This window comes from Leptopilina heterotoma, unplaced genomic scaffold (genome assembly GCF_015476425.1).
Source record: "Leptopilina heterotoma isolate Lh14 unplaced genomic scaffold, ASM1547642v1 Lhet_7, whole genome shotgun sequence".
NCBI lineage: Eukaryota > Metazoa > Arthropoda > Insecta > Hymenoptera > Figitidae > Leptopilina > Leptopilina heterotoma.
This window is the reverse complement of record NW_025111161.1, coordinates 934,729-1,223,086: the sequence shown is the minus strand read 5'-3', so window position 1 is coordinate 1,223,086 and position 288,358 is coordinate 934,729. Positions and strand designations below refer to the sequence as shown.

Genomic DNA, 288,358 nt, shown 5'->3' with positions numbered 1-288,358 from the left:
CGAATATTTCATCGCACTTAAATACCATTCTTTTCTCTACGCTCTTATATTCATCAGATAAAATTCTATGTGGCAATAAAAAAGTGTTCGAAAAGTTAATTCAAGAATTAAATTATTTAAGAACAGAAGGTATTGTAATAAATATTAAAAATGTCGTCAAACGAGTAAAGTTTCAATTAGTTTTAGTCTTAGGAGACAATTTAGGCTTGAATCAAATTCTAGGATTTGTCGAATCATTTAGGACCGATTTTTTTTGCAGAATATGCAATGCAACTTTAAAAGAATCTGAGGAAATGTGTGTAGAAGATAAGACAAAGATAAGAACTAAAGAGGATTATGAAAATGGTATGCATGATGGTGTTAAAGAATCGTGTGTGTTTAATGAAGTGAATGGTTTTCATGTTATGGACAATGTAACTGTAGATTCAATGCACGACGTGTTTGAGGGTGTATGTTTCTACGTTTTAAAAAATCTCATAAATACTTTTGTTTCTAGACCCGATTATTATTTTTCTCTCGAAACTCTGAATACTCGAATTCAAAACTTTGACTTTGGTTTAATGGGAAATGCGAATAGACCACCACCAATTTCCAAACATCGATTGACAAAAAAATGTAATTTGAAAATGTCCGCATCTGAGATGCTAAATCTTGTTCGATGTTTCGGAATGATCATTGGCGATCGAGTACCAGAAAATGATAAATATTGGCAATTGTTTATGTATCTGCGTCAAATTGTTGATATTTTGTTGTCACCACGTGTAGTTCGAAGCGATGCGCAAACCTTAAGTAACTTGATCGAAAAAATGAACAAACTTTACATAGAATTATATGGAAAACTCAAACCAAAATTTCACATTTTAATACATTATCCAACAATTTTACTCAGAAATGGACCTGTTGTAAATTTCTGGGCTATGAGATACGAATCCAATCATCGGTCAATCAAATGTACAGCCCAATCAACAAGTTGTAAAAAAAATCTACTACAAACAATTGCAGTTAAACAATCTTTAAAAATGTGTGAAATGATGCACAATTTGAACTTTGAACCATTTACAAAGTATGGAGATGTTAACGATTCCAGAGAAACAAAAAATTACTTTTTAAATGAAAATGAGAACAATTCTTGTAAATATTATAAACAAGTCACAATAAACGGCATTAATTATGAAATTGGAACATTTTTAGTTTCAAGTATGCAAGAAAGTGAAATAGAGTTCATCGAAATAGTAGATATAGTTTTGCTACAGAACGAAGTTTATTTTTACGTTAACACATTTACAGAAATTACATTTGATTATCATTATCATGCATACATTGTCGAATGTACGCATGAAAAGAAAATTCTAAAACAAAAAGACTTGCCTAGAATTGCACCCGCCTTATCAATTATAAAAGAAAACGCACACTTTATTGTCACCCGCTATGGATTATAATTAGAATACTTCGACAAAAGTTATTAATTTTATTTAAATAAATGTTTAAAATATTCTAAAATTGTTTTTCACTTTATCTTTTACCATCTTGTTAATTATATATTTTTATTTCAGCATTTGATATTTTTTAAAAATAAATGTTAGCTTACATGATACAAAAATTAAATTTAAGTAAAAAATTCTATTTAATAAAATATTTATTATGTAGCATTAATTAATAATTAATAATAAATAAATTAAAAGTAATTTATAATTACTAATTATAAATTATAGAATTAGAAAAAATTCATAGGTACATATAAAAATATTTATAATAATTATTTTCTATTTCTTTCACTTTTTTGTATTCTAATTTATTAATTAAATATAATTTTTCTAATAGTTTCATAATTTCCACTATATAATTATTTAATGTTATTAAACATATAGAGAATAGTTTTTTTATAAAAAAATTAGTAATTAATTCTTGTACTTTTTATTTCACTGCACTCTTTAAAGGTTAATTTGTCATAAGTTTTAAATTCTTTATATCTATTTTTTAAAAATAATATTGGTGTGAAAACTTCAAATTTTTAGAAATTATTATATACTTATAGATAATTAATGGTATATTTAAACTTAAACAGTTGTACAATATGAAAAAAGCCACAAATTTATATACACAAGTAAATCATTTTGTTGGTTAATATATTTTCGATAGTGGGGTATATGTTGACTAATTTCAAGTGCATGAGTGGTGCCATGTGCTTGGGACAAGAGATATCCCTTTACTTGGTGCATCTCAGCTCCCAGTTTTGGAATTTCGCTTGTACCAAGACAGTAGTACCAGCGCTGTACGACACTAGGTGGCTCTCAAGCACCAAAATTTTTTCCGTGTATGAGACTCGAGTTCTTTTTACAACCCCTATGTTATAACATATTTTTTGTTTTATACATTTTTTGATATGTAAAAAAAAATTCGAGACTCTGCGAGATATATATGCAGTCTTAAAACTTTTTATAAAGTTTAAATTTAATCAGTAATACAATATTCCTATTCATCCTATCTATAGGTGAGCCCAATAATGAAGTCCTTTTCACGTGGACTTACACATATAATTCAGAACCACAGAATTAAAATACATCATATATTACGTATTTCAGTTAGTCATGTTTCAATATTAAGTATAAAATATTCAACGAATGTATAAAATGCAACAAGAATGCATAAAATATTTCAGGTAAGTTATGTGAGCTTATATATAAAATCCCCAACTCTCGCGCAGCTTAATCATATTCTTGCAAAAAGCAAAGTAGCTCCCATAATTTGAGAACCAATGTAGATATATATACAGTGTAAAGCAGATATTTCAATTATACTATAGTCGAGGGATTCTGCGTTCTTCTCATGCAGCGCCAGATAGTCGATAATCTGCAGCAAAGATGTCTATATACTTCTGAATAATGTAAAGTCGTTTCTTATGACTATATCGTGCTGTACAATCTTTATCCGTTTTCTTTCTGGTGACGCTAATTTAGACTTAAATGCAATATACACATTTTAAAGGTTTTTCTCTTCTAGTCGCAGGAGCAGTGTAGCTATGGTAGAGGTTAGGCAAACCAACGGACGGAAATTTATACCACCATAAGCCAAAATCCCGAAGGATAAGTAGCTACCGCTTCCGTTGCACCGCAAGGAAGCATCCGGACCAGAGAAACCCACAGCTTTCACGGGCTCCAGACAAATATTCTGAATAGAATGATGTATTGACCATCAGCGAACAAGACTTTAAAAACGACCAAGTGTGCGAGAGACCTCCCGGTGAATTTTTCGACCTGGAAAATCTGTCGTCCTCCCCCATCAAACTGTGCATGGTGACCCTATTGTGTCATTGTAAAAAAAAAACTGACCCTATTTTACTAAAAGAACCATCAAAGGAAGTTGAACAATTTTCAGGGAGCCACGACCCTGGCCTAGTGATCATGACACCATTTTCACGGTTACCAGCAATTTAGAGAAAGTTAAGCCGTAAAGTGGCGAGGAATGCGAAAAATCATAAATAAAAGGATGCTACCAGAAGAAGATGTCAAAAAAAAGAAAGAAACATCTTCCTCAAAAACCATTAGACCCAGAATCTTGTTTCGTCCTTTGTTCAAATATCTTGAGTTCTGGTCTCAAATATAAATTTTTAAAGTGACAAAAGAATTGCATGTGCTTTTTTGACTTTTTTTTTCATTTTTTTATTGCACTAAGAAACAGTAGCAAGTCTTTGAAAATTGTTCTTCATGATTTACAACATGGATTGTAATGGATTTTTCTTGATTGTGAATATTTAGCAATGATCCGTTGTATAACCCTTTGTTGGGTTTTTTTTCTCAAAGGTACAAAGAAGCATTCTTCTCTTTTCTTAATGCGCAATGAATGAGAGAAAGGAGTGTGAACATAAATTCCGAAAGATGGATACATCCTATATTGAAGTATGGTAATCATTTTATTATTACCATGTAATTTTCTTGATCCTATTATCAGGGTAATTATATAAAAATATATCAGGATTATACTTCAAAATGCTTTTCAACTATTTAATAGTGAATATAGCCATTTAGTATAACTTTTGTATATATTTAAAAAGAACTGTTTTACAGTCCGCGACTTAGAGAAAGTGTCATTAGATTTCTCTAAAAAATCATTATAAATTTGTGAATAGTTATTATACTGATTGTATATTTCTATTTACCGTAATATTACAAAATTTACAATAATGCAAGATTACTGTATGTTAATGTTAGGCTTGTAGGTATACATGCTTATCTTGAAAAATTGTGTTTTGAAGATTAATTTCACTTATTGTTAGGTCATTAAATAAGTAATTTTTATCTGAAAAAATAAAAAAAAAGTATTAATTAAAAAAAAAAAAATACTAAAACATAAGTTTAATATTTTTTAACTTTGTTTAAATTTCTTAAATTTTCATGCAATATTCAGCCAGATTTTGCATCAAAAATTGAAAATAGTGCAACTTTAAGAAAATTAATTTCTTCCATCATAAATGCATGACATATTTTCTATATTCAAAAAGTGTCTTGATGTAATGTAAATAATTTTTTTAGTAAAATAAAAATAATATAATAACTTGAATATTTTGCTGATAAACAATAAATAAATATAAGTTAAAAAATGTTTCTTATATTATCTTAAATTAAAAAAAATAAACTAGACTAATATTTTTGAAATTAGATTAATATACATTACTTTATTATTAAATTTTATGTAACTATATAAGATAATAAATTTATTTCAAGTATAGATAATGAAATATACTATTTAAATAAGACTAATTATAAATTTCTATAAAAAAAAATTTAGAATCACAAATTTTACTTAAATTAAATTTGAAAAAATGCGTTTCCTTATTCTAAACTGAAATATTTGGAACTAAGAAATAAATCAATTAAATCAATTATGAAAATTATTTAATTCAACAATGCAATATTTTGTGCAATTTAAAAAAAAATTATTTCTGTGAATAAAATGCTAAATAATAATAAACTTGCAACAATTCGCTCGCTAAAGCGCGCGGCTGACTTATCTTACCACCTTTTTGAAATAAAATTAGCAACTTTAAAAATAATAGAATTTCAAAATTTTCTAATTCAAAATTTTGTTGAAAACTAAAAAAATTCAATTTTGGAGAAATTACAAATAATTGCAGAAATTCAATTATTTTCAAAAAAAAAAAAAAAAATTCTTATAAAATTCAACAATGTTTAAAATTTGAAAAAAAATTCTCGTAAAAATCCTAATTATCTTTACAAATAACAAAATTCTTCTCAGGTTTTCAATTATTTTTAGTACAATTTTACAGGAATTGCTCACAAAATGTAATTATTCTTAAAAATTTAAATTCAATTCCTCGAAAAAATCAATTATTTAAGTAATTTTTTTTCAATTCTTTTTTCTTTAGAAGAATTCAATTATTTACAAATTCAATTTTGTAGAAATTACAAATAATTGCAAAAATTCAATTATTTTCAAAAAAAAAAAAATAAAATAAAATTCCTCTTATAAAATTCAACAATGTTCAAAATTTGAAAAAAATCCTCGTAAAATTCCCAATTATCTTTATAAACAACAAATTTCTTCTAAAGTTCAATTATTTTCATAAATGTCGAAAAAAATTCTTGTCCTAATTTCAATTATTTTCAAAAATAAAATGCATTTTTCTAATTTCAATGAATTTCAATATCTACTATTGTAATAAAATTTCCCAAAAAGAATTCAATTATTTAAAAAAATTTTTAATAAAATTGTATGTAAACATTTAATTATTTTCATAAATAATAAAAATTTCACAGAAATTCAATTATTTTTATAAATAATAAAATGGTTTTAAGGAATTCAATTATTTTCAGAAAAAATAATTTTAAATTCTAAAAAATAATAATTGAATGAAAATGATGAAAATAATTTTGCAGAAGTTAGAGTAAAAATATTCTTATAATATAAAATAAAGATTTTATCTCTCGGTCATCTTTTAATTATTAGAAAACATGAAGAAATCGATCACTCCGAGTCGAAGACTCGGAGCAATCGATATCTTCATGTTTTATAACAAATACTTTTATAAGTTGTTTAATTTTAAAAAAGTTTGAATTTTAAATTTTTGAATGTCTTAATTCCTGTGGAAAATCCTGTTCCAAAAATAAGATTAAAAATAGGAATTGTGCAAATATTTTTCTTCCTTTTTTCTAAAACAAAATAATAATTTTGTTAAAAACATTGTAATTCATAAACAAAAATAATGCGAAATAAATAAATTTTCTATTTCACAGTTGTTTAACAATTTTCTAATTTTGTTTAACAGTAAAGAACAAAAATAATTTCAATTTGACAAAACATAATACACTGTTAGAAAAGAATTGAAAATTCAACAACTTTTCAATTACATAAGTTATTGAATTTTAATTCAATTTAGCTTGAATTGAAAATTAAAGAACTTGAAGTGAATATTAATTGGTTTGTAATTGAAAATACAAACGCAGTTATTGAAAATTCATTACTGTTATTGAAAAAATGAAAATCCATTGGTTTGTAATTGAAAAATACAGACACAGTTATTAAAAATTCATGACTGTTATTGAAAATTCGATACTGTTATTGAAAATTCAATACTGTTATTGAAAATTCATTACTGTTATTGAAAATTCAATACTGTTATTTAAATTTTTTTTTTTGAAATGTTTGTCACATCTGGTTTGGAAAATTTCTACAATTTCTTAGAAGTTTTTGACAAAAGGTCCTTTTAGCGTCAGTTGCTTTACAGCATTTGCCATAGGAACTATACATCCGCGCGTGAAACTCTTCTTGTTTTTACAGTGTTTTAAATAAAAAATGAGTGTTTAAAATTTAATTCAAAATAAATATGTTATAATATTATATTTTATTATTATTTATTGAACCGCAATAGTGAATTTTTAATCTACTTGTGTACATCAGTTAATTTCGACGAATTTCAATTTCTACACGGAGAAACTTTTTCTTATAATATTAAATATATTTGGTTATGTTTATTCTAAAAGTACGTTAGAATGTGAGGATTTTTCGTGCGTTGTGCTAATAATTTCAACATTAATACGAAAATATGATAAGTTCGTTATATATTAAGCAACCTTCGGTGTACAAAAATTACTATCTGCATTAGAAATAGTCTTATTTTTCTTTAGAAAAGAATAAAATGCTAGTTTTTGTTTGTGAAATAATACGGTAATTCTAACCTTTTTTCCACATATAGATAGAATATATAACAGACATTCTAACGTAGCATACCAATTTTGGAAGGACTGCGGGCGGACTTAACCGATTTCGCCCGAGCATCACCGAGACCATCACCTGACGTCGCGAACTAACCCTAATGTTTTCGAAGTTGAAATTCACACGTGTATGAAAGAAAAAAACCTTTTATTAATTAAACGTGAATGTCTCCTCATGCCAAATTAAATTCAAGAACTGTTCCTCAATATAACATAATTTTTTTCACGACTTTTACTTATTTACATAATTTGATTAGTAAGTTATTTTAAAAAATGCTCTCTCTCGAAGGCACATATTTTTCCACTCGTTTAATATATAAGGACGATTCAGCTGTGTACTTCTAACGAATCGTGCGATCTTTCGGTTTCCGTGACCAATCGTCGTGTCTTTACTTGCGTGTGCGTGTGTGCGTTAATAATATAGGTTAGGTTCTTACGTCGTGTTAAATATATTTACCTACAGTTACAGTGACATACACTAATGCCATCTACCATCAGATCCAAGTATCACTATCGTCTCTATGAGTATCTATAGACAATTAATTTGTTGTGTTTCTTTTTAATTCATGGCTTTCCCAACTTTGCAAAAATTATTATTTTCTTTCTAAAACAACATACTAATTTTCGTTAGTTTCCTTATGAAGAACTGTAAAATATATACTGAATGAGTGTTTTTGATAGTCTCAATAGCAATTTCTATAACCTATGTCGTTTTTCCCTTGAATCTAACCTAACATACTAAAATGTCTCACCAGTTTTAAGAATTATTGGTATTAAAAGTTTCTCCGTGTAGGGATAAGTAATTTTATTGTTAGTGTAATTATGATTAATATAATATTGATACTATTTTATTATTGTTCTTCATAATTGTTTGTTATGGTTTGTGAAAAATATTTTGTTAAATAGTTTTGTAATCAAACATATTTTGTGAAATAAAACGAATCTCTATAAACTACAATTATTTTCTTCAATCTTGGTAAATATTCATCATTAATTGTAAAATTCACAGAAAAGAAGAAATTTTTGTGAATTTTCTCTAAAAAAATTTTTACAGTGTATGTACCTATACTCAATACTGGTCAAACTTACTTAATTTTCAATTTCATATTATTGAATTTTCAATTCTATATTATTGAACTTTCAATTCCATGTTATTGAATGTTCAATTTCATGTTATTGAATTTTCAATTCCATGTTATTGAATTTTCAGTTCCATGTTATTGAATTTTCAATCACAGTTGCTATTGAATATTCAACTAAAAATTCAATGACACGGATTGATATGGACTTCACTTACATGTTATTGAAAATTCATATAGATATTTCTAACAGTGTATATTTAACAAAATTTTAGTCTTTTAATGAAAAGAAGTGAAAGAAATTCTGATGATTTTTATTTGTCATTACAATTTTGAATTAATTATAAAATAATTATAACAATAATAAAATATACAATCTATCTAAAGTTAACAAAAAACAAAAGTATAAACAAAAGACAACTTCAGAGTGGTGAGAGACAGAAAAAGGGAATGAATGAAAGAATGAAAGAATACATTAAAATTATTATAGTTAACATTCCTCAATTTTTTTCCTCATTTTTTTTTTTTTTTCTTAAAATAAGTTTGGAAATATTTACTTATTTTTTAAGGATAAACACATAATGTTGAAGAATTTTCACCAGTATATTTTTTATAAAAAGCAAATGCAACATAACTTTGTGGATTTTTCAATAACTTTTTGGGTAACATATTTAACCAAATTTACAAGTTTATTTATTTCCAAATAAATGTTTATTTATAAACATATTCTACATAATTACAATTCTTTGAAAAAATTTTATACAAGATGAGCAGTTGATGTTTCATTTTTCTTTTATTTAAAAGTTATTGTTACAATAGATAAAAACTTTTTAATATAGTATATACTTAAAAAAACTGTTACTTTAAATTTGTTTGAAAAATTTGTATTTAAAAATTTGTATGTGTATTTGTATTTTGTACTGTGAGTTAAAGTTATTACAAATTTTACGAACACTTCATAAAATTTAAACCATTTTCTAAGTTATAATTTTAAAAGCGCAAGATTATTGTATTTGAACCATTAATTTCAGTATATGAAGCAAATATGTGCTATTTAATTTACTCAAATAAAAATTATTTGTTTCAAGTAAATATGTAATTGCTCATAGCCAAGTAATCTGTTAATTTGGTTCTCGGTCGATTATTCTCTTAAATTAAATACTTACCTATTGATAAAAAAAAGTTTTATTTTAAAAAATTTTTTTACTTGATTGAATTAAAATTTATTTGGTTCAAAGCAATGTAATTAAAATAGTTCAAGTTATTTGAGGCAAATATATTTATTTTTTAGATCCAAATAAAAATCAGTTGAACTAAGTAAATATTTTTCAAAAAATTTGAATTGAATCAAATAAATTTTTTTAATTGTTAATTTTTTATTTATTTATTTATTTTTTTTACTGAAAAGCAGCTTTTATATTAGATCGCCTTTAAAATAAGTCGAAGAACATTAAAGCTATTCTAGAATTTTAATATTTCTGTTCTGTTAATTTTAATAAAACAAGGTAAATTCAAGAATTTTTTTGATTTTTCTTTGAAAATTATGATTAATTTTTATTTTTCTTAGATTTTGTGAAGGATTCTTATCTTAGAGAGAGAAAATGTCAATTAGTTAATTGTAGTGTTTAGCAAATAAATAACATTTTAAAAGCGTTAAAATAGTATACTGTTTTTAATGCATATTTAAAGTAAAATAATAATTTTTAAAAAAATTGTTTTATAATTATAAAACAATATTGAAGTGTATAATTTTTGAATAAGGTGAATAAACTTTAATAAATGGCTGTCGAAATAATTCCTGAAATGAAACTTTAAGAAATATAACCATAACAATGATTCTGTGAATAAAATTCATTCATGTGCTGCGTTTTTGCACATTTTTCCATGCATCAGCAAGAAAAAAGTGACAAAAGACTTTTGCGACTATACTAAATGGAATTTTTTCTCAGAAGGCTAATTCAGCCTTAATTCGAGTCGAGATGATCGTTCTCATCCAGAAAGTGTAAAAATAAAAGGAATAAAAATTCTTTTTGTAAATGGGCATAAATCTCTCTCGTGTCACGCCTACAAAGTAGATTATATGATCTCATGAGATATTAAATAGTCTCGTCTTGTTCTCCATAAGTTGCGTTTCAAATTAAAGGAACTCTTTTTAATGCTTTAAAACCGCCAAATGACCATCTCTCTTTGAACTCGTCTCTCTCATCTTAAGAAAAGGATTAGTCAACTGCCCTAAATAAATCAAGAAAGGAGACGTCAGAGAAGCAGACAGATTAACTAATCGTTGGGCACATGGCTCTTCAAATTATAAAACGAGAGTCGAGAATTATTTCATGTTCTCTCATCGCTATAAAGGAAGCTCACATTCTTATCTTCATGCTTTCATATATGAAAGGAGAAAGGAGTCAATGACAAAGTGATATGCAAAAGGATGGTTACACAGTGAAACCACTAAACCAGCGGATAATGCTGAAAGCTTCAAGACATGAGAATCATGATTGGAAATTTACTGTCAACATTGACACTGATGACTGTGATGCTTATGCTTGGCATCTTGCCTAAAAAGAAACTTGAAGAATTTCAAATGAGCGGAGGAGGTATACGACAAGAGAGGTGTTGGAAAAGGTCTCTTTATATTATATGAATAAACTTCCAAAGAAGAATTAATTTACGTCTTGAAAAGAACGGATTCTTTTTTTCACATATTTTTATATTTTTTAACAAGCCCAGCTTTTAATTCATTCGCGATAAAAAAAAAATTCAAAGAATAATTTATGATTATGTTTCTGTATACGCACAAGTTTTGTAATATTAAAATTTTATATTTATTACATTATTTTCAAATTGCGACTTTTTTCATGAAATTTAATTCATAGCCCTTCTAAACAATAGTAATAAATAAATAATAAGTCAAATTCATCATTAGAACACTGGTTTTCAAGGTGTGATGCAAAAGCCCACATAATTAACATATATGGTAATATGCTTTTTTTTAAAAGAATACAAAATTTTAGTTATAAAATAGTATTGAAAGTATAGTTTTTAAATGCAAAATATTTCACTAGTAAATAATTATAAACAAATAATTCTATTTTATAAATAATTTTAGTAAAAATTGGAAGTTTATGTACTTTAAAAAATTGCTCAAAAGCACGAATTTGAGGTAAAAATATAAACAGTTTTTATCGTCAAGAATCTGCATTTGAATAAAGTCAAAACTGTTAAATTGGTTCAAAAACTTTTGAAATAATCTTAAGGAATTGATCTCCTTCCTTAAAAAAGATTCTTAGGTTTTAAAAAAACTGTACAATTCAATTCACGTTTTTTCTATTTCTCCGAAAGAAACATAAAATTTTATAGTGAATTTTTATTAAAACCTACATTCCAATGCAAGTTTTTTTCTTCTTTTTTAAAAAAAAAAGAATATTACAAGAAATTTCTATTATAATTTATAATATAATTTTATAACAACAGTTTTATTCTTTATATTTGGAAAGAAATCTCATAGACTTTTGATTATAATTTTTTCTAAAATACGATAATTGCAATTAAAATTCACAAACAATTTAGCTTTTTTTTTAAACAAATTTTCTTTTCAAATGTTTTAAATTTTTAAATTTAATTAATATACTAAAAAAATTACTAAATTCTTGTAAAGTTTTATCAAAAAATTTGTAAATAAAATTAGTCATTTGAAAGATTTTATAAAATTTTTTTTTAAATAATTAAATTCTCTAAAAAAAATCGAATTAAAATTGTATTGAAAATAATTAAATTCTCGCAAAAAATATTATCTATTTATAAAAAGGATCAAATTCTTCTAAAGAATTGTATTCAAATTTTTGAAAAGAATTTAAATATTATTTAATAATTTTATTAAAACTTTTTTTTGAAATAATATTGAATCTTTTCGTGAAATTTTATTAAATTTGTTTTGACAATAATTGAATTCCTGTCATTAAAATTTTTTAATTAATAAGATAACTTAGGTTTTTAAAAATTTTCATAATTTAAATTCTTCTGAAATAATTGAAATTTTGACAAAAAATTTTATTAAAAATTTTTAAAATAATTGAATTTTGGAAAAATTATAAATGATGCGCATAAATTCAATTATTTTCAAAAGTAATCGAATTCTTTTGAAAAATTCAAATATTTTAATAATTTTTAAATAAAATTCTTGTCAAAATTCAATTTTTAAAAAATTTTTAATAAAATTTTAGGCAAAATTTCAATTATTTTAAAAATTTTTTCTCAATTTCATTTGAATTTCTATTATTTACAAATTTTTTATATAAATTTCTTCTCAATAATTTAATTATTTTTAATAAATAATAAAATTCTTTTTAGGAATTCAATTATTTTTATAAATAAAACTTATCGTAGAATTTCAATTATTTTTAATACAATATTTTAATCGAATTCTTCACAATTTTATTAAAAATCGTCAAAAGAATTCAATTATTTAAAAATTTGTTGATAAAATTCTTTATGAAAATTCAATTTAGAGAAACATTCAAATATTTAATAAATTATTTATTTTTGCATTTAAATAATTAAATTCTCGTAGAATTTTCTAATAAAAATTAATTTAAAAATTAATTTCAGTTAAAATTTTAGATTTAAATATTTATTATTCAAATTATTTAAATATTCAAATAATATTTGAATATTAAAAGCATTATAGCATAAATTTTAAGAAATAATTGAATTTTGAAAAGGTTTTCAAATTAAATTCTTTGAAAATCTTAATTTTTCATACTTATAAGTTTATAACCAACAATTCTGTAGAATTAATTATTTTAAAAAAGTTTAATTGTTTTTTTTTTTGAAATTATTTGAAGTGTTTATTTTTTAATACGTATTTAATTGAAGAATTTTTGAATAATTGAAATTTCGTAAAATTGTATTGTATAAACAAATAGATTTGAAAATTGTCAAAGAATACTTTTTCAAAAATTATTAAAGAAAATTGATTTGAAGAAGAGTATTATTTTAAAATTTTAGAAAATAATAATTGAATTGAAAATGATGAAAATAATTTTGAAAAAATTACAGTAAAAATATTTCTATTATATAAAATAATGATCTTATCACTCGGTTATCTTTAATTTATTATAAAAAATGAATCAATTTCTTCATGTTTTATAATAAATATTCTTATAAGTTGTTAAATTTTAAAAAGGTTTTGAATTTGAAATATTTGAAAATCTTGATTCCTGCGTGAAAAAATAATACTTAATGATTAAATATTTATTTAAAAAAGAAGTTCTTGATGTTTTCGAATAATTTTACAATCATTTTTAAGAAATAGTAATTTTGTAAATATTTTTTCCAAAAGAAATTAAAAATATTTCTTAACCAAAATTTGATTTATAACATTTTTTTTTTTAACTTAAAACTTGTACTTTGTTTATGAATTGTAATTGAGAAGCAGAAAATGTGCAAAATATTTTCTACTTTCTAAAAATTTTAATTTTCCAATAATTTTTTAATTTTTTTTTTTTTTGAAAAAAGAAGAAAATAGCTGCATAATTTCGATTTGTCAAACAATTAAGTTAAATTTTTGAAAATTTAAGCAACGAACAAACAAAAGTATTATATTATATTTATATTTATAAATTTTTCTAAAAAGAAAAAAATAATGAAAATTTTTGTCAAATGTGAGAGGATAGTGTTGAAAAGTATAATGCATAATAAAAGATTGCATTTACAAGTTTCATTAAGTCTGATAAAAGAAAATGAAAAAACAAAAGATTTAAAAAAGTTGTACCTTGGATAAAAATCCAAGTTGTTAACTGCGAATTTCACTCAGAAACTTCCGACTCGTAGTGAGCTCAAGAGGCTCATTTAGCGAGGCGCCTCATCAATGTTTCCTTGGACAAGAATCCTGTTTCTCGCTTCTTTTTTATGCCCTTATTTTTTTTTTTGCGCCAAGGCGTGCCAAAATGAAACTGCGTTACAAGGTACGTATCTAAATTTCTTATGAAAAGGATGTATTTTTATGCATTTACATAATGATGAGGGGGTGAAATTGTGGCCATCGGAGTGGTGCTAAAATATATGTATATGTTCTTCTGTACTCTGTCGGGGCCCCTATTAGGCCCCGAAATGACGGATGCTAACGACTCGTCGTCGTCGTACCATTCGCCCGTGTTTTATAAAGCCATTATTGACCCTTGAGTGAATACGTGAGCAACCTTCTATTTATCAAAATAACATTCGACTTTGGGCACACCAACACTCTTGCGCACTCAAAATATGCTGCGAAGTTAAAACGATATTGTTCAATATAATAAATTAGTCGAGAGAATTCAAGGTTTTCGATTAGCCGCGCGCCACAAATTTGCATTCACGATGCGCGCATCATTTAACTGGTTTTCGCATATACAGGACGTAGGAAAATGAGAGTAATATGTCAAGATTTTTAATTGATTCTTATTTCACATGTTGGGATTATCTGTTGCTTTTTGCAGTCGTCGTAAAATTTAATATTAAATATATTGAATACAAGACTGTTCAATATACTACCCAGGATAATTTATTCCAAATTCATAACTTTATATACAAAACAATCTATTATGTTATAAAACTACGCAGAGCAAGTTTGCAATGATCAAATGATCAATTAAAGATGGAACAAATGTTGAAATTCAAACTCTGAAGTTTACACGTGGCTTTCTTTCAAAATGAGATGAGAAAAGTATTTGTAATTATTACATCTTTCTTGAGTAACAAAAACAGAGAAAGAGAAAAAGAGAGACACGAGGAAAGTGGTTTGGAACATTAGTGTCAATATTTATGTGACGATGGGAGGTTCCCAATTACATAGATAGGTCGGGACAAAATTACACTATCTCCCTGGCATGGCGTGGATTGAGTTCCAACTGAAATTCCAGTTAGGTCATAAACATAAGAAGCAAGTATTCAAACGTTACATGTATGTGTGTAAGTGTGTGAGAGTGAGTGAGTTGGGAATCGAAAGAGTCGAGTTGTTTCGCCTTGAGGGGGATCCCTCGTCTTGACCGAACTATTCTCGGAGACACCAGGACTGAGGCTGCCATAATGGCCCCAACATTGCCTGCTGGCCCCTCGTCGTTATTAAACTTAAATCACTCCCGTCTGACTCTGTTATAACTCACGGACCACCGCGTGAAATATGGCTATGGTTCAAATTGTGGCCCACAGACCTAACACCGTCATTCTCGTGAATCTCCTGCCAGACGATTTCCTAAACGGCGTTGATTTAATGCGCCCGTCAAGACTTCAACCCAGCTAGACGGATCATTTCGCGAATGTCCATTCTCTCTCTCTATCAGAAAAAAACTTTCCTCCAAATCAAAAAAAGAAAGAACAAAATTAAATAAAGAAAGTAAATTGCTTCATTCGTCTTCTTTATTAACAAAAAACCCTTATATTTTTACGAGGATTTATAAACACTTAATATACGTGAATATTCGTGAATTAAATAGTCTCCAAAAATGAGAAGATCCCGCATGTGAAAAAGTTCCTGGGGATTAATATCGAGAAATTACCTGGGAGTCATTCTCGAGAACTTTCCGGGAGTAAACAAAATTTTTAATGATACGGCCAACTGTCATTTTTTCGCGCTATTAGAAATTAAATTAAAAAACAGAAGAATTAATAAAAGTTGAGGCTTCACAGTGCCCCTAAAAATTATTTTAGGGGAAATAGGGGACTGAAAATTGAAAAATAGGGGACTTTTATGGAACCATAAAAATTGGTTATAAATAAAGATAAAAATATAATTTATTTATACAGGATTGCCACAAAAATTTAACATTATTTTTCCCTGACTTTTCCCTCATTTCCAAACACAACTTTGCGACTTATATTTTTCCCTGACACTAAAGAATATTCTGATTCACTCTCAAAATTATTAGATACTCAACAAAAAAACTTTTATTAAATTTATTTACAAAATTCAAAAGTAAATTTATTCGAAAACATTAATAGTTTTATTGAAAATAAATATTTTATCATTTTTTTCTCATTGGAATTAAGATGTTCAAAAATTTCAAATTCAAACCTTTTTGAAATTAAACAATTTAAAAAAAATTGTTACAAAACATAAATAATTGAATTCTTGAAAAGAATTTAAATAATAATTTTTGAAAACAATTGAATTCATGAGAAGAATTTTATTAAAAATTTTAATAATAATTGACGTCAGAAGAATTTTTAAAAAATTTTTGACAATAATTTAATTTTTGAGAAGACTTTCCCTAAATATTTATAAAATTAATTTAAATCTTGAAGAGAATTTTTAAAAAAAAATTTTCAAAAGAATTGAATTCTTGTGATGAATATTGATATTTATCAAAATAATTGAATTTTGGAAAAGAATTTTATTAAAATTCCTTAGAATAATGGATTTTATGGGAAGAATTTATGCGATTTTGTTATTTATCAAACTAATTGAATTAATAAAATATCAAAACTTTTGTTTAACAATTGAATTATTTTGGGAAATTTTATTAAAATAGTAGAATATTGGAAAATCATTGAAAATAATTAAAATTTTGTCATGAATTTTATTAAAATTCCTGGAAATAATGGAATTTTGTCAAAAAATATTTTGCTATTTATTTATAAAAATAATTAAAATGTTGACAATTTTTTAAAAAATTTTTTTAAAATAATTGAATTTCTGCGAAGAATTTGATTAATTTTAAAAATAATTGAATTCTTGTGATGAATATTGTTATTTATAAAAATAATTGAATTTTGCAATGAATTTTATTAAAAGTCCTGAAAAAAATTACATTTTGTCGAAGAATATTTTGCTATTCATTTGTAAAGATAATTGAAATGTTAACGACAATTTTTTTTAGATTTTTTGAAAATAATTGAATTCTTATGATGAATATTGTTATTTTTGTAAATAATTGAATTTTTCAATGAATTCTATTAAAATTCCTGAAAATAATTGAATTTTGTCGAAAAATATTTTGCTATTTATTTATAAAGATAATTGAAATGTTAACGACAATTTTTTTTTAATTTTTTGAAAATAATTGAATTCTTATGATGAATATTGTTATTTTTGAAAATAATTGAATTTTGTCGAAAAATATTTTGCTATTTATTTATAAAAACAATTAAAATGTTGACAATTTTTTAAAAAATTTTTTAAAATAATTGAAATTACGTAAAATTTTTGAAGAAATTTAATTAAAAATGTATTGAAAATAATACTTAAATTGTATAATAAATAAATTTTAGATAGAGTTTTTAAAATAATTGAATTTCTTTGCTGAATTTTAATAAAAAATTTTAAGAATAATTACATTTTTTGAGGAATTCCATTAAAAATGTATATTAAAAATTAAAAATAATTGAAAGTCTGAGATGAGTTTTATTATGAATTTATGAAAATAATTGAATCCCTGTAAAAAATGTTATTATTTATGAAAATCATTGAATAATAATTTTTTAATTAAAATTTTGTTAAAAATGGAAATTTCAGAAATTTTTTTTAAATTCCATTCTATTTCCAGGTTTTACATACCCTTTTCTAAATTCCATACTTTTTCCAGGTTTTCCAGGATTCTGATTTTTTCCAGGCTCTGTGGCAACCATGTTATTCTAACTTTTTTATAATGAAATATATAATTATCAAGTTTTAAAAATAAAAATTTATGTTTTTTCTTACGAAATATAGTTTTATTATATTAAAAAAACACTTTTCAATAAAAAAAATAAAAAATTCCCTGCCATTTCCCGGTTTTCCAGCTTTCCCGGTCCATCGGTCGCCTTGTAATATTTATATATGGAAAGAAAACAGCAGAGAAAAGGAAGAGAATGTTTTTTTGAAAATAAGACAGCTCATTTATTTTGCTCCTGCAGGGAACTGGATGGTATTCAAATAGGAATGCAATTGACTCTAAAATTAACTTCGAATGTAGGTCAAAGTAACAAATTCATACAATTATTACGCTTTTGCTTTTGTAGATCAAACGCTTCTGCTCTATAATTTTAAATTTTAAATTTTAAATCGTTGTTTTCCTCTCGTTCCTTTGACGGGAAAATCTTTACTAAATTGTATGTTCATGTTAATTTCTGCGCGCATTAATTTACTTCACGTACATATATAGTAAAATCTCCAGTCACTTCACGTTTGCAAACATTTTCATAAACTTGAAAATAATCGCACGTGAAACCAAAAGTTCTTTATGTTATAGACATTATAAAAGTGTGAGTAATATTTTAAAGAGGTATTTAATTTTAAATTGTGGTTTATATATATACGAGTGAGATGGGTAAGTAGATTCTAAATATCAAGTTAATTCCAACCGAAGTAATAGAACCCACGTGTTAATGCTACAAGAGTAATAAGTAATGCACAAAATGCTAAAGCGAAACAAGAGTTGTAAACGCATAAAATGTAATAGCGTCTGAATACTCTCTGCGCTTGCTTGGCTCTCGCGCTACAATTGTTTATTGCACTTATTTTGTATATCAAGAATGTCATTCACTTGGGGAAATTATAAAAACCCAAATGGAAGAAGTTACTTTAATTTAACATTTTAACGAAACACGTATACAAATTTTAGGCGAAAAATTATAATAAAAGATAATTAGAATGATAAACAGTTTTATTGAGAAGAAGCCTTTACTTTCTTACTGCCGAGTCGTAAACATTACAGATAGTAAACTTAATTGAAAAACATTAATTTTATTATAAATAGAATTTTCTACCTTCATAAATTTTCTATATATTCTCCGATATATTTCATTTCCTGTCATAGGGATTTCTTCTTTTTAAATTATACATGAAAAAAAACAAAATAACTTTCAATGTTAAAATTTTTATTTTGACAGAAACAAGCGATAGTGAAAGTGAAATTCTTCTCTTGAGATTCTCACTATAGATCTCTATCAAACATTTCCATCAGACTCACCAAAAATTCCAGGACCTTATTAACATTTTTTCTCTACGAGAAGTGGTATAACAAAGTCGTTAGGAAAATCGTAATAAAATGTATACAATATATTGCATTCAATTAATTTCAAAAAAAAAAAAATTCGAAACTCAATTATTTTCAATATCTAGTATTTTCATCAAATTTCGCAAAAGAATTCAATTATTCATAAAAAGTCAATTTAAAAAAAAAATTTGATTAAATTCTAAGCAAGAATTCAATTATTTTTTTAAATAATAAAACTCATCGAAAAATTTCAATTATTTTTAATACTATTTTAAATAAATTAATTGAAAAATTCAATTAATTTCACAAGTAAAGTATTTCACAAGAATTCAATTATTTAAAATAAAAATTTCATAATATTTATTATATTTCCAAAAAATTAATTATTTAAAACAATGTTTTAAAAATTCTTATGAAGAATTCAATTATTTTCAAAAATAATAAAATTTTTCACAATAACAAATAAAAATTTTCGCAATAATTCAATTATTTTCACAAATAATAAAATTCTTTTCAGGAATTCAATTATTTTTGAAAATTTTAATAAAATTCTTATCAACTATTAAATTTTCTTCATAAATAATAAAATTCATCGAAGGATTTCAATTATTTTTAATACAATTTTATAGGAATTGCTGAAAAATTGTAATTATTCTTCAAAATTTAATTTAAATTCCTCGAAAAAATCAATTATTTAAAAAAAGTTTTTTTTGATTCTTTAAGTGAATTGAATTATTTACAAAAATATTAGAATTTTTCACAGGAATTCAATTGTTTCAAATATTTTAACAAAATATTGTTCCAAAGAAATAAATTATTTTAAATATAATTTTAATTAAATTTTTTTGTTATAATTCAATTATTCTTTTAGATTTTAATAAAATTCTTCCCAAGAATCTAATTATTTACATAAATAATTCTTCGAAATAATTCAATTAAAATGTCGATAAATAACAAAATTATTCCCGAAAATTCAATTATTTTTAAAAATTCTATTAAAATCGTTAATTCGTTAGCGAGAATTAAATTATTTTCATAAATAATAAAATACTTTTTAGGAATTAAATTATTATAAAAAAATAAGTAATAAAATGCAACATAGATATTCAATTATTATTGTTAAAAATTTTAATAGAATTTTTTGTAAAATTTAATTATTTTTAAAAACTTTTCGCAATTCTTTGATTTTCTATATCTGCAATTTTCATAAAATTTACAAACAGAATTCAATTATTAAAAAATTTTTTTGTCAAAATCTTCGTAAAAATTCATTAAGAATTCATATTTTCATGAATAATAAAAACTTCTCAGAAATTCAATTAAATTAGAATTTGCATAAAATTAGTCGAAAGAAATGAATTTTTTTTTAAATTTTATAAAATTCTTCGCACGAATTAAATTATTTTTATAAATATGTAAATTTTTTCATGAATAATAAAATTATTTGCAAGAATTCAATTTATTATCAAGATAAGAAAGAAGTCAATATTTTTGATGATAATGAGGAATAAGTCAGGAAAATAAAAAATATGGAATGGAATTTTTGTCAGTTTTGTGAAGTGTCTAAAACGAGTTTTTTTTTTGGTGGTCAATTTTTATTTTTCAATAGCTACTTTTTTTAGTTTGAAAGATACTTTTTTCTCAATTTTGTCAATTTTTTTACTATTTTTGGTGTAAAAATGGCTACGGTCGAAGAATTTTTTTGTAAAAATTAGTAAAATGTCCTTCGATAGTATAGCAAAATTCTTTTTAATTTAAAAATAGTAAAAGTTGACAAAATGCACAGAAGTTTCATACAGCAGCTTTGATTTCACTTTTTAGTTCGTGAAAAAAGTCGAAAAAGTAGAGTTTTATAAAAAGAGATAAAAAAAGAGTCGCGCTTTTTCAAAAAAGTCAAAAAAAATTTTAAATTTTATACTATGCGAGAGGCTTGTTTTGAATCTTCATCATCTCTACCATTTTGACCCCAATCGTGACCGTTAAGTTACTCTTAAAAATTAGTTTATATTTCTTTTAGTTTATATATTGAAATATCTAAATCGAATCGAAAAAAATAATTACTATAAAACACAGAAATTCTTGTTACAGAATATGCTGATTATTTTAAATTAATTATTTCAAAAGACTCCCACTAATATTTACAAGTGGTTCATAATGATTCCAAGAAAAAATGTCATTTCATATATATATAGAGATTTATTTAATGATCCAAGTCAAGAACTGTTAATTTTCTATTCATGACTTGCACAAAATTATAAGGAGTGTTGATCCAAAATCAGATCGTTTAGAAGTGTGTAATTTTAATAATGACTGAATATCCTGAAAAAAAGTTTTAATCTGTTAAACCAAGATAATAATTACTGTCCTTCAATTTTATAATTTCTACCACAAATTACATATTATTTTTAAAAACATATCTTGCGTTCTATAAACCATATCTGTTTACAAGTCAGATGTAATAATAGATAATATTTTTTTAGAGAAAGAAATGAAAAATAGTTCTATACCTTTAAAAAGTGTTGAACCTTTTCATTTATATTTTTAACAACTGCAACAATCTACCATTTGGTTTATAATATTATCACGTAAAAACTACTATAGGACGAATTCAAAAATAAAATGCAACACTTTATTTCAAACTAAATATGAACTATTATAAAAAATAAAAATTCATAAAAATGAATACGTTCTTTGGATGTTGATAAAAATAGATGTAACATACAATTTATTTCTACATTTCGGTTAAATTTCCAGTTATATATTGTTTTTATAAACAAAAGTATTTGTTATATTTTCTTTTTTTGCACAAAACATATATTGAAGAGTGAACCCGATCAAATTATAAAGTTATTTTAAGAACTCGAACCAGTGAAATAAACTTTTGTATATACACCACTCTTGAAAATTATTTGTCGACTGTTGGAAATGATGAAATTATAAAGTTTTAACATGTTTCCAAAGTTTGTTCCTTAAAAAAGTACATCACAAGGCTCTGCTGATAAAGAAGATGGGAATTACGCGGATTTAAAAGTTTATAGAAGCCGATTCGTTGATATATCGTCGCATCCGATATATAGATTTCTTTTTTTCGATATTGCAAACGGCAAAGTTTAGTCTTACAGCAATCATCGTAAGTAACACGATACTGTCTACTATAAACTCTGTGAAATTTTCGATAATTTGTACCGTTTGCTTTTCACATTTTTTTTCACGGTACTCGCAGACCTCGGATAGTATGATTTTTTCGACTATTTACGACTATTTTCAAAAGTGGACTTTTTTCGACTCATTTTTAAAAAACAATACGACTTTTTGTTATTCAAACTATTTTGTTATATAATATTGCAACTTATTGATGTTTTGAATCAAGTACTTTAGGGTTTAATATAAAGAAAGACAATATGATTTTTTTAAAATTATGTATCTACATAAAATCCATAACTCCATGAGTCATTCATTTTATTTCACAAACGTGAGATTTGCTTTTAAAAAAATTCATTTGTGGCATCATGTATAATAATGAAGGTATTTATGGTCAATGCAGCTATTCTGACAAATATATAATAAACACATTTTAGAAAATGGTTTTCTGAATCTTCCGAATACCACCCGCATCACCCAATGTGGAAAATTGGAAAGTTTTTTCTCGTGAAACACCTTTATACGAGTTGACAACTCTGTTTCGACGATTCTGGAAACATCCTAAACTTTCACTTTTTTTTAGAAAAACGGAAAAATTAGGTGAACTGAATTTCTATAAACGACTATTTCCCCAGACAAACGAGCCATTAGTTTTATGTATCCTGAACAGTGACTGCACATATTATCTATCCTTAAGAATCAATTTCTAAAAGTTAAAATCGGTTAGTTCCTTTAAGTTACACACATAATAGACCGTTTCATTTTAATTCAAAGATCTTTGGAGTAAGTCATCACTCCTTAATTTTAGGCAACACGTTTGAAAGTTAATTTTAAATTGTATCATCTTTAAAACACTTTTTTTTTAATTATATAATCAAACGTTCTTAATTGTTCCTAATAGTAGCAGAGGTCAACACTTTCACTTTTAATTGTATTTCAATCAATTTGAATAATTTAAATTAATCGCTCATTTCAACAATTTCTTAATTTCTGATTAAGACTTATTGATAATCTAGTTGAGGCGCTCGATGCAATAAAGGAATAGAATATTTATAAAAGCAGAAAAATATTAAATCTTTTTTTATCCTTCTAATGATACAGGACGTAAAACAAATAATAGTTGTAGATTATTACTACCATTGAATGCATGCAGTTATATACCTATACGTGATGTAAAATTGTGTCATAAAGAAAGCCTTTCATTATTTAAAACTCTTTTGTAATATATGTTTTTAAAGGACAGCCTTTCCTTTTATTACCTTTTTCTTGAAAACATATATATATATTTTTTTTCGTATTCATTACATATACAGAAAGGATATATACTTTCGTCCGATAAAAAAAACTCTAAAAATAATAAAAAAAAAGTAACGTTCCATGATTTATACAAACGAACATGAAAGTTTTGTGGTATTGTCCTTGCTCCATATATTTCAATTATTAAAAGTGACAATTTTATGCAAGAACCATAAAAAGATCTAGGTAATCAAACGCTCGTTAACATAAATTATATATCATATAAAGTATATATTTGCATAAGCATTACAAGAAATTCTTTTTCTTTTTTTTCGCAGTCCCTTCTCTCGGTTACTTTGTGTGTGTTTTGTATTATCGGATGGGGTGCCTCATTCGCAAATGTGTTCTATATATTGTGCATTAGTATATATATATGCGCCTATAACCAACCCTGCGATATGTTGTTTGAATCTATGAGTAATGCTGCTTGGAATGGCGCATGCATATAGGTTTTACCATATGTCGAGGTGGGAATAAATTAACAGTGCTGGAAATGTCAACTGAGTAATCGCTAGATTCTAGTTCCACACGCCACGTGAACAATTAATTAAGCTTCAAAATAATGCCAGGCTACTGTTAAGACAAGAGGGTTCTTTTGGGGGACAATAACTTATAAAGTACATGTTTAAAAAAAATTTTTCATTCCCAGCATATACCTCATATAGCTTTGTAAAACACGTCTCTATTAGTCATTTAAAGTCTTTAGTTTCGTATATACTTTGAATGTAAATGGTTGTTTCATTTTAATTCCACATTTCCATATTATTCGACTCAATGTTATGTATGTGTGAAAATCAGATTTCTTTCTCATTTAGTTTCTATACGTAAAGTCACTAATTTGTTTAAGTTGACAGAATGTGACAGTTGGGTCACGTGATCATTGAAATATTTTATCCAACACTTTTTTAGTAAAATAACTTAAGTACACCAATTATTGTATTCATTTGTCGAAAATGTATTTCTCGATAAAATTTTTAATCTTATAAAAAATTGTCCTGTGAAAAGTGTGAAATTAGAAATGAAAAGTGTAATGCGAAAATGATGCGAATAAACGGAACACGAGAGACGAAGAAAGTAGGATATAGTTATGATATCGACTCCTGCAGTAGTAGCTATATAGACTAAATCTAGTTGTGCTACTATACGGCGAACTTCCACTACTAGGATTAGAGAGTTATGATAAATTTCTATAAGGGATTTGCCGTAGCAAAACTCTCCTCCATTGCAGGGAATACGTGCTAAAAATGGGATTGCTTATAAATTCACAGTCGCCACTGTTGAGAGAAGGGATCGCCAGCGAACAACACACCAAGAAACTTGGACCGTTTCAGTTATAAATAATAGCAGTTCGCCCTTTGCTTGCCGACCATAACCCCCAGGTCACGAAAGTAATAAGAATTTTGCGTCTCTATTCTACCGTGTAAAACGTTGAGTCGTATTTCGCCTCAAACTCTCCCTTTCTCTCACTCTCTCTCGTCTTTCCAAGCTAGCGGGAATAATTCTTCTGTTTCTCTTCTCTCAAAAAAAAGGTTTTTCGGCTATTACGTAAGATAAAGAAGATTATTTTACTTCATCGATTTTACTTGCCCTCAAAAAAAAAGCGTCTGCCACTTTCAATTCTCAATTTTTTGTTGTTGATTTTGAAACTGTTGCAAGTCACTTGGAAAATTGAGGAATGCAGCGATTCATTGTGGCTGTTTTTATGATATAAAGCAGCTGCACCGCACGATCAATTGTAATTCTTACCAAAAGAAAATATTAGAATATACTATATGTGCAAGAATGGTTTTTCAATAAATTGATGTTGACATATTTGAACTCAGAAAATGAATTGAAAAGAAATGTATGAAAACTTGTTAGAACATTTTCTCTTAAAAGTTTCAATTTTGCAGCATATGTGGAATATTTCTCAAAAAGTTTGTTTTAGATTAGGAAGAATAAAAATTTAATAAATTACTTAAACAAGGAAGGAGGGGACTAGATGTACAATATAAAAGAATACGCGTGAATTTATGAGGATCAATATTGACGAACAAATTAATGTTTCGAGTTTTGTAAAAACATTCAATTGTAAGAGAAAATTTATTTGACAAAATCCATTCACTGAGAGAAAAATATTTGTACTGGGTAACGTTTGATTGTATCTGTGGCTATCTTTAGTGTTACATATGTATACATTTAGATTTTAATGGTCAATGGCTATTATCAAATGATTCTAGAAAGATTCCACAGTAAATAATCCTTAATGTTAAATCTGTTATATCTCATGAAAGCCAGCAAAAATTATTACGTTTTCTGAAGTCGCCAAAATTTTATTCTGAAATCTTAACGATTTAAAGTTGAAATAAATCAGTGATATAATAGTTTACATCATGTTTTTCAAATCGTCATCAAAATAATATTTGTCAATTATTACATAAAACCCATATAAACGTTGGAAAACAATAAGAGTTGGAGTCATTAACAACAATAATCCATTCACAAAAATCACAAAAAAGAATTTTTATAAATAAACAGAGCATTGTTTTTACACAAAACGTTAATAAATAAATAATTTAAACAAACAAATTAATTAATTAAACGGAGACAAACGAATAAAAGTTTGAACTTGTGTTAACATTCAATTTTTCAAGTGTTTTTTAAATTTCTTTAATAAAATTCATTCAAAATTGAAACTTTTTAAAATTGTCAAATTAAAACCTTTTATATTAGTTCATTTATTTATAAAAATTTTATTTGCAACTCTTTAAATTTAATTAATTTTGAAATATTTAAGAAAATTATTAATGTAAAATCCGTTAGTTCTCGAGTGATAAAAACACAATAAAAATAAAACATTAAATAACTATACATGAACATAACCTCTCTTTTTGTGAACTTAATAATTTTAATTTAATTCTATTTCTATAAATTTCTATTACATATAATAATTACATTTATTTAAATAAATGCCTCTTATTTTACTACCTAATTACTAGGTTAAATTTTTTTATTAAATTTTAATTAAAATTTAATTACATTTTTACTAGGTTAAATTTTTTTAAAAAAGCAAATAAAAACAAAAAGTTGTAATTTTTTGCAGACTAATATTTAAATAAACTTTATACAATTGAATTAAAAACAGAACAGTAAAGAAAAAGATTCTTTGTCAATTTCATTTTCTATAGAAAAAATCCATTCTGCGATAAGGTTACAAATGCTCGTCAGTCCTTTACGGTCTTGATAATTGATAGGAAATAAAAACATACACATACCTACCTTTAAAAGATGAAATAAAAATTCCCAGTTTCCATGAAATCAAAATATATTTCACAGAATTGTCCATTAATTAACTTTGATTAACTTTAAAAAAAATAATTGAAAGGTGACACTTTTTTATTGAAAATTGAAATGTGTGAAAAATACAATGAGACGCCATATACAAAGAAAAAGTATATAGATAGTTTGCGCATGTGAAACTTTTACAACACGTGAGGTTGAGTGTACAGGCAACGGCCACACCACGATGATAAAAACCAGTTCTCGTCCGATCACTGAAGTTAAGCATCTTTGGGCGCGGTTAGTACTTGGATGGGTGACCGCTTGGGAATACCGCGTGCTGTTGCCTTTTTTTTTAATTTAAATTTTTTATTTTGTGTTCCAAGTCAGTGTTATGCCGCTAAATTTCACTCTGTACACGGAAAAAAAAATCAGCCTAATAATGCATGGAGTCTATTGGTTCGATTTTTACATGAGCCCATTTTGCAAATATCACACAGGAGTTTACTAAAAATGCATGGCTTTTGTGACTTTTGCCACAGCACCATGCGAAAATAGGATGGATTCCAAGCTAATCACGCATGGTAGTGTGCGTGCAATATACACAACAGACGCTCATGTGTTTTTAGCCTAGTATTTTTTTCCGTGTAGACTTTTAACTGCATTAGGCTGTTTCACTACACCGAGATATTTCGAGTTCGAGTATGACGTCAGATAGCTGGAGGAAAAACAAACAGACGACGCAATGCAATTCTTATGGGAGAAAAAATTTGGAATTTTCTTTTCAATGTTTTGCAAATTTAATAGATTTGAAACATTTTCTATCTACATATATGTAATTGAAACGCATTCTGCAAAATAATTGTAGTGAAATTAACGTTTTACGCTTCACAGGAACTTGAAAATATGCTAAAATGTATGTTTTTAAGGTTAGGAACGTCTGTTTACCACTATTATTTCTATGTATAAAATAGTTGTATTCGCAAACGACTTGCGCGAACACCTTTACAACTAAGTGTGAACGGAAATTTTGATTTTTTCTACCGACGGTGAAGGAGGTTTGTACATTTCGTAAGTATTTATTTTTAAATTAATATTAACGATTCAATTTTCTAATAATTAATGAAAGAATCTCGCAAAATTAGGTTATTTTGCAAGTAAACTTTGAATTCATATTTTATTTATTATTTCTTGTCATTTAATCAAGGTTATGTTTACTTTCAACTAAATGCATAATGTCGTATTGAAGGAACGACAATCAAAATCCAACATTTATTTATGTGACTAGATTTTCGGGTAATAATCTTGTTTTCCCAAACGTTTTGAGAGCGTCTCGTGAGGTTTTATCGGATGGAATAAGCGAAATGTGCTCGCAAAATACGCACATAATTCAAAGTTGTCATAGTACCCTAAACGTTATCCGTTACACTATTTCCCGCAGTGTCATGGAATTGCAGTATATTTTCAAAAGTATATATATGGAGAAGGAAGGGAAGGGATTTAACAATCTCATATGGAACCGACTCCCCGGTGTTTTACCAACCCCATATGAAATACATTGGATTAAAGTCAATGCGTCAGCACTTTTCTCGATAGATGAACAGTCGCAATAAGCAAAGGGGTCTCAAACAATGTAATTTCCTAATGATTATGAAGAATAATGACCGAGTTGTTTCTTTCGAGTATAAGATCTTCTTTTCTGTTTATTTCTTGATATTAATCGCTCATAACCAACTGTGACTGGCATTTTCACAAAAATTATTCCTTCTCCTCCTTCTCCTCCTCCTCCTTTTTCTTCTGCTATATATTCTCCGAAAGGAAAACAAAAACATGTTTCATTTTCTCGCTTCAATTTTTTTTCCAGCTTTCACAAATATTCGATTACCTCGCCTATTGTTCATTCTTAAATTAAAAGTTCTTTTTTTACGAAATTAACATGTACACCGCGTGCATTTCAATTGAATGAAAGATTGCTTTTATTTCCATTGTTGGACTCATATATTCAACATTCCATTGTTTATATTTTATTAATTATTGATAAATTAGCATAATGGTTTGTATTCCGCTGGTACTTTGAAACAATTTGCAATCATTTTAATGCAATAGTATTTTTAAAAGTATAATAATTATTATGACATACTTAAAAATCTAAAATTAGAATTATATTTTCGCAATTTATATTTTTTTAAATATCAAGATTCGCGGTAGACAATCGCCATCAAGTGTAAAAAGTAAAAACCGCGAATATATATTCTCAAAATATCGACTGTTTATAGATAAAATCGAATAACTCGAGTAAACCTTAACCGATTTTCCCCATTTTTTTTTAATAAAGAATGATAACAGAAAGAATTATATTAAGTGTATTCAATATTTTTGATACTTTTATAGAATCTAAGCAAAGCAAACTAAAAATAGCGACTTTTTGACACTTAGACAAACGTTAAAGCCTAAACTCATAAACGGATTTTTTAAAATATTCTGGAATATTATTAATTTAGGTTAAAATCTCGATATATATTTCAGAAAATTTCAAACACATTTCTTAATTATTGAAATATTTTAATTTTTCTCCAAAAAATTGGATTTTTTGAAATGTATAGATAAACGTATAGAGACTAAACTATACTTGACGGATTTGTATTGTAAAATACTCTGGAATATATAATAATTAATTGGGTTAAAATCTCAATATATGTTACAGGAAATTTTAACATGTGCAATATTTAATTTTAACTTTGACACAAAATGATTTTTATATTTTATTAAGAAATAAGAAATCAAAATGATACAAAATTGAAGAAGATAAAAAAGTTTCAATTAAATGGCTCAGTGGATCAAGGCATATTAATATGTTATTTTTAGAGCGTTAGAGAATAAATATTGTAAAAATTTCTGTAAAGAATCATATTTTATATAAATTTTTATTTAAAATTTAATTGTATTTTTAATTATTACGTCAAAGGCCACAATATTTTTATACAGTTTATTATTTCATTTTATATTATACTTTACGTGTAAGACACTTTTAAGCAAAAATAATAACATTTAAAATTTTTAAGAATTATTTTTAACAATTTGGAAAAAACAATCATATATCTTCAACATTTTTTATAAAAATTCAACAAAAAATTAATTTCGTTTAAATTATACAAAAATTCTTTAAAAAAATTCAATTATTTTCAAAAAATTACTAAGTAGTGCAATATTTTTAAAAAAAACTGAGTTAATTTGAAATTTTTCTGATTTTATTTCCCTTAAAAAACAAATAATAATTTTTGAAATTTAACAAAATTATTAAAGTTTTAAAAAACTGAAAAAAATTTTTAATAAAATTCTTCACAAGAAATTCAATTATTTTCACAAATAAAGTTAAATTATTCAATTATTTCAAATCAAGTCAGTTATTTAAAATAAAATTTTCATAGTATTTATTATATATTGAAAAAATCAATTATTTAAAATGTTTATAAAATTCTTATGAAAAATTCAATTATTTTCAAAAATAACAAAATTTTTCACAGAAATTCACTTGTTTTTAAACATTTGAATAAAACTTTTCGCAATAATTCAATTATTTTCATAAATAACAATATTTATCACAAAAATATTGAATTATTTAGATAAATAATTCTTCGAAAGAATTTAATTATTAAAGATAAATAACAAAATTATTCCCGAAAATTCAATTATTTTGAGGCATTTTAATAAAATTCTTTGCAAAATTCAATTATTTTTATAAAGAACATTATTAAATACCACACAGACATTTAATTATTCTCAAAAATTTTAATTGTAAAATTTAATTATTTTTAAAAACTTTACGCAATTCAATGATTTTTAATATCTACTATATTTTCATAAAATTTCCAAACAGAATTCAATTATTTAAAAAAATTTGTTGTAAAAATCTTCGTAAGAATTCAATTCTTTTTATAAATAATACAAATTTCTCAGGAATTCAATTATTTAAATATTAGAATTTGCATAAAATTAGTCGAGAAAAATGAATTATTTAAAAATGTTTATAAAATTTTTCGATACCTACTTTTTTATTACTTTTTTTAGTTTAAAAGCTCCTTTTTGCTATTATTAAGATTACTATTAAAAATTAATTATTAAGTGCGAAGTCTGCAAGTTGTATTTTATTTTGATACCGAAAGTAATTTCTGTTTTGATCCGAAACTATGAAGTAGACTTTTGTTTCCATAAGAAAACCAAAAGTAATGGTAATTGAAATTTTTTATTAATGAATCAAAATAAAAAAAAGTTTGTAATTTTGTTTTGTTTTATAATATTGAAACAGAACTAAAATTCGATTTGCGGGAAGGTTCCTGTTTTGCAGACACTTTGGAGATTTAATTGTCTTGTACACTTTATATTGAAATAGAATTTTCTTCAACAACTCTTCTAATTAACTTCATATTGCACTTCTTTTCCAAATAGAATTGTTTTGCATTAATTTTTGAGTTAACATTTTATAAACAGTAGAAGGCGTCGAAATTATAGTACTTAAGTGTTAGTATAATCTTATAATCTGAAATCTAATCTACTAAAATCTGAATTTCTTTGTTTTCTCCGATAAAATGTTTCTTTGATAAAATGTTTCCGTCTTTATTCTTATGTTTTATGGTAATTTCTCTTTTCTTAATTCTTTTATTTATATCAATACTGTTTTGAATGAAACATATTAAGAATTGAATGACATTTGAAAAAGAATTTTAATATTGCTTCTCGAAGTGAAAGACTTTCATTTTCCAACAGTAGTTATGACATTTGAATTTCAAAAATTTCTCCAAATTGATTGATATTGTCAGTATAAAGTTTACCTAGTTCAAACACTGTAATTTGCATATTTGTATATTATATACATATATAAATATTATTCTACATTTCCCAAGGGAAAATTGTGTTTGGGAATCCAGTAGATTTGTCTGGGGGTTTTTTTTCTCATTCGATAGAAGAGGGTGGTTTAAGGAATATATTAGAAAAACTGTGCTAGCGAGCGAGGGCGGACAAGGTTCTTATTCGTATATTTTTCGGGGGAATTTTAAGGAAAAGTGTCTGCATTTGGAGAGTTTGTACTCACTCCACTCTCACTCTCTTTCTCTCTCTCTTGGGAAATGGAAACAGAGAGCTGTGTGTACAAAAGAGCTGTAACTTTTCTTACTTGAAAACACACACACATAGAGGGAAAATAAATTACCTTGTGGCTATTTCAAAAGAAACATTTTGGATAAACGTTTAACCCTGTTTGGACAAAATCTGTTATAAAAGATTTTTCAAATATCGCGTATATGCACGCTTGAAAAGATGTGGTTTCTTGGTGAATGGAAATTTAGGAAATAAGGATATAGTAAAAGGATTATACCTGCTGGCGCCTGCCGATGCCTGCCGGTCACAAAGGACTTACTTAGTACCGATATTATCTCCATACAATCCTACATTATACTTTTTATTTGACATCTGATGGTCATTTTTCAGTGTCAAAACAAATTTTCTATTTCTGCATTTTCAATTGTATTCATACTTATATCAATATTTGAGGATTACTCTTTAAATGGGATAGAAAATTTGTGTGAAAGGGCAAATAAAGAAGTCTAAATTTTGACACCAAAGAGGAAAAATTGCATTAAAATGAGAAGAGGGAGGAAATATTTTCTTTGTGTACGTGTGATATTTTATGTTTATTATCAATATTTTAGAAGAATGTTCCTTTACTCTTTGCAGAAACATTGAATACACATTCGCATCAGTCACGGAACGATATTTCACGAATAATAGAAGTATATATAGTCGTAAATATTTTTATGATTATGGTAAAATGTTTTGACTATTTTAGGCTGTCGTTTACATACTTTTGAGGCTCTCCATCAATCCGCAAAAAATATTACAGACTTTTAGCGTCAAAGCCATATATACGTTATAAAAACAAAAGTTTAATGTATACCATCCAGTGTGGAAATGGAGGTATTGGTAAAGGATGGAAAACTATGGGAAACTGTATGGATAAAGGATGTTTTCTATTTTTTAACCATATGGGCAAATGGGAAATCATGGGGAAAAGAAAAAAGGTTATTTTCTATTTTTAAAAGTTTATTGTTAAAATTTTAAAATTTAAACTATGGACAAAGTATGGCAAACCATATGAGGACAAAAAATTATTATTTTATATTTACAAACTTTAGGCAAAGTATATGACCAATCGTGCGTGAAAAATCAAAATTATTTTTTTCATATTTTTAAACTATGGGCAAAGTATGGTGAACTATATGAGGAGAAGAAAAACTATTTTTTGTATATTTTTAAACTATGTCAGGTTTCGGACTCATCTACTAAAACCTACTATTTACTTATTTTTTTACGTTATGCTATACTATTTGGGTACTTTTTCTAGATTTCAGCCACTAAAAGCTATTTAGAAATCAACAAACATGTTCTTAAAAATTATAATCAAATTCTTTAAAACGATTTAATTATTTTCAAAAGAATATACAAAATTCTATTTTCAATATCTATAGTACTTTCGTAAAATTTCGCAAAAGAAGTCAATTATTTAAAAAAAAATTGATAAAATTCATACAAAATTCAATTATTTTCATAAATAATAAAATTTCCAAAGGAATTAAATTAATTGAGAATAGAATTTACAAAAAAATTTTAAAAAATTAATTATTTAACAAAATTTTTATACAATTCCTCAAAATAGTTCAATTATTTTTCCTAATAATAACATTTTTCATGGAAATTAAATTTAAAAAAAAATTTTTTTGATAAATTTCTAAGCAAGAATATTGAATTATTTTCATAAATAATAAAATTCATCGAAGAATTTCAATTATTTTTAACACTATTTTAAATTAATTAATCGAAAAATTCAATTATTTTCACAAATAAAGTTTTTCACAATTATTCAATTATTTAAAATACAATTTTCATAATATTTATTATATTTCGACAAAATTAATTGTTTAAAACAATCCTTATAAAATTCTTATATAAAGAATTCAATTATTTTCAAAAATAACAAAATTTTTCACAGAAATGAAATTTTTTTTAAATATTCTAATAAAATTTTTCGTAATAATTCAATTATTTTCATAAATAATAAAATTCTTCTCAGGATTCAATTATTTTTAATACAATTTTACAGGAGTTGCTTAAAAAATGTATTTCTTAAAAATTTAATTTCAATTGCTCGAAAAAATTAATTATTTAAAAAATAATGCGGTTATGAAATTCTTATAAAGAATTTCATTATTTTCACAAAAATATTAACAAAATTTTTCACAGAAATTCAATTCTTTTTTTAACATTTTAATAAAATTCTTTGCGAAAATTCAATTATATTCATAAATAATAAAATTCTTTTTAGAAATTCAATTATTTTTGAAAATTTTAATAAAATTCTTATCAACTTATTCAATTCTTTTCATAAATAATAAAATTCTTCGCAGCAATTAATTTATTTTCAAAATAAAATTGTTCGAAAGAAATGAATTATTTTAAATATAATTTAAATTAAATTCTTTTGAAATAAGTCAATTATTCTTTTAGATTTTAATAAAATTCTTCCCAAGAATTCAATTATTTACATAAATAATTCTTCGAAAGAATTCAATTATGTTAAAAAATAACAAAATTATTACCGAAAATTCAATTATTTTAAGGCATTTTAATAAAATTCTTTGCAAAATTCAATTATTTTCACAAATAACAATATTCATCACAATAATATAATTATTTTTAAAAGTAATAAAATGGTTTTTAGGAATTCAATTATTTTCAAAAAAATTTAATAAAATTACTCACAAACATTCAATTATTGTCAAAAATTTTAATAGAATTCTTTGTAAAATTTAATTATTTTTAAAAACTTTTTTATTCTTCGCAAGAATTAAATTATTTTTATAAATATGTAAATTCTTTGATGATTGATAGAATTATTTGCAAGAAATCAATTTATTAGCAGGATAAGAAAAAAGTAAATATTTTCGATGAAAATTAGGAAAAAGTCAGGAAAATAAAATATAGAATTGAATTTTTATCAGTTTTGTGAAGTGTCTAAAACTGACATAAATTTCATCTAATTTTCAAAAATAATTGAATTCCTGAGAAGAATTTTATTATTTTTGAAAATTATTGAATTATTGCGAAGAATTTTATTAAAATGTTTTAAAAAAATTGAATGTCTGTGAAAATTTTTGTTATTTTTGAAAATAATTGAATTCTTCAAAAGAATTAAGTTTAAGTTTTAATTTTTCGATAGCTACTTTTTTACTACTTTTTTTTAGTTTGAAAGCTACTTTTTGCTACTTTTTAAAAATTAATTACCGAATGCGAAGTCTGTTATGGGCAAAAAATGACGACAAAGCAAAGAAACAAAATTTTGACCATAGTTTGAAAATGTAAAAAAAATAGTTTTTCTCTTTTCCATGGTTCACCATACTTTGCTTTTATTAGTTTAAATTTTTAAAAATGTAAGAAAATAGTAAATGATCTTTAGTTCATTTAAGAAAAACTTAATTTTTGTTGTTTGTTCTTTAAGAAAACAGTTGTGTAATCTAGAGAGTAAAATGCGTTTGGTTTTAGTCTATAGCTCAAGAACGATCGTAAAATAAATACAGAAAATTAAAAATATTCAAAAATTAAAAAAAAAAAAATTTTTTAATAATTTTTTCGAATTTGAAAATTCTTGCTTGAATTTCCCTCAGTTAAGTATAAGAATTTCCAAATCCTATACAAGTGTAGAGATTGTGCGGAGTACAGAGATACTTGAATGTGTATATATATCGTATGTCAATGCAGGGTTAGTTTTATCGCAGAGAAAAATACACGCTTGTTTAATTTGCACTGTGGACATTTGGGGGAATGGGAAGCTGGCGATAGTGTCTGCCAGTCGAATTTATTGAAACCCACCCATTCTTCCACCTTCCCCGTAGACTATTTCATGAATCTCTCCTGTACATAGGGCGTCGTTTTATCTTATACACATCGGAGCACTGGGACCCCGCATCGTTTCACGAGATAAAGATTTCCACGATAAAATTTTATGATGTTTAAAATAGAACACCCTCCACGTCTTCATGGACTATGCTATTTCACAATAAATTGAGTTCATACCAATCGATTTATATGAGAACCTTTCCCGATAAGCTTTCAAGTAATGAAAAAGTTTCCTTATATCAAACCTCGTATCAAACATTGAGAAATGCTTTTGTCTTTTGTGACAAAAACAGTAAATATTTTTAAACTATTTTTTTCATTTCATATTTAAAAAAATACCACAATATCAGGGTTCGGATTGACTTTTTCGACCTTTTTCGACTTTTCTAAGGAAATGTGCCATTTTTCGACTTTTTTGTGAAAAAATGCGACTAATCGACTTTTTCGAGACTTTTTTTTTTAGTAAAATGCGACTAATTGAATTTTTTCAAATTTTTCAATTACTTTTCGACTTAAATTGTAAATGGCAGAAATCTTTTTTTCTAAACAATATTGTTCAAAAAATCATTCGCTTCTCTTTGGGGGAAAAAAACATAACACTTAATATTTTTGTAAAAAATTATCAAACATAAAAAAATAATTTTCATCATTTCTACTTCTTAATTACAATTTTATTGCTTTAATAAAATTTAATTTTTTAAAAATTAATGAAAAAAAATGTTTCTATATTCTATTTGTCAATTAAAAATTGAAACTTTAAAATTTTTTTTAAAAATTAAAGGAAAAAATTTTAGTAAAAAAAATGTTCTGTTACATTTATTTACAAATTTCTTTCAAATTTTTCGAAAACATCAATAACTTCTTTTTTAAATAAATATTTAATTATTATTTTTCCATAGGAAATAAAATTCTTCAAAAGATTCAAATTCAAACCTTTTTGAAATTAAACAACTTATAAAAAATTGTTATAAAATATGAAGAAATCGATGACTCCGAGTCTTCGATAAAATCATTATTTTATATTATAAGATAAAATTTTATGAAATAAAAAATTTTTTAATTATTTTTTTATGAAAATAATTGAATTATTAAGAATAAATATATAAAAAAATTGGTAATTAATTGAATTTTGCAGAAGAATTTTGATATTTACAAAGATAATTGTAATTTTGAGGAGAATTTTTAAAAAAAATTTTTGAAAATTATTGAATTTCTGAGAAGAATTTTCTTACTTTTAAAGATAATTGAATTTTGTAAAGAATTTTATCAGAACTTTTGAAAATAATTATAAATTTCCAGGAAGAATTTTATTATTTATGAAGATACATAAAATTTTGATGAGAAATTTTAAAAACATTTTGAAAATAATAGAATTTCTAAGATGAATTTTTTTATTTATAAAGATAATTGAAATTTTGACTAGAATTTTATTAAAATTTTTACAAATAATTAAATTTAAGAAAAGAATTTTATTACTTATATATATAAAGATAATTGAAATTTTGAACAGATTTTTTTAAAAATGTTTGAAAGTAATTGAATTTTGCAGAAGAATTTTGATATTTACAAAAATAATTGAAATATTGAGGAGAATTTAAAAAAAAATTTTTTTAAATAATTGAATTTTGTAGAAGAATTTTCTTACTTTTGAAGATAATTGAATTTTGCAAAGAATTTTATCAGAGTTTTTGAAAATAATTAAATTTCCATGATGAATTTTATTATTAATAAAAATAATGATAATTTTGACGAGAAATTTAAAAAAAAGTTTTGAAAATAATTGAATTTTTGCGAAGAATTTTATTAATTTTGAAAATAATTGAATTTTTAGTATGAATTTTTTTATTTATAAAGATAATTGAAATTTTGACAAGAATTTTATTAAAATTCTTTGCAAATAATTGAATTTGAGAGAAGAATTTTATTATTCATGAAGATCATTGAAATTTTGAACAGATTTTTTAAAAATGTTTAAAAGTAATTGAATTTTGTAAAATAATTTTGATACATATAAAGATAATTGAAATTTTTTTGCTAATAAATGAAAAAAAAAATTGAAATTTTAAACATATTTTTTTTGAAAATGTTTAAAATTAATTGAATTTTGTAAAAGAATTTTGATATTTATAAAGATAATTGAACTTTTGAGGAGAATTTAAAAAAAAATTTGAAAATAATTGAATTTCTGCTAAGAATTTTCTTATCCTTGAAGATAAATTGAATTTTGTAAAGAATTTGATCAGAAATTTTAAAAATAACTAAATTTCCATGATGAATTTTATTATTTATAAAATTTTGACGAGAAATTAAAAAAAAATTTTGAATATAATTGAATTTCTGCGAAGAATTTTATTACTTTTGAAAATAATTGAATTTCAGAGAAGAATTTTATTATTTATAAAAATAATTGACAAGACAAGAATTTTATTAAAAATTTTTTTTAAATAATTGAATTTTGGAGACGAATTTTATTATTTATAAAAATAATTGATATTTTAAAGAGAATTTAAAAAAAAAATGTTAAAAATACCTAATTAAAATTTTGCTACATGAATTTTATCAAATTTTATTAAATTTTATTCGGAATTGTTTGATAAAGGTACGTGTTATCGAGAAATGTGATTTTTTTTTACAATTTTGACAATTTCGTGTTTCCTTGTTGTTTTTTCCAAAATTTCATGCGACTTTTTTCCGACTTTTTTTGGAAATTTTATGCGACTTTTTGTGACTTTTATTGTGAATTTATGCTGCAAAAGCGACTTTTTTTAAGTCTTAAACACGATTCAAGCCCTGCAATATTTATTGATAATTATTTCTATTGAAATTCTGAAAATGAATTTGAATAAAATCTTATGTAAAAAAAAGAGAAGAAATCCGAGAAGTGCTATAGTAGATCGTAGATCCTCTATCAACACTATATAGAAAAGGAGGGGGCTCTTGTCCTCAATAATAAATACCATCAGATTTATAGTTAGGAAGAGATGTCCCGAGAGGATTTATACACGCTTGACTTTAATAATTTATAGAGAATTTTGAGTTGGGGAGATATGTTATGGGAGGATTTGTTTTGAGTAGTCCGGATAAAAGAAGATGACCATGAGATATAACTTTTGTCCTCCGAAAACTTGACAACTGTCTGTGTGACTTACTTAATCCACTCCATAGAAACATTTTTGGTTTTTCCAAAAAGTTATACAACAAAACCTAATTCGTCAAGTTACACTGTTGTTCCTGTTTTTAAATTTTTAAAATACGCATTTGCAAACATTTTCAAAAATACGTTCCGAGATCTATGTCAATTTTTCTTCAATTTTCTAGAGCTTTTCTATAACACCCAACTTTTGACAAATTATTAAACATTCTTTTGACATGTAAGCCAAACTTGTTAAAATTTTAAGAATTTGAAACTTTCGAATAAGTGACATTTTGGTATCAAACTCCCATTTGAGTTTTAATATTTTCCATTCATTTTATAGAAGCTTTAAAAACAAATGGAATGACCTATTTTTGAACTTTATGACAGAAGTGAAAAGTTAGAATTTTAAAAATTTGAAATTTTGAAAAAGTTATAGGGGTACTTTCTATGATTTTTGGGTGTTAGATTGTAATGATATGTATGGCAATAATTACAATAGTTAATATTCAAAAATAAGAAATCTTTATAGCGAAGCAAACTTTTGGATCCGTCATTTGAAATTTTTGAGAAGCGGCACCAAATTAGTAAACCCCAAAAATCTTCAAGTGGTAACGGATCCGATAGATTTTAAAAAATTGTCCGCACTTAGCCCTCAAAGGTTTAAAGGACTAAAAACATTTTTACTCTAAAAAAGTATATGAAACTGTTAAATAAAAAACCTAAAACACTTGAATTTTAAAAACACTGAATATTTCATCTGTTGTTTTTTCCACAACTATAGATAAATCATTATCTCAACTATATAGCAGAAATAATGGTAGTATTCAGAAAATATCAATATTTCTGTAATTTTAGATGCTGTGTAAGTATATTTTTCTGTGTGTGATACATTATATGGTCTTCTTTATATAAATCTACACAGGCAAGTAATTTGGAGTGACATGAACATGGGAAGCCTAATGGGATTATTAATACCATATGTGATTCTGTATGGCTTTTATATGGGTATCTGGTGGAAATTATTTATACACCAAATAAGTAAATTTTGGTTGTTGAAGAACTACAATTTGGATATAAATTGAACAGTATATTCTACATTTCAATATAATCTGTATATGAGTATTTAATGCAAACCGCGGTATAGGAAATTTTAATGTGACGTTCTCGAGTTGGAGAGGTCTATTGCTAGTTAACGGATTCTGTGTATATGTGTGTCGAAAAGTAAAATACAGTCGAACCTCTCTCTGTTAATTCGATTGTTGCGAAAAGGGGAAGAGTTTTTCATGAAATTTCGAATATTCGAATACTTTTTGAAAATAATTGAATAGACTGCGGAGGGGAATAAGCAAACGTAAGAGCCGCATTTACAATTTTGATGCCTGTAATTTGATACGCTTTGCCCATTTCAGATTTCTTGAATATGAAAAGTTCCCTGTGGTCTGAGTCAATCAGCTTTAAGAATTAATTTACTTGCCTCCTTGATCGAGATATAAATATAGCATATAGTTAGAAAATACGTTGAAGTTAAAGTATGTGTCTTAAATTAGAATATTTATGACTTAGATCGTGACACATGACTCATTTTAGAAACAGAGACACACAAAACACCTCAAATGTTTGAAAAGTATGGACAAAACGTCTCACCCTGAGTCACTTGTTTTTACAGTCACCTAACCTCCTTTTGCCACGAGGCTAGAAAATAGAAATTATATTGCAAACAGAAAATTCGAATACTCTCTTAGCATTGCAGAAGCGTTGGCCGAACTCGGAAACTGAGTTTACCAAGAGGGTATCACTATGTATATATCTCGTAAAAATAACAACTAATAATAAAATAAAATCTACTTGAGGGAAACTATATATAGTAGCTTTCAGTTTATATACTGAAGGATATTTTTCCCATTTCAGTTAATAAGTTTTTAATACCAGCGTAAGATCCTCTTGACCAAGACACTCCCTCTTGATTGTTGTGTTCATAATTCAACTGGAATCGCATACTGAACTGATTCCCGGCGCATCGAGATATGAGAGGACAAATGGCGAAGGGACACAATTGCCCCCATGGACAATCATAACAAGCGACCAGAAGAACAGCACGGTGTGGTGAACATACAGGCTTACCCTTCCGCCACCCCTTGAATCAAAGAAGAAAAGGGGGTTGTGTCGTCCCTACTTGTTGGATTAATGTATATACGTTCAGAGTGCGCACAATAAAACGGTTGAATAAGACGAGATTCGCTACGGTTCCAGTCACTAGGTACCATGACTGACGCGAATTGCACCTATAAATTATACCAAAGACGAGCGTTTGTCGGAATTGTAATTATTTAAATTTAACAAAGACGAGGATGAAATTAAAGTCTGTGTCAGAGGGTCAGGGTGTCTAACGTCACTATGTAATGTTGAGAAGAATTCGTGATATTTAAATTCTTTATATGCATTTACTATTCTTTTAGTACCTATATTTTTTATATTTATATATTTATATTTTTTTCGTCGCAGGAAATTAATCATTTTCAATAATTTTTACGTAATTCTGCAAAAGAATTCAATTATCTTGATAACCAACAAAATTCTCCCCATAAAATCAATTATTTTAAGGATTTTTCATAAAATTCTTTTCCGAAATTCAATTATTTTGATAAATATATCAAAAATCTTCTCAAGAATTCAATTATTGTCAAAAATTTTAATTAAATTTATGTCGAAATTTCAATTATTTAAACAAAATTAAATAAAATACTTTGCACGGATTCAATTATTTTTATAAATTTTAAAGAATATCTCGTCAAGAATTAAATTATTCTTATAAATAGCAAAATTTTTCGCCAAAAATTGAATTATTTTTAAAAATTTAAATAAAATTTTTTGCAAAATTTCAATTATTTTCAAAAGTTTTTCGCAATTCAATGTTTTTAAATAGGGTAGAGTGGGGTAAAAAGCCATGGTGTAAAAAAGCCATTTGAGTTTTATTTAAAAGCTATTAAGCCGATTTATCAGCTGTTTAGAATATAAATACTATTAGGTAATACGCAACTTTTGAATCTAATTTGAATGTTGTACCTAGATTAATATTGTTTTTATTGTAATTTTAATTTTTTGTTGCTTTTTTGAAAACATTTTGGTGAACTTTTCAAACATATTACAATTTGATTAAGTGAACGAATAATAAAAGTAAATGTTTGTACATAAGGAGAAAAGTATACCGAAAACGTATACAATGTTAATTTTTGGAAATTGAACTGAATTAACAATTTATTTTTGCTTTTTTTAATAACTGGTCTTGGGTGTAAAAAAGCCAGGGCAAAAAATCCATTGAATATTTTGTGAAATTCACTTGTTTTCTATTTAAACTAACCTTCTTATTTTACAAAATTTCTCGTGTTTATTTAATAAAATAAATTAAACACGACGAAAAAGTAGTTCAAAGTGCATTTAAAAAATAAACAATGAATAAACGGTTGCAACGAAATATGTTATCTGTGGTAAAACTTAAAGAGAACTTCTAAAAAAGGTACGAAAAATTGGCAGTGCAAATGGAAAACAGGTAAACTTAATATAATTTTCAATTTTGCTTGCTAAAAACTCTTTCATAATTATTAGAATATTTTTCAAATAAGACTATTTGTCATATAAATAAAGGGAAACTATAAAAATACCTAAATTGATAACATGTTTTGCTAAAATCGTAGGGTGGCTTTTTCACCCCACCAGGTGGTGCAAAAAAGCCACTTACAGTGCTTTCGTAAAACTCTTATAACTTAGTCCTTTCATGAGATAAAAAATATTTCCGTCAAGAATTTTCAAGCTTAATAACTAAACTTTCAATAACAATTGGAAATTTGATAAAAAAATTTTAAATACAGATTTTACAACATCAAAAGTAAAAATGTGGCTTTTTTACCCCACTCTACCCTACTTACTATTTTCGAAAAATTTATCAACAGATTTAATTATAGAAAAAACTTGTTGATACAATTCTACGAAAAGATTCAATTATTTCCATAAATAATCAAATTTCATTTACGAATTCAATTATTTTCATCGCAGAATTTCAAATATTTTTCATACAAAATTTTAAAATTACAAAATTCCTTGAAAAATGCAATTACTATTAAAAATTTTATTAAAACTTATTGAGGAAAGAATTCAATTTTAAGAAACATTCAATGATTCAATAGAACAATAAAATTTGTAGCAATAATTCAAATATTTTCATAAATAACATTTAATTCGTCGCAGAAAATTAATTATTTTCAAAAATTTTCAAGTAATTTTGCAAAAGAATTCAAATAAGTTGATAAACAACAAAATCGCATAAATTCTTCCCATATCAAATCAATTATTCTAAGCAATTTTAATAAAATTCTTTCCCAAAATTCAATTATTTTGATAAATATCAAAATTCTTCTCAAGAATTCAATTATTGTCAAAAATTTTAATTAAATTCTTGGCAAAATTTCAATTATTTAAACAAAATTTAATAAAATACTTTGCACGAATTCAATTATTTTTATAAATTTTAATGAATATCTCGTCAAAAATTCAATTATTTTTATAAATAGCAAAATTTTTCGCCAAAAATTCAATTATTTTCAAAAATTTAAATAAAATTCTTTGCAAAATTACAATTATTTACAAAAGTTTTTCGCAATTCAATGTTTTCAAATATTTACTATTTTCATAATATTTATCAACAGATTTAATTACAGAAAAAACTTGTTGATACAATTTTACGAAAAGATTCAATAATTATTTTCATAAATAAAAAAATTTCATTTACGAATTTAATTATTTTCATCGCAGAATTTCAAATATTTTTAATACAATTTTAAATAAATTCCTTGAAAAATGCAATTATTATTAAAAATTTTATTAAAACTTGAGGAAAGAATTCAATTTTAAGAAACATTTAATTTTTCAATAAAACAAGAAAATTCGTTGCAATAATTTAATTATTTTCATAAATAACATTTATTTCGTCGCAGAATATCAATTATTTTTCAATATTTTTAAGTAATTTTGCAAAAGAATTTAATTAGCTTGATAAACAATAAAATCGCATAAATTTTTCCCATAAAATCAATTATTCAAAGGAATTTTAATAAAATTCTTTTCCAAAATTCAATTGAGCTCCCGCGTCCAATAACTCGATCTGCGCTTGAACTGAAAAATTCAAGCCAGTCAAGCCGGCAGAAAATGGAAAAAAATAAAAGTCGGAATTTTTAATTTTAAAACATACTACCGTATAGAGCATAAAAATGCCCAACTTTTTTGTCTTTGAAATTTTTCTGTAGAACTTTTATTTTTAATAATAATGGACAAAAACTGAATTTTTTTTATTCTTCAATTTCATTGAATTTCAAAACATAAATCGACTTTTCTCAAACAAATCTTAATGAAATTAATTAAAAATTGATATACTTACTTATCAGGGTCTACCGAAGACGATGAAGTGATTGAAACATTAAAAAAAGTTTATTGAAAAATTATTTGTTAATATAAATACAGACCTGTCAATAAATACGTTTTCTCAACTTTGACGAGAAAAAGTGTGCGGTGAACTTTCGAGTTGACACAACTTCCAGTGAGACATTTGTTTATTAACATGTGAAGAAGTTTTTTGGAAATTTTTATTTAAATCGGATGAAAAATAAAGAAAATACATAATGTTTAAAAAAATATGCGTCGTGCGGTGTTTTGACATTTCGACGCAAGAGGAGAAAACTATTGGAAACTATTGCTATTTTCTGTTGATTTATTTAAAAATAAGTTTATTCATGTATTATATTTAAAATAAAAACAATTCTATACATTTATAATATGATAGGCAGTAAAAGATTTATTTAGATTTACAACGACAGGAAGAAAAATAGGAAAAAGTTAAACAAATGCGCGATGCATAAAATTACCACCAGAGGGCAGCACCTAATGGGCATATCTAATTCTCATATTTTACTTCCTAACGTCGTGTATTATATTGGATTTTCAATTTCTTGTGTACAAATGAAATTCAGTTTTTGTCCATTATTATTAAAAATAAAAGTTCTACAGAAAAATTTCAAAGACAAAAAAGTTGGGCATTTTTATGCTCTATACGGTAGTATGTTTTAAAATTAAAAATTCCGACTTTTATTTTTTTCCATTTTCTGCCGGCTTGACTGGCTTGAATTTTTCAGTTCAAGCGCAGATCGAGTTATTGGACGCGGGAGCTCAATTATATTGATAAATATCAAAATTCATCGCAAAAATTCAATTCTTTTGAAAAGTCAAAAAAATTCTTTGCAGATATTAAATTATTTAAAAATTTTTTTAAAAATTCTCTTCTATTAAATTATCTTTATAAATAGATAGGGAAATTCTTCTCAAGAATTAAATTATTGTCAAAAATTTTTTTTAAATTATTTTGAAGTCAATTATTTTCAAAAATTTAAATAAAATTCTTCTCATGAATTCAATTGTTTTCAAAAATTATTATTTAAATTCTTCTCAGGAATTCAATTATTTTTAAAAAATTTAATAAAATTATTTAAAAAGTTTTCAATTATTTTTAAAAATTGTTATAAAATTATTTAATATAATACATTTCATTAAAAGTTTAATTAAATTCGTAAAAAGAAATTAAATATTTTCAAAAGTTGTTAATACAATTCTTCGTAAAAATTAAATTTTAAGAAACATTCAACATTATTTATTTTTGTATTCAAATAATTGATTTCTCGTAGAATTAAATTATTGTTTTTCGTACTTTTGTCTAAAAATTCTGTATAGAATTAATTTTTTTGAAAAAGTTTAATTGCATAATAATTGATGTTATTGATTTAAAGTAGAATATAAAAATATACTTTCTAATTCGAAATAATTGTCAAAATTATTCAAAGTGATGTATTGTTGATTTTAAAATCCATTATAAACTTGTTCGCACGTGTTTGTTGGAAATCTGCTTAAAAAGCTCTTACGTCATCCATTTATATTTGTAGATTAGCTAAAAAAAAAGTATATATATCGAAAAACAGATACATTATTCAGACAAAGAATTGCGTCAAAAAAATATCAACTAAAATTATATTCTCTGAAAATGTGAACCTGTGGAAAAATTTTACTTCTGTGAATATAGAGTAGAATTTAAAAAATATTTTTAGTCACCTTTTTTTTCTATTTGATTATATATGTGCTACGAAAAATGTAGGAGTACAAGAATAATTTTCATTTAACGCCTTTGGATGCAATTTTTAAGTAGGTTAACATAGGTTGAAGTCATTAACATTATAGCGATAGAGGGAAAATGGAGAATTTTTGTCACGCAAAGAATTAGGAAACGTTATACTGCTGTGTGGTTTTAATTTACCTGTATTTTCCATAATTCCTCTGTAACTTTGAGCATCTTTAAATTTTTAAATATAATATTTATATTAATAATACAAAATAAAAGTATATATATATTTATGGTAATATTTTCTTTTCTTTGTATTTCCACTGTTTTAATCTTTTAATTGGAATAAATCGATATTATGATAATACATTTTAATCATCCTTAATATAATTCTGAACGACGATCGGATTAAATAACAAGCATTCATATTTCTCTTTTTTGTAAAAGGTAACCAGATTATAAGAAAAATATGCGTATGATGTCAAAAGTACATGGAAATACTTTTAGATTTTTAAAAGGAAATTATTACGTCTCTAAAGAATATTCTTATGTAAAGAATTTATATGGATATATGAGAAAAGAACTTCGAATAAGATGTTTTTCGATAATTATAAGATGGGGGGAGGGGTAAGATTAATTCGATGAAAGGCTCTTAAGAATTTGTTTGTGGATACAAAAAGTGATACTTTATTACAACCAATTTTCAGATTTTAAACTATTTTTTTAAATCGACTGTCTCACTACTGGACACACTCCCCTATTTAAAATATTAATACTTCTTTGAAGTTTAGTTTACTCGTAAAAATTAATTATTTATGTAGACATACTGTTTAACACTGTTTAATAAACATTTGAAACTGTCAAGTCTGCTTAATTTAATTTATTTTAAAATTTTGAAGATTTAAGCAACATACAGGCAAAAGTATTATTTCTTTTCTAAAGATTACACTTATTCTTGTGATTACCGCCATATATGGCTATAGTGTCTAATATTTATTTATTGCGCTCCGGAGAAAGGTATTTATTTTCTAAAACGTCAAATATTCAGGTTGCATTCGATCGAGAAATCGCTCGAAAAAAACGAGAAATCTCGTGAAGAAGACAATGAAAACAATTGAATGTGATTTATCATTCAATTTTTTTCATTGTCTTCTTCACGAGATTTCTCGTTTTTTTCGAGCGATTTCTCGATCGAATGCAACACTAAATATTCTATAAATTCTGTAAATTTTTTTATGTTTGTCAAAAATTTTGATTGTACTATGAATCTAAACTCTTTTATTTTTATTGCTTGACTCCTACTGTACTTTCCATTTTTATCTGGTTATAAATCATTGTTACCAAAAACTTGAAATCCCAATTATTTTGAGTCACATAGTAAAAAGTTTCCCTATTTTCAAAAGAGAAGAGGAAAAAAAAAGTCTGTTTGACGTATGTCTTTTGTAAAAAGTTACGGAAGGGCAAAATTGAATGGATCTTTATAATAAAAGTGTATATATATTCTATAGATATATAGAGAGATAGAGAGTCGTAAATCTAAATCGTATACAATCTATTAAATTAGGCTACTTTTAAACGCTAGTACCACATAAAACTTTATAACAACTATCTTGAATATTCTGGGAAAATACGGGGTTTATAGTATAGTGATATAAAAAAGCAGTTACAAACTTCTATATACCTTGGAGGTGGCTTTGTCAATTCTTTCACTTGTATTTTATTCTCCACTGTATCTCCCCGACTCAGTAGGAAGTGATTATTTGCTGAACGGTGTGCCATGCCGCTTGATGTCTGTGTGGTCATAATTTCTCGACATACTTCCAATTTCAGTGTGAATTCACTCAATAAGATATAAACTGTATAAAATGGTGCGAGAAATATTTATGATAAATTCTCAATGAAACGTGTTTCAATTTATTGCTGCGGCTAATCGATTCAAACTGGATTTGAAACTAACGATTTGAATATTTATATGTGTTTCCATAGACGACTCTGAATTTGATGAAGTTAGAGTAACAATATTCTTATAATGTAAAATAATGATTTTATCTCTCGGACATCTTTTAATTATTAGAAAACATGAAGAAATCGATCACTCAGAGTCGAAGACTCGGAGCAATCGATATCTTCATGTTTTATAACAAATACTTTTATAAGTTGTTTAATTTTAAAAAAGTTTGAATTTGAATGTTTTGAATGTCTTAATTCCTGTGGAAAATCCAGTTCCAAAAATAATATTAAAAATAGAAATTGTGCAAATATTTTTCTTCTTTTTCTAAAAGAAAATAATAATTTTGTTATAAAAAAATTGTGATTCATAATTCATAAAGAAAAATAATGCAAAATAAATAAATTTTCTATTTCTTAATCACAGTTGTTTAACAATTTTCTAATTTTCCTTAGAAGTAAAGAACAAAAATCTGCATAATTTCAATTTGCGAAACAAATGTCAACAAAACGAAATTTAATGTCTTTTAATGAAAAGAAGTAAAAAAAATTCTGATGATTTCTATTTGTCATTACAATTTTGAATTAATTGTAAAATAAAAATAATTATAACATATTAATATAATATACAATCTATCTGAAGTTAACAAAAAACAAAAGTATAAACAAAAAAGAAAAAAACTTTAGAGTGTGAGGGACAGAAAAAGTGAATGAATAAAAGAACATTCAAATTATTATATAGTTAATTTCATAAAATTTCGCAAAAAATTTATTTATTTAAAAAAAAATTAATAAAATCCATCCAAAATTCAATTATTTTCATAAATATCAAAATAATTCATCGAAGAATTTCAATTAGTTTTAATACTAATTTTAAGTCAATTGTTTTGGGAATTTATTATGTGAATGCAAAGGGAGCGGTAATTAACACAAATAATTAAACACAGATTTTACACTTTACATATTACAACAAAATTGCACTTTATTTACTTATAATGCTTACAAAGGGTTAAGTGTTTTGGGTGTATTTGAATATAATTGGATTTGTAAAAGAGTTAAGTTTAAGCGTCGCGTCGGTTGATTTGTATTGAAAGATCTGTCACGCTTCGTCACGTCTGATCTTGTCAAAGGATATTTTTGTACTGTTTTGTGCCACCCGTAGTCGAGGTGTTGTCTATACCTGGACCCTTTCGGTGCATCTTGTCTCTGTACGTGGGTACTGTAAGTGCTAAAAATGTCCTTACTTGTACTGTCGCCTAAAGTATAGTAAGGTTCAGTAAGTTAGTATTATCTGTCTTGTCGAGTAGTTGTGTGTTACTTTTGTCGTATGTAATTTAATTTTTGGTGTGTCCGTAACATCAATTAATCGAAAAATTCAATTATTTTCACAAACAAAGCTTTCCACAAGAATTCAATTATTTAAAATAAAATTTTCATAATATTTATTATATTTCAAAAAAATTAATTATTTAAAACAATGTTTATAAAATTCTTATAAAGAATTCAATTATTTTCAGAAATAAGAAAATTTTTCACAGAAATTCAATTCTTTTTAAAAATTTTAATAAAATTTTTCGCAATAATTCAATTATTTGCATAAATAGGTAATAAAATTCTTCTCAGGAATTAAATTTTCAAAAAAAAATTATTATTTTTGAAAATTTGAATGAAATTTTTAGGCTCTTAGCGCAACTATATTCAATTATTTTCATAAATAATAAAATTCATCGCAGGATTTCAATTATTTTTAATACAATTTACAAAAATATTAGAATTTTTCACGGAAATTCAATTATTTTCAAAGTTCTTTTAATAAAATTGTTCGAAAGAAGTCAATTATTTAAAATACAATTTCAATTTAATTTTTTTTTAATAATCCAATTATTCTTTTAGATTTTAGTAAAATTCTTTCCATAAGAATTCAATAAATAATTCTTCGAAAGAATTCAATTATTAAAGGTAAATAACAAAATTATTCCCGAAAATTCAATTATTTTAAGACATTTTAGTAAAATTCTTTGCAAAATTTAATTATTTTCGAAAATAACAACATTCATCACAAGAATACAATTATTTTTAAAATTAATTTTCTTCTTGGAAATTCAATTATTTTCAAAAAAATTTAGGTAATAAAATCGTTCGAAGAATTCAAATATTTTCATGAATAATAAAATGCTTTTTAGGAATTCAATTATTTTGGAAAAAAATTTAATAAAATACCAAACAAACATTCAATTATTGTCAAAAGTTTTAATGGAATTCATTAAAAAATGTGATTATTTTTAAAAACTTTTTGCAATTCAATAATGATTTTCAATATCTAGTATTTTTAAAAAATTTCCAAACTGAATTCAATTATTTTAAAAAAATTTCATAGGAATCTTTGTAAGAATTTAATTCTTTTTATGAATAATTAAATTCTTCTAATGAATTAATTAATTTATTATTTTCATAATTAATAAAATTCATTGCAGAATTTTAAATTATTTTCAATACAATTTTACAGGAATTTCTCAATAAAAAATGTAATTATTCTCAGGAATTTAATATTAATTTCTCGAAAAAATCAATTATTTAAAAAAATATTAGAATTTTTCACAGGAATTCAATTATTTTCAAATAATTTTTTTTAATGAAATTTTTTGGAAATAACTAAATTAATCTTTTAGATTTTAATAAAATTCTCCTCAAGAATTCACCTATTTACGCATAAATAATTTTTTGAAAGAATTCAATTATTAAAGATAATTAACAAAATTATTCCTGAAAATTCAATTATTTTCATAAAGAACAATTTTCATTATAAAGAATTCAATTATTTTTAAAAGTAATAAATTTCTTCTTAAAATTTCAATTATTTAAAAAAAATTCTAATAAAGTTGTTCGCAAGAATTCAATTATTTTCATAAATAATAAAATGCTTTTTAGGAATTCAATTATTTTCAAAAAAATTTAATAAAATACCACACAGACATTTAATTATTGTCAAAATCTTAATAGAATTCTTTGCAAAATTGAATTATTCTTAAAATTTTTTCGCAATATTCAATGATTTTCAATATTTACTACATTTTTATAAAATTTCCAAACGGAATTCAATTATTATTTATAAAAATTTTTGTGAAAATCTTTGTAGGAATTCAATTATTTTCATGAATAATAAGAATTACTCAGGAATTCAATTATTTAAATTAGAATTTGCATAAAATTAGTCGAAAGAAATGAATTATTTAAAAATTTTTATAAAATTCTTTACGAGAATTAAATTATTTAAAAAATTTTTTAAATTCTTTCACGAATAATAAAATTCGTTGCAGAATGTAAATTTATTAGCAGGATAAGAAAGAAGTAAATATTTTTGAGGAAAATTAGAAAAAAGTCAGGAAAATAAATTATTGAATGGGTTTTATTTCAGTTTTGAAAAGTGTCTAAAACGAGTTTTTTTCCATCAAGTTTAATTTTTCGATAGCTACTTTTTTACCAGTTTTTTTTTAGTACGAAGTCTGTTATTTAAATTTATTTCTAATATATTTTCCATTATTCATCACATTTGGGACTCTATTTTTAAGTATTCGAATAATATTTTAAGGGAAAATTGATTTCCTTTTGTGAGATTCAAGATTATGAGTCATAAACACATAAGATATAGTCATTTTTTATTTGACTCCTGCTGAGGGAAAAATTTAAGCTCTGCCTTTATAATCCGATAAAACACGTATATAATCTTAATACTCGTCTCTAGGGATATGTGAAAAAAAACGTGACACTGTTATTCAATATCATATATGGATTGCGTCAAACAAAATATGTATTTTAGATATACATTCTAACCCTCTGGAAAGAATTTTCTGACTGGATCTCACTTACTGGAAACTTTCTTCGTTAGTATTTTTGTACGTGACAGAATTGTTCGAAACAACCTGAAGTTTACTATATAAAAAAAAGTAGCAAGACGTGAATACTATACTCATTGAAAAGTTTCCTTTCAAAAACAACTGCGCTATCAGTTTTTATTTTACAGACTTTGTTTCTAGAATACCCCCCAAAAAAAGAAGATAATGACAATCATATCAATCAAAGTTATAATTTCGTAGGCGGAATTACATTATTATTTACCCTTTTTCATTATATATCCAAACAAAATTGTGCACATAAGATTTATTCTGTAAATATGAAAATAATTTTTGTTTATCGTTCAATTACACTCATTCCGTACGAGTGGCCAATTAAATTTTACATTACAGTGCACATCGTTAAAAGATTTAATTGTTTACAATTGTGATGATTGAATTGTTAAATGTACGAATCGTTTTTTTTTCAATAATCGTATATATCTGTGTGTGCAATCAATTCATGCATTGAGATGATATGCAACTCTTTTTGTTCCATATGATGGAGATTTAAATATTTTATAACAAACTCTGTAATAATCGGAAAAGATTTTTTTTTTGTTTTGTGTAAAAGATAATTTGGTGTAAATTATTATTTTATAAAAAATAAGTAATTTTTAGGGATTAAGTAAGAAACTGACTGAATAGTTTTTGAGTTAGAAAAAAAAACTTCGTTGTTATGAACTTATTAGTTTAAGATCTCAAATAAAAAAAATGGGTAGAATTTTAAAAAGATCGGTTCACTATTTTTTTGAGATATGTCCACCGATTTTAAAAAATGATGTTTTTGAGATAAACGCGTTTCAAGTTTTTGAGAAGAATAAAACCTTGATAAAAATCTTTTTTTGAACTTAGTCAAGATTCGAGATTCCAGAGCCATAATATAAGTCCTTCAATGACTCGGCAAAGTTTAGAATATGTTGCTGTCTACCAGGGATTCTTGGCTCTTGCGTGACAAAAGTTATGCTCTACGTTCGGCTTTAGTTATTCGTTTTTTAAATTCTTCTTTCAATTTTCGTCAAATATTTTCGAAACTTTGAAAGAAATGAGATTTTGATGGATCCGCTATTTTGAATTTTGGAAAACGAATGTCATATTCGTAATCAGCGACCCCAAAAACCCCCGAGTGACAAGTTTCAAGCGAATACGGCGAATTTTTCAAAAAGTCGTCCGCCATTTTGGATCCGCCATGTTGAATTTTGAAAATCTAACATTATATTCGTAGTCAGCGATCCCAAAAACCCCCGAGTGGCAAGTTCCAAGCGAATTAGATCGATTTTCTAGAAAGTGGTCCGCCATATTGGATCCGCCATTTTGAATTTTTGAAATTCGACATTCGATTCGTAATCAGCGACCCGGAAAACTCCCGAGTAAGATGTTGAATAAAAATTCACTGCAGTTATTGTCTAAATAAACAATTTGTTTATATAATTTGTTTATAACAATTTTATTAACATATTAACAATTGGTTTATTATTTTTCAAACTTCGACATTAAATTTGTGTAATATTAAACAAAATAAAGCTTTTCTTCTCAAAAATATATAAAAAAAATTGCAAAAATCTTTAATTTGTTTAATATTACACGAATTTCATGTCGAAGTTTGAAAAAATAATAAACCAATTGTCAATATGTTAATAAAATTGTTATAAACAAATCACATAAACAAATTGTTTATCTACACAATAACTGCAGTGTTTTCTTATGAAATATCTTACTCGCGGGTTTTTTGGGTCGCTGATTACGAATCTGATATCGGTTTTCAAAAATTCAAAATGGCCGATCCAAAATGGCGAACCACTTTATAAAAAATCGATCTAATTTGCTTGAAATTTGTTACTCGGGGGTTTTCGGGGTCGCTGACTACGAATATAATGTTAGATTTTCAAAATTCAAAATGGCGGATCCAAAATCTGTTTCAAATTTTATAACTAGTGTTTAAAAAAATTTTATGAAGTAGTATAAATTTTTAAATTATACGTTGATGCTCTGAAAATTCGCTTTGTTTTCGATGCTTTTACACCAAAAGAACTTGGTAATTGATTATTCTATGATAATGATTGAAGAAGTAATGCCTAATGGATATATCTCTGTTAACAGAGATGATGCATCAAACAAAAGATGGAAATACATTATATCAGTAAAAGAGGTGAATAGTGACGTATTTTTAGTATCGAGTCTTTAATATATGTCAGTTGGGTTTGCATAAACAGAAGAAGAAAAATGACCCCAGTTCATGTAGACTGCACAATAAATTTGAGCTGGTAACAATGGTAACGCATGACCCGTGCGGTATGAGTTACCGCATCGAGATTTCCGGCTTCTTATCCCACGCGCTACCATTTTACCACGGGTGGTAAACCGACATCGTCGTCCTTACAGTGCGTGCATGATATTTTACCTGTCTTTGGCGCTGTAGAACCGGCTTTACTTGAAATGTGAGAGAGGCATACCTATAAATGGGATGTCATTCATATAGCCGCTCTGTGCCTTCCCTTGATTCTGATTCATACCGTCCGTCTATTCCTATTACTCATGTACAACAATAAACGTCCGCGATTAAACAAACGCAGACACACCTGATCAGAAACGGCCTCTCTCATCAATGAACTGCGAGAGAAAGAAATTCTCATTCGCAATATATACCCTCATCTTTACTAATTCAATGTGACATTTATCGACGCCTCTTCTTTCAGCGAATATTCTTCATTAGGCGCCATGGATTTTTTTAAAATATACCTTTCTCAACACTTCTATTTCTTAATATGTTTTCCTGTGAATTACAAGTGGGCGACAAGATCTATGCACTGGGAACGAGAAATTCGAATGCGAATCCCGACAATGTTTTGTGAAACCCTTATAGTAAGTAATGTTTATAGCGCAGTGCAGAATCGATCGTCCTGCCAACGTTCTACTATACTATGCTTTTCAGAAACAATGAGCATAAAAATGTTCCGAGACTAGAAGTAATAATTAAGTAATTTAAATCACTTTAAAATGTTTAGATATAATTCAACCACCTAGAATTTTAGGAACATATTAACAATACATATTTTTCATTAGTTGGGTCAATAATTGAATTTTCTTATACTCGATAATCTGCGGTCATACCTTTAGGTACGGCAAACAATATCCTAAATGTCGGCGTGTACAATATTGCAACACAAGTTTGACAAAAGGGAATTAGTACGACCTTTACAAATCGTAAAGTACTCCACATTGTTCTTGTCACTTCATCAAAACTGATACTCGATAGGGTGCGTATGAGGGTTGACTTTCATTACATGAATATAAATTTCAAATGTCCATAAGGATATCTTTGATGAAAAGACAGTTTCAAAAAGATTTTTTCATCCTTTTGTAAAATAAGATTATGAATTTTGATAAAATAATTTATCTTCTTGAATGTTATGGAATTTATATGAAGTTTATGATTGTAATCATTTTTGTAGCCCTTTGAAAAAACTTATTTTTTGGGCAAAGTACCTAAGGGGCCATCCATAAACTACGTTACCAATTTAGGGGGAAGATGGTCCAAAAATTAAAAGCATTACATGTAACGTAATTGAGCCCCAGGTCTCGTTGTAATGAACGTTTAAAAATTCAATTTGCGATAATTATAAAATACTTATCAGTATGTTGGTTCTGTCAAAATGTCTGGATATTGCTGTCGAAACATTTCCAACGCAGCCATTACTCCCGACAATTTCCCTTCACCACTATCAAATCAGAAGTAAAAAAATATATTTTTACAAAAAAAATAAACATCACACAACTTTGTAAGTTATGACTCGAGTGTGAATTTGAAAAAAACTAACAGTTACTGTACCTTGATAACAAAAAAAAACGCATGTTTCTATATGACTGGACAGCAACGACAACAATTGTACATTATATATATATCAAAAAAATGAAACGTTTGACTTTATAAATTCGCTCTCGTTTGTTGTTGCTGTTAACCTTGTTAAAGACCATCGTAACAGTTCACATTTCCCTTTTCCACAATTTCACGCCAATTAGAGGTTCACTTTTGAAATATACGTTCTAATAATTTTAAATAAAGTATTTCATCAATAAATTGTAAAATAATAATTCATTTTATTTCCTTATTTCTTAATCTGATATTAGGCAAATTTTTAAATCTTCTCTCTCTATATATGTATCGCTTTATAATCGAAAAAGAGAACATTTCATCTATCTACAAGTAATTTGTTTAAATTTTAAATTAAGTAAAATATTCATTTACAAATAAAGGGCAATATATGGCGACAATATTAAATTATGAGATATGTCTTCTTTTAGGCAATATTGCTTCACATGCTATGGGTTATAGTGTCAACCTTAAGGCGAGAAATTTGAAAACTTTAGGAGGACGAGCGACTTAATACGGGTTTGACGGGTGGAAACGAAAAACCGTAACGAATTAACATTTTCAGTCATGCAATTAGGATAATAAGCAAAATATTGTGAAAGCTGTTGTAAATATGTTTTTTGAGGTTGCTTAATACGAATCCGAAGTCAGATTTGAAAAATTGGATACAACATGACGGATGGAAAAATTAAAAATCTGACAGATTAGATTGAAAATTTATTAATTTATTATTTGTTTTATTTACTTATTTATTGGCAATATTACTATGCAATTTTAATTTATGTTATTTATTGTTTAAAATGGGCAAGAAGTTTGTTAAATGAAGATGTAAAAGTGTCAAAGGCCAATTATGTCAACCTCATAATAATTAAAGTGGCTTCCAAAAAAAAGACGAAAAGAAACCATCAGAGCAAAATATAAAAAAGTCAAATTAAGTGAGGAGCGATCTTTAAAACCAAATACTATTCAACATCAATTTTAATCTGATTTATAGAATTTAAATTAATAATGTACATTGAAACCTAGCCTAAAAGTGCAAAAATCACGTCTTTTGACCACATTTAAAGTTATGTAACATCAAGAGATATTTTTTTTTCAAAAAAGCCGACACGGAATTTAAAAGTATTATTTCTTTGAATCAAAATTCATTTTGAAACTTTAAATGAATCTTTATCTTGCTTTGAGTAAATTTGTCAATATTCGTAATATTAAGAAAATTCTGATAAAGTCTAAAAAATAGAGCATATACAATAAAAAGAGCTCAAACATGTAAATTTGGAATCTAGATATTTTAAATGTTTATTATTGACAATTAGGAATTTTAAGTCAAAATTGAAAAATTCAAAATGGCGGATTCAATATGGCGGACATTTTTTCAAAAATTTACTCGGAATTCCTTAATATTGTGAATATTGACTGTCAAACTCAAAAAATTTAAATAACTCAATTTCACTTAAAAAATTTCCACATTCACGCGCGAAAAATTTTTAATTTAAATTTCACCCAAAAAAAATTGTTACTCAATTTAACCAAAAACATATTTACTTTCAATTTCACTAAAAAAATTTTCACTTTAACGCAAAAAACTTTGACTTTAAACACTTAAAATATTTTTGCTTCCAAAAAAAAATATTTTCACTTTCACCTAAAAAAATTTTTCTCACCATTCAAAAAATTCTCACTTTCATATTCTCCAAAAAACATTTCATTTTTAATCAATAATCAAACTTCTTTTTTATAGAAAATAAAACTTAAAATATATTTTTAGTTAAAGTGAAAAAATTTTGCGTTAAATTCCAAGTGAAAATTTTTTGAGTGAAAGTGAAAATTTTTACGTTGAAATTGAAAGAAAAAAGTTTTTGTTTGAAAGGAAAAATATTTTTTGTAAAAATGAAAGTGAAAATATTTTGGGTGAAATTGAAGAATCTTTTTAAAATGAAAATTCTTTGAGTGAAATTCTCAGTGGAAATTTTTTCATGGAAAATGAAAGTATTTTTAGTGAAATTAAAGGTGGAAATTTTTTATTTATCAGTAAAAGTGAAAATTTTTTTGGTGAAAGTGAAAATATTTTGGATGAAATCGAAGATGAAATTGGAAATGTTTTGATTGAAAGTGAGAATTTTTTGAATGGAGGTCACAATAATTTTGTGAGTTAAAGCGAAACATTTTTTTGGTGAAAGTGAAAATATTTTGGATGAAATTGAAAATGTTTTGATTAAAAGTGAGAATTTTTTGAGTAAAAGTGAAAATTTTTACGTTGAAATTGAAAGAAAAAAGTTTTTGTTTGAAAGGAAAAATATTTTTTGTAAAAATGAAAGTGAAAATATTTTTGGTGAAATTGAAATTAACAATTCGTTGGCAAAATTAAAAATAAGATAATCTTTTAAAGTGAAAATTCTTTAGGTGAAATTCTAAGTGAAAATTTTTCATGAAAAATAAAAGAATTTTTGGTGAAATTTAAAGTAAAAATTTTTTAATTAACAATAAAAGTGAAAATTTTTTTGGTGAAAGTGAAAATATTTTGGATGAAATTGAAAATGTTTTGATTAAAAGTGAGAATTTTTTGAGTGGAGGTCACAATTTTGTGAGTTAAAGCGAAAATTTTTTGCGTTAAAGTTAGAATTTCCTGAGTGAAAGTGAAAACTTTTGCGTGAAAATAAAAATTTCTTTGATGAAATTGAAAATTTTTTGAATGAAAGTGAAAGTTACCTGAACGTAAATTTTATTAAATAAACAAAATAAAATTTTTAATTTCGCATTAGTTGAAAATTAAAATAGTAAAACTTCTATAAGTGATGAAGGTTGCTTTTCGAAAATTCAAAGTCTAACTTGTCACTTATCCAGGTTCGACTGCATTAAAGAATTTTCATTAAATAACAAAAGTTACAAATAGAGAAGTTTAAAAAAAAATAAAAAACTAATTCCGCATTTTTTTATTACTTTCTCATGAACAATTTCTTTTTCTGCAGAAGAAAAAAGTCTTTCAAGGTACAACCAATAAAACTATATGTACCATAAAAAAAGATTTTTCTTCTTTTACAGATGATTGTTCTGCCTAGTCGCTTGGGGTCCTCAATTTCAGCGCTTCGAAACTTGAAAATTTTTCTCTCCGTAATATTATAGGGTTTCTAAATCAAGCGCAGGGCAAAAATATCACATTTTTCTATATATTTTTTTTTTTTATTAAATTTGAAAATTACTGACTTCTACTTTAGTTTTCAGTATAAAGTTTAATTTACCAAAATTTCATCATGTTCAGAAAAAAAAACATTTTTTTGATTAAATTGAAAACGAAATCAATAGAATTCTTTTTTTCTTCGTATAAGGGATATATTTGCATTTAAGTTGTTTTTTTTTCTGTTTAACTTTCGAATTGGTCTAATTTTATTTCTGGTCTGTTGAAGCACAGCAATTTATATTTAGGTATTGAAAAGCTCATTTTCCGCCTTTTTCGTGCAACCAGTTTCGAAATAGGTTAGACTGAAACGACAAAGTCGTATTCTAGGGATCGTAAAAGAGTTGGAAATGTGGATAAACGTGATCACCGTCGCGGATTACTCAGGATTTCCTTCTGCGCTACGTCAAATAACTTTTGCAGTCACATTGCTGATCGTATATCTTTTATTAGTGGAAAAACTCATCTTCGTGATAACACCCTGCACATGTGTAGATTTTTTCTTCTTCTTTATATGAATATTATTAATAGCACTCAATGGTTTATTTGTGTGGTGGACTAGGAAGTATCCGAGGACGTATATCTAAAAAAAGAATTATGGATCAAATAATAAATCGAATTTGTTTTAAATTTTAATAAATCTATGAACAATTTTCTTTTAATACTCATGGGTCGATTATGTAATTTCACTTTCACTTTCACTTTCACTTTTACTTTGACAGATTCTTGTGTTCACTATCACTCACACTCTCACTATGACAGACTTTTATTTTCACTTTTTTTCACTTTCATTTTTACTTTAACATTCAATAGACAAATTTTCACTTTCACTTTGACATATTTTTATTTTCAGATTATTTTCAATTTCATTTTCTCCTTGTTAAATTTGGTTTCTCTTTTACTCCTGAAAATAAAATGAAAATCCGTTAAACTAAGATGAAAGTAAAAAATATCTATCAGAGTAAAAATAAAAAAAAGTTAACAAAGTGGAAATGAAATTGAAAATAAATACCTTTCAAACTCAAAATTAAAGTGTAAATAAAAGATGTAATAAAAATCTGTCAAAATGAAAATAAAAATTTGTCAAAGTGAATGTGAAAATGAAAGTGGAAATAAAATGAAAATGAAAATATAACAAAGTAAGTTAAATTTAAATCTAACATAGTTATAGTTAAATCTAACAGTTAAATCTAGTTAAATCTATCAAAGTAATCGAACCCTTTGGGGTCGATTACGTAATTTAATTTTCACTTTCACTGTTACAAATAAAGTTTTTTTTTGTTTCTATAAATTTCAATAAATTATAATTATCATTTTAATAGATTTGTCTTTCCACTTTCACTTTCATTTTTATCTTTGATAGATTTACACTTTCACTTTAAATCTTCACTTTTACTTTCTCTTTTCAGTTTCATTTTCACCTTTGATAAAATTCAAATTCATTTTTGAATTTTTCAAATTCATTTCCACTCTCATTTTTCATTATTAATTTTGGCTTTCACTTAAACAGAATTTTATTTCTACTTTTATGCATTTATTAAAATTTTTTTAATGAGAATCTATCTATGTGAAAGTGTAAATGAATGTGATAAAAGTTTCTACTAAAATAAAAATAAAAAACTTTGAAAGTAAAAGTGAAAATAAAATTATGTTTAAGTGAAAGTGAAAATTTTAAATTAAAAATGAGAGTGAAAATGAAATTACAAAAAAAAATTCATCAAACTGAAAAAGGAAAGTAAAAACAGAAAATAAAATACTATTTAAAGTGAAAATTAAAGTGAAGTGTAAATTCCCCATAAATGGAAATAAAAATCTTTTAAAGGAAAATTAAAAATGAAAGTGAAAATAAAAATTTGTTCCACTTTCTAAAATTTTATTTTCACTTCACTTTCAGTTCTCTTTTACTCCACTTTTACTCAAATTTTATTTCCACTACACTTTCACTCCACTTCCACTTTTACTCAAATTTTCATTTTACTTTCACTCCACTTTCACTTTTACTCAAAATTTATCTTTACTATTTTTTCGATTAAAAATAAGTTTGAGGCTTTTTATGTAATAATCAAGCATTACTCATATATTCTTAAGCCTTATTTAATTAATATAAATTGTTTACACTTTGTATTTAACTTATTTTCTAAAAGATTGAACATGTTTCATAGAAATAAAATACTGAAACTTAGTTTTTAATTAATTTAATTGATTGAAAGTGGAATGAAAATAAAATTTGAGTAAAAGTGGAGTGAAAGTGAAGTGAAAATAAAATTTTAGTGAAAGTGTAGTGAAGATAAAATTTTAGTGAAATTAAAATTTGAGTAAAATTGGAGTGAAAGTGGAGTGAAAATAAAATGTGAGTAAAATTTGAGTGAAAGAGATGTAAAAATAAAAGTTGAGTGAATGTGGAGTGAAGATAAAATTTGAGTGAAAGTGAAGTCAAAATAAAATTTGAGTAAAAGTGGAGTGAAAGTGAATTTAAAGTGAATTTAAACTGAAGTAAAAGTGGAGTGAAAGAGAAGTGAAAATAAAATTTGAGTGAAAGTAGACTGAAGATAAAATTTGAGTAAAAGTGAAGTAAAAGTAAGGTGAAAATAAAATTTGAGTGGAAGTGCAGTGAAAGAGAAGTGAAAATAAAATTTGAGTGAAAGTGAAGTGAAAGTGGAGTGAATATAAATTTTAAGTGAATATAAAAATGAAGTAAAAATAAATTTTAAGTGAATGTGAAAGTAGAGTGTAATAAATTTTGAGTGAAGTGAAAGTGGAGTGAAAATAAAATTTGAGTAAAAGTGGAGTGAAAGAGAAGTGAAAATAAAATTTGAGTGAAAGTGTAGTGAAAATAAAATTTGAGTAAAAGTGAAGTGAAAGTGGAGTGAAAATAAAATTGGAGTAAAAGTGGAGTGAAAGTGAAGTGAAAGTGGAGTGAAAATAAAATTTGAGTGAAAGTGAAGTGAAAGTAGAGTGAAAATGAATTTTGAGTGAAATTGAAGTTGAAGGTGGAGTGAAAATCAATTTAGAGTGAAAGTGAAATTACATTGTCGACCCCAAAAGTAGGTTTAACTATATAGTTATATTTTTCACACCATGAAAATCGAAATAAGTTGTGTTTTTTACACCAAAAAGTGGTATTTTTTGCAACATGTGAAGAAAAAGTCGGTAAAGTGTCATTTTTTGAAAATAATAGAAAAACATCGTGAAAATCATACTATCCGAGTAGGAGTTAAAGCTCAATTACGACAATAATGCATTGCAGAATGATATAATAATAATAATAATAAATTATAAATTCAAGTGCCTGTTTAGGAACGTTGTGCAGTTATGGTTCAAGGTTTATCGAGAGTACAAGCCGGGGGGCAGAAAGCCGGAAGTTGTGGACATGGAAAATCAATAAACTATGACGGTGAGCATAGAATAATTCCTCAGGAGGCACGTTCTGCGCTTGAAACCAACACCATGCCCGACTTGCATGGCATGGGCAACCAGCAACCTAAAGACCTCACGCTGAATGATAAAAGGGTCCATGCCACGATGGGTCCTTGAAAAAGTAGCGTAACGTGTTCGAGTGGTCCTCAAACTACAAGACCTCTAAGCAGGAGGCTGTAAGTACTTTTAGAAGTTCCTTTCAATTCTTCCCGCGATGCATTTGCGAGCCTCAACTATATAGTTTTGGCCATTTTTCTACTTTCGACACCCGAAAAAAAAAGTATTACTGATTGCAGACCCACTTCTGCCGTATGTTCCTGTGTTATAAATGCGCCCCCGGGGGTACCTCAGGGGGTTATCGGTGTCGACTGGTGGGAATCAAATTCTGAAAGCCGCACAGAACCCTCGCTATTAGAGGTGTTTTTACAATGAATCCTTATTTGCTAGTCTGTCAATGTTGTATTTATGTTTCCACGATATTGGTTTACCGAACGAGTATGTAATTGAAATTTTTCTATCGTCCTGCGAATCCATTACTGCCGCTGAGTCAGCGCGTTCGTCCGATTTCCGCTCTACGTGTACGTCCCTCAGCCGATCCCTTTCAGTTATTGAACACCGTTTTATGAGGTGCTTGGCCATTTGCGCAGACCCTATATAACCAAAAATAAGTATCCCTTGAAAATCACTCTTCAGAAATGGCATCTCTCCACACCTGCGCTGGAAATTCATTTTGCCAACCAAAGCTTTTGTTCCAAATTATTTCACATGAAAAAAACTTATGTTCTTTATCAAAAATCATTAACTTTTTACCGATATTCACATTTTCTTTTTTTTAATTCTGATATCAAATTCCTAATCGACGACTCCATATATAAATCCCCGTGTATCATGTTTCATAAAAGATCAACAATTTTTTAAAATCACTTTTCGAAAAAGTTTTATTTTTTTGTGTAATTTTTTTCATTGTTTTCATTTAGTTATTAACTCAGAGTCGTTAAATTGAACATAGCAATGAAAATAAAATGAAAATAAATGAAAACAAAGTGAGCTACAAACAAACAAATACGTTAAATTCAAATATAAAGCAGACAACACAAAATTGTAGTGAATCATACTGTAGATACGCGATGTATAATTCAGAAAGGATAGAAGAAAGACTGAATACGAAGCAATGTAAATTATTTAATGAGTGAGAGGAGGTATATAAGATTAACTGAAAGCGAGGGAAATAGATATTTGTAAGAATGAAAATTTGAAAGAGGAATTACTCATTTATTTCTCTGCCGCATGCTCAGCTAAACTACTGAAATCTCATATTGTGTGTAATATCAATGTACACGGAAAAAAGATATTCTTGTTTTGAGAGGAAAATTCCTCTTCTAAAATTCTCTTATATTTTATTTCTAAATAAGAATACAGGAGAAATTGAACTTTTTAATCCCTGGTTCCCCAATTTGATTATAATTTAATAAGACGCAAAATTTTCTACCCTTTAACTTAAAAGACGTTTTAAAATTTCAATTTCTTGTTTATAATATGTATAATTTATTAAGACGCAAAATTTTCTACCCTTTAAATTAAAAGACGTTTTAAAATTTCAATTTCTTGTATAAGCATTTCGAATTTTTATTACGATAACCCTCCTCAAAAAATTCTGATTTAAAACTTTAATTTTTATATATTTAACAATGATTTTTAGATTAAAATCTAATTTTTTTTTATTATAGATCAGTTCACGTGGAATTGCTCTTCACTGAAATAAATTTTAAAATTTAGTTTCAAATATTTTTCAAAATTGATTTTTGAGTTAGAAGTTTTTTTTACATTTTTGCGAATTTCGACGATAACAGAGTTTTGATACAGATTAGGGAAGTCAGGAAATTTTATCCAAAGTAGTGGAAAAAATAATATCAAATTTCTAGAAATTGATACGAAAATTCAGGCTTTTAGTGCTCTTGGAAAATATTGAAAAACTTGAATTGTTCCTGAATTTTCCTTTTTGCTTTAAAAACCTAAAACAAAAGGACCAAGAACTACAGTTGAAATTTATCACAAAAAAATTGAATTGCTGTATTTAAATTTTAAATAATTGAATTTTCAAAGAACTTTTTGAAAATTATTGAAAATAATAATGAAGATATGAATTTTAGTTGAAACTTCTAGAAAATAATCGAGTATTGGCAGAAGAGTTACAGTAGAAACTTTTGAGGATAATGGAATTCTAAAAGACTTTAAATTAAATTTTTGGATAATTTTAATATTCAAAAGTTTTAGTTAAATATGCTGGAAAATTTTGCATGTACATTTAATTGAAAAAGTACTTGAATTTTGGGCAATGAAATTGTAAAAAATTTAGTAAAAAAGAATGTTGAGTTTATATATTTTAAATAATATAATTCGAAAAAAAAAATTTCTCCAAATTATTAAAAATAATTAATTTACAGAAGAATTTTAATTCAAAGTCCTAGAAATTTATTGTATTTTTGAAAAATTGGAAGATTTTTGAAATAATTAAATTTCCGAAGGTTTCAATTTAAAACTTTTGAAAAATGTCAATTTACATAGAAATTTAGTATTTAAATGTTTATATCTTATAATAAATTATTATCAAACTTTAAAATAATTTTTATTGAAAATTCTAGATAAAATTAATTGAAATTTAGAAGAATTACATTTGTACAATTTTTATAGAAATAATTCTTTTTCTACAGGAATTTAAATTTAAAAAAAATTCAATGTCAAACCTGAAATTTATTTCTGAAACTTAATTATTTGAATATTTATTTAACAAAATTATTGAAATTTCGTTAAAAAATTATAATAAAAAATTGAAATTATGCAAATTTTTTAAAAAAATTTTTAAAAAATCTAGTTAAAAATTGTAATTAACAAATAGAAATTATAGGGATTTTTGTCCTAAAGATATTTAAAATTTTCTAAAAAAATGTTTTATAAATAAATTAATTGTGGAAATTTTAGTATAAAAATGATGGAACTTATTAATTTTTTTCCACAAAGAAGAACAGAATTTTGTTAACAAATTGGGATAAAAAATAGTAATTTTATACAAAAATTTTCTTTTTTTTCAAAAAGAAACTTATAATTTTGTAAACCTTAATTTTTTAACAATTTTCTAACTTTTATCAAAATAAATGAATTTTACAAATTTTAGGAAAATAAATATTAGAAATCATATAACTTTTTAGAGAAACTTTTTTTAGAAATCAAAACTTATTAGAAAAGCTTTTTTTAGAAAACAGATTTCGTTAAAAATTGCTTTTTTTTAGACAAAAAAGGATTAGAAAATATTTTTTAGAAAAAGTGACCACCTAGCCTTAGAATTGAAGTTGTTACTTGTAAAAAATGATTAAACAAATACACTAGGCGATGAAATTAATTTTTTTCATAAAAATATTTTAATTTTCCGTTAAATATATATTTTATATATGAAATCGAACGATCATGCAATGTTGTTAGTCTATCCGATAATGTATATATAACAAAACATTAAAAGTAAATAAAGACATTAATTTGTACATAAAAAATAGAATTATTGTTTTTTATATACTTCGAATTTTTTTCAACATGAAAAGTCTTTTCTCTTTAAAAGGTAAAGTTGATAATTTTTAAGAAAACAAGCCCACTTCCTATAATTTGTGAAACCAGTTGATCACGGATGCGGATTGAGCTGACCGTGAATAAATTTACACGAAACTCGAGATGCTTGGTATTTTTACGATCGACTGGAAACCGCATATTAAATCTAGCAGTCACCTCATGCGCTCTTTATCCTCAGAAGAACACAGTGATTTTATAAGGCCGAGGATTCTGACGATAAATAAAAGCAGTTCTTCTCCCCTATACAGTTTCGAAATAGAGATTATAACCAAAATGAAGGTGAATATAATTCGTCTTTGCAAATTCAGAAAAAATCCTGAGACAAACTCCAAGAATAAGGGAATATAACCCAAACATATTTGATTGTAGGATCATATTTTTTATATAATCTACTCGAGGTTTGAAAAAGGGTGATGCCGTGGCAAATTGGTAACAGTTGAGCTCAAATAATATTTCTTTGTACTTTTAAACCCTCTTTCTGACTGATGGAACATCTATTCATATACATATGTATAATACTATATCCCATTGGAAACTGTTGGTACGGATACTGTAAAAAAAACCACACCTATCTTTCAATCCTGTTAACTCAGTCAAAAAAATTTTAGGGAAATTATAACACGAACCATTGTTGAGCACGAATCTGAATTTTACGCAAGACCTTCATTGAAAATATAAAATTCAAGCAAGTGGTAATACTGGTCGAATAAACTCTATGCAAAAAAAAACTCAACCCATTGTAGTTACACTTAGGTGTTCAATTTAATTAAATTCGTTTAATTCATTATGCGCGATAAAATGCTACACTAACTCTCGCAGTACAGAAAGTTTCCTAAAAGTTGTTAGAGAATACAAGTCGAGTGCATTTCTAAATCAGCCAATTGGCAAACTTCTTAAAGCAGATTAACAATGCTATGGTCAAAAATTGAAGAACCCTGGCCAATGTGATATAAAGATTTGGATTCAGTGACTCTAAATACCGTCCGCGAATATATAAGACATAAGTTGATGAACAGATCAACTTTTAGAGTTTAGGCGTCATTCTTGATCAGCCATTTTGAAATTTTCAATTGTGATAGTAAAAATAAAATTGCAGCCACCTTTAAATATGAATAAATAAAATTTCTTATCACCGTTTAGGAACAAAAACGATTTTTTTCATCAGACTGCAAAGGTGCTAAAAAGATCAAAAAGCTGTAAAATTTGTGTACATATAGTACAACAATAATTTAATTTATAATCTCGAAGTAAACATAAATTTAAATTTTTAAATTATCTTCTCCACAGTTGAAATTTAATATACCATTTTCAATATTTTTGATATTTCTTTTTTATTATAACGTCCCCCAAATCTGAGAAGAAGAATATAAAATTCTGATTTATAGTGATTTAATAAACCCATATTTCTAAGACTGAACAAAATTTAACGGACAATTACGCGCGCATCCTTCCCGACAATGAATGTCAAAAAATTCTACCTGCATTTTTATTCATTTGCCAATGTTGTCGCATATCATGCGTAACTTTACGATGCCTGTTATAAATGTCCCAATTTAATATAGTGTGACCCCTGCGCTTCTAGAAATACGTTTTGGGGTGCGCGCGATATGAATCGAGTTCGGGATATGTCTTTTATACCTTTGATCAGAATCGAAGTTGTGTGCGAGGTTGGAAGCGGCGGAGATAGAATTGACATCAACGCATTTTGTATTAGTCAAAATCTTTATTGCGCCAATTTATATACAGTGGGGGGTCCAAAGAAAGATGAACAGTAGCCAGACGGTGGAAAAAAGGAATGACCAGACTTGGAAATCCCATTAAGCATATACAGTATGTCTATATACTTGCACCATAATATATGAGACTTACTTGTCATTTGGCTGGGATGGTGAATATTGTATTAGAAACCGTATAGGAATAATAAGACAGGAAATTTATTTGCCACATGATTGTCGAAGATTTAAAATCGAAAATTGTAATATCGTTAAAAATGCCTGGGTTGCTAACACAATGGTGGTGGAAAGCACCAGTTTTGGGGAAAAAAGACAAGAAATCTCCAATTTTACAAAAAAAATTATTGATCTAGAAAAATATACGGGAGACACCAAGAATATTTTTAAACACATCTTTTTTAGTTTTTAACTAAGTCCAAAATATAGCCAACCATGGACAAGGGCAAAACTAGTTTTAAAACTGACAATTTCTTTATTTTGATTATGGTCACAATTAAGGACACCATGGCGAACGACAGAAAGATAATATAAAAACTTCAAAATTTATATATTTTAACTGTGGTTAAAATCTGCTTTCCTCTTCAGAAACTGAAATCATTTATTAACAATTAAAAAATTATAAAAAACTATAAAAAATATTATAAAAAGTACAAAATAAAAAAAAACGAAGGTAAAAGTTGCTAAGAGTATATATAGCTTGCGATCAATTAAACGATTACAAATCAACTAACTACAATAATAATTTTAATTTGTATAGACAGAAGTCAAAGGTCGATGACTTTTGCGAAAAAAGAGCTATTAAGTATAATACAAATATAAAATAGTGAAAAGAGAAGAGAATTGATAATCGAAATAACAGATATCAATTTGTCAAGTACTATAAAATTAATATTAAAATTTTTTTTTTAAATTTTTGTAAAAAAAAAATCATTTAAAATTATCATCAAATTTTTATTTTATCAACAAATTTTATGTCATCTTTTTTATTTATAGGTTTTCTTTTGTAAATTAATATGAATCATTTCGGATATCAATCTCTTATTCCAACAACTACTATACATTATTTTTATAAATAATAAAATTCATCGCAGTAGGTTTTCAATTATTTTTAATACAATTTTACAGGAAAGGCTCAAAAAATGTAATTATTCTTAAAAATTTAATTTCGATTCCTCGAAAAAATCAATTATTTAAAAAAATGTTTTCTTTAAATTCTTTGGAAGAATTCAATTATTTACATAAATATTAAAATCTTTGACAAGAATTCAATTATTTTCAAATATTTTAATAAAATTGTTGGAAAGAAATCAATTATTTTAAATCTAATTTTAACTAAATTCTTTTGAAATAATTCAATTATTTTTTTAAATTTTAAGAAAATTCTCCTCAAGAATTCAATTATTTACGCATAAATAATTTTTCGAAAGAATTCAATTATTAAAGATAAATAACAAAATTATTCCCGAAAATTCAATTATTTTGAGTGATTTTAAAAAAATTCTTTGCAAAAATCAATTATTTTCAAAAATAACAATATTCATGACAAGAATTCAATTATTTTTAAAAGTAATAAATTTCATCTATAGGACATTCAATTATTTTTAAAAATTCTAATAAAATAGTTTGCAAATTCAATTATTTTCATAAATAATAAAATTTTTCTTAGAAATTCAATTATTTACAGAAAAATTTAATAAAATACCAAACAAATATTCAATTATTGTCAAAAATTTGAATTCTTTGTAAAATTTAATTATTTTTATAAACTTTTCGCAATTTGACTATTTTCAATATTTACTATTTTCATAAAATTTCCAAACAGAATTCAATTATTTAAAAAATTTATTGTAAAAATCTTCGTAAGAATGTCTATTTCTATTTTTTTAGAATTTCCACTATACTTTAAATTCGCTAATACTTAGAAATCAAAAAATTATTTTCAAATATTATGATTAAATTCTTTGAAACGATTCAATTATTTTCACTAATAATAACATTTTTCATGGAAATTCAATTCTTTTTAAACATTTTAATAAAATTGTTCGAAAGAAACAAATTAAGTTAAATACAATTTTAATTAAATTTTTTCAACATAATTCAATTATTCTTTTAGATTTTAATAAAATTCTTCCCAAGAATTCAATTATTTTCATAAATAACAATATTCATCACAAAAATTCAATTATTTTTAAAAGTAATAAATTTCATCTTGAAAATTCAATTATTTTTACAAATTCTAATAAAATCGTTCGCAAAAATTTAATTATTTTCATAAATAATAAAATGCTTTTTAGAAATTCAATTATTTTCAAAAAAACTTAATAAAATGCTACACAGACATTCAATTATTTTCAAGAATTTTAATAGAATCCTTTGTAAAATTTAATTATTTTTAAAAACTTTTCGCAATTTAATGATTTTCAATATTTACTATTTTCATAAAATTTCCAAATAGAATTGAATTATTTAAAAAAAATTTTTTGAAAAAATCTTCGTAAGAATTCAATTCTTTTCATGAATAATAAAAATTTCTCAGGAATTTAATTATTAAAATTAGAATTTGCATAAAATTAGTCGAAAGAAATAAATTATTTAAAAATTTTTATTAAATTATTCGCAAAAATTAAATTATTTTTATAAATATTTAAATTCTTTGATGAATAATAAAATTCGTTTCAGGAATTCAATTTATTAGCTGATGGTTAAGAAAGAAGTCAATATTTTTTATGGAAATTAGGAAAAATTCAGGAAAATAAAATATAGAATATAATTTTTGGCAGTTTTGTAAATTGTCTAAAACGAGTTTTTTTTGTCGTCAAGTTTAATTTTTCCATAGCTGCTTTTTTTAGTTTGAAAGCTACTTTTTTAATAATAATTATCGAGTGCGAGGTCTGAAACCTTTCAAAATTTTTATGTTTTTACCATGGACAAAATCTACCAAAACCATGGTTAACGACAAAAATAGTTTAAAACTTGAAAATTTTTTTTACCGCATAAAATTTTGTTATCAAAATGAAGTAACAAGTTCATGCAAAAGAATACCTTCAGATTTATTGTTTAACAAAAAAAAAAATTACCCTTTTAATGAAAAATAGGATATTCTGTTTACATTATATTACCCCAAATGACCGTACACAAACAAAATGAAATTAAATCTAAAGGGAAATTTAAAATAAAACAAGGAACTTATGTAAACTGTAAATTAATTTGTTTCTTTTTTGAATTGTAAACAAAAGAAGAGAAAAAATTGTATAAAATAATTAAACTTTACGTATGTATATAATACTGTTTGTGGTCAGTGATAAAAGGAAAAATGAACGCTCCTTTAATTTAGATATTATTTCTACCTCAAAGCTATCGTTTAGCACAAGCCCAGAAGTGGCGATGAGCGAATAGAATGACAAAAAGAGGGTGCAGAAGCGGAGAATGGACATCGAGAACCAAGCACTGCCTCGACAATGTGTAGCTGCGATAGATATACAAAATGTCTTATTGATCTGCCTCATATGGAAACTAACAACTTTTTAACTTTTTTTTTTTAATTAATCGAAAAATGATAATTTACTTCATTTATCTATTTTATTATTACACAAGCAATTTATTTATGTAAAAGAAAAAAATTGTATAACTCCTTACTCGTTTTAAAAAATTTATTGTTTAAATTTTTTTAGTCTTGAAGATTGAAGAGATATTTTGTACAAATTCTATAAAATATTTCAATTGACCATCTCCCCGGACTTACCCTAACTTCTTTTTACGGAAAGTAATTTTAAAATCTTATTTTTTACATCTTTTTAAAGTAGAAAAAGCACTGATCAAAGCTCTATTTTAAGTAAAGCAAACTGGGACAATTTTTACACGGAATACTGCCGTTTAAGTATCCATAGCAAACCAGTATTGAGCCAGTATTGAAAAAGAAGATACTTGTTAAGTCTATCAAATTTTTTATAGTCCACCTATTATTTTCCTTTTGTATAAAACAATTTTATAACGTAGTAAAATTTATAAAATACAACAATAAGAATAAAGCGGGACAGTAAACTATAAATAATTCAATTGCACTTGATTTTGCGATCAATGATATTGGTATTTTTATTAAAGACTTTTTTCAATAAAATTTTATTCGAATAGTTTTCATCAGAAGGACTATAATTATGTATATAACTTAACCAAATTATAACTTTATTCTTAATTAGGGCACGTTCACAAAATGATGTCACACACTTTTTCAAGATTTTCAACAACTATCCATCCTCCTGTCACGCACTTTTAAAGGAGAAAAAAATACATTGTGTCACGTTTAGAAATGACCCTCCCACTTTTGTCGAGAGCGTGACATTATTTGTCAACGACCTCTCTTCGGAAGCTCTTAAAAAATCCATTTCATTAGCATAATTAGTGCCAAGTTAAAATAAGTCCGCTTGAAAACTATTGGTAACTAAATTTTTACCATAAAAATTAACTTATTTCAGAGAAAAAACATTGTAACTAAGAAAAATGGAAATAAAAATTTTTCGACTTTTTTCGACTTTTTTTTGTGAAAAAATGCGACTAATCGACTTTTCCAAAATTTTTTTTACTAAAATGCGACCAATCGACTTTTTTCAAATTTTTCAATTTACTTTTCGACTTGAATTGTAAATGGCAGAAATCTTTTTTTCTAAACAAATATTGTTCACAAAATCATTCTTCTCTTTGCGGAAAAAAAACATAACATATATTATCCCGTTTCTTATAATATTTTTGTAAAAAATTCTCGAACATAAGGAAATAATTTGCATCATTTCAATTTCTTAATTATACAATTGCTTTAATAAAATTTAAAGTTTTTTAAAAATTAATAAAAAAAATGTAAAATTCTATTTGTCAATTACACGGAGAAAAATTTTCAGTTAAAATTACTATTAAAAATAGAAGCTGAAACTATTTCACATAGTATTTTCGTGACACATCGAGTTAATCGTAAAGTGTAATATTTTATTGAGTATTTTGTACTATGGTATCAAAGTATTTGATATTATTAATTATAGGGGAACATAGTCTAGGTCGGCCACCTTTTTGACTTTTGTTTATAACTTTTTTTTAAAAATGAATTTGGACAATTGAAGTATATGGTTGGAAAGTCCTGTTTAATAGGAACATTTTTTCTGTACAAAGTAAATTGACAGGTTTAAAAATGAAAAAGTTATAAAGATTTAAAAAAAAAAAAATTTGTAGTCCAGGTTGGCCATTACAGTCAAGGTCGGCCATGTTTAAAATTCAAAGGGCATTAATCGTTAAAAAATAAAATAACATGTTTGGAGTTACGGAAAATTCATTCTTTATTGTTTACAGTTTGTAACTTAATGAAATAACAAAATAATAACAATAAACAATATAAAAAAATAAATATAAATAAAAAAAAGTTTTGCACTAAAATATTAATAAAATTAAATAAAAATATTAATAAGATGATCAATTATAATATGAGTTATTCAGAATTGCAGTTTTTGCAAATGAAGTAGCTCGTCGTCATCTTTGCGCATTTTAAACACATAGTGGCCGACCTTGACAGTAAGTAACATTACCGAATTGTTGTAACCGTAAAGAAATACGTTTCGGGATTCGATTTTTTACTTTGTTTTCCTTTCAACCATGAGTCCCACAAATTTTCTGCATACTTGCCTTGACGATTCAATTTGTTTTTTATCTTTTATTAATGGTTTTTCACATTATGCACAAAACTTTTTTTGAGCTTTTTTTGTACCGACGTCACAGAAAACACAATTTTCGATTTTCCGAAAATGTAATTGAACAAAAAGTTAGGTTTCACTAAGACAAGCTTCGACAAAAATGCGCGTAGGTGGCGCTAGTGAACTTGACAAAAAAACGCGAGTGGCCTACCTAGACAGTAGGCCAACCTTGACTACATTCCCCTATTAGTTCCAACTATGTAAATATTTTTTGGAACTTGGTTAAATAGTAAAGGTAACTTTTCCGCCTAGAAAATATAACAATTCCAAATACTTGAACCTACTATGAGAGAAAGGCTAGCGCGCTATGCATCATGGTAAACTCCACTATGAGAGAAAGACTAGCGCGCTATGCCTCATGGTAATCTCCACTATTTTAAATGAATGACTGCGCGATGAACCACATGGTAAACTCCACTATTTTAATAGTGCACGACGCTAGTGCTAAATGACTTTGAACATAATGTAAAATTGTCTTCAGACAATTCAGTCGAATTTCACTGAAAATCCGTTAAAAATAACTGAAATTTCAGTCATTTTCTACTGATTCGACAATTAAAAAACTACTGAAAATTTATGTCACACATATTGAAAATTTCAGATATTTTTTAATTGGCCAATCAGTGAAAAATGACTGAAATTTCAATCATTTTTAACTGATCTTCAGTGAAATTTCACTGATTCAAATCGCGAGAATAGAGTCACTGATTCTCAGTCAAATTTCACTAATTCATGGAAATTTTAACTATTTTAAATAAGGATTGTAATTTTGTGGAATAACTGAAATTGCTAGAAACAAAAGTTTTAATAAATTAAAAGTAAAATTTTTAATTTAAATCATCAATAATAATTTTTATTAATCTAAAATAAATATATACACAGCAAAAGTTTAAAATAATGAATACACTTAATTATAATGGTTTCAATTTGTAGTCTTGCGCTTATAATTACACAATTTCAAATTGCTCATTTTTTTACGAACTAAACTGCTGCACCTTGGTTAGTTTTTCGCTTTTCGTTTGTTGATCCGTACTTCATCTGTATTGGTGTGATCATGGTAGACAAAAGGTGTAAAAGCCCTGCATCTTGAGCGTCTGTAAAATTAAATAAAGTCAGCATTTATTAAATAAAATATATATAGAATATTCAAATATCCTGTATACAGACATACTAATAGTTCCAAGTTACATGTTCAGAAAGCAGTGTTAATTTGTGTAACTTTAATTTATTAATTAAATATTAACTAATTTAATAGTACTATAATTTTTAAATATTTACCTTAAATTCGATAGCGCCTTTAGTATTTCAGGACATTTTTGGCGTCATGACGCCAACATTCAACACTATACTATATATATGTTCATGTATAAATCAAAAAGTACTTAAAATAACGATTTTTTCGCGAAAAGTTTAATCACTCAAACAAACATTTATTTCACTTTTTAATTTTTTATGCATGTTTTATTTAATTTAAATAATAAAAATTTTAATTTAAAATAATTTTACGAATAACGTCTTTAAGTTTAGAGTTTTCAGAGACGACTGAATGTATACAGTACACGTTGGTATACAGAAAGTCTATTTTTAGAACTAAAAACGATGCTGATGGCCATTTCTATTACAAAAAAAAATGTACTGTGTTGTGAACACATGTAATTTCACAGTGTAAAATGGTAATGTCCACCATGTAAAAAAAGAATTTCAGTTATTCATTGAATCAGTGCGTTAACTTGGTTTAGTAGGTCTTAGACCCATGCGCTATGAGTGGACCGTACTATTTCACATAGTAAAAGATCTTTTACTATGTGAAATAGTACGGTCCACTCATAGCGCAAGGGTCTTGCAGCTATTATATTCAGACGTTAAGGGGCAATTTTTCTCCTTGATTTCTTTACTATGTGAAATAGTATAAACTCCTACAACAAGTAGAACTTACTGCTATTATAAATACACATTTTTAGTTATTTCTAATGGCATAAAATAATATGCATTAATGTTATAAAACACTTTTTAATGGAGAGTTTTCGTTATGTAAGATACTATTTTGACTGACTAGCATCATAATTGCCGTATTGTAAATAATATTTTCTCCTTTTCTTAAATTGTATTTGATGTATTTAAAATAATATTCCATACTTTGTATACTTTAGTAAAAGATACTTTAAAGCATTAACTGAAATAACTACACACTTTGCAAAACATCTAACGCGTCATAGTTAAAAAAACTATGTAAAATAATTCAAGATACCATTTTTAAAAAATGGTAATTTCTACTATGTACAAATAGCACTATTAATCATGAAATAGTACTTAATATTAGAACTGGTAGTTTTTTTAATTATATCTCATAACGATTCGATATTTTACTATGTGAAATAGCGTTTTTAACTTGGTTTTCAAAAACCATTTCTCTGCGTGTAGAAATTGAAACTTTTAAAATTTTTAGAAAATTAAATAAAAAAGTTTTAGTCAAAAAAAAAATGATCTGTTACATTTATTTACAAATTTCTTTCAAATTTTTCTTAAACAACAATAAATTCTTTTTTAAATAAATATTTAATTATTATTTTTTCATGGGAAATAAAATTCTTCAAAAGATTCAAATTCAAATCTTTTTGAAATTAAACAACTTGTAAGAAATTGTTATAAAACATGTAGAATTCGATCACTCCGAGTCTTTGACTCGGAGCAATTGATGTCTTCGTGTTTTATAATAATTAAAGATGACCGAGTGATAAAATTATTATTTCATATTTTAAAACTCTATAAAAAAAAATTTAATTAATTTTTATGAAAACAATTAAATTATTGAGAAGAAATATATAAAACTAATAGTAATTGAATTTTGCAGAAGAATTTTGATATTTAAAAAAATAATTGAAATTTTGAGAAGAATTTAAAAAAAAAAAATTTGAAAATAATTTAATTTCTGCGAAGAATTTTCTTACTTTTGAAGATAATTGAATTTTGCAAAGAATTTTATCAGAACTTTTGAAAATAATTAAATTTCCAGGATGAATTTTATTATTTATGAAGATAATGATAATTTTGACGAGAAATTTAAAAAAAAATTTGAAAATAATTGAATTTCTAGAATAAATTTTTTTATTTATAAAGATAATTGAAAATTTGACAAGAATTTTATTATTATTTTTACAAATAATTAAATTTCAGAGAAGAATTTTATATTTTATTGAAATTATGAACAGATTTTTTTAAAAATGTTTAAAAGTAATTGAATTTTGGAGAAGAATTGTGATATTTATAAAGATAATTGAAATTGTGAGGAGAAATTAAAAAAAAATTTTGAAAATAATTGAATTTCTGCGAAGAATTTTCTTACTTTTGAAGAGAATTCAATTTTGTAAAGAATTTTATCAGAACTTTTGAAAATAATTAAATTTCCATGATGAATTTTATTATTTATGAAGATAATGATAATTTTGACGAGAAATTTAAAACAAAATTTGAAAATAATTGAATTTTTTTATTTATAAAAATAATTGAAATTTTGATAAGAATTTTATTAAAATTTTTACAAATAATTGAATTTCAGAGAAGAATTTTATTATTCATAAAGATAATTGAAAATTTGAACAGATTTTTTTTTTATATGTCTTAGAGTAATTGAATTTTGTAGAAGAATTTTGATATTTATAAAGATAATTGAAATTTTGAGGAGAGTTTAAGAAAAATTTTTGAAAATAATCAAATTTCGGAGAAGAATTTTCTTACCCTTGAAGATAATTGAATTTTTTGAAGAATTTTATCAGAACTTTTGAAAATAATTAAATTTCCATGATGAGTTTTATTATTTATAAAATTTTGTCGAGAAATTTAAAAAATTTTTTGAATATAATTGAATTTCTGCGAAGAATTTTATTACTTTTGAAAATAATTGAATTTCAGAGAAGAATTTTATTATTTATAAAGATAATTGAAATTTTGACAAGAATTTTATTAAAATTTTTTTTTAAATAATTGAATTTCGGAGAAGAATTTTATTATTTATAATAATAATTGACATTTTAAAGAGAATTTTTAAAAAAATTGTTAAAAATACCTAATAAAAATTTTGCTATGAATTTTATTAAATTTTATTAAATTTTATTAAATTTTATACCGTACTGTTTGATATTAAAGTATGTGTTGTCGAGAAATGTGATTTTTTTTTACAATTTTGACAATTTCGTGTTTCCTTTTTGTCGTTTTTTCTAAAATTTCATGCGACTTTTTTCCGACTTTTTTATAATAATTTATAATAATTTAATTTAACATTAATTACCATTCACCATTAATTGATATTTAATTGTTCCACTATAACATTTTAATTACCGACACATTTTTGTAAAGAATTTAAAAATTCCCCTCTACATATCAAAAAATGGAAAGTTTTGTAGAAAAAACAACCTTTTGTACAAAGTGTGAGTGAATTACTCATTCTGGAAAATTAAGGGATTTCATATAAAATGCATGTAAACAAAAAAAGATAAAAAAAACGTGAAATATTAGTCTTTTGAAAATATCATTTTTGGCTAAATTAGTTTTAGTTTTCCCTACTATACCTGTTCAGGTAAAGGAATTTTGAATTCAGAAGTAGGAGGATCGGCATCACATTAGAGAATAATAACCAAAAGTTTAAAAATGAGTTTTCTTCTCCACCATAAGGTAATGGCACACTGGCACACATTTGTTAAAGTTTCCAACGTTCCGAAATTAATTTGTAAAATTTTTCTATTTTCAAAGATAAAAGAGAAAAGCAATTTTACTAAGATTGCGCACAGACTTTTTGATACATTGTATACCATTTGTAAACTTTTCTTGAAAATTCATCTGGTAGAAATTTGTTAAATTTCGTAAATTTTTTAAAAATTATTAAAAATATTTAAAAGATATTTTAAAAATATTTTTTAAAAATTTGTGAATTATCTAAAACGAGTTTTTTGGTCGTCAAGTTTAATTATTTCGATAGCTACTTTTTTACTACTTTTTTTTAGTGTCAAAGCCACTTTTTTAAAATTAATGATCGAGTTGCGAAATTTAAAATAAATTATAAAATCAAATGTCTACGTTTAGATTTTATTTTATTTTATTTTATTTTAAAATGATGATAATTCATTTACGGGGCACATACACTTTCCTTTTTGGAGAAGAGTTTCTGAAGTTGAAACTAACTTTCAAGGACGTAAAAATTTCTTTTTGCGTGGGATGTGAAAACTTTTTCGAGATCCGAGGGGAAACCGTTGATATACGGATGCATCATTTCTCATGTGATTTGCTTACTGTACGTCACGTTACCTTTAGGGGTTGCTTATAAAAACAAGAATTACAATCCACCCCTTGAAAATGCAGTCTTGTTGATGAGAAAATTTTACGACGTCGAGTAAGAGAAAACAAAAATACAAAAACACGACGAGGGGGAAAAGAGTATATTTTTTCTCTCCAAATTACTTCAAGGATATCATATATATGTGAAATAGTAATTACACTTTCTCATCATCCAACCGAAGAACTACTCTCGATAATAAAATGAGACATTTTAATAATTAAGAAAATGTTTTCATAAAGCAAACAAGAATATGTCTTAATCACTATAAAGTGGGCGAATTTATTTGCCTTTCTGTAAATGAACGCCCACTTAAAAAAAAAAACCCAAACGATTAGTGGTCGACATTGGCTTTTCAAGTGAATAATAAATAATTCAAAAGTTTGAGACTAACTTTAGTTGAAGGTTACGAGGAATATTATACTGGCGAGTGGTTATTACCCATTTCTCATGATATTTTACTGGTATTTTATTTTATAATGCTGTGGTCAAGCAGTAAACTTGAAGCGTATGGTGCAGCTGTAAACAATAATTTTATGATCAATTCATCATTAATAGTTCCAAGTGTCATGAGCAGGTTGAAAAATTGCCAACGAAGGCCTGCTTTATGCCAGCCAATACAAACTTGCAAACCTTGGTAAGTACTCTCATAATTCGTCTTATATTATATATCCACCAGTTTCTCAAATATTCTTAAAAACTAAAACTTTCATCTCTTGTCAGTTTATACTTTCAAATTGAAACTTATCACTTTAAGGAGTGTAATATCACCTTCTGTTCACTTAAACGCGAGGTCAACTCCTCAAATTTATTATAAAAGGTTTTTCAAGAATTTATTAATATTTTGTTTGTTATAGGCGCTATACTAAAAAAGCTGCTCGAATATTCCGTTTATATGCATTATTAAATTAAAACTATGACCCTTCAAAAAATTCAATAATTTCTAAACATTAAAACTATGACCCATCTAAAAATTTCATAATTTCTAAAAATTAAAACTATGACCCTTCCAAAAATTTTAAATTTTTGTCAATTTTATGACCCTTCCAAAAATTCAATTATTTTCTACAATTTTTAACTAAGCTTCATCTCTAAATCATTTATCTACCACTAATTTTTAATAATTTTCTAAAAGTTCTTCGAGAATTCAATTTTTTATATATAATAATTGAAACCGTCCATTTTTCTTCTTAAAGATATTAACCCTTTCGCTGTTTGGAAAAATATTCATTTTAGTGCCCCAAAATGTCCATCAAAATCTTTTAAATTGTTATATTACTTAAAAATAATAAACAATTATTTATTTATTACTTTTTCTAGTATCATTGATACCTATAGTATGTCAATAATGATATAAAAGAATTTATTTTATAATTTAAATAACAAATTTATATTTTTTGCTAAAACTTTCACGACCCAACGTTGGGTCGGAAACAGTCTGGGCCAACTTTTTTCACGACCCAACGTTGGGTCGCAAACAGGCAACGGGTTAAGGAAGAATATTTTCAAAAACTTTAATAAAGAAATTCGTAAAATTAACTTTTTAAAAATATTTCTAAATAACTTTTTAAAGACTAGTTTTATAATTACATACAATTAGAAAATGTCCAAAAAATGGAAATTTGGTAAAATCTTTTTAAAAATAATTTTTTACTAAAATCATTGAAAAATAATTTGGATTTGATAAAATCTTTTAAAAATAATTGAGTTTCTAAAATATATGTATAAAAAAAATCAACTTTTTGAAGAATTTTAATTATAAATAATTTTTTAAAAAATATAAAAAAAATAATCAACTTTCTGAAGAATTTTAATTATAATTAATTTCTCAAAAATTCAAAATAAGTAAATTTAAAAAAATTTTAATTTACTTTTTTCGAAGGTAATTTAATATTAAACAATTATGATAAAACAATTCTAAAAATTAGTTTTTTATAAATATTGTAACGTAATTTTTCAAAAATAATTGTGGACTTTTTGTATAATTTAGGAGAAAACGAATTTTTTGAAGAATTTTAATTAAAAATTTTGAATATTATTATTTCCCCCAAAATGTTAAAAATAATTGTAAAAAATTTTAAAATGTTATTATTTTGTGTATGTATTTGAATTTTTGGAAATATTGAAAAATTTTTAAGTGTTAGAACGAAATAATATAGAGAATTTCTTTTTTCAAAACTATTTTAATATTATATTCTTTATTATTCTATTGAATTGATTATTCTTTATTGAATTGACACTTGAAGATCATTCATTAAAATATTTTAGATGTAATAAGATTTTAAATAAAATTTAAGTATTAATGTCGTTTTGGCACACAACGACATAAAAAAGTTATTAAATTTAAAAAAAAAAGCCAACAGCACGCGGTATTCCCAAGCGGTCACCCATCCAAGTACTAACCGCGCCCAAAGATGCTTAACTTCAGTGATCGGACGAGAACTGGTTTTTATCATCGTGGTGTGGCCGTTGCCTGTGTAAACGATTTTTGTAAAAGCTTCACATTCGTACCTGGGCAAACTCCAAACTGTCTATACTTTTTCCTTGTGAATAACGTCTTTTTCTATTTTTCACACGTTTTAAATATAAGTATAGCTTTCAATTTGAAATTCACGTATTTTGAAGAAACTTGGAATTTTTTCTAATTTTTTTTTTAAACAAATCGTAATCGAAAATATTTTTGTCCAGTTTAGTAAAATATTTAAAACTGTTAGGATAATTGTAGTGAAATAATTCTAGTAAGTATGATTTTTATGTTAGATTTTTATGTAATAGACGAAATAGCCGACAATAAATACAACGGATTAATTAATGAAAAAATTCACTATTATATAAAAAAAATAACGTTACAAAATATATATTTACTTTTAATTTAAAAAAACACTTTTTATTTAAAACACCACCCGTGCAGAAATCGCCACTTTTGTTCCCGATTACCGCCCTGGCCCCGGTCGGGATTTCATGATCTGGCCCCGACTTCGTGGCCCCGACCAGGACCAGACCGGGTTTGCCCAAGGATCTACAAACAGCGCACAATGGGATTTTTTTTACAATTTACTGTTCAAAACTGTCTACAGCCTACAATTCTTAACCGGTTTCAGTATTCTTTATTTTAAATTAAAGGCGAATAAATTCTTAAGACATCCCTTAAGGTCAATTTTTTAGTTCTTAATTGTTTATAATTTTTATTTTCAATCAAAGTTAACAAATTAATACAATTTTTCAAAAAAGGAGGCTTATTTTCTTATTCCGTTGCTGCATATGATCTGAATCAGTTCAAATTAATACAATATGACCACCATATAATTAATAAAACAGAAAGTAATTTATATCAATTGTTATAAACAATATTAATTAACAAATAGTTAACTTTGATTTCTTTCCACTAAAAAATGTTTTTTTTACCTTTTCTTTTTAATTTAAGTTCATTTAAAGAATATTTGCCCTTTTTGATTATAAAATAACTTATTTAAATTGTTATAAACAATATTAATTAACAAATAGTTAACATTGATTCCTATTCCACTAAAAATTTTTTTTTCACATTTTCTTTTTAATTTAAGTCTATTTAAAGAATATTTGTCCTTTTTGATTAAAAAATAACTTATTTAAATTGTTATAAACAATATATTAAATAACAAATAGTTATGTAACTTATGCTCCTGTCCACCAAAAAAATTTTTTTTCACGTCTACTTTTTAATTTAAGTTCATTTTAAAAATATGTGTCCTTTTTGTTTAAAAAATAACTTATTTAAATGGTTACAAATAATATTAATTAACAAATAGTTAATTTTTGTTCCTTTCCACCAAAAATTTTTTTTTCACGTTTACTTTTTTATTTAGATAATGTTAAAAGACCACGGATATATAATATTAAATATTTAAATAAGTTATATTATAAGCAAAAAAGACATATATTCTTTAAAAGAACCTAAGTAAAAAAGAAAATTTGCAACAAAAATTTTCTGTTGGACAGGATCATAAGTTAACTATTTGTTAATTAATGTTGTTTATGACAATTGAAATATATTACTTTATGGGTTTTTAATTGTCTGCTGGTAATATTGGATTAATTTGAACTGATTTAGAGCATGTGCAGTAACGGAATAAGAAAATAAACGTCCGTTTTTAAAAAATTGTGTTAATTTGTTAACTTTGATTGAAATTTGAAAATAAAAATTATAAACAATTAAAAACTCAAAAATTGTCCTCGAGGGATGTCTTAAGAATTTATTCTCCTTTAATTTAAAACAATAGGACAAACGCACCAATTGTCGAAGGTGAACCATTTGTCGATGTTATCATGGTGATAACCAAAAATATTGCCTAAAATGTTAAATTTTTTTGTGGTTATAATATTAACATATTATTTTTGACATTTATAACTCTTAAAAACTCTTAATTGTTTTTCACACTTAAATTGAAATTCCATGTTTAAGGCAAAAAAATAAATTATTATTAATTAATAATTTTTAGTATTATTGTGAATTATTAATAATGAAAAATTTTTTATTATTTTAAAAAATAGTTAAATTATAAATAATATAGAATAAATAATTAAATTAACAATTTTTACCATATTATTATGATAAACATATTAATTTATATATATATATATATATATATATATATATATATATAACATACATTTTTAATAATTTTTCTATAAATAAATATGATACAGTCAATTTATTATGATAACACTGTATATAACGGTCCCATGATTCAAAAGGAAGTTTAAGCGAGGTCGCTTCCAAGCTTGCGTGGCTATGCGGTATGTGTATTCGACTTGCGTCCTCGAGGTCTAGGGTTCGGTCCCCCGTGCGTGCGATATTTTTCCGTCTTAGTTTTAAGTGTTTTGTGTATAATTCTTAATAATGTTACATAAAGTATAGGTTTAAATAATTATTAACAATAATAATAATTATAAATAATTATTAATTTAAATAAGATAGTCTGTCTAAATTAATGAAAGAAAATAAGAAAAATATTTTTTTTAAAAACTTAGTCCAATAAAAGCAATTCTAATAACTATTTACATTTTTAATGACACTCATAAAAGTTTATTTACTACAAAAATATTAATAATAATCATTAATATTGAAGTAAATACTCCCCATTCTTTAATAATCAAATAACAAGCTTTAATATAATAAAATGCAGTCAGTATTGGAATTCTACCTGGGTAGCGAAAAGATCGGGGGAAATCCCATGGCCCCGACCGGGTCCCGACAGGGCGGCCAGATCGGGCAAAGTGCCATGGCCCCGGTCGGTTTTAGTGTTTCAACCAGGCCGGGGCCAGGTCGGGTTGCCAGATCGGGGCCCGGTTTGTCCCGATCTGGCCCCGACCTGGCCCCGGTCAAAATTTCTGCACGGGCATTATCACGCGCAGATTCAGTTTGTCTTGCAAATGCTGAAAAGCAACTGACGCTTAAAGTACCTTTTGACGGAAATTTCTAAATGTTTCCTTTATTTTTTTTATCTGAAAAATTTTACAAACTTTTCGTTAAAAAAAAAACCTGAATTTGAAAAGTCATAAAATAAGATCTCTTGCAAGGCAAAACCCTTCGCTGGCCATTCTAAAGCAAACCAGATGTGACACAAACCTTTCAAAACGAAAAAAAATTTCACACAATCTATACTTTCGGTTTGAAAAATATTTTACGGTTTACGTGATACAAAATTGAACTAATTTAAAACATATTTTTGTCGTTCGCCATGGTTTTTTTAAATATTGTGACCATAGTCAAAATATGGAAACAGATTTAAAGTAGTTTTCTGCTCGTTGGCCATGATTTGTTAGATTCTAAAATTCTTTGTAGAAAAATTAATTTCAATAATTTATGAAAAATTCGATTATTTTCAATCTCTGCTGTTTCAATAAAATTTCACAAAAGAATTCAATAATTTAAAAAGAAATATTATGGTGAAAAGTTTAAAAAAATTCTTTTCAAAATAATTAACTTTTATAAACAATAAAATTTTTCTCCAAAATACAATTATTTTCAAAATTTTTAATAAAATTCATCGCAGGATTTCAATTATTTTTAATATACATAATTTTAATCTAAATTCTCGAAAAATGAAATTATTCTTAAAAATTGTATTAAAATTCGCCAAAAGAATTTTAATTACAAATTTTAAAAATTTGTTGACAAAATTCTTTGGGAGATTTCAATTTTAAGAAACATTCAATTCTTTAATAAATTATTTATTTTTGCATTTAATTCCCGTACAATTTTCTAACAAAAATTGATTTAAATATGAATTTCAGTTAAAATTTATTAGATAATAATTAAATATTAAAGTCTCTAAATTTGAATTTGTAAGAATGTTTTCTATTTTCAGGCTTCAGATCGACTTTAAGGTGCAAAAAAAGTCGCTTTAGTCGATTTAAAATAGAAAAAAAAGTCGAAAAAGTCATTTATTTAATTCAGTGCCATAACAAAAATTTTATTTTTTATTCTTCTGATCTTTCACTGATTTCTAAATTTCATTATTTAAAAGTTAAAACTTGAATAATTTCGTTAAATAAATATTTAAATACTCCTTGTTTGTTTTTATACAGGAATAAAATTTAAAAAGTTTTAGTAATTAAATAATTTTCCAAAAATTATAATAAAGAAATTCTTCAAATTAAATTTTCAAAAATATTTTAAAAATATTTTATGAAAGATAATAATTTTTCAATTATATAGAATTGAAAAATTTCCAAACAATTGAAATTTGGTAAATTCTATTAAAAAAATAATTGAATTTTTAAAGAATTTTAATTATTAATATAAACGCGATTTCTCCCAAATTTTAATAAATCTAAAAAAGTCATATGTTGTTAAAATGTTAAAAATAATTAAATTTTATGGAAATATTTGAAAATATTTGAATTCTTCCAAAAAATTCAATTAAATATATGTTTTGAAAATAATTGAATTCCTGCAAAGAATTTTACTATTTATAAAAATAATTGAATTCTTGCGAAGAATTTTACCATTTATAGAAAATAATTGAATTGTTTCGAAGGATTTATTAAGATTTTAGAAAATAATTGTATTTATTCGAAATATATTAAAAATTGTTTTAAAAATTAAATTCTTCCGAGGAATTTAATTTTAATTATTTTCAAAATTTGCAATTAAAATTCTTCAAATGTTGATTTAAAAAATTTTTTTTTAAAACACTTTTAAAAAATCAATTATTTTAAATTAAATTTCACAAAATTTCAATTATTGAACCTCTTTTTTATTGTAAATTTTAAAAATTTATTTAGTAATTTATAAAAATAGTTGAATTGTTTCGAAGAAATTATTAAAAATTTTAGGAAATAATTGAATTTTATGGAAATATTTGAAAATATTTGAATTCTTTCGAGAAATTCAATTAAAGATGTTTTGAAAATAATTGAATTCCTGCAAGGAATTTTACTATTTATAAAAATAATTGAATTCTTGCGAAGAATTTTACCATTTATAGAAAATAATTGAATTGAATTCTTCAAATGTTGATTTTAAAAAATTTTTTTAAAAACACTTTAAAAAAATCAATTATTTTAAATTAAATATTTCACAAAATTTCAATATTTATTGAAACTCTTTTTTTTTAACTCTTTTATTGTAAATTTCGAAAATAAGTTGCATTTTATACTAAAAATTATTGCAATATTCGTAAGAAAAGTCGAAAAAGTCGTAATTTTTGAAAATAAGTCGAAAAAAGTCGCATTTTTTTGAAAATAGTCGAAAAAAGTCGAAAATGTTATATAATATCCGAGGCCTGTATTTTAAATTAGTGCCTGACTTTTTGCTTTTGAAGTATAGTAGATTTTACTAATAAATAGTCGTTTCTACTAATCTAATAGTAAAATTTACTAATTCAAAAGCAATAATTCAGTCACTAATTCCAATTAATAAAAATTGTTACTAATTCAAGAGAAAGTATAATTATATTATAGCGTGAATTTTTAGAAATAATTGAATTTTGAAAACTAATTTATAATATTATAGTTTCAAGTATTATAATCTTTAAATGTTTGAATTTTTCATATACCTACTTTTAACTGAAAATTGTGTAGATTTCATTTTTTTGAAAAAGTTAAATGGAAATTTGAAATTATTTGAAGCCTCAGGACCTTGGGGCCTATAAAACATGAAGACATGGATTGCTCAAAATCCAAGATCTCAAAATTCCTTATTTCAGTAAATTCTGAGATATTGTCCGTAAGATGTATATATCGAAATGCTACATGGTCAATTGATCGATTTCTTCATGTTTTATAACAATTAGTTTTTTCGTTGGCTAGATTTTCGGACATGACCAAAATGTGGGTATTTTCGAAGGTTTAAAATATTTTTGTCGTTGGCCATAGTTCACTAGATTTTGACCATGTAGCATTTCGATATATACATCTTACGGACAATATCTCAGAATTTACTGAAATAAGGAATTTTTATTATTCCGACTTTGCAGAAAGCAAGAATTGTTATCAAATGTCGTAAAAAAAAAGTTGCTGCTACAACTCCTACAGTATAGGTATCTAATTATTTTATGACTTTTTTGCGAGACATAAAAATGAGAAAGAAATGAAAGACGTGACGAATGCAACTGCACATCAATGAAGTATGTCACGTGCTTGGGGAAATGTTACGAATAAATAATATTTCACCGATCTTAGAGGCGGTGGTCTTGTTTTAAGGTCATGTAATGCAATTTGTGAGTGTAAATCGCTGGAGTGTGCTACGAAACTCGAATAGTTGCTTTGAGGCGGAATCCGCGTATATATAACGTATATGTAGTGCAATGGCAGCATTCCAAATCTCACACATTTCCGTCAAGCCAACCGCACACTTCACTTTTTGTTATGGATATGCTCTCGGCAACTTTGGACCCTTTTAAACCTTCCTTCGGCATGGGCAATATCTATTCTCTCTCTTGCATATTATTATACTGCTCTGCGGCGTACTGAACGGCCGCGTACCGCTCGACAAGTTCATTTGAAAGTAATTTCGCAGAGATGAGCTTTGAACTTTGTTGTAAAAACTTGAGTAATCCACCGTTTTCACTCGACAACGAAAGCAAAGAGTTTACTTCTTCTTCTTCTTCTTCTTTTTTTTCGAGGAATAGTCTAGCGGAAGGTAAAACTATAATTCTTTGGCAAAAGTTGCACGTTTCATACTTTTCGCGTTTCATTAGCATCTGCAAAAAGCACCAGCTAAAGATGTTCGAAGAAAAAAAAAAAAAGACAATGAAGATTTTTGCTTGATTATTAAAAAAGTGTCCAGAAAAACTTTTTTTCTTTACTCAACTCTTCTTTAATGTAAATGTTGATAGAAATAAATAGTTTGTCGTATAGTCGTATACTTTTAGTGATAGATGGAATATCTTCCCATCGTTGTATATATAACGATGGGTCATGATTTAATCTTCGAATGATATATATATGTACATGTTTATATCTGATAGAATGATCTTTCGCTTTTTTTGGATAAATGGAAAAACACTTTTCATGCAAACCTCCTGGAAAGTTTCCAAATGACTCACAAGAAGTCAATGGCCATAGGAAATTGCCACGGGATCCGTAATGGAATTATGTATGATAAAGCTCTCTCAAGTAGGGATGTATATGGACTGCAAAATTCAAGGGTCAAATCTCTGATTCAGACGTTTTTCCCCTTCGTTTTTTTGTTCACTGCTGACATGAAAATTATACACGTTTACGTATTTTTCTCTGTCAGCTTATGTACACATCAGCTAGAGAAATTGGTTGACAAACTTCAGACATATTTAACGATTAACCCTCCTTTGACACATTGGGGTATTTTTACCCCCTCATCACAACTTTTTTTTTTAATCATAAACATTGGTACTGAAGAACTTTTTCCATAATTTTCATGTTTTTTGACAAGATTTAGAGAAAATCCAACAATATAGATATAAAATGATTCTTTTCTCTGTATATTGATCAAATCTTCAAAATTTTATCAGAAGTAGTAGTTATGAACAACAAGGATTATAAAAATGACAGTAAAAAATGTTACGTATTTGTATTTCTGTCATAATACTTTGTATGACAATATAAAAACCGAAAAATCTAAAAAACGGTAAATTTGGGTCAAAGGCAAAATATTAGGAATTGACACAATAAGGAAGGTTCTTTTCTTATTCCAAAGTATTAGTTATAACAGAAAAAATCTCTTTTTAGATAAATTTCAAACTTATTTTATTAAATATGAGAGAAAAAATCATTTGCTTTTTTTATAGGTGCTTAAAAATAGGTTTGAATTATAATCTCCTTACTCGAATTTAACAAATTTTTTTACAGTGTAAAATGATTTTTTTAATAATTACAGACATATTCAAAGTTTCATTTAATTTTAATAAAAAATTAAATTAAAATTTAATAACTTTTGAACTAAAATAATTTTTTAATTAATAATTTGGTAGTTTGTTGTATATAATATTAGAAAATATCTTTCTATGAATATTTGATTATTAATTTCATTTTCAAGGGAGAGATAAATTTTAGTACTTATCAAAATTTATGTTGTTCAAGATTGACAATTTGTTTTCTAATAATATTGAAGGTGTAAAATTATGTTACACTTTGAAAATTTATAAAAACAATTTATTATCTTTGTTAGTAGAACAATTTACTGGACAAATAAACTCAATTCTGGAAAAAATATTACTTGAAATTCCTTTATAATTCTTTTTTGAAAATATAACAGTCATTATGCGTAAAAATTCCTGAAAACTTATTTGACATAATTATTTTACATAAAACCCTTTAACATAAATTTTAATTTCATATAAAATTCATTTAACATGAAAATAATTATACAAAATTCTCATTTGACGTAAAAATCATTTAACTTAAAATATTCGATTATAACATAAATGGCATTTAACATAAATTCCATGTGATATAAATTTCATTTTATATAAAATTCATATTACATAAATATTATTTCACATGAAATTCATTTAAAAAAAAATTTATTTAACACAAAGTTAAATAAATAAATAAATTTATAATATAACATAAAAGTCATATTTAACATAAATTTCAATTGACATGAAATTTATTTGACATAATTCATTTGACGTAAAATTTGATTATAACATAAACGGTATTTGACATAAAATCTATGTAATATAAAAATCTGATATATAACATTCATTGGGCATAAAGTTTATTTGACACGAGATTTGACATAAAACTATAATTGAGGCGTTCAGTCAAATAACTCGATCTTCGATCGGCTGAAATTTGTGAAGCCAGTCAATAGCATGAAACATAGGGGGAAAAAAATTTCAAAATTTCGATATTTGAAAAACGCTATCTTAAAGAAAATTCGATTATAACATAAACGGCATTTAACATAAAATCAATGTGATATAAAATTCATTTGACATCAAGTTCATTTGAGATAAAGTTTATTTGACATAAATTTGATTTGACATAAAGTCTATTTGACATAAAATTAATTTAACATAAAAGTAATTTAAAATAATTGTTATTTGACTTAAAATTCATTTCACGTAAAATTCGATTATTACATAAAGGACATTTGACATACAAACCATGTGATATAAATTTAATTTTGATATAGAATTCATTTGACATCAATTTCATTTGACATAAAATTGATTTGACATAAAAGTAATTTAAAATAATTGTCATTTGATATAAAATTCATTTGACGTAAAATTCGATTATTACATAAAGAGCATTTGACATACAAACCATATGTGATATAAATTTAATTTCGATATAAAATTCATTTGACATCAATTTCATTTGCCATAAAATTGATTTGACATAAAAGTAATTTAACACAATTTTCATTTGACATAAAATTTATTTGATGTAATGTTCGGTTATAACATAAAGGGCATTTGACATAAAATCCATGTGATATAAATTTAATTTCGATATAAAATTCATTTGACATCAATTTCATTTGACGTAAAGTTTATATTTATTTGACTCGTCCATATTTATAAATGTTAAATGATCTTTATACCAAATAAAATTTAAATCAATTGAATTTTTATGTCAAATTAAAAGTGTGTTAAATGACTTATGTCAAATTGATTTTATATGAAAATGAAAATATTTTTTGAAGCTTATGTCAAATAGAACTTATATTGAATGAATTTTATGTCGAACGAAGTTTATATCATATGAATTTTAAGTCAAATGAAATTTATATCAATTAAATTTTATGTCAAATGAAAATATTAAATGAAATTATATAAATAAAATTGTATGTCAAATGGACAATAAGAAATGAAATTATATCAGATGAATTTTATGTCAAATAAAATGTATACAAAATGAATTTTATGTCAAATGAAAATTTTATCATTATAAATGTTATTATGTTAAATGAATTCTGTGTCTAATTAAATTTATGTTAATTATAATTTGTGTTATATCAAGTTATTTTTTTGTCTGATGAAATTTATGTATATAAAGTGATTTTCATCTGAAATTAAATTTATCTAAAGTGATTTTTATGTCAAATGGGAATTATGTTAAATGATTTTTATGTCAAATGAAATGTATGTCAAATAAATTTTAAGTTATTAAATAACTTACGTGAAATTCAATATAAAATAATAAATAAATCAATCAATCAATGTAGAAATTCTGTTAATTTTAATAAAACAAGACAAACTAAAGAACTTTTTTGATGTTTCATGATGATTATATATAACTTTTATTGTATAAAACTTATTTTAATAAAAACTAATAGATTTTAGTTCGAGAGAAAAAAAAATGTTAATTAATACAATTTATAAAAGAGACTTCTTTATATTTAAAAAATCAGTATTTGCACAATTTAAGTCGATATAGTTTATAAAGTTTAATAACTGGAATTAACCGTAACTGAAAATTCCAGTTATTAAACTTAAACTATATCGATTTAAAGTGTGCAACTACTGCTTTTTTAATATAACTGGAATTGACCATATAATTGAGAATTAAAAATTTATCAGAGATTATAAAACGATAAGAAAAATTGGACAGAATAAAATTTGTGGTGACAAGTTGTAATTCTGTTTATAACTGATATTAGATTTCTGATTATTATTTCCGAACAACACGTGCACCTCTAAGCTGCTACTTAATAGTTATATTTATGGGAACATAAAGCGCAACGTAATCAACAAAGTTACTTATTGCTTTATGAATAGAGGGTTGCATTACACTATACAACTATTATTATTATTATTATTATTATTATATTATTATTATTATGCCATCAAGAAGTTCTGGGTAATAATGCAACAGGACATACATTGTGGATATTCTTATATGGACACAAGAAATTAATCCATCCTGCGAGCACGAGAGTTATACAGACAATGTGACGTCAAATAAATTAACTGATCGCCGTAAAATATGCGAGAAAACTATTTTGACTCGATACAAACGATGTATTTCCTTTAGGAGCAGATCGACCGTTCGTCTTTGTCGGCGAAATGAAAAACACTCATTAGGAACACTCCCCGCCTTTTAGGAGATAAACATCACTGATTTTTAAAACACTACATTTGCTGCGCCAGCTGTTCGAATGCAGTCCCTTCAAATTGGTGTAATTTCAGTTCATTAAATTAAACGACGACTACGACACGACTTTGACTCGTTTTCAAGAGAAAACATTCTCTCACGCCTGCGAATTATATAGGTGTGAAAAGGAGGAAACTCCTTTCTTCAATAACTTGATGGCTACTCAGTTTTCTAGCTTCGAAATTGAATAAAAGCTCAGCTTTCTTCTAAATTGAATGAAGACACTGTTTTCCACTATGATTAAACTTTGTCTCTCTCTCTGCACTCTTCTTTTATTTTCTACAAAAGAAATAATATTTCCTTTATCAATAAAAAAAATAAATAAAAATAAAACTTTCTTGGAAAAATTTCACGATACTACCTATACTATACCTTCTTTTACAAATAAATTAAAATTTAATTTTTCAATTCAATAATAGAAATATATTATATTTCCCTTAAAAGAGGTGAAACTTTATATTTTCAAATAAAAAGAGGTCGTAGCGCTTTTTTTTTTTTGACATTCATATTTGCTTGAATTCGTTATTGCTTTATTTACAAAACATTTATTGTACGGAAAACATTCGCTGATATTTTAGCTTTTATTTTTTAAATATTAACGTTTGGATATTGCTTTTGTTTTTTTTCTATTAGAATACGAGATTTCGAAAACTATTTTTCAGGCGGGCACTTTACGCATCATAACAGATATACCACGCAAAAAATTCTTAATAAATAATTTAGCGAATAATTTTATTTAAAAAATCAAAAAATAATAAAATTTTATAAAAGCTGGGCTTTTAATTTCTATAAATAATAAAATGAATAACTAAGAAAACTGTCTATTTAATTTATTATAATTTTGCAAATTAAACAAATTTTTTATTTTCAAAAATCATCTTTAATTTTTGAATAATTTCAGATACAAAATTTTTTTTAAAAATTCAACTATATAATAGAATTCTTTAAAACATAATTCAATTATATTTTCTTAAAAAAATTAATAAAATTCTTCGCACGAGATTCAATTATTTTATTATTTTATCATAATCTGAATTATTTATATATTATAGAACAGTGTGAAGCTAGAATTTCTTAAAAGTGACTTCAGATTCGTAATCAGTGACACTAAAAACCCCCGAGTAACAAGTTTTAAAAGAATCGAATCAAATTTGAAAATTTTTCCGCCATATTGGATCCGCCATTTTGAATTTTTAAAAAGTGACTTCAGATTCGTAATCAACGACCCTAAAAACCCCCGAGTAACAAGTTTTAAGCAAATTTGATCAAATTGTAGAAAATTGTTTAATTTGTTAAAAAAAATTTAATTTTGTTAAAAAAAAATATTGTTAAACGTTTGTTAGCATTTATTTATTTATAACGTCTTATAAAATTTTTTTAATTAGAAAGGCCATACGGCAGAAGTAACTATACATATCCCAAAAGCTGTAATTTTTCAAAGAAAATCGACTTTTATTTTTAAATCCATTTTAGGCTTCAAAGAATTTCAATTATTTTCAAAACTATAATTTTAATAAAGTTCTCGAAAGAATTAAATTATAAGAATTTAATTATATTCAATACAATTTTAATTGAACTTCCCAAAAGAATTTAATTATTTTCATAAAATTTCCATATATAAAATTCTTCAAAACAATTAAATTATTTTCAAAAAGTTAAATAAAATTCTCAGCAAGAATTAAATTTTGATTTCAGAATCAAAATTGTAAAAAGTTTCAAAAATTACAAAAAGTTATATAAAAAATTAAAATTTAATGTAAAATGTTCTTAAAAATGTTATATTTTAAAATAGAAAAAATTTCACATATAAAATTGAGAAAAATAAATTAATTTATAATTTTTTTTTGCAATAAAAACAAAACAAAACATATTCTCTAAATTTGAATTAGTAAATATTTGAACTAATTAGAACAAAAATGATACGAAACTTCTAAAAATTAATATTTTAATTCTAAATGGAACGAGACATTAAAATAAATAAAATTATGTTCTTCTTAAAAAAGTATTTTTTTTAAAAAAAACGTATTTTTCATTAACATCAATTCGTTTTTCTACAATAAATTATTATTTTTAAATACATATTTAGGTTGAAAAATTTTCATATTATATTATTCGAAATTTCATGAAAATGTCTTGTAAACGAGTGGATAGAAATATTTTAGTTTTAGATGAACTTTTTTTTAAATAATTGAATTTTTAAGGAACTTTTTCAAAAAATATTAAAAATAATTGAATTAGAGAAGAATTTTAGTTTTCCAGGAAAATAATTTTATTTGAATTTTGAAAATAATTTTCTAGAATATTTTTGTTTTTGGTCGGGAAAAATAACACACAAGTTATTATATTTACTATTCGTTTTATTTATTTGTTTATTACAAAAATTATGATTTTTAATTCAAAACAATTTTTTTTAAATAAATTTCTGTTATTGTTTAAGTAATTTTCAAAAAATTGAACTTGAATTTCATCCCGTGTGGAAAAATTTTAGGGCGCTGACCAAGCGCTTAATAGACTGTCTAACGTCTTTCTAGACCCAGGGCAGACGGTCTTGTCGAGCGGCTGTTCAGAATTGAAACGAAACTTCCACGCTATCGTCTAGAATAGACCAGCGTTTCTGGTCTGATCAGCAGTGCTAGTAAATTCTAATCTACGTCTATTCAAAATTTCTCATTATATGTTATGACAACTATTCTTAGAATAATAAAACTTAATTATATTTGAAATAATTTTAATGACTTTTTTTTATATAAAAAGTATTAAAAAATATTTTAACTTTCTGTATTTTTCACTTCAACTTTCTTTAAGCGTAAGGCTTTGTGTCCCTCCCAATCTTTGGCATTGGAGATAGTAGTCTTTTTGTAAAATAAAATTTACTGCAAATCAAAACAGCCGGATGAAACTATCAGTCGTACTCAGCACCAATCTTTAGGCGTCAACCACTAATTAATGAAATTAATAAATAAAAACTTACTAAATTTGCTATTTAGTGAATATTGATTCTCAAATAACAATACTCGATGGTTTTTTAAATCATTAAGTATTACAAAATTTGAAGGAGAGGCATATTTGTAGATGACGCCTAAACATTGATGCTGAGTACGACTGCTAGCTTCAGCCGACTAATCAAAACACATAGAAACACATCAAAATCTATTTTTTTCAGTGCACATTTAAAATTAAATTATACAGAAAACAACAACAACATAGCACATTATTATTCACGTAAAACAGAAACCACAACAAATACTATAATTCACAAACAAAATGCATCACACACTGACTGATCTAATGACGCCAAACGACGCGACGCCATTGGGCGCCATGTTACTTAACAGCTGGGCATTCATCGACGCATGCGCATATAACATCCTAGACCAAATCTAGACGGTCTTAATAACACCGTACTAGACGGACATATTTGACTTAGATTTTTTCTAATAAGCCAATCTGTTAAGTCACTGATTCGGGACTTGATGGACCGTCTAGAATTAGACGGACTTGATGATTGCTAATCGGGAAATCATTGGACTCTAGACTGCCACAATATTTTTCCACACGGGATTAATTAAAAAGTTCAAAGCAAATAAAAAGAAATGTTTAAAACATTTTGAAAAAAAGCGAATAACAAATTGCAAAGAGACATTCGAATTACAACGATTATTAATATAAAAAATTTGGTTAAAAATAATTTCAAATTTACAGATAAATATACAATAAATTCCATTCATTTGTAAAGATTTATGAATAATAAGAGCCAATAATTAATTAATCTTAATTAAACTAGAATTTATTTATAATGAAAGGGCACTCTCGCAGAAAATTAAAATATACAAATAAACAATAAAGTTATTAAATTAGTTCGAAATTATTGGTATACAATATCAAAAATATTCCAAAATAATTAATTTCAAATGCATTCGTTCAATTTTTGAGTGTAGCGAATATCGTCAGTAAATTTAATTACAAATATACTTATAATGAATGTTTTAAATATTAATGTTTTATTAATTAATTAATTAATAATAAATAATTAATTATATTATATATAAATATTTATAAACAATTTGCTCTATTATCATCATAATTAAGATGGTAAGCTCAATTATGTAAATCGAAATTACGTTTCACTTCATCTTTCACCTTCAAATGTCCAAGTATTTTTAAGATATCAAAACTTTGAAAAATTAAAAAAAATTTTTTTCTTCTTTCCATCTTAAACTAAGACACTTAATTATTTTTTAAATTCAGCATAAAAAATTAAGAAACGAAAAAATTTGTTTAGTGTTTATCTCGTTCAATTTCGTTTAGTCGTTCAAAAGTTATTCAATTATTATTTAATATCTTTTTTACTTATCAAAACTTTGTATAAACATAATATAAATAAATTAAATTTGTGGTTATATATACTATTTTTTATTTTTAAATTATTATTTTATTTGTATCATCATATTTAAATGTTTATTTCAATCACAAGAATTTTGATTATTTAATTAATAATATTATAATCGCAAATTAATTAACTTCATTAAAAGAATAAAGCTTTTAACTATCCTTTTCAAAATTAATAAATTTTATCACATACCTATTAACAGATAAGAGATAACACAAAAATTTGTTCCAATTCTTTTATCAATTTTTTCATAAAAATTAACAATAGAATCAAAAGTCAAAAGATTTTTTTTCTAAAAATGGAACAAATAATTTAATCTAATTAAATCCTTTTCATACACGTATTATATATATGTATTCCTCTCGCATTTATTGAGAAATCCTTTCTACTTTTTACCAAAAGAAGTAAAATTGTAAAGTTTTCTCATGACAATAAAAAGAATGGATAATAATTCAATCCCTCTGTGCTAACAAAAAACCCTTACCAGAGATATTTTTATTATTAAATCCCATCTCTTTTCCCGAGAGACCATGAATTCTCTTCACGCGACGAAAATAAGTCTATCGAAAGCCGATCAGGCAAATCGAACAGGGGCATATTTACCTACCATATGTGAAGGATTTTAAACGACAGTCTCTCATAAGCGGAAAATTATCGTTTTTTCTTCATTTCAATTTTAGTAAGCCATTTAATAAATTGTTAAAAAAAAATTTTTTTTAACCACTCTTTGATGGACTATTAAAACTTTTATTTTTTAATCCTAAGGTTTTTCATTCATTTTTTAATATTTAAAAAATTTTTAATATATTTTTAAATATTTGATATACATTAACTGGAATATTAACGAAATTAAAAATTTTATTTTATTGTAAAATGTCCTTTATTAGAAGCCTCATAAAAATGGACATGGGGAGTGAAAGTTAATTGTAGGTCGCAGCGCTTAAAAGCAGACTCGACCCACGACTCGAATTAATTTTTTTTCGAAAAAAAAATTCTCTATTTGAAAACCGCATGTTGATTCAATTTAGTTCTAAAGGTCGAATTTTTGGCTCAAATTTATGCTTTTTGTTTTCGAGTGTCTTATTTAAAAAATTGCACTGGATTTTTTTAACCAAAAAAAAAACGTAAATTTTTCTTGTTTCATTTAAAATTAGAATTCGGAATCCAAATTCTTTTGAAAAAAATAGAAAACTTTTTTTTAGAAAGAACAAAAAATCTAAAATATTAGGAATTTTATAAGGACAAGGTGAGGGCATAACGATTTTTACGATAACGATTAAAATTCAAAATGTCCGACAAAATTATAAAAATTATTAAAATGCATTGTAAAGAGTTTAAGTTAATTTACAAAATATTATAGTTTAAATTTTCATAAAGAATTTTATCAACAAATTTTGAAATAATAATTGAATTCCCTTGACAAATTTTAATAAAATCTTATTTAAGAATAATTGCATTTTTCGAGAAATTTAATGAAAATTGTATTAAAAATAAGTGAAATTCTACTAAGAATTTTATTAAAAGATTTTGAAAATAATTGAATTTCGTAGAAAAATTTTATTATTATTATAAAGATAATTGAAATTTTTGTAAATTTTTAAACATAATTGAATTTCGAAGAAGAAATTTATTACTTTTAAAAATAATTGAATTCTTGTGATGAATGAAAATAATTGAATTTTGCAAAGAATTTTATTAAAATGCCTCAAAATAATTGAATTTTCAGGAATAATTTTGTTATTTATCGTTAATAATTGAATTCTTTCAAAAAATTATTTATGTCAATAATTGAATTCTTGCGGGAAGAATGTTATTAAAATCTAAAACAATAATTACATTTTTCAAAAAAATGTAATTAAAATTGTATTTAAAATAATTGAATAGTTGCAAAGAATTTTATTAAAATTTTTTAAAATAACTAAATTTCTGAAAAAGAATTTTATTATTTATGAAAATAATTGATTTCTTGCTAACGATTTTATTAGAACTTTTGAAAATAATTGAATTTCGGAGAAAAATTTTATTATTTATAAAGATAATTGAAATTTTGACGAGAATTTTCGTAAATTTTTAAACAATATAATTAGATTTCTGCGAAGAATTTTATTTATCAAATTTTTGAAAATAATTTTATTTTTTATAGAAATTTAATTAAAAATGTATCGAAAAAAATACTTCAATTCTAATAAATAAATAATTGTAGCAAAGGTTATTAAAATAATTAAATTTCTTTGATAAATTTTAATAAAATTTTTAAGAATAATATCTTTTTTCGAGAATTTCCATTAAAATTGTATTGAAAATAATTTGTAAATAATTGAATTCCTGTGAAATTTTTATTATTTATGAAAATAATTAAATTGCGTAGAATTTTATTAAAATTTTTTTTAACTAATTGAATTCTTTTAAGAATTTTTATTAAAGTAGTAGATATTAAAAAATCATTGAATTGAGGAAAGTTTTTGAAAATAATTAAAATTTTTGAAAATAATTGAATTTCTGAGAAAAATTTTGCTACTTTTGAAAATAATTGAATTCTTGTGATGAATATTTTTATTAATGAAAATAATTGAATTTTACAAAGAATTTTATTAAAATGCCTCAAAATAATTGAATTTTCGGGAATAATTTTGTTATTTATCGATGTAATTGAATTCTTGTCAAAAATTTTATTAAAATCTAAAAAAATAATTGAATTATTTCGAAAAAAAATTAAACTAAATTTGTATTTAAAATAATAATTGATTTCTTTCGAACAATTTTTTTAAGTATTTGAAAATAATTGAATTTCTGTGAAAAATTCTAATATTTTTGTAAATAATTGAATTCTTCTAAAGAATTTAAAAAAACATTTTCTTAAATAATTGATTTTTTCGAGGAATGAAATTAAATTTTTAAAAATACATAATTACATTTTTTTAACAATTCCTGTAAAATTGTATTAAAAATAATTGAAATCCTGCGGTCGATTTTATTATTTATGTAAATAATTGAAATTTTGCAAAGATTTGTTAATAATTGAATTGCTGTGAAATTTTTATTATTTATGAAAATAATTAAATTGCGTAGAATTTTATTAAAAATTTTTTTAACTAATTGAATTCTTTTAGGAATTTTTATTAAAGTAGTAGATATTAAAAATCATTGAATTGAGAAAAGTTTTTTAAAATAATATTAAAATTTTTGAAAATTATTGAATTTTTGAGAAGAATTTTACTATCTTTTGAAAATAATTTAATTTCTGCAATCATTCGTAATTGCTTCAAAATTCAATTTGTTTTAGTGGTTTTAATTAAAATTCTTCTATAAATCTATTATTTTTAATAATCAATTAAATATATATTAATAAATTTAACTAATTTCAGAAGAATTTTAGTTTTTTATATCTACGTTTTTTTTATTTTTTTTAATTAAATTTATTTAAAATTGAAATTTTACAAAATTTGAAATTAAAATCTTTTGAAGTTTATCTACTTATGAAAATTGAAAACGGAATCCTTTTTATGTCTACCGCATAATCAGAATTGAACTTATTCAAAATAAATTTCTTAGATTTGCTGCAAGAATACTTAATATTTCTTTTGATTGTCATATATGCATGATTATGAGGATTTAAGGACTTTAATAAATTTATCTGTTTCTAGAATGTTTACTAGACGTTATACATTATTTTCAGTGGCATTTCATAGAACAAACTATGGTATTAATCATTAATTGATTGTATCACTAGAGAAGCTAATTTAATTTCTAATGAAATAGATTTCTTTGCCGATAATGCCACAAGGTTCACAGCAACATTGCGTAACATATTTAATTGTTTAGCGAACAAAAATACCCTGATACAAAAAAATTAAAGAACCTTAAAAGCTTTGTTATTTAATAAGTGTTATTTTAGTGTTGGTTTTATTACTAATCCACAAAGCCTATAAACAAATGCATAATTCCAAAGCTCATGAAAATGCGTAATACTAATGCTCTTTATTATTCACAGAGGTAAATAACTAACTTGAAAATATATTCCAAACTGAAACATAAATTTGTTCATTTCAAGTGTATATTGTTAGTGTGCTGCTGTAATGATGACCTCACGAGAACTACGAAAATACAGGAATACGTTATATTAGTATTATTATTGCCCCGGGAAACTCCAGAAGCACTTTGGTAAACGACTTAGATTAGATTCTCTGAGGGTCTTTTATTGCTTTGCCGGCTGATTGATTAAGGCAGAACGCATCAGCGTGCAGAGTAAACGTGTAGCGTCGAACGTGCTCCGTTTCCAATCGTACAGATTGCATTCGCAACGTTAATGCAGCACATTTCGTTTTTCTTTCTTTCTTTCTTCCTCTGGAAAAATCTCCAAGAAAATGCAAAGACGTGAAGTTTCGAGAATTCGTTCACGGTCTTATGTTTATGGCGACGCTTGATATAATTACAAAAAATAAACAAGGCAAGTGTTGTCTATCCTCTCTTTTTTTTCCTCCTGCATGTGTGAGATATTTTATTTCGACCGGATGCTTTGACTTTTAGATAAAAGTCTTTTGAGGGAGGGTTCTCAAGAAGACCGCTGGTCGACACTCATGAACTACTTAATTTTATTTCTCCCACTGTTGGCAATTCGATAGATTCATTTCGGAGCAGATAAATCATAAAATACTTCTCTTGACAGCAAATCAAGAAAATAGTTTGTTCCTAATATAAATAGGGAGCGGAAATTTATATGAATTCATTCATGTTGAGAAAAAGAAGGCTTTCAGAGACAGATCTTTTTTTGTATTAGGCGCATCAAGCAGAGAACGTCTCAATAATCAGAGAATGTCCTCGGTTGTGGAGCAGGTTTCGTTTTTTGCCCCCATAACTTTTGATCGGATCATTCAATTCTGATGGTTAGGCTATAACTTTTTTTGTTGAATAAGAAATATCGGATTTACTTTTAATGAAAAATAGATTTTTTCGGTTAGTGTTCAGTTTGCATCTATTACTATTGTTGGACTTTATATTAATTGTAATTTATTGTAAAGGAATAAACACAATCAAACACAGGGAATACACGTAATACACACGTTTATTAAATTATCACGTGTCTTTACAAGCTTTAGTATGTTAATAAGATTGTTACTCGATATAATGCAATAATTGGTTAATGAACAAAGTTGGTGTAACGCGACAGCGGTTCACCCTTAGGCGGTTAGTGCCGGACTGATTGCCTTCAGGTACTTGCTGCAAAAAGGTCCTCAGGTTCAGGTACCAAAATTTATGTGTACCTCTGCTTGCCTATTTGCCATATTGAGTGTAGTACTGTTGCAATTCCAACACCCTTCCTCAACTGTAACACACGAAAAAAATGATTATTTTAATCCACAACTAAATGCCATGGTTCGTAACTTAATTTTGCTCAGTGGTTTTGTGAGCATATCTGCCAGCATTTGATCCGTAGGACAGTATTCGAAGTTGAGCGTCCTGTTTTCCTTTAGTTCTTTGACAAAATGAAATTTAGTATCAATGTGTTTTGTTCGATTACTAAATTTTCTGTTGTTGATTAACTTTAAACAGCTTTGATTATCTTCAAAAATTGTTGTCATCCCTTGCTTCTGATTCAGGAAATCTTCTAATAGACGTCGAATCCAGATACACTCTTGACACGCCTCCGCCAGTGCTATATATTCCGCTTCCGTCGAGGATAATGCAACGCAAGTTTGTTTTCGGCATCCCCAGCTGATTGTTGCATTTAAATATTTAAATACATATCCACTGTTTGATCTTCTGTCCTTTCTATTCTCTGCCCAGTCGGCATCAGCGTATCCTATCAGCTCTTCTTTGTTGTTGCGATGACCCATTATTAACTCATAATCCTTCGTCCCTTTCAGGTATCTTGCAACTCTCTTTACCTCCGTCCAGTCAGCTGATGTTGGGTGTTTATTGTTCTGACTTAAAATGGTGACACTCGCTGTAATGTCTGGCCTTGTATTTACAGACAAATATAGAAGAGCACCTATTAACTGTTGATACTTTTCACTGTTTTCCATTTCAGGTTGATCTTGAATCTTCATGTATCCTGGGTCCAATGGTACATTTGAAATTTTCGCATCTTGAAGTCCGAATCTATTTAAAATATTATCTATATATTGCGTTTGCTTCATGCAATATAAGCCGTCTTCATTTCTTCTGATTTCTACTCCCAGGTAGCATTTTAAAATTCCCAAGTCTAACAATTGAAATTGTCCTTTTAAATAATCAGCTACTTTATTTATTTCCTCTATTGTCTTTGAAGCGATTAAAAAATCATCAACATGAATAATTAAATAAATGATTTCTTCTTTTCTTTTTACATAAAAACAAGGATCAATTTGACTTTGTTTAAAATTGAAATTTACGAGAATTGAATTTAATTTTTCATTCCATAATTTAGCCGATTGCTTTAAACCATATAAACCCTTTTTTAATTTACATACTAATTTTGTACTTTCTTTATCTTTAATTTCATAGCCTTCTGGTTGATGCATGTAAATTATTTGATCTAAGTTACCGTTTAAAAAGGCTGTCTTGGCATCATAATGTTTTATTTCTAAATTTTCTTTACCTGCTAACGCCAATAAAATCTTGAGTGTTGTTTGTCTTACCACCGGAGCGAATACCTCGTCATAGTCAGTCCCGAATTTTTGTGAAAAACCCCTGGCCACAAGTCTTGCTTTGTACTTTATGATTTCTCCTTGTTGATCCTTTTTCGATTTAAAGATCCATTTGTTGCTGACAATATTTGTATCTTCCGGTGTAGGTACTAATTCCCATGTTCCGTTGTTCTGTAAAGAATTGATTTCTTCATCCATTGCCTTTTGCCATTCTATGTTATCTGTTCCTGATAACGCTTCTTTTATGCATGTAGGATCTTCTTTCTTGATTTTAACTAGCTTTGTTGAAGCCATATATCTGTCGGGTGGAACTCCTTTATTAGTCCTTTGAGATCGCCTTAATTCTCCATTGTTATTATCTTCGACAATACTTTCTGAATCTTCAGATTCACTTGTCGTGGATGAGTCTGCACTGTTGATTTCTATTATTTCTTCCTGGTGATTATCTTCCGCGAAGATTACTTCTTGTTCCTCAGTCTTCGGTTGTTGATATTTATCCAGGAATACAACATCTCGGCTTATTTTCAATTTGTCCGTACGCTTGTCGATGAGTCGAAAGGCTTTGGATTCTTCAGAGTATCCAACGAAAATAAGTTTCTCCGCTTTATCATCCAATTTCCGACGTTGTTCTTTAGGTATTTGCATGTAAACTTCGCAACCGAATATATGCAAATTCTTTAAATCTGGTTTTACTGAATACCACACTTCATAGGGAGTTTTTTCAGAGGCTCTTGTTGGCAGACGATTTTGCAAATAGTTTGCTGTATTAACTGACTCTGCCCAATACTTCTTCTCTAAATTTGCGTCCAATATCATGCACTTTGCCATCTCTATAAGAGACCTATTTTTTCTCTCTGCTACGCCATTTTGTTGAGGGGAGTACGCTGCGGTGTACTGAATTTTTATTCCCTCGTCTTTTAAGAATTTTTGCAAGTCTGAATTTACATATTCTTTACCTCGATCAGATCTAATACATTTTGGAGTTTTATTAAATTGAGTTTTTATCATTTTAACATATTGTTTAATTATGTTACCTGCTTCATTTTTATGTTCCATGAAATAAACTGCCGAGTATCTAGAAAAATCGTCTATTATGGTTATAAAATACCTTTTCTTTCCTGGCGTCATTGTTTGCATTGGCCCACAAACATCGGTGTGTAAAAGTTCAAAAATTTCTTTAGTTCTTCCTTGTGCCTCTTTTGGAAAAGGTTTTCTTGCTAGTTTCCCTTTTACACAGCATTCACAAACCTCCCGCCTCCCGCAGTCCTTAAGGGTAATTCCAGTTGCTAGTTGTTTATCGGTTAAGTCCTTTATTGCACCGAGATCTCTATGACCAAAAATCCGATGCCAATAATGTTGACAATCCTCTCCATGTTTGCCATTTACCTTGTTTATTGCGGTCCAAACTTTCTCTCCATCTGTTTTTATTTTGTACAAACCATTGGCACCAATTTCCAGATGGGCCACAGCCTGTACCTTCCCTTCCTTAATTATTTTACAGTTGTTACCTTCGAAATTGAGTTTGTACCCATCTTTTGTAAGCTTTTTTACTGAAAGAAGATTAGAACTTAAATTTGGCACGTACAGGACATCTTGAATTTTCATTTTTCTTAATTCCTCGTCCACAAAACACTTTATGATTCCTGAGCCCTTTCCTTGCACTTCCGTCCTTTTTCCTGATTCTGCTAGCTGTATGAATCCTTTAACATCCGGATTGAATGTATAAAAAATATCCTTTGAAGTAACCATATGACTCGTTGCTCCGGAATCCACATACCAAACGCTTGCGTCAATTTTTTCTGCATTTGAACTTGAACATGCTTTTTCTGTAATTTCTTGATTTACATTTTTTACCATAAGACAAAACTCACTTTCTGGAAAAAAATCTTCTGAAGCTATATTTGCTTTATCTTCTTTATTCTGTTTTTCCTTCCATTTTTTATATTTGTTGCATTCCTTTTTGAGATGTCCTGACTTTTTACAAAAATAACATGACAATCCTTTACTTTGATTTCCCTTACTGTAGTTAGTCTTGAGTGCAGATTCTTCATTGTTGTCTGTAGCTGCTTTACTTTCCTTTCTTCTTCTATACTCGTCGATTAGTCTTCCTTTGACGAAATCCAGTGTGAAGTCCGTTTCGCATCTGCTTTCTAAACTTGTTATCAATGCACTATATGAGTCCGGTAAACTGCTGAGTAACAATGAGGCCCTTAATTTATCCTTTAATTCTTCGCCCAATGCCATTAATTTGTTTGTGAGGGTCAGCATTTCCGATATGTGATCTTCCATATTGCCACCTTCGTCTAACCGAAGCTTAAAAATTCTTTTATATAGATAAATCACGTTTGATAATGACGATTTTAAATGGTGTTGCTTTAGTTTATTCCATGCATCTTTTGCTGTGGTGGTATCCTCTATGTGTACAAATTGGTTATCTTCAAGGAGTAAACCAATAGTTGCACGCGCACGATTGTCCTTTTTTACCCATGATTGATCTGCAGGTGTAGGTGGTTCTTCATCTACAACTTCCCACAAATCTTCCCTAATGAGTAAAAGTTCCACTTTTTTGCTCCATATGGAGTAATTATCACCATTTAATTTTTGCACAAATGTTTTTAAAAATTCAGTCATTTTGAAAAAACCTTTATTTATTGCACAGAATTAGAAAAAACTTTTGAGCTGTAACTTAAACTTTTTTGTCACTCACTGTTCCATTTGTCTAATTGTCTTTAGTACACTGTCCTTTAATATATTAAAACCTTCTGCACATATATTAACCTTATCGTCACACACTGTTCTATATTGTCACTGTTCTTACACTTTTTAACACACTATGAGCCTGGGCCCATAACCTGTTGGACTTTATATTAATTGTAATTTATTGTAAAGGAATAAACACAATCAAACACAGGGAATACACGTAATACACACGTTTATTAAATTATCACGTGTCTTTACAAGCTTTAGTATGTTAATAAGATTGTTACTCGATATAATGCAATAATTGGTTAATGAACAAAGTTGGTGTAACGCGACAGCGGTTCACCCTTAGGCGGTTAGTGCCGGACTGATTGCCTTCAGGTACTTGCTGCAAAAAGGTCCTCAGGTTCAGGTACCAAAATTTATGTGTACCTCTGCTTGCCTATTTGCCATATTGAGTGTAGTACTGTTGCAATTCCAACAACTATAATTCAACACTAAATCTTTGTTATTTCTAGAAAATCTGCTTCAAATAATAGCAAAACCTTGTTCACAAGATAAAAAATTTAAGGTGTAAATTATAAATTTTCAAACTCAATTTTCAAACAAATGTAATTATGACGATGAATAAGTTAATTGAGAAACGGTAAAAATGCAAAAAGGCAAATACTTTAATGAAATTCAAGTAGGCTAATCTGTTATTTTGACGTTAATTTCGTTGATGAGTTAATATGGCATTCTCTTTGAGAGCATAAAGCACCTTCTTCGTTAGAAGTGCTACACCTGAGGGTAAAACCATTTTCTTTAGAGTAACACCACGTACAGCCCAGCAAAGGGAATCTGGATAGTGGAGCGTGGTGAACATCTCCCTCGCATCGCCATGATGTCAGTCTACGTCGAGGTGCCTCGTCAAAGGAATTTCTGTCTGCTTTTGCTTCTGAACAAGGAAGCCCGATCGAGATCACGCTGCTGGCACGTGCCAGGATAAAACGGTTTACCTTTTCTCGCCTGTCTAAAAAGTCGAGAAATACCGGACAAGCAGTGTAAGTATAGAAGATGAAGAGCTTCAAGAATTGAACAGAGAACAAGATAAGAAGTAAAATAAGAGAAAAAGAAAATCATGCAATTCTCAATGGGAGAATTAAAACGGAACGTAAAGAATTTTCCATATGGCTCATCTACTCATCTACTAAAACCTACTATTTACTACTTTTTCTACGTTATCCTACTATTTTGGTACTTTTTTAAGATTTTAGCCACTAAAAGCTAATATTTTTGTTTTTTTTTTAATACAATTTACACTACTTTAAAATATTTAAATTCTCTAATATACTAAAAATCAAAAGACTATTCTCAAAAAACATAATCAAATTTTTTAAAACGATTCAATTAAAAAAAAAATATTCGAAATTCTATTTTCAATATCTATTACCTTTTCATAAAATTTCGCAAAAGAATTCAATTTTAAAAAAATTGATAAAATTCAATAATTTTCATAAATAAAATTTTCACAGAAATTCAATTAATTTAGAATAGCATAACAAAACTTTGAAAAAATCAATTATTTAACAAAATTTTTATACAATTATATTCACAACAATTTAAATACTTTCACTTATAATAGCATTTTCTATAAAAATTCAATTTTTTAAAAAAAATTTTGTAAATTCCAGGCAAGAATTCAATTATTTTCATAAATAATAAAACTCATCGAAGAATTTCAATTATTTTTAATACTATTTGAAATTAATTAATCAAAAAATTTAATTATTTTCACAAATAAAGTTTTCCACTAAGAATTCAATTATTTATTATACAATTTTCATAATATTTATTAAATTTAGAAAAAATGCATTATTTAAAACAATGTCAGACAATGTTTATAAAATTTTCAGGAATAATTCAATTATTTTCAGAAAATAATTTTCTAACATTTTAATAAAATTTTTCGCAGTATAATTCAATTATTTTCAAAAACAATAAAATTCTTCTCAGGAATTCAATTATTTTTGAAAATTTTAATAAAATTCATCGCAGGATTTTAAAAAATTCTGCAAAAGAATCCAATTATCTTTGATAACCAACAAAATTCTCCCCATAAAATCAATTATTTTAAGGATTTTTAAGGAAATTCTTTTCCAAAATTCAATTATTTTTGATAAATATCAAAATTCTTCTCAAGAATTCAATTATTGTCAAAAATTTTAATTAAATTTTTGGCAAAATTTCAATTATTTAAACAAAATTTAATAAAATACTTTGCACGAATTCAATTTTTTTTTATAAATTTTAATGATTATCTCGTCAAGAATTCAATTATTTTTATAAATAGCAAAATTTTTCGCCAAAAATTCAATTATTTTCAAAAATTTGAATAAAATTCTTTGAAAAATTTCAATTATTTTCAAAAGTTTTTCGCAATTCAATGTTTTTAAATATTTACAATTTTCATAAAATTTATCAACAGATTTAATTTTAGAAAAAACTTGTTGATTCAATTCTACGAAAAGATTCAATTATTTTTATAAATAATAAAATTTCATTTACGAATTCAATTATTTTCATCGCAGAATTTTAAATAATTTTAATATAATTTTAAATAAATTCCTTGAAAAATGCAATTATTATTAAAAATTTTATTAAAACTTGAGGAAAGAATTCAATTTTAAAAAACATTCAATTATTCAATAAAACAATAAAATTCGTTGCAATAATTCAAAAATTTTCATAAATAACATTTAATTCGTCGCAGAAAATCAATTATTTTCAAAAATTTTTAAGTAATTTTGCAAAAAAATTCAAATAGCTTGATAAACAAAAAAATCGTATAAATTCTCCCCATAAAATCAATTATTTTAAGGATTTTTAATGAAATTCTTTCCAAAATTCAATTATTTTGATGAATATCAAAATTTATCACAAGAATTCAATTCTTTTGAAAAGTAATAAAATACTTTGCAAAAATTAAATTATTGTCAAAATTTTTTTTAGAATTCTTCTGAAGTAAATTATTTTCAAAAATTGGAATAAAATTCTTCTCATGAATTCAATTGTTTACAAAAATTATTATATAATTTCTTATCAACAATTCAATTATTTTTAAAAAATTTATTAAAATTCTTCAAAAAATTTTCAATTATTTTCAATTATTGTTATAATTCTTTTCAGGAATTGCTCAAAAACTGTAATTATTCTTTAAAATTTAATTTCAATTCCCTGGAGAAAATCAATTATTTAAAAAAAATGTTTATTAAAAATCTTTGGAAAAATTCAATTATTTACAAAAATATTAGAATTTTTCACGGGAATTCAATTATTTTTAATACGCAATTTTGGAGGAATTGCTCAAAAAGTGTTATATAATTCTTAAAAATTTAATTTCAATTCCTCAAAAAAATCAATTATTTAAAAAACGTTTTTTAAAATTCTTATCAAGAATTCAATTATTTTTAAAAATAACAAAATTTTTTAAAGAAATTCAATTCTTTTTAAACATTTTAATTAAACTTCCGCAATAATTGAATTATTTTTATAAGTATTAAAATTCTTCTCTTGAAATCAATTGTTTTCAAAAAGTATTATTTAAATTCTTATTCTTGAAAAAGTTTTCAATTATTTTCAAAAATTGTTATAAAATTCTTTAATATAATAAATATCATTAAAGTTACAATTAAATTCCTTAAAAGAAATGAAATATTTTCAAAAGTTGTTAATACAGTTCTTTGTAAAAATTAAATTTTAAGAAACATTCAATATTATTTATTTTTGTATTTAAATAATTGATTTCTTGTAGAATTAAATTATGGTTTTTGGTACTTTTAACTAACAATTCTGTAGAATTAATTTTTTTGAAAAAGTTTAATTGAATAATAATTGATGTTGTTGATTTAAAGTAGAATTTGAGTTAAAAATTCTAGAAAATGTTAATTGAATTGAAATGATACAAATAATTTTGAAGAAATTACAGTAACAATATTCTTATAATAATAAACTAATGATTTTGTCAGTCGGCATTTTTAATTATTATAAAACATAAAGAAATGGATCACTCCGAGTCTTCGACTCGCGGAGGGATCCATTTCTTTATGTTTTGGAACAATTTTTTTTTAAATTGTTTAATTTCAAAAAGGTTTGAATTTGAAATTTTTGAACATCTTAATTTATGTAAAAAAATAATAATATTTATCTTAACAATATTGAGTAAAAGTTATAAAGTAAATATCATAATTATAAAAAAAATAAAATACGTGAGAGAGCATAAGGTAGAAAGAGTAATTTATTTCTTTAAGCCGGTTTTTCCGGGATAGAATATAGAGTAAATCAGGAGCTCTCTTGTTTTTTTCCATCGCAGTTGATTTATTGCTAAAAAATAACCAAATGTATTTATCGAAAAACTCTTGTCTGCAGAGCATGTATGTAATCCACGCAATAACTAGTAGGTATTTATTGTTATAATTCTTGCGTTCCAGATTGCGACTATTGCTAATACTATATATTGCTTGAAAAAAAATCAAGCCTTTTTTTCTAAACACAAAATCCATCCCAACGATTCGAAGGGAGAAATGATTTCATTGAATTGAAATTGCACAATATAGATATAGATCCCTAACAACCCCATTGCCATAAATATTACATAAGGGCTGAAAGGATGACATTTCAAAACTAAAGTGTGTCCCTGGTAACTAGAAATCTGCCATATGGCCGGTCACCTTATAAAATCTATATTACATGAGAAATTACATCTAAATAAAGTCTCACTGTACATGATAATTTAAATATGATCCCATTTAGCAAAAGGGTATCATTTTCTTAATTCTGATTTAGTGGAAAAATTATACAAATTTGAATAAATAACTGAAATACTATTTATTACTATTTTCTTACTTGTCGACAATTCGTATATTAATTGCTTAATTTTCTAGATAATAAATTAGCCGAAGGACTATAAAAATTAATTACTCTCCTATACAAAGAAAACTCCTTTTTTATATTATAACTAAAACCGTTTTACTAGGATCAAATTATTTTATGTGCATAACACACGAAAGCATTAGAGAAATGACACCATCTGCTGTATTTATTTGAAAAGTAATTCTAAATTATTTAGTTTCAAAAGCGAATAGTGTATTATTTTAGGTGCATTTTTAGAATTTTAAAGAAAATAAAATTTTATCATAAAAGAAAACAAAGAATTGAAACAATTTATAGTATAATAATAATTACTCAAAAAAATAGATTTGACATATTAACTGATATTTCATTTCTCGATGTATTCGATTATAAACTACCCACATGTTCCCTGATGTTTTTATGAGTTAAGTAATATCCCTTATATAGATTCTATACAAAAGTCAGCTGCACGAAAAAAATTTGAATTCACTAATCAAGATGGAGAAAAATTTTTAATTAAGGGTATCAATCAAGAGTAGTGAATTTATTAAAGTGCAAGATAAGGGTGAGAAATGTGTTTGGGAATTGAAAAAAGAACTAACTCCCTTCAAGGAAATGCTATATTTCAAATGACAATTCGGTATAAAGCTATATATTCCGAAACTAATGTCAACTTGACAATTTTTGTCAGAATTTACTCTTATTCCTCAATTCAACTTGAAGCTATTTCACAAATGAGTGCAAATAAATGTTAATTGAAATTAGGGATTCATACAATAATATTATTAAAACTCCGAGTCAACTTTTATATATATATTAACCAGCAACAATTCGCGCTCTAAAAAGCGCGGCTAACTTCTTACATTACTTTTTATAGCAAAATTAACAATTTTAAAAATAATGGATTTTTAGACGAATTTTAGTTAAAAACACAGAAAAGAATTATTAACTTTTGAAAAGTTACAAAAAAATTTGTAGAAATTCAATTTTTTTCGAAAGTATAAAAAAATTCTTCTCACAAAATTCAATATTATGTTCAAAATTAAAAAAAAAAAATTCTCGACAAAATCTCAATTATCTTTAATAAATAACAAAATTCTTCTCGCAAAATTAAATTATTTTCAAAAATATCAATAAAATTCTTGTAATAATTTCAATTATTTTAAAAAAAATTTCTCATATCAATGTTTTTCAATATCTTACTATTTTCAAATTTCCCAAAAAGATTTAATTATTTCAAGAAATTTTTAATAAAATTGTAAGCAAAAATTTAATTATTATCATAAATAATAAAAAATTTTCACATAAATTCAATTATTCATTTTTTTATAAATTTCTTCGCAATCATTCAATTATTTTCATATAAATAATAAATTTTTTTTTAGGAATTCAATTATTTTCATAATAATAATAAAATTTATCGCAGAATTTCAAATTATTTTTATATACAATTTTAAAAATTTGTTAATAAAATTCTTTATAAAAATTATATTTTAAGAAAAATTTACTTATTCAATAAATTATTTACTTTTGTATTTAAATAAATGAATTCTCGTAAAACTTTCTAGTAAAAATTGATTTAAAAATGAATTCTTGTTTTAAATTTTAGATAATTGAATATAAAAAACCTTATGGAGAGAATTTTTGGTAATAATTAAATTTTAAAAAGGTTTCAAAATTAAAATATTTGAAAATTTTAATTTTGCATACTTTTAAATGGCAATTTTGTAGAATTAATAATATTATTTTACGATTTTTTTAACAAAATTATTATTTTGTTTTAGAAAAAGAAGAAAAATATTTGAAAAATAATTCCTATTTTTAATTTTATTTTTGGAACAGGAGTTTATACACGAAAATTTAAGACATTCAAAAATTTCAAATTCAAACCTTTTTTAAATTAAACAACTTATAAAAGTATTGTTATAAAACATAAACATATCGATTTCTTCATGTTTTTTAATAATTAAAAATGCCCGAGACATAAAATCATTATATAATATTATAACAATATTGTTATTGTAACTTCATCAAAATTATTTTCATCATTTTAATTCAATTATTATTTCCTAGAATTTTAAATTATTTTTTATGAAAATAATAATTGAATTCTTTTTGTGAAATTTTATTAAAATAGTAGATATTGAAAATCATTGAAATTAGGACAAGAATTTTTTTTGACATTTATGAAAATAATTGAACTTTGGAGAAGAATTTTGTTATTTATAAAGATAAATGGGATTTTTACGAGAATTTTTTTTTTAAATTTTGAACATAGTTGAATTTTATAAGAATTTTATTTATTTATTTCTTTTGAAAATAATTGAATTTCTGCGATTATTTGTAATTTTTCCAAAAATTTAATTTTTTTAGTGCTTTCAACAAAAATTTGTATTTTAAAATTTTTAAATTCTATTGCTTTTAAAATTTCTAATGTTATTTTAAAAAAGCTAGTAAGAAGATAGTCGAGCGAATTGTTACTAGTATTTTTTTAATATATTGAAGAATTTTCGAATAAGTAAAATTTCGTAAAATTGAATGGTAAACAAATGAATTTGAAAATTCTCAAAGAACTCTTTCAATAATTGAACCCCTTGATGCAAGAACCAGACGTAGCCCATTTAATTTCTATGGTCTTATGGTCTATGTCTGGTTCTTGCATCAAGGGGTTCAATTGTTAAAAATAGTGGATTTAGAGAAGATTTTTAGTTACAAATTCTAGAAACTAATAATTGAATTGAAATGATGAAAATAATTTTTAAAAAGTAACAGTATAATAATAAATAAATAATATTATAATTTTATTTATTTATTATTGTTATATTTATAAATTTTAAGATTTTTAAAAGCGTTGTAGCTTAAGTTAATACTAAAGAAGATTAAATTAATAAATGTTTGGATTTTTGTGTTAAAATAATACTCCACAATTTTCTGTGCACTGAAAATTAAAAATTGCATGTGCGTAAGAAATTATTTAGAATAAATTATAGAGTTCATTTTATGATGGATTTGTTCTTTTTTTTGAAATAGATGCCAAATTGGCATTTAAAATAGCATTTTCTTAATAATAGTTTATTAATAGTTTATTTACTCCCCCAAAATATTGTTCAGGACACTTTAAATTGTATGGCAAATTCCTTATTTTCACACGACGCTACAGCTTCTTGGAATTTTAAAAAATTAGTATATGTATAACATTGAAGTAAAAGTTTGATCACTCTGGAATATTATAAAAACAGACCGCATCCAGTGGAATATATTCGGAAAAAGTATACCCTCGAGGTTCCGGTGGAAGCTTTCCTCGACATTTCAATGAAATATTAAGTTTCCCTTAAAGGCGCGGTTTTTAGTCACTTCCTGACAGTTTTTCAATTTTTTGGGGGAATATTCCAGGAAGATATCGTGCTGTTTGCGGGTACAAATTTTTCCAACATGTGTGTTATGCTTTTAGTTGCGGTAGAAGCGTGTCGAAAAGTAACGTTTAACATATACAGCCCTGTTTTCAGTATCTATCCATCGGTATACTAAATTTAGAAATCGATGGAAAATTGCTATATCGGCATATATCTATCATCAAATGAGGGTATTGCCTTTGCCTCCAAAAACCAGTTTTGGGAGAGTTGAAAAATGATGGGGATATAAGAAAATGACACTGTAAAATCTGCGCACGTGTGCATACAATTATTTTTCTCATCGTCTTTATTCAAATGAGAATGAGTTGAGATTTTAAGAAAATACCTTCTTTTTTTTTTTATTAATGTATTTTACATTCCCAGTCCAATGGATTAAAGGGAGGCTTTTAACCATTCTAAAGAATTCACGATAGGATTTTAGCATCAAAAAGCTATATAATAGAGAAAACGAGCACAAAAAGTTTTGAGCAATAATCCTAATAGATTTCTCGCCGAGAGAGGTGTGTAGTATATGTCGTCAGTGATAGAAGAAAAAGATGTTCACATAGTACTCACAGCTCAATGCGACGAGCAAGTCCTTACGTACACAAAGCGGTGAAATTTATGCATTTCGATCTGCATAAGTTTAACATACTTTAAATTTGTTCAACTTATGCGTTGTAGAGCGTGCACAATCGTTATGCACATCTTACCAATTGGCACTTGTATTTCAAGACTTATAACTAATTTAGAAAAATAAATTAATGTCTTTACTATTATATTCTTTACAATGAGAATATATTCTTATAGTAAGAATATTTTTTCCACTTAATTTAAGTGGGGATGTATCCTGGGCACATTTTTTTTAGTATATATTCTTAAATTAAGAATATTTTTTTTTTCAGTGTTATATTAACACTTTTTTTTAATGTAGGTACTTATTCAAGTACTCAAGCAGTATACTTCTTTCAGCACTTCCTTCAATTCCCTCTAAATTTGAATCAGTTAAAAATAACTAAATTTAAATTTCAAAAACTTCTTTTATGCGAATACTAGAAGATTTTTGTATTTTTATACAAATGTTTAAAATTTTAAACTTGCCATCTTCTTGATAATAACAGGCTTTGCACTCATCTATCAAAACCTATTATATATACAAAATTTTATAAATTAATTAATTAATTAATTAATTTTAAAAAAAAAATTTTTTTTTTATATTTACTATACTTTTTTTACGTTATGCTACTATTTGGACACTTTTTCTAAATTTCAGCCACAATTTCTGTATTTTTTTTCCGTTCAGAATTTCCAAGACTTTAAAATTCGCTAATAGTAGAAAATCAAGAAACTTTTCTCAAAAATAATAATCAAATTCTTTAAAACGATTCAATTATTTTCGAAAATATTCAAAATTCAATTATTTGCAATGCCTAGTATTTTCTGAAAATTTCGCAAAAGAATTCAATTATTTAAAAGTAAAAGATAAAATTCATCCAAAATTTAATTATTTTCATAAATAGTAAAAATTTCCACAAGAATTCAATTTAATTTAGAATAGCATTTGCAAAAAAAAATTTCAAAAAAATTAATTGTTTAAAACAAGGTTTATAAAATTTTTGCAAAGAATTCAATATTATTTAAAAAAAAAAACAAAATTTTTCAAAGAAATTCAATTCTTTTTAAACATTTCAATAAAATTTTTCACAATAATTCCATTATTTTCAAAAATAATAAAAAATTCTTCGCAGGAATTCAATTATTTTTGCAAATTTTAATAAAATTCTTTGCAACTAATCAATTATTTTCATAGGAGAATTTCAATTATTTTTAATAAAATTTTACAGGAATTGATCAAAAAATGTAATTATTCTTAAAAATTTAATTTCTATTCCTCGAAAAAATCAATTATTCAAAAAAATGTATTTCTTTTTTTCTTTGGAATTAAAAATTATTATTATTATTATTATTATTATTATTATTATTATTATTATTATTATTATTATTATTATTATTTACAAAAATTATTTACAAAAATATTAAAATTTTTCCCAGGAAATCAGGAATTCAATTATAAAAAATATTTTAAATTTTTTGATAAAATACTATAAAGTTTTTACTAATAAATATTTCCACAAGAATTCAATTATTTAAAATAAAAGTTTCATAATAGGCTTCAATTATATTTAAAGAAAAATTAATTATTTAAAACAATGTTTATAAAATTCTATATTATGAAGAATTCAATTATTTTCATAAATAATAAAACCCATTGCAGGATTTCAATTATTTTTAATAAAATTTTACAGGAATTGCTCAAAAAATATAATTAAATGTAATTACATTATTTATGTAATTATTTTTAAAAATTTCATATCATTCCTCGAAAAAATCAATTATTTAAAAAAGTGTTTTTTTAAATTCTTTGGAAGAATTCAATTATTATTTACAAAAATCTTAGAATTTTTCACAGAAATTTATTTAATTTCAAATGTTGTAAAAAATTTGTTGGAAAGAAATCAATTATTTTAAATACAAATGTAGTTCAATTTTTTTTGTTGTTGAAATAATTCAATTGTTATTCTTTTAGATTTTAATAAAATTTTTGCTAAGAATTCAATTATTTACATAAATAATTCGTCTAAAGAATTCAATTATTACGTCGATAAATAACAAAATTATTCCCAAAAATTCAATAATTTTATAAATAATAAAATTTATCAAGAATATCTATTATTTTTAATAATATTTTAAATCAATTAATCGAAAAATTTTATTATTTTTACATATATAGTTTTCTACCAGAATTCAATTATTTAAAATAAAATTTTCATAATATGTATTATATTTCGAAAAAATGAATTATTTAAAGCAATGTTTATAAGATTTTTATGAAAGAATTCAATTATTTTCAAAAATAACAAAATTTTTCACAGAAATTCAATTCCTTTTTAAATTTTTTAAATAAAATTTTTCGCAATAATTCAATTATTTTAAAAAATTACAAAATTCTTCTCAGGAATTCAATTATTTTCGAAAATTTTAATAAAATTCTTTGCAAATTTCAATTATATTCATAAATAATGGAATTTTATTGCAGGTTTTCAATCATTTTTAACACAATTTTACAGGAATTGCTCAGAAACTGTAATTATTCTTAAAAATTTAATTTCAGTTCCTCAAAAAAATTAATTATTTAAAAAAATGTATTATTAAAATTTTTTTCTAATAAACTCGTTCGCAGGAATTTCAACTTTATTCATAAATAATAAAACGCTTTTTAGGAATTCAATTATTTTCAAAAAAATATAAAATGACACATAGACATTCAATTATTCTCAAAAATTTTAATAGAATTCTTTTTAAAATTTAATTACTTTTAAAAACTTTTCGAAAATCAATGATTTTTAATATCTACAATTTTCATAAATTTTCCAAATAGAATTCAATTATTTAAAAAAAAAATGTAAATATCTTCGTAAGAATTCAATTCTTTTCATGAATAATAAAAATTTCTGAGGAATTAAATTATTTAAATTAGAATTTGCAGAAAATTAGTCAAAAGTAATCAATTATTTAAAAATTTTTATGAAATTCTTCGCAAGAATTAAATTATTTTTATAATTATTTACTATTCAATAATTAACTAGCAGGATAAGAAAGAAGTAAATTTTTTTTGATGAAAATTAGGAAAAAGTCAGGAAAATAAAATATAGAATAAAATTTTTGTCAGTTTTGTGAAGTGTCTAAATGAGTTTTTTCGGTCGTAAAGTTTAATTTTTCGATAGCTACTTTTTTTAGTTTGGAAGCTTCTTTCTCTTCTTGTTTTAAATTAATTATCGAGTGCGAAGTCTATAATAAATATATCTTTAAACTTTGTCTTCAGTTTTGGGTAAAAATTGCTTAGCAAAATGTATTAATTGTATGTAAATTAGATACTGATTTTTTAGCATATTAAAGTAAATTAAACAAAAAGTAAAAAAAAAAAGAATTCAATTTTTTTCAATTCTATTTCTTTTTACAAAAAAGTATAAAAAATTAAAAGAAAAAGTAAATTGAAAAATTGCGATAGAGTAAAAAAAAAAAATGGAGCACATTCAGAAGAATCACCCTATATAAGGAAAAATACAAAGTTTAGACAAAGTGGATATACAATTTACGCAGAACTGGGAAATAAATCATTCTTTGAAATTATTTTTTCAAAAATATGCTTCAAACCTTTCTGTCGATTGAATCATTAGCAGTCGCAGGTATACAGACGAGCACAAACCATGCATCATCCATATAGGCGTCAAAATTTAAAGTCCAATTCAGGGAAAAAGTTTTCGTGCGCCATTTGTACTTATGAGCATACATCTGTTGCTCCAATAACAGGTATAAGTTCTATACTTTTAAAATGAGCACAGCTCTTGTCCCGTTTCAAAAACCATAATAGTAGACGACCTTATGGGCAGCATACGCTCCTTCCTCTTCATGAACGGAATCGAGATGCGGAATTTTCGGGGAAAAATCAAAATTAAGTGGGTGTAGCAATTTTTTTTTTAATTTATAGTCTTAACATATATTTAGGTCCAAATGTTAGTTTTTGTTTTGTTCTAGTTCGCGCTTCTTGTCTTGCGGGATTGGGTTTTTTAAAAACTAAAAAGTTACGTTTGTTTAAATTTAAACAAAAAAAAACTGTTATTAATTTAAAAACTGTTATTATTAATTTATTATTGTTATTATTGTATAAATATATTAAATATTTAACAAAATTTTTATAAATTATGAATTTTTTTTATATATTATAAAATACAAAAAAACCGGTTTTTTTCATATAAAAATTGGTTAAATTTAAATTTTATAACGTGGAATATTCGATACCGTGAAAATTCTGTTGAGTTCAATGTGGGGAATTTTCATGCATTCCGAGATCTTTAGAAAAACTGCGACGAATTAGGTCAGGATATCCGGATATCCTCTTTTGTAACGAATATTTGAAATATTTCTCAGCAATTAATATTTAACTATATCAATAAATCTATTCATCAAGTAACATATATATATATATATATAATATTACTGTATTGTATTCTAATATTACAGTAAAATGAAAATATTTTAATAAAAATCTTTCAAAAATTCTTTTCTCTTTTATGATTCTATTCATTATACGCATATAAAATTTACTCAGATTTACAAAATCGTATATATTACACTGACAAAAATTTTTTAATTTTCGTAAAAATTTGTTTGAAACAACCAAAGTTTGGTTCAATCAACCAATCAACTATGCGATTAACCAAACTTTTGTTTTACCAAAGAATTTGCTTCATATGATCGAACTCTTCGAATGCTTCATTAAACTAAACCAAATGTTGATTTAAAACAAATAAATATTTATTCATGTCACTGTTAACTTAAAAGTATCAAATTGTAACGAATTGATACCAAAAATGTGGATCAAATAAAAAATTTATCCAAATTTTTAGCATCATCAATTTGATCCACTTTAGTATCAATCTGATACTTTAAAGAAAACTGTGCATTAAACAAAGAAACCTAAGAATAAGAATTTATATAACAAAATGAAGTTTTTGACTTAAACTTAATTTTAATTTAATAAATTTAATTTTTTTTCTGAATTTTAGTCATAAAAGTTATTAAAGTGAAGCAAAAAAAAGCCTTAAATCGGTTAAATATTGAAATCTCAAATTAAGACCTCATTGAACATCATAAAAATGATGCATTGCAACAATTTGATACACGTTTTCGGCTTCATCACAGGAAAAAAGAAGTGTTATTACAACACTAAAAGTAGTGTTAAAACTACACGCAACATTTTTAACCGACAGTGTGTAATTTTAACACTTCATTGGTGTTAAAATAACACTGGAATGTGTTTAGTTAACACTACAGGGTGTTAAATTAATATACATTTTAAATGGGGTTAAAATAACACCAAAATTGTGTTAAAACAACATCACCTAAAAACTACACGCAACAAATTTAACACATATTTTTTTCTGTGGCAATTTCAGTTTCTCGGAAAAACTGTGTCCGGAAACTGTTTCCGAAGTTTGAAATACGACGTAAAGTTTGTGAGATATTCAAGAACGCATTCATAAGTAATTAATAAACTTTCGCTTCAGAAGAAGTAAGTCGGGAAGTTTATATAAGAAAAACTAAATTCTAATTCAGTAGTTGTGTTCTCTCAATGAAGAATGAATGCAGGGACATTCTGTCAGTATATGTCCTAAATTCAGAAAGCTGAAAGATATCCCCAAAGACGGCTGGAATATCCGGATGTTGTTAGCGTAAGTGTTTTCTGAAAAGTTCACTTCTTGTAAAATTTTGAATAAGTATTTCCATTAACATTCTTAACTTCCATCTTTTTCTCGCCAAAGAGAGACTACTGCAATATATATATGTACTTGAGTCTGAAAAAGTCGGGAACTAGTTATTGACTTTGATGCGCTATCCATCATATACCAGTCTCAACCATTAAGATACTTCTTCGAATACTGTTTGCTTATATATAGATTTCTTTTAAGGAGTAGCAGTTAACATATCTCTTTCGGGTCAAAGGAAACATATAGTAACATACTGCATTTTCATTCAGACAGACGTCAATTTTTCTACAAGATTTTTATTATTTTTTTTATTTTTTAGATTCTTTAATAAAAATTGTATTTTTATATACAATTGTATAAACAATTTTTTATACAAATGGTTTGTTTATAACCATCTTTTGTATATACGACATAAGCACTCACAGTTTTTTTTAAAGTATTAATTTGACACTAAAGTGAATCAAATTGATACCAAAATAGTGTTTTTGAAAGTATCAATTTGACACTAAAGTGAATCAAATTGATACTAGAATTTAAGATCAATTTTTGATTAGTTTCAAAGTTTTCGTATCAATTCGTTGCAATTTGATATTTTTAAGTTAACAGTTAACTTATAAAAAAAAAATTGTTTTGAAAATTATTTTCATAAATATTTTTTAATTCGTCGCAGGAAATCAATTATTTTCAATAATTTTTAAATAATTCTGCAAAGGAATTCAATTATCTTGATAACCAACAAAATTCTTCCCATAAAATCAATTATTTTAAGGATTTTTAATGAAATTCTTTTTCAAAATTCAATTATTTTGATAAATATCAAAATTCTTTTCAAGAATTCAAAAAAATTGTAATTAAATTCTTGGCAAAATTTCAATTATTTAAACAAAATTTAATAAAATACTTTGCACGAATTCAATTATTTTTATAAATAGCAAAATTTTTTTCCAAAAACTCAATTATTTTCAAAAATTTAAATAAAATTCTTTGCAAAATTTCAATTATTTATAAAAGTTTTACGCAATTCAATTTTTTTTTAAATATTTACTTTTTTCATAAAATTTATCAACAGATTTAATTATAGAAAAAACTTGTTGATACAATTCTACGAAAAGATTCAATTATTTTCAACAATTTTAAATAAATTCCTTGAAAAATGCAATTATTATTAAAAATTTTATTAAAACTTGAGCAAAGAATTAAATTTTAAAGAAACTTTCAATTATTCAATAAAACAATAAAATTCGTTGCAATAATTGAAATATTTTCATAAATAACATTTAATTCGTCGCAGAAAATTAATTATTTTTAATAATTTTTAAATAATTCTGCAAAAGAATTCAATTAGATTAATAATCAATTAATGAAATTCTATTTCCAAAATTCAATTATTTTGATAAATAGGTATTAAAATTCTTCTCAAGAATTCAATTATTGTCAAAAATTTTAATTTTAAATTCTTAGCAAAATTTGAATTATTTAAACAAAATTTAATAAAATACTTTGCATGAATTCAATTATTTTTATAAATTTTAATGAATATCTCGTCAAGAATTCAATTATTTTTATAAATAGCAAAATTTTTTGACAAAAATTCAATTATTTTCAAAAATTTAAATGAAATTCTTTGTAAAATTTCAATTATTTCTAAAAGTTTTTTGCAATTCAATTTTTTTTTAAATATTTACTATTTTCATAAAATTTATCAACAAATTTAATTATAGAAAAAACTTGTTAATACAATTCTACGAAAAGATTTAATTATTTTCATAAATAATAAAATTTCATTTACGAATTCAATTATTTTCATCGCAGAATTTCAAATATTTTTAATACAATTTTAAATAAATTCCTTGAAAAATGCAATAATTATTAAAATTTTTATTAAAACTTGAGGAAAGAATTCAATTTTAAGAAACATTTAATTTTTCAATAAAACAATAAAATTCGTTGCAATAATTCAAATATTTTTAAAAATAACATTATTTTAATTCGTCGCAGAAAATTAATTATTTTCAAAAATTTTTAAGTAATTTTGTAAAAGAATTCAATTAAATTATCTTTATGAATAGATAGGGAAATTCTTCTCAAGAATTAAATTATTGTCAAAAATTTTTTAAAAATTCTTCTGAAGTCAATTATTTTCAAAAATTTTAATAAAATTCTTCTCACGAATTCAATTGTTTTTAAAAATTATTATTTAAATTCATCTCAGGAATTCAATTAATTTTAAAAAATTTAATAAAATTCTTCAAAAAGTTTTCAATTATTTTCAAAAATTGTTATAAAATTCTTTAATATAATAAATATCATTAAAATTACAATTAAATTCCTTAAAAGAAATTAAATATTTTCAAAAGTTGTTAATACAATTCTTCGTAAAAATTAAATTTTAAGAAACATTCAATATTATTTATTTTTGTATTTAAATAATTGATTTCTCGTAGAATTAAATTATTGTTTTTCGTACTTTTAACTAACAATTCTGTAGAATTAATTTTTTTTTGAAAAAGTTTAATTGCATAATAATTGATGTTATTGATTTAAAGTAGAATTTTAGTTCAAAAATTTTAGAAAATGTTAATTGAATTGAAATGATACAAATAATTTTGAAGATGTTACAGTAACAGAAAAAGTCAAAGTTGTGTTTGGAAATCAGGAAAAGTCAGGGAAAAATAAAGTTAAATTTTTATGGCAACCCTGTATAAATAAATTATCTTTTTCTCTTTATTTAACCAATTTTTATGGTCCCCCAAAAGTCCCCTATTTTTGAATTTTCAGTCCCCTATTTCCCCTAAAATACTTTTTAGGAGCACTGTGAAGCTTGTAATATATAAATTTTCAAGTTTTTAAATATTTTTCTCGTTAGCCAAGGTTCACTAGATTTTGACCATATAGTTAAAATATAAAAATTTTAGGGTTTTAAACTATTTCTGCCTTTGCCCATGATAAGCTAATATATTTTAGACTTAAGCTAAAAATTAAAAAAAAATCATGTTTAAAAATATTGGTTTTTTCCATGATTTTTTAGATTTCGTCCATATAGTTAAAAATTGACAATTTTTCATACCTAAAAATATTTTTGTCTTATATTTATATTCTTTTCGCTGTGAAAATTTAACTAATGATACTATAAATACTTTATAGCCAACATCGAATGGTTAAAGTTTAATCACCTGTTTGTTAAATTTTAGAGTAAAATAGTTCTTTCCCTCTTTTCACGCATTTCTATACGGACCTCAAATTGAGACCACAAACTGTATCGAATTGCTACGATACAACGCTTTGATGCAGTTAATGATCTTAATTTGAAAACGTTAGAAAAACTTCTATAGAAAAAAATAATTTAATTACTATATTTTAGAGAATAAACCATTTTTTACAGAAAATTTTTCAATTTCAATTTTTCAATTTCAATTTTTCAATTGAAAAATTTTCAATTAATTACCAACGGTATTACTGTAATAATATTACTTTCGAAAAGACATTTTAATATTAGAGTAACTCTACAGTGTTACATGGTTCTCATTTACATATAGGCTATACTCACAAGCCCCGCGTCCGGTTAATTGAATGTGACAATCAATTTTCGAATATTGTGACAACTCGGTAGTCACAAACAATACCATTTTTTCCACCCTCATGAAAATTTACTTCATTTTACCCCTATATATATATACTCATTTAGTATGTGAATTCGAGTTGAAAAAAAATGTGTCCATCAAGGAGTTAAGAAAAATGAAAAGATGGCGGAATGTAATACCGCGTACAAAGAACATTCGTATGGTGTTTGGGTTTTAAATCCGCACTCAAAAGGGCCGAGTGCCACGATGGCTATAAGGCACTACAAGGGCAAAAAAGCTTTGGGGGTTGGAGAGAAAATATATAGGGACGAGGGTTCGAGCTGTGAAGGGTCTCGGAGCGCAGAGAACAGCGAGTGGGAGAGAACGATGGTAGAAGGGGAATCGAACAGAAACCAGTCGTATCCCGGCCTCAGGTCGCATTGCCTGCGCGTTGGGTGTTCAGTCTATAGGCAAGAGCCGTACGGTACGGTTAGCCTTTTTTTTCGCCACGGTTTCTGTAAATTATTTACAAGGGAGGAAAATCTCACGAGAGTTAAAACACACCCTTTGGAACAAAAATCCGTAAAAGATTTCCATTTCTCTAAAGATCCCCAAAAGATCCCTAAATATCCCTGAAGATTGATATTGGAATTGTATTCCCTTTGGAATAATTGGGACAGTGGTCCATAACTGTTGGAACGTTTGTTTATAAGTGATTTTTGGAATAGTTAACACTCATCTCTTGGATTATTATAAGTGTTCAAAAGTGTGGTATCTTCACGTGTTTTTGAATCTTCAGATGAATCAGATTTTTGAAGGAATAGTTCACTGATTCGTGAGGACACGTACAAGAAAGGATACGAAGTGAAATTTAAATTGGACGCTTGTCCAACACGAGGGACAAGCGCATAGTGAAGTGAGTGACAGAGTGAGTGCTTGTCAGTACTGTGTGTTTCGAGGTTCATTTGCTTAAAGAAACATTAGTGCTCTTGGAGACGTTAACCCTGGATCACATTAAAAGTGCCGGCTAACTTAAAAGCGTCGCGTCGCGAGTGGTAAGTTTTTTTTTGATAGTTTTTTTCCTTCCCGAAAGATAAGCAAGCAGACCTTTTAGGATCCACTAGTTTCTGACAAAATGCTTTACTGTTTCAATACTTTTTCTAAACCTTCCTAAATACTTTTCCTAGGTTTGAATCATCTTTTCTTCAGTGCAACTATTTTTTCCTATAAATCGCAAACAAACTTCATTATTTCTGGTATAGATTCCGTCATTTTTGACAACTGCGATCTATACTTTTACTGTTTCGATACTTTTCCTAAACTTGTTTGTTTCGAATCAGCTTTCTTCAGTGAAGTGAAGAAATATAACAATCGTAAACAAACTGATGATTCTTCCATCATTTTGATTTTTGACAAATAAAGTTTAATACTTTTCCTAAACTTGTTGGTTTGAATCATCTTTCTTCAGTGAGGTTGAAGAAATATAAGAATCGTAAACAAAATTCTTCATGGAGAATTTAGGTATAGATTCTAAAAGAATCAAACTTATTGGTTTGAATCATCGTTCTTCAGTGAAGTGAAGAAACGTAACAAGTATTTTGCTTGTTAGATTCACTAATGATTCACTAAGAAGAATTTAGATCACAGGCATAGATTCCATCATTTGGCGAATTGTTCGGGAAAAAAACATTGCATGTCAGTTTATCTATAAAGATACTGTCATAGAGCAGCAACAAAGCACATTTGCACGCACTATTTAGCTAGCTATTTAGTGAATGATTAATGTATTTTTCCCTTCTTATCTATAAATAACAAGTCGACTATAAATCTCTTCCTGGAATAGTGTGTATAAAGTAAACATCTAATTTTATGGAAACTGTTTACTATTTTTATGTATTTTTTATGTACCTCGGTGCATGTGTAGCTACAGAACATACATTATGAGTACCTACATTGTACAGCGAATGTTTCGCTTCTTTTAAAAGTCAGATTCATCGGGGGCCCACTTTACTATTCTGAAATGCACCCGGCGTTTCGGAAATGTTCATAAAACATCTCTCGAGGTCACAGAATGTCCCTCTTGCTATGAAGTTTTCCCTTCCTTCGACCGCAGTGTTTGAAAGTCAGTGGTTGAGACTGACAACACTGCCGGCCTTTTCTTCTGCCTTGGGCTAAGAATTGGGTGAAAAGGTATTGAGACTTCCAAGCGTCTCTTTTCAAAAAAATAAAAAAAAAAAACCTTCAACTCGTGGAGATCGTAAACAAGCTAAAATTGCATAGCCGACAGCGAATCTATTATCCGAATAATGGGGGATATGCACCGTTCGGACGTTACTCGCATCGAACGATTACAAGTATATGTTTTTTTTACCCGCTTCAAAAGCTTTTTTGTTCGGTCAATAAAAAAAAAATTTTCCAGCTCTGGACTCTAGCTGTCATACTCAATTATTGATCACTCATTATTTCTTATATTCCATGGCGTAATAATTATGCAAACAAATTGACAGTTCAAACTTCCGTAAAGTGGCAACGTCAATTTCAGCTCTTTTTTTTGTAAATTATTCCACAAACCCAACCTGTCAATTCACGTTAAGTGACAGGGGAAAAATTTCGTAAAATTGAAAATTTTTGTTCGATGTATCATAGTAAAAATACTTCTTCTTTTTTTTAAGTTGTCAATTTATTTTTTTATATAGACAAAATAATTGATATTCGAAGAGGCACTTCTTCGTTTCTTACTTTCTTCTTTCCTCTTCATCATGATCGATGCCTTATTTTCGCAACAGGTAGACACGACTATTATTCTTGTTCCAAGTTATAATCATGTTTGTGCCTCATACTTTATATATAAGAAGTGGAATGAAACAAATGACTACATGACCATTAGCTAACGTAACATTTATTGATTTGATTAGTCGCCCGTCTGAGGAATTTCCTGTTCAACAAATATTTAATTCTTCAAAACGACAACTGTTGTTTATTTCTAACTTGAAAATATAGTATTCCTCAAAATTGGATAGTGAATTTAAGAAAAGGAATATTTGTCACTGGCATTGAAGAAAGCTGTACGAGAAACAACTAATGTTTGATTTTTATGAAAAGTTTGTTTAATTTAGTTATTTTAGTCGTGTCCATGCTTTGCCAGACAGTTTAATGGTTAATGATTTTTTTATTAGAAATAAAAGACAAGAAAGTAAAAATCAGTTTAGAAAAGTCAGCTAAATTTCCTCTCATCCTTGCTGTACAATATAAAACTTCAATTCTGACATGTCAGAACAAAAAGACAACATGTTAAAATATAATCATCAAAAAAAGATTTACATGAATATTCAAACCTAAAACGAAAATAAAAGAAAAAACTGTTACCTCTTTGAAAATAGAGTGTAAATATAGATATTTAAAAAAACTGACGTTGTTACATGTCAAAACTAAAAAAAAGAATAAATTTCGTAAAGAATAAATATATTAGAAACCTTTGAGCATTTCACGCTATATAAGAATAAATAATTTGATAAAAAAAATGGTTTAAAAGCAGTTTGCTCTGTGATAATGCTTTTAATCTCTTTTTAATTTATCAGGGAATTAATATTTGATCGATGGGACGTCGAACGAAACCGCGCTAATTCCTTATAGTAGACTTCATGTCATCGTCATGAAAGCGTATTTATATTCTGAAGAGAGCACAGAAATAAGGTAAAAAAAAAACAGAGAAAAAGAATGAAAAAAATTTTTTTTCAAAAAACGTGGGTTGATGTGAGCTTTATAGCTCAGTGATTTCGATCGAAATCTTGCTCGCGAGACGAATAACGATGAATAATAATTGTCTGATATTATCGTAATATGTGCGTGCAATCGGAACGGTCGCGAAGTCATTCCCGGATGAAAACCGGTAAATCAGGTTGCCTGATATCGTTGGAATCGATTAGACGATTCACGAGTGCGCTTGTAAATATACTTCCATGGAAAAGTATATCAGCAACGAGACATATAACGTTGAATCGGTATATTAAGTTTTCATACATGTTCAATTTATTTTCGAATTTTCAAATTGTAATAATAATGGAATTTTTCATTATTCAATAAAATTTATTTTTAAATCCCGTTTTTTTCTGCTTTTTCTAAATGTAAAATATTCGAAAATCAATTATTTGCAATATAGAGTATTTTCAGAATATTTCGCAAAAGAATTCAATTATTTAAAAGTAAAAGACAAAATTCATCAAAAATTCAATTATTTTCATAAATTATAAAATTTCCAAGATAATTCAATTTAATTTAGAATAGCATTTACAAAAAAAATTTCGAAAAAATTAATTATCTAAAACAATAAAATTTTTACAAAGAATTCAATTTATAAAAAAAAAAATTTTTTTCACAGAAATTCAATTCTTTTTAAACATTTTAATAATATTTTTGTCAATAATTCAATTATTTTCAAAAATAATAAAATTATTCTCAGAAATTCAATTCTTTTTTAAAATTTTAATAAAATTCTCAGCAACTATTCAATTATTTTCATAAATAATAAAATTCATAGCAGGAATTCAATTATTTTTAGAAATTTTAATCAATTTCTTCCTAAAAATTCAATTCTTTTTAGAAATTTTATTAAATTTCTTCCCAAGAATTCAATTATTCAATTATTTTCTTAAGTAAAAAAATTCTTGTCAGGAATTCAATTATTTAGAAAAATATTAGAATTTTTCCCAGGAATTCAATTATTTTCAAGTATTTTAATAAAATATTGTTCGAAAGAAATGAATTATTTTAAGTACAATTTAAATTAATTTTTTTAAAAATAATTCAATTATTTACTTAAATAATTCTTCGAAAGAATTCAATTATTTACATAAATAATTCGTCTAAAGAATTCAATTACGTCGATAAATAACAAAATTATTGCCGAAAATTCAATTATTTTGAGGCATTTTAATAAAATTCTTTGCAAAATTCAATTATTTTCATAAATAACAATATTCATCACCAGAATTCAATTATTTTCAAAAGTAATAAATTTCTTCTTAGAAATTCAATTATTTTGAAAAACTCTAAGAAAATCGTTCGCAAGAGTTCAATTTTTTTCATAAATAATAAAATGCTTTTTAGGAATTCAATTATTTTTAAAGAAATTGAATAAAATATCATACAGCCATTTAATTGTTGTAAAAAATTTTAATAGAATTTTTTGTAAAATTTGGATTAATTTTTAAAAACTTTTCGCAATTCAATGATTTTTAATATTTTCTATTTTTATAAAATTTCCAAACAGAATTCAATTATTTAAAAAAATTTTTTTAAAATCTTCGTAAGAATTCAATTCTTTTCATGAATTTAATAAGAATTTCTCAGGAATTGAATTATTTAAATTAGAATTTGCATGAAATTTGTCAAAAGAAATCAATTATTTAAAAAATTTATAAAATTCTACGAAAGAATTAAATTATTTTTATAAATATTTAAATTCTTTCATGAATAATAAAATTCGTACCAGTAATTCAATTTATTTGCGTATAGGATAAGAAAGAAGTAAATATTTTTCATGAAAATTAGGAAAAAGTCGGGAAAATAAAATATAGAATGGAAATTTTTGTCAGTTTTGTGAAGTTTTTTTGGTCGTCAAGTTTAATTTTTGGATAGCTATACTTTTTTACTACTTTTTTTAGTTTGAAAGCTACTTTTTGCTACATTTTTAAAATTAATTTTCGAGTGCGAAGTTTGTAAACTTTTTTTTCAGTCAACTCGGGCTGAGTATTTTATTAAACCAAAATTCTAAATTCCATGAACAGTTTTTTTTTCAACTATATATAGTTATGTTCTGGACATCCTGAAAATTTTCTGTAAGAACTTTTTAATCTGAATTATGAAAACTTAAAGTTAGTAAGTATACAATAATACCCCTGTAGTTGGGGCTATTATGGTACAAACTTTGTTTTTGTTCATATAAAATAAACATGAAAAATTTGTTTGTTCAAAAACTTGATTTACGAGAAAGGGGTGAAAAATATTTAATGATTTTTGTAACTTTTACTATACTTTTACTTTTACTATTTTTTTTTTAGTTTATAGGAAATTTCACCATTTTGTGAAGAAGATTAGTTTTTCTAAATAGAAAAGTTACGATCATGTGATCTTCACTAGTATAGTAATGACGACGACGACGAAGACTTTTCTCGAACCTCGTCACGTTCATTTCCTTTTTCTTCTTCTGCTCTACTGTTTTATCGTGTGTGCCACTCCCGTATGATTTCATTTAATGATTTCAAAGTAAAACTCACGCACTGAGTCTCCTGCACAGACACACCTATAAGACACTTTTAGAAACTTATATCGATTTATGAGCTCGACTTTATTTATTCACTTGCTTAATAAGCTGAAAAAATTAGAAAATGACTATACTTTATGTACTGACCTTCATTAAATGGAGAATTGAATTAGCTGTTGTTAATTATTTCTTCTCTTTAGGAGACATTTTATCGTTACTTCTATTTTATACCACCGATTAGTTTTATGTTTAATTCTTATGAACATTGATTTATTATTTTAGAACTTTATTAACTAGGTTTTTGTATTTGTTCAGAGTTTATTCATTGTGAGTCTTTAATAGCTTGAGTGGCTTGGAACTATATAATAATAAACTATTCATTTTAATTTTTAAATTAAAAATTTTTTTTTTTTTTTTTAATTTTTTTTTATTTTAATTAACACTTACAAGGCTATTGCTTTGAAGTATTTTGAGAAAGTTAGTCATTTTTTAATATATGGAAAAAGTACCGAACATTGTCAATATTAGCTATATAATTTGCGATCAGTAATATTTTAGGATGCTTTTAGGAAAAGGTGTTTTAACTTTATAATGTTTCATTGTTAGAGTAATAAACGTCGCTTAGGGATTTATTGTCGATTAATAAGCGTTCAGCGTCGACCGATCAATGTACATGTGTTAACAGATGTGTATATTGATTCTAGACGAGAGGTAATACGATCTTTTATAGAATATGTGTAAAATTATTTATATTATTTTGCACTAGTTGCTCTTCTATTTTATTGGATACGATAAAAGTCGATATTAGTAATTAAAGGAAATTTTTTACAAGAGTTGGCAGTTTGTTCAAAAGTTATAAATGCACATGTGCATGAAGATTGAACATTAAAGATGCATCTTCAGGGTATTTTTAAAAATCTTCTACACAGAAATTTAAAACTCATTTAGTGCGCTTTAAAATAGAATCAAAAAAAAAAATTTCCCAAACTTAGAAAACCACAAATCTAAATTTAAATTAAGAATTTTTTTTATACTTTTCGAACTTCTAAAATAAACCTATTTTTAAAAGTACCTGCTTTACCCTCAAAAACCATTTCCAGATGAATATTTATAATATTTTACGGTCAGTGTAGTTAAATAAAAATTACTTTTGACTAAAGGCAGAATTACAAAAAAGAATCCCGATTTACTGTTTGTTGATTCAAAACGAAAATTTGAAACATTCACTGTCTTCGAGGAAATTAACAATTCCCTCGAAAGGCTTTTGCCGTTAAAATTGAAGCGTCGGGAACTGTTGGCCTAGATCCTCTTCTTCTCGCATTAAACTACACTTTATTTTCTCCATAATATATATATATAGGAATATTTCCAAGTGTATCATGAGTGAGCAATTGTCTGCTATATACACGAGTGTCGTGGGAAAAGTAATGCAAAAATTCCCAACTGAGACAAATTATCTCGAAACATTAATAATTCCGGCAAATAACATGGTAAATGCTGCATTAATTGCAGCATTTGCTAATTATTATCTCACTCGTGTCGTTATAATGTTAAAAAATATATTTAAATCAAAAATTGTAAAATTGCTACTGTAAATTGAAAATTTACGATTATTCACAAATTATAGGATTACGAGATAGCTGCGTGATCGTGATTCGAATTTCGGTAATTGGAGCTGCCCAGCTCTTCAGGAGAAGTGTAATATTGATTTAAGCTAGAATCATTGACACTATTCCACCAGCACTCTCATGTATAGTTAAACTCTCCACTTGAAATTCGAAATTGTTAAAAAATTTATAAAGCGATTTTAATTGCTTCTTTATTAATTAAAATGTCTCTTTTATAGAATAGATCGCGTATATAATTCTGTATAAAATATCGACATTCCTTTATTATTATTAATATTGCATAAATATTACATAAAACTGTGTTTCGAATAAATGATTCTGATTCTGATCGTTTTTCTTCTTTTGCCAAAGGGGAATGAGCTATTACAACATCAAGAAGCTGGAAAAATACTACATAATAATAGTTATAGACTGTTTGGTCCCCTTTTCCCCCTTTGTCACCTTATTTCAATTTTATCCCCTTTTTCACCTTTTTTTGACGATTTTTGACCTTTTTCCCCTTTTATCGCTAATTTGACCCCTTTTTCACCTTTTTCTAATAAAAAATAAACAAGTTTTTCTTTTTTTCAAATAATTGCAAAAATTCAATTCTTTTCAAAAATAATAAAATTCTTCGCAGAAATTCAATTATATTCAAAAAGTTAAAGAAATTCTCGTCAAAATTTCAATTCTTTTTATAAATAATAAAATTCTTCGCAGAAATTCAATTATATTCAAAAATTTTAAAGAAATAGTCAAAACTTCAATTCTCTTTATAAATAATAAAATCCTCCTTCGAAATTCAATTATTTTCAAAAATTTTAATAAAATTCTCGGCAAAATATTAATTATTAGCAAAAATTTTCCTAAATTCAATTATTACATTCAATATCTACTATTTTAATAAAATTTTCCAAAAGAATTCAATTATTTAAAAAAAATTTAATTAAATTTTGCGCAAACATTTAATTATGTTGATAAAATAATTAAAATTTCACAAGGAATTCAATTATTTGCAAATTTTTTATCAATATTCATCACAAGAATTCAATTATTTTCAAAAGTAATAAAATTTCAATTTCAATTATTTTTTAAAAATTCCCCTCAAATCAATGATTTTTAATATTTTCTATTTTAATAAAATTTTTCCGTAGGAATTCAATTATTATTTTTAAAAAAATTATAATAAAATTCTACGCAAACTTTAAATTATTTTCATAAATAATCAAAATTTCACAAAAATTCAATTATTTTAAAAAATAATAAAATTCTTTGCAGAAATTCGATTATATTAAAAAATTCAATGAAATGATCGTCAAAATTTAATTTCTCTTTATAAATAATAAAATTCTTTATCAAATTTTAATTATTTTTAAAAATTTTAATAAAATTCTGCGCAAACATTTAATTATATTCATAAAATAATTAAAAGTTCACAAGGAATTCAATTATTTACTAATTTTTTTATCATTATTCATCACAAGAATTCAATTATTTTCAAAAGTAAAAAAATTCTTTGACAAAATTCAATTATTTTCAAAAAAGTTAAAAAAAAACCGTCGTCAAGATTTTAATTATCTTCACAAATAAAAAAATTCTTCTCCAAAATTCGATTATTTAAAAAGTTTTTTAAAAATTCTCATAAAAATTTCAATTATCTTTATAAATAACAAAATTCTTATCTGAAATTCAATTATTTTCAAAAAATTTGATAAAATTCTTGGCAAAAGCCAAAATTTTATTTTTTTTTTAAATTCCCCTCAAATCAATGTTTTTTCAATATTTTACTATTTGAATAAAATTTTCCTAGGAATTCAATTATTGTTTTTAAAAAATTGTAATAAAATTCTACGCAAACATTTAATTATTTTCATAAATAATAAAAATTCCACAAGAATTCAATTATTTACTAATTTTTTTTTTATAAATTTCTTCACAATAATTCCATTAATTAAATAATCAAACTCATCGCAGAATTTCAATTATTTTTACTAGAATTTTAATCAAATGCCTTGAAAAATGTAATTATTTAAAAAAATTTTATTAAAATTTTAAATTTGTCGAACAAATTTAATTATTTAAAAGTTTGTTGATAAAATTCTTTATGAGAATTCAATATTAAGAAACATTCAATTATTCAATTATTTATTTATTTTTCTATTTAAATAATTTGAATTCTCGTAGAATTTTCTAATAGAAATTGATTCAAGTGAATTTCAGTTAAAATTTCACATAATTGAATATTAAAAGCATTATAGCGTGAATTTTTTTAGAAATAATTGAATTTTAAAAAAATTTCAAATTGAAATCTTTGATAATCTGAATTTTTCATATTTTTAACTAAACAATTCTGTAGAATTATTTTTTTTCAAACAAGTTTAATTGAAATTATTCGAAGTTTTTATTTTAAAATCTATATTTAATTGATAAATTTCCGTATAATCGATGAAATTTCGTAAAATTAAATTGTAGACAATTTAAAAATTCTCAGAATTTTTTTTTGATATTTATTGTAAATAATTGATTTAAAGAAGAATTTTAGTTTTAAATTCTAGAAAATAATAATTGAATTGAAATGAAAATAATTTTGAAAAAGTTAGAGTAAAAATATTAAATATTTTTTTTTTTTAAAAAACAAGTTATTGCCTGTAAACAGAATCGAAAAATAACAGAGGGACAACGGAAATTTAATCGCTGCTAGAAGGGAGAGTATGCGATTGAAAGGCCAAAAATAATTAATACTTATGGAAGAGGATTTAAAACCCATTTTACGCGAAAAGTACAATTCATTTCCGACGCGAGCGAAATCTATCAGACTTTTTAATTAAATTACATTATCAACTTTCCGTTAAATTACATTTTTGTTAATTATATCAAAAATTTTTTTCGAAAATTTAATTAGCATTCTATACATTCTTACTGGGGAAAAAATAAAAATGAATTTGGTAGAACATTACCTAGAGATTAAGGTTATAAATTTTGTGATTTACATTCAGTAGCACGAGCTTTTTAATGGTATGAGAAAAACCAAAGATGGAAGAGAGTAGAGAAGTAACTGAAGAAAGGTGAAGGTACTGAAGAAAGGAAGAAAGTTCGAAATATCTAAAGTGTACCTATATGCGGTTAAGATTCGAAATGTTGTATACAGGTCCGGCTATCCAGTTTCCCTCGGAGTCTCGGACGCACGTCTCTCTTTTCCCCATACCCAACAAAGGGACGACGATCTTTTCTCACTTTGTGAAGAAGCCATCTTTCAACTTATGGAAATTGCGTCCACGCCTGCATGAAACTTCAAACTTTCTCGTGTGTACACAAAACTGAATTGAAATTTTGTCAGGTTCTTTCGGGGGAATTTTTTTTTCTACAATCCCGTTCAGACCATTTCCGAAAGGATTTATTTAAGCACAAATTCTTGCCTCAATGTTGCTGTTTATATCCATTCGCAACATTATAGAGAAGACTCGCCATTCCGAGTTTTATCTTAACTTTTCTTATTTCCGCTTTGCGACATGACAATGCTCTTAATTTTTGTCGCGTCGTCGTCGCGCGAGAAAGGTATTATTATGTTTGTAGCACTTTATAAGAATCATCCGCTCGACCAGGCGTCAATATTACCTCGAATACCATTCTTGTATTGTGCTATGAATCCGATCCATAAAATACAAAACCAGAATCTCTCTCGGTCCACTGACTCTTGGGTCCGTTTTTGTCATATGTTTCTTTTTTTCCCTATTGGATTATGGGAATGCTTTTAAATTTCACCCACATTTCTTAAAGCGTGGAGACGTTTTTAAACATCCGAATAATATGCCCAACAATGTTCTTCTAAACAAATATTTGACGTTTTTACACAAATCCAATTTCAATCGTATTTGCTTTGATTTATTTATTTTTGGAGACAATTTTCCAGAAGAAGAAGCTCTTTAAGTTTTTAAGTCTCTCACCTTGTATGTGACAGAAGTGAAACCTTTATTGATAGACCCCGTGACAAATATTGGTATTACGTCTTACATCAAAATCAACAGTTGAATTCATTTAGATTCCTTTAAATTATACTCTGAAAATTATTAGATCTAAAAATTGAATAATTCATTATGAAGAGGATAGATGAATTTTTTAACAGTTCTGAAGTATAATTAATCCAATAACTCATAAATTAACGGTCAAGGTCTAGAGATTTTTAATTTAGGGAATTAAAGTTCTTTATCTTTAAACCGCAATTGAAAATAAGAGGAAAGTAGCACGTTGAGTGCTGGTAATATAGTTGAAAGAAAAGGGAAAGTAATTGCGGATAAGTGAGCGGATGAAATGGAATTACGATTGAAGGAAAGCAGGGAATGTCAGAGTTTGTTTATGGATAACAAAAGAAAAGGGATGTTGAAAATGAGAGCTTACGCAAGTGTTTAAGCAAAGAAAGCTTACTCTCTCGCAATGTTTGAGGCCATCGAGAGGGACTTTTAGTCTCGTTATGAGTCAGTGGTGCAGGACGTGTTCTTGACATTTCAAAGAGGTAGTTTCTCGTGTCTACGACAATCTGAGAATTAACGTGTACTTTCAAGAATGCGCTCACGAACAACGTCAATGTGCACCCTTGGCGAAAGCTCTTAAGAAGCCTCTGTGTAGTGGTTTCTCCTCTCGGAACACAATGGTTCGCGTAAATTGTTCTCTAATTATTATCGGAAATTCAATGCATTGCAATGCTCCTTAAGTTTCTCTAAAGCTTTTTCAAAAAATTTAACTCTTACACCTTTGATTTCATAAAGAAAATGTTAAATTATTATATAGGCTCAATTTCTCCTTTGGATCAACTTAAAGGATTCACTGGAATATATAAATATAGAAATAGTTTGAAATAGAAAATCTGTCAAAAAATTGAAATTTTATAAATGATGACATGAAAGGGGAAAAGCGTGGGTGGGCATGAGTTATTCGGTGGTCCATGGGATGTGACGTTCGGAAGGCATGTGCAACATAAACGACTGTGGCATTTATAAATACTGCTCATTCGCTATAAGTTGGATAATGTAATTATCCGGATGATATATGACTTCAGTTGGGCATTTTCTTCTCAGTGACATTTATCATGAAACTGAGATGATGGCAAGACGTTTCGTTCCTCATGCAACTTCTACTCTGACTGTTTGTTCTGAATATGTCGCGCCCAGTTTCGCTTATGCGAGAGCGACATTTATTTTCTGGGGGACATATACGGAACCGTTAACCCGCTGGAGTCACAGAGCGACACGAGCAAAACGTTTCTAGCTACACGTTTGCTAAGATCCAATGTAACGAAGGTGAACATTCAGCCAACAAGATGGAAATTCCTAAACCCGCTTTACAGTTTCTCTTATAAAATAAAATACACTTCTTGTTAACATGCCTCGTGTCCTTAAAACTTGACTTGACGTTTCCTGTACAATATTGTCTTACATTACTCCGCAATAAAACCCACCATTTCGATTTTAATAATCTGATTTTGATTTTCTTTTCTGAATTTCAAACCATGATGAACCAGGCAGAGATTTTTATCTTCATCGAATTTTAATAAATATATCGCCCGAATGTAAATGAGTAAATGAGTTTTCAGAGTAAATTTTAATATTCGAATTGAATAATATATTCTCCACTTTGTCTGATGCGCATTGAGAATTCAATTCATTTTTCGGTTGTAGATAGAGGATTTTTTCCAGAATCGAGTTGTTTAATTAAGATAAAAGATAACGACGAGGAGCCGGGCATTAAAAACACGCTCTAGGTTCAGATTTAGCGGCATGATACACAGTAAAGCGAAATGTATTTTCCGCTAGAAACGGCGTCGCTGACCTCAATTGAATTTCTCTAGTTATTTTCACCCTCCTCAATTAATCTCCTCTTCGCAAGTTTCATCCCACCTTTTTTAAAAATGTTTCTCTACTGTAATTTGTGAATAATCAATCCTTAAATCCGCTTTCAGTGTATTAAAGCTCATTCTAAAAAAAAAACCACAAAAGCACAATTCTGCTTCACTGATAAATATCGCTCAGTTCCAACCCTCACGAATGTCATAATAAAAAAGCTGATTCAAAGTATTTCCTGAAACGCAATATAAAAATAAGGCCAAAGTCAAAGACCGACGATTAGTGTTTTACATTTCAGGAAATGTGGGTGTGGCGAACACCTTGACCGTTTTGTTAAAATGAAACATTGATTTGTAAAACAAATTTATTCAATCTAATAATTAGGAAAAGTGAACATGGGAGAATATTCAAAACTTTCCCCCTGTGGAACATATTTTTAAAAGTCTCTGATTAGTAAATATATTACAAGTTTTGAAAGTGGAATTTAAATTTAATAATCTAACGGCTTAAAAATCGTGCTCCAACATTTTATTTGGTCACTTAAACATTCAGTAACGAGTGAATATACCGGGATGAAACGGCACTTAACAGAAATCAATAACCAAATAATCGTGTTCTTTTCAGATGAACGCTTTCAAATAACTATTGTCCTAAATTAAAAGAGCTATTCTAAAAAAGAATAAAGCACCGTAATTTTTGACAAATAATTTTTCACAAATTTTTAAATAAATGGTGTATTTACATAATTCGCTTTATTTCTTCAGCGAGGAGAATAGATGATAGATATCATTATATCCATCATCCGTTTTTTTTTTCTCGAAATTAACGATGAGAATATAAGATGGAGACAATTTTCTATACCCGGCTTTTTCTTCTTCCTTCTCATTTTATGTTAATTTCTGCTTGATTCCCGGAGATAATGACAGTCTTTGACGCGCAAGTTAATCCCGTTACTCTCCTAAATTGCTAGGTGGCCATTCTATTCGTTGTAATTTGTAAGTACCTCGGACCCTGTCTCCAGCGCCAAATTTTGGATAATGGTTGTTGAGACGAGACGCGACGCCTCGAGAAGAATAAATTTTCCTCCTCGTCGGTACTTTTTGCGCCGTACAATTAAATGACGAACTCAATAGAAAATCTTAATTTAGTTAAAGTAATTCTGCAACATATGACATCATTAGGATAACAATTATTGTTAGCATACAAGTTAATATTTTTGTTCTCTTTGTGGTTTCTGAGGTTTTCGGAAGTTCTTGTATGAAATCTTTTGAGGTCTACTATCCACTACACTAAATTATCCTCTAAAAGTGTGGAAGAATTTTTCCATTTCATAAAAAGAGGTTTTTGAGGTGTTGAAAAAACTTGGTCTACCTGCCTGAATTCTTCGTTGCGTTAAGGAAGAACACGATCATCGGAAAATGAGTTTATTAAATTCATTTGCATCGAACATGCATGAGAAAGAATAGGGAACATCTCTAGTAGAAATTTTGTTAAATCATTTAGGGGAAATTTGGGAGAATCATCCTTGTATTGTATTAAGTACAACAAAAAAGCATATAAAATTGAATGGATGATTCTCAATAGGCCTGCGACTTGTTTTTTAAGTACCTGAGAGTTACTTCTATCTCTTTGTGATCGTCTTTGTGTGTAGTAGAAATAAAAAAGGTAAAAATTAAGTCACGGAATGGGATGAAAAAAAGCTTTTTAGATATTGAAGTAAATGCAGTTTAGAGACGTTTATAGTTGATGGAAAGGAATTGACGCTGAAATGTCTCACAGTTAAACGAGAGTGTTGACGTGTGTAGTTATATTGCTCATGTTGCGTTGACAAGTCACATATAGTTCTGCCTTGCAGTTTTCGAGATGAATATTACTGCGACGGAAAGGAAACTCGTCTAATGAATATAAGGGCGAGCATGTGCAACTCTATATTCTCAAGTGATGCGACTCCGTATTATCAGGTCCCAGATGTTAGCTCGTATATATAGGCCCCCCTTTTTTTCCTCCATCTTTTCGTTCTTTTGTCTTCGATTCTTTTTTCTTATTCTCTTTATTCCATATTCTCATTTTTTCAGATTTCTTTTTTTCTTTTTTTTCACCGCTCGGCTTCTTTCTTGTATACTCTCATATCTGTCTTTCACCTTCGCACGGAGAAAAATTTTCAGTTAAAATTACTATTAAAAATAGAAGCTGAAACTATTTCACATAGTATTTTCGTGACACATCGAGTTAATCGTAAAGTGTAATATTTTATTGAGTATTTTGTACTATGGTATCAAAGTATTTGATATTATTAATTATATTAGTTCCAACTATGTAAATATTTTTAGGAACTAGGTTAAATAGTAAAGGTAACTTTTCCGCCTAGAAAATATAACAATTCCAAATACTTGAACCTACTATGAGAGAAAGGCGAGCGCGCTATGCATCATGGTAAACTCCACTATGAGAGAAAGACTAGCGCGCTATGCCTCATGGTAATCTCCACTATTTTAAATGAATGACTGCGCGATGAACCACATGGTAAACTCCACTATTTTAATAGTGCACGACGCTAGTGCTAAATGACTTTGAACATAATGTAAAATTGTCTTCAGACAATTCAGTCGAATTTCACTGAAAATCCGTTAAAAATAACTGAAATTTCAGTCATTTTCTACTGATTCGACAATTAAAAAACTACTGAAAATTTATGTCACACATATTGAAAATTTCAGATATTTTTTAATTGGCCAATCAGTGAAAAATGACTGAAATTTCAATCATTTTTAACTGATCTTCAGTGAAATTTCACTGATTCAAATCGCGAGAATAGAGTCACTGATTCTCAGTCAAATTTCACTAATTCATGGAAATTTTAACTATTTTAAATAAGGATTGTAATTTTGTGGAATAACTGAAATTGCTAGAAACAAAAGTTTTAATAAATTAAAAGTAAAATTTTTAATTTAAATCATCAATAATAATTTTTATTAATCTAAAATAAATATATACACAGCAAAAGTTTAAAATAATGAATACACTTAATTATAATGGTTTCAATTTGTAGTCTTGCGCTTATAATTACACAATTTCAAATTGCTCATTTTTTTACGAAAAAACTGACGTCATCTTAAAAATTAAATTCACTTTTTAGCAATGTATTCAATGTTTTCAAATGACTAACTGTACCATTTATAAACTTTTTCCAAACTAAACTGCTGCACCTTGGTTAGTTTTTCGCTTTTTTTCGCTTTTCGTTTGTTGATCCGTACTTCATCTGTGTTGGTGTGATCATGGTAGACAAAAGGTGTAAAAGCACTGCATCTTGAGCGTCTGTAAAATTAAATAAAGTCAGCATTTATTAAATAAAATATATATAGAATATTCAAATATCCTGTATACAGACATACTAATAGTTCCAAGTTACATGTTCAGAAAGCAGTGTTAATTTGTGTAACTTTAATTAATTAATTAAATATTAACTAATTTAATAGTACTATAATTTTTAAATATTTACCTTAAATTCGATAGCGCCTTTAGTATTTCAGGACATTTTTGGCGTCATGACGCCAACATTCAACACTATACTATATATATGTTCATGTATAAATCAAAAAGTACTTAAAATAACGATTTTTTCGCGAAAAGTTTAATCAGTCAAACAAACATTTATTTCACTTTTTAATTTTTTATGCAGGTTTTATTAAATTTAAATAATAAAAATTTTAATTTAAAATAGTTTTACGAATAACGTCTTTAAGTTTAGAGTTTTCAGAGACGACTGAATGTATACAGTACACGTTGGTATACAGAAAGTCTATTTTTAGAACTAAAAACGATGCTGATGGCCATTTCTATTACAAAAAAAATGTACTGTGTTGTGAACACATGTAATTTCACAGTGTAAAATGGTAATGTCCACCATGTAAAAAAAGAATTTCAGTTATTCATTGAATCAGTGCGTTAACTTGGTTTAGTAGGTCTTAGACCCATGCGCTATGAGTGGACCGTACTATTTCACATAGTAAAAGATCTTTTACTATGTGAAATAGTACGGTCCACTCATAGCGCAAGGGTCTTGCAGCTATTATATTCAGACGTTAAGGGGCAATTTTTCTCCTTGATTTCTTTACTATGTGAAATAGCATAAACTCCTACAACAAGTAGAACTTACTGCTATTATAAATACACATTTTTAGTTATTTCTAATGGCATAAAATAATATGCATTAATGTTATAAAACACTTTTTAATGGAGAGTTTTCGTTATGTAAGATACTATTTTGACTGACTAGCATCATAATTGCCGTATTGTAAATAATATTTTCTCCTTTTCTTAAATTGTATTTGATGTATTTAAAATAATATTCCATACTTTGTATACTTTAGTAAAAGATACTTTAAAGCATTAACTGAAATAACTACACACTTTGCAAAACATCTAACGCGTCATAGTTAAAAAAACTATGTAAAATAATTCAAGATACCATTTTTAAAAAATGGTAATTTCTACAATGTACAAATAGCACTATTAATCATGAAATAGTACTTAATATTAGAACTGGTAGTTTTTTTAATTATATCTCATAATGATTCGATATTTTACTATGTGAAATAGCGTTTTTAACTTGGTTTTCAAAAACCATTTCTCTGCGTGCGGCTATGCTGTTTCACTCGGTGCGTTTACCGTGCTAATGCGAATTTGCCGGATTGAAAGCCAACCGGAAACTTGGTAAGAGACCCACTGCTCGACTTGCCCGAAGGACTTACATACCCAGTAAAACTTATCGTTTGCTAGACACTTTGAAAATTTACCTCCAGCATACTTGACTACGACGACGACGACGGTGACGAATGTTCCTATTTACGACAAATACTGTCTTGTATTCCTTCAGAGAATAATTAATTACTCAAGCATGCGCTACATAAAACTTGTACACTTTTTAATTAATGTTTTACTTTTCCCAACAAAAATTAGAATAGGCACTTCTTAAAATTAATTGATGGCACAACATCGAGAAGAATTTTTGTCAACGATTCCGTAAAATTAAAAATAACGGATCCAATTTCTTAAAAACTCGATGCTTTTGTTTGGAGATTCGGGAAAATTTTTAGTTATTAGGAGTAAAGTTGGTAATTAATACCGAGTTTTATTTTCCTACCATACTTGAATAATTAAGACAAATTATAATTTTAAAAAACAGATCTAGTAACTCTGAATTTCAATAAAAATTGATGCCTTTTTTTGATAAATATGCATCAATACTCGTTAGGGAATCTGTATATACATAAAACAGAACTGACCTAAATACATTCATCATTGATTAAGAATGTGCTTTTGATGGATTTTCATTTATTTCGTCCTTTCAGTCGAATATTGTTTATCAGTGAGAGTAGTCTACGCCGCATTTGATGCTTTCTACCAGAAAGCGGGGATTTTCTCTCGTTTTGTGAGCATTCCGTCGTGTATTGGTAGCTGCGCAATCGGCAGTCGATGGATTCCAGTCTCCTCTCATCATAAATATGTGGACGTGGTCAACGGACGAGATTCTCTCACGTGCTGTTTCGTATATATAACGTGGGCAGGTTTCTACTGCCTTGTAGAACAATATATATAGGCTTTGGGTCGATGCTGGACGACATTTCAGTGCATTTATCAACTTATTACTTTGCCTCGCTTATAAATGTTTGTGCTCACTCACCGATACACAACCATGTTCAATTTTCAAAGGATTGTTGATTCGATTAAAATCCTAGGTTACTGACTATCGTTTTAAATCTCACACGCCTTTGACACCTACGCTTTTGAAGCAATTGATCGTTCTATTGTAACTTAAGGTCTATACGCGTTTTGTTCAATATACAAAAGAGATAAATGACACACCGAAATCAATGTAAACTTTCACTTTTCATTTGTCTATGCTCTATGGTGTTGAATCATTTGCTTTCATGTTGCTTTTAGAGGGGAATCTTATGTCATTGATGGAAATTGCTTCATTTATATGTAAATTGTTTATTGATTTGCATTTAAGACTCTTGAGCTTCTTGAATTCTCTTTTTAGATTCTTGGTCTTTAAAGATTTATGAATCGATTTTGTTAAGTAGAAAACGAGAAGAATTCTGGTTTTTTTCTTTCTGCAAAGCGCAGTTTATTTTTCCGACTGTCCATCTTTGGGGTCGATCCAATGCGAGGAAAATGTAAAATTATCGCGTGACATAAATCTGGGGCAAGTCGCGCTGAGGATGCGCATCCCGGACTCTTAATTACGTTTTTTCGTCGCAACGCCCATTACGCTTGGCCATTAAGTCCGTCGAGTTAAGTAGCGACGTGATACCCTACGACCCTTAGGTACATACCCAGTTTACGTGCATATATAGTCAGGAAGTACATAACGCGTACATGGCTGCTGGCTCTTTTCCTCCCGCTTCAACCCTCGATTCACCTCGTTTCCCTTTTTCTCGGCTTTTCCTCTCTCCGGGATAAAACTTAATTGTGTACTTTATCACGATTTCCTTGCGCGCGTTATTTAAAACACCTACTCTCTTTTTTATGAAGAATTGTTCTCTTTCAAAATGGCAAATATCGCGAGGGCTCTAAAAGTTACGGGTTCAAATGATAGACAGTGATTCTTCGCGTGGAAATTTTGAAGCGTGGGTAAAAGATTGCAAACAATGGGGGAAATATGGGCAAAGTATTACTAAAAACTAGTCTTTTTTTTAATTTTGAAAACCGTGGGCAAACATGGTGATGAACCATAGGAAGCAAAAATAGTTTGCTTGAACCAACGGTTCCATTTCCACGCGTATCTTAATGAATCTAGATACAACATACAGCTTACAATTTACAATATTCATCCGAAATAATGACTTTCCATGTAAATAAATACACCTCATGTTTACAAATGTATATTTGTCGGAGAAACGAGAGGACCATAAATCAAAATTTTAATAGTCGAATGAGCCTAACAATCCGGTATATCGTTCCAGCTGCATGGGAGCATTAGGGTCTTCTTGGATGATGCGAAAATCAACCGGACTCGGAGAAGAGGGTTAAGAATGGCAAAAGTGTCAAATTTCACAGAGATTTGAAGCTCACGCGAAGGTAATCGGTTGCCTGGGGCGTGAATTAACCCTAGCCAACCCTGACTTACATTTAATAATCTCTCATTGTCAGACAAAGTAATCTCGCTTGAGATTTATCTCCGTCTCGATTTTGAGAGCAGAAAAACCCTTTGGAGTTGAGGCAGAAAGAGTGTACGCGAAAGAAACGGAGGGAGAAAGAGAGAGAGAGAGAAAAAAAACGAAGGCCACAAAAGTATATACTCTTCACTGCCTACGCAGTTTCATTACAAGCCGCCAAAGTTGACGTTTGTCCTCGTTGGTCGCGCGAGCAAAATATTAAGCTCAAAATTCGTATCTGTCCCACACATGAATATATAAAATATGCAAGCAATTTTTTCCCCCTTTAAATTGCAATGCATTTATAATTATGTACATGTACATTTATATTCTCGTCATATACTCGCAGTCATTAATTCTCTCCATTAAAAGAAAGTACCTACATCAAGGGATATATACATTGCAGTCGAAGAAATAAATAATTTACTTTTCCCACTCTTTTAATAAAAAAAAAATAAATAAATAAAAAATGGATGTATAACTCGTTCAACTTCAATCCTTGATACGAGAGTTACTATCTGAAGTAACCTGAAAAAAAACTCAGGAGAAATAATTCCGGTTGGTCTTTTTTTCATCAAATAAATTCATAAGCATATGCAAAACAAATCAAAACTAATTATTCCATAAAATTGTGAATATTGATACTTTACTAATCAACCTAATAACAGTTGAAGAATATTTCTAGAAATTTTCTATTCTTCCTGAATAACAACTATTGTTTTTTTTATGTAAAAAGTAGAATTAAAAAAAAAAAAAAAAAAAAAATTAGAACGTGACAAAAAATAAATCTGCAACTTTCTGAGAATGGACACTACTTATGGAGATTAGCCTAAAATGTTGAGCACCTTCTTCTGTACCTGCGATGGACATTATCGCAGAGAACTCAATCTCCAATATATATAGGATAGGGGTGTATATGTGTATATATTGTAGGTATGTATAAAATGTATCGGCGACTGAGGATCAACTCGACCACATTAAACTCACAACATTCCGATCAGATTGCCGCTTCGCCATCGTTTACCACTTTCCCTCGATTGGAGCTACCTGCTGGTCACGTGACTAGACTATAATCAGTGAGTGGTTTGAGTTAAGATTAAAGAGCACTGATAGTATACTCTTTTTACCCAATTCAAATGGTTTTCGTTCTTTTTAATTTAAATTCTATTGCACATAATTAATTTTGCTTGTCACAATGGCAAAAATTTTTGGAAAAATTTTCCAATATATAATTTTCTAAAAAATTTGATTCTATAAATTTTGAGACTTTTTTCGACTTCTTTTTAAAAATTTGCGACTTTTTCAAACTTGTTTGTTCCAAATATTTGTAATAAAATAGCATATTTTTTTTTTGTGTAAAATGCAAATTATTTCGATTTTTATAGTGCGAAAAATAATAAACGAATCTCAAAAATTATTTATGAAGCATTTTTTAGGATAATACAATTTTTCAAATACATTTATGATGAAAATTCTTTTGAATAATTAAAACTTAGTATAATTTAATTGGAAATAATTATTTTTCAAGTATTTTGTAAAAATTTATGAAAATCAACTTTTGGAGAATTTTAATTGCAAAGGAAAATAATTTAATTATCAAAAATTTTAATAAAAAAGCTTCAAATTTAAAAATTAAAAAAAAATGTGTAAAATTTAATTGGAAATAATTATATTTTAAGTAATTTGTTTCAATTTTTCAAAAATCAACTTTTGGAGAATTAATTAAATATTTTTATCATATTTCCGAAAATACAAATAAACATAAAAAATAATAACATTTTAGAATTATTTTTAAGATTTTTAAAGAGAAAAATATCATATTAAAAATTTTTAATTAAAATTCAACAAAAATTTAATTAATAATTTTTTTAAATTATACAAAAATTCTTTTAAGAAATTCAATTATTTTCGATAAATTACGTTAAAATATTTTGAAAAACTAATTCTTAGAATTTTTTTCTCATAATTTTTTAAGATTCAATTATTTTTGAACGAAGAAAATAAAAATTTATAATTACTTTTTTACTTATTAAAATTTCGGAGAAATCGTGGTCATTATTAAAACTTTTCAAAAATTCAATTATTTTAAAAAAATTTTACCAAAATTCTATTGTTTGGAAATTTTTCAATTGCATATAATGAAAAAACTATTATCTTTCAAAAAATATTTTTTAAAAAATTAGTTGTAAAAATTTCTTTATTATAATTTTTTCGAAAATATACCTTAATAACTTAAAAAAAACAAGGACAGTTACAATTATTATAAAACATTGGGTTTTTTTATGTAAATAATTGAATTCTAGTAGAACTTTCGGAAAATTATTTAACATAATTTATTTAGAGATGAAGTTTAGTTGAAAATTATAGAAAATAATTGAATTCAGGAAGGGTTATAATTGAAATTTTTAAAAATTATTAAAATTCATAAATTTTACTCATTTGCCGTAAACTTTCATAAGATAAAAAAGAATTTTGTCAGGAAAAATAATTTTAATTTCAGTAAATTGGCAATGAATGTTGGTAACTTCTTAAAAAAAAATGCAACTCAAATTATTTGGAAATTTTTTTGAATACAAGACTTTAGTCATTTTTTCAGGAATTTTAACGGTTGATTTAGAAATATAAATTTTTGAAATTGGAAATGAAAAAACATAAAAGTATACAATAAGTGTTTAAAAAAAGATTTATGTACTAAATATACCGTAAAGGAGATATTATTTCCGCTACAAAAATGTTAGATCTTTGAAATATTTTCTCATTTAAAAATTTAAAAGATTTTTTTAAAGATTTTCACATCTGTTTTAACTTAAGGATGACCAGCCATCAGGATTTTCAGTTACAAGGGGGACATATTTTTTTGTGGTACAAGTTTTTTTTTTTCTTTAAAATTTTTCAAGATGACAGAAAATTCGTTAAAATTTGAAAATCTGAAAAATTGAAAATATTTCCAGAAATATATTTTCAAAACAATTTCCTGAAAGGAAATCCACAAATTATGATATTTACAGCTTTTTCTGCAGATATTAAATTGAGACAAAAAAAAACGAATCCAAAATGTTGCTTCGTTGCTTTAAAATCTTTAATTTTAGTTAAAAAATTTATAGCGTTTGAAACATGAATTCTTTAATATTATGCATCATCATATAGAGGTCACATTTTCTATTTGAGAAAAAGTGTCATAGATCAATTATTTAAACCTATGTATTGTGACTTTTTTCTCATGCAAAACAAACGAATATATAAAATTTTTAACGACAGTTTCCGTAACCAGAAATGATTTAGTGATATGACTTTAATTTGGAAACGTAAAAAAAGCATCAATACAATATATATATATGTACTATTAACACTTTTTCAGTTTCTTCTCTCTAAGGTGACTTTTATATATACGTAGCGAGTATTATAAAACGCAACGACGGAGAGGCATTGGTGCAGATCGATTTCGATTAGATTCGCGTTCATCCTTTTTTCCTCGTTTGGCTGACATTGATTTAAATGGTCGTCGATTCAGAAACTCTCTGAATACGTAGTGCAATGCAGATGCGTAAATATGTCAGTTTTTTAATAGATTCAAACAGATGTAAATTGCTCTTATGGTCGGTTGATATTTTTCCCCTCAGGCAACTTATACTCTCGGAATGTAAATCAAAATAAAATAAATATTGTAGAGAAATTAGTCACTTTAACGCGACTTCTGTGCTGAGTATATAGGTAGGAAAAATTTACATGGAAAAAGAAAATAACGTTTTCTTCTTTCTAGACAATTTTTTTTTCCCCAACTTTATATATATAGGTTTGCTTGTTTATTTTTCGTGTCACATGCAGAGTTGTCTAGCTCCTGGAAATTCATCCTTTGCTTTATATGGTTTTCCACACTTGAGAACATAACCCTCCCCCCCTCCTCCTTCTCCTCCTTCAAATGCATAATGGAATTACTTTTATTTCTGAATTTATATTTTTAGACGACCTGCAAAATTCTCTCTTGGTTTTTTTATAGACACTTCATGTTCTTCTTGAAATTAAAACAAAGTGAGGAAATTGGAACACCAATCAGAATATAAATCATTTTCAAATCAATGAGTGAAATATTTAAGAAGACTTGTAAAAAATTGAGGTCTTAAAATACGTCTGCTTGTGTATTTTCGATATTTCCTTTATCCGTATTATTCATTATTTATTGACAAGACTATTTTTTAATATTCTGTCATAAGTGTAAAATTTAGCCATTTTTCGGATATTAGACTTTGCATTCAATAATTAATTTTCTAAAAGTAGCAAAAAGTAGTTTTCAAACTAAAAAAAAATATTAAAAACGTAGCTATCCAAAAATTAAACTTGATGACCAAAAAAACTCGTTTTCGACACTTCACAAACCTGACAAAAATTCCATTCTATATACTTTCCTGACTTTTTCCTAATTTTCATCAAAAATATTAACCTTTTTCTTATCCTACGCTAATAAATTTAATTCCTGCAACGAATTTTAATATTCATGCGAAAGAATTTAAATATTTAGAAAAATAATTTTATTTTTGCGAAGAATTTTATGAATATTTTTAAATAATCAATTTCTTTCGACTAATTTCATGCAAATTCGAATTTAAATAATTGAATTCCTGAGAAATTTTTATTATTCATGAAAAGAATTGAATTCTAACGAAGATTTTTACAAAAATTTTTATAAATAATTGAATTCAGTTTGGAAATTTTATAAAAATAGTAAATATTGAAAATCATTGAATTGCTAATAGTTTTTTGAAAATAATTAAATTTTACAAAAAATTCTATTAAAATTTTAGAGAATAATTGAATGCCTGTGTGCTATTTTATTAAATTTTTTTGAAAATAATTGAATTCCTAAAAAACATTTTATTATTTATCAAAACAATTGAATTCTAGCGAAGGATTTTGTTAGAATTTATTAAAATAATTAAATTTTCTAAAAGATATTTATTAATTTTAAAAACAATTGAATTCTTGTGATGAATATTTTTATTTATGAAAATATTTGAATTTTGCAAAGAGTTTTATTAAAATGCCTCAAAATAATTGAATTTTCAGGAATAATTTTCTTATTTATCTTTAATAATTGAATTCTTTCGAAGAATTATTTATAGAAATTAGAAATAATTGAATTTTAAGAGGAATTTTATTGAAATCTTAAAGAATAATTAAATTATTTCATAAAAATTTAATTAAAATTTAATTCTAAACATTTTATTGCTTTCGAACAATATTTGAAAATAATTGAATTTCTGTGAAAAATACTAATATTTTTGTAAATAATTGAATTCTTCCAAGGAATTAAAAAAACATTTTTTAAAATAATTGACTTTTTCGCGGAATTGAAATTAAATTTTTAAAAATAATTACATTTTTATTTAACAATTTCTACAAAATTTTATCAAAAATAATTAAAAATCCTGCGATGAATTTTATTATTTATAAAAATAATTGAATAGTTGCTAAGAATTTTATTAAAATTTTGAAAAATAATTGAATTTCTGAGAAGAATTTTATTACTTATGAAAATAATTGAATTAATGTGAAAATTTTTTTAAACTATTTAAAAAGAATTCAATTTAAAAAAAAAAATTATTTTTGTAAATAATTGAATTCTTTATAAGAATTTTAAAAAACATTTTTTAAATAGTTGATTTTTTCTGGGAATGAAATTAAATTTTTAAAGAAAAATTACATTTTTTGAGCAACTCCTGCAAAATTCTTTTAAAAATAATTGAAATCCTGAGATGAATTTTATTATTTATAAAAATAATTGAATATTTCAAAGAATTTTATTAAAATTTTCAAAAATAATTGAATTCCTGAGAAGAATAATTTTGTTACTTATGAAAATAATTCAATTATTTCGAAAATTTTATTAAAATGTTTAAAAAGAATTAAATTTCTTTAAGAAATTTTGTTATTTTTGAAAATAATTTAATTCTTCATAAGAATTTAAAAAAATGTTTTTTAAGTAGTTGATTTTTTCAAAGAATTGAAATTAAATTTTTAAGAATAATAACATTTTTTTAAGCAATTCCTGTTAAATTGAGTAATTGACAAATTGTATATTAAAAATAATTAAAACGATTCGATGAATTTTATCATTCTTGAAAATAATTGAATAGTTGCTAAGAATTTTATTACTTTTAAAAGTAATTGAATTCTTGTGATGAATATATAGTTATTTATGAAAATAATTGAATTTTGCAAAGAATTTTATTTAAATATTAGAAAATAATTGAATTCCTGTGAAAAATTCTAATATTTCTGTAAATAATTGAATTCTTCCAAAGAATTTCAAACAAACTTTTTTTTTTAAATAATTCATTTTCTCCAGGAATTGAAATTAAATTTTTAAGAATATAATTACATTTTTTGACTATAAGTTCTATAAGATTGTATAAAAAATAATTAAAAATCCTGCGATGAATTTTATTAAAATTTTCAAAAATAATTGAATTCTTGTGAAGAATTTTATTATTTTTAAAAATAATTGAATTATTGCGAAAAATTTTATTAAACTATTTAAAAAGAATTGAATTTCTGTGAAAAATTTTGTTATTTGTGAAAATAATTGAATTTTTCGATTACCTAATTAACTTAAAATAGTATAAAAAATAATTGAATTCTTTCAATGAATTTTATAATTTATGAAAATAATTGATTTCTTGCTTAGAATTTTATCAAAATTTTTTTTAAATAATGATCCTAAAGTTCTGAACGTTCAAATGAACGAAATTGATTTATTTTCTTCTTTAATTTGAATATTTATTACAATAATTTTTGTCGATATAAAATAAATGAATTATAAAGTTTCTAAGTGTAAAATTTAAGTTTTTAATTTTTATTGCAAAAAAATAAATTATAAAAACATTTCTAATAAAAAGTTTTTCGTTCATATGAACGTTCAAAACTTGTGGATCATTTTAAATAATTGAATTTCTATGAAAAATGTTATTTTTATTGAAAGTAATTGAATTATTTGAAAAAGTAATTGAATTATTGTGAAAAATTGTAGGTATAAAAATTTTGTTAAATAATTGATTTTTTCGAAATTTTTTTAAAAATCCGATTCTAAATTAATTGAGTCCCTGTGGGAAATTTATTTATAAAAATCATTGAATTTTGGATGAATTTTATCAACTCTTTCGCGAAATTTAATGAAAATACTTAGCAGATATTGAAAATAGAATTTCGAATATTCTTTTGAAAATTATTGAATCGTTTTAAAGAATTTGATTATATTTTTTGAGAATAGTCTTTTGATTTTTAGTATTAGAGAATTTAAATATTTTAAATTTTAATGCAGTGGAAATTCTCGAAAAAAACAGAAATAGTAGCTTTTAGTGGCTGAAATCTGAAAAAGTATCCAAATAGTAGCATAACGTAAAGAAAGTAGTAAATAGTAGGTTTTAGTAAATGAGTGCGTAGCGTGGGATATTAATAATAAAATATTTCTACATGATTATATTATTTATTGTTATATTAATGTGAAATTTTCTTCTTTTTCAGGTAAGCATCTTTTGCAAAGTTCTACTTTCGGAGAGGGAGTATGGTTGTAATGTGAGTTATTTTTAAGATCACTACATGTATGCAATTACTTTCTTTCTTTCTTTCTTTCTACTGCGGCAGAAAGCTTATTTCTTTAAAATAACGAAATTAAATATGTCAGTTCCTTTGTACTGAGCATTGACCATATAGATTTATGAACATGTTATTTTACGTTTGGTGAGCACCTTATTGTCTCGACGTCCGGTAGATTTGGTAGACGTCAACCTCTTATATATACGAACTACACGGCAGAACGAGTGTCCATAGTTTCGTGTAAAGAGAGGAAGGATTTGTGCGGATGGCAGAGAATGCATTTCTCATCGTAATGTGATTTATAGGTCATTTTTAACCCCCTCGGGTAATGGTGAATCCTGCGGACTGCAACGGCTGACCTGTACTCTGCAATCCGACCACCCGACCATCCCATCGGCGTAAATGGTATTGGGTGTATTTCAAACACACACTCACACACAAACACACATTTCTCCACCACCTGCAAATGCGTTTTAATATCCACGTACTTATTGTTCCTGTCTGTGTATCTTTCCGACACCTCACACTATCACGAAACTAATTACCGTTGCGAAAAAATTTGCCGCTATTTATTACGCCTCCTCCGACGGTTATTCTTCGTGTGTGTGTGTGTGTTGTATGAAGGAATCGCGTTTTCTCTATAACTCATATCGCGCTGGAGAAAAAAGATGCATTTGCATTCCTTTAATTACCCACAATATTTAATTATCATTAGGGAATAGAATTACATTATGTGAAATCAGCAATTGCGAAAGGCAATTGCTTATAAAGCTGAGGAACGAAAAGTTTTTCATTTGTTCCCCTCACACAGAAGAACCGAGTGCCATTTTTGTGCCATTTAACACTGGTGTTTACAAAAAGAGAAATTAAAATAAAATACCTCTTGAAATTGCACAGTTAGTAACTGCTTGCAACTTATGTAAAAAATTTCACCTGAGTAACAGTTTTAGTGCTTCCCGCTATACTTGTTCTCCTCCATAGAATTAATATAATAATTTACACAACTGTTTCACCGCATTTGGTTGATTTTTACAAAGTAGAGTTTAGTACTTAAAATACCGCGCTGGCACTAAAAGATTCGAAAAAGAGTGATACACTACTCCTCCTAACCGGATATGGAAAATATAGCTCGAAATGTTGATGATACCTCAGAGAGGAAAGTCTTTCGACTCATATATATTAGAGGGAGAGAAAAGTTGACCTCCCATTTCCGTAAGATATACATTGTTGCTTGATAAGATGCGAGGAGAAATGTTCAACATCAGTTATGTGTGTGCTTTTTTTTTATCAGCGTTCAATCAAAAAAGTACAAGTCTCTTCTTTGAACAATAAGCCATATAAAAGATTTTCATTTTATTTACAAAGTACATATTTATTCTTTTCGCAATGGAATTCTTGTGAATAATTTCTGTTTTAAAAATAGTACACTGTCATCAAAGAAAGAAGTTTTTTTCGACAATTGGCAATTAGCTGTCAAACGTAAGATTGATTAATCGCGGTAAATTAATGTTTTGTGAATAAAAAAAGCAATTTTACGTGGCAATATTGCGTTAAGCACTCATTAAGTATCTGACAACTTATATTACTACCCGCATCATAAATAACATCTTGCGTCGAGCTTTGACCATTGGTCCATGATTTTTCTTTTATTTACGCCTCTTGAAAATAAAGTTCAATAACAACAACAGATAAGTGATTGAATTAAGAATAATTGTTCTAATCCTTTAGTTTGTGAACAATTTCGCTTTCTTGTAAGAGAGTATATGTTCTTGCAAGTTTTACAATGCTAAAATTTTTAATATCACGCTTTTTACACATATTTCGCTTCGTAAAAGCCTTAAATATATATCGTACGTACACGTATTCATTTGTGGGCGTACTTATAACAAGCAATGCATAGTATAATGCATTATCCTCGTCACAACGTTGTTATATGTGCGAGGTATTTCGTTGGTCGAGTGTAAAATTTTTACTCCTTGGTCACAAGTATACATTTATGTATATATGCGAGCGTGTAGGCGTCAGGATTGCTGGTAATTCTTATTTCTCATCTACTTTTGAGCTGTTTAATATACATTAATCGCGCATCTTTATTGCGGAGAAAATTTTTCAAATTTTATTACTTTCATTTTATTTTTATGAAAGGTCAAATATTTTATTTACATAAAAGGCGCAAATTATTCAATTATTTTCAATATCTAATATTTTTGTAAAATTTCACAAAAGAATTCAATTATTTAAAAAAAAAAATTGATAAAATTCATTCAAAATTCAATTATTTAAAAAAAAATTGATAAAATTCATCCAAAATTCAATTATTTAAAAAAAATTGAATAAAAAATTAATCCAAAATTCAATTGTTTTCATAAATAATAAAATTTCCTCAGGAATTCAATTAATATAAAATAGCATTTTAAAAAAAATTTTCAAAAAAATCAATTATTTAACCAAATTTTTATACAATTTTTCACAATAATATTCAATTACTTTCACCAATAACAACATTTTTATTGGAAATTCAATTTTTTAAACCAATTTTTGATAAAATTCTATAAGCAAGATTTCAATTATTTTCATAAATAATAAAACTCATCGAAGAATTTTAATTATTTTTTATTCTATTTTATAAATCAATTAATCGAAAAATTCAGTTATTTTCACAAATAAAGTTTTCCATAAGAATTTAAAATAAAATTTTCATAATATTTATTATATTTCGAAAAAATTAATTATTTAAAACAATGTTTAAAAAATTCTTATAAAGAATTCAATTATAGGAGTCCTTCAATTATTTTCAAAAATAACAAAATTTTTCACAGAAATTCAACTCTTTTTTAAAAATTTTTATCAATTTTTTCGCAATAATTCAATTATTTATAAAAATAAAAAATTCTTCATAAGAATTCAATTATTATTTTTAAAAGTAATAAAATTCTTAGCAACTATTCAATTATTTTCATATATATAATAAAATTCATCGCATGGTTTCAATTTTTTTTAATACAATTTGTCAATTTTACAGAAATTGCTCAAAAAAAGGAATTATTCTTAAAAATTTAATTTCAATTCCTCGAAAAAATCAATTTTTTAAAAAAAATGTTTTTTAAAATTTTTTGAATGAATTCAATTATTTTCAAAAATATTAAAATTTTTCACAGGAATTCAATTATTTTTAAATATTTTAATAAACTTGTTCGAAAGAAATCAATTATTTTAAATACAATTTGAATTAAATTTTTTTTAAATGATTCAATTATTCTTTTAGATTTTAATAAAATTCTTCCCAAGAATTCAATTATTTACATAAATAATTCTTGGAAAGAATTCAATTATTAAAGATGAATAACAAAATTGTTTCCGAAAATTCAATTATTTTGAGGAATTTTAATAAAATTCTTCCAAAATTCAATTATTTTTAAAAGTAATAAATTTCTTCTTGGAAATTCAATTATTTGTGAAAATTTTAATAAAATTCTTTGCAACACTATTCAATTATTTTCATAAATAAAAAAATGCTTTTCAGGAATTCAATTATTTTCAAAAGAATATAATAAAATACCACACAGTAATTTAATTATTGTCAAAAATTTTAATAAAATTCTTTGTTAAATTTAATTATTTTTAATAACTTTTTGCAATTCAATGATTTTCAATATATCTTCTATTTTCATAAAATTCCCAAACAGAATTCAATTGTTTAAAAAAATGTTTTATAAAAATCGTCGTAAGAATTCAATTCTATTCATGAATAATAAAAATTTCTTGAGGAATTCATTTATTTAAGTTCGAATTTACATGAAATTAGTGATTAGTCGAAAGAAATCAATTATTTAAAAATTTTTATAAAATTCTTGGCAAGAATTAAATTATTTTTATAAATATTTAAATTCATTCTAGAATAATAAAATCCATAACAGGAATTCAATTTATTAGCAGTAGGATAAGAAAGAATATATTTTTGATGAAAATTAGAAAAGTGTCAGGAAAATAAAAAATAGAATGGAATTTTTGTCCGCTTTGTGAGAAGTGTCTTAAACGAGTTTTTTGGTCGTCAAGTTTAAATTTTCGATAGTTACTTTTTTTTACTTCTTTTTAGTTTGAAAGCACTTTTTTAAAATTAATTATCGAGTTTGAAATCTAGTTAATTAATTAATTTTTTTAAATTTATTAATTAATTAATTTTGTTGTCGACATTCTTTAATCATATGAGATTCACTGTTTTACAACACTTGTATAATAATAAATAAGTAAATAAACACTTCGATTTTTTTAAAAATTAGAAATCAGAACGATGACTTGAGTTCTGTAGCTTTGTCACCCCTACAATCATTTCTATAAAATGTTTTTTTATTCCGCTGTAATTTCTCCTTTAGACGCTCATCCGCATTCTTTATTTCACACCATATGATTATCGGTAAATTAATATTGACAGTGCGGTGCTAAAAAACACTGTCTTAAAAGATTGTGACTCGGAGATTTGAAGACCTTAAATTGCATAAAGGCCAGGGAGCCACACATTATAATCCCCAGGTGGACTCTCCTTTTCTATTGTAAAGACTGTCCCAGCCCTCTTTTTCACTCTCTCTCTCTCTATTGTATGAGGTATCAGGAATCGTCTTTGTGTGGGCGTTCGGTGGGTGGGTGTTTAGGTGCGTCGTTGGTAATTATTCTCGAAGTCACATAAGACTCTATCGAGTTTTGTGTGCGATATACAATTACCGAGTCCCGAGAGAGGAGGCATCATACACATATAGATATAGAGAATATATTATAAAGGGCGCTTCACGACCTCCTTCGCTTAAGAGAGGATCGCGTAGAGTTTGAGAAAATCGAAACGTTGCATGTTGTGCAAGTTTAAATTCTCTTCACGTTTCAGTTGTTGTCTGTTATCAATGTCGAGAGATAGACTAGACGCGCGGCATCATCTGCTGCTTTCTCACTCGAATTCGAATGCTTTTGAACTTGCTCGGTTTCCACCTTGATGACGCGAGTCTTATCCAATTATTACGCGATTCCGTTATGACTCTGGTTCCGTGCTTCTGATTCCCCCCGCCGCTGTTGCCGCGCGCGCGTGGATCCAATTAACTTCGTAATTACACCAGTTCGCGAGATTATTCTCATTAGGACTCCGGGTCAGAATATAGTCGAAAGCCCCGACCGAGAGCAGAAAGTGCCACGAAAGGGAAATGCGTGGAATTGCCACGTTTCTCCTCTATTCGCCTTTTTTTCCTGTGAAACCAAACTCACAAACACACGGGAAATTACGTTAATCGTGAAATTGTTAATTGCTGATTCAGAGGTCGGTAATTATTGTGCTTTTAGAAAATTGGTGGTATTGGAGGAACTGGTAATTTCAATTATGATTTTAGTGTTTTGAATGGTTGCGGGGAATATCTTGATATTGAAGAGTTGATTCTGTCCACGCACTTAATGCCTAGTATTTCATTTTTTATGTTCTTTTCTGCATCACACTCTTTTGTGGTACGCCTCTCGGTTCATCTCTCTCTCATGTACGTGAAGGGACTTTTTTTCCCTGCCATCAAACGTTCATTGTAATTACAAATACCGCCAAGGTGTACGCCCAACTCAAGTCTGTTTTAACGGATAGAATGCATCGTGCGAATATATGGATAAAATCCTATCGTGATTGCAGTGTGCACATCGATCGCGCAAAGGGTGAGCACCTATTGATGACATGGCACTGAGGAGATAGGAAATGTGTGTGCTCTCCTTCAATGAACATTCAACCATTTAATGAATTTAATGAACGCTTTTAATTGTTCTCATTTCTGATTATTCCCTCAAATCTATAATTTTAATTATTCAACTGTGATTTTACACTTCGTTTTTTCAAGAGGAAAGTAACATTAATTTTCCAATCTCATAAGAAAAGTGGTGGGTTTGTGATAAATTAAAACGTCCATCTCGAAATATATGTCTTTTCAAGTTTTCCATAACAATCAGAATTTCAGGAATGCGGGGAATGTAAATCATCTCTATGATGCCTCATCCGTAATTTAAACATTTTAAAAACACGTTTCCTTCAGTTTGTTTTGGAATTTAATTTCAGAAAAGTAATTGAGGGCTCGGATCGAAGAACCGACGCTTGTAAACGCACAGAACATTACGAAGCGTCGGTTCTTCGATCCGAGCCCTCAATTGCTAATTAATATTTGAAAATCGAAACGAAAATTGCCAAATCGACAATGAATGAACTACAATAAGAAACATCTGGCACGCAGAATGACTATTATCCCATTTCCTTGGTGGTTGCAGCATGATTCGCTGTTTCCGCTTTTGCAACAGTCGAAGAATCATCGGCTGATTTTTCCCTCATAAAAACTTGTAGTAGTAGTTCAAGGGTCTCTATAAACCTGATCCCGAAGTAAAAATAACCGTAAACTTGATAAACCGGAGAGAAAATTATTTCAATCACCGCATGGGTATTGTGTACCGGAATCTGTATCATTTGAAAAAATTAATATTCAGAAAAAGAATTGTATTTCATTTTCACAGTAAGTTATTTATAATATCGAATTTTTTATGCCATCTGTAGAAAATACTGGTTTCAATTATTGTAAAAGTTTATCAGGAATGTATCAAATTGATGAAACATAATCCCATAACTTCGAAAGTTGAACTTTGATATTGTTTTAAAATATATTTGTCGCTAAAAGCCTCGGAGTTTCTTTTGTAGCATTTTTGACGTTCAAGTTTCATAAATAAAAATCGATCCTAGGAAACATGTGTTTATTTAAAAGTTAGATAATTTATATCGAACCTAATTGACTTGAGTAAATCAAGTCGTAGATAAAATTTGTAATAAATCAGTAAATTAATTGAACGACTAATTCTTAAGATCTCTATGATAAATTAGAATAATTAATCTTAGTTTTGAAACTAAGTTTTCATCCCTTGTTTAATTTTTCATGAATATTAATGAATTGGGGTAATCAATAAATGTCGAGAGCACAGCCGCATACATTTTCTATATAAAAGAACAAATATTAGCGTCAAAATAAAAGTATTGATCTTTAGAAAAAAAAAATAGTAGAGTGCCGATCAATTCCTGATCACGAATTTGCCAACGGGGCTGAATAAAATCGGGGTTTCGTGTTTTATCGGACTTACTTTCTCTTGATGTAGAGTATGTACGTATCATTGGAACTTTGCCAAGAACCGATGAGGATAGATATTCACATAATTTGCGACTAGCTCTCAGATATACTTTTCAGTGAAATTGGAATGGAAATCAAAAGAGAGCCTATGATCGTTTCCAAATCCCCTTAGTCTCTTTTACCAATCATCAGTATTTTAAAAAATTCAAGCTATATTCTTTGGGGAGAAATTGTTGAAATGCTCGTGGAGAAAAGACTTCAAACATTGTAGCTATGAAACGTATGTATCATTAAAGATTGTTTATAATGCATCAAAACTTGCTTTCAATCATAGTTCTCTCTAGAAAATACCGGTACTTGTCTTATTTTCTAATTTGCGAAAAAGGTCTGATAATGACGTGGGATGTTAAGTGGCACATTTGTGGCTCTCGGTGGAACGAGTGGAACGAATAGGGATCTAGTGTCTAGGAGGACTGTCGAACATTTCCAAGTAAACCGTTATGTTTATTGGCTCCCACGAGTCAAGTAGTTCATAGAGTGAACAAGAACGTTGCTCCTTTGGCAGCCTTTGTCAATGTTGGTGTCAAGCAATCTCTTTTGCCAGCCGTGATCATTCACAATCTCCATCCCTCTCGTTTATTCTCTACAAATGGCGAGCACGTTGTTCCGTTTTACAATGTCGTTGTTAGATTCCCGTGCGGTCGTGTAAGTATAACCATTATGCCGATAAAGAAACGTGAAAGCTTCGCGTGCTTCCGCGGGCATCTTCTACTATGTGTACTTTATGCCGATGACCCCATAACCACGACCATCCACATCTTCTCTTTCTCCGGCAATTCTTTACTTGCAATACTTGCAACTTGAATTTTTGATCCGCAGACACTGAGTTCCTTATTAAACTTTGTCAGTTTTGGAATTAAAAAATTTTATTAAATTTCGTGTTTATAAATAAAACATCTTGTTTTCCGTTCCTGTATCAAAAAAAAATTAATCTCCAAAAGTATTTTGTAAGCACGTTCAAATTTTATTACTTAATCTGTGAGTTTGGGTTATAAATATCTTCCACCGCACTAAATCTGAGTGCAGCTGTTATAAGTTATAAATATCACTGACAGTTTTTAAGAAGACAACTATTATGGAAGATTATTTATTTCTATTTTTAAAAGTGTATTAGATTTTCGTACAGCATTGTGAGAATATATAATAATATTTATAAAGATAATAATAAAGCTTTATTGCTTTCTCAATTTTTTGCTTGTAAAACAAGTTTTGTTTACCTTCTCGGGTATAGTAAAAAGTTTGCAAAAAAAGTTTATAAAAAAGCTTTCTAGTTTCGCCTAAGAAAAATTGCAGAACACCTCTAGAAGTCAATGTAGGTATACTTACAGTCTTTCAAGCTAATGTCTATAAGATATAGTCTTATCTCAATTTTGAAAGGGGTTATTACTTCCAGAGTTTGCTCTTAGTGATTAAAGTCTAATAATAACAATTATTTCTTCTTTATTGTGGAATTGAAGCTCCTTTTACATTGCGGGACACAATAGGGACTTCGCCTTTTCATTTCATTCTCTTTAATCATAATTTAAATAAAAGACTATAGTCGTTTTTGCATATCTTTAAAAACAGTATAAAAAGTAATTCCTAGCTTATTGAAATTTATGTCGAACGAGAGTAATAATACTAATAATAGAACCGAACGTCAAAATATTGAATTTAAAAACGAGGAATCCGGTGTTGAAACTATAATACCGCGTGGTGGATTTTAAGACTGATCTATATGATATGAGGACAAATTCTGAAAAATGACTGTAAGCATTCCTGGGAGAATGGAACAGGAAAATATATTTCCATGAATCCGAAACCTCGTATCTTGGATTTACGATCGAAGAGAAAGCCGGTTTTGATTACTTGGGATAAAAAGAGGGATGGAGTGTGGAGATATTTCGTAACGGAAGCCGAAAACTCAAGTGTGAATAAATCATTTTCATCGTAAGAATTGTGTCACGTATCATGGGGAGAGTTGCTCGTTTCAACAGAAGGAGGATATAACTTTTGGAATCTCGCTTACGAGAGGGTTAATTACAAAGATCAGCATCTGCTGTCCATATTCTTCGCTTTACGTTTTACTTGTACAGCAATCGCGCTGGTATGTAGTGTGGTTGGCCACATCAAACAAACGAGATGCCTTTGAAGATGAAAAGCTCTCCGTCGCACAACAATTTAATCTTCACGGTAATAACGCGCGACTGCCGCGTGGTCGTAATTTGCCAAGACCTCTCTCTGAGTTTGTTGAGTTCCTGGACCTAACTTGACCCGGCAAACGAGCTAAAGGGTAAATGAGCAAACACATCTTATGCCGTAATTAGCTATGCATAATATTCCACTTCGAAGATCAGAACCTGGTTTCAGGATCTGTTCGGTTTTTCAAAAATCAAATCAGGAACGACTTTATCCGTGTTGGAAAAATGCAATATTCTGCTGTGCTCTGCTATATGATGGCGTACAAGAAGAAACCATTGACTGTAGTTCCTGCAATGACCGAGCCTACACGAGTATAACGTTACCATCTTCTCGTGATCGACTCTGGTTTTTCCCTTGTCGAAAGAGACCAGAAACTGGAGTCTCTCGTCGAGGTCAAGTGTCTCTTATGCACTCGAGAATATAATTATTACACCTTCCAAGAAATTCTAAGGGTGGAGCACAAAACAATTTCTCGTAATTTGTCAAGCAATTTTGTGTCCAAGTTTTATCATTTAAAAATTTTAAAATGCATTCTCCAAGGTGGTATAATGCAGCCAATCCTACAAAATCTAATTAACTAAATATATCTTTCCTTTCATTAACAACTTTTAACCTTGAATTAATTTTATTTGTCCTTTTTTTGGCACTTCATAAAAACTTAAATTAGTACCTTTTGCAAGTTTTCTTGGAGTTGCAATCACACAATAAATTCCCTTTCTTGCTTTTCTAATCTGGCCACAAATTCTATTCTTTTAAGTTAAATATACTCTTTTCCAATTATTAGTGGAGAAACTTATGCGGAAATTTCAAACCGATCCATGAGGATTGACTGTACCTCAAATGCAGAATAGAAAATATTAAAAATTCCTTCCTTACCAGGGCTCGAACCAGTGAAAGTATTTAAAAATACGGACTTTACGGACCAAAAATGAAAAATTACGGACCATTTACGGACCAATTACAGGCAAAAATATATAAGAGAACATTTTACTTAAAACTATAAATTATATTTTTTCATAACTAAGAAACATGAAAATATCGATAACTCCAAGTTCGGAGTGATTCGACTCGGAGCGATCGATTACTTCATGTTTTATAATAATTAAAGATAAAGTGATAAAATCATTATCAATTCAATTATTATTTTCAAGAATTTTTAACTAAAATTCTTCTTAAAATCGATTATTTTTAATAATTTTCGAAAAAGTTTTTTGACAATTTTCAAATCCATTTCTTTACAATATTCAATTTTACGAAATTCCAATTATTTGTAAATTCTTCAATTAAATATTTATTAGAAAATAAAAACTTCAAATAATATAAAAGAAAATTTTACTAAACTTTTCCAAAAGAATTAATTCTATACAGAATTGTTACTTAGTTAAAAATATGAAAAATTCAAATTTTCAAAGATTTGAATCTGAAACCTTTTCAAAATTTAATTATTTCTAAAACTTTACGCTCTAATATACTTTTAATATTCAATTATAATCTAAAATTTTAACTGAAATCCATTTTTAAATCAATTTTTATGAGAAAATTCTACGAGAATTTCATTATTTAAAAACAAAAAAAAAAAAAATTTATTGAATAATTACATATGAATTATTACATTGAATTCTTTTAAAGAATTGTATCAATCAATTTTAAAATAATTTGAATTCTTTTGCAAAATTTTATTAAAATAGATATTCAAATTAATTAAATTAGGGAAAATTTTTGAAAATAATTGAAATTTTGCCAAGAAATTTATTAAATTTTTTGAAAATAATTCAATTTTATAAAAGAATTTTATTATTTATAAAGATAATTGATAATTTACGCAAAGAATTGCATTAAAAGTTTTGAATAGAATAATTTTATTCTTTAAAGAAATTTAATTAAAAATTTATTAAAAATAATATTTAAATTCTAATAAATAAATTGTAGCAGAGGTTATTAAAATAATTAAATTTCTTTGATAAATTTTAATAAAATTTTTTAAGAATAATTATATATTTTTCGAGGAATTTGATTAAAATTGTATTAAAAATAATTTAAATTCGACGATGAGTTTTACTATTTATGAAAATAATTGAATTTCTAAGAAGAATTTTATTATTTGCCAAAAAAATTAAATACCTGTAAAAATGTTATTATTTATGAAAATAATTGAATATTGCGAAGAAATTTATAAAAAAATTTGTAAATAATGAAATTCCTGTTAAATTTTTATTATTTTTTGAAAATAATTTAAAGTTTGTGTACAATTTTATTAATTTTTTTTAAATAATTGAATTCTTTTGGAAAATTTTACTAGAATAGTATACATACCTATTAAAAATCATTGAATTGAGGAAAAATTTTGAAAATAATTGAAATTTTGCCAAGAATTTTATTAATAATTGAAATTTATTTTTGAAAATAATTGAAATTTATTTTTGAAAATAATTGATATTTTGGAGAAGAATTTAATTACTTCTAAAGATAATTGAAATTTTGACGAGAATTTTTAAAAAATTTTGAACATAATTGAATTTTTGCGAAGAATTTTATTAACTTTTGAAAATAATTGAATTTCTTCAATCATTTGTGATTTCTCTAAAATTATCCAAATTATATCGTATAATTTACGTATACTTTACGGACCTTTTTTTCAAAAAAACGGACTTTTACGGACTTCAAGCAAAGTTACGGACTTTTACGGGATTTACAGACCTAGTTCGAGCCCTGTTTTTAGAATAATGAAAATCGATAATTTGTTAAAGTATAGATATGAAATGAATCGCAAAACAAAAGGTGTTAAGAATCTGCTGAATCTACAATTTGAAAATAAGAATGAATAGAATGAAACCAATTAAAGTGGAATTCCAGTAGAGAAATTTTAATAGAAAATATGAATTTTTCAAGAATGAATTTTCAATTATGAGTTTTTAGTATAAGCGAAAATAGTGAGCGAAAGGTAGAGGAGCTAAAAATCAACCGTTCTTTCATTTAGTTCGCAGTTAAATCGTTAAACGAAATAAATTGCAAAGCGTAACCTAATTGAAAATTTTCTCAAAAGAACAAATAATATTACTTTTTTCCGTACTCTTTTAGAATCTTAAAAATACAAGAATTTGATTTTTTGTAATACAAGAATGGTTTGAATTTCTTGAGATTTTCCATTGACGGCCTATATTAGAAAGGCCTTTTACAAGATAAGATGGTTCATTAGGTAGGAAAGTACATCGATTGAACTTGTGAAAACTACGTCAGCATAAATGCGGGATAGAACATTTTACTTGAAATAGTTGAAAGGGAAATAATTATATATGGTGCTAGGTTTCACAAAGTTTCATTTCAACAAACGTCATCTGTATGTTTTTTTTCACTATTTGCTAAAAGCGAAAGGCTAAAAAAAAACATAAAGCGTGTAAATTTAATGTACCAACCGTAACTAAAAATCGTATAATTTTTGCTTGTTTATGATTTAACTTTAATTTTATAATTTACATATTATTAGCATATAAAGCGTGTAAAATGTCGTTTTCGACCTTTGCGCGCGTAGTTTCCTAAACGATTCAAAGTTTTGCTTTTGTGAAGTGAATTAATTAATTCAAATAAATTACGTCGCTTTACAAAAGTTCATTTGCAAAATGGAGAGAAATTGAATATTGTGAAATGAGTATGTGTGTCCCTTCCGTAGTCATAAATAATGCTTTGTTTGGCGCCATGAAAACACAGATATGCATAAATTTTTGATAAAAGAATCCAGACATCATGGGTCATAATTCACGTTATCGGGCGAGTCAGTGGAGTGCGACAGTCAGTCAATCAGTGAGGCAAAAAAGTTTTATGTTCTGCACGTGAAAGTACGTTGACTCGTCGGGGAGGGTGTTTTCGACTAGCCACCACCGCACACCCATACTGAACGATTAATAGGATTTTCTAACAATCTGGAAAAAAGTTTGTCTCTTTTATCTTCCTTAGTCTTTTTTATGATCATCACTATCCGGTTCTCTTGTTTTTCAAAAAACTTTTCATCTGTAACAAATCAGTTATTATTTAGATGATGAAATCAGTTATTATTCAGATGACAAAATCAGTTATTCAGATGAATATGGAAGTTAATTTTTAGTTAATTTTTTAGTTAATTTTTAGTCTTTTAGTTTAATTATTAGAGATCGAGGATTTAGAAAAACGTTCATGTTTCTCGGTATAAAGTCTTTTAGAGATCTTTCTATTGCCAGTTTCCGGAGAGTAGTTCCCGATGTCTCTCCTGGGCACTGCTATGTCCTCTTAGAAGCCAGAATGACTTTTACCGGAACGGAAGATATGCGAAGCAAAGAAATTGACCTTCTTAAAGTGGCAATGAACCACGCATTCTGCACTCATAGAGACACTATCTTTCTATGTATCATTCATTGGGTGCTACGGTTTGGAATATCTGAGAAAGAATACTTGATAAATTTTATCAGCTTTCTCTCTTTAGGGGAGTACTAAAACTTTAGGACAAGTTTCTTCAAATGGAGTATTATCAATTTTTCCGCTGATCAGTCTCTGAAGGGAAAATATTATTTTCTGCTTCGATAAAAGTGCCACGCTTAAACGAGGGGTGTCACTCTCACTCCATTTCTAAATGTTAAAATGAGGGACAACCAAAATGTCATCAGAGAAATGATAAACACTCTAAAATCTTCATTTTCACATCACATTTCTTGTCAATTTAAATGTCCTTTTTTATAATTAATTATCGAGTGCGAAGTCTGTAATTGAGGGCTCGGATCGAAGAACCGACGGTTGTTTATTCCACGATAATTTATTTAGAAGTGTTAGAATGGAGGATCAACAATAGAAGCTCCGAATATTTTTCTGTGTGAGAAAGAGCCGAGAGGAGCAAAAGAGTACAGCTTGGGATGTTGAGTTTTCTTGCAAATGACGGTTATCGAGAGGGCGAGATAAAGCAAGGCGTAGCCGTTTGAGAAAACGAAGGTCAATAACGCATCATAGAGGTGAACAGCACTCTGTTAGTGGCAAATTGATTCCCGGACAAGGTAGATGTATGGTCGATCGTCCCATCGGTAGTTCATTGCGTGTAGATACATAGGTACCGTATATGGATACATGAGATCGTTTGCTGGTGTGGGGGCGAGAGGTAAAGGGACGGTAATGCTCGGCATAGTCTCTGGCGAGGTCGTGCATTTACACAAGCGGGGTCATCCATGGTCTCTGCGGTACCGTTACCAACCGTATGAAACATACATATTCTCTCCGCGAGCAGAGCTATTCTCCTATATATACAAACACATGCGCAACTCTATGATGGGCTTCGCCGATTGCTTATTTTCATACCGGTAAATTCGTAAAAGTTACATACGTAATACGTAATTCGTATGCAAACCCTGCAAGTCACGTATGCTTCTTTGTATGCCCACTGGCTCCGAAGAACCATGAATAAGTCACTACTTTTGCATCTTGACTCGAATTTACATCTTTACTTGTAAGCTCTTGCAATTTTTGACGCCTCTTGAGATCTTTGTATACTGTTCCTGGACTATGTCATATGTCTAATATCTAAAAACCCTAAAGTGGTCTCTAGAGCAAAATCATTTCAGTCTAATGATGATCTTCCTAAAAAAGAAGAATAAATTTTTTTATAATTCTGTATGTGCTTTGTTCGATAAATCAATGTTCTGTGAAAAAACGCCAAATAAAATAGTAATATCTAGAAAAGCTTCTATCCACCGTAAGTTCTTGATTGTTTCCGTACTGTTGTAGAAATTTTACTGCGAGCATTGATTTCCAATAAAGGATATACACATGTATGCTCAGACAATAGGAACGCTCTTTTCGTGACTTGTGAACAATTGCAGTCTCGATGATAAAAATGTCAACAAGCGACACCCACAATTGCAAATCTTTGACATTTTAGTTACTCAGGTTTTTGCTTGGTCAATAAACAAAATGATAATTGATGGTTATTAGGCTTGACCAATAAGTGAACACAAGGAACAATCAGGATTGAAATGAAAACGCTGAGTTTAGTATATATTTCGGACATTCAGTTGACGAGTCGCCCTGAACTTCTGCGACCCTGGCGTTGCTGACCCTTGATCCCTTGGTGAAAGGACTTGGAAAACTCGTAGTGCCGGTACGACTCACACAAAGGGTCTGTTCCAGCATTCCTTCTCCCCAGATTCGTAATGATGATTCCATTGTATGATTTTTTTGGTGAAATCATATATGGAAGTTCTAACTTAAGAACCGAAATTAAATTTTTTGTCTCATTATTATTTCTTTCCAAACAATTATCTATGGGAAATTTTCACTTAGCAAGAAGCTCCAACAAATTTCTCGAAAGGATAAAGTTATAACTATGATGATTAGTCGCTTACGGTATAGTGTTTCGCTGCGTTAACCGAGGAGTTTCCAGGAAAAGGGCAAAGGTTGAGAATGATCGATTACTCCCACCTAGTGACGATTGGAAAATACTTTTTATCTATTTCTTTAATCCCTGGCATGGCGCTATAGAATAACAACTTATGTCAAATAATCTTTTTTGAATGAGTTGTTTTTAATATTCCACTTCTAGGAACCGTTAACTTCTCCAATTTGATTCTCATTAACTGATAGTTTTTATAAATGTGTCAATGAAACTATTATTGAATCCAATCTTATGTTAATTTAACCCAAAACAATTTCTTTTTGATAAATTTTTGCTATGTCACGTTTTTAAATGTTCACAATTTTAGGTCATTCAATGGTGAAATTTTAGGTTACAATTTAGTTTTTCTTTCCCCCCCCCATTTTCTCTTTATGAAACTACTTGATTTGTTGATGAAAAGTCTTCATTGTATGCTCGTGTTTATTAAGCAGGTGCTGACCAGCCAACTTGATTTCGGCGGAATTGTTTACATTCTCTCATCACGGCCCGGGAACATCATTATCGCAAGCAGTCAGCTTAACGCACAATCAGCAGCAAGATCGCGTGCTTCTAATTTCATGCTCACTATTTCTGATCCGCTACGTCCGGATATAACCCTGCTTCGATAATTGATGCTTAAACGATCGTAATCAATGACCTTAACCTCTGTATATATGCAACTCGTTTATATACAAGGGAATAAAAACACATCAGGTGTGTCGGACTTATCAAAGAAGCTCATTTACATTATGCGCTTTTAAATCGTGAGTCGCTGGAATTAAGTGCTAATAATGTACAATTGACCATAATTAATTGAATCAATCTCGTTTCTCAATTTATTATCAAAACTTCCACTATTAACTTGATACATCCTTTTAAATCTCTTCAATTAAACATGTCCATTAAAACTGCTGTGATGATTTTACTATTTCGGAAAGGTGATCTAATTAAATTAAATTTTCTTGATTGAAATAAAATCGTCAAGAGTATTCTCCAGCAGAATATTTATACCTAATTTTTGGGAATCTTTCGCTATTCCTACGGGTTGAGTATAACACAGTATAATTTTCAGGGTATGGCTTATTTTGTATTCCTGGAATGAAGTTTTCAGAATGAAGTTGGAAATTAAAAAGTTGAGAGAAATTTGAATCCCGTGGAACCATGTATTTATTGAATTTTATAAGATAAAGAATAATAAAGAGCTTTTAGAATTTCAATTTTATGACAAGAGTTGGGTGGCTCGGGACATAAAGTTTCGCAGCTATAATAGTGATGATCGCGCGACACGTCATTATTGAGCTGTAAATAATGGATTTTTTCTTGGCACTCTCATCTAATGGTTATACATAAGCATTAAACAGAGAATACTTGATGTATGTCGATGTTTTGACTTCAGTTTTTTTCTTTTCGATTAAGGAAGGTTGAAGAATGTCGACAAATTAATTGATGTAAACAATTTTTGGTTTTTTGAACCATAGGCAAAGAATGCCAAAGGATTTTTCGTTAACCATGGTATCATTGACAATTTTTTCCCATGTGCCATATTTCACCATCCTTTACCCATAGTTTGCATGCGTGTACTGATCTTGAAAATAAAAATAATTGATAAAAACGAGCATTAAGCTGGGAATAGTTGATGTATGTTGATGTTTTGACTTCAGCTGTTTTCTTTATATAATCTTGGATTTTCTTCGGGGTTTTTTTTTGCTCGTTTCGATCGTGGCACGCATTTTGTTTCGCCAAGCCGAGAATTACGATAAACTAACTGGTTGTTGGTTGGTCTGCGTGAGATTTTATGAGAGTTGTAAAGTAATAACGGTATTATTTCTACGCCGCGCTGCATACTACGGGAATTACTGAGGGAAAGTCTCTCTCCTCGTCGAGAGTTGAGTTGAAGTGAGCAGAGGGAGTAAGTAAAGAGAAGCGGCTCCATGGAGGGTGTACTACGTACCGGGAAGATCGATACTTGGAGGAAACGAGAATAGACAAGAGCAGGTTAGCAAGATCCATTGTGAGAGTCCCAATAGCCCTTGCGACAATGTACCCGCATGTCAAACTGCCGATTTTGGAAACTGTATATATACTCGCAGTGAGAGAGACACTTTTATGCGAAACATATGCTTCCTGTGACTATGTACTCCAGCGATATAAATCCCTTCCGCTTTTCTCTCAATGAATTCTGGCAGAGGAAATTTTTCGTTTTCCAGCGACTCATTTTCATTAAAATCTATATCTACTGGTCAACTTTGTTCAGGCACCGTCGAGCAAACAAGAATGTGACATTGTTTCCTCCTCTAGATATTGTCCGACAAATAATTAATGTCGCTGCTCCCAGAATCTTTGTCTTTTCATTTGAGGGACAAAAGGAAATTCCTAGCTATTCCTTTTTTTTTGACAAATTGTTTGTTTAAAGTCCACCAATAATTAATAGTTTCTTTGTCAATCGAGTCTAGACGAGTGTTCCAACAGAACACTCGTTTAGCATACAAGATACAGAAAAATGGGAATTCTTATATAATGGGAATTCCTACTCCCGGAAGGGGCCAATTATTAGCAGTTTAGAAGAGTTAAAAATATGACGCTTTTAGCATTTATGGTGAAGAGTTTACGAGGCATTGTATATAGGGTTATTACTGAGGAATCTTCCTTGGTCGCATGTTGTGGTTTGGATGAAATTTCTCGCCCATAAGTATAAATGTGCAAATAACTAGAACATGCTAAGGAGGGAAGTTTGCAAATTGGTTGGACATTTGACCATACGGCATTTATGACGAACGAAAAGTGGAGTATATTGCATTTGTTTGCATCTTGCATCCAATGATTTCAAATGGCGGTCTACAGAAGCAGCAGCAGTACCACATAGTAAAGGCACCGCACCGGCAGCTCCAGCGACCAATTATGGAAAGCCGCTCTGCCGTTGCCCCTGCTGCTTCTGCTGCTGTTTTGCAGGCTGGAGTGTATTACCCTATTATCCTCCAGGGTTGCACGAACCAGATGTTCGTGCAAACCGAGGATAATTTCGCGAAGCTCCTGGCTTCGCGAATCCGTGACTGTCGTTCGTCTGAAAATATAACTCCCAATGCTCGTTACTGCTGAATTCTGTTCGCATTTGTTTCGCTGATAGGAGCATAGAAAACACTACATTATTTTTTTGCTTTGTTACTCTGTTTTGTCTTTTTTTTTAACTATTCTGGTTATATTACAACAGTGCAGCTTACCTTATATAACCACGCTTCCATAATCTCCAATTTATGCCTTTACCGCTTCGAAAATAATCATCCTTTTAATTGCCAACGATTGTCCTTTCGGAAATAAAACGATTCTGAAGAATAATCCTTAATTTACATTAAGAAGAGAGGGAATTTTTGTATGGCAAAGAATTTTTGAAATTAAAAAAATTGAAAGGTTTTTGTTCTGATGAACGAAAATAAAATTTAGTTCATTTATGGAGGAAGAAAACAAGTATTATCATTAGTTTATAAATTTACTGCAGTGCGAAGTAAGAAAGATCCTATCTAAATTAATAAAATCGGAACTTGTTAAATTAATAACGAAGAGGACTAAAAGAGCGGTAATAAATCTTGCAGTATTATCTGCTGAATATGATACTTTTTCAATTATGATGTTTGTATCCTGTGGTAATATTGCGATCCCCACCTGTCTAGCTTGAAATCAATTCTCGGTTATGCTTGTGTGTTTGCGTGAAAATATTTCTATAGCAGTGGCTGAGAGTTTCGTGTTACTGTACGCAGACATAAGTAAGTTATTAAGATCATAATCTCACCTTGATGAGGAACGATTCGCTTTCACAATGAACTGTTAAATATCGCTCTTATGGCGCTGCACAAACAGTAGCGCGAGACCTCAGCCTTATATAATCAATTGCAATTCACATTTTTATCTCTCTTTGCAACAACAACTAATATTTTTCTTTTTTTTCTGTTCCAGGTAAGCATCTTCATCTTCTTCATCTTTCTTCATCTTCTTCATCTTTAAATCTTTAAAAAAATCTTTATCCTAATGTTGATTTTTGAATTTAGTAAGTCGAAAACTTTTTTAATGATTTATTTTGTTACCATCCTTTGTTTTGTACCGTGTTTGCAGTTAAGATAATAGTCGTTAACTGGCTTTAACGTTTGACACAGGAGTATTGGAGAAGCGTTAATTTCGAGGGAATACTCTTTCCGCAGAAATTATCCAAGAGAAATTAGGCCTACCACGAGTGTGAACGTAAATTCACGTCGTTTGCACGTGAATCCTTAACGTATGTGTTTCGTACACCTACCTCCATTCGGGCGTTAATCCGGTTTTGTTTGCAGTTCCGTTCGCATCGGTTGGGGACCACTAGGTTTGCAGTGGACAATTATCTCCACTCTCTGCAGATAGACCAGTGTCAGTTATTGACACCTTGATTGCATATCGATCCATTAAATTCCCTCTTTGCATTAATTCCTAATTTCTTATCAAACCTTTCGACAAAAATTCTTTACAAAGAATTACTCTCAAAAAAAGAGAATCAATAAATCTTGTAGCAAGAGTTCTTGATCCAAATGTTATTATGGAAAGGAAAGTTTGAAGGGAACCTTTGAAAACCTTTGAAGGGAACCGTTAAAGGGTACTTTTCGCGTACAACAGAAAACATGTTAGTTGATGTAATTAATTACCTGGAGGAGGCGACGGAAGTGATGTTAATTCGACGTAGCATATGCATCGCGACTCATCAAACACCTAAGTCCTGTGATTATAGCAGTAAACGTCAGAAGGGAATATTGCATCCTTGCTGTAAATCTTGTTGCATTCTTGGCTCTCTATGCTGTATATGAACGGCTGACCCGAGCAATTTGAGGTGCGATTACCGCAGCAAAATGTTCTTTCTGCTAGCCGCGAATGTGCATGACGAGAATATACTGTATTTTAATCCGTTATGCAAGCTGGTGTTGGAGAAAAAGGTTCGTTCAGATAAGATAAATTCACGCTGGACAGGAGGACGCATATCGTGAGTCCACAAGCAACGGAATATATTATTATTACAAGTATACTCCATTACCGCGAATTGACGTCAATTTCTCAGCTTCTTTCCACTATTCCCCGCACTCTATGAATAGTTTTCGCAAACATTAGCAAGAAATGCTCCGCATCTAGAAGCATTTAGAAATTTAGTCCTGGTAAATTATAAACCGTTCTTAATGACAACCTCTTCTTTTAACTTTGATTTAATGTCCACAAATTTCCCTTCTCTAAGAAAAGATTTAAAACGGAATTCACAAATTTTATTCTCTATTAAAATTTCTTAATAATACGATGGGAAGAAATTTGTTAAAAGTCATGTTGGAGTCGCGTGCGAAAAGTGATTTAAACAGCACGTTAGAAAATAAATAATATTTTCGAAAAAACAGCTCCTCATCGTTTACACTAATAAGTTGAAATATTAGCGAAGATTCCAAGAGTAGATAATTGGAATCGCTGAACGTGACTGAGCGCGTTATATGCTCTGTAAAGTGATTTCGATAAGCAATTACGTTTCCGCGTGACCCGTCCTCGTCGGCAGAGATGCACGAGATTCTGTAGAGCTGAAACCAGTTTAATGGGGACAAGACGAGGTCATGGAGACCACACTGAGAAATCGCCAGTGAGATAATCAATTAACGGTAGCATGTAAGCTCTTAAAGCAACTTGATTAGGAGATATTTGTAGATTGTTATAGACAGATTACGGCAAAAATCAACACTATCTCTTGTAACAATGGTTTTCTTCTTTTAGAGAACCTCTTTTTAGGGGAACTTTTTTTTTTATTGAAGAGGTAACTACTATATCGTAAAGTTCGCTTCAGGCTCAAGACTTGTTTTCAGCTAAAAATTCGTCGAAGACGAGTCGTAGACGAGTCTTAGACGAATTTGAGCTTGGACTTTGACGAAGTCCTGAGCTTTAAGTGAGTCTTGAGTCTTAAGCGAATCTTGGAGGTACTCTTGGGGTACCCAAAAATTTTTTTAAACTTCTATATACATTTTGCGGGAGCTCCTCCATTGCGAGGCATCTTGCGATTAGAATATTTCTGGACTAGATGATCTAAAATGGATGAACGAAAAATTTTTCCTTAATACAGGTATTAATATAATAGATAACTCCTGGGATCAATCGAAGGTTTGACGAAAATTCACGACTTCTTGTTTCTAAAATAAAAAATGTAATATTAACCCCAGATCGATTTTTCTTTTTCTAAATACTCTGTAATTGCACTCGAAGTACCATGGGCGTTAATGAGTTTTTTTTCTGGTGAGCAAGTCATCTATCGACAATTGATGAACTAGTAGCTGACAAACAACTGTGAGTGAACAACTCAACCTGATTCACATGGATGGAAGCAACATTTTCTTTTAATTGCTTTAATGACTCCGCGCTTGGGTCTCCGCCTACGTTTGTGCAGTTTCTTTTTTTTTCACTTGTTTCATTTCTTTCGCCTTTGTTGACGGATTTTTCAAGTCGCTTTTCATCTAAAGAATTCCTCTCAACTCACTAAACGAGTTCTTTGACATATTGTGCGGCGTTATATTTAGGTCACGTCTCCATTTTATCCTGACCAATATTTCAGTTTTTTGAAAAACGAGTTGATGATTAAAAATTCAGCAAGCATTAAAGGATTACTCCTACTACCTAAAGGATTACTTCTATTTATGTTTTCAGATAGATGTGAAACATGTCTCGTAACTCTTCAGTAATCAGATGAAGATGATTTATAGGTTCTGATTTCGATCACTTTTCTCACGCAGTGTTTGGTAGGTTTTTGCTGTGGAGATAATAGAACTATGTTCTAATACTTGGACTTTATTTTCTATCTATACTTTATCCGAACATCTAGTATACAGTTTTCATCCTTCGAGGAAAGATAAGCCAGTTCAAACACTTGGAAGTTTCAGAGGCAGTTTGAGTCACTTTCGAGGGGAGATTCTTCAAGTCGGTCTCGGGTCAATATAAGACAGGGTAATAATTCAGAGTATTTTCCTAGAGGAGTGCAAAATGGATCCCTCGTTCGAATAAATGCTGACTCTTTAGAACTAAAAGGCGAAAGCTCACTGATAGTTGGATCCTTTTTTTTGGAAAAGCATTTTTGCTTAACAGACATGCATCCTCCATCTTTGTTCGAGTCTCCGTTTCATTTTCTGATACAGTCGGAGATGAAGGAGGAGGATTAGCTCTAAGCCTCAGTCATGATATGGAATTATTCTCGCTTGGATTATCACGCAACTCTCCACATCCGTTGAACGTTTCCAGTCCTCTGACAAGCTGCATCGATTACTTACCGTTCATCATAATCCTATTTCCGAACTGGAAAACTAAAATTATTAATTCAAAATGGGTACAGCAAGGACTGCAATACAATATAAATACAACCATTTTATTAAAAGCAAAAATGTCGAATCGTGAAATTAATATTTGAAAAAGTCCTAATCCTTCGGGAAATGTTTTAAACTACGAACGACGCGATTCAGAGGGTGGCAGTGATTTATAATTTGAACAGTCAGTCCGGCGAGAGAAAATATTGTGTTGACAAAGTGGTAGAAAATTAGCCCGACACTTTGAATCTGGAATGAGAAAATCAACATCCGGTATACGAGGGAGTATCGAGTTTCTGAAAGGGAGACTATAATGTCGTATGTTTTACTTCTCGTGAAGGCTTTCACAGCTTTCTATATACACGGGCCGGAAAAAAAATCCAGCTCTCGATTTGAAACGCAAATAAAAAATTGAACCTCGTAGGTGGCGACACGTTTAGCATAGGTTCAATTTGATGCGCAACAAAAAATGAATTCAAGATTTTTTTTTGTGTATGAAACGTTACACGCGGTCAGTATCAACACACAGCATTGTCCTCTGGAACATTAGAGAGCCCCGAGGAACCCGGTAACTGTCCAAGTGTGTGCATTCAGAACTGAAAAGCGGCGATACGTGTATTTTGCTAGATATATCGCCTTGCGGGAAGCATTGGTATTGTACCTCTCTGCCGGCTTATACTTATGTAACGTGAGATCCCATAACCGGCGCCGCTATATTCTGCCTCACTCTCAACACCACACTTACCGAATATACACTCGACCATTGAATATCATAGCTCGCGAACGACAGCCGGCAATGAACTCAAGAACCTTTACCTCGCAGTGATTCTCAGTTTCTCGATATATTTCCACACAACTTTTGTTATTTCAGGCTTATTTTCCAACTTCCGGGTGTGACAATTTTTCAAATGTCATATCCAATAGTAGTTTTGTCTTTTTTAGTCATCTTGACCACAGGAAATATAAAAATAAAGTTACAAACACAGCAAATATCTAAGGTTAACTTTTTCTGTTTACTGATACTTTATCGATAATTAAAAATTTCGTGAAAATCTAAAATGACATTTTGCGTCAGAGTTTTTCTAGACGCAAAGAGACAAAGTGACGCAAGCACATCAGATAATTTTACGGATATTAAATATAGTTTGTCAACAGGAGCTAAAATTGAAATTCGATACTCTGCATATTTGTTAGAATTTAATCTTTTCCTTACAATCTTTGTCCAAAAATAGAAAATCGGTATCAAAAATAAAACAAAAATATTTGAATGTGAATCTAAATGTCAAATAAATCGCGTTTTGGTTTATTTCGATTCATAATAATTATTATTGAACAAACTGTTAGGTCAGAGTTGATTTGATTATTGAATACGTAAATATTTATCAAGAATAATAAATATTGAGTTTTCTGGATTTATTGTTTAGGATTTTTCTCTCAACAGTCATCACTTGAATGTAATTTTGTGTCTTGAGAACCCTTTTGGTATCGTAATACAATAAACGGGTCTCGCAATATTCCTTTGAACACATATTCGATAGCAGGAATTGTATTCTCTTTCATTCTCTTCAACGCGTGCCTTCCGCACCACAATTCTCTCTCTATATAAGCAAAAGAAAAGATGTTCAGAGGCAACAAAGCACAAAACTATATATCTCGATATAAATGTGAATCCATCTGTCCTAAATGGTCACATCAAGAAAGGATTGGCGAAAGGGCTGCGGACACTGAAATTCTATCACTTCCATACTATACACATTCCTGAATATCCAAATTAGGTATGCTCTGTTTCAGGGTGAATCGGAGCAAATAAGGCTTCGATGCGTTGCTCTGCGAGAACGATACCGAAACCTTCCCACTGCAACTTTTTCCTCCCTCGTTATAAACTTCTCCCATGAAAGTAGATCCTGAGATTAAGCTTTTACTCTCTTCTCGTATCAGTCAGACAAAACAGGAATCACGTATACAAGGGAGAGAGAAGTCGTATAAAAAAAATCACTTTGCCAACATAAAGATTTTTGTACCCATAATCTTCTTTTGCAAACAATGGGTCAATTTAGACTTATCTTACATGAACTTTCATATTTTTTTACAGATAAATACCCCATTCGTTCAGTTCTTCGTTTTATTCTTTACTTCTTCGATTATTGACCCAAGAATATTCGATAATAACTCATTGATAATAATTAATTTCCAACCAATTTTTTTTCGATTGAATAAACCGTAATAGTCTTTTGATGGACGTAATTTGTCACGTCAAGAAGAGTGATCAGGAAGATAAATGGAATTTAAAAGTGAAGGGGAATAAAAGTTTCGGAAAGTGAGATTAGATGTCTAGGTTAGTACTAGTATGTGGTTCTTATTAATGTTTCGAATGATTGCTATGAGGACATTTGAATTATAACATTTTGTTTGTCTATACTTTACATGCTACATGGATAGAGGCAAGATCATTGGCTGCATTTACTTTCAAGGTCGGGAGCGAGGACGAGAACAAGCTAATCGAGCGGCAAGGATCGCTGCACTGGCTGCAAGGATTGCTGGCTTCTGTATATCGCACGTCTTTACAGGTGCAAAACTCGTCTTACTTACCGCCAGTCCTCATGCATGAAAATACGCACCCACACTCTCATAGGCAATCTCAACTTTCCGACCGTAATTGAGGCTCTGGGTGCCGAGTCGATTATAATTGCTTTCAGTGTGTAACATAATTAGATTCCATATAACGTTTCAAGTAAGTGGGCCTATAAATTTTACGACTTTATCCCCTTCTTTGATGCTTTAATTCGCGTTCAAGTAAATGTAATCGAGAAAGCGCGGCCTATTCTAGAGTGTCTTCTTTAACTCAGTTTTCTTTATAAAGGAAAACTTAATTTTTGAATTGGTCTGTAATTTTTCATCTTTGGCCCGTGAAAAGTCATTAAATACTTTCACTGGTTCGAGCCATGCTACTTCGAGTTAAGTATATAGAAGGGGAAAGAATCTAGTCTCGTTGTTAGCAAGATCTGCTTTCGCGACGCAAAAATTTGCAAGATTAGAAAAACAAACCGATGGAATTTATTGTGGTTGCAAGTCGAGAAAAAATTGCAGCATTAATTTAAGTTTTCATAGTGTGCCAAAACAAACAAAGATTAAAAGAATAAACATGCTTGGAAAATGTAAAGATGTTGATAAGAGAAAATGGCTTAGAAGCTTAAAAGTTGTTGACGGAACAAAATATTTATTTCCTCATTATATTTTATAGCTGACGATTACCATATAGCATATATTGCAAGAAATAATCTAAAATAATAGATTTATGTATGAATGTTAATAAAATTCAGCAAACATTTGTTTTGGAAGAAAAAAATCGTTTTTGAAGCAGGACAAATTGTATTCGACCACTATTCGCGTAAAGCAATAGCATGTATCTTTGTTTTCTTTTAGTTTTTGTTTATGCGGTTTAAAATGTATATTGTTGTCGAGAGGAAAAGAAATCTTGTCATGAAAGTCGATAAGAAGCTCATTTTTCTGAGTTATCACGATTACGAGTACTGCCCTCGCTCCTAGGGACACGAATATTGCGTATTATATCTTGGATGTTCGCAAGTAGATGCGGGCAAATATATCATTACTCATTGCTAACGACGTCTTTCGCGAACGGTTACCTGGTTATAAATCTATAGATACGCCCTGTCGACACAAGGAACGCGCGTACCTTGTCCAGAGACACACTCCATAATGGAAACCCTTATAATTCCAAGTGCAAAACCCTCCTTGAAGCAAAAGTTATTAATTACTGTCCCCTTCCAGGCCTACTGATATATATCGAAAGCAAAATAATAACTTAAACAAACACTAGAATTAAAGGAACAGTTTTATATACGATTGTCGATTAACTTTACTGATTCGTGTGGTCGTTGAATTTTTATCGTATATCATTGTTCAATGTTGCCAATATGTTTTAAAAAGCGAATGTATTTTCAGCATCAAGTTTCTACTTTTTAATATTTAGTTCTTTCTTAATTCTTATGTTATTTGAATTTTGGTTTGCAAAAAGAAACTTAAAAGAAAAGACGTTTCTTAATTTGAATGCGAAGTTTGAGCGAATGAGCAAATTGAAACGGTAGCTAAAATTTTAATTAGGATTCTTGGCAAAGTAGATTTGAGCTGAGATAAAAGTTTTGGAGATAACGCAACTTAACAACTTGACGGCACGCATGGATACGTGTGGTCGAATCAATTCCCCGTCAAGAGGAGGTATCAGATGCATGAAAATGATAAAACGTAGATATCGGTGAAACATGCGTGTTACATTTTAGTCATAATAAGATGTGACTCACGGTAAAAAGCTCTATAGAAAAAAAATCTCTTTTTCCTTTGATGAGAAAACGAAATTTGCAACGTTAAAAGTGATATTATGACCATTTATTTCAAAGACTTAATAAAATTCATGAACACGAGCCGCCATCAACGATGAAAACTTTTCTGCTTGGTAGACATCAGATAAAAATCAAATTACCAACTTGACTTGGAGGAGCTCTCGCAAGAGAAACGTTTTTTGGATAAAATAACAAAATGAGAGGTTAAAAATTAAAAATTTATGTTTATCGACTTACTTACTTTTTTTTAATTAAATAGAATCGACAAACCTTTTTTTCTTTTTTTGCAAAGTAATGAACAACATTAACTTTTTCAATTTTCGTAGCACGTCTTTTGTGCGCAGAAAGAAAGTATAAAGTAAAAAAAGGGGAAATGACGTTTTTCTTTCGTGTGGTGCAATTTTTTTTTTCTTTTTCGAACTCTTTTCCTCTTAAGGCGATGAGTTACGACTTTGAAACGACCATGTCGTGAGGACCCGTAATGATGACTATTTTCTCTCTACTCGTCCTACAAGATACAAGAGAAGCGTTAAACGTACGTTATTTCCACTCTTCGATTACATCCGCCTTAAAAAAAAGCGGAAAAAAAAGAATCAATGAACGCGCAGCCAAGCTAACCCGGCACGAGTTCAGCGACTTGCGGCGAAGATGCTTTAGCATTCTTCCTTGTTTTTGTCCGCCTGCAAATACGTCGATTAATCTTGGTAAATGAATTCTAAGATTATCTCTTTTTCTACCAAAGGGTGCGAAGCAAGTTTCCTTTTTCCGAAGTTGATCGCACTTGATTGGAATTCAAACGTCTCGGATTATTAAGTTCACAATATACGGATATTTTTTCCAACGAGAACGGGAATGATTTTATTCTATCCTGTAGCATTTGGAAGACAGGTCAACAAAGGGGACAAAATGTAGTAAACACACGCTTTTAAGACAAGGTATTTATATTATTTTTCGAAAACTAGTAAAATTGAGTCTTCTGTAGGAAAGCAAAACCCGTATTTATAGACGCGTTGTATCAATAAGGGTTCTTCTTGGCACCCTTGAGTAGCCCTCAACTGTGAGAAACGAGATTATAAATACGGGCTTAGTACTTCCTTCCAACCAGACGTGAAATTTGCTTGCCAAGATAGTGTAATTAAATTAGTTGATAGGGTAATTAAATTAGTAATTTATAACTATTTAATTAGGATTTATTAATTTGCCTTGTGACGGGAAAATATTATCATGACGTTAATGCGTGAACATTGATTGAATATCTAAAATTTCATGCCTAGGGTTACTTAATTACAGGGTACGTCCCTGACCCCACATCGATCTATGCGCCAATATTTCGCTATTTTCCCACCCTATCGAAAAGCACTTGACGCTTCACAAAACACACGCGTATGTTACGCGTAAGTCACGCGTAAGCTCAATTGTTGTTAAAAACCACTATTTTTTTAAGCAAGAGAATTGACTGTATCATGAATTTTTCAGGTTTACACAGCAAATCTAATTTTACTGCAAAGAAGAATAAAATGAATAAATTGAAAAATTAAAGAAAGCGACCAAGTCGAGTAATGACGCGTTAATGGTCGCGGTATATTCTAAATAAGTATTTTCATCCCTCGACGAATGTTGAGTGTATCGTGCTTCATGCTTCTCTCTACCCTGTCCGAATACTAACGACATTGCTGCCAACTGAGGTGAACTTGTGGAGAATTTTAACCAGTTTGAAATTTTAGTAACCTCCGCTCAAACCACAGAAACGGCTTTACACATGTTTTCTCTACGTGTTTCTCAGAATTCGCGCGCGCAAAAGAAGGAAAATTAAAAGGGGTGAAAACTTGAATTTTATCAGTATAAGGAACTTGAAAGGCATTCTGCTTTTCGTCTATGTGAAAGACTTACATGTTCCAAAGCTGAAAGGCCTTTTTTCTGCCAGAATAAATTTACAAATACCTTACGTTCCTCACTTCGAAAATCTCTCTTTAAGGAAAACTATATTCTTGTGTGCATATACGTGAATTCTTCTAAAAAACATCTTCTCTGTATGAAAGAAGACATTATTCGATACAGAAATAATTGACAATTTATTTGTTAAAAAAAAAAATCAAAAAATCAAAAGGGTAAAATGCAATACTACATGGCAAATAAAGAAAAGTTTTGGTGTTGAGATTAAGTTCACTTTTCGGCCTTTGAGTTTTCCGATGGGATGTTGTTTCCTTATATTCGCGCTCAATTACACATGAGTTTTTGGGTAAGGATCGAAAACAGTAATTTTAAATCGACAGATGGTACGATGAACGCATGGACAAATTTTCCTAGGAAGACTCTCTGAAGTAAATATAAGAAAAGGGGGGACACAAAGGAGAGACAATTTCGCTGGTGGCGATCGTGAAAAGAGCTTGTAAATACGGAGGATTGTTCCCTCGTCAAACCACATGAATAAATAATAATGTGCCTCGGATTTTTTTTTTTGCTATTGAAGTGGGTATACTGACGAATGCGGGATAAGGTCTTATATATAGTGAAGGATAGGAAAATATAAATATTTCTATTGAGCAGCAACCGGCCGTACCGCCTCTACTTAAAACGATCCTGACCTCCATTGAAAAGCGATTTGTGCTTCCTTTTCAATGAGTAGGTCGCTTAGAGGTGAGTTTGCAACTGCACCGAAGCTATTCTTGCATTTACCTCGATGCGCTTATATGTATTGCCGGCTCGTCTCCCGCCCCACTCTTTATTTCTTTCTCTAACGACGTTAGTTACCTTGCCCAACTCAAGCACCTCTACATCATAAAAGGGTTGCTTTTCACCTCTATAGCCATGCTTGACAGGAGACGATGTGCTAGGCACAATAAACGCTCCACCAACAACAGCAGGTTCACCCAGACATTTAACCTCATCTACTGGGGGGTGAGAAGAATTTTACTAAAAATCATAAAATTCTTAGTTGACACAAGCCAACATGACTTTATTGACTTTTTTTCTGAAAAGAAAGGCGACAGTAAACATTAATTTTTCATTAAACTAAAATAAACCCAAAACCTTTTAATTTTAAAGGAATGGAATATTCTTACTAATTGTGTCTTATTCTCTCGTTTCAGGTAAGGATCGATTATGCATACAGATCAATCTATTTGTGAGTAATAAATTATTAATTTTAAACACTATAACTTGTTTTATGAATTTTGCAACTTTTCACCGTTTCATCTTTTCAACAAGTAATCTATTTTTAGCAAATCGGAAATAATTCTATGAACCGCGTGCATCTTTAAATTTGAATGACTTTGACTTCGTGGTTGATCTCGATTTTCTTGGCTGGAATTCATCGGGACTCGGAAGCCTTAGAAATCTCATGCCTTTGACGAAAATGATACTTCATCTCTCTCCCTCTTCCGCTTTTTTTCTCCCCTTCACGGTTATGGAATGCTGTGAGTCACCATCCTCTCTTTGATGTGTCTTTTTCATATAAGTATGTGCCTTCAACTTTTCTACCGTTTACAAACAATTTTTACACACCACTACTTTTTTCATCATGTATTTTTATAGGGATTTCCGCTACTCAAATAATGTGAACGTTTTTCAATTAATTCGCACGGTAATTATTCCGCCTTCTAAAAGAGAAAATTTGTCTTTTAAAAAATGAGTCTGTAAAAATGAATAAAATAATTAATAAATACAGACTTGTTATGAGGATTAAAAATGTCAACACATTTGAAGACAGTCAATTGTCGATGAAACAATTCACAAATCGATGAGAGAGGGACTTTTGTGAGATTCACATAAATAACAAGGTTGACCTACTCTCGGAGTAATTTCATTCTCTCTTGAGCACCTCGATTTGCATTTTCTCGCGAGAAAAGCATCCTTTGGTCTTGGTTCTTTTTATGTTCATCTCGTCTCTATTTCTTCCATCACGTTAACCCATTTTGCAGGTCAGTCGTTCCAAGTTTACAGGATTGCCGCGCGTTCGATCAGTCGTAAATGCAATCGCGCTTAGATTGTCAATCGAACTCGTTTCGAGTTGTGGCGGAAGATTAAACTAAATGATGTTGGTACACCTGTTCCCCAACAGCACACTTGGACTATTCTTGTTGTTAGTGGAAATTTCAAGCTTGCTGCTGCTGCTTCTGCTGCTGCTTTTAAAATAATATTTTAGCAGGATTATTGCCGATGGAAATTGTAAAACAGCTTAAGCTTCGCACTCGAGCGACCAACGGCATTATGCAAACCAAGTCACCCTCTTTCAACCCTCTTGCATCCTCTGGCGTACTCGCGTTGTCACCAACCCTTTCTCTCGTCTAGTCCTCATATACCTCGAGCGAAATTTCCATTCCTGATGTCGCGGATCCCCTCGTTACGAAAAGGAACTAACAATCCTCAGAGAATTCCGGTCTACACAGTTGTCATGGTTACCCGAGACACTGGAGACTGTTGCTTCGGAAGTATTATTATTCCCCATCGGGATGAATCCTTAAGATTTGCTCCGAGTCGACAAAGTCGTGACCTGCAAACTCAAAAAGAAAAAGAATTCAATCTGCAAGATAATTTTCTGCAGAAATTTTAACAGGTATATTCATTTTTAAAGGAGGGAATTTTTAATTAACGAATGAAGAAGGGGTTTGTGAAAACTATTTTTTGGAGTTCTATTTTATTAAATTTTAAATTCCCTCTGAGTTGGATTAATTATTCCTAATACTTCAGCGACTCTTTTTATCTGATTATTCTCAATTCTTTGGGCTGTTTGATTCCACAAGTCACGGGTATTTTTTTCGAGACCATTTTTTGCCCACAATTCCATTTCCACGCGGGATGAAATTGTACTTCTCTTTTGGGGGAAAGAAAACACCATTACGTCGCCTTCGCCCCTTATTCTTGGCTGTCCTGGAAGGAGGATTTGCCATTCGCGGAATCCAATTCAAACGTCATTTTCAGTATTCCACTGGGACGGTAAGACCGCGCGCTCTCTAATTCTAATGAGTTACTGTTGATCAAAGACAACAAACGTCATGCACGCGAGTGATGTTGACAAACGGAAATTGCATTATGTCAATGCGTGCTTGGGATTCAACCCTCAATTTCTCCTTCTCTCTTATTCTCGAATTCATCTTCATCTACCTTATCTCGTCATATCTCTATTGAGAAATTATAACGTTACCTCTGAACTTTTCTCCTACCGAGTATTTCGCTATCTCCTATTATATCTCCGTGTGTTATTCTCTTCCAAAGAGATACACAGAGCTTTTTCAGTGCAAAATAATCGAACGCGTATGTGTTCCCTTGAGCACTTTACCTCCGGAAAGGATGAGGCTTCCTGGAGTATACGAGACTTCCTCTGGATTGAAAGGATTTTCGCTCCTTGCATTAGCCCCCTTTTCGAAACGAGAATCCCGCAAACTCCTTTGGGATTGCAACGTAGCAACTGTAATTAAAATTACAAAATTGAATATATATAATATCTCGAAAATTCATTATCAATCTCTGTACGTACGTTATTTAAATTTTCCATGAGTGCATATGAAACTGATTATATAACCAACTTTCAGGAATAATTTACTTTTGCAAATTGCAATAATTACTAAACTGGAATTTGAACTAAAGAAATTTTTATTTTAAACTTGTTTCTCGATGTAAAATATTTCTCACAGATCCGACTTTTTATTTCCTGTTTCGTTCCAAACATTAAATCCTCATCCCTTTAGACTCGCCATAACATCCCCTATGAATTCACAAAAGACCAATATAATCTGTAAGGAGTATTTTGAAAACACATAAAGATATAACTTGCACACCTTGGAATCAGATTTCTATAATGTATTTCTAGGGGGATTAAGAGTGTGACAACCTTTTCTGTCGACGTCCTTTTTACGCCGTGGGAGGATTTAGGAAAGATTCTACTTGGCGGATCATAATAATATCATGGAAAGCGAATAGAGCTCTCTACCTGTCTCAATCAGGATTTATGCCAGATCCATTTGATTGAGCGTTTTCACGGCGAGATCAATTTCGTTACGTTGCGTTCATCCTTCAGCTGCTGTCACATTTCGGAAATATGCCCGGATTATTATAGATGTACACATCTGGCTGTACTTTCTATTAAGTTTAAATGAGAGGTGCATGCGAGGAATTATATACACGACCGCACATCCTGTCGTGGCAAATATTGATTTTGCTCCGTCGTTATAGGCATGACAATAATTTGTCACCAGCAAATCTCTGCGTGTGTGGTTCCACAAAGTACACAAATGGATCATGTTTGTTAAGGGCGAGAAACTGGCCTCCGGAGAGATATCCCGACGTCACATCTCCGTCGAGTCTTTCAAATATAACACTCTATTTATCCTTCTACTGGTGCTCCTTCTTCTATACTCGACAAGTATTTTGTAAAGAAATATTGTCCGAGGCGTAAAGAGTCTCTCGACTGCCGGCTGTGGTTAACGACGTTTCGCAAGTCTGTCTCACTCGCCGCGCTCTCTTTTCAACTCGGGAGAGATTATTTCCTCCCAGTTTCCAGTGTAACTGGATATTATCTCGCACCTTCGATACTTAAAGTGCAATTTGCCAAGAAAAGTCCCACTTTGTTTCTTCAGTAACAGAATCCAGGTGGCAACCAGCTTCTAGTCAAAGTAATTACACATTTTTTCAAGTCTACTAAAAAATTCTTTTATACCCCAAGGTAAATGCTGTTCTCGCTCTATTCTCTCAGGAATAGATTCAAATTTTCAAATATTCAGCATAAAAACATTTTATTTGCAAAAAACATTTGCAGATTCTTTTTAGTCTTTTCAGTTTCTTGTACTATTGAATGTGAATGACAGCAGAAAACTGGAGTTGCAATCCTTTCGGTGAGTTTGACCTAGTTTTTCCCATCACACACTGAAGTATTTTTAAAGACAGTGTTAACTTAGAAAGTAGAAATGTTTTCAATTCAGTAAAACATGAGGGAAAATTAATGAACTTGATAATAAAAGGACTTTAGCTGAGGAGAGATTTTGTAAATTAATGTTCTCCTTTTGAAATTACACAATTTTATGATGGTGTTCAGAATACTAGTTCGTCAATTACTCTGTGGGGTTTACGATGTGTTCACTTTTATGAATCTAAATTTCCCCATTGGCTGAAATGACCAATTTAGAGGATCTTTGGAATTCCAGTTTCTCAACGTCTCCTTATATCTTTGACTCTGCCAGGTCGATAAAGCAGCTCTTGTGCGGTTAATCGGTCCATTTGTCGAGGAAACGTCACTCCAATGTCGCTTCCTATGTATGCACTCACGTACTCTCGGAGCATTTGCATTCTCCCTTTCCCTTTATCCAAGTGTGCACACTTGCCACGAACTGCCGACATCGCCTTGTCCTTCTCCATCGAGTCATGGAATATCTCAAGTCTGACAGGTGCGCTGCAGTATTCCTCCTAGAGCTATGTATTCCCCTTAGTACTTCAAACAATTCCCGTTAGGACTTGTCACCTTTAATTAGATACAATTTTCACACTTCCGAAGCGTTGTCAAATTTTATTTAAGATTAATTCTTTTTTTACTCCTTTAAATGCGTATTAGGGGTCAATTATGTATTTTTTCCACTTTCCACTCCTACTTTCCTCTCCCACTCCCACTTTTCACTCTCTACTTTTACTTCCCTCTCTTTACTCTCAATATCCACTTCCCTCTTTCACTATCCATTTCCCTCTCTCACTGTCCACTTCCCCCTCACACTTTCCACTTCCTACCCCCTGACTATCCACTTCCCCCTCTCACTTTCCACTATCCATTCTCACTAATACTAACCTCACTGACTTTCCACTTCCTATCCTCACAATTCACTCTGACTATCCACTTCCCTCTCTCACTTTCCACTATCCACTCTCACTAATACTTACCTCACTGACTTTCCACTTCCCTCTCTCACATTTCACTCCTACATTCCTCTCCCACTCCCACTTATAACTTTCCACTTCCATACTCTCACTATCCACTTCCCTCTCTCACTATCCACTTCCATCTCTCACTTACCACTCTCATTTTCTACTCTTATTTCCCACTTTTCTGTCTCACACTCCACAAAGTGGGAAGTAAAAAGTGGTATTGGCAAATTTAAAGTGGATAGTAAGAGTAGGAAGTAGATTGTGAGAGTGAGAAATGGAATGCGAGAAGGGGAAGTGGATAGTGAGAGAGGAAAGTCGATAGTAAGGGTACGAAATGGGAAATGAGAGGGGGAGTGGATAGTGAAAGATGAAGTGGATTGTGAGAGTGGAAAGTAAAGTGGAAGTGAGAGTAGGAAGTAGAAAGTAAGAGGGGTAGTGGATAGTGAGAGAGGAAAGTAGATAGTGAAAGTGGGAAGTGGAAAGTTAGAGAGGGGAGCGGATAGTGAGAGTGGAAAGTGAGAGTGGGAAGTGAGAGAGGGAAGCGGATAGTGAGAGTGAGAAGTGGAAAGTTAGAGAGGGAAGTAGATAGGGAGAGAGGGAAGGGGAATGTGAGAGTGGGAAATAAAAGTTAAAAGTGGAATGTGAGAGAGGGAAGTGTAAAGTGAGAGTGGGAAGTGGAAAGGGAAGTGGTAAGTGCAAGAGGGAAGCGGATAGTGAGAGTGAATAGTAAGCGTAGGAAGTGGAAAGTGTGAGGGGGAAGTGGAAAGTGAGAGAGGGAAGTAGATAGTGAGAGAGGGAAGTGGATAGTGAGAGTATGGAAGTGGAAAGTGAGAGGGGGAATAGGATAGTGAGAGTGGGAAATGAAAGTTAAAAGTGGAAATGAGAGTTGGAGTGAAAAGTGTAAAAGTTACAGAATCGACCCCCTAAGTAACTTCAATTAGTGTAGATATCACCAAATGAAAAATCCGTAAGAGCTTTTTTTTTCTTTCGAGTGCCTTTTTATAATCCGCCTCAACACATTGCATTGTGGGTCCAATCAGTCGAGAGGAAATGTCCTCAATACTAAAATGGAAAATAAATTGAAAGAGGACGGAGCGGTCTGGAGAGTGAATTCTATCGTTATGGCAAAATGTCTTTCGATGAAAATAAGGGTTTCAGTTTTTGTGAATTCTACTTTCTATCAAGCATTCCTGCGAATGGGTGCTGTCGACGGTAACGAGAAGGTAAAATAAATGGTGGCCAAGCGGGATATCGCGTCCCGTTCCGTTTCGTTCCGCGCGGTCTGGTCCAATCGGACAGCTCACTAACAAGAGAGGGTCAGAAAATCAGAGAAGAATGGAAGCAGAATTCAATACCTTCCTTCCTTTTTGGTAGCGAAGCTTTCGAACACACACACACACATACCCGAACACTGTCTCATATCTTCCCTATCCTAGATTGGCAATTGTGCCTTCGGCAGGATTCTTCTCGTAATATCTGTCCTCGACTTCGTCTTCTATAACCAATTTTATCCATAACCTCTTTTATCCACTGGCAAGAATATAGAACTTTCCTATTTGATCCTCCCGTCAAACGCGTCAACTATTCCCTTATTAATAGTTCGTTCGACGTTACAGTTTGAAAACCCCTTTTGTTGAATTCTCTCAGTGGATGAGCAAAAGGAAAATTTTAATTTACGTCGCTATAAATTCTTTGCTTATTGAAACCCATTCAATACACTTTTATAATTTTAATACAAAAATTTCTGCTTATTTGGAGAGAAAAAGGAATCGAAAATCTAATTCAATTTGCCACTAAATTTTTATCTTGAAAATAGAAATCGAAAATTTTGTTTTATTTTCGAGAAATAAGATCGAAGAATATAACATCTGTAGTCTTCTATATGAAATGGTTTTAAGTAAATTTGATTTGAAGAAAGTGCACGGAGAGACGTGAGAGAAAATTGCAAAAACCTTCATATGCTCTATTACGTACCGATCGAGTTAACTATTGCCAATGGTAATGTAGAACGAATAGCGGCCGCCGCGCGAAAATCGTTCACGTTTTCGCGGCGATTTCCATTTCCTTTCCAGCACCTAGTATAAAATCGGCTGTTCCGATACTCGTTTCTCGTGGAGAGCGATTTACATTTGAAATCAGGATGGCACGTCGAAAGTGTCGGGATCGAGCAGTGCAATGCAATGGCTAACTAATCCCCAGGGCAACGTTGCCGCATGAAAATTGCGAGCTACCGCTCACGATATTTCACTCACATTGCGCATATTTTTCTGAAAAAGTATAATTCACATTTTATTGGGTTCATCCTGCTCGCTTTCTCCTTTATCGAGATCCACAGCGTGAACTTTCACAACCACTTCCTCACTGCTATTCACACCTTTAAATATTTATTGCAAAGAATTTTTCTTTTTTGTTCTGTACGTCAAAATTTTTAAACTTGAATTTTTGAAACAATGAAAAAAAATGGAATTAATTGATTATTGGTTGGTGGTTGACGTGATTGAGAATTAAAAGGTAAAAGCCGAGGGAAAAGCTTTTTGATGCGGTTAGATTGCGCGTAATGATAAAATAGCAATGTTAAGCCTAATCGGTTGAACGATAATTGTAAATTGTTTCATGCGGACAGGAAGTGGCGCCAATCACCCTACAAATTTGGAGCGTTCAATCAGCTTCTTGCAACGAGCGAGGATCGTCACATAGGATTACGAGAGACTATCGTGGCCAGTGGAGGACCCCCTGTCGGCATTCATATCCCTGCAGTTGTGCGTGGTATAATTATCCCATGACGTGCTTGAAATTGGGCCGAAGATCTCAGGGATTCCCCTCTACTAATTCATTTTGCTCCGCCCTCCTTCAACTCTTAATGCGAAAGCCAATTACGCTTGTCCTACGCAAACGGTACCTACCAACCTACTGTCAAGGGGTACAGATTTAACAGCACGCGATCTTATGCCCGTTAAATCAATGGCTCCTCTTCTGTCTTCATTCCTTCATTAACCGCGCATACCTTTCTTTAATTTCAATCATTGTAAATTAAAACTTACAACAAATTTTTTTTTAGCAAATCCAGTAAATAAAATTATATCCTATCCTAAATTATGTCCCGAAATTCTTGATCAGATCAAGAATTTTGGGACATAATTTAGAACTCACTTAAACACGGCTCTGAAAGCGGGGGGGGGGGGGGTATAACAAAATTGGATTATCCATTCCCAAACAAGGTATTTCATTAGGAAGTAGTTGGTGCGTAACAGCCAGACATGTTTTGGTTAACGACGTTGATATTAGCAAATTCCGAGGGGAATGACACGCATTCGGAGAGTAACATTTGCTCAGCCATGTTCCAAGTGTCTGTCTACTATATGAGTCGCGTCGTTTCAGCATTCATTTCCCTGACCAAATTCGTATCTTGCTGTAATACGCTGTTACACGAGATTCCTGCACTAATTAAGTCACGCTGTCACTTTGAAAATTGATTTCCTTTCCTTCCACTTTTCCACATTTACAACTAAATAATCAAGCGAACCATTGCTGATACGCGACGGCGGAAATAGTTTTAAACTATTTTTGTCGGACCACGGCTTGATAGATTTTGAACATAGCAGACTTTGCAATCGATAATTAATTTTCGAAAAGTACCAAAAAGTAGTTTTCAAACTAAAAAAAGTAGTTATCGAAAAATTAATCTTGACGACCAAAAAAAAAAACTCGTTTTAGACACTTCACAAAACTGCCAAAAATTCCATTCAATATTTTTTATTTTCCTAACTTTTTTCTAATTTAAAAAAAAATTTACTTTATTTATTTACAAAAATATTTACTTCTTTCTTAACCTACTGCTAATAAATTAAATTCCTACAACAAATTTTATTATTCATACGAAAGAATTAAAGTATTAATAAAAATAATTTAATTCTAGCGAAGAATTTTATAAAAAATTTTAAACAATTAATTACTTTTAAAAATAATTAAATTCTCATGATAAATATTGTTATTTATAAAAATAATTGAATTTTGCAAAGAATTTTATAAAAATGTCTTAAAATATTTGAATTTTGAAAAAGTAGCAAAAAGAAATGAATTCTTACGATTTCTACGAACAATTTTTTAAATAATTGAATTCTGTTTGGATATTTTATGAAAATAGTACAAATTTTGAAAAGTTTTAAAAAATTATTAAATTTTACAAAGAATTCTATTCAAATTTTTAACAAAATTAAATGTCTGTGTGGTATTTTATTAAATTTTTTTGAAAATAATTGAATTTTTAAGAAGCATTTTATTATTTATGAAAATAATTGAATTCTTGTGAGTAATTTTTTTTTAGAATTTTTCAATATAATATTATAATTAAATTTCTAAGAAGAAATTTATTACTTTTAGAAATAATTGAATTCTTAAGATGAATATTGTTATTTATGAAAATAATTGAATTTTACCAAGAATTTTAATAAAATGCCTCAAAATAATTTAATTTTTTGGAATAATTTTGTTATTTATCTTTAATAATTACATTCTTTCGAAGAATTATATATGTAAATAATTGAATTCTTGGGAAGAATTTTATTAAAATCCAAAAGAATAATTGAATTATTTCAAAAAAATTTAATTAAAATTCTATTAAAAATAATTCATTTCTTTCGAACAATTTTAATAAAATATTTGAAAATAATTGAATTCCTAGGAAAAATTCTAATATTTTTGTAAATAATTGAATTCTTAAAAAAAAAATTTAAAAAAGCGTTTTTTTAAATAATTGATTTTTTCGAAGAATTGAAATTAAATTTGTTAGAATAATTACAATTTTTGAACAATTCCAGTAAAATATGTATTAAAAATAATTGAAATCCTATGATGAATTTTATATTAATTTATGAAAATAATTGAATTTATGCTAGAAATTTTATTAATATGTTTAAAAAGAATTGAATTAATGTGAAAAATGTTGTGATTTTTAAAAATAATTGAATTTTTGTGATAAATATTATTATTTATAAAAATAATTGAATTTTGCAAAGAATTTTAATAAAATGCCTCAAAATAATTGAATTTTCGTGGAATAATTTTGTTATTTATCTTTAATAATTGAATTCTTGGGAAGAATTCTATTGAAATCTAAAAGAATATTTGAATTATTTTAGAAAGATTTAATTCAAATTGTAATTAAAATCATTGATTTCGTTCGAACAATTTTATTAAAATATTTGAGAATAATTGAATTCCTGTGAAAAATTGTAATATTTTTGTGAATATAATTGAATTCTTCTTAAGAATTTTGAAAAAAAACATTTATTAAAATAATTTATTTTTCGAGAACGGAAATTAAATTTTTTAGAATAATTACATTTTTTGAGGAATTCCTGTAAAATTGTATTAAAAATAATTGAAATTCTGCGATGAATTTTATTATTTATGATAATAATTGAATATAGTTGCAAAGAATTTTATTAAAATTTTCAAAAATAATTGAAAACCTATGTAGAATTTTATAATTTATGAAAATAATTGAATTCCTATGATTAATTTTATTATTTATAAAAATAATTGAATTATTATTATTATTATTTTTTTTAAACAATTAATTTTTTGGAAATATAATAAATATTATGAAAATTTTATTTTAAATAATTGAATTCTTGTCGAAAACTTTATTTATGAAAATAATTGAATTTTTCTATAAATTAATTTATAACAGTATTAAAAATAATTGAAATTTTTCGATGAGTTTTATTATTTATGAAAATAATTGAATTCTTGCTTAGAATTTTATCAAAAATTGTTTTAAAAAATTGGATTTTTATAAAAAATGTTATTAATAGTGGAAGTATTTGAATTATTGGGAATAATTGTTTAAAAATTTTGTTAAATAATTTATTTTTTTGATTTTTTTAAAATTATTTGAATTCCTGTGGAAATTTTAATTATGAAAATAATTGAATTTGAGTAACTATGAATTTTTGTTTAATAATTGAATTCTTTTGCGAAATTTTATGAAAATACTAGATATTGAAAAGAATTGAATTTCGAATATTTTTTTGAATTTGTCAAAAATATTGAAATTTTGAGGGTTTTAAATATTTTTGTCATTGCTATAGTTTTTGACTATAGAATTATAACCTATAGAAAGATTGAAATTTTGTAAGTTTAAAATATTTTTACCATTGTCCATGGTTCATTAGATTTTAATTACAGTTACATACAAAATTTTCACGTCTGTCGTTCGCCATGATTTTCTAAATTTTTTATAATCTTTTAAACATTTTTTACGTTAATTTCTTTCGCCATTTTGAATTCGACGTGTTTTGGAAAAATCTAACAAACGGATTCATAAGCTTTCGATTTTGAAACTTCATTGAAATTGGCGAACCGAAAATATAATCAACAATGCATGAATAGTTCCCCAAAAGAAAAAGTAGGATATCAATTAACCATCTGAAACTTTAGCTTCTTACTCTTTAATCGCTTATTGCGCCTTGTGTGTTTAAATTCAGCGTTATTAAAAATTCCTCTTGTTACTGAAAAAGCACGTTTAATAACGCTCTATATTTCGTTTGGGATTTATCTTTCCACTCAGTTCTTTTATTAAATTTTCCTCAAATATGCCACAGAGCTTTTTCCAGGTATATTGACTTTTTGTGACGCAAAATGTACTATCTACTTGAATATCTATTATATATAGGACGTTTGACCCAGAAATTTGTGAAATTTTCAATTGAAAGAAAAAAGACACAGAAAAATGAAGATTTTTCTAAATAACATTTTTTTGCTTTTTGGAAATTTGAAAGAAAATTAATATCTTACTGTATTTGTAATGAGGTGTTTTTTTTAACTTCTCTGGGTTATGTAGACATTTCGAGGTTATATACTTTGCGGTTGGATCATAACACTTTTTTGAGAGGCTGTGGCAAGAAACATTTTTCTCGAGATTTCTATCTCATTACATGCGTTTCGTTTGCAGTGTATGCCATTGTATGGTTCGAACGTCAGTCGCACCTTTTGCTATACTTTTCATGAATGCACAGTATCGATTTTCACCTCACTCGACATCAAGATCATGATAGCGGAAATTGAGAGTAGAGCTAAAAATGTCGCTAATGAAAAATTTATACAAACCTGTTTTTGTATAAAATTGGTCATGGAATTTTTTTCAGCGAGGTTGTTTTTAATGAATGGGGAATAATAAATTTCTGATAAGTTAGTTATTTAGCTGATAATGATAAATTTGTGGGGTATAAATAATTATTCTGCATAATTTGTTTAAAAGTCTTTCTTCATAAGCGTATTTTCATAATGAGGCAGCAGTTATATATGAATCTCCGTAATACTTGCTCGCTTCTTTTTTTTTCTTAATGAGAGAACACGTATTCATCATCACAGTGGGATCTTGACAGCAGAAAGGTTCATTAAAATCTCGACCTTTTCTTAGCGTAAAAATGGCTGAGAGATAACAATTACCTGACTCGTTTTTCTACAATCTACACCAAGCTCGCGTGCATTTTTCACTGACTTATTATTTCTATGGGAATTTGAATATACGATAGCATTTTATGGGGACTTTGTTTAGTAAACTCGATCAAAAGAAGGGATTGTCTTGGCATCGTGTGTGTAAGACAACCTTGTCAACGAAGAGGCCCGTGTGACTTTTCAACGCGAGCATCCGTTCTCGCAGGTGCTGGGAGCCATTAGGTAAATAAAAAATGCACGTAAGACGTCACGCACCAGTTTATGAGAATCAACCAATCACGAATCTCTTCTTACAAGAGACGCCATTTTGCTATGTGAAAATGTCGGCCCGAATAAAATGAACGCCACTTGGAAGGCGTGGTTTTCTAATTATTTTACATAAAGACGTCACCCACCACGAAACTCACTTCTGTTTTTTCAAAATAAAATACTCATTTATCATTCATGACAGTCGGAATGTTATGCCGTTTAACTTCGACCTGAAGAGACGTTAATAAATTTAAAAGATCCTAATCGATTAATATTCGGATGGATGTCACCCGACAGTCATTAGAAGTTTCATCATTGGAGCATCATTAGGTTGTACAGAACCAAGCAAACAGTCATCATATTTATAATATTAATTCGATAATATTGTACAGAAAGGATACAAATAATTACTAGAAAGTCATAACCAAAAGTAATCTCAGTATTCATAACAAAAAAAAGCAAAAAGTGTAAAGTTGTTTCTTGAGCAAAAAAGCGAAGAGCAAAACTTACCATTTCAAAGTAACCGCAGAAAGGTGACGTGGAGAGTGAGCTTGTACAAGAGGGAGTTGTAAGAAAGATAAATTTGGAAAGTTAAAAGTAACACTCCTGTAGGAAGAGAAAAAAGTGAAAAGAAATTGGAATAAGAGTTGAGGAAAAGAAATGAAGTAGGCCAAAAGTGTTCAAAACACTTAAAAAAATTGATGAAAGACGAATTTCTATCAAAAATGAATAAAATCGACGTTAATACACCGCGAAAATAAATTTCACAAAAAATTAAAATCTCCCTGATACAGAAAGTTAATATTATCATCATTTCTAGCAGAGGAATTTTTTTCAACTAAAAAAATATATTCCAGACAATAAGAGTGACAAGAACGGGTTCATCTCCATTGAAAATATTTTTAATCTCTTTTTTCGGGCATAGGATGATGTCTATTCTCTCGAATTGAATTCACTCTGAAAAAGTTTTAAACTCCGCGTATACTTTTTTTTTGCGATTTTAACGAGGAGACAAATCCTTTCTTTTTTTTCTTTTTTTTTTGCTCTGCTGTCCACTGTCAGGATTGTCTTCACCTTTGAACGCGTTGATCCGGCTTCAACGAGCGGACTGTGTCTCTCAAGTTTTGTCTTCGGCATTCAATTACGTTGCGCACATCTAATTATCGCAGGAAAATCAGGAAGTCGAGAGAAGACTTGGTTAATTAACGTCGCAACTGGTCAAAAGCTTACAACTTCGTTCCCACGGGCAATGTCCGGTCAGTGAATCGCGTATAGTTTTAATTACATCTCTTTATTAACTCTCAGGTGGATGAGGGAATAATGGATGCAAAATGTTGTTATAACATGAAAAAATACTCAATTTGAAATCAAGTAGTTTGCAAACTACTCGCAGGCTTCACAGTCCAACAAAATTCTCCCCATAAAATCAATTATTTTAAGGATTTTTAATGAAATTCTTTTTCAAAATTCAATTATTTTGATAAATATCAAAATTCTTCTCAAGAATTCAAAAAAATTTTAATTAAATTCTTGGCAAAATTTCAATTATTTAAACAAAATCTTAAAAAAATTGCACGAATTCAATTATTTTTATAAATTTTAATGAATATCTCGTCAAGAATTCAATTATTTCTATAAATAGCAACATTTTTCGCCAAAAATTCAAGTATTTTCAAAAATTTAAATAAAATTCTTTACAACATTTCAATTATTTTTAAAAGTTTTTTTGCAATTCAATGTTTTTAAATATTTACTATTTTCATAAAATTTATCAACAGATGTAATTATAGAAAAAACTTGTTGATACAATTGTACAAAAAGAATTCAATTATTTTCAAAAATAATAAAATTTCATTTACGAATTCAATTATTTTCATCGCAGAATTTCAAATATTTTTAGTACAATTTTAAATAAATTCCTTGAAAAATGTAATTATTATTAAAAATGTTATTAATACTTGAGGAAAGAATTCAATTTTAAGAAACATTTAATTATTTATTAAGACAATAAAATTCGTTGCAATAATTCAAATATTTTGATAAACAACAAAACCGCATAAATTCTTCCCATAAAATCAATTATTCTAAGGAATTTTAATAAAATTCTTTTCCAAAATTCAATTATTTTGATAAATATCAAAATTCTCACCAAGAATTCAATTATTGTCAAAAATTTTATTAAATTCTTGGCAAAATTTCAATTATTTAAAGAAAATTTAATAAAATACTTTGCACGAATTCAATTATTTTTATAAATTTTAATGAATATCTCGTCAACAATTGAATTATTTTTATAAATAGCAAAATTTTTTGCCAAAAATTCAATTATTTTCAAAAATAAATATTTAATTTGAATTCCTCGAAAAAATCAATTATTTAAAAAAAATGTTTTTTTCAATTCTTTCAAAGAATTCAATTATTTACAAAAATATTTGAATTTTTCACAGGAATTCAATTATTTTTAAATATTTTAATAAAATTGTTTGAAAGTAATAAATTATTTGGAATACAATTTCAATTAAATTTTTTTGAAATAAATTCAATAAATAAATAAATTCAATTATTCTTTTAGATTTTAATAAAATTTTTCCCAATAATTCAATTGTTTAATTAAACAATTTTTTGAAAGAATTTAATTATGTCGATGAATAACAAAATTGTTCAGAAAAATTCAATTATTTTTAGACATTTTAATAAAATTCTTCTCCAAAATTCAATTCTTTTGATAAATATCAAAATTCATCACGAGAATTCAATTCTTTCGAAAAGTATAGTAAAATACTTTGCAGAAATTAAATTATTTTCAAAATTTTTTGTAAATTCTCGTCAAGAATTAAATTGTTTTTATAAAAAGATAGGGAAATTATTCTCGAAAATTAAATTATTGTCAAAAATTTTTTTAAAATTCTTCTGGAGTAAATTATTTTCAAAAATTTTAATAAAATGCTTCTCATGAATTCAATTGTTTTCAAAAATTATTATTTAAATTATTCTCAGAAATTCAATTGTTTTTAAAAAATTTAATAAAATTGCTCAAAAATTTTTCAATTATTTTCAAAAGTTGTTATAAATCTTTATTGATTATAAAACATAAAGAAATGGATTACTTCGACTCGGAGTGATCCATTTCTTTATGCGTTTTATAATAATATTCTTATGAGTTGTTCAATTTGAAAAGGTTTGAATTTGAAATATTTTGAACATCTCAATTCCAATGAAAAGAAATGATTAAATATTTATTTTAAATAAAACTATTCATGTTTTCAAATAATTTGACTTTTGAAGAAATTTGTAAATAAATTTAATAAAACATTTTTTTGAGCATCTAATAATTTTGAGAGTGAATCAAAATATTCTTTAGAGTCAGCGAAAAATATAAGTCAAAGTTGTGTTTGGAAATCAGAAAAGTCAGGGAAAAATGAAGTTAAATTTTTGTGGCAACCCTGTATAAATAAATTATATTTTTATCTTTATTTAACCAATTTTTATGGTTCCCTGAAAGTCGCCTATTTTTTAATTTTCTTCCCTATATATTTCCACTAAAATACTCTTTTTAGGGCTCTGCGAAGCCTGTACTCGGTGGATGATGTTTAACAAGTAAGAATCTGAAACTTATTTACTTTCCTTTCAATTTACAAAAAAATTAAAAATGAGAATGTGAAAATAGTCCGAAACTTGCATATTAATGGGAGTCTTCTGTAGAAAACAGAACAAAGCTCGGTTATTGATAGTTCAAAATGCTGTTGTTTTCACAATTGATGATAAAAGTATAATACACTAAAAACTGATACTCTCTGCGCGAAAATTGACCGAGCAGAAGGTATTATTGCTCTTACCGCTCGGGAAGTTGGTAAATCGAAACCGACCTGACAGATCGAGGTCGTAGAAGGTAAAAATGCATAAAATACAACGTACATCCGTGAATGAGCAAAGGCCCCAGTGTGCAAAATACATAATGTATATAAAAGCTGTATACAAACGCGCGTAAATAGTGTGTGTGACTCGTGAATGAATGCACTTTATTGTACCTTAAAAAAGCTCCATTGCTACGGTACTGTTTGGCTTTGCTCCCGTATACGGTCTGAAAAGTCAGGATTTCCAATCCAATCGGTTTATTTTAACAGAAAAGAGAGGGCTGCGCGTACAAAATGAGCGATGATCTAAATTCATATTCAAACATAAGTCGATTCAATTTTAATGCATTTCTTTTCTCATACACATACTTTTTAATTCAATCCTCCGACAAAGGATTCTCAACTCCGAAACATGTTCTCAACGACAGCAGTACATATATATTTACCTTGATGTCCGTGCATAATCGTTTTATAGAGATTCACATTTAGGTGTCTCTAGCTTTCCATCGAATTTTATCCATTTTTCCAAATACAGATTCTAGTAATTTTTGTATCCAATCTGTAATTTTTGTATCCTATCTGTAATTTTTGTAAAATAGTTCACCAAAAATATTTTATTCAATTAATATTGTGAATGTGATGACTGCGTGAAAACGTTCAGGAAATTGCTCGACACGAAGATAATTTCCCCCTTTCAGCATGTATGTTGAAGAGAAAATAATTTTTCTTTAACCTACCGCAGTGACTCGTTGGAATTTCCCTCTTGTCTCGTCCATAACGCTTGTCTCCGTCGCGTTTAAATAACGAGCTTTCCCCGACGAGCACTTTTGTATCTGTGTACATAAGAAATGGAAAAAATTGTCGCATAGGGAGCAATCGCTTTGTCCTTTAATAATTATGCGATGAAATTGATTTTGAAATCAAAATTATAGATATAGCAAAAAAAAAAGGGAAATGTTACACACTTGGTAGATATATTTTATTTGCAAGATATTATCCGTGAGAAAACAGTTTCCGTCCAATCAGGGGGAGATATTCCTGACGCCTCTCTAAAGTAGAGTATTCTAGTAAGTTGGCAGCTTCTAAGGCAATTACAGTCATAAACGATCCGCGAACAAAGTTAGCGCTACTATAATTGCACAGTAAAAACACTTAAACCCTTAGTTCATATTCCGAGTGCATAATTAGTGCTTATAATAACATTGTGCGCTTTTCATTATTGAGTCTGAGTTTCTTTTTCAAGAGTCACGCCCTCTTGGCTTTATGAGATGTCTATTTAAAAACACGGAGCTCCTGAATTAGGTCAAGCTATTCGTTCCTTGGACAACTTCCCGATATTAATTGGCATTCTTCCTTTTATAAGACGTAGCGCGTCTTTTGAAGGAGCAGAAATATTGATGATATTAGTTCATTAGTTTCTTTAGGGGAGAAATAATGATCATTTGCTAATAATTCTTTTAACATCTCTATTTTGTCGTTTAGACAGAGGTATTTATTTTGTTATTCACACTTTAAGAAGCTAATTGTTACTAGTTGATGGTGTCATCTTAGCGTTTACAATCTTTTTAACAGGCTCGTAAAATTTGTCCGAAACCATTAACGGTGAGTAACGATGCGAACCGAGATCTTACGAAAAGCCCTGACACTTTTAGTTACCTAATGGCTCTTTCGCAATTCTAAAAGCCTTTTGTTGTTGGACGGTTGCTGTATTTATTTCTTCGCATGCCACTTATTAGCACCGGAAACCAATTGAACAACTCTTCTCTAACATGACATTTAATGATCACCGATGAGTAATCTACCAAATGCCGCGCGAGCAGATGTTCAGTGCAATAATTTCTCTTTCTGAAATTTTAATTCCGATAAGAGTCGATTTTCGTTTTTGGCAATTTTAGCACTTGGGTGCGACTTTTCAGCATTTGTTGCAAAATGAGTTAATCTAATTAGACCTTTAGCGGTATTAGGAAGTCATGCGTTGTTCGAAAAATGTAATCAGTTCCCAAACATATACGTTTCAATACATCTAATAGTTAAACAGTTTCCAGCGATGCGATGGTTAGAGCCAAAAGTAATCCTAACGGGTAATCCCCAACATTTTATTGAATTCCCCCCCCCCCCCTTTTTTTGGGATACATGCGGGAATGAAATTATTTTTTTGAATAACAATTACCGGTTCGACGAATTTGAAGAAGAGATTTACGAGGGAATTTGGCAACGTTTACACGGACCCGCGTGTCGCGTTACGCGTCAAAGGAACTGGGTTTTGTTTTTGACGTGCTGAACGGTAGGATTTATTTAACATCCAGCACGTTCAAACACGACCGATCGCAGAATGAACCAATGGACGATGCGGCGATGCGCACGAGCGAACCACCAGCAATGGTACACATATATTTCGGGTTGATGCCACTGGTGTGTGCTGGACGCAATTTGGGAGCAATCGACTGAACGACATGCCACAAATCAAACCCGTCTATGGTGTTCGTGAACCTAGGCTACTCCTCCATTCGTTCCTGTGCATGATGAGAGTTTGCCCCGCTCTCTCTCTCTCTCTCTCTCGCTCCTTTATATTTACCGTCCCACTTTCTCTTCAGTAGATGACATCCTCTCAGTTCGAGTTAAAGCTCCGCCACACGGTTGTTGTGTTTCGAGTTGTTGCACGACATCTGTTACCATCGATGCATCAACTCGCCAGCGTATTACACTGCTGTTACTGTTAATTGAATTGATTCCTGCTATTCAGCAATGAGTCAACATTGCTATGTTCATTAAAATATTCATTCGAATAACTCCCTTTACTGCTGGTATCCATTACCACTTCTTTTACTATTCCTACCAAATTTACTACTACTATTACTGCTTCCTTCTCCTCTGATATTTACTGTCCCTACTACTTTTTTAGTAGTGGTACTACCACCACTTCTTTCATAGTTTTTTTTTTCATCAACAGTTATTAACCATTAGCAGACTTTATTTTTAGACCATAAACCCTAAGCTTCCTTCTCCTCTAATATTTATACTGTCCCTACTACTTTTTCACAGTGGCAGTGGTACTACCACCACTTCTTTCATATTTTTTTTTCATCAATAGTTTAGACTTTATTTTTAGACCATAAAACCTAAGTTTCAGAATAAAATCGGTTTTGTTGAATAGAAAACAGTGGTTTGGATGTCGTTGCGAAAATTTATTGGATATCTTGATGTCAATTTTAATGGATTCTCGATCGCTACCAGATTGTTGACGCTCGTAAAATTGTGAAATCGCACACGGGTGTAAATATACACCTTCCAAAGTATACACTGAGCATTTATGGATTGATTAATTTTGAACTATGGGACGGTGAAAATGTATAGAATAATAAATAACTCGGTTTCGATTTTCAGTAAACAAGCTCCCTTCTATCTGAATCAATAAAATTTTCATACATTTCAATTCTGGGGCTTCTATATATACTTTGAATCCTAATAATAAACAAAGGGATTTTTAGTTAAAAACAATAAAAAAAATTGAATTTTGGAGAAGTTACAAAACAAAATTTCAATTATTTAAAAAAATGTTAATAAAATTCTTGTCTAAATTTCAATAATTATTTTCAAAACTTTTAATAATATACTCCTCAAAATTTCAATTATATTCAAAAATTTTTAGCAAAATTATTGGCAAAAATTCAATTATTTTTGTAAATAATAAACTTTCTGTCCGAAATTCAATTATTTTTTTTTAATTTTAATAAAATTCTCGTCAAAATTTCAATTATTTTCAAAATTTCAATAAAATTCTTAACAAAAATTCAATTATTTTCAAAAATTTTAATGAAATTCTTTGGAAAAATTTCAATTATTTTTATAAATAATAAAATTTCTGTTCTAAATTCAATTATTTTTTAAAAATTTTAATAAAATTCTCGTCAAAATTTCAATTATTTTAAAAAATTTAATAGAATTCTTAACAAAATTCCAATTATTTTCAAAAATTTTAATATTCTCCTCAAAATTTCAATTATATTTAAAAATGTTTAGTAAAATTGTTGGCAAAAATTCAATTATTTTTATAAATAATAAAATTTATGTCCTAAATTCAATTATTTTTTAAAAATTTTAATAAAATTCTTATTAAAATTTCAATTATTTTAATAATTTCGTTGGAAACTTTTAATTATCTTTATAAATAATGAAATTATTCTTATAAATTCAATTATTTTCAAAAATTTTAATGAAATTCTTTGCAAAATTTCAATTATTTTCAAAAATATTCCTGAATTCAATGTTTTTTAATATTCTACTATTTTAACATAAGTTTTACAAAACAATTCAATTATTTAAAAAAAAATTAATAAAATTATACCCAAAACTTTAATAAAATTTTACCAAAAAATTTAATTATTTTCTGTAAATAATAGAAATTTCACAGGAATTCAATTATGTTCAAAAATTGAAAAAAATTTTTGTCAAAAGTTCAATTATTTTCAAAATTTTTAATAAAATTCTTAACAAAATTTCAATTATTTCTAAAAATTTTCATAAATTTTTTGACAAAATTTCAATTATCTTCAAATCTTTTAATAACATTCTCCTCAAAATTTCAATTATATTTAAAAATTTTTAGTAAAATTCCTGGCAAAAATTAAATTATTTTTATAAATAAAAAAATTTCTATCCGAAATTCAATTATTTTTTTTTTTAATTTTAATAAAATTCTCGTCAAAATTTCATTTAAATTCTTAACAAAAATTCGATTATTTTCAAAAATAATAAAATTTCTGTTCGAAATTCAATTATTTTCAAAATTTTTAATAAAATTCTTGGAAAAATTTCAATTACTTTCAAAGATTATCCTCAATTCAATGATTTTAATAAAATTTTATTCAAAAATTTAATTATTTTTATAAATAATAAAAATTTCACAGGAATTCAATTATTTACAAATTGTTTATAAACTTCTTCGCAATAATTCAATTATTATAAATAATTAATTTTTTTACAAGGATTCAATTACTTCTTTTTAATGCAATTTTAATCGAATTTTTCGAAAAATGTAATTATTTTAAAAAATTTTATTAAAATTCATCAAGAGAATTTGTATTTTTCAAATTTTTTAAATAAAATTCTTTATTAAAATTCAACTTTTTGAGAAACATTCAATTATTAAATAAATTATTCATTTTTTTATTTAAATAATTGAATTCTCATTGAAATTATGAATAAAATTGAAACTATTTGAAGTTTTTATTTTCTAATAAATATTTAATTAAAGAATCTCCTAAATCGAAATTTCGTCAAATTGAATTAACAAAAAACAGTGGATTTGAAAATTCTCAAAGAAGTATTTCAAGAATTATTAAAAATAAAAAAAATTAAAAAAATTAAAAATTAAAAAATTAAAATTCATTTAAAAAAGAATTTTAATTTGAAATTCTAGAAAATAATAATTGAATTGAAATGATGAAAATAATTTTTATAAAATAATGACTTTATCACTCAGTCATTTTAAATTTATTGTAAAACATGAGGAAATCGATCGCTCCGAGTCTTCGACTCGGAGTGATCCATTTCTTCATGTTTTATAAAGGTTTGAATTTAAATATTTTGAAAATTTTCTTTCTACTGGAAAAATAATGATTATAATTATATTTATTAAAAACAGAAGTTATTGCTGTTTTCGGATAATTTTACAATTGAAAAAAATTTTTGTAAATAAATGTAATATCAAAGTTCAGAGTATTTATAAAAATGTATTAGTTATTTAGTTTGGTAAACTATATAAGAGAAATACATACAAGTAAATGAAGTTAAAATAATATGCCAGCATTTAGTATATTTTATAGACAGATAGACTATTTTATAGACTCCAGTTAATTTATCGCTTTTAGAAACGAATTTGTTTGTAGGATTAAGAGAAACATTTATTATTCTTGCGAGTTGAAAACACAACTCTCGTTTCATTCTGTTTAATCTGAAAATAAATCTTTCGTATATACGTCACAAGAGGATAATTGAAGTCTGCACCGTCGTTAGAGAGCACCCTCGAAATATTAAAATGGACAAACCTGGTATTTTACGGTAGAGCGTAAAATTCGTAAATGGGTCAGCCAACCGGTTGTCAAAAATTTTCATCCATCACTCTGTTGACTCTGTTATACCATTAGGTCATTAGGTTAAGAAACTTTGCTGATTTTTTTTTTGTTCTTATTTACTTAGTTTGAAGTTAACGAGAAAATTTTTTCTTTTGCAGATGCTGTGAACTAGTCTCTTAACTCATGGGGAAAATGAGGCATTCGATGGAGTATTTTGTGTTCGGCTTTCTTTTCTTGATTCTTGCCTCTGATTATGGATCAGGATTCGAGTGGCAGCACAGCGCCGTCCTTGATAACAATTTTCTTGTTTTGTGGACGCCTGGCGAGAGGGACGTCACCTTTGAAGTGCAGGTGAAAACATTGGGTTACGTGGGTTTGGGCTTCACGAGAGATGACCGACGTGCTGGCACTGACATGGTCATCGGCTGGGTCGATAACAACGGTCAAGTTCATCTTCAGGTGAGTTGGAGATTTATTTTCATTTTCTGGCGGGAAGAAAACGAATCTTTTTTTAACCATAAAAAATACATTTTTAGTCAAAGCTAAAAACAGCTATTAGATGATATTCGCAAGGACTGATTCCTCTAGTTTCCAGCGAATCTACGGTCCATATAAGTACCGCGATCGGTTAAGTAGAATTGAGTTTAACCGGAATTCGAGTAAAATAAATTTTTTTCTAAGGACCAATACATCTATGACGTTAGTCAAGCTAAGGATCGCGTGTTCGCAATTTTTCCCGAAGAATCGCTGCTCTGTTCCATAATGCATGCCATCGTTGGCGTACTGCTCATGATACAAAGTCTATGCGGCTATAGAATGCAGCAGCCGTCGTCAGATCTTTTCATACCGAGAGATACCGATGGCCGATGGGAGCAAAAAGCTTTTTCATTATGATCGTAATCTCAGAATAGAACCAGACCAGCCGCGGGCATCTTCAGCTCGATGACTGCACCGTCTTTCTCGTGGTCATTTCTTCTCCGTGTTCCAACATTTATTCCCCAGCCTGGTATTAGTCATTCTGTTACACTAACGCAACTGTTTTCGATCATTGACTCTTGCGCCGTACAATTGCTCTCAAGTCTCGAACTTTATGGGAATGTCCGTTAAACGATTATCTCTCGATATTCGTGTCACAACTTTCTCACTATTAGTCATTTATTACAACCAGAAAAAACTTGGCTCTAAAATCGTTTTCTTCGAAATTGCTCCTTGCTCGTTTTATACAGTAACCTTCTGGCTAGAACTCATTTCTTGCTGCCATTTATACCTTTCGCAAAGTTTTCAGTTAAATAGAATTTAAATGAAACCAAAAGAAGAAACTTTTGTTAAATATCCAAAAACAGTAGCCCAAACAGAAATTTATAAATTGTATGATACTTTATTAAATTGCCAGGGGTTTATTTGTTAAATTAATCATAAATCAAGAGAAGGAATAAAAATTTTCACGCCAAGTCAAAGTGAGCGTAAGATCAAAGAAATTTTTTTTTTCTCATCATCATGTGTGTGGATAATTCGCGAGTTTCGTTTTTTCTCGCCTGTAAATAAAATGAGACAAATGAAACCACACGAACGAGACACTAAGCAGCAAAGTGATAGAGAGAAGAGAGTGTGCTATGCACTTTGTGTGGAATAAAATTCCCATTTCACATTTTGTTTAGTGGCTTTCAGCCCCGCGGTTCAACACAATAGAGAAAAAGTGTGTCTATCAACAGACATCGTTTGGATGCATCCATCAGCCTTTTACTCTCCACTCTTGTATTTTCACACATTGTCAGTTTATCCAGGTCGCTCGAGTTCAAAATAAATCCGATCAAGTCACTTTTGTTTTCGCGCAATAATTATTTATTTTGTAATGAACCTTCAAGAGTGCCACGCGTCTCTTATTATCATCATCATACAAACCTAGTTTGTAATGTTCGGCGAATAAATTTCCAAAAATAAAACTAGATTACGTTTGTAAAAAACTTTGTCCTGAATAGGAATTGTTCCAATAGTGTGTTTTTCCAGAACAATTGTCATTCTTGTAATCGTCAACAAAAAAAGGGAAGTGTTAGAGGGCGCGAACATTTCGAATACAGAGAAAACTAACTGTGTGAACAAGTTTCCGATGGTTCGAATGCAATTTCACTGGTAAAAATGGAATGCCATAGAAATAGTGAATAATATGTTTTCAGCATTGGCGGAAAATCTGTGCGGTTGAAAATAAATGCGCGCAATTGTAACTAAGTTTTAGCGCACAGTCACACTATAAGTCTCGTGAGATTTGGTTTTACCGTTTGAAAATACGAATATGTTCTAGCCGAGCGAGCGCAGTAAACGATTCACATGGTTCTTGTGATTATGAAAATGAGGCTCAAAGCGACTACTGGCATTGTATTCATGCATCAAGCAGATGGTCTCACTCGTAAATGCTACTTATGGCTGATTTCTAGAATTTCCATAAACCTCCATTTACAGCTGGGTCAATTGACTACCTTTCTCTTTCGTTGATTGCTTTCTTGAGAGCTTATCCACTTTATTTGAACAATTTCAAACAATTTCAAATGCTTAATTGTAGAGGATAAAAAATTGTTGTTCTCTTCTGTACTCGAACTGGGTCCCTAAATTCCTAAAGATCCGTAACTTCTATCCTTCTTCAAGTCCGCAAATAGTATTTTAAACTCTAATATTTAAATTTTAATATTCTAATATAATATTCTAAATAATGTCAGATTCAAAGATCTTGGGAAGAGATTCTAAACCTCAAATCATACTCCAGAACCTCTTAAGATACTTTTTATGCCGTAGTTCTCAGCTCCTGTCAATTGTATAATCCGGTAATTTATCAGATTGTCCGAAACAACAAAGAAAGATTGTTATGACATGGTCTTCCTTTTAGAGGTTTCGTTTTTGAATAATGGCATTCTTATCTTTTGAATAAGTTATTTCCCTATCGGGATGAATTAAAATTATTCAATTAGCCTACACGGAGGTTTATTTTTCTAATCGGGTATAATAGATGCGTACCTCGCTCGCTAAGTAAGCACGCACTCAATAACTGACTACCTCTCATGCGATGGAAATCTTGTAGACTTTAAATTGAGGAGCGACTTCTGGGGTGGTCTCGAGAGAAAGTACTAACCGTTTATCGTGTGTGTGTGTGTTTGTGTCAATAAGAAGCGAAGAGACGGAATTGAAAAAATATATTTACTTGACAAGAAGCCATTTTCCAAATGTCGCTCACTGGCGAATTTTGTAAAAAAAAACTTATGACATGCTTAAATGTTTTCCATCTTAAAACTGCAACTATAGAATCAAAACACTATTTGTCAAACTTAATCGACAAATTCCCTTGAACTCGAAGTGGAATAATTCTTCCCCTTATGAGAAATATTACTCTTGTGATCATAATGGATGAATTGGGAAAAAAAATTAAATTGGAGGATTGAGCTTCTGGACTAATTCCTCGACAACCGAAGGAGATAAAGGGACCGCCCGGTTTTACGCACAGGAGATGATACAAGATCTTTAAATCTGCGGTGGGCATTGAAAAATCCAACGTTCATTCTTCATCCGTTTTGGACAATCAGATGGCGGCCGTTTGAGTAGGTTCACAGTCAAATGGCATTCGCATCTGATAATATTTAAATTAATGATAAACATTTATGAAACCCTTTTGTTACACTGAAAACATATTTGGATCATTGTGCTGTCGTTAGAGGAGATTATGAATTCAGACCTTGGTCCAGAAGCATTGTCCGCATTGGTCCTCTCATCTCCATAAGGGGAACCTCTCCCTCCCCGCTTTTCAGTTGTGGACACATTTTTATTCTCCACAGAACCGGTCTCATCGTCCTTCCTTTGAGAGCAGCGTGCCAGAACTGGATTCAATTCCCAATTGTTTTCTTGGCCGCCTTAAATTGTCCAAATGCGAAACGTCAGGAATGAGATCAATTGCAAAACCTTCCTTAATCGTGTCTTTCAAAGTGGAGTGATAGCATCTTAAGAGGGATTCATCGGGGGAAAAAAAGAGAACGACAATCTTAGCTCCGAATATAATTAAGCAGGTTTTGAAAAATGAAAAATAAAAAAATGAATCTAGATGATTCGGTTTGCCACCTTGGATGTGTCGGTTTGCAGCTCGCTGGTGTGATATGACAGCAGGGTGTCAAAAGAGCGTGAGCTATAAAAAGTAGGAAATCCGAGAAGGCTCTCCTTGGATTACGAGTCTCAAGATCAGTAAGAACGATAGTACAAGATCGGTTCCCTCCGATCGTAAAGTCGAATCAAAAGGGATGGATCTTCAAAAGGATAATTAGACTCGAACCTCGGGACAACTTATTCTTTAATAAAGGAATTATGAAAATTATAAATTGCAGATCAGTTAGTAGATTAGTAACCAGGACAGATTAGTAACAGTTTCGAACGTAAGTCATATCGCAGTAAATAGTTGTAGTACCATTCTATTCTCAGACGAGTGTAGTGACTTGAAATCGCTTTCTAGACAAGTGACCACCTCGGGCGACCACACCTTTTCCTGCCTCCCGCATTTTGCGGGATATATCCAATATACCCGATACAACTATCAACCTACTTGGAATTTTATTTACATATACAGTATCGCAATCCAAACATGGCGAGATAAAACGACAAATTAACTTCAACAAAAAAAAAATCCTCCATTGTCGAAGGACGAGACGTGTGTGGTGTTACCTTTTGAATGCATAAACATTAGTTGTAGGTTTCACGGTATCCGGTTCAACCATCCGTAAAATCGCGAGAAGAAGGTTTCAAACACCACATATACAAAGATGCGGTTCACGATACGAGAGAAGGGCCAAGGTTACTTGACTGTTACTTGATATTTGTGAACCAATCAAGAGCGTCGATTCTTGGCGACAAGATAAGAGAACCCCTCTCGGCACAAAAACCTGAATTCATTTTTGCAGCGTATCAAATTGAACACCAGTCCCAAATGGCTAGCTATATGAACAGTCCAAATATCAGGGGTCAATTACAAATGCGAATCATGGAATATTCATCTTGCCAAATCCCCAAAGAAAATTGGTTTTCTATTTAGGAACATAATTTTAATTAACACATTATTTATAATTACATACTTCAAAATTAAATAGATATAATTATAAGTCATTAAAAGCATTAGTTTCCCATACGTATATAATTACATAGCAACTGTTTTAGATAATTTAATAACTACCATTAGAAATTATAAACAAACAAAAAGATCAGTGGAACCATAAATTTTCATTTGCAAAATGTGAAACTAAACTACTCAGTTATTTACTCCACTTGTAATTAATACAATCATTTTCCATATAAAATTATAATCAGAAAAGTGAAAAAATTGGATATTATTTCTGTATAAATATTCTATATTATATCCCATGCGCAAGTTTAACTGTTTGGAATTTTAAACTAAAATAATTAACAGCTCCCGTATAATTGAGAATAATTTGAATAATTTATAGCAACTGCATGTGATCATGAGATAGATATCTGTACCAGTCTTGAGTCGAACTATTTCTATAAACACGTGTACAAGTGGAACAAACATAGCGAGCGGAATTATGGGATATTAGCTGTTCATAAAGAGGTCTATAAAGTCCAGTGGCCCGTCAGTCGCGTGTTTTCTCAGGCGCGCCTAATATTCTGATGATACACTCTTGGCTCTCTCTCTCTTTCGGTTTATTTTAAAAGCAACACTCTCGACCAAGATCGTCCATTAAACACGACAAATTTACTGGTTCTTGTGGCGGATAAAACCACCACCTACGCGAATGAAGAATCAGACAGACGTATATGTATATACAGCTAAGAAGCGTTTTCATGTCGTTCCGTTCAATTTTTCTCTTCATAAACATCAACATCTAGAAAAATCGTCATTCATCCCGCCCAAGACGTTGGAATGAGATGCATGTCTAAAACGATGAAGAGAGGTGTCTAGTTATTTCCGGCTCAACATTTGCTCGTCATAAATCCTTGAAGTTTATGGGAGCGCTTTCTCTTTTAACTTTATTACTTTTTATTTCGCAAAAGCAGACTATCTTTCTATTTTCTACAATATGCTTCCTTAAAAATTCAAAGCATCAAGAAATAATCCAACGTTGGAGAATTTTCGAAAAAGTAAATTATTTTTCACTTCCGATTATTTTCAAACTCACTGAATATTTAATATTTTTCAAAGAATTTTAGATGAAATTCGATTTATAAAGTAGAAATTGATTTTATTAGTCACCTACAGTTAGTGCCTTGCAGCTATATGGAGAGCAATGTGTGTCAATCGTTATATTGAACGGAAGGGAGTGTTGGCAATATTTGCTTAGTAATTAAGCCGACCAATTAAATTGAGATTAGAAGCATGACTGAATGGTTATTTGATTTTTTACCTCCTGGTATATTAGATCTCGGGAAAATTAATTTCTCCAAGGAATCGAAAAAAAGGAGAAAAGCGATATTTTCCTCAGTCTGCAATAACGTAAATATAATCGTGTCGATGCGGAGATTCATATCGAAGGGCGTGTACACGCACGTGCAGAATCTCAAGTCTCGTCTTTTTAAGAAGAAAGACAAATAGAGGCGGTTAGACAGCGATCGATCGAGGAATATAGATTCGTCGTACATCATGGATTCCAAAGTTCAAGTTACAGTCAGAATCCTCTCAGCTTTCCAGGAACATATTATAAAGCTCTAGGAGAATATAAATTTTAAATCTAAAAAAACTAATATTCAAAACTCAAAAGTTCAATTCTGGGATTAACGAAAAAAGTGGGGAAGAAAACAATTTAAAAAGAATCGATAAGAAATTAACGACAAAAGGTCCAAAGTACTTAATGATAGATCCGCAAACATTTTCTTTGAGGTAATAAAAATAAAACCATTGATCAAGAACGGACAACTCATTTACTTGCTCCAGTGAGCAGTCGAAAGGCTAGAGGAGTTTTATGGTCAAGTTGCAGAAAAAGAAGATCACTCTCCTTTTTTTTGCCAATCCACTTCTTTTCACCCTTTGCTATACAATCGAATGCAAACTGGAATCCCAGTGGAGGAATCTCGTTTGAAAAACCAGTGCCAAAAGACGCTACCGAAGAAATAAAAAAAGGACTAATTTCGAAGGACTCGTTTACGATTCAAATCCGTGTTACAGTCTGTCTCAAAAGCCGCAGTTGGTAGAAACAGGTCGTATAACACGTTTAGTGAGAAATAAAAAAAAAACTTGAAAAAGTCTAGAATAAAGTTTCAAGCTGCGCGCGAGAAAATGTGTCATCTGAGAAATGCCGAATGTGGTAAACTTGAAGGAGTGAGACGTATAAAGCAAGAATAATAAGAAATAACGCTGAAATAAACTGCCTTGGAAACGCGAAACCCGGCACCACGCTACGTTTCCTCCCACGTTACAGTTCGATGTCTCTTTTTCACTTCTTCTTATACACCTCCCTTCTTAGACTCCCTTGTTCCAAAAGCTTTTTTTTCACCCTTATTGCAGCTCATTATGTCTGCCGGCTGCAAAACGATTGTCCCTATACGCAAAATCTTTCTGACCGTCCAGGTGCAATCGAGCGCATTGCGTATTTAGAGCAATTCATAATTTAGTAAAGTATGATTTACGACTGATTCTGTTTGATAACTTTCGGAAATTGACACTCTGATTTATTACAGTGGCGATTTCAATTGGAAATTATTTTGAAAAAGGATTTAAGGAAATGTTACAGAGGCGAGAGAAGGTTGAACTTCAGAATTCGTAATAATGCATGATTTAAAAATCGATTCGAATAACACTAACACTTTTGGTGATACCATTACGCGTGGTATCGCATTGTATACATTTCCGGTCATTCTTCGATGCCAAAAAAGGCGTTCACCCATACAGATAGTCTATAGTTGGTGCACCTGCGGCTCGAAATGGTCGCGGACAATTTATAGCCTCTATCACAAATGTTAGTGAATTTCGCATTTGCGCTTGGCACTCTACGAAGGTACTTGTGGAGTCACGTGGGAATAGCTGAAGTGATGGGTATTTGTACTTGATCGCATGGGTGCATCGTAAAAGTATGTCATTAAACTCCACGTTCATAAAATCGATTACAAATGTAATTAGAACTCACTGTAACTGAATTCACTATTGAGAAAATTGTGAAATTAAAACCCTCGTAACTCTGCTTGAGATCGGTGAAACTCTGGATTAATGTGAATTTCTCATGCTATCAAAGATAGGTTCTCAATAGGTGATGCAAAATTAATTGATTCGACTTCTATATTTTAATGGAAGTTCTGTAGTTTCAAGGCGAACGCCGTGAATAATTGAAGGACAGAATAAAATTAGCGACAAATGGCAAACTGAAAGACGGAGGTCTTCCAGTCGAGGGATAGGTTTAAAATTAAGGATTCGACTGATCAGCTGTCCCTGAAAAGAAAAGCGGCGCACGTCCGAGACAAAACGACACCACTGAAAGTTATTTACCCTGTTTAAAGTGAGCAGCCGTCCCATTATACCACACCAACACGTCCTTCGGATTGCAGCTCACATTGATAATACAGGTAACACAAAGAGAGAAGGAAAAGAAGCGAGTCCGAAGATCATTGGTGCACTCGTAAGAGTCAAGCGAGCCAGCGCAAAGCTGGAGCAGGCGAGGGGCTATCATTGCATCTCCTCATTATCATAACTAGTTCCTCCCCTTCGTCCTCGCACTGTCCTCCATCGCCTCCTTCTGTCCTTATGCATCATTCCTGATATAAATTCACGCACACCATCATCTGCCAAAGACCCTTTTGGCATACAACAGCAGAAGCAACAGCTGGTCCAGGAGATATGAATGCTCTTTTTATGAGAAGGAAACAGTGAGCAAAGAGAGAAAGAGCGAAATAGTATTGTGATCCTCCCGATAGCTAACCCGCACACCTACTCCCGATCTCATTCTCCACCACACTCTCTACCTTAGACCCGGAGGCTGAACCAGCATCGCGTTTATGTATCTCGAAAAATGAGGTATCCCCACGTCCAGCGGTTTGTCGGTCTGCAAAAAACGTTTCATGCACGCTTTATACACAAGGGCCAAGTAGGTAGCCGGTTGCTCAAATCTTGATACGACCTGATCTCAGTCGTGGATTGTGACTCGCCAAATTTATCGTTCCACCGCGACGACGGTGGTCTAAGGAGGGACGTTTCTCCAAACTGGAGCTGACGAACATCCAAATATACCTCTCCAAAAGACGCTACCCGTCTTCCGGACTGCATGCAGTTGGAATAATTGCGCCGAAACGAGACAGGACGATCGATCGATCGATATCGAGCAGTTCGCAAACCGCAAAAGACTCTTACATTTTTTTTCTCAACTTCTCTCTTTCTCCCCACATACACCAGCACTGTTCTCTGGAGAAAAGCAGATCAATGTGAAATAGTTTTTGTTTTTACTCCAATATAAGAAGCCACTCGAGAATTCCAATACAGAGAGTCTCGTCGTATAACTGCAAAATGCAGAGCAAAACATCAACTAGAAAGAGAAGCTTCATTTATTAATAGCACTTGAAATAAGTCTCTTTCAAGTATCTCAAGACAATAGTGACTTTCAGTTTAAAATTCATAAGCATTCGGGGATAATCGAATCGGTTATCAATCTCTTGCTAGAAAACAACATTGCATTTAAATTGCTAATAATAAATTACTCTCAAATATCATACATAATTAATTTGGTATATTTCAGTAGAATAAACTAATCGATTCGAACTATTTTCATCTTTTTTATCTGCGCTTGCTGTCCTGACCTAATAACGTATTTTTCGTCAAAAATAGAAATTTGTAAATCCGAGTTTCATGATGAGAATATTAAATATTTTAATTACTTTTAGGGAAAAGGTTTTGATAACATGTGCTAATCTTATTTTATTAAGCGCGTAGACTATACATTTCAATTCCCTTTTCGTCAGTTTCTTTTCTTTTTCATTTATTCAATCACATTTTTTGACAACTTAACCCATCGAATTAAGATGAAAAGTTTCCCGAACTATTAGACTTTTTAGGTTCAAATATCAAGTTAATAATTTATTTTGAAGCATCAAAACTATGTTATATCTTCGTAACACCCTTATCTCAAGACAAGAAAAGTCTCTATTTTAAGACAGCATAGTACAACTAATTATTGTATACACCAGAGATTCGAACGTGTAAGCGAATCCCTCTTTCAGGATTGCATTCTAAGCTGGGTTGTTAAGAGATATCAGATTAGGTTCTTTGTGCGCCAGCAACCATCATATACTCTGAAATAAAATGAACAACTTGCTGGTTTCAACGAAAATTGTAAATTCCCAAGTTCTATTCCTCAAATGAAAATCCACGTAGAGCTAAAAAGGTTTATTTCAAAAGATAATCTAGTAATTAGTAACTAAGATTATCAAGCAACACTAATATTCTGGAATTAATGTTGTTCTCATTGATGGCTCACATTTCACATTTAGTGCATCAGGCTAATCATGTATTCTGATATACATATATAACCGTAACATCGTATAATGCATAATAACATACTATCTCTATGTAGATGATCACAACAGTTGATACTAGAGTCAACAAAGACATAGACTACACACAAATTTAATCTCTTCCGATAAATTGAACTAATCCTGTTTATTCAAATCCCATATTTGACCAGTTAACTCATTATCTATCTTTCTATTATTACTCGATTATCATTTTATAAAATTCCCCCTCTCATTCGAAAATTATATTTGGTTAGAATATTAGAACAAATTAAACTAACGAATTCGGATCTATATTTCATACTGACAGAAATAATTGGAGAATTATATTCAGATACCAGATACTTTGCGATTGGAGAATTAGAGATTCTGAGATCTTATGATGAAAAAATGGTAGGGTTATTTGTTCAGATACAGGACCTCCGAATTCTTTAGGAATGGGTCTGGATACGTTCACGCCCTACATATGAGACTTTTGACAGTATCGCTGGTGCCCATCTCTTCCCTACCGAGAAGGTAGCTGGCAGCCATCTCCATTCGCTGAGAAAAACTAAGCGGACTGCTGTATTAAAATACTGATCTATATTCACTATAAGAGGTGTGATCGATCACTCGACTGCCTGAATCTGTATATACACAATTCTCTATCTAACTATCAATCTACCCACCAGAACTTGACTGCTTCCCTCCTTTATTGTTTACTGACTCGGTCAGGTGTTGCGGTCTGCATTTTAATGCGCACAAGGTTAATAGAGAAAGCTGGCGATGTGTCATTCACAACTATGCACTTAGGGGGACTCAAGCTGCAAGTTTTCTAACCAAAAGAAGAAACTAAAACCCTTGATTATATTTAACAGTTTGAATATATTTTTATGGGAGTTTTTAAACAGTAGATTTCATTTAAGATTAAGAAGAGATCTAACACCGTGGATCTTCGTCCGATTTAGAAGCTCATTATTTATTCGAGTATCTAAATATTTTATCTCCAATTGACAAATTCATCAGGAGCAGTTGTAAAGGGAATAATAAATGGGTTTCTTAAAGCGTGTTTTTTTTAAAGCGTGTTTCGTTCCAATGCAAATCTTATAACAGATGTAAACATAGAATTAAAATTCCATCGGGAAAATTAAATTACAAAAATTGTAGCATGGGGTGGTCATTTACGTTCATCGGTGAATTTCAACGAATGTCAGTACAACAATAAGCGTGCCTTTAGAGTACCTTTACAGTGCCTTTACAGTACCGGCACGTTCGTGTACTAACATGGACCACGCATTTATGCTACAGCAAGTATGAGAGTACGATTCGCATTAACATACAACCAAGCCTAACGAGAAGTGGCTCCAACCTCCGTGGGTGGACGTTTGCCAGTTACAACGCCAACATCCCTTCACCTCGCGGACCCTTCTTTAGCTCTCCTTGAATATGTCTTCTTATTTTTCTAGAGCTCTCCTTCTTTCTCTCTCTCTCTCTTTCTCCGGTTGCTTTGTCACCCTTCGCTCTCGTTTGTCCCGATGTCGGGAGTGCCCTACGGCGCCGGCGAGATCACGCGACTGTCCAATGGAAAAGTGCGAGAGAGAATCGGCAAGCACGCTTGGAGGATGCCTTATTTGGTCACGTCCTGCTTTGCCTTTCGAGGTGCGATTTTGTAATGGGATCATGTCCAACGGGTCCACCTTCCTGTGAATTACACGCATGCAGAACAGCAGCAAAATCTCTCTCTACGAATCAATTTCTCCTCACATCTCCTTCTACAGAAAAATCCCTTTAATCCATTAGCGACTATTCCCACCATTACAGAAATCATCAAATGTAATGAAAATAAATCTACATAAATAATTTGTTTCTGTTTTTCAAATTGCTAACTTTATTTAAAAAAGTAAGTAAGAAGTTAGGTACGAATTGTTGCTAGGGAAAAATAAAAGTGTTAGGGCGAGTTTCTTCGATAAGTGTGTGCTACGTGCACTATCCGTTGTTATCTTGGCATTTGAGTAAGGATGCAGCAATTAGGGAATGAACCTTAGACCCACAAAGCCACCGGAATGTACACTTGGGCCGGTAGTGAACCGTGAGTTGAATCCTTAGTAAAATCAACACTAGAGGCTTAGCGTAACGAAGGAACATGAGCTGTAATCGCTTACAGGAGCTTCTCAGATGGAGAACAAGATCAGTAGTAAGCAGTCTGAGAACGATAAGAAAAGACGTGGAGAAATGTTGTCGACTGTTGTGGCTATAAACCGATCTCGTAAAACTGGCCCACTCGTTATCTGGTATCTTTTGGTGAACGTGAGACACGAGAAGGAGAAAGAAGCAAAAAAAAAAAAGAAAAGAAACAAAGAAAATGTCGACCCTCTGCTTCTTTTAATGGTGATTGTTAATCGACATGTGTACCAATATATTGGCAAATCAAACAGCAAAATCTCTCAATAAACACCTTTCTTTAAACTCCAGTTGGTTCAAATTTGATAATAGTAGCATAATTTTTACATTCTTGACTCGAAAGGAATATTTTCAAAGTCTTTATTATGGAGTTACGTGGATGATTAATTGATTCGATAGGAACTCATTAAGGCTCTAATGTCCAAAATTCTTAGCTTGATTTCAGGGAAAGATTTCAAACATTTAGAGATCAATTCTGTGACAATGGGTTAAATGGATTATGGGGGGAATTAAGGGACGCTTTTTAAGTTTCCGAGGAAAAATTAATGACGTTTTGACCATTAGGGAATCTATGATGTTTCTTTTTAAATGTAAATAAGGTGGACGAATTTCTCACTTATATTCTGGATTTCCTCAAAACTTGGTAGCCAGGGATTTTCGAGGTCGCTGAATACGAATCTGATGTTCAAAATTCAAAATAGCAAACGCATTAATAATAAACATTCTAGATTGTTTGGAAATTTGCCATTCAGCTGCTTTCGAGTCGTCAATTACGAATCTAAAGACTAATTTTATTCAATCCCCATATAAAGGAGAACTATTCTCGAAAGCATTTGATCGCTACAAGAACGGATTCTCCGCTCAACAATGAGTGCGGGACGGATGAGAGCACCAGAAATCAATGTAAATGTAGAGGATTTTTTTTTCAACTTAACATTGTTCATTAGATTGTAAGAAACTTTAGCATCAAACGTGAGAAAATAATGAACGATGCACGCAGAGGGGAGTGTAATATAGAAGTAGAAGAATAACACATGGAGAGGAACTGCACAGTAGCCGTATAAGAGAGGGTTAACTACTTAGTGTCGGAATCCAGTTTCTTGAAGCGTGATGCCGGTGCAACGTATCGCATGTTACGTTCAGGAATCTCTCGATCGGGCTTGCCTCCGTAGCAACGTTATCGGACCTCAATGGATTCCCGTAATTAATATAAACGAGTATGGTTATACCGTTAGATCGTTCGTAAACGACTATCGTGTCGGTCGATCGACCGGAAAAGCTATTGAGAGAAAGAGAGGAGGGGGGAGGGGGCGAGAGAGAGAGAATGACTTCCCATTTTACTAAACTCCCCTAAATAGAACGAATATGGGCCACAGAGAAACCACTCCAATTTTTCCAATACCATTCTACAGGTCTTTTCACTAACAAAAACCATTTCATTATTCTCTCATGTTCTCGCAAAATTAATGTGCTCCTATTAACGGAAAATATTATTTTACTCTCATATTCATAATATTTGACTTATTAGCTAATATTTCACTTATCAACTTTAATCAAATTACTCAATACCTAGTTTACCATTGATAATCAAATAATTATCCAATAATTATTTTCTTCTTTCAATTCTAAAAATGTTTTGTTTATTAAGTTCATTTACTCAATAGAGAATTTATATTTTATTCTACTGTTCATTATGGGTGTTTCACAATGCATTTTTTTTTTGTAAAATCTCGGTTGTGCCTGTAGCTTAGTGGTCAATGCAGTCTACCGGCAATGGTAAGGTCGAGGGTTCGTTTCCCACCGTTTGTCCTCTTTGGTAATTTAGAAATTATTAAATAATTTCAAAAATGTTCTTCAAAAAGCAGTTTTCTGTTAAAGGGCAGACTTTTAAAACAGAAAGTTTTCGTATAAAGTAATTATTTAAATGATAAACACTTTTTCAGTGTAATACAATTTTCTTTGAAAAGTTTTTGCAAAAGGGTAAGACTCCGTCAGAAAAAAAGCGATTTGCAAGTGGTCTTCCGATTTCTTCGAAACCTTGGGAAATAGAAGTCTTATATGAATTAAATTTAACCCTAAAAGGATTTTGAAAAATTTTCAAAATGGCGGCCGCTACGCCATATTGAAAATGAGTGTTGCGTTTTTTTCAAAAATTAATAACTCTGAAACTTTTTGATCGATTTTAATAAAATTTACAGGCGATATAGTTAAAAATACGTAGTTTAATTTGATATTATGAACAAAAAAAAATTTCCAAAATTTGTCAAGAAAAAAGTCAAAAAAATTTTTTGAATTAATTTTTAGTTCAGTTGGCCTAATTTTTGAATTTTCTAATAAGTAAATATCGATTCCTTGTAATTTCACCTTTCATTTTATAAAAAAAAATTTATGGAGACTCTAATAGTTCTCGAGATATTGCGACTTTAGTGGGAGCGCGTACCGCGGAATTAAACTCCGTAGCGAGGCGGAATATGAAGAAATACATATATAATATTTTACTTAATTGTTATTTATTTTCCTCTAATAATGTTTGAGTTTCCTAATTTAATATTTTCTAGTATACATATTATTGGTTAATTTATAATTTATTATATGTATAATTTTAAAATATCAATAATTATATAATAAATTATAAATTAACCAATAATACGTACTAGAAAATATTAAATTAGGAAATTCAAATATTATTAGAGGAAAATAAATAACAAAATTAAGTAAACAAAAATATTTATTTTAATGAACCAAATACGTTTACTAAAACTATTTATTTGAATCAAACAAATCTTTTCTCTTGAAATAAACAAATTTTTTGGTTATATTAAATAAAATTTTTTGGTTAAGTGTAATAAGCATTTGGTTAATACAAATAAACGTATTGGAAGAAATTTTTTGGTTGAATCAAACAAACGTTTGGTTGACTGTATAGCAATGCATTTATTTGGTTGATTCAACCAAAATTTGGTTGATTCGAACAAATTTTTTTCTGAGTGTACGAATCTAATGTTAAAATTTTATTTTTCAAATTATCCGATCCACTATGACGGATTCAAAATTATGATTTTCTACATTTTTAAGTAAATAGTCTAAATATTAATTTATAGATTAATATTTACAAAAAATAATTATTGGGATGTTTTAGAAACTCTTTTATAGAAATTTAACTTTTTATACCTCTGCTCTTTAAAATCGATTATTAAAGGAATATTTAAAAAAAATTTGAATCCGCCATGCCATATTAGATTCGGTAATTTAAAAAATAAATTTTTAACATTAGATTCGTAAATAGCGCTTCCAAATATCGCCCTTGACGTTGTTTTAGAATATTTACTTCGAAAATGTAGAAAATTAAAATTTTGAACCTGCCATATTGGATCCAAAATTTTGAAAATTAATTTCTAATATCAGATTCATGATAAACGATCGAAAATAGCCCCGAGTAATAAATTTTTTTGAATTTTTGACAACACTTATGTGTTAAAACCTTGGATATATTGTGGTGCATTTTTATGACCCACTTTAATCATCCGCCATTTTAAAAATTTTTCAAAATTAAATTTTTGGCAAAGTGCTATCTTATAGTGCAGCTAAAAATGAAGGCAAATGTGACCTGGAGAATTTTTTGCATGAAAATTAAAAAAGTTATGAATTTTTTTTTAAAAAGTGCATTTTTCCTATGTATTTTTAATGGGAAATTTCGATGGATCTCTGGCACGTGTTAATATTAATCAATCGGCTTCAAATTTTGGGAAATTTTTTTTTATTTTATTGGAACTAAACTGGGGGGTGGCGTAAACAAAATTCGAAAGTCGCATTGTTACGGACACCCTATTGTGCACGTTTGTACGCTCGCTTCATATTCCGCCTCGCTACGGAGTTTAATTCCGCGGTACGCGCTCCCACTAAAGTCGCAATATCTCGAGAACTATTAGAGTCTCCATAAATTTTTTTTTATGAAATGAAAGGTGAAATTACAAGGAATCGATATTTACTTATTAGAAAATTCAAAAATTAGGCCAACTGAACTAAAAATTAATTCAAAAAATTTTTTTGACTTTTTTTTGACAAATTTTGGAAATTTTTTTTTGTTCATAATATCAAATTAAACTACGTATTTTTAACTATATCGCCTGTAAATTTTATTAAAATCGATCAAAAAGTTGCAGAGTTATTAATTTTTGAAAAAAACGCAACACTCATTTTCAATATGGCGTAGCGGCCGCCATTTTGAAAATTTTTCAAAATCCTTTTAGGGTTAAATTTAATTCATATAAGACTTCTATTTCCCAAGGTTTCGAAGAAATCGGAAGACCACTTGCAAATCGCTTTTTTTCTGACGGAGTCTTACCCAAAAAGTAAATTTTGAACAAACAAAAAAATTTATATTACATAAAAGAATTCTTTCTTTTGAGTTACATAATTTCATTCCCCTAAGGATGACGTTACTTTGTAAGCATTAATTTAAATTTTCAACATTAATTTATATTCCAACAATATGCTCATACTCTTTATCGTTTTGTATATCGTGCAACATTGAAAAAAATACTTTCGCAGAATTAAAAAAAGAATTTTACGATTAAAAAGTCTTTTGTTATAAAATACATTTCCATCATCAGAAATTATATACAAACAGAACATAAAAAAGAAACTGAAAATTATTTACTGAAATGCAAGTATTACTTTTTTTACAAAAGAAAATAATTTTTTGTTTTGCATGAAAACTCTTTCTTGCGTAAAACGTATGTGTATTGTGTAAAGAATGTACACATTTTTAAATTACGTAATTTTTGTATATATGAAATACATGTATGGAAAATATTTGTATCCATGTGATATTCAGTAATATGCATTCGACTGATATATTCACAATGTTTCAGGAAGCAATCTATAGTTGACTTGTAATCAGAGTTGAATTGCATAATATAAAAATTAGTCAAAGCATAATTACATCCTGGTTTATCCAGAACGTGTGAATATATACTCATGAGAATTTTTTTTTCCTCAATTCTAATCGAAAACGTTTCCACTTATATGCTAACTGACAAGATTTTTTTTTTGTTAAGAAAAATAATAATATCCTTGATATTTTTTTTAAGAATTTAAATTCTTTTTTAAGTTTTTTAAATTTTCTAAAATGATAAATATCAATAGTTCAAATTTTGTTATGAATTCTAAAAATTTGAGTAAAATTGTACTTTTAGTAAAATTCTCTGTGGCAAACTTAGCATTTCATATAAGCGCGCTTTTTTTCTACCAATAAGAGGGTCGGTGGGGCGCAAGCGCAGTTGCTTCTAGTAACGGTCGTTGGTCGTTGGCATCTCCGCTTGACGAATTTTCATTAACATAAAGTATAACAAACATTTTTAACAATAAAGTATTCACTAATAACATTATAGTTACTCTATCAGTAATGTATCCATCTACAACAACAGGAAGTACCAAATACAATTGAAAATATTTTGTAAATCAAAAAGTAGCTTGTCCCGGTTGACGGTACAGTGTATATCTATACATAAATATGTAAATTGTATGTAAATAATGGAATATAAAAAGCAGGGAAGAAATACAGATTAAAAAATAACGCACTTGAAGTGGAATGAAAAAGTTTGATCCTTGATGCGGCAGGAGAATACTTTTACTTCTCGCAATGGATGATTAAATCAACTCTACAGAGAATGTACCAACATAAAGTGTATAACCCTCCAGCAAAAGTAAACTTGAAGAAAAACTACTTTCCTCAGCTAACGCTCCATTACAATACTTATACTCATCAAATTATTCCGTTTGAAAAACAAAAAATTTATAAAACTGAAATTAAAAATACGCTACTGTAAAACTAGTTCATGTTAAGCAGAAAAAAAAATATATAATTTTTTTTCTCGAGTATATAATTCTTTTGCATACACAGAAAGAGAAAGAGTACTTTTTCATATATGCAAAAATGATAACAATGTAGTACTCGGGAGCGGAAGAAAACGGACTTTTCGATCTGGAATGGGAAAAATACGCTGGCTGCTTCCGACACTGAGCGGAAATTGAACAAGTCGCTCGAGGAACGCTTCTGCAAATTATTTATTACTTTATCAGGCCGCATATCGGCAGCTTCCGGTTGCACACCTCGAGATACGTCTGCTGCGCATTTTTGCAGTGAAAAGTTGTTATTTTTATTTTTTTTTTTATAACAGATGACATGAAATCACACAGTTCCATGAGTCTGTGACAAACGTTCGTTCCCCGAATGTTGAATTTGCCGAGTTCGCCTTATCATGAAGGGAGAATAGCAAAGTAAAAAGGAACTTAAAATAATTAAAGAACTGAAATAATTAGCAGTGTAGTGATAGGAATATGGTAATTCGAATAAAAAAACTGACATCCGTGCCACCTGTTCTACTTCGTGAATGGAATTGTTATAATTAAACACAAGTTGAGGAAAAAGATTTACCATCAGCTGTCTTATTTTTAATTGAAAACCGTTTGGAAAAATTTGTTTTATTTTCAGAATTCACTCAAAAACTGGAATGTCCGATGATGATTGAAAACTTCGTGAAACTTTGAATACAAAAAACGCGAAAATCGAACTTTTCATCAGTGGCACTATTTAGTTGCACTAGCAGAACTATTATTAGCGCACAACTTCAATTATGAACGAGGGAAGGAGCTGTGGCATAAATTTAAATACAAAATGAAAAGTTTCGTTCAATTTTTCTAAAGTAGTTTCAATAAGTTTTGAACACATAGAAGTTCAATTCGCATGTTAAACATTCTTGAAAAGCCAACATTCGCAAAGCAATTTCGTATATCGAAAGCTTGAAATATTTACGTAAACGACTGTTGCGACAAGATGCAAGTTTCATCGCATGCTTGCGGTAAATATTAGAAATAGTCAGAGAGAGAGCTGCTGTTGCGGGTGTACCGCAGCGGAATTATTCATTGAGTGACTTTACACTGTAATGAGAAGCGTAGAGTACGCATGAGAAAGTAGGGTTGAGAAGTGTTTTCTCCTTCAATTCAATACTGTATTCCCATTCTCATATCTCACCTGTCTCTATAAGGAGAAAAGAAGGTTCTCTTCTCATCTCTACTTTTGCATTAAAGTTCTTTGTTGGTATATTTCTTAGATTCAATTTTATATCGCGTATTATATTATATTCGCGTAAATACTTCTTACGCAAAAAGCGCAAAAAAGTGCCTAAGCATAAGCTTACGCGTAAGTACACTTCTTTTTATGCTTAGGGACTTTTGGGAAATCTGCTTTCAATTTTAGATTCCGCATTCCAAGATTCCGTGTTAAAAAAAATTAAATTAGAATACCTGGCAAGCTATCCACTAAAACCCTTAAACCTTGGATCCTAGAAGACGTTTTTAGATCAAGAGTGGCGCTCCATCTCCGCCGCAAATGTAACCTTCTCCATTCCCCTGCGCGGATATTCGTCGGAATTAACAATAAAAATAGTAGAGTAATCAGTGCTAATTGAATTTAGTTAAAATTACTAAAATATCTTCCTGAATAGAAGGTTCACACAGTTGAGTGAAGAATTGAATAGAACTGATTGAAAAGAATTCATAGTCAAATTAAAAGAACCTTTGTTCTTCACTTCTTTTTTTCTCTCGATCTGTTTTTAAACACAGCAGAGTGATCGAGAGAAAAAAAAAGAAGATTGAAAAAAGATTCGCGTCCTTTTCAAGCACATTTTTCCATTCGACGCGAGAGCAGTTGACGCGCCAACATAATGGCACGTTTTCGATCCCGGAATCAATGTTCTATTGTTGAGTAAACGCTATGGGATAAAATGGACTTGTTAAAAGAAAAGAATGAAGGAGAAGAAGAAAGAGTGTATCGCACCTTTTGCAGCATGTAACGGTCGCGCCTTTCTCGACACCTGCAGCAATGCGCCGACGGTGACGCCTCTAGGCTTTTGACAAGCCTCGTGGTTAGTTAATCCAAAGTGTCTGTCGATCCTCAGAATTCTCTGCAAGACAAGTTTTTGCGGACAGGATTCCGGACCGTCGCGTCGCCGCCTCGATATAATTATCGGAGGGGGCCGGCTGGAGCGGTTTGAATGCAACACTCGACGGCTCGCCTCGCCCAATTCGAAGGCATTGTTTGCTCGTAAATGACTCTTTTTGTCTCGCATTGGGATTTATTAAATTTTAATTTAACAGCATTAAACCATGACCGTGGTCTGTGCTTCCCGCGTGAACCTCGTCAAGTCACGCGCGTTACTAACGCGTGTTGTTTTGTTTGGCGTGCGTGGCCACTTTTCTTCAGTTTCTCCTCTCGATAGAGAAAAAAAAACTTTGCTCTCATCTACTAAAAACGTACTATTTATATTTAGCAGTATTTACTACTTTTTTTTTACGTTATGCTACTATTTCAGAGCAGACGTTAAAGAAAATATTTGACTTAATTTTAGTAAGCTAAAATTATATCGACATTTTATTAATTTCACATCTACTTTATGTTGCAGGATCGACATGTCAAGGACGCTACCAGAGACCCTCAGATGGACTCGAGTCAGGATTATAATCTCCAGCTAGGCTACGAGAATAAAACGCATACGGTTTTGCGTTTTAGTCGACAGTATGATACTTGCGACCCTCGTGACCTCAAGATTACGGTAAGCTGTCCACTTTACTCAACTCTCCAGTCGATTGTTGAACTGGATCTTGAGGATTTACTCTTATCCGACGATTTGCAGGAGGAATTTACCTCTTTTACACATGGCGCTTTTCCTTTTAGATTTGTTTTCTTTTCAATTTATATACACTTCTTTTCAATGTGTTATCGTGGAATTTTTTTTTCTCAACTCGGTTAAAAAAATAAATTGTAAATTTTTCGTGAAACAATTCTTTTTTAGATTCTCATTTTGGTTTTAATTATTATTTCTTCGGTTTAAAGAAAATATTCTGTAGTTGTGAATAGTTGCGAGACTGTAAAGTGGCATTAAAAATGCTAAACGTTTGAGCAAAAGATCTGGTGAGATATTAGAGCACTTAAGATACTTATTGTGAAAAGAGGTCGACGGACGTTGTGAACGTGTTAATCGCGGGTGAGTTAGCACGTGCTTCTAAGAAATCTATTTTTACGTTTTTTTCTCACCTAAAATCCATTGTCATAGGTCAAGACGACGTTTGACAATGGACTTGGTTATTGTTAAAAGAGGCATGCACCAGTCAACTACCAGTCGACGTTATTCTTATCCTTAAAAAGCGAGAGAGAGAGAGAACTGGGTTTGCACACCAAACAGGCCAGTGAATCCATGAATGGTTGCTAGTTTTTCATGAGTTCCTTATTTCTCTCTTGCGGTCAGCCTCGATCTGACCTTATTTGCCAAGAGGTAAAAGTGGTCAGTTCATCTAAAGTATCCGTTCCAGAAAACTTGTCCAGCGGTATTGTATGTTAATAAAAGTCGACCAGCCATCCAAGTTATCGCAAAGTTGATTTTTTTTTGTTGCCTGACAATTCTTTACGGCTCAGTGCTCTTTCTGTGTAAACCTTTAACTCCTTTTTCACGGGATTGTCATTCCGATGAAAGTATAGATTTCAGAATATCCATTGTGGGCAAAGGGAAGAAAAAAACGTCTCTTCCTACAGTTGAGTCATCAAAAGCAGACGAGTTTTAACGCGAGAGTAAAATAAACTCCGTGATTCTATCTTTTCTCTGCGACAAACGACAACTCTTTTCGTTATCTGATCATGTGATGTATCGAGTCTTGCCGCTGTATTTTTATATGTTAACGTATATCTTCGTCGGCTGATCTAGGCAGCTAGACCCCTATACTAGGGTTACCAAGGTGATTCAAGTTGTACGACCCGATCTGCGTCTTATTTCGTTCATGATCGGCGATATCTTTCTCAGCAGGGGGTTTCTACCTTTCCACCTTTCAACCTTTCCAACATCTGCTCCCTTCTTAACCAATTAACTTTCATTTGGAAAAATACTCTAATTAATTACACTAAACTTGCAAAATTTGTGTCCCAAACTCTCTTTGTATTTAATTACAAATAAAGTTTAAGTTCGCCAACCCTCCATCCAATTTTTTTGTCCTGATTTAATTTTTCCCCCATTGGAATCGTTTAATTGGTATTGAAAAAAGTTTCAGTTGATTGATTTTTAATTGAAAAGTTTTCGTAAACGTATATAGGGATCAGCTAAGACGATTTCAAATAGGGAATCAAAGTATCAATTTTCTGTCAAAATGAGTTGATTATAGGCCTTTATTCTACCAAACGTCATCTATAACCTCGACTCTTATCCTGTCTACCTGTCGAATCCATTGTTATTTGAGCTGACGACTGTAGTGGATTAATCGAATGAACGTCAAATTAAACGGCGCTCTGGCCTAACTCGTTTACACACGTTGCGATCGGATATTAATATTGCGTGACTGCAATATCGGTGGCTTTAATATGCAGACAGCTTGATCAAAACGCTATGGAAATGAACCGAGGCAAGGGAGAAGGTACGAGTAACGTGGCGACGCGCCAGTAAATTTCCAACTCTCTACTTCTGATATCGCCACCACTCGTAACCTTCAAGTCAGATTAACTTTCCATTTCCGATCAAAAACATTTGCGAGCAAAAATTAATTGGCGAGTCCGATTTTTAGACTTTGCACTCATTACGTTATGCTACTATTTAGGTACTTTTCTTATCCACTAAAAGCCAAAATCCAAAAATAGAAAGACACTTTTTTAAAATTAATTTTAGTTCGAAGTCTGGATTCTTAATCCTATTTGTCAGACTTGAGAAAGAAAACTCTTGATCATAATTTATACAGTTCATATTGGCTGCTGATAAATTATTTTTAAAGTGGAAAAAAACGGAAAAAGTAGTTTGAAGCGTCAACAAGGCAGTTTTATGCAATTACCGCAGGTGTTTATCGAGCGAGAATGGAGAGTGTGGAGAAGCCCATCAACGTCCGATAAATCACGCGAAGCGCGTAAAGGCAGAAGCGTTTGCACGTGGTTCTTAAAACCTTGGTGCGAATACGAGAAAACGTTTTTTAACTTTTTTATTTCCGAAAGTGCATTGGCTTGACGACATTCGCGGCATCGAATCGATAATACATCCTTGTAACGTGCTTCGACACCAAGAAATTCCTTTTCGGCGAATACGTCGATTCCCTCGGAAAGTGGAGTCCCTTTCTATTTTTCGTGTACTTTTTTTTTCTTCCTTCCTTCTTTTTTTTTTTTTTTGTCAAGGATCCTCTTGAGAGAAAGGTATAGTACTGCAGAGGGAAAAGCGAATGGAAGCGCTAGAGCACGATTGGAAGATTGGTGTGCCTTCTGAAGGTAGGATTGGCTGGTTGACCTGGTTCTACATTTATTCGAACCCTGACGCAGCCGTATCTAGTTTACCACTCTATCTGGATTAGGTTCGTACATGAACTGGCCGATCGCTATTTCAAATGGACGATCGAACGAAAAAGGAAAATCGAATTTGACCGACGCCCAATGCTGTTCACTACGACGCCAGGTGTAGAAGACCTTATCGTCTCGATATGCGGCAACGAGGGCACGCTATCTGAAAACTCGAATTACTCGAAAAATCTCTTGGATTTCACTCTAGGTTTTGAGAAGGTTGGGCAATCGACAGACTTTATCGGTTGAATTGAGCAAAAACCTATTTCAAGATTTCACCGACTCAAGCCTAGATTTAGCATTTAGCTGCAGCAACCAATAGAAGCGAGAGAGTATATAGAAATAAAGTTTCAGGATTAAAAATACTCTTATTTAAATATTTACCTACGCGACTTGTGACTAATCGTTTTATTTTTAGAAAATATGTCTAATTTCAACAAAGAATTTCCTTTTGGTATTGCTTATGAAACGGATGATTTAAAATTACATGTATATTAATTAAGAGAAAAGTTATTTCTAGCCAGGTTGCTGATGGTGAATTAACGATTGAATGAAACTTAACTTTTTGAAAGTTTTCCAATAGCTGGGAAAAGTTAAGAACAACCATTGGGAAAATTTACTTCTCAAATGTATACCGGAAGTGAATTCACTATTGTCATCCGTGAAGATGTCCAAGTTAAAGTCCCTTTGGAAATTCTAATTAAACTCTTCCCCAATGTTGAGCTACATTTATTTTCTCCAAACTACCAAACTATTTCTCAGAGATAAAGCGCCGAGTCGATGTTCCATAGCAGTTATACTGATGTTCACTCACATCATGTATTCATTAAATATTCATCATCTACTTGAAACTATAAATTTTGTTCTAAATTAATTTTTACAAATTGAATTCTCTCAAATTGAGAGGCTTAAATTTATTTTTAATTCACTGTAGAAAATAAGTGGATCAAAAGCTTTTTTTCGCTATTTAAGTGTGACCCACTGATATTGAGGTAAATAGAATTTTATGAGGTTCGAAAGCACTCGTGTGTCTTCGACCACAGGGATAGATTTACAGTGTGCAGCCTCTTCTTTCACGACGCATTTAAGTGCACGCCTGCGATATTGTCTAAGGATAGGAAAGTTTGATTAAATTCCACCATTTTACGAGGACAGGTTACAGCTTGTAAGTTTACTACATAACTCCAAAATGGACGAGGTCGAACGAAAACAACCATTCCGTTGCCAAGAAACAACAATAACTTTCGTTTTCCTCAAAAGAGGATGAAATTTAATGTATAAAGCATTTGCAGTCGATTTCCCCCAAGAAAACTCAAATATAAAATTAATGGTGCATTTGCATAAAATAATTGCATTCCAACTAAGGCTATATATTCGCTTTATGGTTCCATTTTGTAACGTGTGATTATTACACATATGTTACATGCGAGTATTGTAATTTATGCATGTATGTATAAAATAAACACAAATGTTTATGGGACGAGACAAAACTATATCACTCACTGGCATCGTTCATCGTAAAAAGAGCAATGAACCCACTCACTGTCTCATATATATATATATATGATATTATCCTGAGGGATAAGGATATGTTTGCATTAACTATGGAGCAATTTTACGTTTTCGTCCGGTCCTGTTCATCACATATATTCACATACATTCAGCATTAAACTATGAGAAGGGAGCTTAACTGCTTACACCGAAGCTTAAATTAGGTGGTGTACTCGCAACCAGCTTGGTGCAGCGTTAACCAATTTTATCGTGAACGTTAGACATGCAAATTAGCTGCATACAAAATAAGATAAAGTAAAGCGGAAGTGATCGTATTCCAGAATAGGAGGTTGAGAATTCAATAGTGAAAGAAGGGCGATGGTGGTAGCTCGGTCATGCGATCAGAGAGCTTTTATAATCTACCTTTTTTCCGAAACTCTAATCACAATCTTTGCTATTTAAATGATAGGTTTTTCAACAACAACATCGTAGGAAAAACTTTTGAGATGGAATTTTTTTCACGTAGGAGATCATCTCTTTTATGAAAAAAAAGTAATCATTACACTATCCTTTCTCAATAATGTTTTTACTGATGTTTACTGATGTTTACTGATGTTTACTTATGTTTACTTATGTTTACTGATGTTTACTTATGTTTACTTATGTTCACTGATGTTCACTAGCAATCCACTACTTCAGAAATCTCATCTTCCCTAAAAATATCGATTACCATCATCTTCTTTTTTTTCTATCAAATCAGAACGAAAGTATTTCTCAGTCCATTGGTATTTTCAATTTGAAAAGACAGGCACATATATACAGCAATGTCTTTGAGGACAAACATTTTTTTGTCCGCGTCAACTTTCCTGCTTCGAATACAATGGAACAATCAACCAGCCACACGAGTGGGAATAAGGGTACTGTACCCCTCCTCCTTTTCTATAAAGCATCCTCTCGACTCTTGAACCTGCAGACGATCATCGCTCGACAAAGAATAAACCACAATTCACCAAAATTTCAATATCTCAAACTGAATTCAACAAATGCTCTTCCCAAAAAGACGTCTGGGATTTAAAAAATCACATTCCAAACAATATTTTTAATAAATTCTGCTTAAAATTTAGTTTCCGTAAAGAGGAATAAAAATTCAGTACAGTACAAACATATAGTAAACAAAAGTCAACAATTTCGGTGTATTGAGAATTGTTTCGTGAATACAGTTTTAAATAAAAACTGAAATTGAAAATAAAAACAGTAGCATTAAAAGCTACGAACCGCGCATTTTCGGAATTTCACGTCTATATATCTGTAGCAAGAATCTTTTCTAAGAGGATCTCGCAAAATTGATAGTCAAGTTTTCCAAGTATTAAGATCTAGTGACAGAGTATAGAGGATGGTGAGGGAAAAACTTTATATAAATCGACGAGAAGATATAGAAAATCGATTTTAGGTCACGATTTCTATCAGTATTGAGCTTTTTCTCCATGATATATTATGTCAAGTTTCCGATGTTGGGAAGAAGCGAGAAAGGGAGTCTTCGCCCCCCTTCCCGTAAGTTAGTTAAACTATTGTCGATTCCTAGATATTTGCTCGGGATTACGGCTTCGTTTAACTTCAGCGTTCTCATGGGTTGCCCAGAGGAAAGGAATCAACCGATGGGTGGAAAAGCGTTGGGTTGAGTTCCGGCTAGGAAGTCGTCTTCTAAAGTCGCTCAAACGAGTTTGCACGATTGGAGACGAACAAAATTGGAAAGAACCATGTGGAACTTAAACTCCAACTTAAGTCAGGCAGGATTTGCTTTTATTGCCAAAGACGAATTCTCATCCATTAATTAACAATTAACTTAATTCCCAAATTAAATAGGAATTCAAATAGCGAGGAATTCATTTTGGATCTGAAAATCAATTTTCGATTGGTATGACTATAATTGCATTGTTTAAAAATAAATAAATTTTTAATTATGTTCGAATATCGAAAAAGAAGGAGATTGTAGGTTTGGAGATTACCTTGCTAACCCATAGTCTCGGTTAAGTGCGCCAACTCTGATTTGAAGGATAACCGCAGACATAATAGGCACATTAACGCTGCCAACGGGCGTTTCCTCGCAGAGTAACGAGGTTACAATTACACCCAGCTGGTTGAATGGCATTGTGAAAGTGCAGTGACAAAATTAAATATTCAGATAAGTACGCTACAAAATATTGACCTGTATTTTACTGCGAATAGCTTGGAGAGAAGTTCGTGACACGAGACAAAGAAAAAAAATATGAAGCAAGTTGGGTGGTCCAGGGGAGAAGTTTTGTCGCGAAGTGGTTTTCTTCTTTACGAGGTCTCGTCGCACGTTCTTGCTTAACGAAAAGGGGTATATGACGAACATCTGCTTCAGTGCACCAAGCAAACAAATTACCATTAACGAAGGAATTCTTCGACAAATTACCTGTCAGTGTGGCTTTAATTCTTTTTCTGTAATTTAATATTTGTTCCATTAAACTTCTGATTATGTTTCACAATTATTCGTCAACTGTTAGAACAGAATGTACAAAAGGGAAACTATTTTTAGATCATAAAATCTATTAGATTATTATTGGAGAAATATTAGAAGCTATAGGCAGACCTCCTTGTAGATTCTGGAGAGTCTATCCCCTTTAAGTCCATAAAGACATCTAGTGCAAAGCCCTGATTTTGCAGTTGTCTATAAATAAGGTCAAGTCAAGGTTTTTCTTAGAGCATTCAACTTCGTAGTGATAATGATCTGGTTGATCATAATGACCCTTTAGAAATTTTTATGAAATCCCTTTGTGCTTAACTGTTTGAAAAAAAAATTATCAAAGTGATAATGTACTTGGAAACTTTCTATCTAACACTGACCATATTGGCAAGTACACAGGTTTTCGGTTTGGACAAACCGATGATGATGGACTCTCCTACAAACATTCACTTTGTCCTCAAGTTTTCAACTTGAAGGCTGACCAACTTTCGATACACCAAGATACTTGCGTCTCTATTCTAATAGAGTGCAATTAAGTGTGACATAACACTGACCAAACATTAGTTGCCCCATCTCTGAAGATAGTATACTTAAAATTTTTCTTTAGAAAAAAAGTATAAAGTACTTTTTTTCTAAAGAAAATACTTCCATTTCTAGGCGGAATATGTTTAGCACTAGTCTAACAGCAACTATCCACTTTCTTCATCAAGATGGCAGAATATGTCTGCAGTCCTTTTAGGTCATTGGTTCTTCTCGTCTGGGGGAATATACCTGCTGACGAGTTGTTGAGACGAAGAGGAAAATGGAGTAAAGATTGGATCGGATTTGTATCGAAGGGTTGAGGAGTGTAGAAGAGCCAACTTGCATATTGCATTCTCGATACCTAACTTCAATCTGTACTCACATCAGCTACTATGTCGACGGCTTGCCACTCTAGAAGCGATGAAAATTATTCTAAAATTGACTCGAAACATCTGGAATTATTTAAACTCCCGAGCTGCAGAAACATAATTAAAGTATAATTTCAATGAACACAATCGGCTTGAGACTGACAAGTGCCAATGCAAAAAGCAAAATTCACATTAACTGCAAAAGTTATTTATTACTTAGTACCGGATAACAAAATCAATACTTGTCGATAATTATTTCTACTGATATTTAACAACTAAAAATAAATTAATTCATAATTGAAGATTCGAAAATGAAGTACTATTGTTAATCAGCAAGTAATGCTAACGAGCTGTGCGTGTTGCTGTCTGTCAGTAGAGGCAGATAGTTAATCCGCATTTCTAATGGGTGTTAACTGGATTGTCGGTTAGAAATATATAGAGGATTATAATACCCTGTGAAACAAGGCGAAGTAAATTTGCTGAAAAGGAGAAAAGGGGTAGAGCTGCAGGTTCACTATACGTCAAGACAATAAGACCCATTAAGATAACTTAGTGAGTCAGATAACGAAATTTACCAATGGGAAGGGGATCTTTTATATACTGCTGTCACCCGTTTTATCTCCTGACCTCATTCCATAATGAATAGATTTCTTCTCCTTGATTTGCTCTCTTGGAACGTAGTTAATTTAAGACAGTATTCCAGGGATTTAATTCTTTTTTCCCTTTGCAGATTTTACCTCGCATTTTTCTTCGCATTTTGCTTCGCATTTTGCTTCGCATTTTGCTTCGCTTTTGCTTCGCTTTTGCCACGCATTTTGCCTCGCGTGCCTTTCGAGTATTGCAACATGCTAGTGGAACAAAAAACGTGTCTTAAGTTGATTTGTATGTTTTTTATTGATACACGTGGCGCGAGGGTGTAATTATAGGCAAATATAGGGACATAAAGTAGTTTAGTAGTATCATGCATAATCGGAATCATGCTATAGGAAACTTAAGAATAGTGTTTAGTGATTGCACGCATAAAAGTATTAGATACTATAAGAGAAAGTCTTTAGCTAACGTAAATGGTGATATTTATGACACGTACGTGTACAAATGAAAGAAGCTTTTATTTTTATTCCACCACGTGTCTTGAAACAGTTGGAGAAAATAATCGATTTTACTTGGGAATTGAAATATAAAATAAAGGGGTTGAAGAATAATTTAAAAGTTGTGAAAGCTCTTGTAGGTACAACATTGACAAGTGTGAGTGATTGAACCAAGAATAACATTTCAGCGGACTTGAAAGAACACTCAACCCTGTTAATTATACAGGTGCTCGTTCCGTATAGTGAATGTTCTCTCTCGTGTCCGCGCAAAACCACGTTGTCGAGGGCATTAAACCTGCAAAGTAATACGTTACATGTCGTTGCGCAAGTTACTTGAATTCGAAAGATCGATCAAGTTTTTGTTATTCTTTCCGGGACGGCGAACTTGTTTTACTCTCGTTGGGTATAAAAATCTTGTTTATGATATATATGATGAAAATCTTAGCGTGTTCGAGTAGTTGAAGAAAATTTTCTTTTAAGACTACTACTAGTTAACGTCCGGTTCGCTTTTTTTTCCTTGTAAAACTTGTCCGCCAATTGGCCTCGAACTAGTTTACAAGCCAATTCAAACTTTTTAAACAACTTTTAAAGAGTATAACGAGCTTTAACAATATGCAACTTGTTAAACAAAAATAAGCTTTAATGCGGTTATTGACCGAGACGAGTTTTAGAAATCGAATCACTCTGAATTTAAATTGGTTTTTCTATCGGACGATTCAATCGACAGTGTGGTATATAAGCTTATTGAGACCAGTTTTCGATAACCATCTATTTAAATGTTCTATTTGAAACTCGTTGTGGAAAAATGTAAATGGCCTTCTACAGGACGTGCCTAGACGGGTGTCATTCAATATTTGATTAAGGAGATTGTTTTATCTTTTGTAGCCTCTGTCAGAAGACTAAATAAATTGCCGTTAATTTTTTAATTGAGCTATGTCACTGTCCGTTTATTTTAGGTTTTTGCTTTTGATTCCTAAATAGTAGTTTTTAGAATAGTACAAAGTTTGGTATTCATAATTATATCGAACGGGAGAATGACTAAAAGTTCTTTGATTTCATTCCTAAAGCTCTTGGCACACAGATAGAAGATTGTAATTGATTATAAAAAAAGTAAAAGGGAAATTAGACGGAATTCGAAACTCGCCAAGTACGATTTGGAATCTTCGGAAGACTATATACGTGGAATTAAATTAAAGTTACAAACGATTCGATTCAAACTAGCAGGCTGCTCACGCGCACTTTTTCACGTTTTTCGATAATCGTTTCACGTAAGAAACCTTCTTCCTTCCGATATTTTTCCGGACCCTTGGATCCTTGGAACAATTGGGCATTTACTACCAGTGGCGCAGGTTCAATTTTCAAAAAAAAAAAATCTCTTTTTTCAAAGAGAGAATTTAAATTCTCTCTTTTAGAGAATACCCAAATAGAAATATTTTCACTTCCTGACAAAGTGACAAATGGCCTTTTGCAGAATTCATAAGTAGAAGTCACGGAATGCTAATTTGCAGAAAAGAAGTCTGTCCACATAGTTTTGTGAGTTATTAAGTTAAACACATGTTAAAAGTACACAGCAGTCTCGGTACCATCGTCGACGTCGCAATGAGTAATGAAACAAGTCCACACGCAAGTGAAAAAAGTCATGTAGAAGCTTCTAACAGTGATGCCTTTTTCCCCCGGAGATTTCTCTCCCGAAAAAGAAAGCGAACTTGGTAAGAAAACTTTGATCTGTATCTGCACTAATTGCCTCGAGATGATTGCAAACTAAACATGATCTTTAAGGAAAAATTAATAAAACCTTTATTCGAAAATAAAGGTCCAAAAATCTCTTCACCAAAAATGTAAGATTCGAATTGTCTGAATTCTAAATTCAAAAATACGGAATAAGGATACGAAAACTAATAGTTTGGAAGATACAGAAAGTGCTGGATTTATTTCAAAGAAGAAAATACTGTTGAAATTTATTTAATCAAGAAATCTAAATTGATTTTCTATTTTACACTTTCTTGTATTTTCCCCAAGTTTCTTTTTTGCTACTCTCTCTCTCTCTCTCTCTCTCTCTCTCTCTCTCTCTCTCTCTCTCTCTCTCTCTCTCTCTCTCTCTCTCTCTCTCTCTCTCTCTCTCTCTCTCTCTCTCTCTCTCTCTCTTTTTCTCTCCTTTTCTCAAACGACCACTCGATTCAACAGTAAATCTTGTAAGTCTCTTTTCTCCATGCGTTGTTCCAAGAGCTCACGAAAGCTCGGAAATGTACCTACACTTTGGTCGGAATACGATACGAGGTCTGTTCGTGAGAGCAGCCATCTGTAACCCGGTCCCCATTGAAACAGTCCATCCTCCACTCATGGGTTTTCTTGAGTAAAGTAGACCGTAATTAGAATTTCTTCCGGGTTGTTATTCTCGACACTAATTAATTAAACATGTTACTCCAGATCATAAAAAGTTCGGAATATACTTCCAACCGAGCACGAGATCTTATTTTTTATAATCAACTTCGTTTTAAAACCCTCTAATTGAAACAAGCCTTTTTTTCAAACATATATTGTCACGTCCTCTTAAAATTACAAGAAAATTATATTAGCCACATATATGATTATTATTTCTCTAAAAGGGAGATTATTTTCTCCCTTTGATGGAAAAATGACATGTGTATAAGTAATCCTACAATGGGGGTTAAGCACCTTTGACATTTTCATTCACTTACCCAGTACCCTTGACTTTGGATTTGAAGCTCTGGTCGACTTTTCAGGTTTTTGATATTCACGCACTGGTTAGTTTTCTCTTTGGCTGGTGAATTAGAGTTACAGTTGTAATTTTTAGAAATAGTTTCGAATTTCGAATAATAATGTACCTAATTTATTTATTTATTTATTTATTTATTTACACTTCTTACACTTCTAATATGGACTTTTTTTTAAGTATAAAAGACATGTCATGAACATTCCCAAGAGAGGAATCAGGTGTTAGAAATCGTTTCTTATCCACTCCCGAATCCAATTTTATTTTCTCCGATCTTAACTCTCATCGGGAATGTCACATTCACACAAGAGGCAGTGCGTAAATTCTCTCACCTGCCGTCCGGGTAGATTGAATGTGATATTCGATTCAATAGATAAAATTCCACTCTGGTGTTAACCATCAATTTTTTTGTGCTTTTGTTTTTGTTACTGCTCTCTTATAATTATATTTGACTTTTTTACCTTTGTGAAGGCAAAAAATCACACATCTGTTGGGACTTGAAAAGCATCCACATTTATTCCAATTCGAATCTGAATTTTGACAGTGATATCCATCAAGTTTCATCCAATGCACAGTCATAATAAATCATGCATCTTTCTCAAAAGTTGGATCAATTCCAAAGCAGAGAAAGCTAACTTTATCGAAATGAGATCAAACGCACGTTCTTCTTGAATCATGAACGCGAATATCGATTTCAGAAACTAAGTCGGATTATTCGGAGAGACTTTGACTAGCGCATGTAATTCGATTGAACGTCAAATGGATAGCATATCCTTGAGGAAGAACAGAGAAGGAAATAACCGATAAGGTTCATTTCATAAATGATTTCGAAGAATTTAATTATTCACCGATTGATTAATTTTCATTCCCTTTCGCTCATCTCAACTTCTCTTATACATGCTCCACATTCGTCGATTCCATTTATTTTTTTATAAAAATAACTTTTACTTCCTGAGTCAAAGCTAAAATTATATAAGACAAGTTTGAAAATTTAGAATTATTTTAAAACAGGTGATTAAGAATTTAATTGTGAGAGAAGATATCGACGGGTTTTTTAGTAGTGGGAAAAAAAATTTAATTTTCTTTTCTATCTATTTTTTTTTGCCAAGTGTTAGTGTGGTTTTTCTTAACGACTTTCATTCTTTCTTTCTCTTGCTATTTAACTCTTTCAAGTTGCTCAAAGACTAAGACGAAGGAAATTAAACTTAATCTTAGATGAATCATGAAGTCAACGTAGCTTTATTACCGTAATTTGTAAAGAGTCCACATCTCGAAAAAACGAGAGGAGTAGCTTCTCTTGGTACAAAAGAAAAAAAGGGGGAGGAATCTTAAAACTTTTTCCCCAGAACATGAAAGACAATTACTCATTTCTTCTTTCTTGCAAAATTTACATTTGCTCCTTATTGGAAGATATATATTTTTTTCTTACCTCCAATTTACAAGTGTTTTTATTGGAAGGTATATTTCATCTTTAAAATATAAATTTACAATTGTTTCAAATTTGCGCGCAGATGTGTATATTTAAATTTCGTTTTTATTATATAAGCTATACTTCTTCTTTATTGAAAGATATATTTCTTCTTTATTGAATTTGTTTTTCTTTCCTTTTTAAAATTAGCATTCAACTTTTTTTTTCTTCTTTCTTCATCATTTTTCTTAACATTCGACTTTTTTTTTTTCTTTCTTCATCATTTTTCTTAACATTCGACTTTTTTTCTTCTTTCTTCATAATTTTTTTCACATTCAACTTTTAGAATTCAACTTTTTTATTCTATCTTAATCATATTTTTTAACATTCAACATTTAGAATTCAACTTTTTGTTCTTCTTTCTTCATCATTTTTTAATATTTAACTTTTTTCTTCTTTCTTCATCATTTTTTCAAACATTTAACATTCAACATTTAGCTTTCAATTTTTTGTTCTTCTTTCTTCATCATTCTTTTTAACATTTAACTGTTTTTTCTTCTTTATTCATCATTTTTTTAACATTTAACATTCAGCATTTAGAATTCAACTTTTTGTTCTTCTTTCTTCATAATTTTTTTTAACATTCAACTTTTTTTCTTCTTTCTTCATCATTTTTTTAACATTTAACATTCAACATTTAGTTTTCAGCTTTTTTTTCTTCTTTCTTCCTCATTTTTTTTGACATTTAACATTTAACATTTTTCTTTCTTTATCATTTTTTTAACATTGAACTGTTTTTTCTTCTTTATTCATCATTTTTTTAACATTTAACATTCAGCATTTAGAATTCAACTTTTTGTTCTTCTTTCTTCATAATTTTTTTTAACATTTAACTTTTCTCTTCTTTCTTCGTCATTTTTTTAACATTCAACATTTTAGGTCCACCCTTTGAAAAGTGGAATATTCTTTTTTTATACGCCTAATATTTTCTGTCTTTTAATATATCTTTTCGTTTTTATTGCAGAATGACACAATGCAAGTTGTTTGGCAGTACAATGCGGACGAGCCAGTATCCGCAGCTGGTGTTCTTCCCGCTCACGGAGCCGTTCGAGGGTCGCGACCTCTTTACTTGGTACAGAGGGACGCTCAACCTAAACGCACTTCTCGGAACTACGAGAATGATCCAGCACTTCAGGTGTGGGATGTCTTGAATCATCAGGTGAGTGACCATCAAAATTTTTTCAAAGTCCATTCAAAGTTGACCCTATCTACGTATTTTTATAGCCATTTGTAAAAAAATCCACTTGGTACTTCAGGAAAAATGTTTTACTAACATCTCAAAAATAAAGAAAACCTACAGTCGCTTTTTTTGTTGTTAAATTTCTTGATTAGCCGCAGCTTGGCAATTTCCCAGAGTAATAAAGACGTTTATGACCGTATAAGTGGTTTGAAGAGACAAGTGTTGCGAATTTTGATGTTTAACATTAAATATAAAGAAGAAGAAACTAATTCATTATTATTGTTGAGAAATTCATGAAGTTTAACTTTAAATAAAACTTAATTAGATTTTTTTTTAATTGGAGCATAGGAGTTTTGCCAATTAGCACGCTATCAGTACCTTGTTATAATATTGCACTTCTATTGGTGTCACACGCGCGGATATGCAGTTAATCTATTACGTAAAGAAAGAGCAGCATAATTCTATTGTGATGAGTATGAATGGGAACGTGTGTAACTGAAAAATAAACATTGATTTCATCAAAGAGAAATCAGAGTCTCATGTGTATATGGGAATCATAGATTTTATCATCAGAATTTTAAAAGAATGGTTCTATATCTTCTTCTTGTTTATGAGTTTCAATCTACCTCTTCTTTGTGAGTTTTTATCTATACTTCTTGTACATGTGAAACAATTAAATTCATCTCATTGAAATAATTTTAAATATAATGCTAAAGAATACATCTTATCGAAATGAGAGATCAAAAATTATAAAATGTATTCCTGACGTTATAAATGTCAACAATTTAGAAACTTTAGAAAAAACTGATCTGTGTACCTGTCGAACTCGACCGAGAGAATCCCGGATTGAATTGAATTTCCAATTCTTCCAATTGAACGAAACTCATAAAGAAAAATGGTCAAAATTTATAGGAGGAAATTAAATTCAAAAAAAGAATTGTAAAAGAAAATTTTTTACTTCAATAAAGTTGTTCAATTCTTCAAAAAAACATTCTTTAGAAAATTTTTTTTTTGTCACTCCTGCTGTGTTTGGTGCTTTTGTTAACGTGTAAAAGACGCGTGCGACGAAAACAGCCGATTGCACCTTTGCACGTGAGACAAATGTTCGAACGCATTTGCACCCGAGTGGGTAGTGGATTTTTATCGGAAGAAACTCTCTGCATTGTGCTCCGAATTTATGACGATATAAATCCACTCGGGGTCACATCCGGCAAAAACTATTCGTTCATTAGCGTCGCTAGGTCATAGATTATAGGGGAGCTATCGTGAAATCGGACAATGCTAATTCCGCTGTTCAAGTCCGTTTTATATATATATTCAAGGGTTGAATTAGGCCATGGCAGTGCAGCCGTTTCCCCGATGCTTGGCTTAAACTTACTTCTAATTAGCTTTACACGGAGCGAATAGAAATAAGACGCGCCTCTAACCAAAGATTTCCGAAAATCAAACTGTTATCTTATTAGATCTAGGGGTAAACTTAGTCTTTGCTTAAGTGACAATCCTGATTGAGGATCAAATTTCCCAAAAGTAATTAAGGAAAACATTAAAGTTGTTCCCTCGCGAATTGAAGGATTCTTTATATTCGCGAAATCATGGGAACTATGCGACGTGGGGGAAAGAGCGGAAAATAATAAAATAACAATCAAATGAGTATTTAACTATCTATTTATTCTTTTGGATCGATTGACGTTGTGCTTGGTCAGACAGAGTCATAACCTCGGGCGCATCTGTATGAAATGGGAAATGGCCCGGCTGGGTAATCTCGAAATCGTTAATTTTGCAGAAATACGTGGGAAAATTGCAAAGCCCGCGAGCTACTTAGTTCAACGAAAAGAAACTAAAAAAGAAATCTGGGACAGGAAAGAAAAATCTTGGGCTTTTTTTTATTCTTAGACGTCCTTCACTTGGATCGGATTCTTTTTTTCCTCTTCCTTTTTTTTGTTCACTTTCTCTACTTTTTATACACTCTTCCATAAAAGTTGATACAAATTTAATAAAATTTTAATTAAATTCGCCACGTGGAATTTATTTGTCTCGAATGTAAATTTATTCTAGTTTGTTGAATATTATTCGCAACCATGTCCGGTTAAATGTTTCTGCAATTTTTCGGAAGTCAAAGTAAATTCTCTCAGTTATTTTATTTTATTTTTTTTTTTGCTTCTTTTCAATGTTGGTTCTGCACAAGGCAGGAGGACGATAATTGAATCGGCGCCTCGATATTCGTTTTTCTCGCGTTCTGCGTTGCTTCTCGTCTGCGGCAACCACTGAAAAACTTGACGAGCAAAAGTCCATCCGTCCTCTCTGCGGCTTTAAATAACGCATCATGTTTATGCATCAAGTCGAGACGCCTGATCTTTTTAATGATGCTATTTATATTTATTTCGCAATTAATGCTAATGAGATGACGCCATAATTGACTTTGATAATAGATTCGATAGAAATTGTAATTAAAAAAACTATTTAAAGAATTTTTTTTCTGATACATTTCGAGTACTTCTTGAAGAAACAAAATGTCAAGTGGATTTTTTTACTTCTTTCAGCTATACGGACTCAGTCGTTCAAAATGTAAGAGTTGATTTAAATTTCTCTCTTTTTTTGCAGGTTGGCTTACCAACGGAGCAAGATACGCTGCTTTGGTGTCGAGTTCTCAAGATGCCGAACATACACCATAAACATCACGTTGTGAGAGTAAGTCTTCCTTGATGAACAACTTCTATCAGTTAAATGCGTCCTCGACCCAATTCGTTAGTAAATGCCTCTCTCGCTGAAATTATAGTAGGAAAACTTGTGCCGTCAGTTCTCGGGAAAACTGGACCGGAAACTTGGCTAAATCATACATGAAACAGTCAATGAACGGAAGCAATTTACAGCTTTTGATTCGAGATGTACTTTCTGATTGCATTTGTCCAGTTTGAGTATCAAACTTTCCAGTTTTCTTCGTTTGTTGTCAACACTCCTATTTTTTTTTTGATAATTCAGTATGGGCGTAAAATTAAAGTCGTGAATTGCTTTGTTTTCTCGCGTTCAGCTCGGGTACTTTGAACTTTAATATTTTCTGGAACATCTAAAATAAAAGAACCAACAATTATTCATAATAGATTATCCTGTGTTTTGTTTATTTCTTAATCGAAGGAAAATAATTTTTGATAAATTGAAGCTTTCGGAGTTTAGTATTCGACGTGTGATTATTGTCAAAAGTTAAACTCTTCTACGTGGAGTAATTAAGATTAAAGTGAAGCTAGAGAATTAAACCTTCCGCACCAGAGGTGCGAAGCGCGTTGAATTTCCGGTTCTATAAAGTTGCCGATATAGACTAGTGGCAACTAGTACGTGGATCTGGAATATGATCGTACGTGATTCAACTTCCCGATGTAGAAACTACTACATGTTCCTTTAACCCACCACGTTGCCTTCCCTCGAATGTCATTCTGTACCTTCTGGAGAATTAGAAATTGAGGAATGACTCGAACAGATTAATTTATTTCCCAAATAAGAAAAGTTAATTAGACTTTATTAAAACTTTGTTTTTAATTTACAGTACGAGCCGGTCATTCAGCCTGGTAACAAGGAGTACCTGCACCACATGACTTTGTACGAGTGTCGAGGCAATCAGACAGAATTGGAGGGTGCTGCAAGGACCACCGGGGGAGTCTGCTACCAACCTGATCAACCTATGCCCAAGTGCAGCACCATAGCAGCTACTTGGAGTCTCGGTTCCGAGGTAAATACTTTATCATCCACGGGAATAATTCCCCTATTTCCAATTTGCCTATTTGTGGACTCTAAATATAGAAAGATATCTCAATGTTTAAAGGAACATGTCAGAGGGAGAAGCAAATGTTAGGGAAATCCTCTGCTTCTTAATTTATTAGAGGAATGTAGATTACTTGTTGCAAAAGCAGATGGAAGAAGAAGAAGAAGAAGGTAATTTATAACGTGATGGTACAGGAAAGGATTCACAGGGGCTATTTGCGTGGGCAATCTTGAGTCTAGAATTTAAGTTGCGACGCGAATTACTCTCATTCCATCGCGTCAGCTATACTCACCTGTGCCATTAGTATCCACAGATATCGCACGTCAGGAAGTCTTATTCCCATTTGCTTCTCCACTCGGTGACTATACGATGAGTTCTCTCTCTTTTAACCTAAAAGACGGCACTAACGCCGCCGTTTGCGATAATCCCGCGAGCAAGGTAATGCATACCAATGGCAAAACGACCACAAACTCGTTCCCTGTGGTCGGTGGAAACGTGAGCTCCCTGTGAAGGTGCAATTCCACACGCGTTCTCTCACGATTTCATACATACACAAACATAAAGTTTTCTATCTGTACCGCACGCTCTGTTTTTGCTCTCTCGTTCGCTGCTCCTATATACGTCTCTCTTAACTTTGCGCAGGGCTTTAATTACCCACCTGAGGCCGGATACGCGCTGGACCCGCATACTGGACCACGATACTACATGCTCGAGACTCTCTATGTCAATCCAAGGCGGGACGCCTTCATTAACGACAATTCTGGATTGCGTTTTCTCCACACGGAGAAACTGAGAACACACGATGCCGGCGTTCTCAGCATAGGTATCGATCCTAATTGGCGCCACATCATACCACCCGGGCAATCGGAAGTCATTTCCGAGGGCCATTGCATCACTGAATGCACGGGACAAACCATACCTAATAATGGAATCAATATGTTTGCCGTCATCATGCACACACACGAGCTCGGCAAAAAGGTCAGGCTGAGGCAGATCCGAGGCGGCGAGGAAATGACACCAATCGCCGCTGATGGCAACTACGATCCCAAGTACCAGGAGTACCGAAGACTACAACGCCCCGCCAAAGTCTATCCGGTAAGTTTTGATCCTCTTAATTCTCACTCTTTCCTGTTATTCTTAATCTCTAAATTTAATACCATCAGTAGTTTTATTTATGAAAGCATTCCCAGTGAACTCCAGAAAACTGTTCCATAACTATTCCAAAACTGTTCCATAACTGTTACAGATTTGTTCCTTATCTGTCATCCTTATCAGTCATCCTAAACTTGTAACATCCCCTACAAGGGATGCTACAAGGGATGCTACAAGTTTAGGATGACAAAGGAACAGTTATGGAAAAGTTTTTTGGAGTTCACTGGGTTTATGATGAAATACATAAATGATGATGAAAAGCATAAAAAAAATGTTGCAGTAAAATAAAAATACTTTCAAGAATGTTTACCATCTCCTAAAGAGGGATTTTTTTACCATGATTTTATTTGACTTTAGATTTAAATTTAAAGAATTAAAACATTTAGCTTCTTCTCTTCTTGGAACATTAGGGTTCTTGTATGTTGTGCATTTCCTTATCAAGCACGTTGAAAGAAACTCAGAACATTCCCTGAACTTGACCAGTATACTTGGACGTTGCGTGACCTATCAGATACACGTTATTATCTCCTCCTTCTAATCAAATCCCAACTCGCTTTTTTTAACCTGAAGAATTTTTTTTTTGCTTTTGATTACAGGGCGACCATTTGATAGCAGAATGTACGTATTCGTCCGAATCGAGAGGCGTTATAACTTTGGGTGGATTGACAACAAGAGAGGAGACTTGTCTAGTCTCTGCCCTCTACTATCCACGCATCGACTTGTCCCTCTGCTATTCACTACCATCACTACCCACCGTTCTTCACAGTCTCGGAATTCAAAAACTCATAGAGTGAGTATATTTTTAATGTTTTTCAATTCTTCTAAATTTATAATTCATGGGACTAGAATTAGTAAGCAAATAAATTAATAAATAAAGAAAGAAAAAAATTTAAGAGCTTAACTATTCGGCTCCGTAGAATTGTGTACGGAGCAATGATCCACTTGATGTGGAACTATATGCAAACGAAGTTAAAGAATTTAAGGTACAGAGAATAACAGTGTTGAACTATTTAACCACCACTGCGAAATGTCAAGAGCTGTTATACTATTTGGAAGGACAAATTATCTAAACTCAGTGAGTCTCCATTATTTTCAATTGGCTGTTAGTACCATTTGTCACTAAGTGCTGCAAGAGTGGGTCGGGTGAAGATTTATAACTTATAACTCGTCGCACAATGTGCACATTTCACTGCCTACATGGACCAGATAGAGAGAACTCTATCTCAGTGCCAAAGAATTATTCTCATTACTCTTCTTTTTAATTGAGAATTTCACGAGGAAACCCATTTTCTTACAATTTATCATTTTGAATACCATTTTCGAATCATATATATCTCGTACTGCAGAAAAAGTTTATTACATCAAAGTTATTCAACTAGCAATATATTTTATTAAAGTCCAATCTCTATTCATCGTAGATTTATGATGGAAAAAGTTTTATTTATTATTAATTATAATTTTTATTTAGTTTTTATTTATTTTATTCCTGAATATATACTGGATATTCACTAGTTATATATAAAGTATTAAATATTTTCTCTTAATTAATTTTCGTTTATATTTAATTCACTTGGGACGATTCGTTGGATAAAATCGATTATTGCTTCTGGGTAATTCTTTAATACTTCGGGGGGTTTTTGTGGTCGAATTCGCTTGAAATTCCTTACATGGGGTTTTTCGAGGTTACTGATATCGAATCTGATGTTGGATTCGAAAACAGTGACCCCAACAATCCCTGGATGACAGATGCGATAACTTGGAGTTAATGAGTTTCAAGCAATACGTAATTAGGGGTCCTCAATGTGAAATTCAAAATACGGAATTGACTTGATTTGTTAATTAAAAAAATTTGTTTGGTGCTACAAAACCATGAAATTAATTTATAGCGTAGGAATTAAATTATATAATTATAAATTACCAAATGATAAATTTTAGTTCCCTTGACTAAAATGCCCTGAATTTGAATTCTTTCTTCACCCGTTTAACCATCGATTTCTCTTCCTGTTACAGAGGTTCGGGCCCAGTCAAGATTCAAGAGCCACCTGAGTTGACCGGGATGACACTGGAGGAACGCTTATTGAGCTATGATTGGCAGGAGAGCTTCCAGAGTTTCCAAGATGCCACTCGAAGGGGAACGTTCAAGCCTCTTTGTTCCAACAGTAAAGGGGTCGCCTTACCCGGAATGAAGGTCGAGTCTCATTATCCACGGATTTTGAAGTCCTATCAAGAAAGTACACTGCCCTGCTCGAAGAAACCCCTAAGAAATAGATTTTCAATGATTCTAAGTGAAGATGGTGATCTCGGAACGCCAATTGATTCCGATAGTGACGAGTCAAATGCAGTTGAACGTGGACAATTAGTTCGTAATAAAGTGTCGCGAAGCAGTGAAGGTCCAATGGCCGGAAGTTCCGGAGCAAAATCAGTGTCCATCGCGTTATTAGTGGCCGCAATTGTTTTTGCCTTCAGGTGAAGGACAATGTGTTTTTAAAGAGAAGAGAGTTTTTTTTAATGAAAATAATACAACAGAAGACGCTTTCAACGGAGACGCTTATGTGAATTACCAAGTCGATGGTAAAGTGTCTAACGGGTATTCGAAATATTTCTGATTCTCTTTTTCATAACTGAAGATATGGAATATCGAAGGGACATTATGTGTACTGAAAAAGAGAAAGGGGAGCGTAGTTTTTTGAATTCTCTTTAGAAGAGACATTCAGGAGATACAAATAGGCTGTTTATTTGCCGAATGGGAGTCGTGCAAAAAAAAAATGTTTATAAACTACTTTTTCTAGTGCGAATGAAAATGTTTGGGGTTTATTTTCGGCTTTAGTTAGAGGGCCATTCAGACCCATTTTGAGATTTGCACGACTCACACTACGGAAATTGTATATTTTGTTAATTGTATTAGAAAACTTTTGTGAAAGTTATAATATGAGTGTGATTGTATTTACCGGGGAGAGGCAAAAGCTTCCTCGTGAACCTCACGTTGACTAGTCGACGAAGTACTGATTTAATTTATAAGTCGTACCCCGAGTATTTCGATCATCGCTCGTTATGACTTGCTTGTATTATTCTGTACAGTTTTTTATACATAGCAAAAACATCTCTTCGTTGTTTCAAACGGGGAGAGTAATTATTTATTATTTTATTATTTAAACGAGAGATTATTTTTAAATTGTTGATTCTTATTGCTTCGTGCACAGAGACTGAGTGTCTTTAAATTATTATATTTGCAAAAACGTTTGATTTACTTCTGTCTCTCAAAGCCTGTCGGGATCAATAAAATTAAATAAATTAAATTCAATTTCATTTCATTTCTCTAATAATGTCAAAGAATTACAATTCAATTTTTATTGGATTAAAATTTAAGATCTTTCTCATCTTTTAGAAGAGTTTCAACGCGAAAAGAGCTTTCGAGACAAATTACATTTTTTGATGTTAGACTGAGTCCATGAGAAAGTGGAGTTGAATATTCGAGAGACGATAAAAGGTTCCCTTCTAGAGCATAGTGTTTCACCTAGCCGACTAATCGATATTAATATGTCGTGTAGTAATATTTTACAATTTAATACGATCATTATTCATAAATGTCATAGAACATCTGTGTGTGTAGTAAGGTAGGGCAAACTTAATGCAAACCAAAAGCTAAAATTGAACGCAACGTCTCGATAATCGAACAAGTTTGCTTTGCGAAAAAAACATACCATATTGGCGCTTTTATAATTTTCCAAAAAAGTTTATTAAGCAATGAATATGAAATTCTCCAAATTGTCATCAAATTACCGAAAGCCACAAACTGCATTTAAATCTTGTTTTAAATATCAATTTCATTAAATTTGTTACACACAAAAAGTGATTTATCCAAGGGTCGAAACTAGTTTCGACTTTCCATGTTCACAAATTAGAGCCCGAGGCAGCGACAAACCGGTCACTGAAACTTCCGTTTTTGCTAAAGTAATTCGATGGTGATACAGATACGATTTATCCTATCAAAATGTAAAAGTCGCCAGGTAAAAGCGACAAAGTTGGGCACTAGGCAAACTAACCGGTGATAAGAACAGAACAATCAACAAAAAAAAAAAAAAAAGTGTCACGATTACATGTCACTTAAATAATTGAGATTACTTTGTAGATAGAAAAAAGATATATGCATTTATTGTATTCAACAATTTTTGAATCACGTGAATGTTAGTTTATTCTTTATACACGGATTTCCTGTTCTCGTCGCACAAATCAATAATCCTAGTCACAGACAATTTTTATATTTTTCAAAAAATATAGTTGCATTTTTATCTACAAAAACAAATGGCATTTCACTTGACTTGATTTGCATAGTCACTAAAAAAAAGTACAAAAGATCAAAAAAGAAAGCATTTCTCAAAAATAGATTTCAAATTCTCTGCCACATATCAAGGATTTTAACACTGTTTTTGTATTCACTTTGCCAAAATAGTTTTGCAGTGTTTAAAAAAATCACGATGACTTATGGTGTTTAAGAGAAAAGTTATTGCTTGGCAGAAGCTCATTGAGTAAAATATATATATATATATAGAGAGAGAGAAAGATACTCGTTTTTGGGGAGAAGTGCAACGAGACCAGGAAAACCGTCAGGGTATATATTGTATGTAGAAGTTTTTAGGGAGAGCAAGTGAATGTTGCCGCATTGCCGCTGTTAATGTGAAATGTCGGTGAGAGTTGGATCGCGATGCATATATAAATGTTTTTGAATGTGAAAAAGAAAATGAGAGTGTATTTGTGTACGTATGAATGAATGAGGGAGAAAAAAAAGAGAACAGAGAAAAGGAAGAATGCGTGTATATAGCAAGAGTTCTGTACATAGTCATAGTTTTATGTATACACATCCGATAGTCCTAAAGGTACGTCCACATACCTAAATCAAGTGAATAGATTCTTTGTAGCTCTATCGTTTATGTATTCATGTACCAAACGCCCTGTCCTTCCAGAAAAAAAGAAGATGAAAAAAAACTTGTCTTAGATTTATACTGATCTAATTTACACCTAACGTTTACACCTAAGACGTTACACTATCATCTACACTGTAACAAATTGTATTATATTTTATATATATATATAAATATGTAAATGTTTTTTATAAATGGATTTTTTATTTATACCCAAAAACCTCATTATAATAGTTCTTTACAAATAAAAAAAAGTCTTTACTCCATAATGGTTAAAATTTTTTTTTTTTTTTCTTTTTATTTATTTTTTCATCAAAATTGTGTTTTACTTTAAAGGCATAAGTTTAAGGTTGGACTATATCAAACGCACGGACCGTGAGAAAGTCCCTGTGAAGCGATTGGACGATGAAAAGAGGGAAAGGATAAATTTACCCCTTCCCCTTTATCTCCGTCCAATCGCTGACTGAGAGAAAGGCCTTTCTCACGGTCCGTGCTTTTTGATATAGTCAGGCTTCGCACGCAACTACTAAAATCTAATATTTACTACTTTTTCCGTTATGCTACTATTTTGGTACTTTTTTTACATTTCAATCACTAAAAGCTACTATTTATATTTTTTTTTAAATTTCCACTTCTTCAAAATTCGCTAATACAAGGAATCAAAAAACTATTCTCAAAACTTATAATCAAATTCTTTAAAAGGATTCAATTATTTTTAAAAAATATTCGAAATTCAATTATTTTCAATATCTACTATTCTTTGATGGAATTCACTTATTTTCAAATATTTTAATAAAATTTTTCGAAAGAAATCAATTATTTTTAATACAATTTCAATTAAATTTTTTTGAAATAATTCAATTATTCTTTTAGATTTTAATAAAATTCTTCTAAAGAATTCAATTATTTACGCAAATAATTCTTTGAAAAATTCAATTATTTCGATAAATAACAAAATTATTATAATTCAATTATTTTAAAAAATTCAAATAAAATTGTTCGCAAGAATTTAATTATTTAATTTAATTTAATTACTCAATTAATTATTTAATATACCTTACTATTTTTAATAACTTTTCGCATTATTTTCATAAAAATGTCGATAAAATTCTTGAAAAATTAAATTATTTGTAATTGAATTTAAAGGAAATTTCAATAAATTCCAATATTAGTTATTTATAAAAATCTTTATAATCTTTTAATTAAATTTTTTAAATAAATTTAAATACATATTCTAAAAACATACTTTTTCAAAATTTTCAATAAAATATTCAGAAAGTTCAATATTAAAATAAAGGTCTTAATATACATTATATTAAATAATTTACCTTATTTCGATTTCACAACATTTAAATTCATTTCATAATACATTAAATTTTTTTTTAATTTATGTTCCTTTTAAAAATATACTTTAATTTTCTCAGAAACCAAATTTTGTTCGAATTTTAACCTATGTTTTTCAAACTTAAATATTTTTTAAACAAATATTTATAATTATTATAATAATTTCTTGACAGGAAGTGAAATTTGAAAATTTGTACATTACATTTTTCGAGGAATTCGATTAAAATTGTATTAAAGTAATTGAAATTCTGCAATAAGTTTTACTATTTATAAAAATAATTAAATATATTGCGAAGAAATGTTTAAAAAAATAAAATTATAATTACATTGACTAACTTGCCTTAAATATTTTCGAAAAATTAAAAAAAATTTTTTTCAATTATAAAAATTCAATTATCTTGAAAAAAAGTAAGTAATTAAGTAAAACACTATAATAGAATTTGTATCTTCTTGATGGATTAATAATAATTAAATCTGATACGTGAATTATTACTCAAAAATTTATATCTAATTTGAATATAAAGGTAGGTAAACTTTTTGCTTTATTTAAAAGTTAGAAAATACGGTAACACTATACCTCTGTTTTTATTTAAATAATATAATTTCAATTTCAAAGTAAAATATTCAATACCATTCTTTTGTATAATTGTCTATAATTAAAAAAAATTCTCGTGTGAAAATTGTGAAAAAAATTTGTTCAAAGAAGAATACGCATTTTATGAGAAATTCGAGTCGCGAAGAATAATAATGATTAAGAACATTGACGAGATGCCAGTCTGTATATAAAGGGATCGGAAATAATCGCAATTTTTTCCAACTATTTCCGCTTACTTTACTTGAATGAAGTGTAAAAAATTTTTTTTTTTGATGTAGGAGCAAAAAGATGTAGGAAATATCTTCTTTATAATCAAATACATAACTTAAGAGACAATTGGATTCTTAGTTTGTTATTGCATAAGCATGATTGAGGTTGGCAAACAATGAAGAGTTTTTGAGAAACTTAATTATCGAACTTCCCTATAGCACATATATGCAAGACGAAGAATTGCATCAGAAATCTTCTTAGATGTAATCTGACTTTCACGTTAACGAGCATCACGATTGAATCTTTCGAAGAGTCGCAACCTTTGTCGAATGAATGAAAATGCGTTTAGTTTACTTCAACTATCATCAATAAATTTTTAATTCTGACATAACAATCATTTCATTTTTCATCATATGGAATAGGTACAATTGAATTTTATTCTCAAGGCATATAATTTTGTTTATATTCAATTTTTCATACTTAACTCTTACTGAATGGCTATTGAAAGAAAAAGTTAACAGGTGTTTCTATACTTTAAAAATTATTTTTGGTGCGTAATCATTTTTTTTCTAAAAATTCACGTCTTTTAAAGTTTGCAAATATAAAAAAATTGTATGTATTCATGAAGAAATACGATTAAAAATAAGAAATTGTGGAAAGCAATGCAATGAGAAGCAGTTAAGAGGAGCTTCATTTACGTCCAGTCACCATTAGATGGCAGAAGCATGCAGAGAGCACGAAGTCTTTGGGCGCACGTTATTCGATAGTATAAAAGCTCTCAGTGTTTCAAAGAAAAAATTATTCGAAATGTAGCTATTTTATCTAAAAGATTTTTTTTATTTTTTAGTAAATTAAGTATTATAGTAAATTGAATAATATTATATTTGACAGCGGACAACTTTTAAGAGTATAGTAAATTTAAAAATAAAATTATTTCCAAATGGATAATAATCTCGTATGGAGCCGAATTTTATTGCTCGAGTTAAACCGTGTCTATACTAATATTTAGAACGCTGCGCTGACTGGACTGTTAATGAGAGTGATTATAGGCTACGGACAGTAATGCTATACATTGGATGAGACTCAACAAGTTATACAGGCGTTAATTTCCTTCACGCATTATCAATATTATTGGTTAAACCTATTAAAATTATTATTTAAATATAAGAGATAATTTATACAGAAAACCAAAAACATAATTGGACGTCTACCGTTCATAAAGTATTAACTCAAACATCAATGTAAAACAATGCACTTCTTTTACAAAAACAATTCAAATAGAATTGTGTTGCTTTGGGCTAATAAGTGTCACATCATCACTACGTATTTATAGTTTACATTTATAAAACTTTTTTGCAAAATTAAAATCTGAATCCTCTTTTTCTTGTAACCGAAGCAACATTGATCCAATAGTCTTACACCTGGTATCTCTTTGAAGAGATACCAAATATGGTCATCAACGTTTTGTCACCCTCCTATAGGGTCACTCACCTGCTTAATACAGGGATTCAGCACATGCGCCGAAATTGAATCAACAGAAAAAAACTGACGCAAAAAGTAATTGGAGTGTGTGTCATTAACATTTTATTCCATTGTAAGGAATTGTGCCACCCTCGCCAAATTCGCCAGTTCAGAAGTCACCACCGAATCAACTACCTTTCTTCTTCGAGTTAGTCTAGAAAATCTCTTCAAGCTATTTAGTCCTGAAATCACCGTCAAATCAGATACCTGTGTTCTTCGGATCAGTCCAGCAATCGCCACCAAGTTAACTAGTTGTGTACTGTCATCAAGTTTGTTCTTCGACTCCAGTCCAGAAAATCTCTTCAAGTACCAAGTGTCTTCTTCGAGTATCGTTTTAGTCAAATTCATTCAAGGAGATAATTTCTACTACGAGGCACATTTCTATTTTTCTAAGGACTGCATTACCACGACATCAACATCAAATAAATAATTCGATTACTCCGAGGCTGAGGGGTGTTCAATCTAATTTGCATAGACACCTAAACTCCGAACCTTTCATTTAGGCTGGTCCGAAAACAATTTAAGGGAAATCTACTGCATTCTCTGTTTCCGCTAGACAAAGTCATTTCCTCGACCTCACACTAAAGCTTGTTGGGCCTACGACTCTAAGAATAATTTTGAATGGTAAATAACTAATACTTTAAATTTTGTCCCCATTTAAATTCTCCATTGATTCCACAAAGTTCTAATTTTGTTTCAGTGTCCCTGAAGACATCTGGATCTACTCTTTCTCTCTGATTCTAATTGTAAAGGATACAAATAAAAACTTTATTAATATTAATTTTAACAGTTCCTCTTTCTTAAAACCCGTTCCTTAAGATCAGAACCTTCCGCTCTGTGAATAAATCAGGTATGAATCACCAATGCCGGACAATTTATATATATAATTTAGGGCATGATTAGTTTCCTTCTGAGACATAACACAAGGGAACATTTACTCTCTATCGTCTGCTATCTGAAATCGCCAGTTTTGTGCATTAGGAATAAAAAATATCGTAAGTAATATGGAAACAAAGTCAGACCAATTTGTTTATGATGATTTTTGTCGCACGAGTGGAGGGCGCCGCACCCTCGACCTCTACTCGTGTTACAAAAATCATCGTAACCAAATTGGGATGCCTTTATCCCCTTGTTGCTTAATATACTATTTTCGAAGTCAAAATATTTAAATACTTCTCTTTTGTAAAATTCAAGTAAAATCGATCCAATAGTCTTACACGTGGACAGAAACCAAATATGCTAATCAGTACTTCGTCACCCTCCTTTAGTGTCACTCACCTGCCTAGTACAGGGGCTAAATAAATCAACAACAAAAATTGACCCCGAATGTAATTAAAGTGTGTGGTATTACCATATTATCCCCTTGCAAGGAGCTTGAAAAAAGGTCCCTTGCCGAATTCGTCAGTCCAGAAATCGCCTTCACGTTAAGTAGTTGTGAACTGACACCAAGTGTCTTCCTCGAGTCTAGGCTTAGTACGAGTCAATTCATCCAGTTGACTTCTTCATCAAGTGACCTGGTTCTATTTCACCTAGTCGAACACCAAGGCTTTATCTAACACCTGGACTCCGGACTATTCACATCTTCCTGGACCGATAGCATTCTGAGAAGAAAACCTACTTTTCATTTTTTTACAACCGATCGCCAAAGACATTTTTCTTATCATAAGTCTGTCTCGTTTCTTGTCAAGTCTCTTGTTCGTTTCTTTCGATCACCGTCTTGATAGTTGTGGTTTTCGTGAAATCTGAATTTGAATGATTTTGCGCATGATTAATTGTCAGCGTACGTCACATGGTCAGCGACCCTTTCCTAGTCTCTTTCAGGTGCCGTTCCGTGGGGAAAAGAAAATAAGTGTTCTTCCAAAAATTGCGAAGGAAAAACAAGGAAATGACTTGATGATGAGGAAGCCTACATGGGACAATTAGATGTTCGACACTTACTTGCAGGTTTCCAAGAGAAAATCTAAACATATTAATTTGATTAATCAATAATCCCTACCTTACAAAATAAAACAGGTACACCACTAATGCGGACTTTTAAATAAACTTTAATTATCAGTATGTTTACTCTCTTCTTTTGAAACTTAATTTATGATCAAGAAAAAAAAAGCTTATGAAAACTTATTTTGAAGTGGAAAATATTTAAAAAAAAAACAAAGTTCTAATTAGAAACGTGTGTAAATGGCACCTGTGGGTACTTAGAGTGTTTAGCAAGCTCAGCTGTTGTTGGCAGTTTGAATTGCTACTCTTCCTTAACCGTAGATTACATCGGAAGATTTACCAAAGCACCGAAGTTCCGATCCATTAATGAGCAAGTTTCCGGAGAGTTTGATAACTTCTTGAGAGTATGTATATAAGTACATGTGTACCTTACGCCCCCTGCTAACCACTTCTAATCAAACTTTGACGTTTCTGAGGATCGCAACGAAATTCTGGACATTTGGATAAGCCATCTAAGCTACAAGAAGCAAGATTTTAGTATGTCTTGCATGAGTAATCAACGCTTTCCAAGATATCGTTTTTAAATCAATATTAAGAAATATATTTTCATCTATATTAACAAATATTTTGATTTGTTTATCTTTCCATCGTATTTGAAATAATAAACTATAGTCTCGGATTATCATCAGATTGTTCAAACAAAAAATTTAATAATTATTTAGTTCAAGAATGTTACAACAATCACAAAGTTTATCCAAACAGTAATTACTGATTCAGTAATAAATAAGAATTTATAAGATCTTTGTCTTCTGGTCAATAAGTTCATAATAATAGTACAATTAACTACTAAGATTTAGTTGGACCACTATTTGGAAATGGACAAAGACATCTCAAGCTTTAGCCAAAACAGATTCAATATTAGTCGTTGTCCAATATAGTGGATGCTGTCTATATATATATATACTGAATCAATTTTGTCCCAATGGTACGTTTTTTTCTCGAATTCGCAAACTGTACGTTTCTGTGAAGGATAGCAGTAAATAACTGTGAAATAACAGAAGCTACGCCATTAATGAAATCCCAATTGTATTTCGACCAAGGGGCGTTGTGATGGTGCCGTTGATTGAAATTTATGTCCGATGAGACCTCAGAGCCAATTCTGCAAACTCTTCCTGTAACGGCAATGGTGCGATTATGCAGCACAATACAACGTAATGCAAGACCGTGTCTGCCAGTAGAGGAACTTTGTGTTTGACGATGCGAATTGAGGCTGATTTTCATGGCCAATTAATTCATTAAACGTAAACCATTTAAACCAACATTCGATCAATGCTCTAAATATTTACAGTATAAAAAAGAAAAAAAAACTGCAAAATCAATGAGATAAAAATGATACAAAAAATAATAATAAAAATATAATACAAAAAAAATAATTAAAATAATAATTAAAATAATAATTAAAAATAATCATTAGAATAAGAAATAAAAAGAATAAATTGACATGTTCCCTATGAATCCTCCTTTTCTTGTAACCGAAGCAACATTGATCCAGTAGTCTTACACCTGGGGAAGAGATAGCAAATATAGTCATTAACGTTTTGTCACCCTCATATATGGTCACTCACCTGCCTAATACAGGAACTAAGCACACGCGCCCAAATTAAATAAAAATATAAAAGGTGACACCTTTGCCTAATTCGTCAGTCCAGGAAACGCCTTCAAATTAATTAGTCTAGAAATCACCGTCTAATCAGATACCTGTGTTCTTCGCGTCAGTCCAGCAACCGCCACCAAGTTAACTAGTTGTGTACTGTAATCAAGATTCTTTTTCGACTCCAGTCCGGAAAACCTCTTCAAGTACCAAGTGCCTTCTTCGACTCTCGTCTTAGTCAAATTCATTCAAGGAGATAATTTCTACTACGAGGCACATTTCTATTTTTCTAAGGACAGCATTACCACGACATCAACATCAAATAAATAATTTAATTACTCCGAGGCTGAGGGGTGTTCAATCTAATTTACATCGACACCTAAACTTCGAACCTTTCACTTAGGTTGGTCCGAAAACAATTTGAGGGAAATTTACTGCATTCTCTGTTTCCGCTAGACAAAGTAATTTCTTCGACCTCACACTGAAGGAAGTATCACTTCTCGGGTCTACGACTCTAAGAATAGTTTTAAAAGCTAAATAACTAATACTTTAAATTTTGTCTCCATTCAAATTCTCGATTGATTCCACAAAGTTCTAATTTATTTGTTTCAGTGTGCCTGAAGACATCTGGATCTACTCTTTCTCTCTGATTCTAATTGTAAAGGATTCAAATAAACCTTCAATAATTTAACTTGAATTTTAACAGTTCCTCTTTCTTAAAATCTTTTCCTTAAAATCAGAGCCTTCCGCTATGTGATTAAATCAGGTTTGGATCACCTATGCCGGATAATTTAAATAATACAATTTAGGGTACGTTTAGTTTGTTTTTGAGACATAACTACAAATTAGTATTTTGAACATCATTTTTAGTGGACTGTATATGAGGCTCCGGATCTTAAAAGGGCACTTTTAGCATTGATTTTAAATGGTAAAAGTGACCTTTTAAGATGTGGAGCCTCATATATGTAAATATTATACTAATTTCCTTATAGCAGTTAAGAAATTTATCTAATTCAAAATCATTTTTGAAGATTATAGAAACTTTATTTGTTACCTTATTAGAAAATCTTCTAGGGTATCTAGATGGGTATGCTTTATCTTATCTCAGTATCACACAAAATGTATTAAGTGTGCGACTTCTAACCGCGTCCTTATCGCTTCTTTATTAAAGTAGACATTAGCGTTGGAGGAGGGTTCCACATATATGTCCTTATCCAAACATTGGAAATTTTCTTCAATAGAATTAGTTTAAGTTTTGCGGAGAAAATTGCATAGAGTTGAACGGTATTTCTCGGTCCCTCGGTCGATATCTGGAATTTTCATTTCTGAAAAAAATTGTCGCATAAGTGGTTCAATATTAAAAGTCAAGCATACCAATATCGGCCAATCAATAGAATCCAAGAAATCACATATCACGTGGATTCTTTTATTGAAAAAGTAATAATTTATCTACTACAGTAAAAATAAAAAAAAAAGTAAGAGAATCGTCTTATATATAGCTCGAATATATATTTTCTTAAGAAAGCTAACAAATATATAATGATGCGTAAAGAAAAAATCGCTAAGAATAAACAGAAGAAAGAAGAATAAAGTTGTAACTGGAAAGACCAGTGAAAACAAAAGACTTTAAGGTGTCCGGTTATATTTCTTATTGGTGGCAGGCGAAACGATTTTGCTACTGCGCGCCGTAAATAATAATTGTTTATGACGTGATAAATAAACTTATATAGGTACTTGTTTACTATCCTATACTAAAAAAATAGGTTTGGTAAAATTAGTAGCAGTAAAAATTTGATAATAGTTTATTTTTATGTAGGTGAAATTATTGTTGATTGTTGTTAGTTTATCTGTAAAATACATTTAGATAACAAATAAAATTCCCTTCCAAATGTGTAATTTCTTAAGAAGCAAATTTGATGAGGTGGTTTATCATCCTCTTGAGGATCAATATTAAAAATCTTTTACTATATTTCTAGTTTCTACTAATCAAAATTAATAAAATTTTTAAAACCATAAAAATTAAAATATACTAGAATCCTTTACATTATGTAACCAAAGTAGTATTTTATGATCGTCCAGCTCCCGCAACACTTCTTTCGCAGCAATTTTTTTATTTGTTAATTACAATTTCCTACTATTTATTAGGAGCCCTTATTACAATCTTATTATTTGTTAATTAATTATTTATTACAATTTTGTTAATAGCAATTAAAATTTACGATTTGTTATTATACGATTGAATTATTAGTTCGAACAATATAATCAACAATGTGTAAATAATAATTATTATTTTGTTATCAATTTTATTATCCTTATTTTGATCACAAAACATTTTTTACTTCTGATCACTTATGATATTTTATATATATTTTTTTATTGTTTTGTCACTTTTCACTTTTTATCATCCTATATATTAAGAATCTTCGCAGCTTCCTTGTTTATGAATTTTGATTACATTCGTTCAAAAATGATGTAAACGTTCACCTGATCAATGGGATTTTTACTGAGCTATATTATTATGTAGATTAAAATATAGAACCTCCAAAAAATTTCAATTTTAAAAAATTCTCTCTCAGTTTTAGTTAAAAGTATCAATTTTCTTCTTCTTCTTTCCATCAGGGAATTTGTTCATTAAAAAAATAAATTGTTGAAAGTTGAGTGGATCGATAGGTGAATGAAGAGAGTTGATGGTGAAAGATAGGGTAGGAGGAGAAAATAAAAAGTGTAGAGTTGAAAGTTCAGATGAAGTGCCACCTGGTTAGTTTGCAAAAGTTCTTTTATTCTAACCATCACTATCTCACAACAAGCATCACTGGGATGGCGACGCCTCTCTTGACAGTTTTAGACCTTGAATATAACCAATTGATGAATGTTACTTCACACCACGTTTTACTTTTTCTCTGTTTTACCCCATTCATCAACGACGAGGGATTCATTAAAACTCGGAAGTCACCCTTACGCTTTTTTTTTCTCATGTTGCGTGTTGTAATTGGCGGTTGCGTGCCCTTCCTTTTCAGCAATAAATTTAAAGCAAATATTATTCACCAAAAAAAAAATCCTGATTTCTAATTTTCTTTTTTTGAAAATAATACAATGTTTATTCAGAAAATTTTTCAGGATAAATAGAGCATTCAAGCTAGATAATAATGTAGTCATGTATAGTTTTCTTCCGTAGAGAAAAACGAACACGTTTATCTGAAGAATCCACTTATTCAGTAATGATCAAAATCCTTTTATTTTATTTACATCCAACGTTCTCCCTTTCCAATTAAAAGTATTGTAGTACTTTTTCTGCGCTAAAGCCTTAATGGGATCTGAACACGAGAATCTAGTTTCTGCAACTTTTTTTTTATCCTATACGGTTCTTTCAACCTAGATTGAAACTTACACCAATGATGCTAAGCACAATGGAAAATTTAACAGTCAGAGGAGAAATCTTAATGTGTGTTGGGATCATGTTAAAGGTTCTTGTTTTACTGGAAATTTCTCCTAATTATTAAGTGTTTGTTACCATTTTATACAATTTGTATTTTTAGAAGAAGTTAATTGTTATGAAAAGGTATATTTTCAGCTCTAATTGTTAAGCGGTGTGTTGGCCCTTGGCCATGACCTTATTTTAGTAAAAAGTTATATCTAAAAAACAAAACTTTGTCCAACTCGCAGTAAAATCCCCTACTGAACATAGAAACCTTTGGATTTCATTCGAGCTATTCAAAACTCTTGATTATTGCCAATATTGTTTGTTTATATATCAATACATCATTCAATAAAATCAATTTTCCAATTTGCCTAAATCGGTATCGACATGTCGAGTTCTCCCTAGTGAGTTCACGAAACACCTAGGCAATTCGAGAAATGCGAAAATTTGCGAATTTCATGGAATCATTGACATTTTGAAAATTTTCTTGAAATTTAATGAAATTCACTGAAAAATTAAAAAAATAGTTGCACAAATCAAAAGTATTGACAAAAAAAATCAAAAGTATATATCAAAATATCTTGAATATTTTGATTATTATAATGCATAATGTCAGGTAGATACGCTGATTTTCTAGTTTGATTAATATACGACCAGAATGACTTAGAATACTGTCCTCTCTCAATCTTAGACATAAACTATTTGTAACTATTACGAATGTTTGAATGAATAGATTTAGATAACAATTCTTTTTTGTAGGTAAGTTATAGAATTCAGAATTGTTCAAATGTTTATCTTGGACTAGCAATTAAAACCTACAGGCATTGTATAATTTGTAAATGAATTTGTAAAACAATTATTTACAGATAAAAGGGTCTTTCTGGGAAAATCCTCTTTTCAACTGATTATTACACTTCATTTTTGGAATTCAGTAAAATACACTATTTTCATGAAAGCAGTTATGAAATTGTGTTACACAAGAGACAGTAAATCGGCGAAGTAACTGAGCGATACAAAGAGAAGTGCCAAGTTGGAAAACGAGTGTGGAGATGACAGAGGGAACGACGGTTGAAAACGAATAGGGTTGGAAATGATCGCCCGGGGAAAAGTTTTTCCAGCTATACGCCTAGGACGTTTTTCATTCTCGCTACTTGATCAGATAAACTATACTTCATTTTAAATCGACTTCCAGACCACTAGCACTATATTTTCACCTCAAATGGCAAAATAAATCTTTTTTTATTCGATATTAAATACCTTACCACTACATAATAACTGTCTGTACAAATTAATTCTTAACACATCTCATTGCAAAAAAATAATAATTTGACTGAAATAAGAACTTTTAATATGCAATTCAAAATATTGTCTAGATTTGGAACATGTAACTGATTGCCTTTACAGATTGAAAATATTATTGAAACTATTCATAGTACAATTTTTTTAACATTTAAGTGATTTTCTAAATTAGCCTATTTGTCCAAAGTTATTCCAGACGACAGTATTTCTTTATTACTCTACATTTCATAAAATGCATATTGTGTAAGAACGTTTATTGGAAATGTTTTTACTTGTACATTTACGAGTCGTTAATGGAAAATCTCTCGGGTAATGGACCATAGATTTTCGTACTTTATCTTATGCTAGCAGTATATTAAGATAAATTGTATTATTTCTATGTCATTTGGACACAATTTAAGTAAAATGTTCGCGCTAAGTTTCGCCAGTCATGGATAAGCGGTGCAATATAAAAATTGATTTATTTCTTCGTCTTGTACATTAGAAAATAATGTCCCAGTAAGTTAAAGTTTTCTATAAAACTTTGCCTTCATCGAAAGAACCTGGCACCGACGTTTCTCAAGTAATGAGCAAATAAGCTCTCAGTAAATCATATCCTAGTTCTAATCGACCAGAAAATAACTGGAAACTCATGAGAATCATTTTTTGGAGTTTACTGCTTTGCCAAAGTATTATAGAAAACAATTCAATTCATTTGATTTTTTTTTCGAAGTATTATTCATATGGATTTATATGATGAATTCTCATCAAATACTACAAAATTTCCTAGAAAACATTTAATAAAAAAGATAATTAAGAAAAATTAAAACAAAAGGATGCTAAAATTTATTTTTTCTTTCAGAATTTTAATTTTTTCCTCTCTTGATGGTTGGTGGCTTTTGAAAAATATTTATAGAATGACGACAATAGAAACAACATTAATGTGGGGATTTTGTGGAATGAAGCCAGTCGCGTCTGTCGCTCGTGCATTATTTCTCTGTATTCAAGTGTAAAACAAAGATGGTAAAGAAAACGGACGCATTACATTTTCCCTTTTTAAAGATATAAAAAAAAATTCGTAATTGCAAAAGCAAATGTAGACGGATTCGCGAGAAAGCTGAGAAACGTTTGCGCAATACGTTTTGTATAAGGGAATGGAAAACTTAAGGGGGAGTGAAATAATGAAGCAAGGAAGGAATGAATGGATCACAGTTATACATACATACATCTGAAATATCTACTTTCCGAAGGTAAGGGTTTAAACAGATCGGAAGTACTTCGCTCCCTCGGTTTCCCGTCATATTCATTAGTGCACCAATTAGTAAAGCAAACTCTCATGATCACCATCAATTTTGTGGTGCGAAATAGCAAATTTCATCATGCCGATCTTTTCCAAGAAAATAACGGAATTGAAGTTTTCCTCAATGTAAATACGAGATTTTAATATTGATTTCAGATTATAGGATATTTCTTATTTGCATTTCTCAGTAAATAGGGAATATTAATATTTATCTACCATTATAAACTTAAGTTGTCATCAAAGGATCAGTTACTCCAAGTTGTGTTTAACTGGAAGGAACTTTCTTTCAAAAACTAAGATTTGCATACAGTAATAAAAGCGTAAATGCAATTTGTATTAGTGTTTAATTTGTACCGGTCTCCATAGGGACAATATCTTATAAAACTTGATTTTCTTGTAATCAAAGCAGAAGTCTTTGTCTGGATAGCAGATGCCAAATATGGTCATTTGTATTTTGTAATTCTTCTATTGGTTCCCCACTTACGTGTAATAAAATTTTTATCACATTGACACCAAGATGATAAAAGTGGGAGGTATGCCGTTTCTTTGGAAAAGGAACCTATAAAAGGTGTCACTCTTGCCGAATTAATCAGTCCCCATCAAGTTAACTATTTTAGTTGTGTAGTGTCCATAAGTCAGCGAATCAATTTCGCGCTTTCTTTTTGTTAGTCCAGCAATCGTTACCAAGTTAACTAGTTGTGTACTGTCATCAAGTTTGTTCTTCGACTCCAGTCCAGAAAATCTCTTCAAGTACAAAGTGTCTTCTTCGAGTCTCGTCTTAGTCAAATTTATTCAAGGAGATAATTTCTACTACGAGGCACATTTCTATTTTTCTAAGGACAGCATTACCACGACATCAACATCAAAAAAATAATTCGATTACTCCGAGGCTGAGGGGTGTTCAATCTAATTTGCATCGACACCTAAACTCCGAACCTTTCACTTAGGCTGGTCCGAAAATAATTTGAGGGAAATCTACTGCATTCTCTGTTTCCGCTAGACAAAGTCATTTCCTCGACCTCACACTAAAGCTTGTTGGGCCTACGACTCTAAGAATATCTTCAAAAGGTAAGTGCCCAGGTGGAAAATTTAACGTTAGCTAATGCTACTAACGTTAGACTAAAGTTAACTAACGTTAGGTTAACGTTAGTTAGCTGATCACTAATATCAGATTATAACGTTAGTTAACATCAGTCTAATGTTAGTCTAACGTTACTTAACGTTAATCTAACGTCAGTAGCATTAGCTAACGTTAGCTAACCTTAACTTTTCCACCTGGGTGACTAATACTATCAGGCTTTTTTAGGATTCATAAATAGCTTCTCCCAACTTCTAATAACCAGAACTTTATTACATAGCCATACCTACAATTTCCGACAGTAGTACATAAATTTTTTCGAGCGCATACAAATGGAGAACGTTATTAAATAAAAAGTTTAGTTCACTAATAAAATATTTGGTTGAACAATACCGTGCAGGGAAGAAAGGAAAAAAATGAGTTTTTCAAGGATATATAAGTAAAGCAGAGCATCATAAAGAATGAAGTCAAGGGACTATTCAACTGTTGGGAGTTAGGAGAGCAGTGTGAGGGTTTACTTTACGCGTCTGCATTGAAGACGACAAGGGACGGAAAATAGGAGGAAATATGTCACCTGAATGCCATGGTAATGTTCACAAAATACCGGAAATATAAGCAAACATGCGCTCGCAACACTCCCGGGAACTGTCGTTTACATAAATACGTCGCGAGGTAGGATTTTGCCTACGTATATACCATTCAGACTCTGTGCACGCAGGTGCCCATGTACGTGTCTCAATATTTGACGTCACAGTTTTCAAGCATTTGCCTACCAAATGTAAGTCGCTGCATTGCATACTCAGAGTAGCCCTCTTCTTACCTCCGTAACTGGCATTCGAAATGCATTTTTGTAAAATTGATAAAGTTGACAATCATGCTTTGTTCCTTTAAAAAAATTTACTAAAGACATATTATATTTGTGAGAACTCTTACAATGTGTTGTTGAACAGATTTATAATGTTTCTAACACAAAAGGAAACTTTTCTTTTAAAAGTAGTTAGTACCGAGTAACCTCTTTAAATCATTTCTATTTTGATTAAAAGAAATTGATTTCAATGAACTTAATTTAGGAAAAGGATATTGGAATTTTATTAAAATGGAATCAATTCAGGTTAAATAAAATATTAACAAGATCTATCATGAGACTAAATTTTACGGTATTAATTCCTCTTCATGTTAGCGACACACGTATGTGTGTCATCACTTCTCCTCAATAAATTCAAGACTCATTAAAGTGGTGACTTAAATTTATGATCGCATAGAATAATTCTAATTAATGTCATATAAAGGATTTAAATTTTATATATAAACTTTTGTAATTTAGAAAGAAATTGATAACATCATGAATGAAATATTTAAAGAAATGAGAGTTCATTTCTCTGAAAATGCAATGAATTAAAAAAGTTGCTGATATGGTAGTTCCTGGGGAATATAAGTTCACTTTCCAAGCAGATAACAAGTGGACGAGACTTGGAGTGTTAGGGAAGAACTCTTCACGCCATCCTTCATACTACTACCAACCGTCACTGACACATGAACCTGCTAGAATTCCCTTACTCACATGTTTGGAACATCCCTCCTGCTATTTAATTCCCCTACGCCTTTGTTTTCATCATCGGTAATTTTTTCTTCTCTCATCCACGCTCAAAAAATCTCATCATAACTCGCCAACAATTTTTCAGAAAAAACATTGAGAATTTATTTATTTTATTTAATAATTACTAGACTGGTAATTCAGTTTTAATAAATTTTCCTTGAGAATGATTTATCAAAATTTAGTCAAGTTGAAAATAATTTATTTTCTATTGTGTTAGAAAAGAAAACTGTAAAAGTAATTGTAAAGAAGAATATTGTACTTGTGGGTTTCTTGTATATTTATTTCATTAACGCCTACAATAAGTTGGAGAATCGGTATGACAACACTTTCGTATGCTCATAAAATATGTTTGTATTACCTAAGTATAATTATTAACTGTTTTATTTTATAAAAATGTTGTTGAAAATTTGCAAAGATACGTTTCTTAGAATATTATTTGTTTAATGCGACTACGTATTCAGAGTTAATATTTTACATAAAAACGAATTTCAGTGACGTAAAGTAGAACTTAATGAGCGTGTATATGGAAAATGGTTTTGATAAGTTTTTGCCTGAACCTGAAAGCTAAGGCTGTCTTTGTCGTATGTAATCATTGCTAATTAGAATGTGATGCAACTTTGCGACTTCTTGATGATTATAGTGTGTTTCATGTATAAATTAAGAGACGACTCTCTTACTCTCGATTATGTTTCTCACTCAGCATCCCACCCATTTTATCTTCTTTCGTAAGTAATATTCAGTCGACGTCATGAATGTTTTATTTTATAATAATGGATGATGTTCGCGCAACGCGGAAGAACAGACGTGTTTGTCGACTTGGGGTGAGCAGAAAAGGGTCATCGACTTCAGCGGTACCGCGACCCTTGACGATCCTTAACACATGACCCGACAAACAACTATTCTATCTTTCGCCATCAAGTTGGAAAGAAGACAAATTTTTAATTTATCGATTATGTGTGTGTGTGTCCACTTACAAACATGTCTTTCTTAATCATTACTTTTTTTCAACTTTTGGATCTGTTCATAATTTTTCGAGACGCGACTCACTAGAAGTGCATCACTATATTCAGGTAAAATTGAAGTAAATAGAAGTGCAACAATATCCAAGTAAATTGATTGCAAATGTACACATGTTTGGGAACAAGTATGTTGCTAAACAAACCTGCAAGCCTGGATCAGTTTTCGAACGTTAAGTGTTTATTCAGATAGTTGCGTTATATTATGCAGCTGTGGAAACCTCGTTGAAATCGTTGAAGCTTCCTGTATATTTACAAAATACTCATCTCCTATCAAGTAGAGATTATCCGTACACAGAAATACATTACGACTGTTTTATTCGATCGGAATGCTCATTCTCCTATTTTAAATTACACTCTACGCCAAAGTTAACAGTGATTTTGAAACTTAGTGTTTCATTTGTAACCAAAATGAACTTTATATGATTAATTCAATTTCATTCAACCGGACGAACTATTAACTTATAAATTAATATTATTTCATTTTCATATATTAGTAATTATTGTGAATTGATGAGTTAAATTTACCCAGTCCAAACCATAATTAACCATATTAATTAATTGTCATCAATAGAAAAAACAGGCTCAGAAAGAAATAAAAGTGGGTAGTATGACGTACGTAGTATCCGCTTGCAAAAGGAACCTAAAAAGGTGCTATCCTTGCCGAATTCGTCAGACCAGGAAACACCTTCAAGTTAATGAGTCCAGATATCACCGTCTAATCATTCCGGCAACCGTGACCAAGTTAACTAGTTGTGTACTGTCATCAAGTTTGTTCTTCGACTCCAGTCCAGAAAATCTCTTCAAGTACCAAGTGTCTTCTTCGAGTCTCGTCTTAGTCAAATTCATTCAAGGAGATAATTTCTACTACGAGTCACATTTCTATTTTTCTAATGACTGCATTACCACGACATCAACATCAAATAAATAATTCAATTACTCCGAGGCTGAGGGTTGTTCAATCTAATTTACATCGACACCTAAACTCCGAACCTTTCACTTAGGTTGGTCCGAAAACAATTTGAGGGAAATCTACTGCATTCTCTGTTTCCGCTAGACAAAGTCATTTCCTCGACCTCACAATGAAGGAGGTATCGCTTATTGGGTCTACGATTATAAGAATAATTTTAAAAAGTAAATAACTAATACTTAAAATTTTATCCCTATTTAAATTCTCTTTGATTCCACAAAGTTCTAATTTCGTTTCAGTGTGTCTGAATACATCTGGATCTACTCTTTCTCTCTCATTCTAATTGTAAAGGATTCAAATAAAAACTCTAATATGTATAAGTATGAATTTATCACTCGATCGAAATAATTATTTAGAATAAAAGGTCATTCTTTTCGAGACAAATAAATATGGAATTTAAAAAATTTTCTAAAATTTAGCTTGTTTTTAAAGATTTTTGAGAAAATTTTGTTCTAGCAATAGTTTGGGACCAGTAAAAAAATGTTGACTAACAATTGTTAGTAAACAGAAGATAAAGTTCGCTCAAAAATAATTTTTCATCTTCTCCTGATTATTGGCTGCGGTTACTTTTTATGAATTTTGAATTAAATTAATTTTGACGACCCGGATAGTAATTGAAATTGTTCTAGGAATAGTTTGGGACCAGTAAAAAATTTCGCGACTAACAATTGTTAGTAAACAGAAGATAAAGTTCGCTCAAAAATAATTTTTCATCTTCTCCTGATTATTGGCTGCGGTTACTTTTTATGAATTGTGAATTAAATTAATTTTGACGACCCGGATAGTAATTGAAATTGTTCTAGGAATAGTTTGGGACCAGTAAAAAATTTTGTGATTAACAATTGTTACCAAACAGAAGATAAAGTTCGTTCAAAAATAATTTTTCATCTTCTGATGATTATCGGCTGTGGTTACTTTTCATGAATTGCGAATTAAATTGATTTTAATGATTCATATATTAATTGGAATTGTTTTAGCAATAATTTGGGACCAGTAAAAAATTTTTGACTAACAATTGTTAGTAAACAGAAGATAAAGTTTATCAGAAAATATTTTTTCAACTTCTGCTGATTATCGGTTGTGGTTACTTTTTATAAATTGTGAATTGAATTAATTGTGACCACTCACATAATTATTATATTTGTTCTGGTAATAGTTGAGGATCAGTAAAAAATTCTTTGACTATCAATTGTAAGTAAACAGAAGGTAAAGTTTGCGCAAAAAATAATTTTTCATCTTCTGATGATTATCGGCTGTGGTTACTTTTTATGAATTATGAAGTAAATTAATTATTATGACCCAGATATTAATTGGAAATGTTCTAGCAATAGTTTGGGACCGGTAAAAAAATATTGCACATGAATGTTCTTCTACAGAACAGTACCTTTTATCTAAAGTAAAGATAGAAAGAATTATATGTATTTTGTACTTAAAGATTTTCTTAGTAATTATTGTTTCTAAATATTTTTCAATATGAATTTAAAGTGTTGAAATTAATTACATCATTAAATGTACGGTAATTTGTAATTTTAATATTTAATAATATGAAAATTTAGAATTTTAATATTCTATCCTTCCTTTTCTCTGTTAATAATAATAATTTGAGAATTGTAAAGTTTCCTGTTTCATTGAAATTTCAAAACTATAATGGACACGTGTAGTTATAACATTTCATTATATAGTCATAGGGATGTTCATGGTTGTCACTCGACGCTTTCATAGTCAGTAAATTTCTAATCCTAAATCACGAGACCATTAGTACATCGTCGGAAAGTTGCGTGTTTGCAAACGACAAAATGTCTCCAGCAGTTAAATGCTTCAAAAGTAACTATAGAGACTCATCCGCTCGAGTCAGAAACTGTTGTTGAAAATTCTGGACATGAAGGACGTGTCGCTGATGTTATATTCGGTCCAGCTTCCTGTTATAGAGGGACAATATTCTCAATTATACTAATAATATCTTCATTGTTTCTGTGGTTACAAACTATATATTTAAAACGAGAAATTTAAGAAGGTGTAACAAATTAATAATTTTATACTTAAATAAAGTATGAAAATTCAGCTAAAAGTATTTTCGAAAATCGATAAAATTTATTAAATAAGATTACTTAAACAAAACCACTCAATTTTAGCCTTTGGGAGTAGAGGACTCCTTTAATAAAATCATCAATGCGTCATTAGCGAATTATAAATATAGAATATTGGTTTATAGAGTAGTACTGAAAAATTGAATAAGATACAATAATTATTATTCTTCAATACGAGTAGAATTGTAAGAGACAAGTGAATAATTTGATTTCGTAATTTCTAGTTTATGTATATACAGTTACATAATACATTTCTGCATCAATAACACCTATTATTGCCACCTTATGTTTTTTTTCTTTTTCTACTTTTCGTTTTTTGGTTCAAGTAGCTCAGAGCTTTTCCTTCAAGCAGTTCTTTGCGAGTCTCTTGAAAAAGCTTTTTTCTCACAGTAAAAGCTGGGAAATTGCAAAAACTCGTAAAGTACTAGAATTGTTTATTACGAGGTTTTCTTATAGCACCACTTTAAAGGATTTACCATCTGTCTTAATAATTATGAATAAATTTAAATTTCTTTTCAAATTTAACATTGTCATAAGAATCACGTTTAAAATTAACGCTTCTACACCGAAAGAAATATACTTTTAAAAAAATGCTTAATTTTCTATTACGTTTTAATGTAGATTTTATAATCTTGGGAAAAGTGTCTTTTTTATTAAAAATACTAATTTCTGTTGCTCAGCGGATTTTTCTCACCTAATTGTATCTATGTTGAGATTGTTTTAAATTTTTAAATGCAGACAGTTAATAAAATTCTTTATATACAATTTATTCTGGTTTATTTATAAAAATCTGTTGAGATATTGCTCAAAAGTAGCAATAAGAATAACAAATAAATAAAAGTATACATTTATCAACCAGCGTGCAAAGTGACAGTCAAGGCGTAAAGTTTCCTGAAATTTGCATAACCAGTCAATTTGCATGAGCTTATTAAAATTTTGGCTTAAGTAGTAAACTATTATGTGTATAGGTGGCTACGCGATGCAGTCTCCAAGTCCCAGGTGAACCTAATGTGTTTTAATTTTGAAAGTGGGTTATTTCTTCATGATAATGCTTGAAGTGTTGAGGTCATGCTCTTCGATGTCTTGTAAAACGAAAAATTCTACTAAAATTATCCTAATAGAGACTATCATCTTCTATAATAAATACTGTAGCGCTACTGGCAATTACATACTTAAACGATAAAGGTTGCTTTTTTATATTAAAATTTTTTCAATCAAATAGATTTTACATTAATGTTTTTAATACATAACTCCGAGAAATCATGACGAAAATAATCTAAAGGTATATTAAGTTGCCAAGCAGAAAACATTATTTTTTCATTTATACAAAATAACGTGTTTTGTTTTACAAAAATACATTTATATAAAGTCTCCTTTTTCTTAAAATGACTGTACTAAATTTTGTCACAAAAAATTCTCTTAGTAGAATATGTTAAAATCCTGTATTGCAGTACATTTTTACGAGTAAATTTGAATAAATGTGTTATAAAACTTACTTCACATTCATTTTTTATTACTTATTCTTTATATATATATATATATATATATATATATATATATATAAAGTATTTCTTCAGATATGAATAATGAATATTGCCAATTCAAAATATATTATCTAAAAGGGGTAAATTATATAGAATGTTTCGCAAAGTTATTCTCCCATATGTACCTGGCTTATATGAGAGGACATCAACTTTTCGTAAAAATTTCAATATTTTAACTATTCCTAAACAGAATAACAAAATGAGCCATAATTTAAACATCATAAAGATAGAATTAAAATTTAATTATAAAAATATCAAGATAGTTATATTGCTCCTAAGTAATCGATTTGTATTACTTTTTAAGATGTCACAAAAAACCCAAACTTCTATCTACTTGCACTTGAAAATTGTCAACCATTATCCGGGTATAATACATCATCTTTAAATATGCATCAACCGTCTTCCTGACTTGTTTATTTGAAAGCGATTTGCGGATTAGAAGTTTGTCCTCTGAAGTTATACGGAAACCTGTCGACAGACTGTGTAACTAAGTAGTGGCTAAGGAGTCAAGCAACTTTGCTTTAACTTATCAACCTAACATTTATTATGGTCTTTGTTATCTTCCTTCTCTACTTGTTTTTTTTAAAGTCATTAGTATCAAAGATAAATTATATGAACTAAAAGTTCCTTAGTCTAAATTTCTTTAGACTAAGGTTGTTAGTTGTTGTTCTAAGAAGCAACAAAGAGAATCGAAAAAGTTTATTACACTTTTTAAGAATTAAAGTTGAAGCGGTTTAATCAAGTTAAAGGTTTGGTTATTGTTATTTTCCCCAAAAATATTATTAGAAACCACTGCATAAAATATTCTCTTATAAATATTAAATCTTGTTTTTTAATTTTTAAATTCCGTATCTATACATTCAATACCTAATTTCGAACATAATTTTAAAAAGTTCTGACAAAGTTTAAAGGAAATTCTTGTTACTGGCAATTTTTCCCTGTGTCTATCTGCGGCAAATAGCGAATTTGGAGTGAGCTTAAGAGAAATTTCTTTTTCTAGTGACAGCATCGCAACTATGAAAGTGCTTCCGTCGAATATTGGAAAGAAAAGTGAAGTAACAGATCCGTCTGATCCGCTACAGACTTTGGTCTTGCAGTTTGAGATGTATTCTACTTCGTGCCGCAAATCCATCTATAGCTAGATTTGAGGAGAGACCCCAGGGATTTGAAGGGTTTGTCGGGAAGGGAAGTGGTTGTCAGAAAGGGTTCGAGAGGTGGGGAGTGAAACTCCAGGATGAAGAAAAGAGGGGATGAAAGGAAGTATCAAGAAAGCCCTAGGGGTGCAGACATAGCGATTGGACTATAATTCGAAGACGAAATCTTCTCTCGATTCTCACTGTATTACGAAGGACGATGACATTTTAGATATGTGTGTATTTGTTCCTGGTCTGTAAATTCGAATGTACTTTAAAGATTTCAAAATTTTGTTGTCAAGTTTAATTAGTAATTTACCCTTATAGCTTTTTCCATTAAAAAACAGAACTTGTCTAAATGGATCTACCGCGAAATCACCCTATTAGAAAGTTAGACTGCAATGTCACTTTTAAAATTAATATCGTACAATTTACACATCGTTTATTAAATTATTTCTTGGACAAAAAGAATGCAGTTGAACGTTAACATAAATCAGATGTAATTGGACTGGATTTTCACAAATTACTAAACTTTTATTTAATCCTTCCTACATTTAGTTTTAACATGGTTCAACGTAAGGAAACACATGTTTCATGTATTAAACTGCAAATGATGAAATTTAAAAATAAATGGATTGGTCATAGGCAGTATAAATAAAGTCAATTAGGTCATCTTTAATCAACAAAAATCGTACAGTCACTTAATTTGTTTTTGATAAATACATTTTTCTCTGAATTATATTTGAAAGATCAGTCAAATGTTCTAGTAATCTATAATTGGAATTGTATATCGAAATTACAATGTAACAATGACAGGTGTCAGCTGTCCAAACTGTCTGCAGCTTTCTGCTTTGGTTGACCAAATTAATGAAAATCTGACAGACATAAAATCAATAATTTACTGTTGAGGTACGAGTACTAAGCTAACAACTCCGCTAAACTTAATAAGGATTGTTTTTCAGTGATTTTTGTAAAATTCCCAAATATATAATTTTTTTTATTCTCTGTTCATTCATTTGTGTGTAAGCCATATGTAAAAATACATTCAGAACATAAAATAATTGGAGAACATGTCAATCTACTCATAGTCAGAAGAGTATGAAAACTTTTTGTAGACAAAAAATAAGTAATTGTTTGAAAGGTATTTATGAAGAATCAATAACATAATTATATTAATTTTTTAAAAGTTCTTTATATTTATACTTTAACATAAGTACATGTTGTCTAAATTTAAAGTGTAATCTCGTTTAATTCTCAATATTTAGAGCGACAATTCCAAATAGCATTATTTCCATCGTCAAACAAACGTCAATACGTAACGAAATGTATAACAGAATGCATTCATATGATTCCTGTTGTGTAAGCATTCGTGCATTAAATCGGGAATAAATTAAGCGAAATAATATAAAGCCAAATTGATTGTCCAATTTGAATTACTGAGTGTAAAACATGATTATTATTTAAAGAATTACAAGCTTTACTTATAAGCTTTGACTGTTATTTTAAAAATACTCATCACTTATACTGTATACTGTTAATTCAACAACAGTTTATTTTAACATTTCTATAGCAGATCCAGACTTTAGGCGAGTCGAATAATATTTCCTATCTAAATCGGGTATAGTACTAAAAAACAAAAAAATGTTTCGCGTCATTTTTCCATTTTCGTAAAAAGCAAACCGCATTTGGACGCAGAATTTTGGGAAACATTATAGTGCCTGCGAAGGTAAACCTCACGAGTCTAAGGTTCAGAGCGGAGTGCAAACTCGTTGAAACTTAGTGTGTTGCTTCTTGTTTAACGGGGCAGAAAACTACTTCGGTACTTAAGAGATAATTTGTCAGAGGAATGCAGGTAAAGGATCGCAAGTTGGCCGCGCATTGTGCTATCATCAAGAGCACGACTAGTGAAACTAGAGAAGTCTCACCTTTATATTTCTGTCCTTCTTAAGAAACAAGGAAACCAAGAACCTGTGAAAGGAACGCCAAATGAAAAAGTTGAGGGAAAGGGGGTGTAAGTATAAAGGGAGAAAGATCCTTGTAATGCAATCTTAGTTCTCGCCTCTAAGTCCTAAAAGAAGTAAAATACGGAAATAGAAACCATGTCAATAGCATCGTTATACGCTAGAAACGAAGTTTAAGTTTTAGAACAAAAAAAAAACACTTGAGAGGTTCATAAGGATAAGTTTTTTCCTTCAATATAATTGAAGCAGATTTTCCTTCTCTTCTCCTTTTACATTATTCTAAATTTAGTTTCTCGTTCTTATGTTCCAGTGTAAGTTAAAAAATTCATCTGGTGGGATCTTTCTGGAATAACGAGAAATTATAAATAGATTAATAATTAGAATAATAAAACTAAATAACATTATAAAAATAGTGAATGATTGCAGAACTGGGAATTGGAACAATTAAGAATGTTAATGTTGTCTTTGAATAAATATAGTAAAACGATTGGAAGAGAGATCTATCTAGAGAGTGGAGTAAACCGAATGTAATTTATATTACGGCACCACGAGGCCCCGTAGGGCTTCTCAATCTTTGGGCACGGGTTGTTGGATAACAAATAGCCTTGGTTGGTAATGTAGGCTTACCTAGCTTCTACATGGGGTTGTTAAGGTTCTCGCCAAGAAGGCAGAAGGAAAGGCGGACCGCGAGTAGCAAGATGGCGTTAGATGGATGCTCCCATTAATTAGCAGCTATCTGGCACCGTTCCTAACTATCACTCACTCTCGTTTCCCGAGAGTACATACTTCCATACCCATTCTGATTAAGGAATTGAGTAAATTAAAAATTTTTTCATATTTCAATCGACAGCTTAGCACATTCCTAGAGTTATACTCATTTGATAAAATAGTCTTTAGCAACCCAGGTGGAAAAGTTAACATTAGTTAACGTTAGCTAATGCTACTAACGTTAGACTAACGGTAGTCTAACGACATGTTTTGATCACTAATATCAGATTACAACATTAGTCTAACATTAGTTGGTTAACGTTAGTCTAATGTTAGTCTAACGTTAGTTAACGTTGGTTAAAGTTAGTCTAACGTTAGTCTAACGTTAGTTAACGTTGGTTAACGTTAGTCTAATGTTAGTAGCATTAGCTAACGTTAACTTTTCCACCTGGGAACTGAACTAACTTTAAAAGTTGTGTAATTGATATAATTATTCTTTCTGTATGGTTATTTTATTATGATTTGATATTTATGGCATTAAATTCAAATATAATTTTAATTAATTTGGATTATATATCATTCAAGGCACAAGGTGAATAGGTAATAATGGCGAATGACATTGTATAAGTATACAAGAAATAGTGAAGATCGTCGATAAAATTAATGCCTTTATCAAATGTAACGTAATTAAAATGTAAATGGTGTCATGAATCATGTCCACTGTCGCTAATGTCAAATAGTAGAATGTACATTGCATTTGGAAATAGTAGCTATGGTGATCATGCTATGCATTAATGTTCAATACCGTAAGTTTGTTTCATACATTTTCTCTCTTACTCGGATCCCCAATCATCATCTCTTCGTAAAATCTTTCAAACTTTTATATTATCAAAGCACTCGTGCTATTAATTCTTCTGGTCAATTACTGAAAAACGTATCTTAACAGCAACAATTTTTATCTCGTTTCATATGGTCCAATAGGAGTGCGGGATCTTGATTTATAAATAAATAAATATGACTGCCATCGAAAAGTTAAATATTCAGATGTGCATTCAACCTAAAACAATTGGGTTAATATTTCTATTTTGAGTTTTCACTTTTATTTATATTAATCGTATTTCATCGAAACAGGAGTAAATATGTCAAAGTTATACTTTTTAATATTATAAATGTGTTGTTTTTGCTATATATATGTTTACTTATAGCTGTTATCAAATTTAATTTTACTTTTCCTCATAACCTTTCAAATTCTATACATTCTTCAGATATAATTGCTCTCAAAACTGAAGTGTACATTTTTGAAAGCTCGGCTTTGTTCTCGCATTTAATTACGCTTAAAATTAATGACAAAAATTGTCGTACAGTAATGGAAATTGTTAACATTTGACCTCATTTCAGCTAACTTAGAAATATGTTTCCTCTTCTGACAGAGAATTAAACATTTTCAACGTTCATATGAAAACAAAATTTTAAAAATTCTTTAACAGTTTTTTAAATACCTGACTGATTATTATTAATAGAATTTTATGTCAAAACAGCAAAAATTAAATATTATGAAAACGTATAAAAGATCATTGTAATGTATATAATTATAATTATCTGTGAATTGATACAGAAAGGAGGTAAACTAATCCAATTGTATGGATGACTGATGGTCGGTCCAAGTTATCGTGCCACTTCCGGTCTTGGCTTGCGTGCAACGATAATTAAAGGTGCTGTCGCGGCAAAACACTGGCAGCCTTACTGTGAACCACGTGGCAACTGGAAATACATGGTTAGCCAGCAAATATAATGGACGATTCGAGGGTAAACGGACGACACGCGCGAAGATTGATTGTTTTGCAAATTCTCGCTATAGTGGTACCAAAATCCTTGATTACAAGGCAGGGCGTACCAATTTTACTTCTCACCTTTTTAAAGTAATTACGGCGTGAACAAGATTTAAGACTCCTGACGCGAATTCTGCGGAAACTACTTTTTTTTATTACTTCAAAAAAAATCGTTTGCCTTCTAAAAATAAACACTTAAAAAGATTCATAAAACATTTGATTTCTTTTTTACCATTAGTTGTGGTAACTGACTATTAAGTTGTACTGACAAAAAACTTGTTCCTACAACAGGTGAGTAACCTTACGGTGACAATCGCGGATGACCATATATGGTAAAGTCTCTTCAGATGTCTGACGATTGGATCGATTTGTTTGGATTACAAGAAAAAGAAAGGATTTAGGTTCTAACTTTACAAATATTAAAACAAATACATTGCGATGATGTGACACTATAGAAATTCTTTTTAATGACATACTCTGACATCTTTCGGCAATCATTATGGACAACATCTATATTTGACATTTAAGTACATAGATCGAATTGAACTTAGGGTGTCGACAAAAATGTCATTGATCAATAATTCAAGGTCTAAAATTGAACTTATAAAAATTATTTTTACACGAAAATTAATAAGAAAATATGGTAATTGCTAAATAGTATTACTATTTTTTCATTAAGATTTATTACCGAGAGGAAAATGAAATTTTACAGCAAATTCTCTGGAGAAAACATAATTTAACGAGAAGGGTACATAGGAGTACGTACTCAATGAGCATGTAGGCTTGTGCACGTGAATGTATGTGCATGTCGGTACAGTATTTTATTGTAGTAAGGTTAGAAAGGGTAAATCACGCTTCCGTGAACTCACAGTGGTTTGTCTGTCAGCGACATTTTTTAACTGCCATCGAGACAAAACTTGACTCATTTTACATTTAATTAAAGTAATTAATTTTACATTTATTATTGAAAGAAGAGTATCCTGATTTCATTATTAATTTCTTCGCTATTGATATATAAAATATTTCAATAACAATAGTTACTGCAAAAATTAGTCTAATTATACAGTGAAGAATTAACAATTCGATTTGTAGATTTGGAATTAGTAACATGGAATGAAAATTGATTAATTTTTATTTAAACGTAAATGGTAATTTATTTTTCGTAATTATCCAAAGAGTCAAAAGGACGCATAATTGATTTCAACGGAAACATGAGTTTCTAGTCATAATTTAATAAATATGTTTTGTTACTCTCTTAATTAAGACATATAAATTATAATAAAGAGACATGCCCTGTAACTTTAATAGAGAACCTTCTGAGATTTAATTGGGAAATAAATTCTACAGTCCCACGAGAACAAAAGTCCTTTTTATGAAACTTGACAGTAATAAGACAACCTCGACAACACATACAAAGAAAGATTCACCTCTTCATAACCTTGGCATCCTTTCGGAAATGTCTTTGATTCTCTTTTATAATTTTAGGGTGATACCCAAAGGACCGCATAGAATAGGAAACTACCATAATCGTAAGGTAGCCTGAGAAAGAATTTATCTACATTATTTCATGTTCAGTTCAAATCCGTTAGTATAATTACAATGTAACATTACAGTGACATTACTGTAATATCAAAATATCCGCCCTAAGGTGATATTTGAAACAATTTTTTTTTAAATTATTAAAAATATCCATTGATAAAAGCTTTTAGATGTATATCGCACGATCGCACAGCGCACTTTAATTACCGCTTTAATAAGGTCCGTTTGCAATTAGATTGTACTGGCCTGCAATCAAATTCTACTGCTATGCCAGACAGGATTATTACAAGGATAAGTATGTTTCGGACAATACAATTCAATTGTAATTTAATTCAAGACTCACTTTATTTGAAATTGATATTTTTATCTTTTATAAATAATTTAATTTTTCAAAGGCAATGCAAGAATTTATTATTAAATTTTCATTTTATGAGAGAGTTGAGAATGAAAATTCTCAGTTCTAATAGAAGAAAATAGACATGTAAAAAATTATTTACGAGCAGATAATAAGATTGTTGTTTTATTACTGTGTTAAAAGAGGATCCATGCTAATACGTACCTCTTGTAGCAAAAAAGTATATTGATGATTCAACAATAGATCTGCATTGCAGAAAAAGCTATGAAAATATCTGAGCAACTTTACGATCCTCAATTGTCAGAGTTTTTATGAGTTTTTTTTAATATTGAAACTATCTACGTTAAAATTTAATCAGCTTTCATTTATCGGAGAAAGTTTAACAAAAAAAAAATGTTCAATAGCTTTTTGAGTTTATAATAAAATACAAAGCTGTTTTAAATTCCTTAATACTTTACATTCTAGTTTTAACAAAATATTTCGTTAAAGCTAAGATTTTTTGAAAAACTTGAGAATATTTTTCATCGAAGCCTTCGGGGTCTTCGAAGAGTATAGACGGTGGAGTCCTAGTAAAAATGTATTTATTCTTACCTCGACAGATTAGTAACTAATTGTTGTTGAATCAATTTTGAATGTTAATAGTGATAGATAGATGTACTTACAGAATTTCTCAAAATAGAAAACATCAATATTAAACCTGTCAAAGACGAATGGAGGTAAATTTTAATCTTTTCAGGTTATTTCTGATTTTTGTAAGCCGAGAAGAATCTTTTGAATGGATAAGCACAATGGAACGCATATAGATAAAGAAAACGGGCAAAAAAGAAACTATATGGGAAAAAAACTTTTATGCGGGATCTTTGTTTGCAAAAGTAGGATATGAATATATTGCAACTGTTGCAGAAAATACTCGGTTCGAAAGATCTCATGTTTCTGCTGCGACTTGCATTCTATTAAGTTACAGTTCTGCGGTGAAGTTTAACTTTGAGTGAACCTGTAAGCCTGTAACGAAGTGTAGCATCATAGACGGGCATCAATTATCCATAGAAATTCGAATGCAAAATTAGCAGTCAGAAATATGCAAGGGGACATGTAATTTAAGGTTCATAGTAATGATTTACAGAAAACATAATTATCGATTGGAAATCTGTTCTAACAATAATAAAAGTGATCAAAATGATTTAATTAATCTTATAAAAAAGCACGTAGTTTATATGTCACGAGGAGGCGTTCATAAGAGCTATCTAGAATACCATCTGTGCCAATTTTACGGCACCGACGTGAACAAATTATTCAAAGACCTCTTCGAATAAAATTTTAAATGTTGTAAAAGTTTTATAGTATGGACAAACAATTTAATTGCTTATCAATCAGTTGCAGACCAGTAGGCTGAACAATATTCTCTTTCTGAGTAAATTCCCAAGATTTTTTAAAAAGCTCCATTATCCAGAAAATAATTCCCCAACAGCAACAGATATTACAGTATATCCTATGGACATCCTAGTCATAACCGGAAATCCTTTTAAAAATTTTATTAGCTAAATTTATAGATATTTTGTAATTCTTAAGAAAACCTAGAAAAGTCAGGGAATTTTGATCGAAATCCTAGAAAAATGTTATTTTCTATAAAGTTCATTCTAGAAATCTAATCTGACATAAATATTTCAAAATTAATTAAATTATAAAAGAGTTGCTTTTACAATTTTCATAAGTATAGATGAATTTCAAAAGATTTTAATTTGAAATTTTGTAAAATTTCAATTTTGAATGAATTTAATTAGAAATCGTCCGTAGATTTTTGAAAAATTTTAATTATTCCAATTCTTCTGAAATTAGTTAAATTTTTTAATATATATATTTTTAATTGATTATTAAAAATAATGGATTTATAGAAGAATTTTAATTAAAAATACTAAAAGAAACTGAATTTTGAAGCAATTATATAATGATTGCAGAAATTCAATTATTTTCAAAAGTAGTAAAATTCTTCTTAGAAATTCAATTATTTCCAACTATTTTAATAAAATTCATGTCAAAATTTCAATTATTTTCAAAAAATTATAGAAAGTGAATTTATCATTCGACAGTTAAATATTAAGAAGAAAGAAGCTATCAATTATCCGAATCAAATTTTTACTAAAATAAATTAAATATCTTAAATAAATCTCTATAAGCTCTTAGATTTCATATGTATCGACAGCACAGCTGCCTGAATACAGAAACCTGCTTAATCTGAAAAATATTTTCGAAATTAATTAATAATTTCAAAATTATCAAAGAATCCAGAAAAAACGGTAGCATGGTGGGATACGAGCCCACGACCTTTCTATTGCCGGTAGACTGCTCTGACCACTGAGCTACATGCACCCCGAGAGCAGTCTACCGGCAATAGAAAGGTCGTGGGCTCGTATCCCACCATGCTACCGTTTTTTCTGGATTCTTTGATAATTTTGAAATTATTAATTAATTTCGAAAATATTTTTCAGATTAAACAGGTTTCTGTATTCAGGCAGCTGTGCTGTCGATACATATGAAATCTAAGAGCTTATAGAGATTTATTTAAGATATTTAATTTATTTTAGTAAAAATTTGATTCGGATAATTGATAGCTTCTTTCTTCTTAATATTTTCAGAAAACTTTTATCAATTCAATGATTTTTAATAAATCTACTATATACTTGAATAAAGTTTTCCAAAAGAATTTAATTATTTAAAAAAAAATTTTAATAAAATTTTACGTTAACATTTAATTATTTTCATAAATAATAAAACTCATTGCAGACTTTCAATTATTTTTAATACAATTTTAATGGAATATCCTCGAAAAATGAAATTATTCTTAAAAATTTTAATGAAATTCTTTGTAACAATTCAATTTTTTTTCAAGATAATTTTAATAAAATTCCTCGCAGAAAATTTTAATAATTTCAAAATTTTGCCAAAATGAAATTATTTTCAATGTCTAATATTTCAATAAAATTTCATAAAAGAATTCAATTATTTAAAAAGACATTTTAATAAAATTCGTCTTAAAAATTCAATTATTTTCAAAAATTAATATAATTCTTCGCAGAAATTTAATTGTGTTCAACAATTTACAAAAATTCTCGTCAAAATTTTAATAATCTTTATAAATTTTTTTCCGGAATTTAATTATTTTTAAAAATTTTAATAAAATTCTTGGCGAAATTTCAATTATTTTCAAAAGCTCTTATAAAGTTCTTTGGAGAAATTAAATTATTTTTAATTAAAATTTTAATCATATTTCCGAAAAATGAACTTATTTTTAAAAATTTTATTAAAATTTGTCAAGAGAATTCAATTATTTAAAAATTTGTTGATAAAATTCTTTATGAAAATTCAATTCTAAGAAACATTCAATTATTTAATAAAATATTTATTTTTGTATTTAAATAATTGAATTCTCGTGGATTTTTTTTTTGTAAATATTGATTTAAAAATGAATTTCAGTTGAAATTTTAGATTATTATTGAATATTAAAAGCAATATAGGGTAAATGTTTAGAAATAATTGGATTTTGAAAAGATTTCCAATTAAAATCTTTTGAAAATTTGAACTTTCCGTACTTTTAATTAACAATTCTGTATAGAACTAATTTTTTTAAAAAAGTTTAATTGAATTTTTCTTTAATTCTTGATGTCTTTATTTTCTAATATATATATTTAATTGAAGAATGTCAGAATAATCGAAATTACGTAAAAATTAATATTGAAAATAATTGAATATTCACGGAAAAATTTATTATTTTTTAAAATAATTAAATATTTACGAAGAAATTTATCATTTTTGAAAAGAATTTAATTCTTGCGGAGAATTTTATCAATTTTGAAAATAATTTAATTCTTGCGAACTAATTTTGTCAATTTTGAAAATAATTGAATTCTTGCGAACAAATTTTGTCAATTTTAAAAATAATTGAATTATTTCGAAGAATTTTATTCAAATTTTTTGAGAATAATTGAATTCCTGCGAATAATTTTATTATCTATAAAAATAATTAAATTCTTGACAAAATTTTGAAGGAAATTTAGAATTAATTTTTCTCAAAAAGTTTATTGGATTTTTTTTTTTTAATTATTTGAAGTTTTTAATTTCTAATTTATTTAATTGAAAAATCTCAGAATAATCGAAATTTTAGGTAAAATTGAATTGTAAACAAATGGTTTTAAAAATTCTCAAAGAAGAACTTTTTCAAAAATTATTAAAAATAATTGATTTAAAGAAGAATTTTAGTTAAAAATTCTAGAAATGAATAATTGAATTAAAATGAAAATAATTTTGAAGAAATTACAGTAATAATATTTTTATAATATTAAATAATTATAGTATCAAGTTTTAATGATTATAAAACATGAAGAAAGCGATTATTCCGAGTCGAAGACTCGGAGTGATCGATTTCTTCATGTTTTATAATAAAAATTCTTATATGTTATTGAATTAAAAATTTTTGAAAATCTTAATTTCTGTAAAAAAATAATATTTATTAAATATTCATTTAAAAACGAAGTTATTGATGTTTTCGAGTAATTTTACTTAAATTCATAAATAAATGTAATAGAACAGGGAAAAAGTCAATGTTTTGTCTGAAAATCAGGGAGTTTGGTAAAATTAAAAATAAAATTTAAATTAAAATTAAAAATTAAATTCTGTAAAATATAAATGTAGTTTTAAAAACCTGGAAAAATTCCATTTTTTAACTTGGAAAAGTCAGGGAATTTGAAATGAGAGAAAGTCTGGCAACCCTGCATTGTTTATATAAACACTATATTGTTTTATATTAAACATTCTGTATGAAATAAACTATTAACAATAACGGAAAATATCTCTAGGATAAAATGTATATTTTCTAAAGCTAAACTTTCTTTTTGTGAGATTTTCTTTTTTTTTTTTTGTTGAAAAAACGTCTCTTCCGTGAAAATGAAACCCTTTATAACAAGATACGGATTGTGAAGCCAACGATCCGTTTTGCAGCCTTAACTTCCCTTCGTATTCGTGGAAACCGCGGAAATCGCTTAGAAATTTATTTTTATTCGTCTGCAAACTCGGCGAAAAGCAAGGCCGAGGGACAAGGAGCTTAACATTCTCACAGCTTTCTCAGTGCAAAAGGATACATTGCCAGGAAAACTGCTTCAGACTCCTTTACTTGTATGCACAAGAGATTGGTCTTTTGGGAAACGAAGAGGTAGGTCGACAGGAAAGAACTTTGCTGTCATAAATTATTTTCCTCTACGGTCGAACGCTGCAAATATCAAGTGCATAAAACTTTAATATTCACTTTCCTTGCACTGCTTTTTTTTTCTTTTGTTATATTGAAAAATTGCAGTCTCTCTGATTACTTGTTATCATTTTTTAGCTTTTAGACAGATTTCAATTTTACAAGCAATTACTTCTTTATTTTCTAATGTCTTTATGCTTCAAAAACTGCTTTAACTATGCTTCAAAAATATCTTCTTTGTGTCAAGTGCACAATGCGTAAAAAGCACCTAATTTTCCCTATACTATTTTAAAAATCTAATCACTAAACTTATCTCTCCTTGACAAACATGATATTTAAATTGATTCCAGTAAGTCGTTTTGGGTTAAACTACTCTTCAGGTGCTTGCAGATACTTCGGCAACGAATGGTGGATGATTGCGTACACTTTTGAGGGCAACACTATACCTCTTCAGAAATCTATTTGACGTCAGCGTTTCTTTTTTAGAGGGTCCCGAGTTACCATGGGAAAGGAAACCTTCATAACATCATAGTGCCATATTACAGTTTACTACTTTCTCTGTCAGCATAGAAAAATAAAAGAAAAAGCTCGAGGGATTTTGACACAAACGGCTTAAGTGCACCTTTGGGTAAAGGCCTGAGTCGAGCATTTCTTCTTTTACTAACTTATTTTTGCCCAAGTGTGTATGTGGTTCTTGCTTAAATGAAAGAAAGGGAAAGACTTTATGAATTCTAGAGAGATTTTTTTTTTTAAGTAAAGTAATATGTGAAGCAACAGAAACTTTATTACTAAATAAAAAGGACTTTTGCTTTACTATTCGTATCAAGTTTATTAAATTATGATGTAAATTAAAGAACATGATAAAACTTTATTTTTCGCTGACTTTAGTCTCTATTTAAATTTTCTTTTTTCGGGCTCATAAAAAATTTTATTTATATAGTTTATTTTATTTATGATATTTATTTATGACAATTACTATCTTTATATGCAAAAAAAACCTTTAAAGAAGTGAACAATTATTAAATGTTTTGCTACAAATGATCTTCATTAAAATTAAGTTTGAAAATGAAAAAAAAGTATGTTTCGAATAAAATAATTAATTTCAGTTTGTGAAATTGAAACCCGAGCTTTCCCCAGGCGCTTCAAAGACAATTATATTTAGCTTCGTGTTCCCAGCACAGGTTAAAGTCGAATAGCATGCAGCTTGCGCATTAGGATGGAAGGTGAACAGAGCTCTGTGATATTTTGCTATTAATCGTCTCTGTCGTCTGTGTCCACGTCATGGCTCATGCATATACAGATTGTTTGCCGAGCACTTTGCTTCGACCGACAAGGGTTCAGAAACATATTCCCTAGGATCTACGTTTAAGGTGAATCCATATTCTGCACGTACTTAATCAAGATATTCAACAAACTAATAGACAAGTCCTTCCATTAATCCTACTGCTGAACTTCTAACCTTCCATGCTTTATAGCTTTTCAAATATAGTAATTGCTTTACATCGAAAAGTTTCCGTATTTTAAAAATTAAAGCGAAGGTAAACCTTTTTAATTATTTCTATCTGTCTTCTATAATTAGAAATTTTCCTTGTTATTTTGCTCGATAAAATAATTTTTCTTCGATTAAGAAATTTTTTATTTTGAAAAACATTGCCTAAAGGTTTCTTCCAAAATTAAAAAAAAAACACGACAATAAAAATGTTAAAATTTTCAATCACCTTCAAAGTGATTAAAAAAAGAAATTTCATATTCATATCAGCAACTTGAAAGAAATCTATTAGAAAATAATAGTGATTAAAAGGCGATCTAAAGAGTTACGCATTTTCCTTAATTGAAAATCGTGGAATAATTATCTTGGCGCGGGTACGAGTAATTAAGTTGTCTTCAGTTCTTCAGCTGACGATCGTTCTCAAAGAAGAGAGGTCCTTCATATGAATAATGCAATCCGTTTCGAGTAACGGTTGCACAATGAAATAGCTCTTTATTCATCGGACTTTTAATAAAAGCTGCTATCGCACGAAAGAAAGAAAGACACGAAGAATCAGAAGCGAGAGAGAGAGAAAGATACAGGGTGGATTAAACGAGACTTTCGCTCATTAATGCATAACGTTCGTTAATTCAGCAGCACTGCCTTATCCGTGGATCTTGCATTCTTGATGATAATTACACAAGGCTCATATACTTGTCCCAAATTCTCATACATAGAAATTAACCCTTGCGCGAGTTGTAACCTCTCATGTCTCATCTTTCTCTCTCACTCCCCACGTCTAGTCTCCTTGATAACGCTCCGAAATTTAATGAAAACTCATTTTCTTAATATCTTCTCATCATTTTAACTTGTTTATTTTATGTTTAGAAAGCAAAAAATTATTTCATTAAAAGTGTTGAACTATCTGTGAAATTATTTCATCGCCCTAGGTGAATAGTACAATCTGGCCTAAATGATTTCAAATTTATTAACACCAGAAAGGATTAAAATAATCTATTTTGGTGTTATTTTTAACTATGAATGAAATTTTACTTTAAATAAAACACAAAAATCAACGATTTGGAAAAATTCAACGAATTTAGCTTCTCCAGGGAGAATAGTAAGTTTGTAAGTAAGTTACTAATTTAGTTACTAACTAACTTAGTAACATAGTCACTAAATTCAATTGTGTTCAAAAATTTTTAAAAATTCTCTTTAAAATTTCAATTCTCTTTATAAATAATGAAATTCTTCTCTGATCTTCAATTATTTTACAAAATTTTAATCAAATTCTTGTCAAAATTTCAATTATTTTCAAAAGTTTTCTAAAATTCAATGATTTTCAATATCTACTATTTCAATAAAATTTTCAAAAAGAATTTCATTATTAAAAAAAATTTAAATAAAATTCTTCGCAATAATTCAATTATTTTCATAAATAAATAACTTTTTTACAGGGATTCAATTATTTTTATAAATAGTAAAATTCTTTTAAGAATTCAATTTTTTTTATAAACAATAAAACTCATTGCAGAATTTAAATTATTTTTAATGCAATTTTAATCGAATTCCTCGAAAAATGTAATTATTCTTAAAAATTTTATTAAAATTCGTCCAAAGAATTTATTGATTTAAAAAATTTGTTGACAACATTTTTTATAAGAATTTAATTTCAAGAAACATGAAATTAATA

At 29.0% G+C, this 288,358-nt stretch overlaps 1 protein-coding gene, 1 non-coding gene and 1 pseudogene across 4 annotated transcripts; 2 read left to right on the top strand and 1 right to left on the bottom strand.

Moving 5' to 3' along the window:
- The first annotated feature begins 27,184 nt into the window (after window positions 1–27,184).
- LOC122510536 lies at window positions 27,185–27,304 on the top strand. The gene has a single exon (XR_006302449.1). It is a non-coding gene; the product is annotated as a 5S ribosomal RNA (ribosomal RNA).
- Window positions 27,305–81,253: 53,949 nt separating this feature from the next.
- Window positions 81,254–81,373, bottom strand: LOC122510537 (annotated as a pseudogene).
- A 43,414-nt stretch (window positions 81,374–124,787) lies between these two features.
- Window positions 124,788–251,084, top strand: LOC122510531 (MOXD1 homolog 2). 3 transcript variants are annotated; one of them, XM_043625265.1, is made up of 10 exons: window positions 124,788–125,413; window positions 183,337–183,371; window positions 205,892–206,192; window positions 226,829–226,978; window positions 240,849–241,043; window positions 243,666–243,752; window positions 244,603–244,785; window positions 245,461–245,913; window positions 246,567–246,760; window positions 247,981–251,084. In XM_043625265.1, the coding sequence occupies exons 3-10, from the start codon at window positions 205,917–205,919 to the stop codon at window positions 248,438–248,440; spliced, it is 1,998 nt and encodes a 665-aa protein (XP_043481200.1). In that variant the 5' UTR covers window positions 124,788–125,413; window positions 183,337–183,371; window positions 205,892–205,916; the 3' UTR covers window positions 248,441–251,084. The 3 variants fall into 3 exon arrangements, with proteins under 3 accessions (XP_043481200.1, XP_043481199.1, XP_043481201.1); XM_043625264.1 differs by lacking the exon at window positions 183,337–183,371; XM_043625266.1 differs by lacking the exons at window positions 124,788–125,413; window positions 183,337–183,371 and adding an exon at window positions 178,317–178,456.
- Window positions 251,085–288,358: the final 37,274 nt, after the last annotated feature.

Excerpts from the sequence above, each read along its gene's own strand:
- LOC122510531 (XM_043625264.1), top strand. The coding sequence starts at position 205,917 with ATGGGGAAAATGAGGCATTCGATGGAGTATTTTGTGTTCGGCTTTCTT. Across the intron at positions 226,979-240,848 it reads CTCGTGACCTCAAGATTACG|AATGACACAATGCAAGTTGT; the intron begins GTAAGCTGTCCA and ends TTTTTATTGCAG. Across the intron at positions 245,914-246,566 it reads GCCCCGCCAAAGTCTATCCG|GGCGACCATTTGATAGCAGA; the intron begins GTAAGTTTTGAT and ends TTTTGATTACAG.